Source organism: Mya arenaria, chromosome 13, assembly GCF_026914265.1.
Source record: "Mya arenaria isolate MELC-2E11 chromosome 13, ASM2691426v1".
Classification (NCBI taxonomy): Eukaryota; Metazoa; Mollusca; class Bivalvia; order Myida; family Myidae; genus Mya; species Mya arenaria.
The window spans coordinates 50,036,486-50,243,646 of record NC_069134.1 but is presented as its reverse complement, the minus strand read 5'-3'; the positions used below and the strand labels follow the sequence as shown (position 1 = coordinate 50,243,646).

The 207,161-nt window shown below is 34.3% G+C and overlaps 4 protein-coding genes across 20 annotated transcripts in view; 3 read left to right on the top strand and 1 right to left on the bottom strand.

Moving 5' to 3' along the window:
• Positions 1-3,968: 3,968 nt before the first annotated feature.
• On the bottom strand, positions 3,969-114,289 carry LOC128213359 (axotactin-like). Of its 16 annotated transcripts, XM_052918976.1 has the most exons (43): positions 114,196-114,289; positions 110,910-110,992; positions 110,496-110,613; positions 109,476-109,600; positions 108,667-108,730; positions 70,222-70,329; positions 66,737-66,833; positions 44,716-45,191; positions 41,906-42,079; positions 40,470-40,724; positions 40,048-40,154; positions 39,385-39,542; positions 36,128-36,282; positions 35,117-35,448; positions 34,534-34,670; positions 33,986-34,095; positions 33,525-33,761; positions 32,991-33,225; positions 32,469-32,561; positions 31,752-31,888; positions 31,180-31,326; positions 30,328-30,507; positions 29,840-30,068; positions 29,468-29,575; positions 28,008-28,150; positions 27,424-27,675; positions 26,886-27,035; positions 26,177-26,353; positions 25,665-25,802; positions 25,027-25,183; positions 23,583-23,600; positions 21,964-22,046; positions 18,695-18,780; positions 17,200-17,244; positions 15,988-16,144; positions 15,295-15,488; positions 14,647-14,833; positions 12,638-12,874; positions 11,945-12,021; positions 10,830-10,953; positions 10,115-10,194; positions 6,601-6,699; positions 3,969-5,596 (listed from the first exon to the last, which is right to left on the bottom strand). In XM_052918976.1, the coding sequence occupies exons 8-43, from the start codon at positions 45,119-45,121 to the stop codon at positions 5,108-5,110; spliced, it is 6,093 nt and encodes a 2,030-aa protein (XP_052774936.1). In that variant the 5' UTR covers positions 45,122-45,191; positions 66,737-66,833; positions 70,222-70,329; positions 108,667-108,730; positions 109,476-109,600; positions 110,496-110,613; positions 110,910-110,992; positions 114,196-114,289; the 3' UTR covers positions 3,969-5,107. The 16 variants fall into 16 exon arrangements, with proteins under 16 accessions (XP_052774936.1, XP_052774935.1, XP_052774947.1 ...); XM_052918975.1 differs by lacking the exon at positions 66,737-66,833; XM_052918987.1 differs by lacking the exons at positions 23,583-23,600; positions 66,737-66,833 and adding an exon at positions 22,997-23,005.
• Positions 114,290-116,613: 2,324 nt separating this feature from the next.
• On the top strand, positions 116,614-118,161 carry LOC128212840 (uncharacterized). The gene has a single exon (XM_052918186.1). The coding sequence runs from the start codon at positions 116,672-116,674 to the stop codon at positions 117,866-117,868; it is 1,197 nt and encodes a 398-aa protein (XP_052774146.1). The 5' UTR covers positions 116,614-116,671; the 3' UTR covers positions 117,869-118,161.
• A 12,971-nt stretch (positions 118,162-131,132) lies between these two features.
• LOC128213198 (ATP-binding cassette sub-family A member 2-like) lies at positions 131,133-190,499 on the top strand. 2 transcript variants are annotated; one of them, XM_052918754.1, is made up of 49 exons: positions 131,133-131,703; positions 133,779-133,874; positions 139,445-139,538; positions 141,868-141,982; positions 143,429-143,586; positions 146,430-146,551; positions 146,971-147,312; positions 148,865-148,963; positions 150,132-150,233; positions 150,453-150,515; positions 150,863-151,021; positions 151,737-152,028; positions 153,096-153,217; positions 154,037-154,165; positions 156,561-156,828; positions 158,040-158,215; positions 159,077-159,180; positions 160,931-161,045; positions 161,540-161,730; positions 162,286-162,436; positions 163,115-163,319; positions 164,404-164,577; positions 165,325-165,505; positions 166,529-166,741; positions 168,127-168,494; positions 168,799-169,004; positions 169,927-170,038; positions 170,987-171,277; positions 171,682-172,050; positions 172,611-172,856; positions 174,246-174,456; positions 174,785-174,890; positions 175,283-175,397; positions 176,284-176,344; positions 176,662-176,836; positions 177,062-177,177; positions 178,062-178,209; positions 179,097-179,220; positions 179,617-179,749; positions 182,820-182,943; positions 183,270-183,341; positions 183,575-183,681; positions 183,819-183,960; positions 184,418-184,552; positions 184,773-184,876; positions 185,094-185,299; positions 185,644-185,780; positions 186,033-186,257; positions 187,068-190,499. In XM_052918754.1, exons 1-49 carry the CDS (start codon positions 131,695-131,697, stop codon positions 187,107-187,109), a joined length of 7,755 nt encoding a protein of 2,584 aa, XP_052774714.1. In that variant the 5' UTR covers positions 131,133-131,694; the 3' UTR covers positions 187,110-190,499. The 2 variants fall into 2 exon arrangements, with proteins under 2 accessions (XP_052774714.1, XP_052774715.1); XM_052918755.1 differs by lacking the exon at positions 131,133-131,703 and adding an exon at positions 132,664-132,704.
• A 6,102-nt stretch (positions 190,500-196,601) lies between these two features.
• The window catches only part of LOC128213199 (ATP-binding cassette sub-family A member 2-like), a 17,340-nt gene continuing 6,780 nt past the window's right edge, over positions 196,602-207,161 (top strand). Inside the window, exons 1-5 of the mRNA XM_052918758.1 lie at positions 196,602-196,733; positions 196,932-197,047; positions 197,801-197,948; positions 203,839-203,964; positions 204,361-204,493. Coding sequence (XP_052774718.1) covers positions 203,865-203,964; positions 204,361-204,493 — 233 coding nt within the window. The 5' untranslated portion in view covers positions 196,602-196,733; positions 196,932-197,047; positions 197,801-197,948; positions 203,839-203,864. The remainder of the gene's footprint in view (positions 196,734-196,931; positions 197,048-197,800; positions 197,949-203,838; positions 203,965-204,360; positions 204,494-207,161) is intronic.

Here is a 207,161-nt window from a genome sequence, read left to right as displayed (position 1 = left end):
TGATGCAATAAACATATACGGGAATGAATTACACAACTTGTTTATTGTGCGACTGTCCGGCGGATCAAATGAAAGGGGTAGTAACGATAGAAGTGGTGTTGCTGACTAATCGGCACATAAATAGGAGGAATTCTATGTTAATTCTGGATCACACCTTGTATTTTGTGTAAATATCCTACTGTAACACTAGATTTCGCATCACTTAAATAAAATCGCATAGTAAATCGTGCGCACGACTTTGGTATCTCGTGCGCACGCCTTAGTATCTCGTGCTCACGACTTAGTAACTCGACCACACGACTTAGTATCTCGTGCTCACGACTTAGTATGTCGTGCGCACAAGATAATAAAAACATACACATGTCAACTCTGTGCTAGGTTTCTGACCCCATATGACTCAGTTTCGAACTATTCAACAACAATCAAGAAAAACAGTCTTATTGAGTTCCATGAATATTAGATTGCCTCAAGTGTGTTCCCATTATTTTATCTAAGATTTAACTTTTGGCCTTTTTTTACCCATATGACCCACTTTTAAAACGCAGTCGAAATTTAACCCAGGAGAACATTCTGACCATGTTTCAACAAAATTCAGACAAGATTTTAGAAAGATTTGACATAGTGACCTATTTTTCTAGCACGTGTGGCCCAGTTTAAAACATGTCCAAAAGTTCATCAAGGAAAACATTCTGATCAAGTTTGATGAATATTAGACCGTACATAATGCCTCTAATGTGTTTCAAAGATGTTTCTAAGATTTGACCTAGTGACCTAATTGTCGATCATATGTGACCAAGTTTTAAATAAGTCCAAGATTTCATCAAGAAAAACATTCTGATTAAGTTTTATAAATATTTGACCATGTATAATGCCTCTAGTATGATCTAAAAAAATGATTTGACCTAGTTTTTGACCCAATGTGACCCACTTTTTAAGTGGTCTATATTTCATCAAGGGGTACATCATGACCAATTTTGAACATAACTTGACCAATCGCTCTCATGATTTGGTTCCGGACAAGATTTTTCTAAGATTTGACCTAGTGACCTTATTTTCGATCATATGTTTTAGTTACGACCAAGAGTTCATCAAGGAAAACATTCTGATTACGTTTCATGAATATTTGACCTTTTATAATGCCTCTAGTATGTTCCAAAGATTTTTCTAAGATTTATCCTAGTGACCTAGTTTTTGACCCCATGTGACCCACTTTTACAAGTGTTCCAGATTTGATCAAGGGGAACATTCTGACCAAGTTAGAACATTTTCTGATCAATGCCTACCAAGATATGGTACCGGACGGAAGGACAGTCGGAATGACGGACAACGCCAAAACGATGTCCCCCCTTCCGAAACCTTCGATTCGACGGGGGATAAAAAATAATAGTATGCTTAATTGTTCGTTTTGGAATGCCATTCAAAAGAATATTTAGGCTAAAAACTACTGAAACAAGGTCAGTAGCAAAAAGTTTAAACATAAACCCGGTTTAATGGCACTGGGTAAACGCCAAAGACATAGAATATAAAAAAATCACAAACAAGAAACATGGAAAAAAGCACAAAACTCCACTAACAGCACATTGCATACATACTATATATATATAAAAAAAACTAGGTATGTTATCAAGGATTGTTAGGTACCGCCTTGGAACGGTCAGTAAAATGTAAATTTACTGGGTTTTAAACCAGTTTAAGTGCACAAACCTCACTCTTATCCCAACAATCCTAAATAAAGAAAAAAACGCAAAAGGTAAATCTTATCAAAGTATGCATTAACTTGAGGAAACATAACAATAAAACAAATAATAATAATCTTACAGGTAAACCCCAAGTACTTCTATGATTAGAGATCCCAACTCTATCTGCAGACGGAGGAATACAATTCAGAGCACCTTATGCAAAAACTTTTCAAAGATACGATGCAGTCATTGTTTGAAACTATGAGCATCACACATACCTTGGAAATGGTAGATTTAATTTATAAAGTATAAAAACAATTCCCTAAAATCGACTATAGTCCCAATCAATAAATATCCTGATTTACTCGATGTAACAGGATTTGTTCCCCTTGCTGCTAGTGTATTTTAACTCAGGATTTGTTCCCCTTGCTGCTAGTGTATTTTAACTAAGAGATTCCAACAATACTGAATTTTCATTCTGCATCAACCCTTTTTATTTTACAATAAAAACCATATTAACATCCAGTGGCAAAAATGCTCAATCTTAATTGTAGTTCAAGCAGGTATTAATTTTTGGCTTTTTTCTTATGTATAGCTCAAGAATGTTTTTTTTGTCAGATATATTTTTAAATGTAAAAAAGCAAGTCAGTCATTTCTTTTGTTGTTGTTGAAGGTGATTGACGCCTTGTTGTATTTGTGTATATTGTCAAAGTAACGAGGAAATTAGATGTGAAGTTTCAATAAATTTGATTCAGCTGTTTCAGATGGGATGTGTTTTAAGGGCAGAACAGGAAGTCGGCAAGCTTGATGTTGTTTGTGTAGGTCAATCGAAACACTTTGCTGTATTCTGTAGATTCTTAGGAAGCTTAATGTGAAGTAACCTTGAATTTGGTCAAATGGTTTCTGAGATGTTTTTCAATCAATTGTTGACGGGCGTATGGAAGCCGGACAAAGACAAATCCTACTAGCTAACATTAAGCACTATGTGCTCAGGTGAGCGAAAAAAATCATGCTCAAAACGTTCTGTATATGAGCGGAAGTTAAAACATACCGGACTGATGACCTGGTTTTTCACCTTATAATAACGTTTCCCACGTTTTTACGGCCAAAATAATAGTTCTTTGCTAACCAATGTAATTGTCCAGGCGCTTTTTTTAGGCATACCACAGAATATGTTACACGTTTCCAAGATTTTAAAATCATGCAGGCTTCCTCCTTTCAACAGGATCCTGGAAATTCATTTTCCTTCATAAAATGTCCGCGATAGTTTGTTTCCAAAAAAATCAAATATCAGTATATTTCCTTTTATGATCTGGTAACTCTCCATTTCAATAACCCTGGAGAAGCTCATCTCTCAGCTGAGCGAATAAAAGCCATCTGGGTTCCATTGTTTGGGACCATAGGACAACAGGAACATTTGTAGGCAGACGTACTGCCACGCTGGGCTCGTCCACAAAGTCATATCATATTCAAGCCATTCGGTTCGAAAAATGCCGAGCTGCTTTGTCAGAAAAGACTAACCCTGCTGTTTTGTTGAAATTAGGCACTCTGCTTCTGTTCCAATATCAAGTGCCTATCTTCTTGATCGGTATTAGACGACAACAAGCGACATGTTAAGCCCGTCAACAGATGCCGAGCTGCTTTGCCGGAAAAGACTAACCCTGCTGTTTTGCTGAAATAAGGCACGCTGCTGTTGTTACAATGTCCATCTTCTTGGTCGATACTAGACGACAACAGGCGACATGTTAAGCCCGTCGAAAGAGCCTTTGAAGCATACATATTTCACCCTTTGACCTCTAGGCGTAACTTGACCTTTTAGGAAAAAACCTTAGTCTTAGAAGCGACAAGACAACTGGTCATGGTGACTATTTAATAAAAGTTTCATGAATAGCATATAATGCATGGTAAAGATACGGCCCAGGCAAGGTTATGTCCGGAAATGAATCCTATCCAAAGAACTCATTTTGACATTTAGCCTTCAAGTGTGACCTTGACCTTTGAGGAACATACCTAATATGTGTACACAACATACTGCCATAAATTGAGAATCCTAGGCTTATTTCGAACTTTGACCTCTAAGGGCCCTGACCTTTGAGGTTCACACTTTTTTGTATTGTTGTGTGTGACCTTCATGGCATTTTTAATTTTGAAAATCCAACAATGCATGGCCAAGGTGCAGCCGGGACATGGATCATTTCAACCGTGTACCTCTTATGGTGAGCTTAACCTTTGAGGTCCAGACCTAATCATAGAAAAACATGAGTTGATATAAAATTAAAAAGATTCAAGTTGGTTTCAAATTTATAATTTGAGAAATTTCACAAGACATAAACAAAGTACATGTACAATAGTTAAAGATAATTATATAAAAACACGCATTTTTACAAAATTGGAAAAAAATCAAGTTGTTTTACTCCTGTATGTGTAAACAGGAACATTTGTTATTGGTGGTTTAAAAAGGAAAGAGGTAATTTCGTGTTTTATAATTTGAAAAATACGCAGCTTATATAAAACAACTACAAGTTGTATAATTATAGATTTGCCATTATCGTCAAAACAAAGAAAAAAAGGACGGTTTTGTGCCATTTCATGATTTAGATTAACAACTTCCGAAATACACAACCACATTTGAAATAAATACGAACGATCACATAAATGAGCTTATTGCACAATTTTCTTATACTTGTTTTTTATTTTAAGTAAATATCATTAAAATGCATCAACACAAAATAACTATGACATATTTACAATAAAAAACAAATAATGAATAAACATACTTTGAAATTCTGAATTTTACATGGACCTAAAACAAAACCCAAGGTTTCAATATGCCATGGCCATCAAAGTAGTTTCTTATACTGTCACATATTGAACATCAATGTTTACAAGGTTAAAAATAAGAAATATTCTCACATTAATTATTGCTTCCTTTATTATGCTTAATTCTGAATTGTTAATGAACAATGAGGAGCTATAACAAGGGCTTTTAGATTGTTATGCAGGATATAATTTTTTATGACAAATATTTGTCTCAGGGACAAAATGCACTGAATAATAACGTAACACTTAAGACTTCAATGTACCAAGACACAATGAAGAATACATTAGATTTGGTCCTTAAATTTTATACAAATTATAAGTAATATGATTCTGAAAATAGAATATGGTGCTTTTTTTAAAGATTCACCAAATGTCCATGGTTCATCTTGTAGAAACTGTGAGCAGCATCTAAACACAGTTATGTAAATCTAGCCTGACTTCCACGAATTTGATGATACGCTTGTCAAGTGCCCAACGTCATTATGACCTTTGACTCATTGACCCGAAAATCAATATGAGTCATCTACTTACTACCATGACCAGTGTGTATACCAAGTTTTTGATTGGAAATGGAAATGTGACACAGAGAAGAGAGATGTATTGCAGTTTCAAGTGTCACACATATTGTTTGAAACAATACTTGATTTCTTTGGAGCAAAGTCTGGTCCATTGAGGTCTATCACAGGTGTGTTCGGAAATCCATAATTAATCACTTTGTCACTATCCTTCCCTGGCAACTCTTCTGCAGCTGAGGAATTTGAACCCGATCTCGATTCCTTCCCTAGAGATCCAGTTTCAGATTTAAGTGAAGGGGTAACATTTTCTGACACATAGTTACTATTTTTAGAATCTAAATAGGGGGAGTCATCCATGTCAACTTGACACTGATCATTAACCCCTTCACTTGGAGTCTCTTCCTCCTGAAAACTGCCGGTTCCATGGTAACTGTCAATCATAAGAGTCTCCTCCTCATCTGGTTTTGACTCTGCCTCATAACCGCTATCTCCATTGTACTCATGGAGCACGTGCGCAGGAGGGGGTGGGGACGGCGAGTCCGACTCATTATCAGCATCGTTTTCAACATCGTCTTCGTGGTGCTGAAAATATAAATGTTTCTATATATGTTCAAAATTCAAAACTTTTCTACTGTAATTATACTTGGATATCAAATGAACATTTTACATGTACATAAAAGTTTAAGTCATGAAAATACTGATTGTTCCCAATATCCTCAATAAACAATAATACCATGTACATAGATTTAAAATACAGTTTCTTAAGACAAATAAGCAAGCAATCATTACACTTATAATGGGAAGTATTCTCATTTTTGATGGCCAAAAAGCAAGCAATCATTTCACAAATCAACATTAAGCAATAACAGTGTTACACAATACCAGTTTACAATCATCAACGCAAATAAAAACACTGTAAGAAAGGGATTGTGCATTATTGAACTACATGTATTTTTTACCACTAACCATAGGATTTGACAAACTATTGTTAAGAAATATTAGATACAAAAAACAGAAGTAGGTTGGTATATATAAACGCTTCACTCTACAAAACAGAAAACAAACAAACAAAACAACTGTTATAGTTAAATGAAACATATAACAAAAACAGTCATATCTTTCAGAAGCCAGGATGTTAGTGCCGAAAGAGCTGGACATAACGGTTTCAGTTATTATAATAGCAGTTGTCCAAGACTTTGTATGGCGCTGCCCAACCTGTAAGCTATATATATTTTTAATTCATTATTTCTTTGAAAAATAACCATATGGTTTTGGAACACATTTGGTTAATATTAATTTTACGCAGGAAAATATGCTACTTCATTCATAATACAAACAGTTGGGCATATGTTCAATCAATATATTTCTGAAAATTTAATCAATTATTCTAATTTACTTTTTTGTTTGTTTTAAAAGTAACAATCTTGTCTGCAGACTCAAGACCTTACTTCACCTCCTCAATGCTAAATTACGGACACAAAAAGAACAAGAAACAAGATAATTGTCCAGGGAATATGATACGAGTATATGAGGAAAGTTAACTGAAACACTCTGTGCATGCATCTACATTGAACGCAGCAGCGCACCTCTCCTGTTGACAAATCACTGGATTGGTCGTGTACGTCCCAAGCTCCTTGACAATTATCGACGTTTGTGCCCTCAACTGGGGGCAACACTATCCCATCCTGCAGACAAGTTACAAAGTTTCATTCTGAGCTTATCCTTAAATAACAGTCTTAAGATAAACATGTTCATGATATTATGTTTGAGGATCGAATATATATTTTTTTCAGTTTTACTGATTTATCTGCTTTTAATGTCGAACCAAAGGGCAAATTTAGCCAAAACATATTTAATATCATTGGTACAAATTTAGCTGAAACAACTTATTTCAGCCTGATTTCACAAAACAAAACTGATGCAACAATATTTTTATCTTTTAACTTAAAAATGACTTTTCAAAAGTTGATTATCAAACAGAAAATGTCATAATAAAAAAATGGGATTAGCTTTATCTCGTTATTAATCAGCCACCAGCCCCAATTTCTCTGACATATAATGGATCAAGCCTTAGTAGCTCAGTATATTTTATTGAAAAATTTGTGTATTTTTTCAGTTCAAAGAGTTTTGAAAAATTTAAAGGAAATCATAGTAAAGATAACCACAATAAAAATCATTTCCTTATGAAATTGAATATGAGCAATTATGATATTGAATATGAACAAAAAAAATTCTTAATTAAATAAGGTTCTTTAACTTGTTAATGCTTAAGAAATGTCAAGAAATTGGGTCCTGGTTTACATTATGAAGGACTTCCAAACTGGTATAATTAAAATAAATAACAGCTAAACAAGAGGCCCACAGGGCCTTTGCTCTACTGGTAGACTTTTAGGTACTTTTTTTATCAAAGGCATGTATATTCTATTAATAGGCAATATACTGAACCTACATTCAAAGGCAAGCAATGTTTTCTGGAAGGTAAAAGGAGGGTAACACTACAATAATAAACAACTCTCTGTACAAGTTGTCCCCCTTAGAGTATATTTTTGATAGGCTAACACAATTTTACAGGCCATAATCCAGTCACGCATGGGCAGATCTGGCTGGTTTAGGAAAGGGACCAAGCTCTTATGGATATCTAACTACTGTAGAAGTTTGAAGGAGAAATATCAAAACTGAAGACTTTAATGCATTTACAATTGTGCATGAACACAACAAACATGGCACCATTGTAAAAGCTCTTCTGGCCAGTAGAGCTTAAAAACAAATCATTGCTCTACCAATTAGAACTCCTAACTGTTATGAAGGGCACTAGTAACAAATAATTTGTTGACATAATTTTAGTTTTCCTTCAAACAAAAATACAACAAACTGCACACTACAACATTTAAAAAACAGCATTAAGCAATTAAACAAATAACCAATTGTTACAACAATCAACTGCACAAAATTAACAACAACTACTGTTAGGGCATGGGGCTCACATAAAGGAATAATTGACAAACCTCGGGTATAGATGATAAAAAAGTATCATCACGTTGCAGCTACAAGTCAAGCAGAGACACACAAGAAAAATAATTAGTAAATTGCAAATGTGAAACATATTACTTTTATCATTCAAATAAAATAGACATGTATCACAATAAGCCAAGCAATTAATTGAAGAACATGAAAATAGTTTGGAATAAAATGAGACAAACAAACATGAGAATATAGGGACAATTTAAGCATTGGTATTTCAACACAGTAAAATTTGCAACTGTTAATAAACAAATCAATAAATGTACTTTATTCATCTCAAGCAATAACATCATGCATCTTTTGCCATAAAGGAACATTTTAAGCAGGTCAGTGTTTTTCCGGATGAAAAGCTCCATTGAAACTGGGTCTATATTCAAGAACAAGTTGATTGCAAGTTTGAGACTCAGGCTAAGAAAGGCGGATTTTTAAAAGTTACTTCGATATAATTATTTTTGATTAAAAAGTTGTGTAAAAAATATCTGTCCTCTTAGCAGAAGGGAATAAGTAAATATGAAGTAAACTGTGAATGACCGATATGATTGTGACCTTGACCTTTGACATCAAAATCCAAAGGGGTCATCTACTGGTCACACCCAACCTAAATGTTTGAGGGCCATGGGTGAAGGCATTGTCAAGTTATCACACAGGCAAGCTTTTTGTGTTCACTGTGACCTTGACCTTTGACCCCTTAAATCAATAGGGGCCATCTACTGGTCAGGCCCAATCTCCAAATCAAGTCTGGGGGCCATGAGTGCAAGCAATGACAAGTTATTACTAGGACAAATTTATCACATTCAAGGTCACTGTGACCTTGACTTTTGACAAAAATAGGGGTCATCTACCGGTCAGGCCCAAGTCAAGTTTGAGGGCCATGGGTGAAGGCATTGTAATGTTATCACTCAAGACAAGCTTTGACAACCTTTCCCGTTAAAAGGTCACTGCAACCTTGACCTTTGACCCTTGTCCTTTGACTAGGACAAACTTTACACATTCAAGGTCACTGTGATCTTGACTTTTGACACAATGACCCAGTTTGAGGGCCATTGGGTGAAGGCATTGTCGAGTTATCACTCGAACAAGCTTTGACAACTTTTCCCATTAAAGGTCACTGTGAAGTCAATAGGGGTCATCTACTGGTCAGGCCTAACCTTCATGTCAAGTTTGATTACCATAGGTCCAGGAATTGTCAAGTATAATCACTCGGACAAGCTTTGGTCTACCGATGGATGGACCGACCGACCGACTAACATGTGCAAAACAATATACCCCCTTGGGGGGGGGGGGGGCATAATTAAATTAATTTAGACATGACGCAGCTACTTTTACCATTGTTGCTATTTAAATGACAGTTTTACAACAAAGATTGCAGTTTTGAGTCTCAGGTCTCAAATTCAGACTCAACATGTAAATGAATAAGGACACAGGGGCTGTCTTTAGTAACTTCTGGAGTCTTAAGTTTAAGACGAAATTGTAGAACAGATTATTTGAGAAAGATACAGCAATTTTTAACGTCTTTGCTTGTATAGTAGCATTTTTACAACAAAGGAAGAGTCTGCTTGTCTGAGTCAGAGTCTCAAACTATAAGACTCAAGACGTTTAATAGTGAAAAGTGACCCAGGACTCAAACTACCTATTGAATATATCATTTACAATAAGTACAAGTCAATTTATTTATCTGTAAGCATACAAGACATTGGTGTTCAATAGGCAAAACTTCTGAAAGCAGCAAACATAGAGCCACAGTTAACGTTGAAGCAAATATGCCAAATTACATTTCATAATTCTGTACCAACACAAGACAAAAGTTATGAAAAAGTATACCAGGTGTTGGACAAGCCTTTTATCAGCTTTGTGTTTGTACATGTGTAGAAAATCATAAACTCATTCACATTATGTGTTGAAATTTCCAAACATTGAAACATGAACATTCACTTTAGTAACTTGTGAGAAGCAAAACACATGGAAACATACAGTTTTGATTTGAAAGGACTAAACGGCATTTTGAACTGTACAGTTAATTGTACTAAAAATGCTGTGCATATAAAGCTAGATGAGTTGCACAAAGAACCAACAACTTACACATGTCAGGGGTGTTGTTTCCATGGCAACTGATTGAAGGGGTCTGGTGCCAAGAGTTTCTATGTCTTCAGGATCAGCATCTGGAGTCACAACTATCATATCAGGATTTGGTTTAAATTCATTGACATTGCCGAACAAAACAAGAGCTCTGAAAACAGATACCAATGCTTGTCTGTTTTTTGGTGTGTGTGGGTTTTTTTTCAATTCATAAAGGGGCATAACTACTATTAATAAGCTAGAGTTATAGTCCTTGATACACATGTGCCTATTATCACAGTGAACATGTTCACTAAATTTTATGTTGATATTTTTAAAAGTTTTGGAGTTATGGCAAAGGTTTCAGTTTTTACACCGACAGCACCAAGGTATATGATATGGCTGAGATTGAAGTATTGGAATAACAAGATTGTCACCATCAACACCACCTCAACAATACTTTAGTTCCAAAAACATTCAAGCAAATAAGGGACAAAGTAACAATTATTGCTTATAGAATTTTGCATGCTGATTTCATACCTGATATTCACCCATTCAGTGAGCACTATAGCAACTTTTAATGTCATAGAATTTTACACTTTCTGGAAGTTCGTAGAATTTTTGTTTATAGTTCATTTTAAGTGGTATTTTCACCCTCAATAAAATGCACACCCTCAGTTGCACCACTTATTTCACATAAACAAAAACTCATCCTGTATTTTAATATCATAAATCATACCTGGATTTCCTCTTTGTCTCTCCATCTCCTCCAAAACTTCCGATATAGACGAGGCTGGCCTATTTTTCTTGCGGTTGTAAAACCTCTGTTCTGTTAACGTTGGGTCATCATCTTCAGACTGGGGCTGGAAATAAATGAAATATTTATGTTGTATTATTGAATATTTTAGCGTAACATTGATTGATCTTTGAAAATTAAATATTATTGATATGGCAAAAATTTATATGGGGACATATAATAAAATAAAATAAATCATCCAATCACTATCTTTAAAACTTTTATGTTTAAACTTTACAGCATTACGTCTTTATCAGTAGATCAACAGTCCAGTAAAGGCAGTGACGTCAATGTTTAATGATGGATAATCTGTGTGTGGGTGAAAAAGGATGGTGATGAAATATTATATAGACACATACACAGGAATACAGAGGATATTTCATAATAGTCAGGGATGTGAGTGACCTGGCAGCTGGAGGGCTGAAACAATTTCGGCCATGGATTTTTGGGGCACTTTTACGGTCAAAAGCACACTGCCGTAGAAGAAAAATTGGCTATTTAGAAGCTCTTTTGAGGGTTCTTCTGACTTTAAATTTGAAGCAAACTGGGATATCATCTCTAACAAGCAAAAGCACACTAGTATCTTTTTTAAACAGCTAAAAAAAAATATTTTTTTTTTTTTTTGGGGGGGGGGGATCCCTGGTGCCATTAAACCCGCGGAATTCCGTGAATCCGCGGACAAATCACATCTGTAAGTGGTAATTCAATATGGAATTTATTAAAACTGTCTTCTAAAATTGATAAAAATGAGCCTACTAATTGCATGAAAACTTGTTTGATAATTAACGCTGGGCTAAACACAGGTTTGAACAATTTCTACGGCTTGCCACATAGCAGCCCCTCAATCAATCACAAAAATAATAAGGAGAAAATATACAAATATTATAATACAATATACTTTATTGGATAACTGGTGACCAAGGCGTTTATTGGCATTTACTGTAACATTGCCAACAAAATATCACTCTGAAGTGTTTGCTTATATTTATATGCTTACAAAATTTCTTATTTAATAACCAAATAATGATATAAATATGAAATAAGCTGACGAGACTTACAACACTGGAATATGTGTATGAAGAGTCACTAGGTGGAGGCTTGAAAGTCGATGTTGTTTCCCTCTTAACCGGCCGAGCTTCAATCCAAAGCAATTCATTTTCATAATGAAATCTCAGAAAACTGTTAATTTCATCACATTAACACAATACATTGGTACTATTAATTCTTTGCTGATTTAAAAGCTCTTCTAGGCATCTTACTTTGCATGTTATGTCTGGAAATTTTAAAAGATCCATCTATCTGATGTTTTGGTCTTCTGATGGATCGTTTGTATAAAAACTTAGATTTATACTTCATATATATTTATACTTTTAATATATTATAATTAAATAATGCATACTTTGATAAGATCGGACTTTTACATTTTTACTTTATTCAGGATTGTAGGGATAAGAGTGAGGTTGTGCACGCAAACTGGTTTAAACCCCCAGTAAATTTACATTTTACTGACTGTTCCAAGGTGGTACCTAACAATCCTTGATAAACACATCTAGTTTTTTTTATATTGTATATATGCACTGTGTTGTTTATGGAGTTTTGTACTGTTGTTCCATGTTTCTTGTTTGTGATGTTTTGTTTTTATGTTCTATGTCTTTGGCTTTACCTTGTGCCATTAAATGGAGTTTATGTTTAAATGTTTGGCTACTGAGCTTGTTTCTGCAGTTTTTCATATAAATATTCATCAAACGTACCTCCTAGTTGTGCAGAGACCATGCTAAATTCATCAAGTCTTGCCAAGTAGTTCTGGTTCTGTCGATTTTCTGATATCGCCTCCTCAACATCATTCAATGGCTGCTTGAGCTCGATATCCTGATTTTTCTCTGCATTTTCTTTCTCTTTTTCTTCTTCCCGCCGACGCAGACGTACCAGCACGCATGCCACCATTATCGCCACCAAAAGTAAGAAACCCACCACACATAGTGCTATGGCTGTAATATATAAATAAGTGTTGGTAAGTTTGTGTATGACAAATTGAAAATATTTATTCCAAGGGAGGTCCTTTACCGCAGGGCAATTTATTTCTTTTATTGCTTATATATGAACTACAAATACAGTCAAAACTCATTGGGTCGTTATCTCATGGCTCGATATCCTCGTAGACTCGAACCAGATTAAAAGGACCGATTTCTTTTTTACTCTTTGTTCATATAAAATTCGATCGAATGGCTCGATATCTTGAGGGTCGATATTTGTCCATGCTCGAAGTCATTTTCGCGGTCCCAAGTAAGAATTTCACACACTGTTTTGTTTGCTTGGGTCGATGTCATTTATGCGGGTCAGTTAAGAATCTCAATTAATCGATTAAAATTGCTTGACTGGTTTTATAATTATTATCAAATTTAAATGGTTTAACAGTTTGAATAAACATGTTATCACTTTAAGTTCTGTCTCTAATTGTTATCCATCTATAAATTTCAATGCATTTTGATATAACTTATAAGCTATGTTTGTGTTACCCACTGTTTAAAATTGCATGTGTCTTGTTTTTGCATAAATGTATTTTTATAATAAAACAAGAGCTGTCACAGTATGTGACGAATGCCCCCGATTGTGACATTGACCTATGAACAAGGTCAGTACATGAAAAGTTGATCTTGCCTTTACATGTCAAATACATATGGCAAGTTATTTTAAATTGCCTCTAAACATAAAAAAATACCAACCATAGTTGACAACCGACTCTGTTTTGTCCTTATATATACAGCATTCCATTGTGAATAAACACCCAAGTGTGACCTTGATCTTTGAGATAGGGACACGGGTCTGTCGTGCGACACGTCGTCTTGGTATGTGGAACATATGTGGCAAGTTATTTTAAAATCTGTCCATACAAGGGAAAGTTACAGCCCGGACACGACAACTTATACTCTATGTCCTTATATGCAGCACTCTGTTGTGAATAAACACTTAGTGTGACCTTGACCTTAGAGGTAGAAACACGGGTCTTGCACGCGACACGTCATCTTGGTATGTGGAACACATGTGGCAAGTTATTTTAAAATCTGTCCATACAAGGGAAAGTTACAGCCCAGACACGACAACCTATACTCTATGTCCTTATATGCAGCACTCCATTATGAATAAACACTAAGTGTGACCTTGACCTTAGAGGTAAGGACACGGGTCGTTAACGCGACACTTTGTTTTGGTATGTGGAACACATGTGGCAAGTTATTTTAAAATCTGTCCATACATGGAAAAGTTACAGCCCAGACACGATAACCTATACTCTATCTCCTATATGCAGCACTCCAATGTGAATAAACACTAAGTGTGACCTTGACCTTTGAGGTAGGGACACGGGTCTTGCACGCGACACGTCGTCTTGGTATGTGGAACACATGTGGCAAGTTATTTTAAAATCTGCCCATACAAGGTAAAGTTACAGCCCGGACACGACAACCTATACTCTATGTCCTATATGCAGCACTCCATTGTGAATAAAGACTAAGTGTGACCTTGACCTTTGAGGTAGGGGCACGGGTCTTGCACACGACACGTCGTCTTGGTATGTGGAACACATGTGGCAAGTTATTTTAAAATCTGTCCATACAAGCGAAAGTTACAGCCCGGACACGAGTTATTGAGCCAGACACACGGACGGACGGAAGGACAGACGGACGGACAGACGGACGGAGCTTTTCAAACTACATATTAAAACACATTGACACCAAAAAACTGTTTCCATTTCTCTACTTACCAATGACTTTGTTATCATGCTTATCCCTTCCATGTGACCCAACGCTGATGTCTCTGGCTGTGGAAACTGAATTGGAGGGTGTGGTCATACTGGTGTGGGCAGGGCTTGTTTTGTTGATTGGCAGTGTTGGAGGTGGGCCAAGGTACTCAGTTTTCGCAGGACCAGGATTCCAAGGGGGAAATGTCAACTGAAACAGTTAATTGACAGCTGAAATTATCATCATTATAGACCATTACAGATAAATAGATGACTGCCGAGGTATACTATTGCCACTAAGGGCTAAATTTTGTCCTTTTTTAAAAACAGAATATTTTTTCATAATTTCAAATATGTTTTTAAGCTGCCCATTTATTCCCTAATGCATCATTTAAATGAGGGTTACATACAGGTAAAATAATTTGGTATGGATCAGCAGAATCCAATATTAGACAGTGACACATCATCTTAAGTGTTATGTTTTCATCCTTTTTGGTACCTGTTTGTTTGAATTGAACTTTAGCCAGAATAAATATGAACATAAAGTTCAGGAAATGACCAAAACATTACCTTTTGTCTATTACGATGTTGATACAGATATAAGATCATTTAAGTTATGATATCTTTTAATAAAAAGTGCCGCAGATTATCTCCTCCTTTTGAAAAATATACCTGTGGAGATAAGGTGGATGGCTTCTGTGTCAGTGGTTGTGTTGATGTTGTGATTGCCATGGCATCCTTAGTACTACACCCTTGTATCTCTGGACCGTAAGCAGTAGCAATACCTGTCGAGTTCTGATTGTCACGTAGGTCTTTCAGGGGTCTAAGGGCAAATGGAAGGTCGCCAACTGGATAGAAAGTCACCTCTGACAAAAAAATAAAAAATAATAATTGGTATCATCTGAAATCATTTGGCCAAACTGCTTTTGAGTTTTAGATTATAATACATGTCATAAAGTTAATCTTTAAGGAACATAAAGCTGCACTCTCACAGATTAAACGTTTTGACAACTTTTTTTTATTTTTTGTCTTGTAACTAACCAATTTTTGGGAAAATCCATGGAAACCAGCTGACAAAAAATTAGATTGCAAATTTTTGTATTTAAGTTCAATAATACATGTTTTATGCATTTTTCTTAAACTGTTAGTAACAGATTAGGCCATAAAACAGGAAATATGAAGATCTGCGATCTGATTTTTTGTCAGATGTCTCACATCATTGGTTCGCAGATATTTACACAAAAATTTGCTCTTTCCAAGACAAAAAATAAAAAAGTTGTAAAAATGGTAAATCTGTGAGAGTGCAGCTTAAAGATAAACTTGAAAAGTGCTAATTTTAGAATTATAATAAATTACTTTATTTACCAGACATACAACCAGTAAAGTTGAGGTAGTCTCGATAATCATCTGTGTCTTGAATAGAACCGAACTGAGAGTTGAGAATTCCACCAATCATAATGGTATCTAGTTCGTCAAGGGCATTGTCAGAAACAGTAACTCTGCCTATGCCTTCTTCATCAAGCTGAAACATTTTTAAGTACAGTTGTCCCCCTTTCTTTTAAAACCGCCATTTATTTTCATACTGAATAAGTAAGTTATTTAGTAACAATGGTAAATGAAATGTATATGACAGAAGTATTGCTTAATTAATATAAGTATAGAATAAATAAAAGAATACAAAATACATGCATATTTTACATAAATATGAAGGAAAAACGGTAAGTGAAGGAAAATATAAATTGATTGAACCGTACCACAGTTATTTTTTTGCAAGAAGTAAAGAGGAGAAAATCAAGGACTAAACTAATAGCAACCAGAATCACATGCAAAATAAACATTCCAGTACAATGTCACAGTGCTTATTAATACGAGTGTCAAACACATGCAAACATGCACAGATAATTGTCAAATCTGATTTCTGAATGTTTGTTAGTTCAAACCTGATCACTGTTAGTAAATGCTGAATGGCTTAACTATTACCCAATGAACGATTTTCACTAATGAAGTTAAAGCCTTGCAGACATTCATCTAAACCATTATGATTATATCAATTTATTGAACACAGATGCTATCAGACATTTAACAACATCAATATGGATTCTATTATAAATGTCTTATCAATTAACTAGCAGGAACCAACAACATATCATCAATAAATACATGCAGATGATGAAGACCGTTGTTTACTTAATATCTTGTTTGTTGTAAGATGCTTTTTAAAATATTGATGCTTAAATGTAAATAATGAGCTTTAGTATAATTGAGTGTTGCAAGATTTTTAAATCAATGGAAATGAGTTATTTTTTCCATTTATTCCGAGTGTGAAAGTGTTTCTTTCCCCAAATAGAGGCTTCCCACATTAGAACCAAAAATCTTACATTCAAATTATACTTGTTAAATTTTCATGAGAAAATGCAAAGAAACAATGATTGGTTATCATCGTGATAACCTTCCACATCACATAAGGCAAAAGTACAAATCATTAGAAAGCCGTAAGCATAGACAGAAAGTGAAAATGTTAACTATAGCAAGAGAAAATGGTACTGTGATCGGCGTCCAAATAGGCCAGCTACTTACGCTCAATGTTTTGTTTCTAAATAACCGATGGTTTTCGCTTCTAACCTATTAAGTATGAGATCAAAAAAAAAATGTTTATGGCAATGAATTACATGGAAAGAACAGATAATTATCATCTTAATACTTCAATTTAATCTATGGATGTTAATTAATATCTTACAACTACATGAACAAATTATGTTTTTTTTTATACTGAATAAAATGACTTTCACTTTCAATATTTAAAATCAAGGAAGTCATGCAGAATAAATTACAGCATGCTTTCACCATGCTTATTACAGTCTCTCCAGCAGGGTCCCATACAAAAGAAAGAACAAATTAGGAGCTTTTATGACAAAATAGAAGGAAAAGTTGGATTTTTTGGTGCCAAAAAATAGGAAAGTATGGAATATTGTAAGTCAGTTAAAGATCATTTTACAACATTTTCCATCGTAGGAAATATAATTTAATGTTTTATACCTAATTCATCAAAAATGTTATGACACTAAGCCCAGAACAACAGTTTCAAGTTGTTGAAAAGTTTATACCCAGCTCAGAGGCTTATTTATACATGTCTCAGGTTGGCAATGTTTAAATCAACTAAGATACACCCCTTCAGACTTACCAAGTAATCAGTGAACAAAATTAATGAATAAGAAGCGGTTTTAACAAGTCCGAAAAAACAATAGGAAGCCTTCTTTATAAAAATGAGCGCATAAGTAGGAGCGCTGGAGAGCCTGTTTTTAATTTAGAAGTTCATTCAAAGAAATAAATGTTTCTACAAACAAAGTATATGTACATTTATGTTCAATCAAAACAATTAAATACAGCCACATTCTTAAAATTAATCAAAAATAAAAGAAAATTAATCATTTGCTTTTCAAAGCACAAACAATTTACATTGTATACAATATATTTGACTCATATTCTAGTGAACTATTGTTTTGTGTGTTGTTGTTTTTTACAAAATACAAGTTTACCATTCTTATGCTTATAAATATTATACCTAGATCTTAAAACAGTTAATTGCATAAGCAGTGATTTCAAAATAGGTTAAAGCTGCACAGGCAAAGTTTAGATATACTGTACATTTCAAATGCTACTCTTATTGTGATATTAACATTACAGTATAATAGTATAATATAATGGGAAAGTTCCTGAGCACACTATGGTAACTATGATCCATGCTTAAACACAAATTGATAGACTTAAGTCTGGTTACACTGTTCGCATTTCTCAGTTCAGAGGAATGTTGGATGGAGGTTATACAAATTTCAACTATTGTTTGACCTGATTTGGTTATAGCAGATATTCATAATATCTATGTTCAACTTTCACGCCTCTCAAGTGCCAGAACCACAAGACTATTGTCAGTCTAACCAATAGTCTGGGTTTTTTTTTAGCCGATTCATAGTTTCCATAGTTAGCACTCAGACACTGTCAATGCTAATCTTAGCTGCAATAATAAATGTATATATGCCCTCAACAGTATATACAGAAAAGGGAGACCACTCACAGTAAGGATCATCTCTCCCTGATTCCGTCTATACAGCAGCTGATGTGGTCGACCATCGGCAAACAGCCCTTCTTTCCCCACTCCATCTATATGAACAAATGTATACAAATAATCTTTGTCATTTAAGTAGGTGATTGTTCAACACATGTCATGTCCCGTTGTTATTCAAACATTTTATATTCCTGAAGTATCATTTCCTTTAATCATTCAAACTGTTTATCTTGTTCTGCAAGAATTGTTTGGCTATATCATTCAAACTGTTTATGTTCAACCAGAATCAACCCCTTTTATCATTCAAACTGTTTATATGCTCCATGAGTAGCATCCTCCTTCATCATTCAAACCGTTCATATGCTCCATACTTAAAATACCTTTTTCCATTCAGACTTTAACACATCCCCCTTTTCCCTTTAAACCATTTATATCCTACACAACTAACATCCCCATTTATCATTAAATCGGTTCATTTGCACCACAAGTATCAACCCCTTTTATTATCCAAACTGTTTATATGCTCCACAAGTATCAACCCCTTTTATTATCCAAACCGTTTATATGCTCCACAAGTATCAACCCCCTTTATTATCCAAACCGTTTATATGCTCCACAAGTATCAACCCCCTTTATTATCCAAACCGTTTATATGCTCCACAAGTATCAACCCCTTTTATTATCCAAACCGTTTATATGCTCCACAAGTATCAACCCCTTTTATTATCCAAACCGTTTATATGCTCCACAAGTATCAACCCCCTTTATTATCCAAACCGTTTATATGCTCCACAAGTATCAACCCCCTTTATTATCCAAACCGTTTATATGCTCCACAAGTATCAACCCCTTTTATTATCCAAACCATTTATATGCTCCACAAGTATCAACCCCTTTTATTATCCAAACCGTTTATATGCTCCACAAGTATCAACCCCTTTTATTATCCAAACCGTTTATATGCTCCACAAGAATCAACCCCTTTTATTATCCAAACTGTTTATATGCTCCACAAGTATCAACCCCCTTTATTATCCAAACCGTTTATATGCTCCACAAGTACATACATGCCATATCCCCGGGCGGGGGAAAAAATCCCCCGGAATTTCGATCCATCCCCCGGTCTCCCGGCAGGAGATAAAAATCCCCCGGAATTAAAAAAAAAACAAAAAAAAAATTTGATTTTTTTTAGATATTTTACATCAGGCAATAATGACAAAGTGAAACCACAGTATGTGAGTGAAATTGAATGTAACGAAACAACTCCGCAAGGGTGAAATGACTGTTTAAAAAAGGTTTGATAAATACCAAAAGAAAACAAGTGATCAATTAATTAGAAGAAATGATCAAAGGCAAAGAAATATTACTATTTTGGAAAAGGTAGAAATTAATAAAATTCATTCCATTCTCTTAGTGTCTGAACGTCATCATAGCTGATAGTTTTAAGCATAATTTTTTAAAAGACTTTGGAGGAAGTTAAATTTAATGCACAGTATTACAGCATGACTTGACAGTGTATCATAAGAATATGATAAATCATGACATAAAATAATTCTGTATAATGTAAAAGTTAAGAGGTTTTCATAGCGAAATATAATTATGTGAATTCATTTTTTCGTACTTTCGCATCTAAATATACTTTGAAATTTCGCAAACTTAAACCTGCTAAAAAATCCCCCTGAATACCACCAAAATCCCCCTGAATTTTTAGCCTTCTGAACAAATCCCCCTGAATGGTCTCCAGAAAATATGGCATGTATGCAAGTATCAAAAAGTATTAACGCCCTTTATTGTTCAAACTGTTTATATATGCTCCACAAATTTCATCCCCTTTTAGGATACAAACAGTTTATATGCTCTACAAGCTTTATCCCACTTTATTATTCCAAATGTTTATACGCTCCACAAGTTTCATCCCCCTTTATGATTCAACCAGTTTTTCATGCTCCACAAGTATTATCCCCCTTTATTGTTTAAACCATTTATATGCAACATACGTATCGTCCCCCTTAATCCTTCAAACTGTTTATATACTCATCACCCTTAATGTTTAAACGGTTTACATGCTCCACAATTTTCACTGTTTAAATGGTCCACAATTATCATGCCCCCTCTACCATTAAAACCATTTATAACTAGAGCTGTCACAGTGAGTGACGAATACCCCCAAATGCCGCCTGTACACAGGAATGGCAAACCATTCCTTTGAAAAGAGGCCATAACTCCAAGGTTACTGCACACTGCATCTTCTTTTATCATGCATGTATTGTTTTATTTAAATCTGTTGAGTAATTTAGAAGTTACACTGCTGACAAGAAAAACTAGCCTTCCATGAGTTATCGTCCGGAAACTGTTTTTCTATTTTTAGTAACAGTGACCTTGACTTTGGCCCCACCAGCCCCAATATCGAACTTGACCTGTATCTTCTGATGTTACACCTGTGTACCAAAAATTGTTCAAATCTGTCAAGCCTTTCATGAGTTGTCGTCCGGAAACCGTTTTTCTATTTTAGTAACAGTGACCTTGACCTTGGCCCCACCAGCCCCAATATCGAACTTGACCTATATCTCCTGTTGTTACAACTGTGTACCAAACTGTATCTTCTGATGTTACACCTGTGTACCAAAAATTGTTCAAATCTGTCTAGCCTTTCATGAGTTATCGTCTGGAAACCGTTTTTCTATTTTCAGCAACAGTGACCTTGACCTTAGCCCCACCAGCCCCAATATCGAACTTGACCTGTATCTTCTGATGTTACACCTGTGTACCAAAAATTGTTCAAATCTGTCTAACCTTTCATGATTTATCATCCGGAAACCGTTTTTCTATTTTTAGTAACAGTGACCTTGACCTTGGCCCCACCAGCCCCAATATCAAACTTGACCTGTATCTTCTGATGTTACACCTGTGTACCAAAAATTTTTCAAATCTGTCTAGCCTTTCATGAGTTATCATCCGGAAACCATGAAAACCGAAAGACTGACCGACAGACAGACCGACCGACAAGCTCACTCCTATGCACCCCCTCAAACTTCGTTTGTGGGGGTATAATTACTCCACATTTTTAAAGTGTGAAATGATGTTGAAATTGAGTTGAAAGCAGCTTAAATAAAGATCATCGTCCAAGATATGGGGTATACAGCAAAAGACGTTGTGTACAGGAGTTGCCAATAATAGGTACCACATAGCCAGAAATGTAATGTTTTACACTAACGGCTGTCCCATTAACGATGATAGATTCAAAAATCTTGTTTTACACAATGGACTGTCCCACTTACGTATGGAGTATCCCTGGTTTGTGTTTAGGTATATACCATGGTGAGGGTCCAGGTAGACAATGATGAAGTCATGTGTCCAATACCTGCGGAGGAAAGAAAACCAGGATATAAAGCTTTTCAAGTATTTGTTTGAAATGAGATTACCTGTAATATATTGTATATGCTTTACTAAAAATAAATATTAACAGATTTATATACGAAGTTGGTTTATATAGGTTTTAAAACTAATGGACAAATATGCACGATTTCTTTAGTTTGTAGTAAAACTATGTAAATATGTGCGTTAATTTGAACAATATTACAACAAATGTATACATGAACAATATTCCAGCTTACTAATTAAATATTAGTCACATTGTTATTTCAAAGACCATCAAACTAGATGCACCATGCAGAGCAAGGCTATTGGACGCAGCCAAATATAACATTACATCGAAAATAAAAACTATTCATATCAATCAATTTACTACTAACCAAACCTTTGAAGTAACTTCTTAATTATGAACATTACCAGAATAAGACATATTATAAGATACTGCCTACAAGTCAATGATGTTATTTTTTCGAAAAAGGCAATGGTAAATACATATTTTAAGTAATTTTCTAATAATCCCTCACCATTTTCTAGCTTATATGACAAAGATGGGATGCAAAGTATGACACGTATAGAGATTGAATGCACAAGAAACAGTTGTGACTGCCATTCAGTTATTTCATAGAAGCACGCAGGAATTATTAACCATTCACAGGACAGAAATTCAAATTTCAGAATACCGCTTGAGTATATAGGTAAAAGCTTTCAGTCAAGGTTCAAAACATTTCTCTGTGTTTATATTTTCTTTTCAACAATCCATCTGTTTTACAATTAAAACAAACAATTCAATGCAATATGATTATATTTAAGATAATGCGCATTGTCAAAAGGCAATTTTGTTTCATTTTATATTAAGCTGTTTACAGAGCTAGGAGATTTGATGTGGAGGAAGAATACTTTAACATCCACAGCTTCATAACATTGGTCTGGGAGACTTACCGTGTTTCTCTAAATTAAAAATAAATAAATAGTTATATAATTGTTATATGAAACAAGAGCACAGTAAATGGTTTACAATGCTTGTCTGTTTTTTAATACTCAGTCATAAAGGGAAATAACTATAAAAAATTCACGCCAGTACTTTGAAAGATTATCGCTTTTGCATGTGCACTAACGCCCTAACTGCGACAATGATGCCGAAGGTATAAGAAGACCTCAACGTCTTCCCTTTAAAAAACGGGCACCTTGACACTGACAACTCTGAGTGTACATAGAGTTGGAACCAAAAACAAATTTAAAAACAAATATTTTTGACTAAAGGCGACAAGAACACAGCTCTCATAACAAACCTGTACAAACACACAAGTGACAGTAACATTTTAAGTAAAAACAAAGAAAAAATCGCTAGGTTTTGTTATGAAAAACAAAACAAAAACCAATGGAGTATTAATTACATACAATGTTAACAAAACATGTTTTTGGACTGACAACAGTTACGTTTTTCAAGTTCTTAATTATTACAAACACAGAATTTATTATGGACATACAGTATGACTCAATCAACATTATACAAAAAAGGTGATACCCTGGGCTCCTTCTAAATCTATTTTTAACAAAATCAGAAATTAGTAATGTTTCTTCATTGTCATTTTGACAATGACAAATTTGGCTATAACTTTCTATGCTTAATGCCAAGTTAATGGTGCATATAGAATCTTACACTAGTTGCCACTTTAAATAAAATTTTGTCTTGAAAGTCAACTCCTGTAAGACTCTTTCTATCACATGACAAATTTGTCGCCAAAAGTGAAGATGTAATTCTTATTTTGGTAAACATTTTGATGCTAATTATTTAGACAATATTATAGAGGAATTTGTTTCAATGTAAGATTGTAAAATAATTCACTGAGTAAGCATCAAAATATATATCTATGAGTGGCATAGATACAAGTGTAATACTAACTTTTGGTGTTTACAACGTGAACCATATTGTGATCTTACAATTTTTCTTTTTATTATAATATTATGCCTAAAAAGTTGTATTAAAAGACAATTATTAGCATTTTAATAAAAAAAAAATGCACCAAACTGTAAGCGAACTTAACATAATTTTCGAAAATGACGTAGTTAAAATGGTGTCCCAGCTCTGTGTGCACGTAACATTTGATTTCAAAGTGAAAGCAGGCTAAATTTTAAAAACAGTGAAAAATATTAAATTGATATAAAATAGGTATCATTTTAATTTCACTGATAAATCTCTATAAACCAGTGCAAAGCATATATTAAAAGAAATTACATACTGGTTGTAATACACTAAAGCAAGCAATTTGCCATGTGATGATATACATGTATTATATAATATACAAAATGCATGGGTTATTGTGCTGCTTAAACTATTAGCCAGTGTCAGATAAGTTTTAACACCTATTCTATTTAAAGTTTTCTAAAATGCAACCAACAGTATTCTATAAACTGGGGGAAAATATGGCGGTTTGGTTTATTATATTCATGTAACAAGCCATATATCATGAACGGCATGTATTAACAACTATTCTATATTATGTTGTTTTGGACATTTAGACAACTATTCAATTGTAAGTATTCTAAAATACCATCTATAATTTACTACAAAAAGGGGAAATGTAAATCACAATACAAATTTCATCGATATTTATTATTAATATTACACACCACTTGGTCATATAACATTGTAAGGACTGGCCAGTCAGCAGCAAAGGTGTATATGATAAGAGGCATTAGCCGAGGTCCATTCACCATCAGGGAGCTGACAGGCCGGTCCTTATACTGCAATATGGCCCGAAGTGATGTGTAATATTTCTAATATTATACCAAACATTTAATATATGTTTATTATTAAATAATAGTGCATAAACATTTTAACCTTTTAATAACATGTCATTTATTACTTGCGACAATTTTTTGCCATTGCAAAATTTGCAAAGAAGGGACGCAATGTAAGGTATAATATTACATTACTAGTATGCTAGAGTTTTTCTCTCAATACACACCTTTCACTATAGATGAAGACGAGCACCATATTTTCCGTAGCCCCTGGATTTACACGGAAGACCAATTCAAGTCGTTCAGTTCTGGTTTCAAGGGCTTCTTTGGGTGGGGTGTATTTGTACTGCAGAATTGACTCGCCTTGGAAATACCCTGATGCCTCTAAAACAACCAGCAAGAAAGCGAAACCCTTAGTCATACATATAAAATTTATAGACATACTTATAAAAGTGATTACTTAAGTCATACATATAAAAGTGATGACCTTTGTCCTACATATAAAAGCAATTACATTTATCATACATATGATATGAGTCAGAAACACAATTCAACATAAACATTTCCAAAGAAAAAATAATTCTGAATGGCCATCTTAGCATAATTGTTTACAGTGGGATGAGCTAAAACAAATCAGTTGGTTGGTAAGAATTTTCATTTTTGTTTCAGTGATAACTACACAATGATAACTATGCAGCAAAGTAAGATGAACAAATGTTCTGCGGGATAAACGCTCATGCAGCAACCTGTCAATTCTGCCAATTTTCAAAGTACTGAGTAACTCCCTTACTGTCAAACCCTTTTTCAAGAGCCTCAGGTAAGATCTCCTAAGGTACACTTGTCTCAACTGCTGAACATTCAATACCTGTGTTACATGTAGGTCCAGCATACTCGCTGAAGGCACAGTCGCACGTATACCTGCGGTCCTGCCACTGTTCTTCACATACTCCCCCATTCCTACACGGCGAACTTTCACAACCATCCAGACACACATGAGATACGTCTGTGGAAAATGTAAACTATGTTAAGAATAAACCTTAAGGTCAGTTCTCTTGGTAGAAAATTACAACAGCTAATTATATTTTACCACTCATACTTTTAAGTTCAACACAATCAGCGGGATATGCAGAAGCCCATATGTTAACTGCCTGCAAACATCTATTTCAGTCAAGGGCTTGTCACTGTAGTTTTCATTGTATTACTGAATTAAAATGGGCTTTCAGATTTTAGAGGCTATTAGTTTAATTATTACACAGTCCTAAATTGCTTCTGCTTAAAAATACCATTTCCAGCAAACTGTCTACCCAAACAAGCTTTCCTATTGCAAAACAAATAATGTCCTTGAAAAATCTATAATCAAAGAATATAATGACTCACTCTCATCAGACTTTTCTGCCTCTTTTTGCAGCTGGAAAACTGTGTCACCAATCTTCAGCCCGCGTATACATCCGTACATCGACGTATACGTGGACATGTTCAAAGGTACCCCACCCACGTACAAGTGGATTCCAGGCTCCCCCACGGTGCTGCCCCTGACTGGCTTAACTAGCTCCTCTGTAATAGTTGATATAACACTGTTAAAACGATCTAGTTAGACTTCAATAGGATAAATAACTTCAAACTTAAGTCGACTTCAAATTCAACACCTAACTATATATTTGCATTTATTCAGAATTGGTTTTAATTCTAGTTTTAACTATATTATAAAAAAGTTTTAAAGAAGAGCAACTCTGCACAAGTGCCAATTTCTTCTGTAGTTGTTTTCAAACAAGGGGCACTACTCAACAATGATTAAAGCCAGACTTATGAACCACTACATAATGTACCTTTGTCTTTTGTAACATAATTGCATACCAAGTTTTATCTCATGAAATGCCGGTAGTGACGCAAAGGGTATGTATGACAATACCTTGGCATTTAACTAGATATATAAAATATATACAGAACATTTTGTAAATTGGACATTCCAGGACAAATCCTTAAGTTGGATTTTTTTACTTCAACATACACAGATATTAAGCGTTGCATGGATCATGACCAACATTGAATACAGCATGGTACAATTATTTTTATTTCTCACACTTACCTTCAGTGAATGGCACCTGCATGTATGTATCGAGGCTCTGTTTCTTGTAAGAGTTTCTGCTTGGTTCATCGTCTACATTCACGATGACCTTGATGTAACCGTCAGCATTGTCAATGACCACCTGGTTCCAACTACCGTCATCCAAGTAGCCTAGGAGTATTGTAAATAAATGATTAAACATTTAGATTAAGCTTCTGGAGGAAAGTTTACCATTTGCTTTTGGTTTTTATTGTGTGTTGGTATAAGGACATGGTATCTTTTTATCTTTGTGCATTGCTAAAAATGTATCCCTATAGTTTATGGATGTACCAACCATTATGACAATATTTATTTTTTAAATATGTAAGCTTGCTAAAAGTCAATCCTTTTGTATTCAGCCCTTTCCGATTGTCATTTTTGAAATGTGTTGTCACTTCAAGAACAAATTGCTAAATGAATTAAATATAAGTTCTTATTAATTTTTAATTTCTTTGAATTACTGCGGTAGACATACATCTAAATGTTAAAAATGTTGAAAAGTGTTTCTTAGTCAATTTACCATCTATTTGTCTGGTCTGCTGCAGAATTAAGTTGTATCTGTTAAACTTGGCGATGATCTTATTGCTATCTTGCAACTGAACAAGCACAAAGTTGTTCAAATGGTCGTGAATGTAGAGTAACAATGTGTTTCTCAGAAAGGTGCGGAAGTTAAAGATGATTGTGGAATCGAGAAGTCCGGAGTCCACTGGTAGGATGTAGTGGAGATAAGACGTACTGGTGCCTTGAAACGTAACTGCATCAGTGTTGATGTCTAAAAAAATTGAAAATCACTTAAGCAATAAAAAACATGAGCATGATTTTCAAATATAATGCAAATATGATTCAATTGTTATTATTATTATTATTAAGTGCAATGACCTTTTAATGCCCGATAGATGAGATTTTGAACAAAACTTTTAAGATCTTCGCAGATGATAAAATTGACAACTGACACAACTACTAGTATTGCAAAAGTAATCATTTCTGTTCCTATTTTTTAAATGACCCTGTTTCATTCTGTATGTAAAAAAGTTGGAAAAATGACTGAAGCTGTTCTTATTTAAATAACTTAACCAATTAAAAAACATTTCATCTTTCTCTTACCAATCTCGCAGTTGTGCCCCGAGTGTGCCCACTTGTTGACACATACACACTGATGTGCTCCCCACTTCTCCAAACACTTTCCCCCATTACGGCAGGGATTGGGCCAGCAAGACGCCATACATTCCTTGTATACATTCTGGGTACTGCAAAAAAGGAATTAACAGTGATGTGAATATGTATACTGTTGTTGTGAACTACAACATATCACACACACACACAACTTAAATCCATGAGGTCTTTGATAGCTATTGGTTTGCCTATGTTGGGAAGAAGCTTTACCTGGACTTCATGAGGCCACTGGGAGCTATTTGTTTGTCTTAATTGGAAAGAAGCCTTACCTAGAATCAATGAGGTCTTTGATAGCTATTGGTTTGCCTATGTTGGCAAGAAGCCTTACCTAGAATCAATGAGGTCTTTGATAGCTATTGGTTTGCCTATGTTGGCAAGAAACCTTACCTAGAATCAATGAGGTCTTTGATAGCTACTGGTTTGCCTTTATTGGCAAGAAGCCTTACCTTGACTTCATGAGGCCACTGGGAGCTATTGGTTTGCCTATGTTGGCAAGAAGCCTTACATAGAATCAATGAGGTCTTTGATAGCTATTGGTTTGCCTTTATTGGCAGGCAGCCTTACCTAGAATCAATGAGGTCTTTGATAGCTATTGGTTTGCCTTTATTGGCAAGAAGCCTTACCTAGAATCAATGAGGTCTTTGATAGCTATTGGTTTGCCTATGTTGGCAAGAAGCCTTACCTAGAATCAATGAGGTCTTTGATAGCTATTGGTTTGCCTTTATTGGCAAGAAGCCTTACCTAGAATCAATGAGGTCTTTGATAGCTATTGGTTTGCCTTTATTGGCAAACAGCGTTACCTAGAATCAATGAGGTCTTTGATAGCTATTGGTTTGCCTTTATTGGCAAGAAGCCTTACCTAGAATCAATGAGGTCTTTGATAGCTATTGGTTTGCCTTTATTGGCAGGCAGCCTTACCTAGAATCAATGAGGTCTTTGATAGCTATTGGTTTGCCATTGTTGGCACGCAGCCTTACGTAGAATCAATGAGGTCTTTGATAGCTATTGGTTTGCATTTGTTGGCAAGCAGCTTTACCTGGACTTCATGAGGTCACTGGGAGCTATTTGCTTGTCTTTATTGGCAAAGAAGCCTTACATAAAATCAATGAGGTCTTTGATAGCTATTGGTTTGCCTATGTTGGCAAGCAGCCTTACCTAGAATCAATGATGCCACTGAGAGCTATTGGTTTGTCCTTATTGGCAAAGAGCCTAACCTAGAATCAATGAGGTCACTGAGAGCTATTGGTTTGCATTTGTTGGCAAGCAACTTTACCTAGAATCAATGAGGTCACTGGGAGCTATTGTATTGCCTTTATTGGCAAACAGCCTTACCTAGAATCAATGAGGTCTTTGATAGCTATTGGTTTGCCTTTGTTGGCAAGCAACCTTACCTTGAATCTATGAGGTCACTGAGAGCTACTGGTTTGCCATTATATGCAAGCCCTCGCATACAGCCCACAATGCTGACAACATCTGCAACTACCGTGTCCTTTTTCAACCTGTAAATTCATAAATAAATCAATAAGTTAAAATAATCATTATAGTATTTAATTCCTTTTCTAGGCCTATAGATGTAATACAAAACAAGCTCTTAAATTAGAGAGGTAAACAAGGAATAAAATGTGCTCAATTTCTGAGTTGTAATGGTCTTATATAACACTTTCATGTAAACATCCTTTTATTCGAAAGCATACTTATTTTAAAGGTATGGGCCATAATACAAGTATGTATAAATCAAAAATCAGAACCTAGCTCAAACTTACGTATCTGGAACACCACCAACATACAGTATTCCCGAGAACAGTGGAATTCTGGGTACATTGTCTGGAATGTCTAGTATTTTCTCAGTCATGTCCAACATGCACCGGATATTGTGAACATCAGTTTCTATGGAAACCTGATGCCACTCTCCATTACTGACTGGCTCAGGGCTCTCTATGTCAACCTCTAGGAACTTCATGCCCCAGCGGAAGTAGAATTTCACGGTGTTTTCTGCAAAAAGATGCAACACCTAGATTAAAAAACTGATCAAAATTTTTAAATGTATTGTTTCAGCAAAATTAGTTATTGACATATTTTTAAAGTTCAAGTTTAATATGGAAGCAAAATAGGATTTTTTTCCCAATATATAGCAAATAAAATCCTGTTATAACTTCAAAGCACAAAAAAAATAATTATAAAACAAACCCAGATCATTTTAATGGTAACATGGAAACTATCTATCAATAAACCCTTAAAAGTAAGAACATACCAGATGTGACCGCCACAATGAAGTAGTTGATATTGCTCTTGGTGCCTGTCTGGTACAGTATGATAGCTGTATCATGATGGGTGCGGAAGCTGACCTTGATATCCCCAGTCTTCCACGGGGCACTGATCAAGTAGCCTGACCCACTGCTAAACGTAACCGCTGTAGACGGAATCTGGGCACCTTAAAGTCAATGAGGCATGCATGTGTACAAATTATACAATATCATTTAAAAAAATAAGGGCGCTGTGTAGTGAATGCCAATGTTTGTCTGTGCAGGGGTTGTTGCGTTTCTTTTCAGTAGAACAAGGGGCAAAACTTGACAATTATTAGGCCAAGAGTTATGGGCCCTGCTTTATATGTGCATTATTGTCCTTGGCAACATGTATACAAAGTTTCGTTTGATATCTTGAACAACAAAATCATGACTTAACTTTCAAAGGTAAAGCTTTAGTAAATTAACCTTTAAATAAACATTATTTCCAATTATAGAAGCCTTCATCTGACAGGTAGTGAATAAAATGTTTACCAGAAAATATTGAGGCCATACAGCATGCACTTTCGCACAAAATATTGTCATATACATACAATTTTAAAATACAATATAACTATACCACTATATTCATTCATATAAAATATTTTTAAACTTAAAGACTTCACAATTTGTTTACAATTAAAAAGAATGAAGAAATAAAATTTAAAAAAATTGGAACAGTATAATTACAATGCAAGCAATATTTTCTTATCAATATTTTTGCATCCCTTCAATACAATTGGTCCTTTAATGCGGTTATATTAAAACCTATAATGCAATGTAGTATTATTGAGGAGATAGGAAATCCTCATCTTACTCACTGTTCCCCCAGCAGACCAGAGGCCCTAGGGTGAGGTTAGCGGACCCCGGGGTGAGAGGATTCTCATCTTGTAGGATGGTCACCTCTGTGATGGGCAGCTGGTGTTTAACTGTGTTGTATCCTTCATCTTTCTGTAGTGTCATGGTATCTAAAAAGTTGGAATAGCATATAAAATTAAAAAATATGGAGCAAATTTATTATTTTCAACAGTTTGTCATGCTTTTAAGTCACATTAAGCAACACAATGATTTTCTCTGAATCTTGAATTCTCATAAAAACCTTATTTTTTAAGAACATAAAATATTTGAGAGAGTGGATGTCTAGACAGTTGCATAAGAGAAAGATCTACATTTCTTCTATTTAAAGTGATACTTTCATTTAAAATCAATATTACAATTATAAATTTTGAGTGATAAACCTTTAACAACTTATCAAAAACGCACAAATATTATATGACTGGTGGGTCCTAAAAGATTTATGGAGATCAACGATGGTCTCACAAGGACTTGGAGGAATTAAAAAATAGAACTTACATGTAGTTTCTTAACAATATTTGCAAATTTCACAACTCACTATTATCACAGTTGCACATTTCTCCTGTACAGGAGGCAGTCAATGAACACGGGCAGGACCCTGGAGAAGTGTTGTCTGTTCCTATGTAATCTAGCAGCTCACTGGAGGCAGACTTGAACCAAGTCTTTGTTCCTAGACTGTGAGAGTAAAAAGATATCACCCTTTCTAACAAAGTAATAAAAGTTGAGATGTTTGTGTATGATATCCCAGATTTTTTCTAAATGTTCTATCACCAATAACAAACTTGCTCCTTTACATCATTGTCATTGACACCACCAACTAAATTTCAGCCAAGATCATCAACATAATATTAACCAGAAGCAACATAATTGGTAAAGGCAGAACAGAAACAACAATATTGGCACCATGAACAACTATATAGACATCATAATCATGGCTACATGTACATGTACAATATTCATATAAAGTACTCAGTCCACTTTAGGTCACAATAAACTCCTAATTCTATTTCCCCGAGAAAAAAAATACAACATTACTTTTTAGATACATGATACAAAACTTACCCTTTAAAATTAGTTTATTAACAATCCAACATGCTTAAGAGCGCAGAAATTGAAACATTTTTTATTAATCGCGAAGATTGCATGTATGTCGCGCATTGTGTGTCTGAGAGTGTGTGTACGTGTGTGTTTGTGAGTTTCTTGTGCATGTGTGGGTTTGAACTCTATGGGAAAAACAAATGAGAATAAAACTTACTCTATTGTAGAGTGAATGCAGTTGTATGTGATTTTCTGCCGACAGAAAGCAGACTCCTGTGTGAGTCTTATCAACTCCTCCCGTCCTAGTAACCTGAAAAATAAATATAACAAAACATGCAAAATTTAACTAAGATCAGACAGAAATATTGAACACATTCAAAGGTTAAGAAAATCTTTGACAATATTTTAATAGGAATATTCTGTTGTTGGTGCTGGCCTATTGGTTACCATCATCAGAAGGGCCCGGGTTTGATCCCCAATCTGATGATGAAAGTGCAGGAATGATTAACTGTTCGTGTTCATTTGAACATAACAGATTTTAAAAGCAGAAATTGTAACTAAAAGGGCTCTGCATAGGTTAAGCTCTACAGAGCTTATGTAATTATTTTGATAATTGTGATGTTAAAACAATCTTACATTTAACTTAAAACCACAGATCTCAGATTAAATATTGAATATTTTGTTTAAGTATGTTGGTTTCTTTAATCTATTCATGAATAGTGAAGTATAAATTCCACACCTGTAGGAGATGAGCCGTTTCAAATCCCTCATCATTGAAGCCCGCACAGTTGTGTTGGATGGAAAATTGTGGTCCACGATTGTTTGTCCGAAGAAATCATACCGCTCCTCAAAACCCATGTGGCACCTCACATGAACTGGGTCAAGATCACCAGATCCATCAAGGTCAACCAGCATGACCCCTGACTCATTTACACCAGACTGGTAATATTCGTCACATGTCTTCTTGTATTTGGCTGAAGTAAAGCAATTTTATTTCAATAGCTTTTTAATTATAATCAATCATTTAAGCTAAAATTTCAAAACAAGAGCTCTGCATAGCAATTGCATCCCTTTTCTGTTGTTGTTTTTTCAGTCACAGTCAAACAAAAGCAATTATTGACAATTCTGAAGGCCCGAGTTATGGGCCTTGTTTTACATATATACCAAATTTAATTTCAATATCTTTAATGTTTCTAGAGTAATGGCCAAGATTAAAATTTTAGCATGACAACACCAAGCCTTTGATATTAAAAATAAACATATAGAAACCTACGGAAGTGACAAGCTAGTCCAGTGTAGAATGTCTCAGAGCAGTCACACGCCACATCAGTCCACTCAGACAGACAGACACCCCCATGTTCACACATACGACTCCCCTTGCAATAGTCCGTAATGTTACACCCATCTATGATAAGCCCAGAGGCAGCACTCGTCTGGACAAGGTCAAGTGCATCCATGGTCTGGCCATTGATTTTCAGGTTGCGAATACATCCCACATAGCCTTCATGAGCTGTTTGTGAACAAAAGTCATACCATGACTTAACCAGGGTTGCATCTTTATCAAATAATTCAGTCTTAACAGAATATCTATATTGGACTCTAATATGCCCTCTTAAAGATGATAAAGTAAAATAATGCAATTTATCTATGATAATACTTAATTTCATGCATTAATTTGTTTTTGTTAAAACAACTAAGAAATCAAACCATTACTATAGAATGTTTCCACTTTACCTTTATAGCTGTTATAACCATAGCCAACAATAATCTGGCTGTATATCTCTAGAGGTCTCTTTGTATTGGAAGTTGACACAGAATTTCCATTCACCTTTAACTTTGCCTCCCTGGAACCAAATAGAGCTTCATTTAGTGCATGGAGGGCCTAAGGTTTGTGTTGGTAAAATAGCCCACATCAGGGTAAACTTTCTCGATATTAGCCATATTAAATGTGATACTGTATTACATAAATGAACAGTGTTCTAAGACATGCAAGGCCTGTGTCATTTCAAGACCCAGTGGACACCGAATATCTAGCTTGCTAAAACTCCTTCTTATCAAAACAAGAGATTCTGTAACCTTTTTGGAAACACAAGGGTATATGATTATATCAATGATATACAAAGAAGTGCTATTAAAAAAATGGCGACCAATATTATGATTTTCAGAGACATTAACTCATTTTTTAGAGGCATGAAAAGAAATATTTGAGTCCAAGAAGTAGAAAAAAACAACCAGGAAAAAACAGGTCCTAACTTCTGCATATTTTATATGACAACACTTACCCCTGTTTGATGGCCAGATGCATGGAGTGCCATATATTTGTGTTGACCAGGTTTGGAATGGTGTAGTTCTGGGTCCTCTCCGGATGGAGGTTAGATGGTACAAACTTCAGATGGGGTTGACCTGCTTTTATCCATACCTGGAAGTCAAGCAACACTAAATGTTCAATTTAATAATACCTTTTAGGTGATTTTTCTCAACACCAAGGTGATTTTACAAACTTTATATAGATATTAGATTAAGCTTTCCATCAGCAAAAATAGTCATGACCAGGACATCTTTGATCTACAATTCCAGTTTTGTGCAATCAAAACTTATCATAGTATCTTGATGTAACAGCTAAAAATTTAATTCATTTTTGGTACATTTGAAGTTATGTTGATCCAAAATTACTATATTTCTGCACATATCCTATTCCAGACTCTGCAGACCAAGTAAGATATATGCTGCATAATTAAATTTGTCTGATCAATTTGATATCAAGCTCATTTTATATTAAGTATACTTTTAGAATAAGAAGAAACTCAGACAAATACAATGTCATTTCTTAACATACAAAAAACAATTTAATCAACCATATCATACCTCAACAAATCCAAAGTTGTATTCGAAGGCTGTATCTGTATCCTGTAGACTCAAGTACAACAACACTGCCTCTGACCTCACGGTCTTAAAGTCAAACTCAATCTCAAAATCATCTTTCATGTCGTTGGTGCTATCAAGGGTCAACATGGACGCAGCAGTCGGGAATGAAATCGGGATGTTGACGACCTCCTTGCATGAGTAGTGGGGCTGCATCGAGCCTCCGCCATTGTATTTCACGCGGTTTGAACCCTTGGCCATTTCATACAGCACAGAAACATCGTTAATGTAGATGTTTTTGAAGCAGCCAACAAAGTTTTGTGTGACTTGTAGGCCTGAAAATATAGGGGAATTCAAATTTGATTTAAAGGGAGAAAAAGACATTCATGAATTTTGCACATTAATGGACTGATTAAAAAAATTCTCCGTCTGAATTTTCCATAGATTAAATCACCTTGAATTTAATAAAAAAAATGGTTTCCAGTCTTGTGACTGGGTACGCTCCAAAAATCTTTGGCCAAAAAAGTGAACACAAGATTTTGTAATACATCTTAGATCACTTTGTATTATTGGCTTTGCACCCTTGAGAAAAGCCTGACGTTGTTTGCTTCATTTGACATACAAGATTATATGAACCTTGAGACAAATTGAATGAAACATAAAAAGGCTCCCTCAGCAAGAAAAACATGACATTAACCATCTTGGAATTCGCACAAATCAAATAAAAGTGGTATGAAATTACCTAATATGATTTTCACTTTGGTTACATTTTAACACTTCCTAGGTGAATTTTCAAGACAGAAAAAATGGCAAAACATTCTTCCTTGCAGTTTTTTACAATAAGTTTTAAGGGTAGTTTTAAATTAATAGGAAATTGAAAACATGAGGATTATACTACTTTTAAGATTTCGTAGATAAAGAAATTTCTGAAACTTTCTACAAATTAAGAAAATTTGATTAAGAAGTTTTCCATCTAATAGTATTTGATTAACATGTAAAAGACAGTTTGTTCACCTCGCGTAACTACAAAGTTGTTGCCGCCACCGATAAAGATTTTGGGGTCGAGGGTCAGATGGTAGTTGGTATCCAGTATGTCACGTTCATTCTCTTGTCCATCCAGGTACACATACACCTTGCGAACTTCATGAACTATTGTCAGATTGTGCCATCTGAAAAATCGGATCAAATTATTAGAAATATATCACAATATTTAACATCATGCTAGACATTTTTCTCATGCAAATAATATTACTGGAACTTGAAAACTTGTTTAAAAGATTGCAAGTGTTTGGTAAGCATTTGCTGTGCATTTAAACTTGAATTGCCAGATGTGAGATGTTTATTTGTTTAACAGTGAAACAATGATCCATGTTTAGTCTAACATCGTACTAATGAGGTTTGTCATACATGTTTGATAAATAAATAGAGTAACATGGGAAATTTCATTACACCAAAAATTTCAATATTGCTCAAGAAATCAAACCAGGGTTTACATAAAGCATGAACTTCCCAGGATCTATAGAATGATAGTAACAATGAAAATAAAATGAAACAAATTTTACAAAGCAATATTTAAACAAACAAGAGCACCTTGGAGCAAACTCCTCAATCTGTCTGTTCTTTATTTCAGTCAAACTTGATAATTATTACAGCCTGAATTGTGGCCTTTGCTTTACATGTTTGTATTATCAATGCCAACATGTGTACTAAGTTTCATTTGAATTTCTTCAACCAACAATTTTGGATTTAAATCTGAGGTTAATGATTCTGCACCATGCCACAAAAGGACACCAACAACACCAAGGCTATATCAATTAAGCGACATTCGTTCTTCGAAAGGCAGACAAACTTACAACATTGATTAAACATCTAACAACATCATAACTGTCTAAGAGACAAAATGTAACAACAACTGAGAGGACTGAACAGAGACAACAGTGCAGATGAAGCCACATTTAAATGTTTGTCAAAAGTTTCAAAACAATCTGTCAACCAAGTTATGATTATTATTTATCACAAAAAAAATTAATCATCATTTATTATCTTGATATTGCAACACACGGAATTTCACAGATGAAAAACAGCAAATTGATTTTCTTTTGTCTATTAGATCATTATCAATGAGGGTGTTTAAGAAGAATCTACAAATCATATACATAATTTATGTTTTGTTTTTAAAAGAAAAAAATAATACAAAGAAGCAACTTAAAATATTTGGTTTAAAGCTGTGCAAACTTAAATGCTCATTACATAAGCTTACTTTTGCACCTTAAATTATTTCATTCAATTAAATCAATAGTGCATAATTTCAAAATAACAAGAAATTTCAATACCTAAGCGCAATATATACCAGAAAAATATTTCAAAGGTAGCCATTAAATAATATTTTGAAACTGTGAATGAAGGTATGTTACATTTTATTTCTCCGCAAAATAAAATATTTTTATGCAGAAGAAGCCATTTTGGCTTTTTAACCAAAAACAGTTCAATGCATTATCTTCACTTAAAGCACATGTGTTACAATATATCAATATTCAAGTAGCGCAAAGTACTGTTATATTACGATATGCAGAAGCAAGTAAAAAATTCAAATGGGGGAATAATCAAATATATATATGTGAATTGTTGGCCCTTAGCCGTTACATACGTTAAATGTCTGAAAAAAGAATATAACAATGTTTTAAAGTAGATGCTAAAATATAAATAATTTCACTAGTTCACCACAAACCAAATGCATATGAAAAGATCAATTGTGCATTTTGATTACATACTTTCACAAAAGATAAATAAAAACAAGAGACTGCTTTTTGAAAAAGCACAGGCTCTCCCACTGTGGTCGTAGATGAGAAATATTCAATGATCAACATGAAATTTGTAATTCTGGACTGGAGAAGAACAAGCATTCTTAAGTTATTCAGCGGAAACCTTTAATTTCACATCAAGGTCACCACAACCTTGACCTTTGACAAACTGATCCCAAATGCAATAGGGGTCATTTACTAGTCACGACCAACTGGCATACCAAGTATGTCAAGCTCCTGGATGAAAGTGTTCTTTAGTAATTATTGGAAACTGTTTTATCCCTTCAAGGTCACTGTGATCGTGACTTTGACCTACTGATCCCAAAATATAAGGGGTCATCTACTAGTCATGACCAATTGACGTAATTCAATAAAGTATGAAGGTCCTTGGTGCAAGTGTTCTCAAGTAATTGAGGTCACTGTGACCTTGACCTACTAATCTCAAACTCAATAGGGGTCATCTATTAATAAGTTATGACCAACTAGCAAACCAAGTATGATGTTTTTTGTGTGCAAGTGTATTTTAGTTATTGATGGAATCCATTTTTCATCTTTAGGTCACAGCCAACATATCGTTTTTCACCTCAAGCTCACCGCAACCTTGACCTTTGACCTAATTATCTCAAATCAACAGGGGTCATTAACAACTTGCATACCAAGTATGAAGTTCCTGGACCAAAAAAATCTTCAGTTATTGAGCCGAAACCACTTTTTCACCTCAAGGTCACTGTTACCTCGACCTTTGATCTCAGAATTAAAATGGGTCATCTACTTTTATGACCAACCTGCATACCAAGAATGAAGTTTCTGGGTCTTAAAAAGACTGTACATCATGGAGTCTAAAAAAAATTAAATGCACATCATGCTAATAAATGTAGCAAAAATTAAACAATTTTAAGAAATTATAGACAAGACAGAAGCATACATCTATCAAGAAGAAATCATTTTACATGCTATAACATTCATTATTTGTTTTGTTCTTACCGTTTCGGACTTTGATCAACACGAAATTCAAAGAAACAATAACAAACAGTTCAAACAAAGTAATGCGCAAAGAAATGCATTACATCAGCACACATATAGCATCAAACAAACCGCAGCTTCATTTAAAATAATTAAATAATTAATAATTATACTCTCTCTCTCTTACATTCCAGAATAACTCATTCAATCTTAATTTACAGCAGCTGCTTTTATTCATTATTAAAAGTGTTTTTCATTCAAGTCAAAACCAACAAAATGAAACGTCCATTGAATTGAATTCTGTTTCTAACTTAGATTGGCAAGCTACATAACTCAACTTTCATCAAAATCAAACAGATAATCTTATTTGCTTGTTTTCATAAAATGAATTCAAACATAATAATATGGTAAAAAAAAATCATGTTTTTAAACACCAAAACAGCGTTCATTAATATGAAGGCATATAGAGCATGTTAATTCAATGCCATCTTTTGCTCCATATCTCACCTATAGTCATCAATAGCAATCCCAGCCTCCACTTCGATGTCGTCATCTCCTATTGCTACGGAAACCAGAATCTTCCCAGCATGCACTGAAGCGGTCACATGACTGTGGTACGGGGCCCCGCCCACTGCATAAAACAGTACGCCGGAACCGCGACTGGTCTGTAAATAGCAATCTGCCATGTTATTTTAGATCTATATAGACAATAAACATATACATTATAATTGTATCAATGCATGTTTTGGCATCATTTTAAACAAATCCTAACTTAAAACCACACGATTTGTCATTTAACCAAGAGCACTGTGAAGGGACATCCAATGCTATCAGTTCTTTCTTTGAGTCAAAAGGGGGGCATTAAGTTTCATTTGAATATATTCAACTACTGTTTAGGTATGGCCATTAGGCTTAAGATATGCATGCAAGGTTGTTGACACCAAGACTAAGACATCACCTCAACGTTTTTCTTGAAAAAACAACTAAACAGGATGGCTTAAAATATCAGTAGTATCCATTCTTTTGTGACTGTTTAACAACTATTACACTTCTTTAAGTTTGTCCAAGTTTAAAGATCAAAGAACATTATGACAATCTTTCTTTCCCTAAAATAGAACATTGAGAAAACAAAAGTCTTAATAAAAACAAGAAAATGACAACTTAATGCACCTTGAATTCTAAGCTAAGCCTCATGGATTCGGCCAGGATGTTTTTGTCATAGGGATGAAGAGAGTATGTCAGCCACTCATATCCACGCAATGTCACTGTTGTCGGCCCTGAAATATTATGTTCTATAATGAAAAAGGTAATCTGAATGAAATGATTAAATACAATATAACTCTCATTTCATCAAGTCAAATACATTATTTATTCAACTTTTTTTCACTGACATAATTTTGCAAAACAAATTATTTGATAAAAACAACAATAATGCAGTCATGTAAAACAGAATTATTTTGTTGATTTCTTATGTTGAACTCCATAAAATTTTCCGACTTAAAAAATTAGTTCACCCTACAGCATAATAACTTGACAGTTTTGCAAATATTTTGTCAAATTAAATTATTTATTTCACAGAATAATGTGGTTACCAAGAACAGAGCAAAATTCCCCCTCATAGTCTGTTCCGAAGCAGTCACAGACAGCTTGATCGTAACCGTTGATACACGAGCCACCATGGTGACAAGGATTGTTGGTGCACCTGTCTGTACAGCCCTGGTCCACACCCTCCATCATCGTCACGGGAACAGGGACCAGCTTGCTGTCTGAGGTCTCGTATTGGATGTCCGACATGCAGCCCAAGAAATGTGGATAGGTGTCGGAGAATAATGTGTCTGGATCTGTCCCTACAAGATAATTATTTAGAAATTTTTATTCACTGATATAAATACTTATCAATCGATGCAATAAAATAACAAAGCACCACGGTGCAAATACCTATACTTGTCTGTTTAAAAATTAATATATGTCGGAAGGAGCATAACTCTATAAATCAAATGTCTGGCAAGGATTACATCTTGTCCAGAAACAGATAAAGTAAGGTGTTTATTTTGTTGTTGTTTTTTATTAGGCTAATAAAGCTGTAAAGGTTTTTAAAGTATTTCTTTTTTCTTTTCTTTTTAAAACAAAGCAAATAGTCAGAATATAAAAAGATGAAGTCAGAGCCTATTTCGTTGCTTAGGCTTGGATAACCCAAACAAGAAAGTAACGAATACAATCTTTTGAAATACAGACAAGCTTTAATTGATTTCATTTACAATCTGAGGACATCTTGCTTAAACATTCAGAGGTAGACAGTTCCGTAAGTGTTACAGATTTCTGTGTTTGAAAGATTGTTGATTTGATAAAAAGTTCATGAAATTCTATTTGCAGTTTCTAATGTGATTTAATAGTATGCTATGAGCTGAGAAATTAATGTAAATACTGGCTGTTTTTTTTTTTTTTCTTTCTTGTAAAACAATTATTTTCTCAAAAAAATTCACATTACCAAAATTTAAGGCTTCAGAGAAATATGTTGGCAACAGATTGGCAACTGCCCCATATCGGTGAAACGATAAGAAATAATAATTTACCCACAATCCTTAGCGCGCGCTCGGCAAATATCGGAAAATTCTGCCTAATCTCCGATCGGTGATTAACGGCGATCTACAGTTATTTCCACCAACTCTGCTAATAATGCCTTGTTCGTTATAGATTTAATTATAATTAATAACTGTGATTTTAATCAGATTCAATTGGACTATTATCAACTCAAATAACAGTACTGCGCATTTGAGTCGATTTTAATTAATGTTTTTCTACATGTACATATTCGGCCGATATCGGACGTCTCGAAAATGACCACACGGTAAGATCTCAGAATGAAATCCCGCTGCACGCGCGAGTTTGAGATTATCGCATTAACACAGATGAGAGTTGCCAATCCATGGTTTATAGGCCCATGATTATATACAGTATTTAATCATTATTTCAGTATTTAAACCACATTATATTCATAAAAATCAAATGGAGGGAGATAATTACTCACCCCCAAAATATATAGCTGAAGAGTGCTGTGTCCAGTCAAGTAGGGTAGTGAACTCTTGTCGGGTGTAGGATTTAAGGGAGGTAACTGTGGTCTCATTGTCAACTTTCACAGTTAACTCCCCTGATGAAACATCGATGAAAACTTCAAGATGATGCCACTGGTTGTTGTTTAGAGCTGAAATGTGTAGAATATAAGTAATTATATTTGTTCAAGTATACAGAATGGAAAAATTATGCTTATAATTAAATGTCCATTAAGTGAAAAATTATGTGGGATTTTCAAAGCATGTGTGTAGCAGCCATATTTTGTGAAGAGAAGCATTTGCAATTATGCAACTTTTAATTGGAGTGGAAAAAGCCATGAGCTGAAGCCATTATATATATAATTCTATGCTTAGTGAAAAGTGTCCTTGGATATTCATATAGAACATTATAAAAGAGAAGAATTGAGTTGTGGATATTTTTTGTCTCATTAATCATATTGGCAAATATTTTTTGTAAGTCACTGTGTTTATCTGTACTAATTCAATTTATTTCATCTTCAGTGAGCACTTGATGAACTTGACAGATGAAATCGGAAAATAAATTGAGAATTCCTAATTACGGCCAATGAGTACTATATCAATTATTTAATTTCACCCTTCTGATCAAGGAAAATGAAAGGCCAATGTGATGTTAGAACCTAAAAATATATATAACTTTATTACATTTTGTCCAATATCAACAAAACAATTCATGGCATGCATGCCTTATTTTAAGGCCAAAAAAAATCAATCTTTGTTTCCGCTAACATCTGAACAAAATAAACAGGGTAGATAGGTTACTAAGGCGTAACTTTTTCATGAACGAGGATTCTGCATCAAACTGACCCAAATTAGGCATTATCATGGTAAGATTATAACATCTTTACTCAAAATTGCACATTGATTAGGAAATTATGGGGAAGAAATCCATATTATGCTATAACAAGAGGGCCATGATGGCCCTAAATTGCTCACCTGAGTAAAAGAGTTTAACCTTTGTTTTCAATATAGCTTGTTTCTCAAAGAATATTGAACAAGAGCTGTCACAGTATGCGACAAATGACCCCGAATGTGACATTGACCTATGAACAAGTACATAAAAAGTTGATCTTGCTTTTATGTGTCAAATACATAATTGCAAGTTATTTTAAATTGCCTCTGAGCATAGAAAAAATACCAACCATACTTGACAGCCAACACTCTTATGTCCTCATATTCAGCATTCCATTGTGAATAAACACTTAGTGTATCTTTCACCTAAGAGGTAGGGACATGGGTCTTGCACACGACACGTTGTCTTGGTATGTCGAAAACATATGGCAAGTCATTTTAAAATCTGTCCATATAAGAGAAAGTCACAGCGCGGACACGACAGCCTATATTTTCCTTCAGTTTGCCATGGCAACCAGAGTTCTGCATGGAATTAATTCCTTTGAACAATTTTAAAAAAGCACCAACCAAGGATCATTCCTATTAAGTTTCATCAAAATTGTCCAAGCAGTTTAGGAGAAGAAGATGATTATAACCAATTGTTGACATTTTCCTTTAGGTTGCCATGGCAACCAGAGTTCTGCATGGAATTAATTTCTTTAAATAATTTTGAAAAAGCACCAACCAAGGATCATTCCTATGAAGTTTCATCAAAATTGTCCAAGCGGTTTAGGAGGAGAACATGATTATAACCAATTGTTGACATTTTCCTTTAGGTTGCCATGGAAACCAGAGTTCTGCATGGAATTAATTTCTTTGAACAATTTTGAAAAAGCACCAACCAAGGATCATTCCTATGAAGTTTCATCAAAATTGTCCAAGGGGTTTAGGAAAAGAAGATGATTATAACCAATTGTTGACGAGGGACGACGAACGACAGACAACAGATGCCGAACATAGACCGATCACAAAAGCTCACCTTGGGCACTTTGTGCTCAGGTGAGCTAAAAAATATAGGGTTGGGAGGAAAAAATATGGTTGGTTGGGTAAGTTGAAACAAATGATATATTTTTTAAGCCTAATGCACATTTTTAGTTATCAGATTTGATATCACTCTACCGTAACACATGAATAATATCATGCCTCTTGAAAATAATGTTTCGGTGAAAAATTTAGTATACAGATTACTTTTCTGCAAAATGTAGATCACATCAATTTTGACATTTCACAAATGGCTGCAATTTCATGTTAAGTTCTTATCTACAAAGGACCGGATTTATGACTTCAATGAAGAGCCAATTATACGCCTCTTAAAATCTCAAGAACCTTCCAATAAATCATGAAAATTATTGTACCATCAACCAGATGGAATCTGACATATTTTGCTTACTGTCTTTTTTCGTTTTTTGACACAAGAGTCTGCTGATATAATCTACAGGAATCTTGTGCTTTATTGCCAGCAATTATTGTTGTGGCATTCCGTGATATTTACTAACAACAGGTACCACACTGCTATTGTAGAGACAGGGTAGGTCTACATTTTTCCATTCTGGCATAATTCTTAGAAAAAAGAAATAACCATATACATCTGCACAGATTATCTAGAAATATTTCAGCCAGGCTTACTATAATCCATATGTGGGCAAAATGTTTTGATATTTAAACCTTAAGTAAATGCCCATATGTTTCTGTTTCTTGGAAATAAGGCCACAACTTATCAGAAACATTAATAATTATTACCATCACAATACTGAATAAATAATACTATAAAACCTTGAAATCTGATTATTGTGGGGCCAATGGGTGAACAAGCCCTTGGGTCTTATTGAAATTCAAATGAGAATAAGTTATTTCTTACCTTTTCCAATTGATATTCCATCATCTGAATATTGCATAAGTTGATATTTCAACACAAATACTCCATATTGTAGTTCAGCACACAACTGATAATTTATCCTTTTCAACTCTTTTACATCCAAATCTTTCAAATAATGACAAAATATTAAACCGTTTGGATTTCTAGTTCGGAAATTCAACGAAATTCGCTGATTTTGCGTATTAGTGTACTTTGGTGAAAATGATATGAATGAAATGTCTGGAATGTTGAAGGTCCATGATGTTTGAATCTCCTGAGATGAAACGATGGTTGCCATGGCAACAATGACTAGAAAAACTGCCAGTTTAAGGCTGTGAAGAAATTTGGCACCACGGAAATGGCTCACCGTCCTTGCACTGTTTTTCATGTTTCTCAAACCGTCCTCCATTATGGTGATTCTTATTGGCTACTGCATCTCATGATTTGAAGGTTACCCGTTTCTCAGTTTTTGGATTATTCTGAAATCAGAAGAGAAGATACATTTGATTTTATACATCCAATACAATATAAGTAAGATATAAAACTGTCTCAAACTCAAAATTGATTGTTATCAAACAGATAACATTTCAATACATTTAAGGTTTTCACCAATGTTTTACGACATAAAAGTCTGTCGCTTTATTGAGAAAACAAGATACAGTTTGAGTGCAACTTAATGTACAGTCTTTTTACAGCAGCATCACAACATTTTCAATCTTTATGGGTTAGCTTTAATAGGAACATTTTTATTATTTTTTATTTATTTATTTTGTGGGGGGGGCAAGGCTAGCTCATTCACTAAACTTCAGGATGCTGCTTAGCCTGATAGTTTGAGACCCTACTCCAATTTCTGGATGATGTAAACAAACTTGAATCAATTTACATGTACTAACAGTGACACACATCTTTAAAATGTTACAAAGCACTCCTACAAATATTTCCTTGCACTTTGACATAAGCATATGGCTCAATACTTTTATCACTCCTAGTTCTGACAACTTCAAATATATTTATTCCACTTTCATACAAATTACTCTTCATATAACAATGAAATGCCACTAAAAATTGCATGCTCAGAATACCTTCAGGACAAGCAAGAAAGCCTTCAGCACTATAAGAAATAATTTACAACCACTGCACAGCACATTATCACAACTGTTCATAATATGTTGATACAATGATGTAAGCCATTAATAAGAGGCTGATGACTTGCTAATTGCCAATTGGTAACAGCAATACCACCTGCTGATGCGGAAAGCTAGGAAAAACCTGGCCCACTGTAACATGGAATCATGCACATATAGCCCCACTATGCATTCCAGAAAATAGTGGAATAAGGAAGCAAGAGTTGCTGGATTCCATAAAACAGTTGACTCGGAAACCATAGCCACTGAAATCCATAAAACAGTGGACTAAGGAAACAAGAGTCACACTGGGTTCCATAAAACAGTTGAATTTAAAGAATTAGGAACCAAAAGACACTGGCCTCCATAAAACAGTGGAATTTCAAACTTAAGCTATTGAAATCATGACACAAAGGTCAATTTGGAAGCACAGTCATGATATATATATATAGATTCCATGAAACTGTGGAATTTGGAACCTTAGCCATAAAAAATCCATGAAATAGTGGAACTGGGAACCACGGAGACATTGCAGTCCATATAAAACAGTGCAATCTGGAACCTTAGCCATTAAATTCCATGAAATAGTAGAACATGCCAATTTGCATTTCATAAAACAGTGGCATTTAAGGAACCAAGAGACGCCAACTTCAATAAAAAAGTGGAATTTAGCACCTTAGCCACTGAATTTCAAGAAATAGTGGAATTTGGAACCTTTATTAAACTCCATGAAACTGAGGAATTTCGAACATAAGACATTGAGTTCCATAAAATAGTGGAATTTCGAACCACAGCCATAATGGATTCCATAAAACAGTCTAATTTGGAACAATACCCAATAATTTGGATTCCATGGAAGATGGAATTAGGAATTAGGAATATCAGCAATTGGATTCCATAAAACAGTGGAATTTGGATCTATAGACTTTATATAATGGATCCAAATACCATACTTTGAATCAGGCATAGATGATGTTCCAATATCTAAACCGGAAACCTGGCTTGATCAACAATATTTACCAAACCCTTCTAAGCCTTCTAAAGATTGTCACAACCATTGTAGGAGATCAAAACAGTCCAAGGAATTTAGTCACATTCTTATTCAGACAAACTTAAACTTTTTTCTGTCAAAGAAACATGGACTTTTTGTAGCACTGAGTACTGAAATTATCATCAGCCGTGTTTAATCATGAACTTCAGTAATGACTTCATACTGTTATACTGCTGCTTTTATGAACAGAGCATTCCTTAAAGACATCTTTGAAATGTTGTTGGCAAGAATCAAGAATGTTTTGTCCAATAAGACAACAGTTGATTTTGGCATCCTTTGCCGACTATTTTTTGGAAGCATTTCATACAATATTTGCTCCAGAAACAAGAAACCATGCCTGGAAACTGGTTGACTAGGTAACAACATGAAGACAACAGTAGTACTACACAGTGGTTTTGTGTATAGGCTGGTCATCCTGATGCTGCTGCTGCTTAAATACAAAACTGTATCACCCCCATCATCACCATCACCATCACCACCATCATCATCATCATCATCATCATCATCACCACCACCACCACCACCACCATCACCACCAGCACCACCATCATCATCATCATCAACATCATCATCATCATCACCTCCACCATCACCATCATCATCATCATCACCACCACCACCACCACCATGATCACTCACCATTGCCAATCACAGGTTTTAATAATCAATGGATAAGCTAGATTCCAATGTTTATAACCAGAACAGCTCGTCAAGTCATCAAGAATCATCATCAAATGAAGAAGTACCTTTCATAAAACTTTCAACTAAAATTTTCAAACAAGTTTACTTCTTTGTTGTTCTGTCTTGCACCTAAATGTATTGCTTATATGAGCTTTAACCCTCAGCAGATCAAACAAGTAATTTCGCTTAAAAAATTAAATGAAGCAATAATTTTACAGTAACCATCTTTCTTAATTTTCACTTAAAAAAATTGCAACATTCCTTATACTTCAAAGTTCTCTGATCTGAGTCTCAATTTAACTAAGCATCTAAAATTATGATAAAAGATTCGGTTAATCAAAAAACAGTTATTTAGAATAGCAAAACATTCTTTTAGAGTTACTTGTAACTACGTATTGGGAATCAAACCAAATTTCCAATATTGATTCAGAGATTGAAACCAATCAACAATTGATAATTGATCGAATATTTACATTCATATTCAAACCCTTTTCACTTTGCATTGTTACCTACTTAATGAATTAATATTCATTTTTTTGCCTTGTTTTTTTTTCATTATAACATTCATAAAGCCTTAATTTATTCCATAAATTACAAATTAAAATAACAAAAAAAATCTTAGTAAAACAGAGTGGATTAATTTTGGTGACAACTTGGGAGGGGCCATGAATCTAGGTATTGTATTTGGAATGTGGCTGAAATGGTCCAATATCATGGAAAAATCTCCAAGATATTGTATATTTTCACTAACAGATTGCTTAATAAAAAAACTGTGGTTATCAACAATCATACAATTAACAAATACCATATTGTCAAGAATTTCAGTTTTATATTTACTGAGAGACACAATTAAATAAAAAGAATTACATGCAAGAACATAAAAACACTTTGCGACTGACCTGAGTAAGGCTTTATATTTTCAAAATAGAGGGTATAATGTAACTGAGATATATCAATTTGAAAAAGCAATCTTACGATATTTAATTAATGGGTTGACAAGAATTGGCCCCACTCAATACAATCATACTTACAAGTGGCCAATGTTGACCTTTTAGATCGATTTTTATAATAATATCGTAACAAACAATAATTTTAACTGTGAGTGCAGTACAAACTAAGTAACAATTTAGAAGCTTAAATTACAGTTAACAACAACCTTCTTGTGGTTAAAACTAGACATGACAATAATTTCCACATATAATATAATCCTCCACATGCCATAACTATATTTGCCCCAAAATGCTAACAAATAATAATGGATTGAAACTAATTTGGTACATAAATATTTAACATCATTATCATCCCGTGAAATCACGATAATTGCAATAACAGAAACATTTCTCTATCTATAATAACTGTGAAACATTTCTCTATCTATAATAACTGTATCGCATTAAATCAGAATAACGCTGTTGCTAAATGTCTTTCTAACCATCTATATAATCTTTTCAAATAAATAATTCCCAGTAAGATAATTCCAAAATCCACCTTGAAAATAGTTATCATCTGAAAAACATAACTCATATTCTCCTGATAAGACAAAATCTCATCAAAACAAAGATTAAGATTCAAATGTTTAACAGCTCATAGTAAAGACCCCTACTGCTACGGTTTCATAGTTTTTTCATAGTCTTTCAATGGATTTTTAATCTAGCAGAAATATTTTTGACAGGGGCCTATCAATATCCTAGTTCACAGGCAATTAACGCTGCCATAAACTTCCAGAGGTATTCCGCAGTCATTGTGTCTAATGCTTTTGCATGTCAATTATCACATTGTTCGGACCACTGAAAATGCATAAAACTCATCCAAATGCACAGATAATACATTTACAGACCAAGAATTTCCAGCTTGTGCACCCAATACCACTCTCCCTAGAAGCAAAATAGCTTATTTCAACAACTGATAAGCCATTCTGGCTCACAGTGGACAATATGTCTTCCAGGTGATGTTCAAAGACGAAGAATTCCCTAACAAGTTTCCCTACAACAATACAACATGCTTCTGAATGCCTTTAATGTCTTCAATCCTTAACTTGATAGACAGTAATTACCGACATGTCTTGACTTTGATTTTTGGCAGATGCCAGGCTAATAATTAACTAATCGGTTTTTAAAATATTAGGCATTCAGTCATTTAAAACTGAAGATTTTTATCAAGTTTTCAACTTCATAATCAGTTTGACAAAAGTGTTTATCATAACAATGCATTACCTGAATCAGGATGTTTAATAAAAAAAAAGGCTGTTAAAATTTCATGAACAGATGAATTATCCAAAACACAATAATATCTATCTAAAACAGTCCAAAAAGAAAAAAATAATGAGGAATTAATTAAATAGACTCTTGATGTAACAAGCTATATAAAAAGACTTTTCTCTATGCAATTTAAAACCTAAAAATACTTCACTCTATGCAACTTACTTCCAGATACTTTTAAATCAATCTAAATTAATCCAATTTGAAAATAATAGTCTTTAAAGGTGCTTCCCTTAAGTAACTATAATTGATATTATTCCTAAAACAATACAACCAAGTAACCAATAAAAGAACTCCAAATTATTGGCAGCAGTTTCCTTTTCATAAGTTATCTAAATTACATTAACCCTCATCCAATATTTACACAGATACACTATATGAATTAGTAATGCTATCTTTGGCAAGCTGGCCATATGTGCAATAATAATGCTACAGTATGGACATTGTGTTCGTGACATTTCTATCAATATCAGCTATTTCAAAACAGTAAATGCACCATGTATGTAAACCTATAATTCTATTATTTTACAGCTGACAGTAATTACATTTAACTCCATGACATAAATGCTTTTCATTCAAAAAACATATTAAATTTTAACAGACAAATAGTAACTTAGAAATTATGCATCAATAATTCATAATACTTTAGAAAATAATTCAATACAATTTTAACTGTTTTTTTGTATCTTTTATATTTCAATAATCCACAATACAATACAATGCTGAATTCAAAATTTGCAATATCATACCTAGAAGTCTGATATTCATAAATTTTAAGAGCTTTAAATTCGATCAGTAGATATATCCAAGACAAAATACACACCCAAAGAGAAATTTTGATTCCATAATCACTTGTAATCACAATTTATTTCACACCATAAAAAACAAATCCTTCTGCTGGAATGGACAACAAATTTACTGGTCAGTAAAACTACTGCAGTGGAACATAGCAATATTAGAAAAATCCAAAGCAGGAATGGAATAAAATGGTAAGAACAAGCAATATACCAGCCAAATCCAATTTCGACAACTTGTATGCTGTAAGATCCAAGGTCTTCTCGGGTCTCACCAAGATTTTATAGTTGATTTTCACACAGACATGCTAAAATATACCTTTGTCAATATCCGGATCTTTACCAATATCACACTTAAACGATCCTGCAGGCAGACATATTGGATAATGCATTTTGCACTTAACAATAAAACATTCAGATATTATGCAGTTTTCCTGTTATGGACAATGGCTATTTTCCTAGGCAAATCAATAATTTCGCAGCAAACCAGTTACATCAACCAATTTTCTGCCATTTACTGCAAAACATTCTGCATCATTAGAAACCGGTTTAACAGTAATTACCAATCTGTTACTCCAATGAAGAGCACATTGACCGATCAAATGAACCATTATTGTACCAATCACTGTGACTGCAGGACAGTTTTCTGGGTAAAGTGATCTTATTTAGTCAAAGTGACCTCAGGATGACCATGACTGCATTATCATTTCTAAGTAAAGACATAGAAATATTGCTATACGAGGACAAATTGACCCCAGAATGACCACTGTCGTTTCTTAGTAAGAAAATAAGACAATGTTCATAACAAAATGACAAAGTCTGGCCATAATGGAACATTATCTAATTAAAGTATCACTATTGATGTTCAGTGAGAAACAATTTTGCTGGCTTAGAAATTTTAAGTCCCCAAAATTTGGCTCATCTCTGAAACTGACCAGTTAAAAGCCATGGAACTCCTACATAAACCTGTGGTGTCTCAACTTTAATTGACGATTGTTCAGAACTTTGTTCAAGTTAACAAAGTTGTTAACTCCATCGTTGTTAACTTTCAAATATTTACTGCACTTGAAAATTAATACACTTGTGCTTAATTTCAAACAAGATTTGGTACAGCTTTTCCAGCTGTACTTGTTTATTTTAAATATGTGAGCGAGCACATCATCAAATTTTTAAAACAAAACAAAACGATGATGTCATTAATCATGTTGTTAACTTTAACAATGTTCTGAACAATCAGCCCGTAGTGTGTTATCATTTCCTTCTAGATATTGTTACAAAATGAATATCAAGTTTCTTTGTTTTCAACATATCATTGAGGTGACTTAATTCAAATGACAAGCACTAAAGGAAATCGAAAACCCATTTAACTACTTTTTGACATTGTTAACGATTTAACAACTAGCAACTTCATAAGCAAACATGCAAATCGTTGAAATCAATGACTTGTCAGCGTAAATCAGGATAAACTTTATTTACAAAGATCATGGCTGAATAACAAATGCAGTTCTTTATCATTTGTGAATTGTTTACTATCGATTCACAGTCAGAAATAACTCAGTTTTTAATTAATATTTTAATCATTGATATCCAGCATTAAATCTTGTTTAAATACTCCCATTAGTCAGTTTATAATGTTTGATTTCGATATATAATTCAAACTTCACAATATTCTTTTATAATTTAAACCGAATCAACTTATCAGTTTTGAACCATGATAATCCATTTTTCTTCCAAAATGTTTTCTCTGACAGAAAAAAAACCATAGTTGTAGATGAAGCAAGCAAGCTTAGGATCTAATATTCAGAAAAAATGACAATTTTATTTTCAGTTGGAGGAAAAGCAGAACATCTGTATGCATTTTTCGCTGAAATTGATAAATTTGTTTATATTGATCAATACGTCTGTCTTTATAATTCTCTGGTGTTTTCTCCCCCAAAATAGAAGGATATGGTAATAAACATTGTCTGATATCACAGAAAACAATATATTATAAAATGAGACAAGCTCTGCAGTTTCTGTAAACACGAACAGTCGTCTGAGTTGGTTTGTTTTATTAATCAAACTTAAGGGGCATAACGCAACATCTATTAAATTTAAGCCAAGGTTAAATTATGCTTCTGCGTTTTGTCTTGGGCAACATATACCTTAAATGGTTTATGAGATATGGCCAAGTTAAAGAATTGCACAACAACAACAACGCTGTCGTCAATAATGACTTCCAAGGCTTTCAATATCAAAGCAGAGTATAATACACTGCAATAGCTCCATGTTAACACTGTAGGCCCGAGTCTGCATCTTATTTTTACAAAGTATTGACGATATTCCTGAAAATACATACATGCGTTTAAAAATACAAAAAAATATTGGGGAGCATAAAAGTGTTTATTTATTTTTATTATTATTGCCAAGACCCCTAGCTTGCATATCTAACTTAAATCTACGTAGCTTAGCTCCCTAAAGACCAAGAACACCAGAGTGTTAACCCTTTAGCGCATGTATACGAGATAGGCCGACATAGCTCATTACCAGATGTATACGCATTTGGCCGACCGTATCCATTACTGGATGTAAACGCATGGCCCGCATATTTCAATAGGGTCATTTCAATATTTCAATTTTGCATCTTTCTTTTTGTAAACAATATCCCGGATGTTTATAAAATTAAAGTTTAACCTTTTGTGTATTGATTTTCCCTTGAAAATATCGTCTGCTAAATTGAGAAGGTGTTTATACTCCCAATCGCAGGTGTGATATCCCATTGTGACGTAATAAGACCACGAGCTAAGTACTGTATGGAATTTCCCCCAAATTCATTGATGCGTAAATCATTAAATATATTACGTCAGTTCAGTTTACCATTAAAATCAATTGATATTATATTTACTTAAAGGTAATATTTTGTTTACAAACAAAAGAAACAATTAGTAAATGAGAAAATGATGGGTAAATTTTCTGTGAAGCTTATATAATGTCCATCATAGTTTTGGCTGTAAAATAGGTCATGTGCAAGCGTTTTGTTTGATCTAGATCTTTTTATTCAAACCGGAAAATCATTTATCGGCTTTCTTTTTTTGAAAACAATTTTATGAGGGGGTAATAAAGTTAAACAGACACCTTGGACTGGATCTCTCAGCTGGATGACACCGGATATTCCTAACATATTTCTGTGTATTAATACACAAGAACATAAATTGTCGGCTTTTTAATCCAGATGGGTCTTTTTTATGATAGGGGTAATAAAAATTAGATCGATCCCAGCATTTTATTACCCTTTGATTTAATGCAATTATGACATTTCAAAGAAATGTTACAAATCCATCTTGAAAATACATTCACAGCTGAAATAAAATAATTTAATATTTCATCATTGACACCATTTATTAGATAATTTAATTATCTATAAAAAATGAATTCGCATAAAAAAGATTTGGACACAATTATTTGGAGTAACATTGATTTTAAGGTCATACTGCTGTATTCATTTTCTCATTTTCAAATATCCAGAAAAGTACCTATGCAGATAAGGACTGCTTATCAGTAAGATGGCTATTGACTGGGAGGTGTAATCTGGCCACTTGTCTATGTGCTAAAGGGTTAAGTGAATGAATTCATTGTTATTATACTGTGGAAAAGAACTAAATGTCCCCAGTCAAATGCCATCAAACTTTGCAGTATGTTTCTAACAGACAAGCAGGAAACAAATATGTAAATGAGTCTTCCAAAACCATATATATATATATATATATATAATTATGCATATACCTAATTCTGGCAAAACAGTCAGCTTGAAGACACCAATCATAATCGAAGATTTTATTCCTGAAATGTATCCTTTAAATCCGTAGTATGATCATACAGAACAGAAACACAGAGACAGATGAATAGTCCGTCTGAAATATTCTGTTTGTTCTGCATATCTGTTTTTTGCAATACATATGTAACCTCAATGTCAGGAAACAGGTCTTCATTTGTATTTCCCAGAGAGAATAAATAAGTGGTATTAACGATCTGTTAGTTTCCACTGAAAATGATGAAACTTTCTAGGTTAATTCTGGAAACAGAGAAATGCTTGAAAAGCTACCAACAAGTACACCAGGAAGCTGTAAATTAAATGTTATAACAGCATTAGTCTGCATATGCTTAAAAGTGTAATAGTCAGAACAAAGATATAAAGTATGAAATATAATCTTATGAATGAAAATTTTAGAATGATCACTTAATATCATGTCTGTAATAACTGAAAACCTTAACCCACTCAGCAATTTCATTGAATGGAAATGCACTCAAAGGCAAATATCCATAAAACTAGGTTTTGTACCCTTCTGAGAATTCAGTGGTAGAGAGTTGGCTTCAGGTGCGGGAAGGTCTGGGGTTCAAACCCCAGCCGCGTCAAACAGAGGGATGTCGAAATATGGTACAAGTAGCTCCCTTGCCTTGCCCTTGGCATATAAATCATTAAAAGGGTAGTACTGGGAAAATGGTGTACTCATTACTGGTTCAACCCAGGAAAGATGTATCCTGTGTATCGGTGCTTTACAACGAGCACGTCACAGTAAAGAACCAAGATGTCTCTTCGTAGAGAGCTAGGGTATCACACCCGGATCTATTGTATCTCACTGTTTTCTCAAGTCTTCTTATGTCTTGATTTGACTGCAAATTGAGACACTTCGATCTCATGTCACTTATGGCATTTGAACACAATTTATGGCGTGATGGTGTCACAGTGAGGTCAAGCCATAATTCAGCCAATGGGCACCTAGGCAGACCTTCATAAACTCAAATAAACAAACAAACTGAGTTTTGTTGTATATCCTCTGAAACAGTGCAGATAAAGGATCATAATTGCACCTCACTTTGTGAGGCCCCAATAAAGTACATTTATAGATGATTAAATTGTTAAAATGCATTGACAATTAGCTGTGAACATTGGTAAAAAAATATATCTGGAAAACTAATCCATGAGGGCCTCAACTTTCTGAATCAGTGCTGGGTAAAATACAACAAACAATCTATGAGACTGTCCAAAATATTCCTTGCAACTTATTTAGGCAGCTTTGCCTTTAACATTTTAAGTTCATATAGGTCATGAGGAGTTCATAATTAAATAAAAGATATCAATGATTATAAGAAGAGATTATTTTTTCTGTTGTTATATACCTTTAATTTTAATCTTGTAATAAACAGAGTTGAATATCTGTAAAAATCAATTCAAATCACGTTTCTACTATTAACTAAGCATTCAAATTAGGCCAAAATAAAAAAAGTTTGTTTGGTCTCCCTACCCACATTTTAGGAGTGGGTTAGAACTTTACTAAGGAAGGTAAGTAGATATTTTTTTTCCTATACTTCTTTACCTCCCAAATCTGTACAAAAAATTATTTTTTTAATTTTAATGCATTATCATGTTTTACCAATTTGACTTTTATGATCAAAACAATAAAATGCATATGATAACGGGTCAGATATAAATGATATAGGCGATGTTTTCGTGCTTTTTTCAGGTACAGATATTAAATACCAAAATATTAAGGTTGTTTTCGTGCTTTTTTAACTGGAGAATTTGTGGCCACTTGGTAGCTATTAATTACAAAAAACATTCATAAAGGTTGATATTTTTTCATCTGTACTTTAATCATATGCTTTTTTGATTTTAATTGTTCAAGTTAAATGAGTTTAACACGAAAATGCATTAAAATTAAATCGTTGACCTACATTGTGCGCCTTTCAGGTCTTCGTTTTGAGTTGACCGAGAAAGGCCAAACAAACTATTTATTGATAGCGGTCTTATAAACCGATTTGTGTATGAGCAACAGCAAGGATCCAAGTCCTCAATGGTGAGAAAAAGGTATCCAGATTATGTTTTACATATTTACTTCATATGTTGAGTTGGGAGAATGTCCATTGTTTAGGAAGTGTCTTTGGCCTCTCAATGTCTCTTGTGAATGTGCTATATCCAAGATGGCATCCAAAATGGCCACCAAAGCTTGTGATCTAAGAAATTATGGGTTGCTTAATTGGCAGTGAAGAGAAATTACTTAATACATATTAAAACTGAAGCTACTGCTGCCAATGGTTATTATGTGTATATATACAAATTTGCTTGCAAAAAATCCAATTTGGACAATGGCTGAAGTTTTGCTCGATGACAACTCGACAAGTAAGGAAAACATCCATGTTATGACAAAATAATCATGTACCTAGATTTAAACACAGACAAGCAATTAAACTTAAAATCTTAAGAAACAAATAAATTAAATTGTTATTTAAGATTTTATTGTCAGTACTAAAGTCACAGTGAAAATGTGCTGGACAATTAATGACAGTTAAAAACTTCATTATTGCATTTTTCCATGTTTATTAACTCTGCACTTAACTATGTGGACATCATTATAAAAATATCACGGATTTATACCAAGAAGAAAAACAAAAAATAACAACATTTAAAGTCTTCATTTCATGGTATGTCGGCGTTTATGTGGAATCTGCATTTCGAAGGAAATAACAACATAGGAAACAATGCAAGCACTGTTTCATGTTCATCCAAAAATAACATCAAGCAGGGAAAAAGCTGTTCCAAGAAGTGTTTTTACAATAAAATAGGAACATTCTACTGGTAGATTTTGTGCAATATTATGCAATACCATACCATTTCCAATGAAATACTTGCATTAACTACATATTGATACCATCATTTCTAGGGATGAGACGATACAGTGAATATCGATACTGTATCGATATCTGCTGTTGCCGATACGTATCGATACACAAGCCCGTCGTATCGATACGACTTGGTAGAATTTCCGTGACGAAACTGTTTTATACCGTTCCTTAATCGGTGCAATATGTATTATTCGGTGTAAATTTTATCCTTTTGTAATACGCCGTCTCATTGGTTGATTGGTTAGAAGTAGCCAATAGTATGCATTGTTAGGGAAGCGCTCGGCATAATCATCAGTATGGCGGACGAAGGAGATTTTGTAGAATTGAGCAAGCCGAAAAATACCTCATCCCGCATCTGGGATTTCTTTGGGAACCCAGTGTATCTAAGAGATGGTAAGAGGGTAGTCGAGCGTGAGAATGCAGTATGCAGGTTGTGCAACAACTCGTAAAAAACTGCAATAACTTAAATTCTAGTCATTGGTGTTCTAGTCATTGGTGTTCTAGTCACATAGTAGCCCAAAGAATCTATTAGTATGTATATAATTAGTATGTAATAAGTAAAGTTAGATTATATAAAATAGGAAACATTTAAAAATGATTAAATGAACATATTACTGTAAAATTTTACTTTTAACATACTAGTCAATATATTTTTTTCTATAAAATCATTACAATAATGTTAGAAAATATTTCTATAGTTATCATTAAAATTAACACATTGGTTGTTACAAATTTATTATATAAACTAATACAATTCTGGGTTCTTTTGTGTGTTTCTGTAATTGTGTTTACGTATCTGTATCGTATCGAAAATATCGTATCGGCATGTAGTTGTATCGTTACGTATCGTATCACCTGATGACCGTATCGTCTCATCCCTAATCATTTCCTTTGATGATTATGTATGTATGATTGAGTTTGGCAATTTTAATGCAACACTTAACACAGGAATTTGCATTGACAAGTTACAATAATTTCTGTGGTATCTGTTAATTTATGCTTTAATCAAGTCAAAATTGTTCACTTAAATGCATCCTTGAAGGAGGATCTTCCTATAATATTTAGGATGAAACTACCATAAAAACTTGAACGAGAAACTTCAACTCAAAATTCTATCATAAAATCTGACCCTGAGTGACCTAGTTTTTAATCAGAGCAAACCCAGATTCACACTGGCCTTTACCATCATCTAGACACATATTCTGACTAAGTTTCAAGAAGATCAGATAAAAACTGGAGTAATATTGACACACAAAAAAACCCATCTATGTTATCAACCCCAAAACCTCCCCCCTCCCCGTGCACATTCCCACAGCCCACCTGATGACAAGCTGTCATTTTTTTTGCTTTAGAATTGCATTTTATTTTCATTTTATTTTTTGTGTTTCTAGCATTTTTGTGTTTCAAGCATTTTATTCCATGCATGAATAGACAGATTTTATTCAAAATCTTGTTCTTAACATTTATGCACAGCTTTTGTCATCCAAACATTGTTAAAATATTCAAATTTCCATTCTTGACTCCCATAATAATTTATTGCCGGGCCTCCAATTTCATAAGTACTTACATCACCCATGAGTTCCATACTGCCACAAGTGTGAAACTAATCACTTCTGCAGGCATTTTGATGGGGAGATAATATGGCTAATTACAAAACATATTCTTCCCATCATCCATGGAGCATCCCATCATTAATTTGCCACATTATCCACGCCTTTTTACAAGATACCAGATATCAGCATTTAAAAATTGCCAAACTTCATAAATATTTTGGCACTAAATCATCATCGATAATGACTTTAACATTAGGGTTGCCTGTTGTAAGATAACATGGCCGGATCCAGGATTTAATGTCAGAGGGGGCAGGCCACCTTTCCCCATTACCCCTCAAGTTGCCTCTTAACATGGCAAAATATAGGTTTATTTTTAGTCTCAAAATTGGGTATTTTAGTATCATTTATGCATAATTTATCACCGCCCCCGGGTGCACTTGGGACTCAACCAACCCCTAGATCCGCTAGAGGATAATTTAACAGAATATACATTAAAATCATATTAAATTAGTCAGGGGTGTTACCTAGAGCTATTGCTATAACCATGCAGCAGTCACAGAATCAAGTGCTTAATTAATGCTCCCCTCAGAAATTGCACCACAAATTATACTGTGTTTGCAATTTTTTACATTTGATTTAATATTCACAACTTATAATGGCAAGTTGATTATATACACATTTTTTTCTTCATTAAGTACCTTCTTCACTGTTTTCCATTGTCGATTTGTTGTTTATTTCATGGCAGGCTTTGACATAATTTTTAAATAAAAGTTTTTAAAATTTCTTTCTAAAGATTTTCGGTTGTCTGAATTTTTAACGTTATATACACAATAGCAATTTTGCAGAAAAGTAATAGTTTATATCTTGATTATATGTTCGTTCAGAAAGTGCATGAAAAGAAGGCAGGCCGTTTATAATTTATAGCCACTTGAATCATGTCAAGTAGGACATTGCCTTTTTTTCATTAGAATGTGTCACAAGATCATCAATAAGTTATCAACATGTCAAGTAGGATGCATTGTTGGAAACACTATTAAGTGCAATGAATACCTTAAATTAAGTAGCTACTTCAGTACTTTAAGCAGTACAGCTCATTCTCGCTAAGTAGTCATTGATCCAACCTCGAGCTAGCTAATCCATCTTCAAAAATAATTGAAATATTTGTAACAAATCTTCAAGTTTTCAAAATAAATCCCACCCTCAAAACTTTGATATCAAATTTGACCCATAGATCAATCCTCTGACAAGTCATCAATTTTGAAGATGATTGGAGTGTTCCTTCTGGACACTTGAAGTGATTTCAACAGAGCAATTATCCCTCTTCAGACTGTCAAAGTTTTTCTCAACCAGCAAAACACAGCATAATGGATAACACTTACATGCCACTAGCATTCTGGGTGTTTGGATGATTTCTGGCAATAAATGTGACAAATTTATCACTTTTTTGTACAATTTCATACACTCATATCTTTATAATGGCAGAAGCATGTTGAAATAATAGGGCTCATCACTAAACTGTTACAATAATTGTGTAAGTGCATTTTGTATAGAATAATGCTGAAATTCAACATTGAGAGGGATGAATTTTTGCTCATTTCAGTTTTAATATTTCAAGCTTATTATTTCACAAGCCTCCAGTGATGCAAGTTTCCTAGCGATAGGAATGTTTTAATGCATCATTTTGCAATTCAATTTTATCCTTCATGCAAAACTTTAAAGACTATAAATCGAGATTCTGGGCTGCATCATGGGTCATTCTGTTTGAGGCTGTTTTCAATTATGTATTAACATCACAAGAACCATTCTTAACATTTTAAGACCATATCAAAATAAATTACTCCAACTTCCATCATCTCAAAAAGATATTTACCACATCTGCAGCCATTTAATCTCTAATATAATATAAAATACTCTGGCTGGACCAGAGAAAAGACCAGTTGCCTAGAAGAGAAAGAATGCGAAATAAATAAAACACCTTTTAATATCTGGATTTTGTGTGCTTCAGAAAAACTACAAGTATTTGTTGAAAGAGGGATACACATGTTTTTAATGAAAAATTAATGGCTTTTTTGTAACTTTCTCATCAACAAAACTATGTGTTGTGATTATGGCTACATTTTGAATGTCTTTCTAGATTTCGTTTTTATCATAATTATGATTGACTAATCTGGAATATCACAACAATTGCTCATACAAATTTAGACTAAGCACATATTTTCAAAACTATTTATTGTAATCAAGGGAATTTATGGAGTATTGACAACAATATCAACAATTGAGATACATTACCGTAATAAATAAGAAAAAAGGAATCATAATAGTCATGCACTCTGTCTTTTTAATTTATTGCCATAAAATGAATACACAAAATGAAATATAACATTAAAAGTATTGGCTCAGTGCTCGACCGCCTAATTCCCTTCATTTTAATTTAGTGTTCATACCAATGGGATCACTGGACAGATTCACATTTAATCATTGAAAACAGCTATGACAACCAAATATCAGTCATTTAAGCAGATTACAATTGGTTTAAAAAAGTCAGTTGTTGATGCCCCATGCACACAGATCTCACCACGCTCATGCGGCTCATCTCGACCTGAACAATTAATCAGATCGGGGCGAGAACGGCGTCAAAATCTTAAAAATCGCTGAGTATTGTCCGCAGATCACCTATGCTTGTACTACGATTTCTCAACAACTACAGCATTTCCGATATGATGCTTTCGTGCTTGTACCACGTTTCCACCGCGACCATCACCAATCGTGTGCCATCACCAATCGTGTGCCGCTTTTACCAGTTGTCACCAAGATGTACACGACAGTACTACGTTAATAGGTAGAATGACTTGAAAGACTGCTCCACGATGTTGCTCGTGCCGACGACACTACGTTCTCTCCATGATCATTGCACGATTTGATTCGATGCTTATTTATTACTTTAGGGATTTCAAACAGCTTTTCAGTTTAAACAAAATTGTTGACAAATGAACACCACAGATCGAATTGGTACAATTTGTTAGCCTTTAGCAAGAGCAGAATAACTAATGCTTCTGGAATATCAGATGGAAAATATTATTCGGAGAAGGCGAGAAAGAAGACACTTGGTCCGACCATGGCTAGCTGCAGAAAGAAGGCTTCAGTTTGGACATTACAATAGACTGGTCAGTGAGTTAAGATTGGAAGACTGTGATGACGCCGGTGTGTACAAACATTGTAAGATTAAATGCACTACAATGCTATTACGTTAATGAAGATCTTGCAACGATCCTTCCACGATGCCTCTACGCTTATGCTGATCTTGCTGCGTTTTTCCAACGTTGTTTCCCCGATTAATTTTAGCCACCCTTGTTTTGAACATGTTCAAAATAAGCGTGCCGAGGTCGTGAAGCTTCACGATCTTCACGATTCTACTGCGACCCTACCACGTTCATGAAGACCCTCTCTCGATCTGCCATGATGATGCCACGATTGGTCATGATTCAGTTCCAAGTTTAGAGTGCTGTAGAAGCGGGGCCCAGTGTGAACAGGGGTATTAGAAGCTAACATGAGCGCAATAGCTAATATAAAGACACCAAGCTCCTGCCTTGCTATACTGGGCATTAGCAGCCTGGCTGCATAGGGCCCTGCCTTCCTGTACCGGGCATTAGCAGCCTGGCTGCACCGGGCCCTGCTTGGCTGCACCAATCCCTGCCTAGCTGCACCAAGCCCTGCCTAGCTGCACTGGGCCCTGCCTAGCTGCACCAAGCCCTGCCTTGCTGCACCGGCCCCTGCCTGACTGCACCAAGCCCTGCCTAGCTGCACCAAGCCCTGCCTAGCTGCACCAAGCCCTGCCTAGCTGTACCAAGCCCTGCCTAGCTGTACCAAGCCCTGCCTAGCTGTACCAAGCCCTGCCTAGCTGCACCAATCCCTGCCTAGCTGTACCAAGCCCTGCCTAGCTGTACCAAGCCCTGCCTAGCTGCACCAATCCCTGCCAAGCTGCACCAATCCCTGCCAAGCTGCACCAAGCCCTGCCTAGCTGCACCAAGCCCTGCCTAGCTGCACCAAGCCCTGCCAAGCTGCACCCGGCCTGTCAACTTCATTGCTTAGACGACCAAAAATATACACTAACTATTCCATAGAAAAATCGCACAGTCCATCTGGTGCCGAGCCCTCAATTTGTAGATTATAACATCACAGTACACAAAGTAGTGGCAGTGCACCTAACAGAACACATGATAAAACGCATTACAGCAAGATTAATCAAGAATAAAGCCACTGTTAAATTTAACCAACCTTATTTTCATAAAAACCATTAAAATAATATCAAAAAGCAACAGTACTCACTTATTATAAACCTTGGTATTGAAGTGATCCATGAATGTACACTTATATATTCGATGCAACATGCAAATCTTTATACATGTTACAATCTTTTCTAAATAAAAAAGCTTTGATGCACACCATCTAAAGAGGATGGGTATTTAAGTACTGATTTATTGATTATAAACTTTCTAAATAATTAATGGGTACCTCCCACTCAAACCATAAACAAATCGCTACATAACGTTATTTCTAACCACCTTCAATGAAAATTCTGAGTCATTTGCTTACACTTTGCTCAAAAACATTACCACATTTCTTTTAAAAACGAAACCAAAAGCTAAAGTTAACAATTAAACAAAAACAGATTTTAAGTGAATTTGAATTATTTTCATCTATTCAAATCATTGATGTGGTTAATTTCTCCCACGATTCGAAATGTAAATAAAATATTTTTTTACAAATTTTATTCAAATGTTTAAGTATACACAAACAGCATGATATAAATTGAACATAAAATTGCCATTCATAAGATGACAAAATCATTTTTAAATTATTTTCTAGCAGATTTTTAGCAATAAATTATAATAAACTTCTATATGAAAATACAAATGAAGTACCGGCCCATAGGTCAAATTTCACGTAAAGTTAATGGACCTTTTCATCATAATTTTTATTCATATTTTCGGACAGGTGAGTTATTAATTGATTTAAATTGAAATCCCACAGATCAGTAACATATAATATCTAGTTCTTTGTGCACAATTTCTTAATCAATTTCAGAAGAAAAATCCAATAAAAGTTTCACATTGTACATTTAATAGTGAACAGGTATTCCAAAGTCTAAAAGTGACAGCACTGATAGTTTGCATGTTAGTGACTCAAGCACAAAACTTAAAAAATCAGACTAGCTAAAAATTACAAAGTCCAAAAATACTAAAATATCCCCAACCCTTCCCCTACCCTCCCAAATGTGTGACTCAAAATCCTGTTTGATATATTAAAGTGCATTATCCATTTATTGTCTTAGAAAAAATTCTCAAAATCAACTAAAATCCATCAAAATTCATGTTTTTTACCCCCAAAAAACAGGTGAGACTCAGCATCTTTAGGAAACAATGTGAAGAAGGGTATTCAATGAACCAGTTCCCCATTTAGTTTCAAAGTGATATGATAGCTTTGAAAGTCTCCATGTAAGTGACCTAAATGCAAAACTTAACCAACACCTCCGACAATGACGACAACAAGTGACAACAAGAGGGCCCTGAAGGCCCTGTATCACTCACCTGATCCAATTCAATAACCTTGCTGTAATAAGTACATTCTGACCAGGTTTCATATAGATAAAACACTGTTGAGGCCATATTTTCTATTTTAACAATGTTTTCTATGATTTGACTTCATAACCTAGTTTTCGAACTCAGGTTACCCAGTTTCAAACTTGACATAGACTTCATAAACCCAAACATTCTGACATAGTTTCATGGTGATCAAAGAGAGAATGTAACCTCTACAGTGTTTACAAAGTTTTCCTATGATTTGACCTTATGGCCTGGTTTTTCACCTCTGATTACCCAGTTTCAAACTCTACCTAAAGATCATCAAGAATAACATTCTGATCAAGTTCCATGAACATATGGTCATAAATGTGGCCTCTAGAGTGTTAACATGCTTTTCCTATTATTTGACCTGGTGACCTAGTTTTTGACCGCACATGACCCAGATTGGAACTTGGCCTAAAGCTAATCAATATAATCACTCTGACAAAGTTTCATGAACATACAGTCAAAAATGTGACCTCTATAGAGTGCTAACAAGCTTTTCCTATGATTGACCTAATTACCTAGTTTTTGACTGTACATGACCCAGATTTAGACTTGACTTTGAGATTATTAATACATACATTCTGACCAACTTTCAAGAAGAAACATTTACAAATGTGACCTCTAGAGTGTTAACAAGCTTTTCCTTCAATTTGACCTGGTGACCTAGTTTTTGACCGCACATGACCCAGATTCGAACTTGACCTAGAGATTATTAATATTAACATTCTGACCAAGTTTCCTGAAGATACAGTCATAAATGTGACCTCTATAGTGTTAACAAGCTTTCCTTTAATTTGACCTGGTGACCTAGTTTTTAACCCCAGATGACCCAATATTGAACTCGTCCAAGATTTTATTGAGGGTAACATTCTGACGAAGTTTCATTAAGATTGTGACCAAATTGTGACCTCTAGAGTATTAACAGTCAAATTGTGGACGACGGCGGACAACGGACACAGGGCGATCACAATAGCTCACCTTGAGCACTTCGTGCTCAGGTGAGCTTAAAATAGCTTGTCCTTTTTTTCAAAAATCAGATAAGCTAATGAGTAGGGGTCCCCATCTAGTTGACACTAGGTGGGTTGACACTAAAAGTTTGAACCAGTATTTGCCAGCATTTGAAAAGTCTTAAATTAAGAAATGAGCACAAACTATTAGGCAAATTTATGTTCGCGAGAAAGAATTTTAACAGTCACACTATGAATGATTACATCAGGCACACATCATTTTCTTATGAAGTTTCCTAGTTAAAGACAGTGTTTGTTAGCTGACTTGGCAGCATTTGCCAGAACATTTACTTCCAGCACTGAACAAAGTTTTTGCATGTTAAAATTTTTCAATGAAAACAATGTTCACCAGCCTGGAACATCAGCTCTTATAAACTTTTACTAGCAGAGCTGAACATATTGCACAAACGTTGGTCCAAAGGTCCTAGTGTTAACCCAGCTTTATTGAGAACATCAAGTTTTCTATACAAAATCAGCTTGCAGGTGCAAAAAAAATTCAATTTTTTTTTTTTTTCAAAACATGAAAATTGAAATTTTTCACAAATAGGAAAATGCATTGGAAATGGTTTCGAATTTCAGCTCCAAATTGGTCATAAAAAATACCAACATAATATATTCAAATCAAACCTCAACTTAAGCCTTGGTGACAAACATTAGTGCACATTTCTTACCCTATGACAATAATGATATCTGAATTCCTTTGCTGCAATGAATAGCATAATTGTAGCACGTTTTTCTATGTTCTTGCATGATTTCTCAAGTACAAAAGCTTTTTTTTACTATTAAAAATAACAGCAGTCCTGAAAAATAATTTTCCCCCAATCATTTGAATAAAATTATTTCTTCTGTCAAGGCCCTCAACCCCAAAGAACAATTTAAGCGTGAGGAAATTCATCTTAATTATACCCTAATTGAATCTTTTGAACCTTGATAAATAATTAAACACATGCAAGGTATTTGAAGCCTTACAAATTAAGTAACATTTGGATACAGGGAATTAAAGACACAATAAGGTTTTTTGTTAACTTCATTTGTGTTTCAGTAATCAGCCCTGATCTTGTTCTCCATGTCAAATGCCAGATGTCGCGCTATTTTCAATGACAAATTGCAAAGGTTGACACTCTGAACTTTGGTACTTGGGTGGTTTAGAGATGGCGAAATTAATGCCTCATTTTCGTGCCAATTCATACAGAACTACTTTCCATTCAAAGGACTACTTTCAGTGGTCAATAGATTCATATGAATCTGTATCATTAACAGTATATTCACCTTTGACTTTTCAAGTCCAGCAGTTGTAACAAATCAGCACCAGGAGTGGAAACCAATATTTGTCCATTATTCTCAGTTACTGCCAAGGGGTATAACTCTGTAATAACATAAGCCTGAGTTATGGACCTTGCTGTACAATAATTGTGCACATCACACATTTTCTGATTCATTCAAGATGTGTGCAAAGGTTTTCTTGTAAATATTATCTTGCATGATTTTTTTAGTTGTGTTGAAGGTTAAGTGTTAGCACCTGTTCAAATAATCATTCCAAGGCTACAACAAGTTTTATTTTTTTGAAAAACAGGCAAACTAATAATCATATCAAAACCCAAATCAGTAGCCTAATAACTTAAATTGTGGTTTAGGTGGTTATGAAATACTGTCAATCATGTGTGTAATATAATAATATTTAAATATCATTCTAAAATGAACAAATATTTCAAAGCGCAAACTGCACTCAAAATTCACATCAAATTATTGCACGATAATAAAATAAAATGAAAAACGCATTATTCAAAAGCACTTTTTAAAGAAAATTTATATCTTACATTTAAATCCCTTTAAATATCTTGACATTTTTCTCTGAAGACCATTTTCATACACACCCACACAGCTTCAGGTTATAGGACAAATTTCAAAAATGAAAAATAAACACCAAAATTCTCCCTCAAACAAATTGAACCCAGTGAATTAACAACTGTAATCTGTCAAGATTCTTGTAAGATTTTTTTTGAAACTGAAAAAAACAACAGTCAAAATTCTAGAAAATCATGTTGCGCTGTCAGAAGAAGATGTGAAGATAATTGATCATGAATCAGTTACCTTTGATTTGAGAATGGGATAAATTGGCTTTTAGATTGTCTTTAAAGTATCAATCATTTTCTACATAAAGTTGATCAAATATTCACGAAAAAGTCTGGTTTGTCAAAAGTCCATATTTGAATTCCTAATTAAAAGAGTAATGACTTCTCTTTTATCAAAATTGATTCATATATTTGATCATTTCAGGAGATTTAGAAGCCAGAAAAATAAATAACGGAGAGAAAAGAGCAAAACATTCAATCAATTTTGTTGAAATGTACTAAACAGATGTAAAAACAAAACGTAGTTAAAACATCTTCATATTTTTTTTTATAAATATTTGAAGTACAAAATGGAAACATTAAATTAGGATAGGCAAGCCATTATAATTGAATAGAAATTTGCACTGAATGGACTAAGTGTTATGATATGGTGCCGCCATCTGGATCAGTCCTGACAGATTCACGTTTAACCATTTAGTAGAGCTCCTGACAACCAAAAATCTATTCAGCAAATTACGACAGCCAATTTCCATTTAGTAATGTGCATGCACACTTTCGAGTTAAAAAACATTAAATAATCATTTCGCGCTGAACACTAAGAAAACTAGAGATGTCACAGGAGTGATGAATACCCCAGAAAGCTGCCTTGATACAGAAATGGCAAATTCTTTCTTTGAAAAGAGGCCATTATAACTCAGAGGTTATTATACACACTGCATTTCCACCCATCATGCTTGACCAAAGTATGTTGTATAATTTAAATCCATCGCGCAATTTGAAAGTTATGCTGCTAACAAAATATTAACAAAGGGCAATAACTCTGTCAAGGGCTTCTAAAAACTGGCAATTTGACGGTCTGGACCGATTTTGACCAAGCCAAACAGATTTCAGTTTCAAAAAGTGTAAAAAAAATTGGTCCGAAATTTTCTCTTTTTTTTTGTAATTTCGGTCCAAACGACTAAGTCAGTAAAAGATGTAGAAATTGTAATACACAAACATTCATTGGTCCTTCACACATTCAAAACTACATCCAATAAGTCATAAAAGTGTCTTGGTTACCATGAGACCGATGCGACCAGCTGCTTTTTCCGCTACGCTGATCACTCTATAGCCTATCTGTTAAATAGCAGACGCTTGCAATCGGTCCAATCACGTGTTTTGGTATTAGCAGAAGACACAATAAAACAAACTATGTGTTAATTATCTGCTTGCAGCTTTCCTGATTAAGTGTTAAAATCGGTCCATATTTTCACATGGCAATATGCTATGTCGTCGTCGATCATTACATGATATCCATTTGTCGATTACAAAATGGTTAAATTTAAATTGTTATAAAGAACCATTGCTGGTTAAAAACGGCTTTAAAGGTAAATGCATGTCATTGTTAATCCGTGAAAGCATTAAAATACCGAATTAATTAACCTAATAATTTATAGATCAACAGCGATACGCTTGATAAACTACATAGTCTGACAGCTGAGTCCGTCGCTTACGTCATATTTATTCCCAGTTATGAAAAAATCGTTGTTGATATCACACTTTAAGCTCGTTGCCCCGATTATAAATCTAGATATATTCAAGATTATCAGTTGAATGTTGACCCACTAAAGAAGCATTAAGCAAATGAATGATAATACTGTGCCACTTTTTGTCGTCTGACCGCCTCCCGACAGCCACAGTTAATTACGATCGCAGTCTTTCTTGTTAGAAACGCTGCAGAACTCGATGAGAATCCCATTTGAATTAAACTTGTATCAATGACTACCCGAATCGGCTTTGCTGGCTCTATAGCCCTCTTATGAATTGCCACATCGCAAAAAATATTGACAGAAAAGACGTCGCAAAAATGTATGACATTTCTATAAAATCGGACTATTGAACAGGTCTTTCTTTTTTTTTTTGGGGGGGGGGTTCCGTCGCCGGGTCCGGACCGATTGAGGTTCCAAAGTTTTAGAAGCCCTGACTCTGTCATTATCTAAAATAGACTTAAAGTTCTTCTTGTTATTAGCTGAAATAGAGTTATGGTCTTGTACACTGCACTTCCTCTCATTGTCTTAACCATTGCTTGATGTTAAAGTAAATTCATTCCAGTTGTTTATAAGTTATCCTCTGGACAAGGAATATCAACAAACAGACCAGCCATACGTAGGCAAACCACAAGGTGCCCCCATTCAAACTTTGTTTGTCAGGGCAATAAGAACTTTTTTTGGTCATCAAAACAGTATATAAATCAGCGCCAGGCTAAGGTTTACAAGACCAAAAACAAGCACTTACTATTATATATTATTTATATGTGTCAAATCTTCTAAATGTGACTCACAATATATTTCACTTCCAAATCCTTCACACACTTTTGTAATCAAGCTGTTACCTTAAAAATCTTTTGAAACTTGTTAATCTGATCTGCATATCAAAAATAAATGGCAGACCATTATGATAACAAACTAACATTGATTCATATCGTATTAAAAGGATACAAAAATTATCATAAATATTCATGAAATTTGGAATACCATCAAAAAAACGAAATTAAACAGCGTAAAAAAAAACCTGGAAAAATATATCATTTATTGGCCGATTCCATTTGCAATATTTCAATGTTTGCACACCAGCTCATAAAATATAAAACACACAGATTGAAGGATAAATTAAACCTAAAAAGTTTAATGTATGTAATATTACCTGAAAATGTAGAATCCCAATTAAAATGCACTTTAAATCCAATAATGTTCCAATTTCTGTAGCTCACTCAGCACTTTTAAGGCACGATCTCTTCCGAATAATTATACTCTGAAAATATATGATGTTAAAATATCAATAAATATTTAACTTAAATTGCTTACATTAGCAAGATAACAATCATATCAACTGTTTAAAATTTGTCATAATAGACAAAATTAAGTAATTTATCTTAAATTCTTATTCATGATAAATGTGCGATAACAATCTTGCATAAAAACTTGCAACTGCTGAAAACCTTATACCTGGTTTGAATAACTCTAAATCAACCTCTTAATTCAGCATAAAACATTTATTGCCACAAAAATAGCAAATGGAAAGAATTTATTAGGGAATAATTTTCATGTAATTAAACACTTAATAAACTGTATCATGCCGCGATGAGCTTTCTTTTGCATAGATATTTATAAATAAAATAATAATACGTTCCTTTGCCAAACACTTTCAATAAAAACATATCAGTTTTGTTACACGGTATAACCTTATTCTCAACTCAATAAAAAATGTTCACAGGAATCTTGTTATCGATCAAAATGATGTTTACATGTTACAATAATTTCTTCCCTTTACAAACTTAAGCTTATAGAAGTGTGACAAATTATTGAATAAGAAGCACAGTTGTTGTTTTTTTCATTACTTTCCAGTCCATATATCTAACACTGAGATAATATTTTATCAAATAATGACTTACAACAATGAATTATTCAAAGATAATGGCTTGAAACTACACTATAAATTCTAAATCCAAAGGGGGCTATATAATAAAGTTAAAACTCATTATTTTTTGCATATATTATAATCCTATACTACAAATTATAAGATATCAATTTCATACATCTCACAATAATAGATTAAGAAAAGAACATCAACAAAGCTGCAAAGTGAGACCCCGAAGATACTATCTCACAGTAAATAAGAAAATTGTTTGTAGATTTATCTGCCAATTATATCAAAAACCTTGTATTCACAGCACATTTTGCAGCCATACATCAAAACTTTTGCATACATATGACTATGCACAATACAATACTCATCTTTAAGGACCAGAGCGGGCCCAATTGACAATAAATATCTATTAAATTTTGGTTACAGTTGAGATTTATCTTTGGTGTCATATTTGGTTTATTTTGCTATATATTTGTTATAATAGAAAAAAAATTGATAAAGTATGAACACAAAGTAAATAATAATCAATTTGTAGGCATTTGTGTTGTTGTTTTTTTTCACAGATTTAAGTTTATTTCTGAAATCTGACTAAAATGCTCCTAGATAGTCTCAACTTTGATAAAAATGTAGACAGTTTCAGCATAGCTGTCTCTTTGCTTTATAAACAAGCTAAAATTAATGTCAACTTCATAATAGATTGGACATGTCAAAACATAAAGATACATATTTACCTACAAAATTATCCTATTATTTTGTAAACTCCAAAAACATCAATAAAACTTATAACTTTATATTCCTCAAATGTACATTTTAAATCAAACACAATTCAAATTGAACCCTTTTTCTGCTACCAGGTTTATTCTGCTCCTATAATCTATCAAATTGATCTACTCCAATCCAGGTTAATCCGAAGTTAAAATCACAAATAAATATTTTGGTATTTTGTCCCGGATAGCGTTCTTTCATTCACTGTTTTGACATCGTTTTATACATGCCTAATAAAATATGTATAACAGAGGGTAATTTTTACACTCAGTTGACGGTAAATATCAAATTTGTTTCATCATATCTTTCATAACCAAATTTACGAAACATAGGTTATATACCAATAAATTAATCTGAATAAATTGGGATTGGTATACCTAATAATTGAATTGGTTTAACATTAGTAAATGACTACCAAATATGTATAAGTAGTTCTTATAATGCATTTTAATATCAAACTTCTAAAAAAAATTCAATTTCAAATCTGAACTTAAAAAACAATTGAGTCCAACACTAAAGCAGATAAATAAATAAAAAACAAACAAACAAAAGACTATTAAATAAAGAAAACAAATGAAATTTATATAGATAAACAAAGAAATCTATTTTATATAGATTCAATGGGAAACTGAGCTTATTTATTTCTTAAGCAAATTCACAGAGGTTATACTCCCTCAAAATGAATCTTTTAGGCTTTGTTATAAAAGATTATCAGAGTTAATATTACTTTTTCACCAAAGCTTCCTGAAATTAAATCGTGAACATTTCAACTTTTCATCTGTTGAATAATTAAAATCTATACGGTAAAAATTGTTTGTCATCAAAAATATACAAAATAAAGATATGATGTGCTCATTGTCCAGCAAACAATTGCAAACGTTTTTGAATGCACTACAATTACAGACAATGTATATCCTTACATAATAATCACCTGTCATTGATTTGAATCACAAAGAAACTTTAAGAATTTTTCACCCGATTTAACAATTATTGACATCATGCCGCAATTTTGACATCTTTTCCATGATAAATTACACTAGGAGCACAGTTATTAAACAATGGATGTCTATTATGAATACAGGAATAATTCCTGCAGAAAATGGCCCTTTTGTGCATATTTTTTTTAATTTAAATTGTCAAAATAATTTATGATATTGACACAAAGGATGGTTTTTGTGGTCCTTTTCATAGGAAATTTAAACAATTATGTTGGCTATTTAATATGTATGAAGGCTAACACATTATTTAGCAAAGATAAAAATAATTGCAGCGATTTTCTGTGTTTATGGTGAGCGATACTCAATTTCACCACATATGAAATTATATCCCACCACACAAATCTCCCATTATGAATAATGAAATATTATAAGCAATAAAGGCAAATGGAAAACCATTTATTTTTTTTGAAAGCAATATCATGTTGAACTATTTTGATGAAAACAAAAAAGCATATGATTTGTGAAAGAAATACAAGCTTTTATAAATGTTTTTTTTTTTTTAAATAATACCCTAGTGATCAAAATTCCACAGCTAGAACAATGCAAAAATATTGCTTATAGTTTTTAAATCTGTACACAAATTATGTTGTTGTTTTTTTGCTTTTGAGAAGAATTTTAAACCAAAAAAAAGAAGATAAATTAATGCATTTATAAAAATAAAAAAAATTCGCATCCACCTATATTGTGCGCCTTTAACATATCTCCCAACAAACAAACAAAACAATGGAAACCACAGGCACAAGCCCAGTAGCCAAAATTTAAACCATGATCCTATTTAACAACACATCAATCATTATCAATGCCAAGTGGACACCTAAATCGAAAGCCATACGGCGACGTCACAAGACAACATTTTTTTTCACAGATTTATCAGTATATCATTATTAGTAAATGTTGGGGTTATCCACCTTGGCCATCGTCGAACCCATGGTACTTTCTTCCGCTAGCTTCATATATATACGGTCAGAAAATTGACTGACAAAATCAATTTTATATGAATAAGCATGAGGCAGGGGACACAACTCTTATCTTCCAATGAAATTACACATGACAATTAAATACTCTTCAATAACCCTGTATTGTCTCGTCTCCGCAAGCAAGTGGTCTTCTTCTCCGCAAGCAAGTGGTCTGAGTAGCTGTTTTAAAATTTAAAGTGATCTGGCCGACCTAGTTCAATTCAAACTTTTTCTGCGGATAAACACTGGTACGAGTGTCTGTGCATATTTCCACATTGGTTCCTTACTGAACCAATGAAACATTAATTATTCATGATTAGGAATTTTTTGCAGCCAAATCTACCATGATACACAGAGAAGCATAGCATACTAATTAATGAATCAAGGGGTTATTCAACCTTGGCATGGTCAGTGAAAATTTAGCAAAAAAGCACCAGAGGTTTAAGCCGGATAATGAGTGCCCAACCTGACACTTGCCTTAATATTTATCAATACATGCAAGAATAAACATGTAAGCCCAATCCTGGTACTTAATGTTGATCAAATGTGACAGCTTCACAACTTATTTATGCAGGTATAAGATCATTTACGAGGGTGAAATGACATATGAAATGTTAACAAGACACCTTTAATAACTTAGTAATAACTGTACTGGATATTATATATTTTACAATACTCAACATTATTTGAAAACTATTGAAAATTGGCATAATGTCAAATATGTTAAGTAAGTCAGCCAATATAAACAAAGATGTAAATATTATATCGCCAAAAGGTTTGCGGATTACATCAACACATGAAGGTGTCTGTGACTCATATGTGATCTTAACAACATTTCAAACAATTCCCACCACCTACACTTACTGCGCATGAAGCATCTCCACTCATTATAACATACAGAACAATAAACACAACTGAATTATTTACTTATTTTTCTTGTATAGAAAGAATGAAGAATATAATTTTTTCATCAAAGTAATAAAATTAAGTATATACAAAATTGTTTTATATTACCTATGAATTTCCAATGCAAATATATTCCTCCCCCTTACAAAATTCACTTTCAAATTTTAGCAACTTTACATTCTCTTTGAAACATCTAGGAAATAAGTCAAGACAAAATCAGACTTCAAAAGTAAAAAAAATACCATTCATACAAAATATGTCAAATATTATTAATGCACATTTCGAACTCCTGATCCAAAGCTTACTTATCAGAGTATCCTTAAGTTGTTAACTGTATCCAGTTTCCGAATGATTTAAACCACCCTTAAATACCAGTAAAGAGACCTGTCTATCAAATTAAGTAACCGTTTACCAATAATAAAACAACAAATTAGGCCCATTTACCTTAAATAGCTACAATTTCAATGTTATTAGGTAGTGATTATTTTGGTGTTAAAACACTTCAGGGGTCTATAAGATCAAAGAAAATAACTATTTTATGTTTCACTATTGCCCTAGATATTGTGAAAGCAATGTCACTTTCAAGCTACACCTTTCCAATACCATGACCAATAACCTAAGCTTTTTCACCAAAGGGAAAATGTTGTGAACAAAAGGCTACCACTGTGAAATGTGTAAACAACAAGAGACACCAATTTTAAAAAGCTTCTGCCATTACCAATTTAATAGCCAGTTTCAAATCCAAGACCTCAGAAATAACAAAACTAAGGTCAAAGCCACCAGCAATTTGTATTTCACATTGTATAATCAATTCCGCCCTACTCAGAAAAGAACACTTAATTATATTAGTTGCTTCGGATGTTGGTAACAGGTAGAGACAAAATTTCAACATAGTTTAATGGAAATTTATTAAAGACTGAACACTTAGAATAAACAAGAAAACTAAAGATAAATATAACAACCTTGTAAAATTCCAACAGCTTCAATATAAAACTGAGTTTATGTATTGTCATGACAGTTTTATTATGAAACACCTCTTTAATGTTAGAAAATATCTTGCGTTCCATCTACCTATAACTCCGGTAACGTGTAATTTGTCAAAACCGCAGTAAAACGTAAATAAATTGTAAATAAAATAACAATTATCTATCAAGAAAGAACATACACCTCATCACACCAAACTTGTTCATGAAAATAAATCCTAGCTGAAGGAGAAGCGTTGAAAGCTCTTAAAACTTCTATAAACAAAATACTTTTATAATAACAGTGTCTCAAAGTTCAAAGCTAATATGGCCATATATGTTTTCATTAAAATGATTAGAAAAACAGGTGTGGAGTTTATTATTATTAGGCATAACAGAGTTGGTAATCTCACACCTTGTTATTTCAATGTCACATAATTTAACATAAATATTATTTAAGATCTTTGCATCAACATCCATCCTATGCATACAATGGATCCATTATGTAGTAAATGACATTTTAGACATAGGAGCCAAAATCCAGTGCCTCTGAGTGTTCAGTTGCATCAACACCTCCGATTGCATTATCTTTATGCTAAACCTGAAGCTAATGATATTCATCTTAGTACAGTATTCAAATGAGCATTTCACACATTGAAAAGTAAGTAAAAGTGTGGCTTCATTAAAGGGGCTGTACTCTGTATGATAAAATAGTGAAAAAAAGAAGAAAATTGTCGAAAACTGACATAAACTTGGCATCAATGTGTACAATGCATTGAAACTTACTAACTGAAGTACCACATAGTTTACAATTTATTTAAGTTGAGCAGTTATTTCGTATCTTTTCATTAAAAAAGATTACTGGGTATGTCTACCAGCAATTTTGGCGACACGGATTCGAACACTCGGTCTCCGACACATTTTTTATTTTACATTTTGTTACTTTTTTACAATTATGATATCAAAGTGTAACACATTCTAATATTATACCTCACATAAATGTGTCCCTTCTTTGTAAATATAAACTCGATCAGTCCATATATCACTGTATTTTGATGAAAATCCAGTTTAATGACGTCAGCGGTCCATATTATTGTTTTGGCCGGTCTGGACCTCGCCAAAAATGTTATATGGACCGCTGACGTCATACAATTGGTAAATGCAGCTTGCTATTTTCACAACCGCCGGTCAGTCAGCCCCCGAAGGTGAATGGACCTCGGCTAACGCCTCGGTCCATATACACTTTCGGTGGCTGACTGGCCCGTCCTTATAATGTCATATGACCCTCAGTGGTGTGTTATATTTCTTAATTAGATAATTGTCCTGAGATTCATTACAGAAAAAAACTTTTTTGGTGCCAATCTGGTGTACAGTCCCTTTAAGTCATAAAGTCTTTCGAAGGCCATGTATATCAGCTCACTGGCATACAACACTCATCATAAAGAACCCAATTCACTATCCTACAGTTTCCTTGCATGATACAAGACACAATGGACACACTGACTTACAGTTTACTGGCATAAATTACTCAATGGATCCATCACCTTTAGGTTTATTGGCATATTACTTACTCAATGGATCAATTATCTTACCGTTTTAACTGGCATAAATTACACAATTGATCCGCCATCTTACAGTTTACTGGCATAAATTACACAATTGATCCATCATCTTACAGTTTACTGGCATAAATTACTCAATGGACCAATCATCTTACAGTTTACTGGCATAAATTACTCAATGGACCAATCATCTACAGTTTACTGGCATAAATTACTCAATGGTCCATAATCTTACAGTTTTCTGGCATAAATTACTCAATGGACCAATCATCTTATGTAGTTTACTGGCATAAATTACTCAATGGACCAATCATCTACAGTTTACTGACATAAACTACACAATGGTCCATAATCTTACAGTTTACTGGCATAAATTACTCAATGGACCGATCATCTTACAGTTTACTGACATAAATTACACAATTGATTCATCATCTTACAGTCTACTGGCATAAATTACTCAATGAACCAAACATTTTACAGTTTACTGGCATACATTACACAATTTATCCATCATCTTACAGTTTACTGGAATAAATTACACAATTGATCCATCATGTTACAGTTTACTGGCATAAATTACTCAATGGACCAATCATCTACAGTTTACTGACATAAATTACACAATGGTCCATAATCTTACAGTTTTCTGGCATAAATTACTCAATGGACCGATCATCTTACAGTTTACTGACATAAATTACACAATTGATTCATCATCTTACAGTCTACTGGCATAAATTACTCAATGAACCAAACATCTTACAGTTTACTGGCATACATTACACAATTTATCCATCATCTTACAGTTTACTGGAATAAATTACACAATTGATCCATCATGTTACAGTTTACTGGCATAAATTACTTAATGGACCGATCATCTTACAGTTTACTGACATAAATTACACAATTGATCCATCATCTTACAGTCTACTGGCATAAATTACTCAATGAACCAATCATCTTACAGTTTACTGGCATACATTACACAATTGATTCATCATGCATCTTACAGTCTACTGGCATAAATTACTCAGTGGACCAAACATCTTACAGTTTACTGGCATACATTACACAATTGATCCATTATCTTACAGTTTACTGGAATAAATTACACAATTGATCCATCATGTTACAGCTTTCTGGCATAAATTACTCAATGGACCGATCATCTTACAGTCTACTGGCATAAATTACTCAATGGACCAATCGTCTTACGTTTACTGCCATACATTACACAATTGATCCATCATTTTATAGTTTACTGGCATAAATTACACAATTGATCCATCATCTTACAGTTTACTGGCATAAAATAAACACTGGATCAGTCAATCCTACAGTTTGCTGGCATCAATTACACACATGATCCTTCATCTTAAGGTTTACTGGCATAATCCATCATCTTGCACTTTACTGTCACAATCCATCATCTTGCAGTATACTGGCATCATCTGACAGTATACTGGCATAATCCGGCACCTGACAGTTTACTGGCATAATCCATCATCTGACAGTATACACGGCCTCTAAACGCCAGCTCCACCACTTTACGGTGGTGCAAAGAAAAAGAGCTGTCGACACTTCCGTGGTGGAGCTGTGCTCTATGTTTACATGAACAAACGTGAGTATGATTTATATTTTATTTGATAATTTCATTTAACAGACATATTTCAAAAATCGGAGAATGTGGTACCGTGTAAGAACACTTCTACTGTAGAATGGTTACTATTTCAGTTCAATATTGTGCAAACTGTGGTGTCAGGAGCTTTTCTCCCGAATCAGACTTGTGCATATTTTGAGATCTGATTGCATAGCACGTACATTTTGGTGCTTACACACCCCTTAAGAACATTCTCACGCATGCAAACATAACTGTTATGAATAGTACCTATGCCGGAACACAACAAAACTGATAAGCACTTCTTAAAAAGGAAAAATGCAAATATTTATAAAAGTGGTGGCGCTGTTGCCCTAGTGGTGGCGCTATCGAGTATTTTTTGCGCTTGAAGTAATATAAAAAGTTAACGCTTTTGGAATGAATACAACAGTTGCTATGTTTATCATTCATTGAACATTATGCTGGTTATGCATACTACTTGCGGAAGCAAAACTCTACGAGAACTACCTTAACCTTACTGAAAACTATTTCGAAATCAAACGGCTAGGTGCTGTTAATTTTACCATATAACTAAAGTGGCTATCATGGGTGTCCGGTACGGATAAAAAAATCCGACCCGAGTGCATGCGCGTAAGCCGGTAACGAGGTTTGCCGAGTTACCAACCACGCAGCGTTACCAAAGGACGGATTTTCCTTTCCGTACCGGAAAAACATGATTGATATTTTTTCTTGCATATCTAAAGTTATCAATTTGTGGAAGAATTGAGGAAGAAAACACACTTTTGTACATTTTACCAAAAAGCGCGTGAAACTTTGTTTACTGACGTCATAAAGCGCAGTAATTTTAAATCACTATTGATGTCAAATAGTGACTATTTAAATCGCGTTTTTAAGATTATTCATTATCTATTTAAATTAATTGCATACTTATTTAATTGATTGCGCTTTATTGAAATGAAATAATGTATTTTTCATAAACCATACAATAAAAGAAATAAGAAGTAGCGCGTGGTGGCGCATAACTCATCTTAAATGGTGGTGTAAGATGCGTTTTTTCCAGCACTGGTCAAACGACCGGAAACACACGTTCAGTATGCAAGAATACCTCTCTCATAACCAGACCCACATGATAAATACTTATAGTTATATGGTAAAATTAACAGCACCTAGCCATTTGTTTTCAAAATTATTTTCAGTAAGGTTAAGGTAGTTCGCGTAGAGTTTTGCTTCCGCAAGTAGTATGCATAACCAGCATAATGTTCAATGAATGATAAACATAGCAACTTTTGTATTCATTCCAAAAGCGTTTACATTTTATATTACTTCAAGCGCAAAACATACTCGATAGCGCCACCACTAGGGCAACAGCGCCACCACTTTTATAAATATGTGCATTTTTCCTTTTTAAGAAGTGCTTATCAGTTTTGTTGTGTTCCGACATAGGTACTATACATAACAGTTATGTTTGCATGCGTGAGAATGTTCTTAAGGGGTGTATAAGCACCGAAATGTACTTGCTGTGCAATCAGATCTCAAAATATGCACAAGTCCGATTCGGGAGAAAAGCTCCTGACACCACAGTTTGCACAATATTGAAACGAAATAGTAACCAGCCTACAGTAGAAGTGTTTTTACACAGTACCACATTCTCCGATTTGCGAAATATGTCCGTTAAATGAAATTATCAAATAAAACATAAATCATACTCACGTTTGTTCATGTAAACATAGGGCACAGCTCTACCACGGAAGTGTCGACAGCTCTTTTTCTTTGCACCACCGTAAAGTGGTGGAGCTGCCGTTTAGAGGCCGTGAGTATACTGGCATAATCCATCATCTGACAGTATACTGGCATAATCCATCATCTTACAGTATACTGGCATAATCCATCATCTGACAGTATACTGGCATAATCCATCATCTGACAGTATACTGACATAATCCATCATCTTACAGTATACTGGCATAATTCATCATCTGACAGTATACTGGCATAATCCATCATCTTACAGTTTACTGGCATAATCCATCATCTGACAATATACTGGCATAATCCATCATCTGACAGTTTACTGGCATATAAATACACACTGGGTTCATCTGCTTGTACTTTACTGACAGAAATCAACACAATGAGTACATTAGTTTGCAGGTAACAGGGATAATATCATATACACATAACTGGCATAAATTACACAGTAAAACAGTATTTTTCATATAATTGAAATAATTTCATTTAATACACTGAATACATTATTTTGCAGAGATAACTGGCATAAATTATACACTGGATGATTACTGACAAACTACACACTGAATCGATCAACTTACAAATAATTCATACAGAAGATCCATATTCATGCTTAAAATTGCCATCATCTAACACAACAAATCCAGACAGCTGGCATAAATCATACACTGCATAATAACCATTGCAGAAAACTGGCATAACACTAACTAACTAACTAAAAGTGTTCATCATCTTGCAGATAAGTGACGACTACCTCAAACATTGACACAGTATGCTATTGCTTGACTAGGGCGAAAATTGAAATAATCTTAATATACATTTAAAGATTATGTGAAATTAAACTGTTAACAATTCTTATTTGCCACAAGATCAATCTAAAATCTCAATACAGCCAAAGCAACCACAGAGATCTGACCAAGTCAAATGGCCTTGACCTTGAAGCTTAGGAACCTTTAGAGTTGTCTTCTTATAGTGGTCACTTAATTTTGCCAAAGAATTTTAATATTCAACCAGGCACTAACCAGTATCATCAGTAAGTTGTTTTAACAAAACTGGCAATGTTCATAAGCACGCAGTGACCTTGACATTGAATCAATCCTGGTCTTGTGAACGACACATTGTCATATTTTGGTGGTCCCTTATGTGGAATTAAGTCATATTTTGGTGGTCCCTTATGTGGAATTATATTAAAATCCCATAATGAATGACAAAGTTGTGATCCGGACACAAACCTCTATGATTCCATTAAACTTATATAACCAAACTGACAAAGTTCCAAGTGTTTCAGACCTTGACCTTGACATTGAAGCCATTTACATGAACATTATAATGCAGATGCATATTCTGGAATACAATGGTAGAATATAAAATAATTAATATATCTTAGACAAGATGCATGCAATCTATCACATTATTCAGTGGCACGAGCATCAACAATGATACTTGGCTGCTTTCCTAAGAAATTTGGCCGCCAACATTATGTACTGTTGACAACAAGATGAATTGCAGTCTGGTAAATTTCCAAGTCAGGTCCAAATTCCTTAGTGTAACAAGTTTAAAAGCTTATTCCATTATAAGCCTAATGTCTTACTTGATCTTAATTTTACTATATAAAAAGTTTTTTATCGTGATTGTCATAAAGATAATTTCCATTGAAAGTCAAAAAAAAAATTAAGAATAAAAATATAACACAAACTATACCAAAACAAAAATAGAAAGCTTGGCTTTAACCTTTTAAAAGGGAGATAAAATGATTCTAGAAATTGGGGCCAGCCAGGACTCAAAAGGATGTCCATGCAAACAGAGCATATTTTAGGTCCTGTTTAGCTTACATAAATACTGAGCATTACTTCAAAAGGAACCAATTTACTTACTATAGCTATGAACTGTCGTGCGGTTTGCTAAGCCGAATTAGCAATTCATTAATTGGAGTAATTTCCAGGAACATTTTTTTTTTCAAATATGTTACAGTAGATACCAATAGCTTTTATTAATGATGTGCTTCTTGTCAACAGAGTTGAAGTCTACTTTTGAGAAATAGTTAATGCATCCACAACCAGATATTGAAATAATACCCCAGCGCTTCACCGTAAAAGTATAATTTTAATCATGAGGCAAGTGGGTGATGTGCACCAGCTCTATTCTTGCAATATTTAAAACAGTTTTGTGATTTAGTTCAATAACCTAATTAAGCATGCAGTATGAATGAATAACATAGTAATAAATCTGTATGCTAGTTTTTCAAACTGAGCAGATAAGCCCCGCCTACTTGCTACTGTTCAAATATAGGAATTAATGTATAGATGCTAATATATAGACAAAAAAAGAAAACACCCGTAAACATGGTACTGGTGGTTTAATTAGATGAACTCATATTTCTCCCTGATGCAGGAATGTGTACAAGATTTGCTTCTTTTATTTCCATTACAACATTTTTTCCAATTACTGAAAAATCATCCATCAAAGTCTTTGATTTTCTATAGTATAAAAAGTGACTCCTGGAGGTACACTGTTATTTTGTCTCAATACATCAGAGACAAATTAGAAATCAGGATTGTGCACAAATCAGGAACTGCCCCTGGTCACACAATGCCTGGAAAAGCCTGCTAGCCCAATATATTAGCACTAACAAGTTTCATAAGGAAGCAATTTCCTTACATAGGTTTAGGTGATGACAACTATCGATTCACACAGGAAAAATGATGACAATGGAAAAATAGGCTTTCTCCTAATACTGCGTATTTGCCTCCATGAATAGCTGCACATTATTCAAATGTTCAACAAATAGGTGCTGAATGATAAATAATACAACAGTAGGTGCAAATAATGGAAAGGTTCCGAGTGAAACATTTAAGAATAGATGCCCATTATGTAAATGTTCCAAGTGAAGGACTGGTGCACATTATTGAAATTGTTCTGAAAATAGGTAAACATTATTGAAATGGCTTGTTACTCAAATATTGTAAGAATAGAACTGGTGCACATTACTCAAATAATGCAAGAATAGAGCCGGTGCATTATAATTACTCAAATATTGCAAGAATAGGACTGGTGCATATTACTCAAATATTGCAAGAATAGGACTGGTGCATATATTACTCAAATATTGCCATAATAGGACTGGTGCACATTACTCAAATATTGCCAATATAGGACTGGTGCACATTACTCAAATATTGCCAGAATAGGACTGGTGCATATTATTCAAATATTGCCAGAAAAGGACTGGTGCATATTACTCAAATATTGCAAGAATAGGACTGCTGCACATTACTCAAATATTGCCAGAATAGGACTGGTGCATATTACTCAAATATTGTAAGAATAGGACTGGTGCATTAAAATTACTCAAATATTGCAAGAATAGGACTGGTGCATATTACTCAAATATTGCCAGAATAGGACTGGTGCATATTACTCAAATATTGCCAGAATAGGACTGGTGCATTATATTAAATATTACTCAAATATTGCAAGAATGTGACAGGTGCACATCACTCAAATATTGCAAGAATAGGACAGGTGCACATTACTCAAATATTGCAAGAAAAAGACTGTTGCACATTACTCAAAATTGCAAGAATTGCACATTACTCAAATATTGCAAGAATAGGACATGTGCACATTACTCAAATATTGCAAGAATAGGACAGGTGCACATAACTCAAATATTGCAAGAAAAAGACTGGTTCACATTACTCAAATATTGCAAGAATAGGACAGGTGCACATAACTCAAATAAAGCAAGAATAGGACTGGTGCACATTACTCAAATATTGCAAGAAAAAGACTGGTTCACATTACTCATATATTGCAAGAAAAAGACTGGTGCACATTACTCAAATATTGCAAGAAAAAGACTGGTTCACATTACTCAAATAATGCAAGAATAGAAAAGGTGCACATTACTCAAATATTGCAAGAAAAAGACTGGTTCACATTACTCAAATATTGAAAAAATAGGACAGGTGTACATAACTCAAATAAAGCAAGAATAGGACTGGTGCACATTACTCAAATATTGCAAGAAAGAGACTGGTTCACATTACTCAAATATTGCAAGAATAGGACATGTGCACATTACTCAAATATTGCAAGAATAGGACAGGTGCACATAACTCAAATATTGCAAGAAAAAGACTGGTTCACATTACTCAAATAATGCAAGAATAGGACAGGTGCACATTACTCATATATTGCAAGAAAAAGACTGGTTCACATTACTCAAATATTGCAAGAATAGGACAGGTGCACATTACTCATATATTGCAAGAAAAAGACTGGTTCACATTACTCAAATATTCCAAGAATTGGACAGGTGCACATAACTCAAATAAAGCAAGAATAGGACTGGTGCACATTACTCAAATATTGCAAGAATAAGACAGGTGCTCATTACTCAAATATTGCCAGAATAGAGCTGGGGCACATAACTCAAATATTGGATGAATAGGACCGGTGCACATAACTTAAATATTGAACAAATAGAACTGGTGCACGTTACTCAAATACTGCAAAAATAGGACCGGTGCACTCAAGTATTGCAAGAATAGTAAATATTGAATTTTTCCAATTATTAAAATGTTCCAAGATACTCATTATTAAAATTGTTCGAAGAAAAGGTGCATTTTAGTCAAATGTGTAAAGAATAGGTGCACATATCAGACTGCATATTATTAAACAATTCAAAGAATATCCAACTGGCATGAAGAACAATGATTGTAATGACTCCTTTCATTTACAATGATAGACCCCTTGACTGTGTAAGGTATGGGTGAAGGTGCATGTATACCTCTCATCCAAAAGGTTATGGGTTCGAGCCCCATCATGGACACATTCTCATGACTTCTAGATAAGACGCCTTTGATGAACTTTTTGTAATATCAGAATTATATATTTTATGATTTATACCCTAGCGATCAAAATCAACATGAAATGATTTAGTATAAACTAAACTAGGGAGGGGGTATATTATAACCCATCACGGATTCCATAAGGTCACATAATCTGCAACTTTCCAGAAAACTTTACGCTTGATTCCCAGAACACTCACTTGTAACTCATTGCAACACAAGTCATTTAATCAATTTAATATGATACTTAATTGAATAATAATTCCATTATCAATTATTTCTAATTCATTTATCAATTGTTTCTGTCAATCAAAAGAGCCAGGATGATGCATTTTGTTGTTCGCCTCCCAGTGATTACTTTATAAATTGGCTGCAAAATGCATTAAATCATCGTTTTCTCGCCAATTTTCTCATAATTTTATGCCTTTGAAATAGCTTTTGTATTCCTTAAGGCAATAAAATGAGGAATTTTGATTAGAAATGTTTATAGCTGTGTCAGAAGTTATAATCATTGGCATGAACTAATTAATTAACAATTTTGGAAGATTTCAATTGCATTTTGCACCTGGATGTGTTCCATCAAAGCGAGGGCATGTTCCCAGTTTGACCACACACTCCTGATACAAATGTGACCGATTTAAGTATTGATAGTATTGACAGTATTATTTAGCTGAAAATATAACAGCTATCAGCAAGAAAATATCTTGATTCCATGGTACAACTATATTCAAACTTACCCTTTCTGGCAGTCTCAACATTGACCACATAGTGGTTCTCATGATAACAAATGTGACCTCAATTTAAGTATTTATAGTATTATTTAGCTGAATATATAACAGCTATCACAAGAAAATAACTAAATCCCAAGGTACAACTACATTCACAAACCAACCCTTTCTCGCAATCTAACATCAATTGAGTAAAGCACTTCCCCTTAGTAGGAATAATTGACATCAAGTATTTTAGTTGCACTGACATGAACCCATGCATTTCTTTTAATCAGCATCAGTAACATGTTGAATGGCTATTTTCATTGATTTCAAATACAGAAAAAGGATTCCATTTAAAGATTTATAGGCTTTCCAGATGGCACTTCTTGGAGGGCTTGTTCTTTTTTTAGAAATAGCAAGAGCACTAGAAGTGACTGCCAAAACTAGTCTGTTTTTTTAGGCAATCTGAGGGGACATAACTGAACAATCTGTCAATCCAGAGTTGTGGGCCTTGCTACAAATATCTCTATTATCGCTGCATGGTAACTTGTGTACAAAGTCAATTATTGTGATCTTTTGCATGCCAACTGCAACATTGATGCTCATAGCCAGTTGTTCAACTGTTTCATGTTTAATAATGGTTTATATTACTATAGCTATAAAACAGTAAAAGTACAACAGACATGATCCCTTTCAATCCTATAAACCTGATAAAAGAAAGTTGAACATCTTTCAAAAATCTCTTTTTTCCTCCTTAAATCAGACAAGCTTAAATAATAGAAGTAACATTGCTGTAACTGTTACCAAGAGCACAGCAAGAGATGCCACGCAATGCCTGTCTGTTTTTCTCTGCTGACCACTTTTACGGGGCATTACTCAAAATATCTAACTTAACGCCAGAGTTATGGGACTTGCTACATTAACTGATATGTGCAATGTCAATTTGAAAAGTTCTACTGCAACTTCAACAATTTCCATTGTCTTGCCACATGAAAGTTTTTGCACATTACCAACACCACCAAACACAATGATAATAATTACCTAATCTTTTTTTATTTCGAAATACAGACAATGAAATTGCTTATTAAAATATGACATGCTTAATATTGTTACAATTCACTTACGTAAGCAACACTGTTTATTTTCTTTCCGCCCATTCCATTTTTTATTATTTAAATCAATTTTTAAATCAATATTTACAATTGTCACCATAATAACCACAATCCTTACATTTCTATTTTGATACCATTATAAAATCATATTTGCTATATGTTTAAGACATCATAGGTACTAAAAAATTTAAAGAACTTACCAAATGCTATCAGGTCCAGTTATATAATGCAGAATATCACAAATATTTTCATGCTCCAAGAATAATATGCAATGCATCAACATAAATCGTCATGCTTACGTAAATATTGGGAAAAAACACATCATAATGTTAATGTTATATCATGATTTATACACTTCAAGAAGTTATGAACTGAAATGCAAGGCCATAATCCAAGACATTTGCAACATGTGTCCGTTGGAAAGTAGTGAGGGAACTGATACAATATGGCCTGAAACAATGTGCCTCGCTACAACTTTAACATTTCCAAAAACAGCCAATAATAATGAAATCTCCGCTTCATCTGTTTGCAAAGCAGCTTTGTGGAAATAAGTAAGGGTCTTACAGACAAGATGAATACGTAAAGGTGTCTGAAAATATTGCAGACTCAAAGGACTGGATAATAAATTTGCAAAGTTTTCAGAACTTCTATGCAGTTTCAATCTCTTCCATGTAATAATATATAAATATCAAATCAGAAACTCTCAAGCTATTTTTTATTCCTATAATTAGATTTGAACTTGTAAGTATATTAGTTGTTTAAATGTTATCACAGATAAACAAGAAGCACAATGTTGCATTGCATCTTCTTTTCAAGGGGACTGTTAAAAAAAAAAAATCAAAGAAAAAGAACAGCTTTTGTGAAGAACTTTCTGAAAAAAAGCAAATTTTGCAAATCTTGCTTAAGTGTAGAAAAAGCTTTGCTCAAGCTACGCTTTTACAAAGCTGTGGGTTTATATGGCAAGGGTAGAGTTATGAAACTTGCTCACATTTGCAATGACAAGCACGAGTACAGGTATATTTTAAAGCTGTCTAATTTTTGCATTGGTGTATAATACATTATATTTATTATACTTGTTTACATGCAATAAAACTAAATTAAAAAAAATATATATATATTTACAAGCACAACTTTGCAAGAACCGAGATTATGACCAAACTAGGACAACACACCTCACTAAAATATTTTTTACGACCAAACTAGGATCACACCCCTCACTAGATTTTTTTTATTTAATTCATTTTTTGGGGTGTAATTTTCTTAGCCTATATCATCTCTTGTATTTCTCATGACATGTGTGGAATGGAGTAAGGCTTATTCTGGTTTTAACATAAGTCCCTTTTCAACAAATACCCTAATGATAGGAGGAATTAATATTCATAGAACAATTTAATACCAACAGATGACGGTCATAGAAAATGACTAATCTGCCCTTTCACTAACTGTGGCATGGTCAACTGGCCGCAATTACTTGGGGTTAATAAGATTAATAATATGCGGGGATATCACGACTAACAAGGTCCTGACAACCTCATAGATCCTCACGGACCGCACTTTCACTGCCGATGAGTAATTTTGATTCCCCTTACTCGGATCAATAATTCATTTATGGCCATCCTGCCCTTTATCGTAATCGATCTTGTGGTTAGAGTAACCTAAATAAGGAAAGAATAATGTCCAACACTTTAGTCACATTTCTTACAGGATTGTATTTTGCATACAGCAATAATTGTTAAACTTTAAATTGTTATTTAAGTATAAATTGCATTTCAGAAGTATATAAAGAATAATATTTATGCAAAAAGCTACAGAAACATGCTCAGTAGCAAACAGATGTTTCAGGTATTCATCTTCAAAAACAAGAAGGCAAGTGCTCTTCAAAATATTGCCTTTATATCCACAGTTTAAATAAAATCTAAGTAATTGATTAAGTTTATCTGCCCAACTACCTGCTGGAAACATTTTAATTTTACGAATTTTCTTTAAAACATCACCATAAAAATCGGGATGAGCAATACTATCAGCAATGAGCGATTTAAGACTACTATTGTACTTTGATATGAGATTATAATGACCATTAACAAATTTTGAGGAAGTTTTCCTTAATTTAAAATATCTGAAACCCTGTTTTAGAAGTTTTTGTGTCATAAGTTTACTGCGAGAGCTGAAATTTTTTACATCTATATATATTCTAGCAAATCGTATCAACTGTGCAATAAAAACACCATATGATGGTGAAATAGGAACATCACCATCTAAAGAAGGGTAATTAATTATTTTAAAATTAAAATCATCATGTTTATCATAAAGATTTATGCTCAATATATCTTCCTTTACTTCTAGTTGCAAATCTAAATAAGATGCTTTTAAAACGGATGTATTAGATTTATTAAGTTGCAATTGTGAAGGGTATATCAAATGAGTGTTATCCCCAAGCCCTTATTTAAATATGATATGCTCTGAGGCTCATATAATGTTTGTTTATTTCTTTGTGTCATGTATGAAAATGTTGTTTTATACAAAAAAAATATATCCATTGTTTATAGGCAATTCCAAAAAAGACCAAAGCTTATGCAGTTAGTTTTGGAAAAAATATTTTCATTTTCATATATTTAGAAGGTCTCTGGCTATTAAATTCAATTCATTCTGAAAGTGAAGATATCTATAGAATTGTTAAATAATATCAAACTCTCATCCAAAAGATCCATATGCATGCAACAGAAAATTTCATCAAGACGACCTCAAAAAGGAGAGCATGTTATTCAATCATTAATTACAGGTGTTTAGTAGCTATAATTTTTTCTCTTATCAATACTAAAGCTTTGAATAATTGCCTTGATTACAGCCTATTATCGCTGGCATGCACGTCCCATGCACCGAGCGCCAGTTAAGGGTCTACTTTTTCTTTTATGGCATAAACAAAAGACCTCTTAGACGATCAATATCAGCAAAATCAAGGCTATAATTAAGTCTCATGTCAGACTCAAAATTGGAGGGATCCGATTCAGAGATGTAAAAAGCCAATGAAAAAAGTCCTAGCAAGCAACAAATGTGAGATCAATGCAACTGCAACAATCATAAAAAGTTTTAGGAAAATTGAATGCCAATTATTATAATAGCCGAGGGAGTTATATCTCTTTGAAAAAGGTGTACACTTTCGCAAATGATAAATTGTATCTGCATCAACAGTGTGGTGACAAAATGTCTGCAACATTGATGAAGTATGTTTGATATTACAGAATCATCAATGTCCAAAATTAATAATTGAATACATCATTATTAATATTATAACCTTGATTGTATACAAACATGTATTGATCAAATGAAATTGACTAGGCATTGAAATCATACAATGCTTAAAGTCAGACAGCAAAACGATGCAAAATAAACAAGAAAATAAACAAGGCTCCTGCGTACGAGTTATGATACCACAAAAGACACATTTTCAATGCCCATGATACTCCTTATACAACCTTCTCATGATGCCAATAAAGCTTCTTACTCAGTGGCCACAATAATAATCTCTAAAACTTACTCAGTGGCCACAATATCTCCAAAACTTACTCAGTGGCCATAATTCCCTAAAAAAACTTATTAAGTGGCCATGATACCCCTTGAGCAACTAACTCGGTGGTAATGATGCCCCTTGAGCAACTAACTCAGTGGCAATGATGCCCCTTAGACATCTAACTCAGGGCAATGATGCCTCTTGAACAACTAACTCTGTAGGAATGATGCCCCTTGAGCAACTTACTCGGTGGCAATGATGCACCTTGAGCAACTTACTCAGTGGCAATGACGCCTCTTTAGCAACTTACTCAGTGGCAATGATGCCCCTTGAACAACTAACTCAGTAGGAATGATGCCCCTTGAGCAACTTACTCAGTGGCAATGATGCCCCTTGAGCAACTTACTTGGGGGCAATGCTGCCCCTCGAGTAACTTACTCAGTGAGCAACTTACTGAGTGGCAATGCTGCCCCTCTAGTAATTTACTCAGTACCAATGCTGCCCCTCGAGCAACTTACTAAGTGGCAATGCTGCCCCTCAAGCAACATACTCAGTGTCCATGATGCCCCTCAAGGAACTTATTCAGTGGCAATTATGCCCCTTTAGCAACTTACTCAGTGGCAATTATGCCCCTTTAGCAACTTACTCAGTGGCAATGATGCCCCTTTAGCAACTTACTCAGTGGCAATGATGCCCCTTGAGCAACTTACTCAGTGGCAATGATGCCCCTTGAGCAACTTACTCAGTGAACATGATGTCCCAAGGCAACTTACTCAGTGGACATGTTACCCCTATTTATTCAGTGGATATGATGCCCAAAGGCAACTGAAACAGTGGACATGATACCCACATGCAACTTACTCAGTGGACAAGATACCCCTCAAGCAACTTCATCAGTGAACATGATGTCTCTAAAGCTCCTTACTCAGTAGGCAACTTACTCAGTGGTTATCATATCTTTAAAACAGTTTACTAAGTGGCAATGATACCTATTTGGTTAACATTACCTAAGTAGAACATCAAGTGGCTTGAAAAAAAACAGGTGGTTATCTCTTTATACTTCAGATTCAACTCACTCTCCTGCATCTAGAGAGTTCATGACATCAGATCACATTGGAACTACTGAAAGGCCTAGTTTATTGGAACCATGTTAGGAGAGAGCCACAAAGTGTAACCTAGAATCTTTATCATGCAAGCAAGCTAATGTGGTGTGATCACTTAGATAAGGTTACATCAACAGTCCGGATGGAATACTTCAAAGCCTCTGTAAGTCCTCCCAAGGAACCAATGAAGAATTGTTAAATGATATTGGTTTCCTTTTGAGAACCACAACATTTTTCCTATCAAATCTTCGAGGGGCTGTCCTCAGGCTCATTTAAACATTCACTTAGAGTCTTAGTAAGTTACTAGATATCTTATTGTGGGTAGCCTTAAACGTACACAATTTATGAGAAATCCGAGTTATTGAAATGCAACCAACATACAGTCCATGCAGTGTCAATAAATTAGTAAGCAATATAACTCTTGACATCATAAATGAAAAATCTGAACACATTTGAATTTCTAGTTTAAGGGCTATCTGATGCAAATTCTGTCATCTCATACTGAATTCATTGTCCATGGTAAACACTAGTCTTGCATCCAAAGCATGAATAAAAAAGTTTCTTTTTCAAATTTGGCAATAAAGTATTTTGATGGATTGCTCAAGAGCAACTCTAAATTGTCATAATGGTATACAAAATTGTTTATGGGCAATTTGTTCTTTCTCAATTCCAATATGGTGACATCAAAGTAGAAATTCGTTTTCAATTATTATGCATTACTGATCGCAGTATGGATTCCTGGCGTCAGTCTTCCTTGGTAAAACATGGACTCTGAAAGAACAGAACAAATAAATAAAAGAACTGTGAATTTGTATGGAAACTACCCCTGCGAAAATGATGGCCAATAACCATGGACTACCATGGACTACCATGGTAGTTCATGGTCATATGACCATGGACTACCATGGACTACCATGTTACGTCAAATGGCCGCCCCACGGTATCACACCATGGTAGACCATGGTATTATACCATGGTAGACCATGGTTTACCATGGTTTGATACCATGGTAGACCATGGTAGCACACCATGGTAGACCATGGTAGCACACCATGGTCATAAACCGTGGGGCGGCCATTTGACGTTACATGGTATACCATGATATATCATGAACTACCATGATATATCATGAACTACCATGGTATATGACCATGAACTACCATGGTAGACCATGAACTACCATGGTAGACCATGGTCACATACCATGGTAGACCATGGTCACATACCATGGTAGACCATGGTCACATAAATAGGATTGACAACAAACTTAACAAAGATCAAAATCAGTGAAATGGAATTGAATTGATTAAAATATGTTTATGGCGTCATCTAGTTTAGCATGCCGAGTACTGTATTCTGTTGATATCCCATTTACATGTATATGAGAAGGAAAAAAAATGTCTTATTTCTCTGCAATAGCTAACAACTTGCGCCAAACTTTGACTAGAACAAAATTATAGTATATATATATATATATATATATATTTAGTATGATATAGGCCTCAAACTGTCCATTATGTAAAATATTGGAGCGTCTTCAATATAGTTCTTAAACTGAAACTGTTACATTTCAAGAACTTGAATTGTTCCTGCACACTTAAAGAGTAGTAAAAGTACAGTTCTTGAACAGTTCAAGAACAATTCATGCACATTTCTTAAATAGTAGTAAAAGTACAGTTCTTGAACAGTTCAAGAACAATTCATGCACATTTCTTAAAATGTTCTTATCATTTTCTAGTGGTTCTTGTACACGTTAAGAATAGATCAAGTACGGATCTAGAAATGTTCTTGCATGGATTAAAATCTTGAAATCTACCCAGTACATTCCTGACTAGATGTGATAACAATTGTTAAACGATAACGTTTTAGGAACAACTCTTGAACAATTGTTACATTATAACTTTCTTGTTTAAAATGTCAACCACTATTATGAAAAAAATAGTCAACAAGAAAATTGAAAACACTTTCTTATAAGCTCCAGTTTTAGGTAACCAATTTCAATTCTTCATGAAAAGTAGATTACTTTTCTTAACTGCTTCTGTTTTACCACAATGAACATTTTTTTCATTTATGATTATGTATTAAAGTTACAAGTATTGCTCACATTTTACTGCGCTTATGCTGTATGAACGCAGTAGGGTAAGAAAGCAAACGACCCAAGATGCTCTAACATGCTTTATGAAATTTGCTCACATGCCCTACTGCGCTCTTACAGCATAGACGCAAGTAAAACTGTTATCTCTCCTTAATTATATCATTATATTTTTCAAACATGTACTTTTAACCAATGTGCATAAAAACATGGATAAAAAATTCAAACTAACACAGTTGATAAAGTTATTGTATTTAAGAAACAAAAAGTATGCACCTGTACATTAATGGTTCTTAAAGGTAATTCTGGAGTTTAAATGCATAGTTATTAATGACTTAATTTTTTGCATCAGCGCGCCAAACTCAGTTTTGTATTTACTGATAAAAGTTAGTCATACAGTTGTTATTTTGATTCTAGAACGACAGCGTATTAATTGATTCGCATTTATCATTTTCCATGTATCGAGCTTCTTTAGTCCAGCAAATTACTTATCCATGTCAGTGACGTCAAGCGTTTGATGAGAATAACATGAACTATTCATGAATGACAATTTTGACAAATCATGTTCATGAACTCCCACTAAGTTCATGAACTCCTGCTTAGTAAATGAACTTGACAGTTCATGAACATTATTTTTCCAAAATGTCATTCATGAACTAAATTCATGAATAGTTAATGTCATTCGACACAAGGTGATAATTTCATCATTACTACACATCCATTTATAACAGTTTTAATTTCTTATGACGCATATAAACACAATTAGTAAGAAACCATTGAATTGCTCATTTCAGTCCTTGACATTTACATCTAGTCTCTGTACCCAGGTCCCTTTTCCTTATACACTTGATGATGAAACGCATCTGCGAAAAGATTTTTTGCAGTCATTCTTTGCATGATTGTTTTTGTTGAAGTGGTCTTTTCTTAACTCTGGAAGCCTTTCGTTGTCTAAGACTTTGACATCCATCTTCCAACCTGAAAAATATTTCTTTTATTTATTTGTACTGCCAACATTTTCAAATAACTAACGGCCAGTTGGTTATCAAATCAGTGCGAATTAAGATTTCAATGTTGCAGGTATATAAATTAATGATAGCTTATTTAATTCTTTCGAACCAAAGAGCTCAAATTTATTGAGTCTGATTTTTTTTTAAAGATTCTCATTAGTGTTTGTCTGTTACATATAAAATCCACTCCACACATCCAACCATATTGTTTTCAAAACCAGAATGAAAATCTTACCATTTGCTTTAAAAAATAGTCTACTCACTGATGGATTTGACAATTTACGGCTTTGAATGTTTTTCTCCTTCACTGGTTGATTCGTTTGAGGACTGATGATTTATTTGTTAGCTCCTTTGGGTTGGCTAAAATAGACGAAACAACATTTCAGACACTTAACCATAATTTGCTTGCATAGTGGTTATTTAAAAGGTCAAGGGTTGGCAGCGATGCAAAAGTCCATTGAAGGACCAAAATTTAAAAATGTTAAAAAAATCAATTTCTTCTTAGTTTTGAGGTTCAATATTTAACAAGCATGATTCATACCCATTTATCCATTGCAACATGAGAAGCTGTAATTAGGATTTGAGCATATTTTATGATATAAGATTTTATCAGATTTCAAATCAAAAAGCTATATTGTCTTTAAACATAAAGAGTATATTTGTGACTGAGTCGAAGTTATTGAAACTGTCCAATCAACAATGTCTTTGTTTTGATTGCAGCTATATTTAAAAAGATATTAACATATTTGTAACCCGGAAATGATCTCTCATCCACTACTTTTCATTATTAACCTGAGGAACTTTTATTTTTTATTTGACAAGATATAATAACGAACTCACAACATTGTTAAATAGGTAGTCTGGAGCATTTTGACATGAAAACAAAGTGATAATGTCAACAGACTTTTTAGAATAAATGTGAAAGTTTTTTTTATAAAAAATATTAATATTCTATTGTAAAATTTGTTAACTCCCTACTAACATGTCGCCAAAAATATATGTTTCACTCCCCTAAAAGATCGTTCCTCAAAACAATAAAAACTTTTTTAAAGGTTTTAGTTTTTGACCTTCCCCACCCACTTTTGCATCGCTGCCGGCCCATTACAATTGATCCTTTTTCTCGACAAAAATAGCTTACCAACGTTAAGAAACAAATTTAAAAGCTGCTTTAATATATATATAAATTAAGTATTAGCTGAACGCTAGTCAAAAACAAGCATTTAACTGTGTTTCTACACAAACGTATTTCGTATGTTTGTCGCGAAAATGTATTACAACAAAACATATTTGCTCATTACTTCAAAATGTTGCTATGTTATTTTAAACAATAATATTAGCGTAAAAGATCGTTATAAACGTTACTGAATTATACTCCTTACATCGCTTGAACTTACCTTAAATAAACGAAACAAGACATCAGTTTATTTGGCGCATTATTTCGACAAAAATGGCGGGCGTTCGAAACTATCTCCGCCAGTGAAGAGCGTTTCGTCTTAAATGCGTAACCGTTAGAATATAGTTATATAGCTACGTTAGAATATGGCTATAGTATTTTGTAAATATTATATTTAACCGGTTTAACAACTAATTAACCAGTGTTGACCACAGGTGCTCGTCACATTGCCTGGATACAGTAATTTTATATAAAATAAAATATTTTTTTTTTATTTTTTTTTATTTTTTTTTATTTTTTTTTGACAAGATAGTGAATATATGTCATTTTAAAAAATATTCCACATTTTTCATGAAAAAAAGTTACTAATAACTTGACAAAATCTTGACAAAAAATAAATAAAAAAATCTATTAAAAAAATATATATATAAAAAATATAAATTACTTTATCCAGGCAATGTGACCAGCAATCCATGGCACCTTACATGATACATATGATATATGTGGTGCTTTAATTAAAATAAATTTAATTTTAATGTTCATATTATTTTGATATGGAATTTTCTTTACGTTTGTTATTTTTTATTTATAATCTTTGGGTTATAACTGGGCCAAATGTGTTACACTAAATGCACCAGCCAGTTGTAACCACAGCTACCTCAACTTCCTGCATGTTGCTGATGCAACTACTTGTTTTTGTACAAGTTTCCTTTCAAAGACATATGCAGAACATTTTAAGAACTTGCCATGTTCATAAGCTGTTCCTATGATGTGCCAAATTGTTTAAAAAGAACATTTCAAGAACATATTAAGAACATAAAAGTTCATAAACTATTCTTTAAATGTGCCAACTTGTCTTTATGAACAGTTCAAGAACATTTTAAGTGCAAACACTATTCATGAACTGTTCTTATATTGTACTTAAGACTTTAATATAGAACAGTATTAGAACAACAATAGTCTTTAAAAAATTCAAGAACTGTTCTTAAAAAGTATTCTTGAACTGTTCAAGTACAACTGTTCTTAAAAGTGATCAGTTACTGTTCTAGTACAGTTTTGCATAGTTCTTGAACAGTAATTAAACACAAGAACATCATTTCACAGAGGAATGGAGCATAGATGCTCATTAATGAGCAAATGCTCTATTTCCCACAAATTGTTTTAAAAGGTTTTCAAATTTGGCATTCTTCCTTTCCAATAGATATTCTTCCTTTCCATCAGATGCTTTCGTTGTGGATGAGTCTAAAATTAGCAGAACAGCTGGTAAAGGGTTAATACTGAAACACAACTTCTGTTGTTGACAAGTTGTGTGTTTACTAAATATCAGTAAAGAATAAGACCACATTTATTAAGTTGCTATTTCTGTTATTTACCAAAATCAACAAATCATTTTTAGACTTATCCAAAGTAAAGAATCAGATAAAAAAGGATGATGGTAGACTATGGTAAACTGTCACAGTGGCTGACCATGGTCAACCTTGGTGTACCATGGTAGACCATGGTTGAAATGGTGACTCTCGGAGTAAAACTTTTGTACCATGGTCTACTGTGGGGTTTTTCACGGTACTTGATGGTTGACCTTCAAAAACCATGGTATACCATGGTGATCTTTTTTTGTACCATGGTAGACCATGGTCGACCATGGTCAAACCATGGTATACCATGGTGATATTTTTTTGTACCATGGTAGACCATGGTCGACCACGGTCGACCATGGTCGACCGTGGTCCAGGCAATGATTTTCCCACGGTACTTGATGGTTAACCATGATAAAACATGGTTGACCGTCAAAAACTGTCAAAAACCGTGGGGACCATGGTCGACCATGGTCATTATTTCGCCGGGGTAATGCTGATTTAACTCAAGATAATAATTTAAGTGTCCCCAAGGTAAAATTACTAATAAAATAATGCGTCCATGGTGAGAAATTTCTTCATCAGCCAACATTAACATAAAGCATCATAAATCTGATTGTTAATATTGTAACACAATCAATCTGACTATGCAAAAACAGTGAAATTCTTAAACAAAATTTACTATGAAATCGGGCATAAGCAATGGTATACACAACATGAATACAAAAATTGGCTTTGATATGCAAAATTAGTGAAATTCTTCAGCAAGATTTATTATGAAATTGGGCATAAACAATAAACTGGCTATGATATGCAACTGGTTAGCATATAATTATTTATACAATTTATATTCAATATCATTTCAGCACATCTGTTCAAAAATAGCACAGTATATATTATGTTGGGGCACTCAGGGAGAGATAAAACCTTTGGAACTGAAACCCTGCACCTCCAAGATCCCTCGAGATCCATATTAGGTCCTTTCGGAAGAATCACAATTACTGCAGTCCAATGAAACCAAACCCTCACGCTAATCAATTTGTCATAAAAATGAGAAATTATTCCTAACCATCATGCATTGAGCCTTGACCTATGATAGCTCGGACCCTCGGCAAACCAATTGGTAAAACAGAAAATGTTATAAGAGACATGGAAGAAAGAAGAAGAAAGAACAGTGTTACTTGAACTCCTCATATTAATGAATTTGACAGTCACGTGTCTATTATAGGAATTCTCCATGTTCAAGACAAAAACTGGAATGATTTATTGAAATGGAGTTTTCTTTTGGCTATGATGATAAAGCACCTTCGTCATGGGACCATATTTGGGTGAAAACAATTTTCAAATTGCCAAACTATAATTAATTTTCCTATCTTAAATATGCAAAATATTCAACATGTTCTACAACAAGTCTTGTGGCTTACAACAATGCAAAGACATAAAAGGCGTTATCGACATTTGCAACGAAAATTTTATGGCATAACAATACTTGACAAGTTCTTCCTGAAATGCTTAAACAGTCGCCATAGCTCCAGACCAGACAATATTTTTAACCATTATTATGATATGACAAAACCTCCACCTATCCTCAAACAGATGAGGTACCTGTGAGATAATGATCGCTTCAGGGACAAAGCTTGTCTAAATTTGTTCTTAGTCAAACAAGGGGCATAACTTGAGAACTATTAAAGTCACAGTTATAGACCTAATGCTATACATGATGTGTACAGTCTCTGGCATCATGTCGACCATGTTTCAATTGAATATCAGGAAAGATTTTAATCTTATGGCCAAGGTTCAAGGTTTTGCACAAGACAACAAGAACAACGAGGCCATGACACTACTCAGACTTTTTTTCTTCCAAAAAAAGAGGTAAAAAAAAATTCTTGATAAAAAATTATTTTGATCAGAGACCCACAAAGTGTTACTGTCCTTGATAAAAAAATATTTTGTTCAGAGACCCACAAAGTGATACTGTTTCATATCCTAAGAAATTCATTATAAAGGTTGGTATCTGTTATGAATCCAATCATCTAAACGAGGAAGACATTTTCAAGAAAATTACTGGAAAACACTGGCCTGAACCAATATGGGAATCAACAAACTTAATCCATACTCCTTCCCTTTTATGCTTAGAGGGCCAAATTGGCCATAAAATGACCTCTGATAAAATGCAGAAGTTTCCCTTGTAATTACCCGGAATCTCATCAAACATGGTCATCAATTGGGTTTCCTATCTCTTGATTGAAATCATTAAGTGATTAACACAAACACATGTATTGAGCTCATTGGTTGGAAACGTTCCTCTTTGATTATAAAGGAGGAAAGTGCCATTATTTCCTTTCATTGACAACTTAGCTGTGTGAAAGTCTCAATTAAAATTACTATATCAAGAAATCCTATTCCATTAGTTATACAAATACTTGATGATGCGTTTTAAAGACATGCATAAACAAAACTTCCGATATTTGCATTGCTCTCTCTCTCTCCTGCTAATAAATAACTGAACTGAAATCAGTTTTTAGTACTTGTACCAAATTTCATCAAATTCATTGCTTTCACTGAACATTTATGCACAAATCTGAAGTTGAACAAAACGCTCAAAATGTTTGAATAAAAGTAGTCCTCTGCCAAAAGAACTTTTGTACATGTGAATTCATGTTTTTTTAAGGAAAAAAATCTAACTAAACCTGACATATATCTATTTTTAGCTATCTTTTAGAGCTAAAGCTTAATAAGAACTACATCAAACTAATTTGCTGTATTAATGGATAGTAAGCAAGAATATCTATCAAAGTGCCACATGTGCATTTGAAACACTTCTTTTCTCTACAATAGAATTTCTCTTCCAACTTTCGCGCCTAATAGAAAATTCCTCATACAATAGAAGATTTAATGTTTCTTTCTGGTGACATTATCAGACTAGAATATAATTGAGTTCGTCCAATAAAACAGGACTATAATAACCCACACCATTACTGCCAAACACAATTATGTGCTCCGACATGGACATCCCTAATCATGGTCGACACAAGCTTGCTCTCCTGAACTGAGTGAACTGAACGCTTGTGTTTATTCTTTGATGTTATTGGCGCGTGGACACTTGTATTATATTTCTTGCACCTTGTAAAAGTTTCAGTCAAACTGTGAAATGAAATGGAAACTACTGTAATTAAAGCGAAATACACCAACAGCGATGGTCAAGTGCGTTTTATGTGTCATTTAACAATTTTAAAACCCCAGATTAAATGATATGAAAATCTCATAAAAATTCATCACCAGATGGACAAATATCTAACAAAGAAAGAGATTTTGTTACTAAGGCCTAAAAAAAAAAATTGTTTGGTTAGGGTTACATCCTTAAAAAAAATAGGTAGGGTAGGTAGGCTTTTTATTTTTTTTTATTTATTTTTTTTATTAGGTTTTATATAAGAAAATAATTTTCATCATTGGAGAATGGTGTTAAAGTTATCTTCTGTATAAGCATTTAAGGTTTAAACTTAATATTAAAAAGCAATTTAAAAAAAAAAACGAGATTTTTTTTTTTTTTTTTTTTTTTTCATTTTTTTTTTTTCAAACTGACTATAAAAACGGTAGGGTCGGCGCCTATTCCGTAGGTAGGGTCGGGTAACCCGAACCAAATGTATTTTTTTTTTAGGCCTAATAGATATTAAAACACAAAGGAAGTCACAAAACTATTAACAATAATACAGAATTCAATAAAAAAAATTACTTGATGCCTCACCATATTGGTCCTATTTGAAACAAAACATTCAGAAACAACAAAGACAAAGGTTGGTACAGCTGGATATCTAAAGTAATGTCTTATGTCAAATCAGAAATAATGTATATTTAACGTCCATTATGGTCATATTATGATATTATCATTGAACCTAATTTGGCAAGCATGATAATCGAGTTAAAAACTGCTTTGACATGTGATGCGACTCATAAAATGATGGGACTTCTTTCCTCATGTGAGGCATATTTATATGCAGGACAATAATAAATGAACATATGCCATAAATAATATCAAAGTTTCTCTCATATAATTACTAAAATTGCTTCTGATGAATTCGAGAGATTGACCATGAAAGTTTCTACTTAAGGTCAAGGATTCAAATAAACATTCTAGTCATCAATGTAAAACATAATATGAATTTATTATAAGGAAAACACTTTAATTATTATTCATGTAATAAACCCATATGAAAGAAAACAAATTTGTACATGTAAAATTTTTAACCGATTCATTTTCTTCACAGGCCCACTATTTACCACTTTGTCTCTGTAATTTGAGGTCAAGGTCAACTAAAAATGACATTGAATAATAAAATTGTATTTCAATGACTTTAAAGTCATATGTTATGAATACAACTACATAAATTGTGCATTAAAATATGAAAGCGATACTTTAATGAGTCCTTCCTGTCTTAAGTGCAAAAGAAATACTTTGCATAGTTTTTACATTTCATGCATATCACCATAATATAAATGTGTTTAGCCACAATTTGTTATTTATGACCTATATGTAAGGAAAGATATGTGCATACAACTTCAGCCTCATTAAAACCACATCTATCATCATTAAAAAACTTTCAAAGTTTTATTAGAATTTATTTCATATTATCATTCATAGATTTTATTTTTCTCATCTATAAAAATCACTTACAAATAATCTATTTTGAATTTTACCAATTTCATAATTTTCAATTTCTATAATGTATGAATACCCTTAAAATCAAGTCCATTCCAGTTGCCTAAATACAAAACCGAGGATAAAAAGAAACTTTTAAATGTCCTGTTAATTTTTAGTGACCATCTAAATAAAAATTGTTGCTTTTTTCAGTATAGTATATGACAATTAATTTTAGGGTGCATATCAACAAAAACTCTACTGACATACATTTATATTTTTAATAGGAAATATGTTCATATGCAGCAAATTGTATGAAACAGGATAAATTATCCACAAGTTATCTTTTGGCTAATTTGCACAAAAAGCAATGTGATTGGTCAACAGGTTTCAGTGGATAGATCATATACTTACCAATCAATAAACATTTCCACTAATTTTTAACTAAACCAAAGAAATAACCAGTATTTTACAATTTGCTAAGGATATATATGTATGAAGGCATATATGTATGAATTAAATTTGCTAAAAGATGTTATAGTTTATCTTAGGTCATCTAAACAATATAGTCGGCAGGAGGGGCACAGCTGGTGTATGCTATTCGTTTAAAGGAACGAAATTAAATGCTAACTTTCTTAGTGTTCAGCGCAAAATGCATATTGAATGCCTCAATACTATCGTTTCTCCTAGGTAGAAAATGTTGCAAAGGTCAAGACAAAAGCATAATTTTTTTAATAATTGTCGAGGAAATTGTCCAGAATTTGATTTTGAACTTTTATTTCCCTTTGAATAAAAAACTGACCAAATTTATTCCTAATCTTCTCAGAACGGAGGCACATACAACCAATAAAACTATAAATAGTTGTTGTCTTTTATTCTACTTGAGAACGCATAACATAACCTACAAAAAGACCACCTGCAGCACGACTATTAGGTCATGCATGTTTAATAGGACATTAACGGTATGAAAAACATGGCTTTTGAAATTAATATGCATGGAAATTTAACAGAACACAAGATTTGACAATAAAAAGCATCTCATTCATAATTATGTCAACAAAGCACCAATTAAAACATCATTATAATTTTTACAATTCATATTTGTTGCATGGAAAAACAAAATTAAAATGTCATCTATTACAATTACCTGAACGCCAAAGATATTTTCCTGAATAAATCACTGAATATCTTCAAATATCAAAACTTGTTATGATTATTGGAAATTAACACTTGAAAGGATAGATTCCAGCTACTTTAACCATCCATAAGTATTTAACCAGAAAATACCTTCCACATTTTTACTCTTACTTTCAAGTGAACATTAAATTTTGTTCACAAATTAATAACCAACAAGAAAATCAGAGAGCAAGCATAATCTATTACAATTTTTATATTGCAGATTGTCTCATTTATAATGATGAATTTTAATGATAATAGATGTAAATGCAAATAGGATGCGTCATAAATGACAAATATAATTACCCCATTACATGCTTTCAAGTGAAAAACACTATGAAGTGTGTACGTAGACTTTACTCAATGAATGTACATTGTGGGAGTAATTGTTTACTTTTTTTATTTTCTAAACCATTATATCGTCCTTGTATAACATGGGAGTGTTTTGTTTTGTTTTCATCTTTACATTCAAACTCCCATATTGGAATGGTACCCAGAAGGTGGAGCTTACCAGTGCTATAACTATTGTGCAGATAAATAACAATGCTATTCACTTAAACCACATACTAGTTATTGAATGTTGTCCTTCATGATTTGGTACAAAACAGTAATGTTGCTCACCCACTACCAATGTGATTGACATTCAATAAAATCCCGCAGGCAGGACTTCTGAGCAAAAAACTTAATACTATCATTCTGCATAATGCATGTGTCGCCAGTGTTGTCAGAATGATTGAATGAGTATCCAACCATGTGATTCCATTGGCTGAGACGTGAGCGCAAACACTATTTTTTATTGGAGCCAAGATAACATACATATCAAACTTTTTGTTTAATTAGTAATTATTCTACTTCTTTTGTAGTCACTGATGGGGCAGTCTTTATGCACCTATGATTTTGATAATGGTTAAACACAAAATAAATTGGTACTATAGTTTGCACCTAGCTTTGTAGATAGATTCTAAAAAAAGATTTGGCTAGAATTATTTTCTGATTATTGTATGTACAAATACATTTCAAACTTTCAAGTACACATAGACCGTAATACAACTTAGCGTCTAATTTATGACAGCTGAAATGAACATTCGTGCTTGCATCCCTTCTTTCCCATGACAATGTTTAAAAAGTAACCGCCTGCATCTTTAAATAAATTTCGTTTGAGGTTTTGTGTATCTTAAAAAACTATTATGGTAAATGTTTTAAAGATGAGCTTATCTTATATCATCGCATTTTTAATTGAATTCTAACATGATAAAAGATTCTTTCATTCTTGTTTTATGCCACAATTAAACGGGTCAAACTGTGTCATAAATATGCAAACTATCATCGATGTTATCTTCTAATGCAATTTAATGCAAAATATACAAAAACAACGCCTGTCATCCATTGTCAAGAAACTGTCATAAGATATATTTTTAAATAAAACAAAGTGACTCGACTTTTTCACAAATACTCAGCTAAAGAGAAAAGCATTTAGAACTACAATCCACTCCTACGCCCTACACAAAAACACCAATATACACCAGAATGATTTGTCTATTTTATTTAAATTATTGGCATTCATACGCACTGAAACCCATCAAAAGAATGAGCATTCATGCACACTGTCAATAAAAATTATCATTTGTACATCAAATACTAAATATTACCTCTCTTGAGAGGATGCAGCTTAGGCTCATAATCAGGCACAATATCAATTGTGTGTCTCTATAGAAAATAATACACAAACATATATATTGAGTTTAGTTAAAACTTCTTTGTTGTACAAAGACTGTGAAGCAAGTGATTACAACATTATATTGATCACTCTTGTTGACATAATATTGTTATCTTAGGTTTAAGGTATATATTTAATATATTTATTATATAATTTCCTATGGTTTAAAGAGTTTTATCAGTAAATTACAAAATGATATTTCACAGTTTCAAACTGTGAAATAACATGTTGATATTTAATACTGTTTTTGAAACTTAGACTGTTCTCAAAACCAAATTAAATGCAAATTTTCATAATCTTTATCCATCCTGAGTGGTCCCTGAAGGAGGCTGAATCGATGTAAATAACTCCCCAAATATGACCAGAGAAAGAGTTCTGTTTTGGGAACATTTCAGCATTCTATCACCAATTATTTGGAATTTCTTCATATGTTCTGCTGGAACCTTTCCGAACGATCTGAAAATATTCAGGACCCAATCCCAGAACTGTCAGCATTCATTCACATCGCATTCGGCTTTTATACCTTAACCTTCTGTATGCCACTCAGTGAGTACATGCCAAATGAGCCGGATGGCAAAGCTTGGCCAATTTCCCCGAACCTAACCAAATTTTATCGGCAACCCTTTTGCAGAGCATCATGGCTATACTGGGCAGCTGCCAAAATGTAGTTGTATAAATCTACCACAATACCTTTCCTGCCTTTCAATTCAATCATAATTATGGCACACAACCAACCAAAATAATTTTCGACAGCCAAAACGTAAAATCTCAACTGCAGATCTGATTATTCAGCACAGTCTGTTGGATTGGGGACCTACCTTATTTAAGAAAAATAAAGAACAAGTTTTATCTTAATTACCATCTTACCAGTTTGACTTAATTTTATTTTTCACACAATTTGCTTCACAAGAGAGGCAAACATTATCAAGCCTCTTGGGTGATCCATCTTATTAAATCAAGAAAATAGCGGAAAGATTAAAACAGAACTAAAGAGTATTATTCATAGCAACAAAGTTTACTCAAAGTCAATGTTCACACATTAAATACAGTGTTCTCAATAACAACCGACTGCCGGGCCAAGATGGACAGTTTAAAGGCAATTGGGCCGCTTCAAATCTGGAAAAATAAATGATTTTTTAAGTAGAATAAGTAGTAGCTGTTTGGTTACTTTACTATTTGAGACAGTTCAACCAAAACTTATTGAGAACCCTGTACATATATAGTTGGCCATTTTAGTTTATTATAATTCGGTGTCAAGACAAAATACTGAGATAATGGCTGTTGATTTATCAACATAACAATTTGTCATTTTTTTTTATTTCATAAACATATGTTCTTATTCAAAAGTTTAAAATGTAGTATGTACCATCTATCATAATTGTAAAATTCTGTGCTATTTAATACCATTTTATCATTTTTCTTCATTCATATGCTATTTTAACTGCAGCAATCCTGGGTGGTGGCAGGCTGGCCCCAGCACTCATGCTCCTAAGGAGGGAAGAGGCCGCAGCCCAAGTATGACAGGGAAATTTAAAAAAGCACACATTTGTCTGCAGATGTCATAATAATAATTCTACTGTTTTCCATTTTACCAAATAAATCAGCAAAATTAATTATTTGCATTCCTGTATCAAAATTCAAGATCCAAACTGCACTGGAGGTAGATTGTGAACACTCTTGTTCTTCACAATCTATCAAGGGGCATAAATAAACATACTACTCAGCCAGAGCACTTGGACCCGAAAATGAGACTTGAACTACAAACTGCAACGAAAGAATATGCAAATGCCCAGTTTCATAATTTTTCAATTTTGATAGAGGGAATAATAAGGCCAAAGACACTGCTCCAACTGGCTGACCAATATTTATCAATTATGTTTAAAACAAGAATATCCTAAACAGACAACAATGCTCATCCAATTTTTGTCAATCAAAGGGCACAACTTGAAAAAGATTGAATGAAGGGCCTTAATATAAGTACACACAAAGGCTATATTATCAATGATCCTACAAAACATAATGAAGATTAAGAATTTCAGTTTAATATTATGTCTATGTCATTAATTTAATCCAACTTTTTATAGCAAAATTCAAGTTCAAATTAACCCAACCTCATGACCAATATTTCTCTCAGTTTTGAAAAAGATTGTATATCTACTCAATCATATTGTACATATACATGTGTTGATAATTTAACCCATAGCCACTGGTAACATGTATTCTTTCAAGTTCCATTTTTAAATCATTCTTCAGTTTTGACAAAGGTTTAATTTTTTGCAGAGCAAACATCATAGTGCTGTCAACTTCATCGGCAACAGAATGATATTCCTTAAAAAAACAGACCTACTAAAGACCTATAATAACTGGAAGGCTACAAGTAGAATATGTTTTGTTTGGCCCATCCTTACCTAAATATATATATTTGATGTTGATACACCTTAAAGTCCTAAAGACTAAAACTTAGTCGACCAAGTGTTCCTTAAAAGCAAACAAGATATACATGACTGTAAACAATGCATGCCATGGTAAATAACAGGGTAAATTATGATCGTATACCTACACAGATTCAAATTCAGATTTGTCGATGTCATTGCCAATCTGTATTAAATCACTTTTGACACGTTCACACCCACTCTTACCTTTTTAATGATGAAACACCCAATAACTTTTCATACAGAAAAACCCATAAACTTTCCATAATGACCTTACAAATCTCACAAAAGAAATATCAACTATTTGAAACCCACTGAATGATGTGGATGCTACAAGGTTATCCAACATTCATAACTTTAAATGACCCATAACAACATTAAGGTCTTATAATAGCTTAAGTACAGTAGAAAATCCTGGCTTAAGGTATATGATGGATACGTTTCTTAATGGCAATTTAACCCATTTTCAAAACAAATTACTGATTTGACTACAAAACTTTGTGGGCTCTTATAAGGATGATGACAAAAGTAGTCATTTACTATGGTGACTGATGAAACTGTTATCATTGTGTAACCGAATGTTCCAGTCACAAAGTAAATAATAAAGTAATTTATTAAAGATTCCCATCACTCTTAAAACTAGCCACAATAATTAAGGTCAAATAGAGAATTAAGTTAAGTCAAAATTTTCACATTATTAACTATTGCTTTTAGACATTTAGTAATGGTTAAAGGTCAGAAGTATGTATTTATATAAAAAGATGGTACAAACTAGGATCATAAAATATTATAGTGTTAAATAATATATTTTGTTTACAAATCTCCTTTTTTACATGCACTGACTGTCAGCAATGTCAGATTGACAAATAAAAAAAAAAAGCCTTGTGAACATTATGTCAACATGCAACACAGAAGTTACTTCATTGGTCGATACCTATTCCGATACTTTTACACACCCAAATGTGTAGCATTAAAAAAGCCCCAAAATACGCCTCTTGATCTGCCTTTGTGCCTTGCTCACATCTCAAAGCTCTTGAACATCTTGTTGTTTTCTGGCGAGATCACTCTTGAAGATGATATTTTGAGTTAATAATTGTGACTCTTACCTGATATTCCACCTTGCTTCCAAATGGTGCCAGCTCCTGCCCTGTTGGACAAACTGCAAACCAACTGAAGTAAAAACATCATGGTCATTTTAAATAGCTTTTAAATATTTTGTACATTTTTGCTGTAATATAAATTATTTGTACGTATTTTAATACAAGTCCATTTTCTATTAAAAAAAAACAACACAGCCCACTGAAAGCAGAGATCCATTTTGGTCCCTACCAATGTTTAGTGGTCTCAGAAGGCAAGGTTTAAGGATGGGTTCTTTACAGTTTCTTTTTTCATATAATAAAACAGATAAGTGTCAAGTCAGATTTATTCAACAAAAGTGAAGCAAAAGGATTCTATCGCTCATAAGCTTTTCTCAGTCTTTCAAAGGGCATAAATTGATTTCTATAAATATTTAAGACGGAAAGTTTTCACTTGAAAACCAAATGTGTACTGTCAAACTGTTTCATGTCAACTTCATGAGCTAATGCCAACATTAATATTTTTGCAAGAAAGCGGCAATCAATTAAAAAAAATCTGACCAATATTGGGGCTTATATTTTGCAAAATGATGGAGAAAAAAGTACTGTGAACTAAAAGTTCATACTTCTTAGATCAGGTACATTGCCTCCCTGTCTGTCAAAACAATCAATATTGCTCTATACAAAATATCCACAGTAGTCTAGTGTAGGGTCTGCAAGAAAGATAATTGTTTTGACATACATATCTAATTAGTCAATCATAATATCCAGAAATCATCAAACCCTACAAAAAGATCAAAACAATAAATATATTGAATGGTATTACCATCACACCTTACCTCATTTCAAGACGTGGAAACAGGTTGTTGCATCATCTTCCAAACCAGCAGCTTCGGGAACACTGGGTGATGGGTTGACAAAGTGGTTTCCTTCTGAGGCCTCATGCACCAGCTGTCTTCTGAAACTGTTATTGTTAATAATAAACTGGATATTCAATAATTAATAATATTTTGTACTAAGGTGGATTTAATGTTATATTCTGGGAGAACGCGTGCACTGCCATCCGAAACCGCAGCTGCAATAAACTAGATAATAAATTAACAATGTGTATTTTATAATTAAGTGGATTCAATGTTATATCCTGGGAGACCTCGTGCACAATCATCTGCAACAGTAACTGCAATAAATTAGATATTAGATAAACGATTTGCATTTTGTAATTAAGTGGATTCAAATTTATATTCTGGGAAACCTCGTGCACAATCATCTGCAACAGTAACTGCAATAAACTAAATATTTAATTTTTAATTTTATTTTGTAATTTAAAGGTTTTAAAGTTATATATTCCTCATGTTTTATTTTCTTTTGAAACTTGGCATTTTCTTGTCTAATTTTTTATTGTTGCTGCTGATTTCAAGGCATGTATTTAATGCCAAGGAAAACACCACAATCACGTATACAGAAATGGTAGACAAAAATAGAGTGCAGTGGACGCTCACCCATCATTTTTTAAGCCCGAAGAGACGTTCGAGTACATGTAACAGAAAGAAATATCAAAGACAAGAGTTTTGGGCCTTGCTCATGTCTAGTTTTATGTGAATTGTAATCTTAAATGCTTTTTAGCCAAGGTTAATGTTTTTGCAACATAAAAACACAAACTATGACACTGCTGGTTCCAACAACGACAACACCAAGGCAACAACAATACCTGAACTTTTTCCCTTCTAAAAAACAGACAAGCTAAAAAATAAGATTATAAATATGAATAAATTTTTTAGCTCTTAGCTCTTTTAGATTGTCTAATTTTGAATGGCCCGATCGTTCAATTTCAATGCATTTCACTCAAGACTAAACCATACCTTAATACTGACATGCTTGCATATGCTTAGGCTGGGGAAAACAGGCAGAATGGTTGATGTTCTTTCCAGCAGCCCATTGACGGAAAAAAACGACACTCCTTGGAGATGGTTTACCATTCTGGAATGTGCAACAGGTAATTAAAGGTAAGTATGAATGTTTGATTTTCATCATCAAGGCTTGAAAGACATCTGTTTGAGCATTTAAAAATCAAAGCAGGAATATCAAAGGTACTGAACAGCTGTCATGATATATTCAGAACGTCACCTGAAAGCACTTTATAAGAAATTGATAAATAAAAATTGTGGGAATTCTTGCACATATTTTTCAGCACTTGTCAATATCTTTTTCTTTTATTCAGGGAGTACTAAAAACAATTATTTTTGTAAAATAAGCAAGGGAAATAGTTCAATTACCCCATTACGTATTTCTGTTTGAGTTGTCTTTCTTAGCAAGTTTCCATCTTGTCATCTCTCTTATTCCAAGCAACAAATGAGTACTGAAAAATAGCATATTTTATTTCTTCAGTTGAAACATATAACTAAAGTTTTATTACATGCCAGTCGTTCTCCTTAACCAGTAGACTCTCTATTTCATTTTGAGCTCCAGATGAGGTGTGCAAGTGCATAAGAACAGATTTGATCAATAGAATGTTTGCTTTATATTTTTATCATAGAGGCTCACAGAGGCAGAGGCAACAGTTCGCAGATGGTTGGGACTACATGGGATAATTACATGGCTGCATTGTCTGCAACCCCTTTAACCTCGGCAAAGAGAGAGGGTTGGCTCTAATGACAGCAGCCTTTTCTTCTTAAGCAATGTTGGCTCTGTGGAGCCATACCAATTTATCTCATTGAAAGGGTCAGTGGCCATATTGCAGCCATTGAAGCATGTGTGGTCAGCTCCAATAGAAGAAGAAAATAACCCAGGGACAGCTGCTCATCCTGTTTAGGCCAAATAAAAATATTGTTCACCTGAAGGACCCTAAGTCCTCTGCTATAATTGCCTGCAGCCCCTTCAACCTTGGTGAAGTTGAGGGGGTTGGCTTTTATGACGGCAGCCTTTTCTCTAGCAATGTTGGCTCTGTGGAGCCATCCCTGGATTCCCACTTGACCGCAAGATAATTTTAACTTATAATGGGTGTGTGTGATGGGGTCAGGCTATATCACAGCCATTGAAGCATGTGCCGACAACTCCAATAGCAGAAGAAAATAACCCAGGGACAGCTGCACATCACCTTAGTGCAGTAACTCAATAACTGCATATAGAAATAGAAGCAGATATTGAGTTTTTGCACTAAGACGCTGCTGTTCAGTCTTTTTAGGCTAAATAATAAAAAAGTGACTACGTTAACCAGACAGACCCTTTTCTTAAGTCCCTTGCAATAATATTTTTTTGGTATTATTATTGGAGATATAAACCATTAACAACATGAGATGTTTGTCAAACATTATGCCCCCTGAGCGCCATGTTGTCAGGATTATTTGGACAATTGAATGAAATATGCATGGACCTCCAAGTCAAGTTTTAGGGCCATTGGTGCAGGCAGTGTCAAGTTATCACACAAGCTTTTTGCGTTCAAGGTCACTGTGACCTTGACCTTTGACCCCTAAAATTAAATGGGTCATCTACAGGTCAGGCCCAATCCCCTAGTCAAGTTTGATGATCATAGAACCAGGCTTGGTTGAGATATCACTGGGAGAAGCTTTGTTAACTTTTTCGTGTTAAAGGTCACTGTGACCTTGACCTTTGACCATATGAAACTCAAAATCAAGAGGGGTCATCAACTGGTCAGACCCAACCTACAAGTTAAGTTTGAGGGCCATGGGGGCAGGCATTGCCGAGTTAGACAACTTGTTATCATTCAAAGTCAATGTAACCTTGACCTTTGGCCTGATGACCCCGAAAATCAAAAAGGTCATCTACTGGTCAGGCCGAGCCTCCAAGTCAAGTTTGATGGTCATGGGTGAAGGCATTGTTGAGTTATCACTCAGACAACTTTTTATCATTCAAGGTCACTGTGACCTTGACTTTTGGCCTGATGACCCCGAAAATCAAAAAGGTCATCTACTGGTCAGGCCGAGCCTCCAAGTCAAGTTTGATGGTCATGGGTGAAGGCATTGTTGAGTTATCACTCAGACAACTTTTTATCATTCAAGGTCACTGTGACCTTGACTTTTGGCCTGATGATCCCAAAATCAATCGAGGTCATCTACTGGTCAGGCCAAGCCTCCAAGTCAAGTTGAGGTCCATGGGTGCAGGCATTGTCGAGTTATCACTCGGACAACTTTTTATCATTCAAGGTCAATGTGACCTTGATCGTTGGCCCGTTGAAACCCAAAATCAATAGGGGTCATATACTGGTCAGACCCAACCTAAAATTCAAGATTGAGGGCCATGGATGCAGGCATTGTCAAATTAACAATCGGACAACCCTTTTTCATTCAAGGTCACTGTACCTTGACCTTAGAACCAATGACCCCTTAAATCAATAGGGGTCATCTACTGGTCAGGCCCAGCCTCCATGTCAAGTTTGATGACCATAGGTCTAGGCATTCTTGATATATCACTCGGACAAGATTTAAAATCTTACCATTTAAGGCCACTTTGACCTTGACCTTTGACCCGAAGACCCCCAAAATCATTAGGGTCATCTACTGGTCAGGCCCTATCTTCATGTCAAGTTTGATGACCATAAACAATGAATTGTTTAGTTATCACTCAGACAAGCTTTGGTCTACCGACCGACCGATAGACTGACCGACCGACATGTGCAAAGCAATATACCCCTCTTCTTCGAAGGGGGGGCATAAATATGTGAAAAAGGTAAAAATGATGTAAAATACTTACATTATCTACACAATTGAATAATTTTAAAGAAATAAAATATATTCCCTACCTATCTCAGCCTTTTTTTGTTTTTAAGGATGCAACAGAAGCTACAATAATGAGATTCCTTTTGACGATTATGTGACTATGGCAGACTCCGATAGGGATACATAAGAAATGTCAAAATAATATTAATAAAGTATCCCGTAAGGCTTAACCCTCAAAAGACCCATTGACAGCCATTTAGGTGGACTACATGTAACATAAACCACAATTTTGCTGCTGTTTGGCCTAATCATTCATTTTTTTTTAGAAAACCCTTTAAAGCTGCACTCTCACAGATTTACCATTTTTACAACTTATTTATTTTTTTTGTCTTGGAAAGAACAAATTTTTCCATAAATATCTGCGAATCAATGACATATGATTGCTGAAAAAAAGATTTTTGTATTTCTGTTCGAAAAATAATGTTTTATGGCTTAAACCGTTACTAGTGGTTCAAGAAAAATGCATAAAACATCAATTCCAAGAAAAAAAAAAAAGATTTGTCAAAATGTTCAATCTGTGAGAGTGCAGCTTTAACTAGAAAGGAAGGTTTTGTCATATCAAAATTCCTAAAAAGTCATTACAGTTCAACATACAACTACTTGAACTGTTGTTGTGCACTGGATAATGCATCCAAACATATGTGATTAAATCTGGTTGTCAAATTTATAACGTCTCAGACCAAAAATTATTATAGATAGAATAAATTTGATACATGTATGATCGAGCGAAAATATTTACCATTCACTTGTTCTGATATTTCTGAGTACAACACCATTTTTATTAATTTAATAATAAAATAAAAACAAATTTAATTCATGTACCTACCTTTTTTCAACAGCACACGTGATTTGTCCAGCAGACGACATCGCATTTTTCGTGATCCTCGTGGAACAGGTGTCATTTCCGGAGCCTAAGGGACGTAACTGCTCATTTTTATTTAACTTCTAAACCCCGTATTTATTCGTACCGAGCACAGTTTTGAATTCCTCCCTTACGCAATTTATCGAGTTATAACATGCCAGAGCGTATCCAGGATTTGACGGGAGGGGTGTGGAACTTTAGGCATGAACGAATCACAAAGAAACAAACCAAAAATGCAACAAGATCGGAGGGGATTGAGAGGATTTTTTTTGCTAATTTTAGTATAGGAAGGGCGCATTGTAGAGTGATGTATGCATATTTGTTTGAAAAGTTCCTCCTGTGACATGGTCTTCAACTTAATAAATGTATCTTAATCATTTTATTTCACTTTGTACGTTTTGTATGAAACCCGCTGGTGTAACTGCTCTTAAATGCATCAGCGATTCTTGGTGTACTAAGCTCTGTGAGTATTTAGCAAAACAAGTTTTTTTTCTTACGGTATACACTAGCGGACACATACCCCCAACCCCTAAAAGCTGCACCCTCACAGATATACATTTTACAACTTTTTTTCATTTTTTGTCTTGGAAAGAGCCAATGTTTCGTAAATAACTCTAAACCAATCATATAAGATTGCTGACAAGAAATCAGATCGTAGATTTTCATATTCCCGTTCGAAAATTAATGTTTTATCATGGACTAAACCGTTACTAACATTTTAAGGATAATGCATAAAACATCAGTTTTTGAACTTAACTGTGAAAAATCTGCGATCTAATTTTGTGTCAGCAGTCTTATATAACTGGTTTCCATGGATTTTTCACAAAAATTGGCTCGTTCCAAGACAGAAAAAAAGTTGTCAAAATCTCTGAGAGTGCAGCTTTTAATAGTCTAAGTTAACTTTTTATTTCATAATTGGAGAATAAAAGTGATATAACACGCCCAAAATGCACCATTTCGGACTAGAAAAAAATCCTTTTCAAACCCCCCTGCCAATAATTAAGCCAAAATTTTCGGTTCTAAGGGAGCGGAGCAAGTCAAAAGGTTACGACCATAAGTTACGCCCCCTCTAACGTCTAAACCCTGGACGCACCCCTGGCATATTGTTATTTAATTAACTACTTGTATTTATTCGTAAAGGATTACTAATGGAATCAAAGTTTGTGGCATTGACCTTTGGACTGTGGACAGATTGATGATTGGTCGTTGTTTTGTTACATTCACCTAAACACCCCCCATATTCACCTCCTTCCCCTATTCCCTCCCCCTCCCCCCTCCCCCACACACACTATATATATCCATAATCTGTAGAAAAAAAATCACCGATATCATTGCTGGAACGTTTTTACATAGGTCGTGTTATTGTAGATACACAACCTATAGCTTTAAACAATATGAATGTTAGTTTGAATAAATAAGTCATTTTCGTCCGTCTATGCAAAACTTGTAGGGGTGGGGTACATTTAGTTGTGTTAATCTCCTAAAAAAGCCTGTTTCGATAATAAACCTAAATGTGTGACCTTGACCATGGACCTTCAGGCCTGGGTTACTGTCATGTCTTGTAATCGCCCGGGTATGCAAAGAGGACGTTATAATAGATATTTTGAGTTGAGTTCGATTCGGAACGCCAGGGCATGACTTCTAAGCTTGCCGCGTATGAGTGTTAGATGAGTGTTAGACCCCAAGATAACATATTTAGTGGATAAAAAAGCACTTGCGGATTCAGGTGGGGATGGGCGCAACAAAATGCACCGGACTAGAAATGGTACACCAAACCCCCTGCCAACACTTTAAACCATTTAAATTTCCGTTAGGATGGAGGGAGTAATGCCAAAAGGTTGTGCCTCTAAGTGACGCCCCTCTAACGTCAATCATATGGATGCGCCCCTGCAAAAAGTTGGGGGGGACTGTTATACAATACGCAAACAAAATGTGTGATACGTGTATAAATACACATCTGTTGTTAATCAGTAAACATCTGTTTTGTTATTTTTATCATTTTGTTCTCTTTTTAACATACCACAAACATCAATCCATCTCCGGCGGTTAACTTTCTGAAGGTCTTTATGTTTATTCTTTATATTTCCGGCATAGTTTGTATGCCTTCTAGTTAATTTTTATTTGGAAAAAATAAACTCGGCGATTTCATTGGCTGAAATGAATGGTTCATGTTTAAATTCTGAGAGAAAATATCCCCTTATTTACCGTTAAACAAACCACAACTTTTAATATTGAGTTGCTTTTACATTGTTGTTTACGTTTTCATCACGTTATTAAACATTACGCTGTATTCGAATCCGTGATAGCATATTTCTACCAAGAAAATTAAAAAACAAAATCCGTAAAAAAACGAAATCCGTTTTACGTTGGTCACGTTTAACTAAAAGAGTATTTAACGGCGAACGTAGAGTTAACTCGCAATACTAGAAGCTGCAGAACAATGACAGCCATGTATTTGTTTACTATCGTTTCACTGTGTGTTTGGACTTACGCAAATGGCGGCGTTGCTATGGATCGGATCCAACCTATTCGCCCAATTGGTCCAATAAGACCAGTAAAGCCGTTTACGATGCCACCGCCGCCGAGTTCCCAGGCGCCACTTGATCTGGCATTCATCATGGACACAACCGGAAGTATGTCATCTTACATACGTACCGCAAGGGACAACATTCGGAGAGTTGTGAACGAAATTGTGCAGGGCTCCAGGACCGACATCCGTTTTGCTCTGATCGAATACAGGGACCACCCGAAAGAAGAGAGCACGTTTGTCATCAGAAAAAACGATTTCACTTCGTCTGTTTCCACAATGAAAACTTGGCTTAGCAATGCTCGGGCCAGGGGAGGCGGTGATACACCGGAAGCAGTTGCCGAAGCCCTTCATTCTGGAACTACACTGTCCTGGCGACGAAGGGCTGTGAAAATCGCAGTGCTCGTGTCTGACGCTCCGCCTCATGGTTTGGATCCCTCTATTGACAACTCTTACCCCCAGGGATCTCCCAACGGTCATGACCCTATCGACATGGCTCATAAGCTTTTGCGAAAAGGCGTCAAACTTTATACCGTTGGTTGCGAGCCTGCAATTTCTCCTTATAAAGACTTTTTCATGGCACTAGCTTACATTGCTAGTGGTCAGTACATTCCCTTGAACCGACCAGAAGTGTTAATCGACGCAATCATTGGAGGCGCTAAAGAAGAACTCTCACTGCAACAGTTTTCTGCCGACGTTCAGCGTGAAATCCAAAAGAAACAGGCATCCGGTGGAACAGTGGACAGGGCAGTAATTGCAAAAACGGTGTTTGATCGATTAAAAAGTCAGAATACGAAAACGACACATCTTTTGCGCAACAATAAACCTCTTGGGGGACCGACAAGCGGGGCCAAAGCAATAGCGGCGACAATCAGCTTGGCAGAAGCCAGGAAAGTATTTGTAAAAGGTAGTGCATCGGTTTCTTCTGTAGGGTCCGCTTTGAGCAAAACGAGAAAAATGGGTAGTAGACTTAAATCCACGAGCGTGAAAAAGGCAATGGGTTCTTCCGGTTCCGGTGGAAAAGAGGCGTTTACAGCTGTGAAGGCTGCAGTTAGTTTCGACCAAATCAAACGGCTAGTGAACTCGGAGGCAGCAAAAGCTGGTGTATAATTTGTTCGGCATTATTTTTTTAACTAAAAGTTAAAGCTACCACACCCACAACCCAGTTCGAAGGTATTATATCAATTACGATGGTGGTCGATGACGTAACTGTTTTGTATCATGTTTCACAAAGACAACGTTCAATAACTATGACACAGTATAAGTGAATAGCCATGTAATCTATCTACTAATATATGCTTGTAATCCGCGCACATGTTATATTTCCGATATGGTAATGCATTACATTAATGATGTAAATTGTATATGTGTATGTGTATGGAATACAACTTATAATATATTCATCGGATGAGTTTGTTATTTTGCTCCTGCGTATATTGCTACTACCGGTGATAAATGTGAGGATGTGTTTTCTTGGTATTGTATTTGGTAAAGTGTGCTAGCGGCTTGTACATATAATTATTTTTACAAAATATAAAACTACTCCATGATATACTTTAAAGGCACAAAAATGCGAAATTACAAAAAAAAAGTGTTGCAAATCAACAGGAGTGTTAAACTAAGATACTGACGGCTGAAATCCTTCAACAAATGTCGGTTTTCGCACTAATTTGTGGACCAGTGACAATCGAGGATTTATCTCATATACTTTATGCACCAGTCAATTGTAACCACGTCCTCCCCACGACCGGGGAATAGCTGGGACTTTGAATTTCGGTCCAGCCAATCCCGGGTAAAATCGCCTCCCTGTAGGGACACACTGCTGGGAAAATCCCCGCCAAATGCCCCCGCACCCCTGGGACATCCTAGATACGGCCCATTCCCCGCTGTTTTCGGCGTGAAAACAAAACCACAGCACTCACTCGGTACTGCGGGACCACCTGAAAGGTAAAAACACGGCCCATTTCCCCCGCCATCCCCGGTATACCCTCGGACCTAGGGGGAGGGGGGCGTGGTTACAATTTACTGGCGCATTAGCTCCACATCATGTTGTCTAAGAGTAGATCTGATTGTGAACAAGAAAAAAGTTGATGCATAGCATCAAGTCGGCGCAATAAAATTAGAAAAAAAAAACGTGCATGCAGAAAACCAAAAATGGTTATTATTTCAATGATAATATTTTTTTATGTTTTGTGTACATATGCGCGAAGGACATTAATAATATTGTTACAATAGTTAAAGCCCGGAATTATAGATATTCTGTTGTTTTTTTCCGAGCTAATCCTCTGGTTAAAACTAAATTATACCAAAAATATACATACGTTTCTTCGGAAGAAATAGAGTCAATGGTGTAATACATAGATTACAACAGCATGAAATTCACCTTTTATTTGTACCGGCATGTTATGAGAATTCATACGAGTATATAGAACGGAGTAAAAATACTAAACATCAAGAGGGAATGCCGTATGTATGCCGGTACATCTGTTGAAGTAGTCCGTATTTTTTTGAACAAAAGCATTAATTAAATGTAGTGTTTAAGAGTTGTATTCATTGCTCTCAGTTTAAATTGATTGCCAGTGAAGTGCATTATTGCAAACATAATTACGATTCCCAAGAGTTAAGTCATAAATTTTAACTAAATAGTATCAGTATCAAAAATAAATACCATATATACCAAGTGTCAGATGTATTACCGGAAAAACTCATTGTTGGTGCAAACATATGAGCGAGTCCCTTTAAGCAATTACACGTAGACATGTGGTTAAATGAATAAAACAAAGTAAAAAGAATTAAGACATTGTTGTTGCTGACAGTCGGAATTAATGTTGTGGTCGGCTGTCAATCACATACGCAGTGATCTCCCCTGACAAGCAGAATAGATATCTGCCACCAATGAGCGAGTACAGCTGGATTTCAGCTAAAAAAAACTTATTTTAAAAGGTTTTTTCTTCCTCCTTTTTTCGTAGATAGTTTTATAAAATTTCAATTAATTAAGACGCATTGAGGTTAAAATACAAAACACATTTAAAAGTAAAGACATTTTACAATCTTTACCGATTTGTTAATTTAAGTAAATATGACCACGTGATCTGCATGGTGCTTTGGTTCGCAATATGTATACAAATATAAAACACATTTACAAGCAGTAATCATCAACCAGTATGATTCATAAGATATCACAAAAAGCGGTGGGTACATGGATATCTTAGTTTTTATTCACAACCCGTTAATAATTCATTAGTCGCCATTGCATGGACAATAACTTGTTATTTGGCGAGAACAAAAATCTTATTACTTATTTCTTATATTGGTGAATGAGATTTGTTGGCAATTAACGACTGTTTAATGATGCCAATTCGAGTTAAGGCAAACTTGTTGGAAGGAGTTGTTTCTTCTAGTTGTTAATACCCAGACTTTAAATATTAAAGTTGGCAGTGTTTCTCTGGTGCCATGTTAATGTATTCATGTATGCATATGTTTCTTGTTGTGTGTATACAGTAACACATGTCTCTTGTTGCATATAAACATATGTCTCTAGTTGTGTATATACCAGGGGCGTTCCTGAAACCGTTCGAATTGTACGCCAGCATATTTGAGAGTCGTGGAAATTTGAAGGTCTTTTAAAATGTGGTTTTCTCTAAATGTTGGGGTGAAAGCGGGACGGGTATCCCCTACAGTAGTTTGTGTTTGAAGAACACAATAATGAACCGTTTTCAAGCATTCTAAACGTCAATTAAAATTTTAACGAATAAAACGTTTTTTGTGTTTACAACTCATTAATCTTCAGTTTTAAGCCCGGAGTTGGAGATATAACCACATGGTTTATATGAGGAACCAAAACTAATCTATACGCCCGAGCGCATTGGCGTATGCCTTGGTACGCCCCTGTATACATATGTCTCTTGTTGCGTATACACATATGTGTCTAGTTGTGTATATACACATGTCTCTTGTTGTGTTTACACATATGTTTCTAGTTGTGTAAATACACATGTCACTAGTTGTGTATATAAATATGTTTCTAGTTGTGTATATTCGCATGTCTCTTGTTGTGTATATACATATGTTTCTAGTTGTGTATATTCGCATGTCTCTTGTTGTGTATATACATATGTTTCTAGTTGTGTATATACATATGTGTCTAGTTGTGTATATCCGTATGTTTCTAGTTGTGTATATACATATTGAATCTAGTTGTGTATATGCATATGTTTCAAGTTGGGTATATACATATGTATCTAGTTGTGTGTATACGTATTATCTTCTTGTTTACATACATATGTCGCTAGCAGAGTGTTTACATATGTATCCAGCTATGTGTTTACATATGTCTTTAGCTGTGTGTAAACATAGTCTTCAGCTATGTGTTTACATATGTCCCTAGCTGTGTGTATACATATGTAGCCAGCTTTTTGTATAAAAAGTCTCTTGCTGTGTTTGAACATAGTCTCCAGCTGTGTGTACAGATTTCTCTAGCTGTGTGTATACATATGTCTCTAGCTGAGTGTACACAGATGTCTCTAGCTGTGTGTATACAGATGTCTCTAGCTGAGTGTATACATATCTCTCTAGATGTGTGAATACATATGTCTCTAGCTGTGTGTATACAGATGCCTCTAGCTGTGTGTATACATATGTCTCCAGCTGTGTGTATACATATGCCTCTAGCTGTGTGTATACATATGCCCCTAGCTGAGTGTATACATATGTCCGTAGCTGTGTGTATACAGATGTCTCTAGTTGTGTGTATACATATGTCTCTAGCTGTGTGTATACATATGTCTCTAGCTGTGTGTATACATATGTCTCCAGCTGTGTGTATACAGATGCCTCTAGCTGTGTGTATACATATGCCCCTAGCTGAGTGTATACATATGTCCGTAGCTGTGTGTATACAGATGTCTCTAGTTGTGTGTATACATATGTCTCTAGCTGTGTGTATACATATGTCTCTAGCTGAGTGTATACATATGTTGCCAGCTGTGTGTATACATATGTCTCCAGCTGTGTGTATACAGATGTCTCTAGCTGAGTGTATACATATGTCTCTAGCTGAGTGTTTACATATGCCTCTAGCTGGGTGTATACATATGCCTCTATCTGTGTATACAGATGTCTCTAGCTGTGTGTATACATATGTCTCTAGCTGTGTGTATACATATGTCTCTAGCTGTGTGTATACATATGTCTCCAGCTGGGTGTATACATATGTCTCTAGCTGTGTGAATACATATGTCTCTAGCTGTGTGTATACATATGTCTCTAGCTGTGTGTATACATATGTCTCCAGCTGGGTGTATTCATATGTCTCCAGCTGTGTGTATACATAGTCTCCAGCTGTGTGTATACATATGTCTCCAGCTGTGTGTATACATATGTCTCCAGCTGTGTGTATACATATGTCTCCAGCTGTGTGTATACATATGTCTCCAGCTGTGTGTATACATATGTCTCCAGCTGTGTGTATACATATGTCTCCAGCTGTGTGTATACATATGTCTCTAGCTGTGTGTATACATATGTCTCTAGCTGTGTGTATACATATGTCTCTAGCTGTGTGTATACATATGTCTCTAGCTGTGTGTATACAGATGGCTCTAGCTGTGTGTATACATATGTCTCCAGCTGAGTGCATACATATGTCATTAGCTGTGTGTATACATATGTCTCTAGCTGTGTGTATACATATGTCTCCAGCTGAGTGTATACATATGTCTCCAGCTGTGTGAATACATAGTCTCCAGCTGTGTGAATACATGTCTCTAGCTGCGTGTATACATATGTCTCCAGCTGGGTGTATACATATGTCTCCAGCTGTGTGAATACATAGTCTCCAGCTGTGTGAATACATATGTCTCTAGCTGTGTGAATACAAATGTCTCTAGCTGTGTGTATACGTATGTCTCCAGCTGTGTGTATAAGTTTATTTTCCGACCCCATCGGGAAAATCACCCATCGACGTCGGGCTCAATGACAGAAATAGCATTGTTAGAGTTACTCTGGTTCTTTAACGAGCACCAGTTTATATAGAACTGCCCGGACGACACTTGTGCACCAGTCAGTTGTAACCACGCCCCCCCCCCCCACCAGGGTCCGGGGGTATACCGGGGATAGCCGGGGAAATGGGCCGTGCTTTTACCTTTCAGGTGGCCTCGCAGTGCCGGGCGAATGTGGTGGTTTTGTCTTCGCACAAAATATAGCGGGGAATGGCCAAACCTAAGGTCACTTGGGTGCGGGGGCATTTGGCGGGGATTTTACCATCAGTTCATCCCCGGACCTGGAGGGACCGTGGTTACAATTCACTGGTGCATTACTTGTCTTAATAAAACTAAAATGACGGCAATGTATGTAAGTGATTGGCACGATTCACTAAATAGGTGTGAATGTATAAGTTGTAGAGGCAAAAATCATTATAAATATTATTGCATGAGCTATTTTGTTGAAAAGTTATCGTAAACATATCATGAATGCCTCCAAGACATAAGTTAGCGTTAAGAAAGCCTCCGATTCGAGTTTAAAACGGGCGATCTTTGCCCTTTTTGTGATAATGTGTTATCAGAGCGTAGACTTTACGATACGATAAGAATGCCATAGGCCGAAAATTATCAATGCATTATTTCACAACATGTCTGATATAGATAAGCTGTAAACTAAAAATGATGTCAAGTATTTGTGTCAAAACCTGTAACACTATCCTTAATAATAGGATGTTTTATTTATGTAAGATATGCGTTTAAGCATTCAATATATTGCTATTTTACGTACTGCTAGAAATGAATGCTAATCAGTTCATCTCCGGTGTGACCGCGGTGGTAATATTATACGAGAATTTCGAGTAATCCCACTAGCCGATAGCGGATACATTGTATTTAGAAAGGCCATGCAAATAATCTAATGTTTATCTTTCGGAGAAAAATTTCTATTTATCTATTTATAAATCTGTATTTATTATTTATATTAATGCATTTATTTTCTCAATGATTTATGCAATATACTTAATATCGTCGTATAAGTCAGATACAGTTACTCGTTTTTTTCTTCAAAAGTGTCCTCGTACAGTCATAAGAAGCCGTTTCCCCTCGGACAAAATTGGTGTTCGTCCTAGCGAAAAGGCTACTTACGTTTGTAAGACACTTTTTAAGAAAACTCGCCGAATGGGCAAGTCCCGAGTGCGAGTATAAATAAGTCAGTATAAAAAGTGCGAGTATAAATAAGTCAGTATGAAAAGTGCGAGTATAAATAAGTCAGTATAAAAAGTGGGAGTATAAATAAGTAAGTATAAAAAGTGCGAGTATAAATAAGTAAGTATAAAAAGTGCGAGTATAAATAAGTCAGTATGAAAAGTGCGAGTATAAATAAGTCAGTATAAAAAGTGCGAGTATAAATAAGTATAATTACACCACCGTTTTAAAATCTTAAAGTGTCTCGCACATATCGCTAGAACCGTAGAAAACAACAGCGCACGCGTACCCTGCCTGTATTGACTGAAGAACTGCCATCTCAAGAAACACCTGAATATTTCATACTCGCTAATTGACACTTAACACGATCGTAAAGTGTCCAGGAGGCCCGTGTGCGGGTGTTTATGGTGGGAGCGTTCCGGAATACTAAACACAAAGGACATTTCGGACAAAAATATAGTCAGCAAACAAACGTTCTATGAAATATTAACTGGCTAAAATTTGAATAATTCTTCAATCTTATTAGTCCAAAACTAAGTACACTCTAAGAATGAATGGAACCACAGCAGAAATATATCACAACTATATTGCCAATAATGGACAACAGACTTATCCACGATTTGACGTGATGGGTGTAATTTAGTGCAAGAACCATAAAGGTTGGGGGGATTTTGGCTATATTATCGTGAGATATATTGTCCAATATATTTTATTTATTATTTATTGCCATACAGACAAATCCCCGAATAAGCCAAATCACTCAGAGTCTCGGAATATACATCAGTTACTATATTACATAGTATATGTATTTGTATACTTGTATGTTTTGTGGCCGGTAGCGTTCATTTTCATTAGCGTATTTTTTTTTACAACGGCACAGGAAAAGAGTCGCGGGAACGCCAACAACTCCGCGATTTTAAAATTGTTTTTATTTCTTAAGTGACCGTTGCAATAAACAAAATAGTATCCGGAACATTAGATATTAAATATCAAGCGTCAAGATGGAATGAAATCTAGAGAGTTGTTTGTTCTGAATGCAAAAAGGGTTGAGGCTCTTGGGTGTATCCGACTTTTTCTGTGCCTAAGACAACACAACTCTCGGAAATTAAATTGACGCTATCGGCCGGCAAATGTATGCGAGCATTTAAAAGTAATTTGATATCACCAAATCCAGTTAGTTTTGGACACCAAAAAGGTCCACACCACAGATACAAGTTAAGAAATAAAGGGGCGCGCTGTAGGTTGGACGCTCAAATCATTTTATTGAAATGATCAAAACAAAAAAGCATATGATTTTTGCAAAGATAAAAAAAATGTTTTTGGCGCTTTTTTAATGCGGAATTTGTGGCCACGTAGCTATTAATGAGTGTTTTTTTTTTAAATAAAGACTTAATACTAATATTTTCTTATCTGCCAACAAATCGAATGCTCCTTTTTCATCATTGAAGTAAATGAGCTAGATATAATAATGCAATGAAATAAATAAATGTTTTTGTATCAATCTATAGCACTAGCGGACCCCCCCCCCCCCCCCCCCCGCTACCCCCCCCCCCCGCTACCCCCCCCCGCTAACCCCCCCCCCCCTCAAATCGTATAAGTTTACTTTTTATTTCAATATAGGAGACGAAAAGTAATAAAATACGCCCAAAATGCATAATCTCGGACTAGATAATTGTTAAAATTTTCGTCGGGGAGGACCCCCAAACACCCCCGCCAATAATTTTAACCAAATAAATGTTGTTTCTGAGGGAGGGGCGCAAGTAATACGGGTACACCCCGTAGTTACGCCCCCTTCTTACGTCGAATCCTGGAACCGGCCCTGTTAAGTGTGCCTCTTCAAGGATTAATAAACATTTAAAACAGAATTCTTTTCCGGTTTCACGTTCCTCTGTCAATTTTGGTAACCAAAAGTATATTAATGCAATATCAAAACAAAATATATATCATTTTGGCGCCTTTTTAATTGTGGAATGTCTGTTCACAAATCATATATAATTGTTTTGTTTTGTTTTGATCCTTAAAGTAAAATTAGTGAAAGCTGCACTCTCACAGATTGAACGTTTTGTTAACTTTTTTATTTGTTATCTCGGAACGAGCCAAATTATGCGAAAATGCATGAAAACCAGTGATATAAGACTGCTGAAAAAATCAGATTGCAGATTTTCATGATTCAGGTTCAAATTTGATGTTGTGGGCACTTTTCTTAAACCGTTAGTAGCGCTTTTAGCCATAAAATATTAATTTTCGATCGGAAATATGAAAATCTGTGATCTGAACTTTTATCAGCAGTCTTATATAACTGGCTGCAGATTTTACGCAAAAATTGGCTCATTCCAAGACAAAAAATACAACAGTTGTCAAAACGGTAAAACTGTGAAAGTGCAGCTTTAAACATAATAATTATTATTAAAATGCAATGAAATAATTACAAATTTGTTTTGTATCAATCTTAATTGTGTTCCTTCAGGATTAATAAACATTTCAAATAGCATTCTTTTCCGGTCTCACATCCATCTGTCAAATTTAGGTATCAAAAGTTATACCCTTAAAACAAATATTTATTTTAACGGACCCTTATATCTAGGTTTTCAATTGGTCAAATACGAGCCATATTATACCATCACAAACAATTCTAGGGTTTATATTGAGTAGAGAAGAATCACTGTTTCAAGGGCCAGTCGTATTCAAATGGACAAGTATGTTTGAATAGAAATTAATAAAATTGAGTCACCAATATTTGTTTTAAGACACAATGGTAGTTACATTACGAGACAGGGTGTCTGTATTCATTTTTCCTTTGTTGAACAAGGGACGGGCCTCTCTGGCAGAATTATATAAGTATTTAGTATTATAACATGTAAATCAGGTGTCGCACTTGTGTCTTACTTCTTCAATTAACAGTCATCTTGGATATATAGATTTTCATTCAGCTGTCAGCATGTTTGCGGTGACTCGATCGCGAGTCAATATTTCAAAGTGATAATGGGCGTTGATCGGTTTTCGATATCTTGGACGGGCCTCATACATGCATGCAGGACAACTAATCTGAGAATAAAATACCTTATTTCTGCGACACTTCTAGAAAGCACCAGTGTGTAATGATCGGTAAAGCTGGGTTACAAGATCGATGTAGAAAATTTGGACTTTTATTATTGGATATATAGATTTTTACCTTTAACATGGTGAGTAAACAGGCACATAGTGAAAGAAACGAACATTCGCCTGAGCATAAAAATAATGAAGTAAAAAAAAGTGTCGAGCATGTGAAAAAAGTATCAAGCAAGCAAATAATGAAATAAAATGGTTTTGAGCATGTAAATAAGGTTAAAATAACATCGAGCATGAAAATTATTAAATAAAAATAGTATCGAGCATGTAAATAATGAAATAAAAATAGTATCGAACATGCATATAATGAATTAAAAATAGTATCGAGCATGTAAATAATGAAATAAAAAAAGTATCGAACATGCATATAATGAATTAAAAATAGTATCGAGCATGTAAAAAATGAAATAAAAATAGTATCAAGCATGTACATAATGAATTAAAAATAGTATCAAGCATGTACATAATGAATTAAAAATAGTATCAAGCATCTATATAATGAAATAAAAATAGTATCGAGCATGTAAATAATGAAGTAAAAATAGTATCGAGCATGTTAATAATGAAATGAAAATAGTAGCGAACATGTAAATAATAATGAGTATAGAAAAATGAATTAAAATTAGCATCGAGCATGTAAATAATAAATTAAAAATAGTATCGAGCATGTAAATAATGAAATAAAAATAGTATCGAGCATGTAAATAATGAATTAAAAATAGTGTCAAGCATCTATATAATGAAATAAAAATAGTATTGAGCATGTAAATAATGAATTAAAAATAGTGTCAAGCATCTATATAATGAAATAAAAATAGTATCAAGCATCTATATAATGAAATAAAAATAGTATCGAGCATGTAAATAATGAAATAAAAATAGTATCGAGCATGTTAATAATGAAATGAAAATAGTAGCGAACATGTAAATAATAATGAGTATAGTATCGAGCATGTAAAAATGAATTAAAATTAGCATCGAGCAGGTAAATAATAAATTAAAAATAGTATCGAGCATGTAAATAATGAAATAAAAATAGTATCGAGCATGTAAATAATGAAATAAAAATAGTATCGAGCATGTAAATAATGAATTAAAAATAGTATCGAGCATGTAAATAATGAAATAAAAATAGTGTCAAGCATGTAAATAATGAAATAAAAATAACAATGAGCATGTAAATAATGAAATAAAAATAGAATCGAGCATGTAAATAATGAAATAAAAAATACTATCGAGCATGTAAATAATGAAATAAAAAATACTATCGAGCATGTAAATAATGAAGTAAAAGTAGTATCGAGCATGTAAAAAATGAAATAAAAATAGTATCGAGCATGTAAACAATGAAATAAAAATAGTATCGAGCATGTAAATAATAAATTGAAAATAGTATCGAGCATGTAAATAATGAAATGAAAATAGTATCGAACATTTAAATAATAATGTAAAAAGAGTATCGAGCATGTAACTAATAAATTAAAAATAGTATCGAGCATGTAAATAATGAATTAAAAATAGTATCGAGCATGTAAATAATGAAATAAAAATAACAATGAGCATGTAAATAATGAAATAAAAATAGAATCGAGCATGTAAATAATGAAATAAAAAATACTATCGAACATGTAAATAATGAAATAAAAAATACTATCGAGCATGTAAATAGTGAAATAAAAAAAGTATCGAGCATGTAAATAATGAATTAAAAATAGCATCGAGCATGTAAATAATGAAATAAAACTAACAATGAGCATGTAAATAATAAAATAAAAATAGAATCGAGCATATAAATAATGAAATAAAAAATACTATCGAGCATGTAAATAATGAAATAAAAAATACTATCGAGCATGTAAATAATGAAGTAAAAATAGTATTGAGCATGCACATTATCTATATTGAAAAAATGTCGAGGATGTTAATTATACAATTAAAATGTAATGAGCATGTAAATAATGAACAACGCAAAATAGTATCGATCATGGAAATAATTAAAAACATAGTTACGCATGATATTGATAAGAACTTTTAAAAGGCCAGTAATCAAATACTATGAAACTTTTCAGAACATTTAGAAAAAAAATCAAGGTGATAAGTTAGGCCAAGACATTAATTTTATAAATATGATAATAATCAAAAAAACATCGCGAAATTTCTTTACGTTGTTTTAGCAAAAAAAAACCCACATCAAATCGATAGTACTTTTTTCTAATACTTGTATGGTAAAAGTTTGATTAAATTAAGAATCCATGTATACATTATAAATTCGTTGAAACTAGTAAACAGATCATGTATGTAACCCAAACAGTTACTTTAAGAACTAACCTATATAGCCATAAGATATAGTCTCCCCCCCCCCCCTTGCACTTGCAGAAAACATACACAACTCGAAATTTGCGAAGAATCGCCTTAACCCTTGTTCTTAATGACAATAGGTATTCGCATTTAGCATTAGTTTACCATAATTTCAGTATAATGTTTGCTTATTGCACTTTTAATATTTTAGAAATTGGTAGATTCTCCATATAGACATATATGGCCAACAAGTTAAATGCTCAGACATACTATAGCATATACATATATGTACGTGCTTATCATTCGATAGCTTTATTTAAGGGCCACACCTTTATTATGACAAATATTGGGGTAGAAATTCTTTATCTTGAAGCATAAACACACCCGAATGGTTCTTTTTTGAAAAATAAAATAAAAACAGAACAAGTTTATATAAATGCTCACGTGTTTTCTGTTTTGATATCATATTTTTTTTACGATTGGCATCTGGTTTAGAAATAGTTCTAAAGTTAATTAAATAAACTTTGAGTTGGAAGAAAAACGTTAAAAAGAGTGTTTTTAAAAATACGAATTCATGTTTTTATTAGCTTTAAATACAGTCGAATTCCGTTGGCTCGAACTCCAACGGACCAGCGAAAATACCTCGAACCTCGAAAAATCCGAGTCAAGCGGGATTTTTTACCTTCAATATAAAGAAATCGGTATTTGCATCCAGTTCGCGCCAACGAGGAATTCGAGCCCAGCGAGTTCGAGCGAACGAGGTTCAACTGTATGTCATCAAATAAAACACAACCGATCATAAACAAATGGAATTTTGAGTAGAGTAAATAATGATTATTCGTCTGGACAGACGTTCATTTGGGACACTGGAAACGAAGATTTATTACCACGTGCATGCATTTATCCAACTGTATTGATAAAGTGATCAAATGATAAATCACCATTGCGCAATTGCAAACAAACTCATCAGGGGGAAAGCATATTTCACTCATTACTGTATGGCTAGGAACCGAGTATATAACGCTCTGGGATATCTCATACTGAGGTGACAGTATCGATCTGGTGATTGTGTTGTTGATGAGATTGCATATATATATGTATGTGATCTAATAATAATAATAATAATAGTAATAATAATAATAATAATAATAATAATAATAATAATAATAATAATAATAATTATACGATATTGTTTTTACAAATCTAGGATGTACAAACACATTGGCCAAAATCTTGTTTACACTTATTTAATTAATAACACTTTTCTAGAATGCTATGTTTATCCAACTCTTTTTGTAACACGTAGTATTTTTTCAGATCTAACGAGTATGTGTAATTACTTGAGCAGTTAAGGTTTATTGAACAGGGTGTTAAAACGGTAACGGCGCCCTTTATTTTATGTATATATATATATGATATTTTTTCCACTATTCTTAACCGATACTGCCACCTATGCGATAATATTGAGGTCCGTCCGTCGAGTTCACTGAATATTGGGCCCATTGTTCGTTGATTAGTGTTATAGTACACCGACCCCCCTACCCATAATCCCACGACCTTAACCTATGAAATCTATTACTATATATTCTCAAAGTGTTTGAAGACTAGTACAACCCTCGACTCCAAGGCCTTTGACAAAATTCCATGTTCCAGACGTAGGTTTCAGACAAGAGATGGAGTGAGTTTAAATATACTGGGTGTGCCCACCTCATCCCGCCTATTTGGGACAAACCATTACTTGGGGCATTACATACGTGGCCAGGAAATTGGGACTGTTTCTGTTATTTACCTGGAAAATGAAGGCTTTTAAAAAGTGCAGTGTCTAAAGTTTGCGCATAACTTTCTGTAACGATACGTAATTAAATACTTAAACAGTTCTAAGCGAAATATTGTGGAACTCTGCCAAGATGCAGTGAGATAAAACTGATTCTGTGCAAAATATAAACAGGGAGCAATTTTCACTGGAGAGTATGGAAACAGCAATATTACTCATGTTTAGCACATGATGTTGCCAACAATATATATTTTTTTAGGTCGAACTAATCCGCTTAGTGTGGCTTTGGAAAACAAAGGTGTCTTACCGCTAAATGTGGCTTTGAAAAACAAAGGTGTCTTACACTCTACAATTGTTAACTCAAAACTTAGGATAACATCCATCTATATCCGTGTACTGTGAAGTTAACATGTCTCTAAAAACTTTAAAAAAAAATAATTCTGTGTTCATATACTAGAAAAATGATCAGAACCTTTTGCCGGAATATATTTTACAAGTTTTAGAACCAACCATGGTCATCAACGTTACAAGTGTGGAAAGTGACATATTCTTCATTGCAGGCCGTTGTTAACATGATACAAGTAAGAAAACAAAGGTTAATCAGTAGATACATACATGTACATAAATGTTGTTGGTTTTCAGAAGAATTACATGTACTTCGATCGATCGATTGATTGCTTTGTTGTTTGATTAATTGATTGGTTGACCGATGTATTGATCGATAGAGAATTTGAATGAATGGTGACATATCTATTAGTCTATTGAATGGTTGATGAATGAATAGTGATAATGCACCAGTCAATTGTAACCACGGCCCCCAGGTCCGGGGAATAGCGGGGACTTTGACTTTCGGTCCAGACAATCCCGGGTAAAACCCCCGCCCTGCGGAGACGAACTGATGGTAAAATCCCCGCCAAATGCCCCCGCACCCCAGGGACCCTAGGTAAGGCGCATTCCCCGCTATATTTTGCGCGAAGACAAAACCACCCCATTCATCCGGCACTGCGGGGACACCTGAAAGGTAAAAACACGGCCCATTTCCCCGGCTATCCCCGGTATACCCCTGGACCTGGGGGTGGGGGGCGTGGTTACAATTGACTGGTGCATAAACTCCACCCTTTGCGTACATCTACCAGCATCTTGGGAACACTAGAGGCAGAGTACAATTCTGAAAGACACGGTAATGTGTTTTTGCACATGAAACTTAGTCGACAGTGATTCATTTCAGCTTTCAGCTGACTCCACAATCGAGCTAAAATTAATCTGTAAAATCAAACTGGAAACAATAATATACCAACAAAGGCATCAAGATCTATAAATGTTTGTAAATAAAGTTTAAAAAGAACATCAGTCAAACGCAAATTAGTTTTAATTCGGTCAATTCTTTGACCTACTTTTTTTCTTCAACAAAGAAAATCGTTAAAAAAAGCTTTGACACGCAAGTCAGCTGTTCATGTAAACAAACGCACATGGTTGTTTTATAAATAGTAGCAACTTTTGACGTCACCCAATCAATACCAAATTATTGTGTCACGTGATGTACACATGTGAAAGATGGCGAATACGTGTTTCTAATTAACTGGTAATTCTTTCTTTGTCTGCGGTCTATAATTGTCTATTCGAACTTATTTTATATGTTTATTATATGATAGATATTTCTTAACCACGTATATGCAAGTATTTAGGTCATTTGATTATTCAAAGCGACTGTCAAGTTAAACAGTAAATGTAGATTATTTTTTGCTGTTCTGTGCACTGAGTCAGTGAGTGATTCGCTCTGTTTGGCATCATCACCTACCGTTAATGGTGAAAATGTAAACAAAGGAGAATTGCACAATTATGTTATAGTTCTTATCGAAGTGGTGATGTTTGGTAACGTTGTTTAAGATAGATTCTTACACTTTTAGTGAACTTTGTCATTTATGATTTGTTACAAATACCTACTGTACCTTTCACTTTAATTTCTAAACTTTATCACAATAAATATACATATATGTATATATATATATATTAAAAAATGTGAAGAAAGAAGTCAGTATTGTAGTGTGTGTTGGAAAGAACCGGTTTACCAGTTGGCTCGGTTGGTAAGGTACTGTAGTTTAACTACATGTAGTAAGTCACATATTTTAAAGGTATCTAAATCTCATATATATAAATATATATGAGCGTCATTAATGCGTGTTACGGAACTTTTTAACGTTTGGACATACATTCTGTTTCTTTTAAGAGTAGAGTCACCAAAACATAAAAATTGTCAAATACTCTGAAGCGCCAGTGTTTATATGGACAATTTTTCGCTGTTGTGAAAATCGCAAGTCGTACTCACCATTTTTATGGGTCAGCGGTCCAAATTATATGACGTCAGCGGTCCATATTATTTTTTGGCCAGGTCCGGACCAGCGAAAAATATGATATGGACCACTGACATCATAAAACTGGGTTTTTGATTAAAATGCAATCATATGTGGACTGATCGACTTTATATATATATACTAAGAAGGGATACATGTAGGTGAGGTATAATTTATATACATATATATATTTCTGCTACATGCTCTGTGAAGAATTCACTGTATATGTTGGTAGAGATATGTGGTAAGATTATGGGGTTTCGAGTAAACTAATAAGAAACACACCTATATTTTGTTTCTTTCAGAGAGATCTAACACACTACCACCGCGACGAGATGGGGTTTCTCCACCAGTTAGGGCTTCTGTTGTGGAAGAATTTCACCCTCAAAAAAAGAAGTCCGGTATGTATTCTGATTTTTAACCCACATATGAAATTTTTTGAACAAATAATTTAGGTCAGTATATTTTGGCAAACATGAGCTCTTGATGTATCATTATCACTTCTGTTTTTAAAGCTGCACTCTCACAGATTGAACGTTTTGACAATTTTTTTAATTTTTTGTCTTGGATCGAACCAATTTTTGCGAATATCCATGGAAACCAGTTATATAAGACTGCTGACAAAAAAATAAGATCGCAGATTTTTACATTTAAGTTCAAAATTTGATGTGTTATGCACTTTTCTTAAACCGTTAGTAACTGTTTAAGCCATAAAACATTAATTTACGAACGGAAATATGAAAATCTACGATCTGATTTTTTGTCAGCAACCTTATATCATTGGTTTACAGAAATGATAGTTTTAGATAGAGTGCAGTTTTAAATATTGAACCTCAAACTAAATGGAAATTGATTTATTTAAATTTTGGTTCTTCAATCGACTTTTGCATCACTGCTGGTCCTTAAGTGGGTTTCATTATACATCATACTCGATCAGTTCATTTTTTGTTCAATGACTCGATCGCTTATCAAATGATATAATATCCCTCCATAATAACTGAAATACTTTATTTTCATTGATTCAAAATTCATACTTTAATGTTATAAAAACAGTTATACTTTTTCAAGAATCTTCTTTTAAAGCTGCACTCTCACAGATTTACCGTTTTGACAACTTCTTTTATTTTTTGTCTTGGAATGAGCAAATTTTGGCATAAATTTCTTAAAAACCAGTGATATTAGACTGCTGACAAAAGATCAGATCACAGTTTTTCATATTTCCATTCGAAAATTAAAGTTTTATGGCTTAATGCGTTACTTACCCTTTAAGAGGTATGCATAAAACATCAGTCAAATATGAAAACCTGCAATCTGAATTTTTGACAGCAGTCTGGTCACTGTTTTCAATGCATTTTGACAAAAATTGGCTCCTTCCAAAACAGAAAATAAATAAGATGTCAAAACGTTCTATCTGTGAGATTGCAGCTTTAATTTGACAACGTAAACGTTAGGATTAAATGGACTTGAGTTGGAAAATGACATTATATTTTGTATGAATGCAGCTTTAGTGTTACAAATGAACACAAAGTTGAGGAATTAAAAAAAAATAGTCAGATATGTTGATTAAATTCCCCCAATTTACACAGTTGATTGCATTTATAAACCTAAATTCATAATGAAACTAGTTAAAGTGAGCTCAAACCAGAATACCATTAAATGTTTATTACAGCCTACATGAAGGTCTGAATTATTTTATTACGCTGTACAAAGTACAAAGACAGCTATATCTATACTTACTCCTAGTTTTAAGTGATCTTTATTATTTGAAATATTGCTCACAAATGTGAAGTAGAAGTTCAGATCAGAGGTCAATACCCTTTATAGACATAAAGGTAATTTGAGCTTTAACAAAATATTTGACTAAATGTGTGCAGTATTTGCACACACTGCATATAGAATAATGTTAATTTAATGGCTGACTTCCTAAGCCAAGTATAAAGTTTTAAACGAATAATACACATTAAAATTTTATCATAAGCTATTGTAGAAATAAGTTTAAAATTACTATCTCTCCCCCCCCCCTCCCCCCCCCCCCCCAATATTAGAGAGCTCGGGACATCTGCAAACTTATGAACCGAATCTATGTGATACATGTCCCCCCCCCATTTCAATAAAATACCTGCGTTGTGAACCTTCCTATTCTTAAGAGCACTCGGGACATCTGCAAAGACATGGACTGAATCTATGTGATACATGTCCCTACCAGGGATGCTAAGATTTTGAAACTTAATTGATCAAAATTTAAGCCTGGTCCAGACTGTTTGTACAAAATATCATAACAAAAAACATTTTTGGATTCAAATTTAATAGTGGTATTATCTTGTTGAGCCTTTAAGAATAAGCTGACTAGTTTTTTTTTCTTTCAGAATAGTTAGTTTTACCAAGTATTTACCATTGGGTTTTCACTGTAAACCTGTTTTTTTACATGATGGTCCCACTACTGTCGTTGTAGCATCTGGAAATCCTGATCACTTTAGTTTTAACTTATAATGTTGATGACTCATTTGCCGGTATTGATCAACCTTGTATTACATGTATCTAATGTTCATTTACGATAAATGATACGATAGTTTTCACTTACATTGCTCTAGGAAAGCACTAAATAATCGCCCTTGGCCTGCTGTTGATTTTCTTAAAATGTCAATCACTGTATTATTAAAATGTTCAGAATTGCATTTAAAACTTATGGAAAAGACAAGTCTTTTTTTCTTGCATTCTTCTTATTGTTTGTTTGGTGTGTGTGCATGTTGTTTTTTTTACTCCAAGATTGTTGAAAAACCATCCAGTAAAACCATTTACCGGGAGCATTCCCTTGAGCCCATGCAGCTAGCAAGCTGTGCCTGCACATCCATTCTGGTCTAGTAAAAATATGACTGCAGTTTCATGCTTTAGAAATCTAATCTAAAAGTAACTTTATTAATATCAAGTTGAAAGCTATTCACTTGTAATTTTTTCGAAGAAAAAGTGTCAACATTTTGTAATAGCTTTTGTGCAGTTGTCATCGGCGTTGAGCAAACATTGTAGTTGTCATTGGCGTCGAGCAAACATTGTAGTTGTCATTGGCGTCGAGCAAACATTGTAGTTGTCATTGGCGTCGAACAAACATTGTAGTTGTCATTGGCGTCAAGCAAACATTGTAGTTGTCATTGGCGTCGAGCAAACATTGTAGTTGTCATTGGCGTCGAGCAAACATTGTAGTTGTCATTGGCGTCGAGCAAACAGTGTAGTGGTCATTGACGTCAAGCAAACAGTGTAGTTGTCATTGGCGTCGAGCAAACAGTGTAGTTGTCATTGGCGTCAAGCAAACAGTGTAGTTGTCTTTTGCCTCGAGCAAACAGTGTAGTTGTCATTGGCGTCGAACAAACATTGTAGTTGTCATTGGCGTCAAGCAAACAGTGTAGTTGTCATTTGCCTCGAGCAAATAGTGTAGTTGTCATTGGCATCGAGCAAACGTTGTAGTTGTCATTGGCGTCGAGCAAACATTGTAGTTGTCATTGGCGTCGAGCAAACAGTGTAGTTGTCATTGGCGTCGAGCAAACAGTGTAGTTGTCATTGGCGTCAAGCAAACAGTGTAGTTGTCATTTGCCTCGAGCAAACAGTGTAGTTGTCATTTGCCTCGAGCAAACAGTGTAGTTGTCATTGGCGTCGAGCAAACATTGTAGTTGTCATTGGCGTCGAGCAAACATTGTAGTTGTCATTGGTGTCGAGCAAACAGTGTAGTTGTCATTGGCGTCGAGCAAACAGTGTAGTTGTCATTGGCGTCGAGCAAACAGTGTAGTTGTCATTGGCGTCGAGCAAACAGTGTAGTTGTCATTGGCGTTGAGCAAACAGTGTAGTTGTCATTGGCGTCGAGCAAACAGTGTAGTTGTCATTGGCGTCAAGCAAACAGTGTAGTTGTCATTGGCGTCAAGCAAACAGTGTAGTTGTCATTGGCGTCGAGCAAACAGTGTAGTTGTCATTGGCGTCGAGCAAACAGTGTAGTTGTCATTGGCATCGAGCAAACATTATAGTTGTTATTGGCGTCGAGCAAACATTGTAGTTGTCATTGGCATCAAGCAAACAGTGAAGTTGTCATTGGCGTCCAGCAAACAGTGTAGTTGTCATTGGTGTCGAGCAAACAGTGTAGTTGTCATTGGCGTCGAGCAAACAGTGTAGTTGTCATTGGCGTTGAGCAAACAGTGTAGTTGTCATTGGTGTCGAACAAATAGTGTAGTTGTCATTGGCATCGAGCAAACATTATAGTTGTCATTGGCATCGAGCAAACATTGTAGTTGTCATTGGCATCGCATCAAGCAAATAGTGTAGTTCTCATTGGCGTCGAGCAAACATTGTAGTTGTCATTGGGGTCGAGCAAACAGTGTAGTTGTCATTGGCGTCGAGCAAACAGTGTAGTTATCATTGGCGTCGAGCAAACAGTGAAGTTGTCATTGGCGTCGAGCAAGTAGTGTAGTTGTCATCGGCATAGTGTAAACTGTGCATTTTTCATCAATTTCGTACAAACCATGTACTTGTGATCGGCATCGCGTAAACTGTATGTATGTAATCCGCAACATGCAAATGATGTAGTTGTGGTCAGCATCGTGTAAACGGTGTAGTTGTCGTTAGCGTCTTTCAAACACTAGCTTTTCAGGCCATGACTGGAAAAATGTTGAAAATATTCAACTGAAACTAAGAACACATGTTGCCATAGACAATATGCAGATGTTAAGAAGGGCCAATAACTCTAGCTCTAATCATTATTAAGTTATGCCCCTTGTTTGAATGAAACAAAAGGTGAGTGATGGTGTTAAAGGTACACTCTCACAGTTTGACAAAATTTTTGTTTAGTGTTGTCTCAGAATCAACTGCTTTTGATATCAGCTGTCATATAAGATAACTCACAAAAGAACAGATTTCAATTGTTTGGAAAACACTAAAAAATATTATTAAACGCTTTAAGCCATAAAACATCAATTTTCAAATGTAAAAGACAGCAGTCTTATATCACTGGTTTCCAGACATTAACGCCAAAATTGGCTCATTCCAAGACAGAAAATATAAAAAGTTGTCAAAACATTTAATCTGTTCGAGTGCATCTTTAAATCGCAGCGCACATGTTTTTCTGAATATTTAAAAAAAATGTGTCATGCATGAGGTACAATGCATTTGTCCTTTAAGTGATTAGGAACTGTGCTGTAAATGTGTTAATGGAAATTAAATGCAAAATTTGTCTCATATATCGATCACGAGGTAAAACACACAGATTCACCCATATATTGGACACACATTGCAAAATCAGGGTAGGTTAAACATGATATCATTCAAACTTTATCCTGATAGCCATGAAACAATCATACTCCCATGACATCAATGAACCTTACTTTATTGTGACATATAATAATATTCATGCTACCCAATTATGAAATGTACAAACTTTTTTTTTTCATTCATTTGGATGTAAGATATTGTAATAAAAATGATTGCCTGTAATTTCTCTTCTGTGTTAAATGTTTATCCATAAATGTACATTAAAATCTCTCACATTTACCAACAGTCATCAAATTTGTGCATTTCTTAACATTTTTCCTTTGAAAAGAAGTTTCATGTAGTGAGAGAATGTGCCCAGAAAAATAGTGACAGTTTTCAGTGCGAAAATGATGTAAGACAGAACTATTGAAGTATAAAAAAATACAAATACCACCAGTCCTGTCAAATAGGTCAATCTGTGAGAGAGCACCTTTAGCATAATGGGCAATGACTCTATGATAATACAGGAGTTAAAAAATAGTCCGTCATGATGGCACCGTTATGGAAAACTTAACATAATGCTATTTATGATAATCGGCAATAGTTTCATGAAGTCACTAACTAGGTAGCTAATTTGGAAGACAGAAGAAGAAACATCCGGATAAATCCCCCATGATAATTTGCATTGGTCGACATTATCCCCTCCGTTACCTCTAACCAATGCCAAAACCATTTTCTGTTACAGTTTGTGTTGCTGTTTGAGCTTTTCATCCCGCTCGTGCTATTTGTCATTCTGCTGTCCATTCGGCGACGAGAGCTCCCCGAGCCCAAAGAGCAATGTGAGTTATCTCCCTTTTGTTTACAGTATTCGTTATAAGGCTAGGGGTCATGATAGCGAACAGTCTCAAGTCCTAGTCTAGACTCAGAAATGTATTTTTATCTAATTTTAATTTTTTTTTATTCCATTTAATTTACCAAAATAAAGATGCAAATAATTGTACAATTTCAAATGGTAATACAATTTAAAAAATTTCATGATCAATTTATGGAGCCTGAGTCTAGACTTGGAATTTGATATGACTATTCACAATCATGAGCCCGTGGTGCAAATTCACTAAAATCTTGAGTCTGAGTTTGAGATGAGCCAAGACTCAAGACTGCAGGGCCCATGATCACAAACAGTCTCAAGCTAGACTCTGACTCAGAAAAGCATTTCTATTAAATTACAAAAAAGTCATATATCAAATCAAAAACCATTTGTTTTACAATAAAATGTAAAGAATTGTATGATTTCAAATAGTTATAAGTTTCATCAAAATTTCATCATCAAAACTCAAACTTAGGAAATGTTCCAATGAAATGAAGATTGGCAGTTTTGCCACTTCAGTCTGAAATGAGACTGTTTGTATAATCATGGCCGATGATTGAACAATTTCTTTACTCAATTGACATTTCAAAGCAATTCTCTGTCTATCAATTATGAATAAAGGAATCGCGTGTCCATGCATTTCCATTTATCTTTTTAAATCCGTAATCGTCATTGAATGTAAATGTCAATAATTTGAAATCCTGGACTTGATTTCCAGGTATTTCCAGCCGGCTGTATTGATTAGCTTACGTAAATTTCACTGATAAACCGGATCACTATAGTTTTATTGCATTATTGAATGCTAGCTGTCCTGCTTTTTTTGAGGTAATGTGAATAAAGTTGACAAGTGCAAAAGCTAGCCTGAAGTACAAAGTATGGGATAAGAAAGGCCCAAGATTGTTTTACTAAAATACAGGTCGCCAAACATTTTTGTCATCTTGCTTTGAAATAATATTTCGTGTGACTCATGTAACAGCTAGTCACTGTGCACTTTTAGCTCTCAGCCAATCTGCCATTCAGAGGCAATTTAAAATTTTGTAGCAAACAATATTTTTTTTCTGGACGCACATTTCTTAACTAAAAGTGCAAGTTTATTTTCAGAAATGATGAGTTATGTTTTATATACTGAAGGACAAACAAGAACTGTGATGAACATGCATCTTAATTAAAGCTGCACTCTCAGAGTTACTGTTTTTACAACTTTTTTTATTTTTTGTGTTGGAATGAGCAAATTTTTGCATAAATTGGATCGTTCAAAGACAAAACAAAAAAAGTTGTCGAAACGTTCAATCTGTGAGAGTGCAGCTTTAACAATCCACCTTCAAAGTTTTAATATTTTGAGGCCAAAATTAAACTGTTAGAGTATTTAAAGAATAAATTTAACTACATCGTAAAACTTCTCTGAAATCTTTCCTGGCAAAAAGTTTACTCATATATATCAATGCCAATTAAAGGATTTGTCTAATAGCACCGCAGCCAAGATTGGTAAAATTTGACTCTCAGTCTCGTTAGGCCAATATAAATTAATTGCTGGATTTTCAACCATTTTATTTTTGATAGGGGGCCAGGGATGACATTTTTTTAAATGACTCTTTCACCATTAAATATGAGTTCATGTTTTTTCAGATTCTAATTGCATAAGGCACCATATACATGTGTTTCTAGATTAACCATGTACACGATCGTACACTTTTCCTTTTTTTACATGTTAATGTTATACATTGACACTGTTGGTATGATCGATTAACACTGCTACCAGATCTGATATTCAAATAATCTCAATTCAATTTTTATTTGAGTCGATAACATTAAATGGGCGGCAGAAAAAGACGGAGCTGGCGGGAATAAAAATCTAGCAATTTATTTATAGTCGCCTTACAAACATTTTTCAATAGAAGTACAATATATATATATATATATATATATATATATATATATATATATATATATATATATAGAAAAAAAACATGTTTTTTCAGTCAGGTTAAAGCTATTTGCTAGTTTAGTTTAAACATATTTATTTTACAACGATTGTGAAACAAGTTATTACAACATAATATAAATCACTCTTGTTGGCACGATTTTACTTGAAAGAGTGGTCTTGTGTTGTGGGGGAAACCGGACAACCCGGAGAAAACCCACTTGTCTGGCTTGATGACCACAAACCAAACTCACATGTGCACAACCCGGGAATCGAACCTGGGTCACCTAAGTGAGAAGCGAGTGCGCTAACCACTGTGCTAACCGAACAACCTATTTGCTATTATTATTATGTCGAATGTACTGTGTAATATTTTCAGTAAAATGGCCTTCCATGCCGCTACCATCGTCCGGGGTGATACCCATCATGCAACAGTTCTGTGAGAATGATCACACTATACCGAAAGAGGAGTTCATTGCAGTAATGCAAAATAGGTAATTATCTATTAAGATATCATGAACCAATTCTTTAATCAAAACTCTTGATTGTCATTTCGGCGTAAAGGTCTTTTTCAAAATGCTAACATAGAAATTCTTTTTACATTTGAGACATTCAATGCTTTTTTGAATGTATTAAATAAAATGACGTTATACAGGGAATGATTGATGTTATGATATTAAATCGACACACGACGTTTTATTCCCTTAGGATTAATTACAATGAAATAGCCAAAATATTTGGGCGTAGAGTATTATGGACACCAGATTAGTGTTATATTTTGTTTGAACACAGACCCAGCCTCTGTTCTAATCTGAAACTCACCAGATTCAAATATGTAATGACTGACTGCTGATTACCAAAATAGATGTTTGGCATAAATATTAAAAATTATGCCATTCCATTGGAAAAAATATAGCCACGACCACTAATATTAAATATAGCCGGGTGTATATGATGCTTTTACTGGTAAACACTTTTATAAGCGTGCCAGTTTTTTGAGAATAAGAAATGAAAGAATCATCATAGAACTGGTTTCAGTTTGTCGATGTTGCTGTTGTCGCAGTTGTCATCAAAGGGATAAAACGTTACTGTTCCATAAAACCAATTAGACTGTGTACACAGGGTAACATTGTCAAAACACATAATGTAGTGAGTGCCTCATTGTTGAAATAATATTTGTTGAGTTATGGCCCTTGGTGAATGACTGCAGGGACCATATAATATGGCTCGAGGTATGGCATTTGTGATGTTCTTGTTAGTTGTGGAGCTTACAGAAGTTTTGAAGCTTCAGCTCAGAACTGGATATGCTTCAGATGCTGTTGGCTTTAAAGGGACTAGACACTAGATGATACCATTGCAAGAAAAAAAGAAAATTGGCAAAAACTTACATAAAATTGGTATTGTTGTGTACAACTGTTTGAATCTTACTTACTGATGTAATACATTGCTTACTACACCTTTATCTTTTGCAGTTTTTGCCAATTTTTCAAATTCAAAATTGTCTGGGGTTGTCTACCATGTAAATTTTAGTAAATCTAAAACTAATGTCAGTATATTTAACCATACAAATCTCGTGACTTTTACATGTACAGTACACTCAACAAGTTAGACCCACTTTCCGTTTCCCTCCGCGGAATTTTGCTATCGCGGCCAACACAATGATTTAATCGACTGTCCATGTTCCTCGGAGTTTGAATTGAAGACCCTCGGAGGGTGATCAGTCGACCGAAGAATAACGAACTCGGCATTTCTTGGAGGGGTTAACTCCGCGAAACTCTCAGACACTTGATAAGAATCTAAAGTTATTTATTTTATTAAAATTTTCAACTGATTACGATGGCTCCGGTAAATTGCTATTATTCTTTTTCCTCTACCCTTTCTTATGTAGAAATGTCCAGGGCAATGTAAAATATCTATAATTTCATATGTTTTTTTTCCAGTTCAAAAAAATTCCTGCAGCAATTACAGAGTCTTGGCTCCCAACACAACTTTTTCTACCCAGGGTATACCCCGCGGGAAATGGAAAAACTCCCTGCAATATACCGGGAAATTCTAGAACAGCCTTTCTCGCTGAAAAATGCCATTGACTCGGCGTCAGGTATATATTTTGCTTAGCTTTGGTTTAAAATTGACGTGTTCTTAGTTTATCAGATTCGGTTAAAATGGTTTAAAGTGAAATGGCATACTGGGTTATTTTTGTGTCCGCTTCATGGGTTGAAACCAGATTTGTCAGTTCAAACGGTGATATTCTTATGGTTCTGTCCAGTTTGGAAAAAATCAGTTAGCTAGCCTTTATTATGAAACCCTTGAAATATGTCAAAGTGGCATACTGGGTTATTTTTGTGTCCACGTCATGCGTAAGAAACCTGAGTACCGATGCCCTTTTTTGAGAACCCAAGACAATGTCCAATTAATAGGACTTGAACTGAATTGCCACAACAGCTAGGTGGACACTTAAACAGGACTCCTCCATATTTTAGATTATGTTACTTAACATTTACTTATCTAAGGCTTAGGTTTGCAACATTCTGTTTAAAGTGACACCCTTATTCAAAATCAATACATACACATATGTAACAAACATAACTTTTGAGTGATAAACCTTTAACTATACTTTCAAATAATGCATTTACTTAAAATATTACTTACTGATAACAAGTTTGTAATCATGTTCTTAATACATGTAGCTGTAAACACAAAAATATTTAATGATTGTTGAGTGCTAAAAGATTTACTATGGTCTTCTATCATCTAATAAGTTAGAAATACCATGTTTTCTGCAACTTTCTGGCAAATTAAACTCGGTATTCTTCATAAGAACAATTTATTTCTACATGTACTCATTCTTTTTGATATATTTAAAAAATTGTATTAATTGTGGTAAATCTTATTAGGGAGTAAGAGTGCATCTTTAAGTGAGTTTCTGCTAGTTATGTTAGGTAAAATAACTCAATTTCAAACTAAAGTTAGAACAGATCAATCCCACAAACAAATCTGTGCGCAAATGCCTTTCAGCGCTTCTGCCAATTCTTATGGAGAAGGGTTAAGGTTATTTTGAAAAGGCATCTTTGAGCTTGTCATTGAAATGTGATCAATAAAGGTGTACGTGCAAGACTGAAGAACCTTGCCAATGGAGATAAATATATTTTGATTGCAATGAGAAGTTTGCACAAATAAAATGTTATCGTAATGAAAAATGTTTTACAAAGTTAAAATTGTAAAGCTTTACTGCTTATTTATTGAAAATAATCATGATCTATAGATAGAGTTACTTGACAATGAAACCAAACTTTAAGGCTTTCAGTTTCAAAATGATTTTCTTTATCAATATAACTCCTAATGTGTATTTACATTTTTTTGTTGATCTTTGAAGTTTAATAGAAGCAGACATTGTAATGTCAAATTAAGATCTTCAGGGAAGAATAATGAGTTTCCTCTTAGGTACACACTATTTTCTACATAAAGAGATCTTGTTTACTATAAATGCATTCTTAATTGAAAATAAGCTCATAGCATTTATTGTTCTAGTATTCAGAAGCTATAAATAATGTTTGCATTTGGAAAGTGTATAGATGAAGGAACATCCCAATTTAATCAGTCATAGAATCATTGATTTTAAGTGCTGAACATATTAAAAATGGGGCTGTTTTGATACAAATGCTTCTGTACATAGTTTTACAGAATATAACACATAATCAAAGGGTTCCATGTTTGATCCCTGCAATGTCTTATTCTACTCTCCCCCCCCCCCCCCCATAATTATTACAAATAAAATGCCTGCATCTTATATTCAGTATTAGGATTTTGATGTTTTTTTCCAAAGTCCATTTTAAGCTGTAATATTATGGATATTTACATTTCACATCAAAGGAACGTAACTTACATCAATTGATGGATTTAGTTACAACGCCTCAATAAAAAATCATGTAAAGTAAGCATCAGCAGAAGACGACAAGTAAAAGTGGTTAATTATTTAAGTTTCGAACTTGTTTGATAGTTTTCATGTAGTATGATTCTGTATTTAAAGCTGCCGATTTTGACATTTTTCCTATTTATACTATTAGTGTTATTAAGTTTCTTTTTGTATATATGATAGCGTCCTATACATAATTATTTAACGGTACTTTATACAAATTAACGCAGCATTTCAAGGTTTTGTAGCATTGGATGAATGTGGTGTTTAATATGCCTTAATACACCAAGTGTATCTCAAATCAAGTGCAACAATTTTATAGCCTGTCAATCGACTTCATACATTAAAGAATCGACTACCCCCGTCAGTGATTTGGTGTGTTCTTTTACATACAGAAAGGAACTTACTACTGATTGAGACCTCAAAAGCATTTATTTATGTACAGTGCGCATTGCTTTCTTTTCAACCAGCCAATTAAATAATATGCTTTATTAACACTGGTAAAAATTGGGCAGTGGCAAGCAAATTCTTTGTAGAGTTGAAACTATTGTCTGCTGCTGATGACGTGGTACATGATTGACTGTCTCTTATGTTGTCCAAAATGGTAATACCATCATTATTAAACTAATTGATGAGCATGTTTATTTGCAAACAGTATTATAAGGAACACAATGTTGATCCTTATTCTTAAAAATATTTTTTGTTTAATTTTGCTTTACTAAGCCATTTAATATGGTATAAACAAGGCGCATCCCAGCTACCTATTCATTGTTTAGGAAAGCAGATAAGATTAATTTCTAAGTGTTGACCCAAGTGCCTCTATTCTAGTCAGAGCCCATTTATATGAGCTGCTAAATAAATCACTTTAAAAAACCCCATTAATGTCTTAATTGAAATTTGACTGTGGTTTTCATTATTTTGTTTCTAAATGATTGAATCAGAATGGTAATAATCCGTAAGTGAGTGCATGATTGTAAATGATTATCTGTTATAGTATGTTGAGTTTGTTTGATTTATATCTTTTACAGATTTCCCACTTAAGTCACTCTTCCAGTCAACAAACAATGTTCGGGACTTCCTTCATACCAACCTGTCTATACCGTACAATGACGTTGACTCCATCCTCAATGCTACTGTTAATTTGCAGTGGGTAAGTACACAATAAATGCTTTGATTTATCATTGTATATAAAATAAGGGTATTTCAGACATTTTCCATAGCAGAGTATTTTTTTCATTGGCATTGTCAAAGATATTATTGCTGGAAAGGTAAGTTTTATTTGTGTATTATAAATGTAATCATATATGTCACTACTCTGTGTGATGTTCCATCTTTAAGACTGTATCATGGAACAAATGGTCAAAATCTTTAAAATGCACATAATGTGTCAGAATACATTAATCAATTCAGAGATTAAACATGGAGACATGTAATGTTAATACCTTTGTATAATATAAAATGTAAAAACAAAAATAAAACTGCCTTTTAATAGACAGTGTAGTTCTTATCTTGTGCATAGGTAATGTTATTTTGCAGATTTAGTTTTTGATTTTGTTCACTTTTTTTCAGCTGTCTGACTTCCTGTTTGGGGATTCTAAAAATAGAACAACTGAACACCGTGTGCGCCGAAGTGTTTTTGGCGATAATCCTTCCATGCCTAGTGATCTCAACTCATATTTTAATGACACTCAAAAACTTGCCATAAATGAGCAAAGCTCTATCCTAAAGAATGTTCTCAAACAATTGTTTCCAAGTGTTAGTAAAGCTTTACTATCAGACATTGTGATGAATAAACTGTTGTCAGACAATGAACAGCCAATGGATGTACTCCATTGGTTGCTAGGCAACAAGAATGGTGCTCTTCCATTTCCATCAGAGTTGTCCCCCATTGAAATTGCAGAATTATTGAAGGTATGTATGAATTAGTGTTATTATATATATTGGGTGATATACTGTTTTTGCTCAAGTTGGGCGGCCGACCGCCTGTCAGTCACAAATCATGTCTATTCCATATCTCTTGTACCGCTTGAAGTATTTTTAATTACTCGCTACAAATGTTCACCATAATGAGACAATGTAAAAAGTGCTTGTTACAATCAGGTCAGTTCAAGGTCACACTAAGAAGTCAAAGGTCATGTGACCACACATATCTCAAAAACTGCTTGAAGGATTTTGAAATAACTCACAACAAATGTTCACATAGTGAGATAACATGCAGAGGGCTGGTAACAAGCAGCTAGGGTCAAGGTCATACTTAAAGCTTAAAGGTCAAAGGTCATATCACTATAATAAATAATATTTCGTGTCTGCTACATATCCCTGAATGACACAACTATAGGGGGAGACATCTGTTTTTGATTATAAAAAAAACAATTATGATATGCATTAAGTAATAGTTAGAATATATTTTGTTAAATCTTAATGATTTAAAAAGTCTGAATGATTAAAGCAAACAAGCTTGTTTAAGTTATAAAGATTTTGTGAAACTCAAGTACGGTATGGTTCTTTTTGGAGTTGACAGGCGATTTCATTGCCTGGAAATGTAGGTTATAATGTTAGCTTTGATTCGAAACATTGGAACTAATATTATTTTTTTGCTTTATGTAGAGTTTACTAACAGTAATTTTCTCCTGTCACAGTTACGATGTCAACAAAAATCGGCGATCTCGCCATTTTGTCAGAACAATTTTCCGAGTTAATTTTTCAACTTCCCATTATGTATTGGTAAATTTTTCATCAAGGACACTGATTTAAATGTCAATTGGTTCTTAAATGTCAGCATATTTAAAATTATTTAGCCAGAGACAAGTAAATAACAGCACAGCTGAATGTGACATTCGTACCCTATCCCGAACGTACCAAAACAAGATTCGTCCCCCTACTTTATTGACAGTTCATTTATGAGGTCATTATGATTATTTCAAATCCTTAGATGTATTTTTTTGGTTCATTTTAGATGCTATTTGGAGATAAACTATGTGACATTGACAAATACACTTTTGCTGAGCCCAAAATGATACATTATTTTATGAACATTTTATACAGTTATAGCAATCAATTTGAATGTGAATATAAACTGAGGTGTGTGGTATGGCATAATTTGTATCAGGTGTTAAGAAAAGTATCACTTCTCCCTAAAGTCTCCCCACTTCTCCCTAAATTGACTGAAGGGAGAAATTTTCAGCCTATTGAGAGCCCTGAACTTATTTATAGCTCCATCCAATTTTGCATTCATTTGCCTGTGTTGTAGAATTTCTTCTGTGATTTGCAATTTTTTTTATATATAAATGTGCATGGCATACAGTTATCTTCAATTTGTTTATACATGTTTAATGTTTCAGTTTAAGTTTAAGTTCATTTTAGATTTATTTTAAGCTCTGAAATCTGACTTCATGCAATCATGATAAATAATAATTTGTAACATTGTGTGTTTTTATCAATGAATATAATGTTCAATTTTCAGTTGGTGGTCTTATCTCCTGATGTTATAAAATTTGGGGCGTGCGACACAAAAGACATTAGCCACATGTTGGTTGTCCCTGGCAACCAGAATGCCACATTGGTAAGGGTTTTTGACCTTCTGAATGTTTTCTAGATATATGAAGGCCACACATAATAGTTAGTTAATATAGGTGTTTCCCGTCCACATTTGTGCGGGAAGGTATTTTTTGTACTTACCTAACCCGTTTATTCTACAACGAAAAATGATGATCACTAAAGAGGCTAAAAAAACTTTGTAGTTGCAGGTATTTTTATGAGTCGTTCGGGAAACACTAAATAAGCTATTATAATTTCGGCTTCATCAGGGGGTCATATTGTGTCAATGCAATAAGATCAAATGCCTAAACTAAAGGGACTTACTCATGTTTTGGCAGTAATTTTGTTTTCCCCATTAATGCATCTGAAAACACAAGTTTTAGTGGGGAGTGAGCACATGCTGGAACGGTCATGGAAAAATTAGAAAACTGACAGTAAAACCACATGCCCACAAACATGGATAACCTAACCTTTAAGCCTTTTTTTGTAAAGCTATTATACTAATGCAATTTGAAATCGTGGACGTCAAAGACGATATTTGAGCAGTATTTTAATTTTAACATTCCTAATAATTTGCAAAACTTTTATTTAGTCATTCAAGTGCATTTTTCAAAAAAATGAGCAAGTCCCTCTTACAGTGTTGTGTCCTCCTTCATTCACATGCATTTGGGTACAAAGTGTGAAGCACACTTTTTAAATATGCGAAGGTAATTGGCTGATTTGAAAAACAGCTGAATACAAAGAAATTGTGCTAATGAATATCTGTAGTGCCTGTTAATGTAAATAGCTCAACATTTCTTAGATAAGTAAAACATCCTAAACAAAATTATGAAATTAATAATTATATATCAGTAATTGTTCATAATTGGAATTGTATGGACATCATAAACCATATGTATCACAAGAGAGCGTATGGAGCGCCGTGATGTGTTCCTTAAAAGTAAAGATATGAATGATGACAAAGTTATAATTTTGTCACGTAGGCAACTGAGTTTGGTCATGTAAAAAAAAAAAAGACTTATTTTCTCCATATTAGGGTGTCTTGGTATTTTATGAGAAATCATTTTCAAATTTCAAGCGCAAAACATGGATTCCATTGGGGAAAAAAGAATGGCGAACTGTTATTAAAATTATCATTTAATTTGTGTCCTATGTTTTATTTGTTAATGTGTTGTTTTTTTTAACTGTTAAAGGTTGAAGGGGAGAGTTATTTATGCAACATGACAGAACAGCAGGCCCAGGTGTTGTCCGATCTTCTAAACCAGGAGATATCGGATGAAACTCTCGTTAAAGTGGTGAGTAAAGATTAAAAATCAAACAAAACCATAATCAATTATCAGGGTGAGATATTCTTGGATTGGTTCATCACTTTAGCATCAGGTGTGATTTGATGACACCGTAACTATATCGATCGGCATCAGGTGAGACTTGATGATATTATAACTATATCGATCGGGATATCGATCGGGATTCTGTGAACATCCACAACAGCAGTTGCTATGTTTCTATTTCAGTTAAAACTGAGGGAGACAAACTTCACCTCCATATACTTGAAAGTTGAAGAGTTCCTAAATAATGTAAGAATCTTCTTATTTTTCCGTTAATTTCTTAAAAATGCTATATTTTTGTCAGTTTCAATGATTGCTTATTTTGATATCCAGACTTTATTAAAGAATGAATGATTATAAAAATTAGTATCTGTACCAGTAATTAATTTTTATGATGAATGTCTATGATATAATGTTGGAAGTCTATATAACTATTGTTTTTAAGGTTTTAGTTTTCTGAAATAGTTCCATCGAAAATAAAAGCTTGAATTTTTTTCTAAAACATCACTTAAATATCACATGATTTTGACATTTGAATAAAAATAACAATATACAGGTAAGGTTATTTATGTTGACATTGATCGACCCATTTTCAGATGGAGCGGTTTTACCTGTTCCAAACCTACCTCTTGGACTTGAGTATACTGGTGTCAGACCTGCCCCAGGATGGCTGTAACATTCTACACGAGGGCGATAACGATACAACATCAGCACCTGAGCCCACGACTGAAGCTCCGGGAAAGGGACAGAAATCTGTACGAGTTTGCTTCAACCTACAGGGACTTTAGTTCTAGAAATATTTCTCAGGGGTTCTAACGATCAGGGGCTATATTCAATAAGCAACTTAGATTGAACTTAAAATGAAGATTAGAACAAAGTGTTTTGATTGGCCTGTATATTTAGCTGACCAATAGCTTGAATGGAATCACTGAGGCGTGTCTAAGGAGAGGGATAAGATCAATATTGAATAGTCAGGCCTATGGTTATCCCTGAAATCAGGATTGGGAGCCTTAAACTCAGATTATTGTACAGTCTTACACCTATGACAGCTCTAGCTATAGTACATTATTTCAGGAAATAATTTTGGTTCATTATGTTAAGCCAGGATGGTTTTGCAAAATGAAACTATAATGAATAATGTTTAATGTGAAATTTGAAAATGGCTTTAAATCTAGAATGTTCACCCCCATCAAAGTTTTGAATATCATTACTAAAATGTGCAAACCATTTTTTAGGTAATTTTGTACAATATGTTCTGCTATGTCAAATACAAAGTGACTTAAATCTTGCAAGCACCAATTGCGGTTCTAGATTTAAAGTCTTTCTTTTATTAAATTTTCAAATAAACTTCTGCTAAAACTTTAAAGGAGATCAAAATTAAAACAAACAAATGAAAACTATACATTGTCCTTGTGGTTTGCAAAGTTCTTTTGTTTACAGTATACATAATAATAATAATCATATTTTTAGGTAGCACCAGATTCTGCAAAGAGTGATGAAGAAAAGAAGAAAAACAAATTTGCAGGTTTCTTAAAGTTCTGGAATGGCTTGCAGACAACAATTTGTGGCCATAAACCATCAAAAAGAGGTCATAATCAAGCTTCCAGTGATCAGAAGAATGACAAGCATTTGAATGATACTGATGTTAGCAAGTATGGCAATGATACAGATGATGATGGTTCTAAAGATAATCATCCAGATGTTTTGATTCACCGGCAAAGACGATCTTCAGGGGAAAGTGAGATGGGGGATATTGACCTAAGTAAGATATAAAGAAATTATTTAAAGTGACACTATTTTTCAAAATCAATGCATACACATGTATAATAAACATAGATTTTAAGTGATAAACCTTTAACTGCTTCCTCAATAATGCATTTATGGGAAACATTAATTACTGATAACAAGATTGTAACCGTATATTTAATAGCTAAATACGCAAACATATTGAATGATTGGTGAGTGCTAAAAGATAAACTGCCATCTACTATCGTCTCATAAGGTAGAAATACTGTGTTTTCTGCACCTTTCTTTCAAATTAAACTCAAATATCCTTCATAAAAACCATTGATTTCGACATTCAATCATCCCTTAAAAAAATTGTATTAATTGTGGTAAATCTTACTTGGGAGTAAGAGTGCATCTTTAACTGTGTTATAAACGATTGAAATCCTTCCGCATCCAACTGTTTAAAACTTGGATATATTGTCCACAGGTTTATTTGCTAAATTGCACACTTAAATTATTTGATTTGTTAATATTATTTTTTGTATAAATATTAACAAATCATATCTATTATCAATAATCATTTGGTTACTTTTAACCAATCCAAAGAATTAACCAGTTTTATATAAATGACTGCAATAGTATTAATGATTGTGTTGCTTTATCCAAATTTCTTTTAATTAATCAAATGAAATTACGGTCACAGGTCATTGCCATTGACCTTCAAACAAGTTAATCTACAACAGGGATACGACCCACTAGCCACCTGTAAAGTGAAAATGTTTATTTTTCAATTACCCAAACAAAATTTATTGACCCTCATGAAAAATGACAGAGATGTGTGAAATTGACAAGACCGGCACAAATTTTTGGCTGCCAACTGAGCTACTTTTTTGCAAACTTTGATTGCCCAATGGACGTCTGAACAAGTGTTGTTTGTATCCCTGTACAAATATATTTTGTCAGGGACACATGAAGTGTGGTGCAATTATAATCATGGAGCTAGTGCAGTGAAAAATGTGTATGCAATGTTTTCATTGGGCATAGAAGGAACCTGAACTTCGGGGACTTTTGCCTCTAAACCCTTAATTCCAAATCTTTCAGGTGAACTAGGTCTAGATGGGGGACAAAAACAACATCTGAAAATCCTGGTTCACGTTCTCTACAGCAACCCAAAACTGTTGTATGCCCCTAATAACACTGCTGTCCAGAAAATCATCAAAAAGGTTAGGGTTTTTTTTATATTTATATTTGTTCTCTTTAGCTCATTTGTTTTCTAAAAAAAAGTTGGTGTTTTCATGCTGTTCTTGCTGTTGTTGGCCATGATTCCCAAACCAATTAAGATATTCAAATGAAACTTGGTACAAATGTTGCCAGAGGCAATACGCTCATGTATAGCAAAGCCTGTAACCCTGGCTTGAATGATTGCTGAGTTATGCCCCTTTTTACACTGAAAAAAACCAGCATCTATAAATGATTGTTCACTCTTCTTGTTGACACTGTTTAACCTCATTGGAATTTTACCCGTATGATTTTGTCCTTGTGATCTACATTATATTTCATGAACTCATGTATTGACTATTGCCATGAGGAGCGTTTATCTTTTTTGTTTGATTTTTTTTCAGGTATGAATCTTACTAATTTACTTATGATCTTATTCAATCAAATTTATAAACTTTGTCAAATCACAGTTTCATATAAAAGTATTATACTCTTGCTTTGAAAACAAGGGCTATCAGCGTAATTGAAAGAGAAAGTTATATGTGTATTGAAACTAGGGATGGCAACAAGTAGAAAAATCAGTACTCAAGTACTTGCAAAATCTTCCGATCAAGTTCTCGGACAAACTTGAATTGGTTTTAGGAAGAAACACGTACAACCAAAAATGGCCGATACGTGGTGTAGATGGTGTATTATGGTTAAATTACAATACCAGAAAATTAAACTCAAAAAACCCTTTATTTTCTTAATACACATTATGTTTAAAGATGAGTTCTTGAGTACCCTGTTGCCATTCCTACTTGAACATTTTGTCTTTATTTTAGGCCAATGGAACATTTGAGATAGTATCGTCAGTATCAGACTATGCGAAAGAATGGCTCGCAATTTCCACTGACCTGAGGAGCTATCTTCAACTAGATTCTACTCGGCAGAATATTATAGCCATTCAACAGGTAAGTTAAGTTTGAAGAAGTTTGTAAAACCCTTGAGATTGTTTCATGAAAATTTCAAGTACTGTACTATCATGACATTCTTCCATTTATTTCCCTTAATTAAAGCAAATCCAGAAATAGTCTTTTCGAAAAAAAAGGATTCAAAAGCCTAATACTATAGAAAGGACACGGGCATTTTTTTCCCATTTAATTCTTGGGCAAAGAAGTGCGTCCTATACACAGTATAATATGGTATTGTTTAAAACCACTTTTAGGACATTTGTTAAAACAGCTACCTGGGCCCATTATTATGAACAGTCTCAAGTCTAGACTCAGAAAAGCACTTTCGTTAAATTACACCGTTATTAAGAAGAAAAGGGGATCTATTGCATAGCAAATGTTGAGTGCTTCATCAGTAAAATATTGTCTGAGTGTTAACTTGACAATGCCTTCACCTATGGTCCTCAAAATTGACTTGAAGACTGGGTCTGACCAGAATATGACCTCTATTCATTTTGAGTTCATTGGGTAAAAGGTCATGGTTGGTTTGGCATGAAGTAACTGGACCTGTACATTATATATGTCTCTATATTTAACTTTTTTTTTTTTTTTCTTTTTTTTTACTGCATCGAAGATTGACATCGTATTATATACTACTTGTATGTCACAATCAATTAGTATATCCAGAATGTCAACCGCATGTTAATGTATGAATGTAAAAATGTTAAATTTGAATGAACATTCAGTGGTCATGACCATAAAACTGCCTCATTGGCATTTAATGTGAAATTGCAAATCAGCTGACATTTTGGATCATGCATATTTTATTCAATTGTCCAAATTTTCCTGACAACATGGCACACAGGGGGGCATAATGTATGACAAACATCTGTTGTTCCATTTGTTTAACAAAAATAAATGTAAATAATTGAACAATTCCAAATAGTAAAAATATTCAGCAAATTTCATCGTCAACACTCAACTACAAGGAAAGTTATAATGAAATGATCATTAGCAGTTTCATCACTTGAGTTAGATCTAGACTCTAGCATTTTTATTAAATAACAAAGAATCCTTTTTATGCCATTTGCTTTGCAAAGATAAATGTCAGCATATTTCATCATCAAAACTCCATTTGCGGTTGTCTGGTTAGCACTGTGGTTAGCGCACTCGCTTCTCACAAAGGCAACCCTGGTTCGATTCTCGGCCTGGGCACATGTGAGTTTGGTTAGTGGTCACCAAGCCGGACAAGGGGTTTTCTCCGGGCACTCCGTTTCCCCCCACAACACAAGACCGCACTCTCGCGCAACAGCGTGCCAACGAGAGTGACTTAGTATAAGTTATCATAACTTTCTTCACAATCGTTGTAAAATATATGATGTTTAAACTAATACTTGAGTGGAAGGAAAGTTGCTATGAAATAAAGTTTGGCAGTTTTGCAACTCAAGTCCGAGACTTGAGTCTATTAGTAATCATGCCCCGTGATCTTTTGAGTAAGATGAAATAATTAATGACTCCCTGTCATCATGATATCTGTTCTTATCAATTCTAGATGCTTTTAAAGCTGCACTCTCACAGATTTACCATTTTTCCAACTTTTTTATTTTTTGTCTTGGAATTAGCAATTTTTTGCGTAAATATCTGCAAACCAGTGATGTAAGACTGTCGACAAAAGATCAGACCACAGTTTTTTTATATTTCCATTCAAAATTTAATGTTTTATGGCTTAAACCGTAACTAACGGTTTAAGAAAAATGCATAAAACATCAATTTTGGAGAAGAAATACGAAAATCTGCGATCTGATCTTTTGTCATCAGTCTTTTATCACTGGTTTTCATATATTTATGCAAAAAACTGCTCATTCCAAGACAAAAAATGAAAAAGTTGTCAAAACGTTCAATCTGTGAGAGTGCACCTTTAAGTCTAAATAGCCATGGTCAATTGAGGTAAAAATGATTAATTCATGATTTTTAAAAGACCAGATTTAATAGGGCTCATTTATGTTTTACACTGTCCGACATTGAACAAAAATTATTTTGTGAAAACAAAATGTTTGTTACAATCCAAAGACATCATCAAAAGTTCATTTAAGAGCTTGGATGTAAAATAATTATTTAAAAATGTGACTGAATATACTCTGTTTTGTTAAAAAGCTAAGTAACAGTAATAAAAATAGAATCATTTTAGGCTTGGATTAACAAAACTCTGTTCAAATGAGTTCAGCCAGTTGCTGTGAGGTCCCTTAAATAAAAATCCTGTTTTTTTTAAAATCAGGGGTCTTGTGATAAAAAATCATCTCATTCTGGTTAGAGCTACAGTTATATTCCTAGCAGTGATGCAACAACTGAGTATTTAAGTACCTGTTGATAAAATGATAAAGTAAGGAATTGAAAACTTTTTATGGTTTGTTTTCAGATTCAAAAAGATCTTCGCCAGGAGACCAGCCTGTTATCCATTCTCCAGCTATCCAAAGACCCACGCGTGTTTAAATTCCTCAACCTGACTATTCCTGATGCCGATTTCTTCCTGAAAGAGATCGATTCAATTGACAATGCAGCCTGCACTTGGCTTACACTTATGTCTGGTCTCAACTTTGACGTGTTTCAAGGATTTCATAATGAAGGCGAGCTGACCGATTTCTTCCTTACCAGACAGTACCATGAGAATGTCAGCGTTGTTGCAGGTAAGGCCTAAAAATCAACAACATTTGGTTCAAGTTATCTGCTCCTTTGTAAACTACGAATTAGGTGTTGAATACTGTCTTTATATAAAAAACAAGAGGGTTGATGTCATTATCGGGGTATGAACGCAATTGGGCTGGTCTAAGTGTGTGGAGTCTGAAGGACTCCACGTGTACTTTGACCGGCCCAATTGAGTTTGTATCCCCGATAATGACATCAATACCGAAATTCATTACTTATATTTACACCAATAGTTCATTATTTAATTAAAAAATGTTTAAAAAATAATTCATTTCAGTGAAGAAAACCTTACAGTTATCATTTCTTACCCATTCTGTAAATCAAACGACCTGACTGTAACCGGAAACATTTTTTTTCAAATGACGTCACAATAACGCGGGAAAAGATCAACCACTTGAAATCACTTTTAGACGTAAAATTGAAACACTTATGGCAACACTACATTTAAAATATAATAAATTAACACTTTCTAAAATGTTGATTTATATTTACGGGACCTGCTGACACCAAACAAACAATAAAAAGATCAATAGTGTTCATGTATATTGTTATGCTATGAATTGGGATCCGAACATATCCGAAGATGTTACGTTCATCGATTGATAAACACAATTGCCAAAAAGCAGTTCATTTAAGGAATGGAAGTTGAGGTGTAAATATTTTGTTGTAAGCTTAATGACCAGACCGCTCTTAAAATCATAAGTGATTGATACAAAAGCTTCAAAACTTACTTACTAATATCTGTTTTAAGATTTAATTAACAAAAGCCATGGGGTTTTGGTACATATGCACTCTTTTATACATGTAACTAGTAAAATTGTATATGAGAACATACTCAGTTAATAATTTTTTTGACAACTATTGTATGAAATGATGGGCCCAGTTTCAATGAGTTTCTAAGTCGTAAATTTAACGTTGTTTAAGAGTGCTCAGGTACATTGTAAAGCTATGGGCAGAATCTATGGGATGAATGTCCTTACAAAATATTGAAGCGCAGTTTATGCCAAAATAAGGTTACACATTGAAATTAACAGTCTTAAGCCGTATGACCTTTATTGAAATGGGGCCCTGATATCCTTATGTTGTGGCATCCATAGATTGATGCTATCATAAGTACAGGTAAAATGTTTAAAACAATACACTAGAAAAACTCTTCTATTGATATTGTACTGACAATTTGCCATACATTCAGGTCTGGTGTTTGAGAATATTGAAGCCAACAAGACACTTCCACCACACATCCGCTACAAGATCCGGCAGAACGCAACGTTCGTCCCGACGACAAAACGTGTACGGAGGAAGTACTGGTTCCCGGGGCCAGGCTCTGGGGAATACCCGTACTACAACTTCGGGTTTATTTGGATACAGGTGGGTTGGGGTTGATATGAGACAGAATGTAGGGAAAAAAAAATGTCTGAGGAATACAGTGTAAGAGATCATGTTTTCAAGCACTAGTTTGAATTTTCTTTGTTTTTACATACAATACCTGGGTCCACATAAACATTCAGCCCGAGGGCTTTTTCTGACCATTTGGGTAAAAAGATATTAATTTAGACAAATTGAGAAAATTTGCATCGTGCATGGTTTAAGTCAAGAATCCGGCCATTTTGGATTTTTTTCTCGAAATAGGGAAAAATATACATATTTGGTATTGGGAATGGGTCAGACAATCTGACTTTTGAGATGGGCAGAAAGAGGCCTGTAGTGTGGCTCTATGTATCTTATAGAACTTCAGAAAATCTCGACCAGACATTTGCCCCTGCACTTGAAATATGGACAAAAAGAACCGGAAGCAATATGATTACATGTAGATATGTTTAAGTGTTTGTTCACGAGTGGCTTGGTATTTCTTAAATTCGTAAAATCCAAACTATAGTATATAGATCAAAATAAGAATCATGTAAAAATTTATGAATTCACATGGAGATATGCAGATGCATTGCTTGTCTCAACTGACACATGTACAGGTGGCTTCAAAACAACGATGATATTGCGCTCACAATGCTGTATGATACTGTTCTTTCGAATGTGATACATACAATGCAGTTTAATGTGATAACAACAATTCATGCCTTTGTTTTACATGTATTGGAGAACTGCAAAAAAAGTCAAATAATTCACTCGGCAAGCAGGAAGAAATAGAGAGAACATGAGAAGTAACCGTTGCTAGGATACGTTACAATAGTAATAATATGAAACTTGATTCTGATGATATTTCTTTAATTTCAGGACATAATAGAGCGAGCGATCATTAATGTACAGGTTGGACAAGATGTGGTAGAGCCGGGGGCATACATGGTCCGGTTCCCTTACCCCTGTTGGCTATATGACAAGTAAGTGTTATGTTGAAATTATAATATGGTTGAGGGATTTCGTAGTAAAAGAGATAAAAGAATCCCAGGTTGGACAAGACAGCATCATCGTTACCAATGCCTGCTCTATGACAAGTAAGTAGAATTGTCCACAATGTTTATTAGTGGTGATGGTAGTAGAAGAATTAATTTGTGTTTTGGCAGGAAGTGGAAGAGTCTAGGGCAGGTTTAAATAAAGATCTTAGTAAGTAATTGAAATTATTTTAATCATAGTTTTGTTATTTTTCTACATATTTTTGTGATTGTACTTTAGCCAGTATTAAAAATGAACGCAATTTTGAGGAAATAAAACATAAAATTTGACATTTATGATTTTTGAGCAGTTTTAAAAATTATTGACGTTATGAGTAATTAATATCATGGAATAAAAGGCACCCCTGGAGCTTAAACAGTCTAGTTTTCCTACCTCTGTACTTCTTGGTTAAACCATGTTTCATTTCTCTTGAATTTCTGGTTTGTGTTTATGATCGAGCGCTAATGCCGCTATGCATGACAATCTCCTGGGTGTATTCCGTCGCCATGCTGGTACAGAGTATTGTCAATTAACCCTTTAGCACATAGACAAGTGGCCAGATTACACCTCCCAGTCAATAGCCAACTTACTGATAAGCAGTCCTTATCTGCATAGGTACTTTTCAGGATATTTGAAAATGAGAAAATGAATACAGCAGTATGACCTTAAAATCAATATAATCCAAATAATTGTTTCCAAATCTTTTTTATGTGAATACATTTTTATAGATAATTAAATTATCTAATAAATGGTGTCAATAATGAAATATAAAATTATTTTATTTCATCTGTGAATGCATTTCCAAGATAGAATTGTAACATTTCTTTGAAATGTCATAACTGCATTAAATCAAAGGGTAATAAAATGCTGGGATCGATCTAAATTTTATTACCCCTATCATAAAAAAGACCCATATGGATTAAAAAGCCGACAATTGATTTTCTTGTGTATAATACACAGAAATGTGGCAGGAATATCCGGTGTCATCCAGCTGAGAGATCCAGTCCAGAGTGTCTGTTTAACTTTATTACCCCCTCATAAAATTCTTTACAAAAAGAATGTCGAGAAATGTTTTCAAAGTAATGAATAAAAAGATCTAGATCATGAAACGCTTGCACAAATGTGTTTACTTGACCTATTTTACGACCGAAACCATGCTTGCCATTGATTAGCTCAGCAGAAAATTTACTCATCATTTTCTCGGCTACTTATTGTTTCTATTGTTTGTAACACAAAATATTATCTTCAAATAATTATAATCTTAATTGATTTTAATGGTTAATTCAACTGACATAATATATTCAATGATTTACGCATCAATGTTTTTGGGAAAATTCCATACTGTACAGTACTGCTATTCCTCAAGGATTTATTACGTCACAGTGGGATCTCACACCTATGATTGGCAGTATAAATAATAACCTTCAAGTTTTAGCAGACGACATTTTCGAGGGATAATCAATACACAAAAGGTTAAGCTTTAGCTTTATAAACATCCGGGATATTGTTTACAAAAAGAAATATGCAAAATTGAAGTATTGAAATGACCCTATTGAAATATGCGGGAGATGCGTATACATCCAGTAGTGTATAGGGTCAGTCAGATGCGTTTACATCTGCTAATGAGCTATGTCGGCCTATCTCGTATACATGCGCTAAAGGGTTAAAAAGATGTCTAACATAATTCTTGTATTTCAGGTTTGTGTTTATGATCGAGCATGTAATGCCGCTATGCCTGACGATCTCCTGGGTGTATTCCGTTGCCATGCTGGTGCAGAGTATTGTTTACGAGAAAGAACAAAGACTTAAAGAGGTAGGCAACAGTTTGTCTTTCTGAGAGAAGTATGCTTGCTAGGCACTTTCGAATTTTCCTCATTGAAAATAAGTAATTTAATAAGCTATTTATTGATAACCCCATTTATAAAGTCCCTTACTCGTGCACAGTAAGCTCATAGTGTAAGACCCACATTTCATGACCGAAAAAATAAATATATTATCTAAATGCCGAAGAATGATCGCAGCGTTCTATGTAAGAAATGCGCAGTATCTTGATCATAATCCCATTTTGAAAAACTTTTCTATAAATTACAATCTATATTAGCTATAATGGCACCACAATAACGGCACCACTTTTTTGAGGATGGTGGGGAATGGGTCGACAGTCCTGGAACAATTGAGTTTCAAATTTTTAGAAATCCTGCATTTAACTGCATTATAAATTTCACTCTATATTACAAAATGTGTGCATGCTAACATTTACTACCATTATATAATTATGTACTTAAACAACAATCCCTTTCCACCAAGGTTATGAAAATGATGGGCTTGAGTAACGCTGTCCATTGGCTTGCATGGTTTATTACGACGTTTGTCCAGTTCACTGTTACGATGATTGTGCTGACGGTCATGTTGAAATATGGCCGCGTTCTAATCTACAGTGATCCCCTCCTCGTGTTCACTACACTGGAACTGTTCTCCATAGCAACCATCTCCTTCTGGTTAGTTATTGGCAATTTTTGGATTTATTTATTTCTGTATATTTTGTTATTTATATATTCATTCATTTGTTCGATAGTTTGTTCGCTTGTAAGATTGTTGTTTGTTTTTCGCTCCTTCATTCATTCATTGGACTCATGATTGGTGTAAACACTATGTTTGAAAATATATTTTCAGGTGTTGGTTGAAGTTAATTATAAAAGCTAATGAATAAATGTTGATGAAAATGCTATATTTTACGAGTGGCGTAGCCACGAGTAAATAATTTACTTTTTTTGTTTACAAGATGAAATGTATTGAGATCTTACACTGAAATAAACACTCCTTTTATTTATTATATGCTTTAAAAGCATTTAAATAAGACATTTGGATATCCATGTGACATTTCGCAATCTTTTTTATGAAGTGACCAAAATGTTAAAGCTGTACTTGATGTATTGTTACAATGTACATGTAGCTAAATTTAAAAATTAACATAACTGTATTGGCATTATCTAACGAGGCTCTTGATATACCGAAGACGAACAGAGTATGTTATAACTGTAACCTATTTCCAGTTTCCTGATCAGCACGTTATACTCAAAGGCAAAGGTTGCAGCAGCATGTGCGGGAATCATCTACTTCCTGACTTATGTTCCGTACATGTACGTCGCCATCAAGGAAGATGTTGCTGGGGACAATATCTCATCCATTGTGAAAACCTTTGTTGTAAGTATTTATTATACCCCCGACAAACGAAGTTTGAAGGCGGCATATTGGAGTCACCCTGTGGTCGGTCGGTTGGTCAGTTGGTCCGTCAGTTTGTCGGTCGGTCCGTTGCAATTTACCTTGTCTGGAGCATAACTTAAAAACTACTGGATGGAATTAGATTAAACTTCATACAATGATAGAGCATAATGAGAGGAAGTGCAGTGTTCAATAACCATAACTCTATTCTTGCTTATTACTGAGTTATGCCCTTTGTTACTTTTTTTGTCCGGAGTATAACTTGAAAAGTACTGGATGGAATTAATTGGAACTTCATGCAATTGTAAAGCACAATGAGAGGACATTTGCATTGGAGAAAGTAACTTGAGATGGATAAAGACTGCTTTGAAAACAATTTCAACAGGTGTTTAACCCCGCTTAGGGCCTAAATTTATCTAAGGGCTATTCCATTCCATATAGCATATAACCCCAAGGGGAAAGGCAAAATTTACCCTTTTAGGGTCCAAATTAGCTAAAAATAGACACCCACCCATATACAATATAAATAATTGCCTTATCTCGGGGGTTATATGATTTTATTGAATAGCACTTACTCAGAACTAGATTTTTCAGGATTTGGATTTTAGTCTGTAATCATCTTTGTCAATGTTTAACATCTATGCATGCTTTCTATTTCAGTCTCTGTTTTCAACAACAGCCTTCGGATTGGGCGGGAAGTATTTTGCCTTTTACGAAGAAACCGGCGTAGGGGTCCAGTGGAACAACATTCACACATCGCCCGTTGAGGGAGACCAGTATAATCTTCTAATGGTGCACTTGATGATGATATTGGATTCATTTCTGTACGCCCTGCTTGCCTGGTACATAGAGGCAGTCTTCCCAGGTGATTTTTGCATTGGTCACTTGACCTTTTTTTTAAATAAAGAAGTACAGGTATTGTAATAACCCTGGTGGTGAAGTCATCTTCAATCATGGCAAAAGGTCTTGTGCAAAAGATTGAATGCTGTCAATAGCTCGAAAATTGATATTTTCATGAAATGTGTTAAATATGTACTCATGAATAATATCATCAAATGTACAACAACAACATAATTATCATGATTATTAATTGAGTATTTAGCAAGTGTCAGAAATAAAATAAAAAAAATAACTCTAAATAAGCATTGCGAAATATTTTCCCGCCTGGCTTTTTGTTTTAAAAAATATAATGAATCAACAAGGAATGAAGGAGTCAGTTGTATGATACACTTGTCCATAACATGGCCCCAATGGCAATAGGCATATGCCTAAAAAGTCCAAATATTTTTGTTTTGATATTTGTTGAATTATGACCAAGATTTTTCTTCAAACACTGTCTTCCTCTTGTGGCACGACATGTTTTGTAAGGAATGTAAAAACATTTTTGAAAGAACTTTGGTGATGGCATATTTTGTAAGAGCTTCACATTTATGATATATTTTAACAATGGCCCCATCTTATCGAATACTGTTTTGACTATTGTGCGATTAATTTTTTGAAGATGGATACTTCTATGTAGTAATAATATGTATTTTGAAAGTAATAGTTGTATTTGTTATTTTGAGCATAGTTGTGTTTAAATTTACAAACTTGAGGACAAAAAAATGATCTGGTTAGGGTTACATCCTTTCAAAAACAGGTAGGGTAGGCAGGCTTCTTTTTTTTTTTATTAGACATAATTATGCAAGAACATTAATTTTATTGTCACCATTGGAGAATGGTGTTAAAGTAAGCTTCTGTATGAAGCTTAAAAGGTCTAGACTACATATTAAAACACACACTTAATTAAAAAAAATTAACAAATGACTATAAAAACCGTAGTTAGGGTCGCATAACCCGAAACAAATTTAGCTTTTATTAGGTCTTAACATAATGTCTTACCTAAAGTCTTGAATTTATGATATTTTGTTATAAGCTCATTGATAAAGAGGCTCCTTTGTTCCAAATAGGCCAGTATGGTCTACCGAGGCCATGGTATTTCCCCTTGACGAAGACGTACTGGTGTGGCGGGGCTCACAAGTTGACCGACGGGGAGTGCTGCAGCATGTTCAGTCTCTGCGCGAGACATCGGGGATTCTCTGTCATGGAGGATGAACAGGCAGGGGCTATTGGGCGCGATCCTAGTGAGTTATTATTTTAATGGACACAGGCTGTATTCATTAAGTTATGTAGCATCTTAGTGTAAAATTTCTTCTATGTGAAAAAATAATAATTCTAAGTTGAATTTAAAGAAAACTTACAATATTTTCCACCATATAAATGAGAAAAGAAAGAAAAAGGTCAGAAGAATAAATGCATGAGAAATTTGATGAAAACTTGTGAGTATTTAAGATTTCGTTGTTAAAAACATTTTCACTAGGTTGAATTTTTTACTAAGATCCTTTATGAATACGTCCCCAGGAATCTCGTTACATATGTTGAGTCTGTGTGCACGATATCCGTGAATCTCATTACTGTTGATAAGGAAACAATCTGGACCCCATTTCAAAATAGATCGAAAGGCTTCAAATCGTAAATTTCTAGGCGTAGCCTCTATTTTGGTATAAACTGTGTTTTAACAAAGATATCGTAAGGGCATTTTATGCAGCATAAGGTTTACAAGTAAGATATCTTATTGGAACCTGGCCCATAGCTATTTGAAAAGACTCTGCATTATGTCAGACATACCAATACATTGTATAACTGTGATAACATTTTTGAATTTGCAGAGGAACAGCTGGAGACATCGTCTCCATGCTTGAGACTGAAGCAAACCACCTGACACAAGTGTTACTATTGACTATTTGACAAAGATGTTTTAGAACGGACACAAGCCAGGCGTCAATAAAATTTATTCCCAGAATATACCTTGATATTTTCATACATTTCAGATTATGCCTCCAAGTTTGAAACTGAGCCAAGTCATCTGACGCAGGGGGTGACCATTGACCATTTGACCAAGGTTTACAAAACTGGACACAAGCTTGCAGTTAAGGATCTCTGTTTGAATCTGTACGAGGACCAGATTACATCCTTTCTGGGTCATAATGGCGCTGGCAAAACTACCACCATGTAAGTTTTTATGGTTTACAGTAATTTCATACCCAAGTCATTTCGTACCCTAGTCATTTCGTACCCTTGTCATTTTGTACCATAGTCGTTTCGGTTTTCAATAATTTTGTACCCTTTTACATAGTCACTTCATGCCATAGTTATGTTGTACACTTTACAACGTAATTTTTTACCTGACCTCAAGTTATTTCGTAACCTATATTTTATTTTGCTTTTAAAGTTATTTTTCTGGTAAAATAGACTAATTAAGTGAATATATATATATTCATATATTTGAATCTGTTATGAATTTAATGTTGGAGTTTGATAATTTAAAAACAAACTACAACGTGTTACATGCAAATGAAACTTTTTGTTTTACATGAACTTAAGTAATATAAGAACAAACATGAACACCAATGTGGATCTTAGTGTTGAAAACAAACAAAGAATGAAATTTATGTATGACATAGCCCATGATGGGTATGGGTTTTCACAAAAATGCTTTTCAATGGTTTGTCGGTAGTTGGAAATGAGGTTTACAAAGACAAAAGCTCAAATTATTGTCATAGCCTTGGTGTTGTTGGAATTGACATCATCAATGTGAAAAAACCTATTAGTTTACCGTGACTTCATCAAAAACTCCACAAATCTTTCAAAAATTCCCATGAAACAAAGTACACCTGTAACCAATGACAATATTTGCATAAAAGTTCATTAAATCAGATTTTTTTTTTTTAGTTATGCACCTTGATTGTCTGACAGTTGTTTAAAAAAGTCTCACAGAAATTTGTTAACATGTTATCAGTGACATTGTGTACATGTGTTGCAGGGCCTTTAACTCTGCCTTTAATTTTTGTCTGACAGTTGTTCAAGAAATTCACACAGAATCTTGTGAACATGTTTTTAATGACATTTTGTACATACATATATGTTGCAAGGCCTATATCTCTGATTTAATTATTGTCAAGTTATGTATTGTGATGAAAGTAAAACGTAAAAATAACAATAACAGATTGTTTGAATTGGTGATCTTTTTTTCAGGTCCATTTTGACAGGTCTGTTCCCACCAACTTCTGGCTCAGCGACGATATACGGGCACGACATTCGCCTGGACATGGAGGTTATCCGCCAAGGTCTTGGCATGTGTCCGCAGCATAACGTTCTCTTTGATAAACTCACGGTGGAGGAACATCTCTGGTTTTACGCCAGACTAAAGGGCATGAAAACATCAGATATCAACTCCGAGATGCACATGTAAGGTTTTTTAAAGGACAGTGAATGGTTACATGTATGTGGACCTATTTTCTCAAAACTTATTGAGCTTAACTCCCTTAAGTATCTTTTTTTCATTTTGCAAAAGTACTCACATAAATATGTTTCTTCCAAATCAAAAAGTACTTAATCTTTTGTATTTCAAATATTTTATCCTTTAAAAGCCTGAAAACTCAATAAAAAGTGAATATTACACAATTTATACCAAATATGAAAAATAATCTGCTGGGCTTGATCCTGTTATAAGGAACTTAAGATGTAGCCAGAAAATGGTGCCAGGGTTTTAACTTGTTTGGTTTTTAAGCTGGTACATGTTAGGCCTTTAATTGAGTCTGCTGTTGATATTTTTAACTAGTTTGTTAAATATCTTTCAACAGATTTAATCCTGACCTTATTGAAGAACGTATTTCTTCATTTTGAAAATTTAATGTAACAACAATTGTTTGGTAAGCACATACCCTTCTAACGAAGATGTCCCGCTATTTATTTATGTCCTAGGCACATGTCAGTTTGGTTTATGATCAACAAGCCATACATGTCAGGTTTCTCAGGGTACAGCGGTTTTCCCAACATCACAACCCCACACTCCTATGTAACATTGTTGCAATAAACGTGATCAATATCATGTTGTTTAAACAATTGTAGAGTTAATACATTACTGTTGTGTTTAATTTTATCAAATCGAAAAAGTCATTGCTTTTTTATACACCCATCTTACGATGGCCGTATTATGGGAACACCCATGGCGGGCGGGCGGCGGGCGGCTCCACAATGTTGTCCGCTCTCTAACTTGAACATTTCTCATCCAATTTCCACCAAACTTCATGAAAGTGTTTGTTGGTGAAATATCTAGGTCAAGTTCGATAACCAGCCAAATCGCTTTAGGCACTCCAGAGTTATGGCCCCCTGAATTTGTCAAAATTGGCCATTTTAGCTTTGTCCGCTCTCTAACTTGATCATTTCTCATCCAATTTCCACCAAACGTCATGAAAGTGTTTGTTGGTGAAATATCTCGGTCAAGTTCAATAACCAGCCAAATCGCTTTAGGCACTCCAGAGTTATGGCCCCCTGAATTTGTCAAAATTGTCCATTTTAGCTTTGTCCGCTCTCTAACTTGAACATTTCTCATCCAATTTCCACCAAACTTCATGAAAGTGTTTGTTGGTGAAATATCTAGTTTACGTTTCATTTTATTATGATTGTAAATATTTTAGCTTATTGTAATAATAAAACAGATCAGGAAGGAGTTATCGATAAGTGTATGGGTCTTTACTTGAAATCAAGTGAATTTGAACTTACCCTTACCTGTGACGTTGTTGTTAAATACAATTTTTTTATTAATTAATTATTATTGAAAAACCTTTCAGGATGATAGAGGACCTTGGACTTCCTAATAAACGTAAAAGCCAGGTGGACTGTTTATCCGGGGGTATGCAACGTAAGCTCTCTGTTGCCATCGCATTCGTTGGTGGATCCCGAACAGTCATCTTGGACGAGCCAACAGCAGGAGTCGACCCTTACGCCAGACGCGCCATCTGGGACCTGTTGATCAAATATAAGAGCGGACGTACAATTCTCCTCTCGACACATCATATGGATGAGGCAGATTTGTTGGGTGACAGGATTGCGATTATTTCCAATGGGGCACTGAAATGCTGCGGAAGCCCGCTGTTTCTGAAGAATACCTTCTGTGAAGGGTACCATCTAAAATTGGTTAAACAGGAAAATGAAGAAGGTACCGGTACTTCAGATTTCAGACTGTTTTGCAATTAATGATAAGCTTGTCTTAAAAAAGCAAAGCTACCTTTGATTTTTATTAACCATTGAATCAGTAATATTTTAGACAGATCATCTTCCATATACTAGCCATTATCCAGTTACCTTTAGCTTTTTTTCTTTAACGCTCATGATAAAAAATTATGAGTGAATACTTCTGACTGGTTGTAAATGTAGGTATGTTGAATCATCTTTCTAAGTGAGAATGTATAGCATGAATAACTGTCATTTAATTTCACTATTGTGTTGTGATTTTATTCCAGATGTGATTTCCACAGATGACCTTGACACAGAAGATCCTACCCACAATGCACCAGCAACAGGAAGTAAGTGTGATGCCGGTTCCGTGACCCAGTTTATACAGAAGTATGTGTCCACTGCCTACCTGAAAACGGACACCAAAAGAGAGCTACATTATATCCTGCCTTATGAAGAGGCAAAGAAAGGCAATTTTGAAAGACTTTTTCAGGTTTGTTGAAATATTTTTATGAGATCACAAATGACTGTTGTTAAAGAAAAGCAAATTGTATGTGCTGTCTTAGCCTTTTTGCTGTTGTACACATTGGGACTTGCTTTGTTGTTTAAAAACATTGGCCTTTGCCATTTAAGATACTCAAATGAAACTTGGTACACATGTTGCCAGAGACAAAATGCACATGTACAGCAAGGGCTATAGCTCTGTCTTTAACAAATGACAACTTTTTTACTTGTTCGACTGATTTATATTTAGCTCAACTATTCGAAGCATAAGGAGAGCTATCCTATTCACCCGAGCGTCGGTGTCTGTGTCGGCGTAACCACTAATGTTAAAGTTTTTGTAAGAGTTTGCGTACCACCTCAAATATTGACATATATGGCTTTGAAACTTTGCACACTTGTTCAACATCATGCCCCCACCCTGTACACAGGATGAGGTAATTCTATCAAGCATTTTGATAAAATTATGCCCCTTTTTTACTTAGAATTTACGTTAAAGTTTGCGTACCACCTCAAATATTTTCCATTCAATTTATGTAAATATCTCAGCACATCATGTATTGCATTGAAATCTAATCTAACAGTGATCCATGCATGTTTCTCCAAAACTTTTTAATCCATACACTGAAAAGCGGCGGAATAGTCGAGCGCGCTGTCTCTGTGACAGCTCTTGTTTAATATTGGTGTCCGTTCCACTGCACTCTTGTTCTTTAAGTTAAGGCTCTGAGAATTGCTATGTCCTTCTTAAAACAACTGTTACTTTCAACTAAGTATGAAATAATGTCATATATGTAAAGCTTAGACCAATGTATCAAATTGATAAAAATCCAATTGCAACCATTTCCACAAATGATTTTTAAAATTGCATATGGCCATAAGATGATTAAAACTGAGGTGATTTTGATCTTATTCAGGCCCTTGAGTCTGGGGACAAGCAGCTTTACATCACCAGTTATGGTGTTGCCGATAGCAACCTGGAGGAGGTTTTCTTGGAGGTTACAGAGAATGCCATCAGGGATGAAGAGGGTAACGAAATATTAATAATAAGCTTAGGGCTATTCCATTTAAACATTTAAATTATACCAACCCCCTTCAAAAGCAAATTTACCCTTTTAGGGTCCAAATTAGCAAAAAACAGACACCCACCCATATACAATGTAAAAATAATTGCATTCCCCCGGTTTTCTTTTATGTTTTTATGGAATAGCCTTAATATCAAATAAAATTAGATAGGGGATAATAAGAGTAAGCCGGTAAAGAGAATTGCCACAATTAATCACTTGGACAAAATATCAGTGAATGGCACAGCTTCACCATGTATTATTAACCTTTATTTTATTTAATGTCAACTTTTAATGAATAATAGAAAGCTGACTCGATTTTCAACTGGAATGGTGAATTAAAACACTTTGCTCTTTTTGAATATATTTTCTTCATGTTTACTTCAGCCATAGTAGCAGTAAAAATGTTGGCATATATAATAGATACAGTACAAGTTTTTCTTCAAAAGTGTCCTCTAACAGACGTAAGAAGCCTGTAAGAGGACCCTTTTGAAGAAAAAGCGAGTACTAGTTTTTCTTCAAAAGTGTTCTCTTACAGACGTAAGAAGCCTGTAAGAGGACACTTTTGAAGAAAAAGCGAGTAACTGTATCTGATTTATATGACGATAAGTGTATTGCATATATATATATGTGAGCAAATAAATGCATTAATGAATAATAAATACAGATTTACAAATATAAATATTTTTCCAAAAGATAAACATTAGATTTTATCATGGCCTTTCTAACTAAAATGTATTGGCTAGTGGGATTACTCAAAATTCTCGTGCACGGTCCGCTTACAACCTTAAGAAGACACTTTTTCAATAGCTCTGCTGGGGGTAAAGTGGTATAAGTATAATATATACACATGCATTTATGCTTGTTTGTATGAACATAGTCGGGTTTAATGTTTAAAATTTGTTATTTGCAGATAAAAAACCAAAGCCTATGAAAACATTCCAAATCAAACAGAATTCCCACACCACAACCTCTCCTCCAGCTAGACTCTCATTGGATGATGATCTGACTGAAGCTGTAGGTGGCCATTCAGGACCTGACTTGGAACTCAAACCAGCCAATCAAAGTCCAGGAAATGAACTGGAACTGGGTCACATGACTGAGGCACCAGCCAATCAAAATAGGACTGAAGGAGTCGATGTAGCAGACAAGCAGACCAATCAAAGAGTGGAAAGTGAAGTGAATATTGAAGAAGAGGCAAGAGGTAAAATAGTCATTGTGTGTTTTTTTTTTTAAATTATTTTTACAAAATGATAATTATTATCTTTCGTGGTTAGTTATTGGCATCACTTAATCATATTCAATGCCTTTTTAAGTGTTTGTTATTTTTTTAAGCTTGTATGTTTCAAAGAAGAAACTGGAGGTATTGTTATAGCAATTAGGTCTTTTGTTAGTGGCGCCATCTAACAAATTTGAACTTGGCTATTGTTCAAATGAAACTTGGTACACATGTTGCCAGACAATTAACACACAATTGAAGCATGGCCCACCACCCTGGCTTTAATTATTGTTCAGTTATGCCCTTTGTTCGACTGGTGTTCAATTTTTGAATAAGCATGAATAGTTAAACGGGCTGTTCTTATATAATGACTTTTTAATCTTTTACAGATCAGAGAAACATGGAAATGTTATGTGGAAAAGGATCCTATGTTCTGTCTAACAAATGGCTACTGTTAAACCATTTCCGAGCTGTGATCATCAAACGCTTCCACTACATCACCCGCAACTGGAAAAGTCTGTTCTCTCAGATAATTCTACCAGCCCTTTTCGTTTCCATAGCAATGACGGTAGCCCTTTCAGCCCCTAAAGATGAAGACTTACCCCCACTGGAATTAAGCCCGTCCATGTATTTCAATGTGACCCAACCCAAGGGAAATTATATACCAATCTCTAATGAACACTCAAGTGAACGAGCGGTGAACTATTTGAAGGATAAAGGACCTGATGACTTGATCAAGACCTTCCATCTCCCTTCTGGTAATAATTCAAGAACTCTTTTTAAAAATGTCTGAATGTGATTATTTCTTATGACGTACTGCACCTTAGGATAAATTTGCTAAAAATAGTCAATGATTTAACTTGTCTTTGAGTTAGTTTTTTGTATTTTTGAAAATATCTTGCTGTTCAAAAGATAGCAGAGAAAATTTTAATTAGCAAAACAAAACAAAAAGTTATATTTATACTTGCATTTAACATAAACAAGTTTAACAAACATATATTTTGAGAGCTAAACCTTTAACTACTTACCAAATAATGCATATATGGAAAATATTAATAACTGATAAAACGATTGTAACTGTGCATTTAAGAGCTGAAAATGCACAAATAATAAATGACTGGTTCCTAAAAGATTTACAGTGATCACCTCATAAGGTAGAAATGCCATGTTTTCTGCACCTTTCTTTCAAATTAAACACAGTATTCTTTATAAGAACCATTGTTTATGATATCCATTCATCCTTTTCGGTAAATTGAAGCAATTGTATTAATTGTGGTACATCCTTTTTGGAGGAGTAAGAGAGCATCTTTAATTTTAGGGGTTGGTGCTACATGCGTCCTCAAATCGCCGTTCAACAGCACACTTGACAGTGATGTTCTACGAACGCTAAATCAAAACAACTCCGCGCACACGCTACGTCTCCTCTCTCACTACTACCAGGCGGGATGCGAGCGTGTGTTCGTGCCGGGAATTCAACTCGAGAATTATGTGCCGCAAGCAGCGGTGATCTCTAACAATGGACGGCTTGAGGAATTGCATTCTGGCCAAGATGTTCCACCTACAAGTATGTTCGCTTGAATTAAGGTTTAAGATTAATTTCAGATTTTATAAGTTTCTTCATTTTTCATTATATTTTAAACAGATACACAGTAAAACCGCTGTATTCGGACCACCTATGGGACTTCGAGAAAATTGTCTTAATAGTGGGTTGGTCTCGTTACTGAATTTGTGCTGATTAGGGTGGTGAATGGTCAAGTGGTGAAATATTTAAGGATTAAAATTCGACATGTTGCATTTTATTGGGGTATGGTATGCAATGGGGCTGTTCAAAATGGGTGGAGTCCGAAGGTAAACAACAACCATCGTTTAGGAATGAAGTGTGAATGTAAATATATTAGATTATTACTATATATGTAATGCTGGGTATTGGTATTGCAAAGTACATATTTTAGTTTTGGTTTTACCTTATGTAACAGGTAACATTTGCCACTTTATTTCACAAATATGGAGCTGTAGTCTGCCTCTGTTGCCGAGTGAATACTAGTCAAGCAGATAAAATAAATAAAAAAAGTTTCGTCATTTATTCATTACATCATCAATTATTCAATGAATTACATGTATCAAAACAACACAGTATCAATGTACGCATAGGCAAGTGTCAGTTACATACACATTTTCAAACTATGTCTCCATGGACTTTTTACTTAAATAACCTAGTCAGAGTGGACTGTTAACTATTTGACTTAATTTTGACAGAATGTGTTCATCTTCAACTCTAACTAAATCCCGAGAAAAATCTCTCGACTCATGCAGTACATTTTCAGTTGAAACAAGCACTTAAGTGCATCCTGGTGAGTGTTTATAAACAATGGCTTATTAGCCTCACAGTCATCGTCATTGTCAAAGTAAGTTTCTCCGAAAATCCAATCAAAACCATTAAATCAATCAAAAACCCATCAATTATCAAATTCTTCCGTGTTTTTCACTCTAACCTTGACCTCTGTCGTAAAGGGGCTACGTAGTTGTCATGAAGTGGTCGGTGATAATAAAAATGGAGGAAAAAGGGTTAATATTGAGATTCAGATATAACTTGAGTTTTTTTTGTGATATTGCAGCCTGTAAAATATTGTGACCTATTACAAATAGCCTTTGTGCATCTAATAGGGAACAAACCTTCCACCCCTTTTCTTTACAGCCTGACTCTTTACCACATCACTATAAAAGCTAACTCATTAGCAAGGCAGTATAAGTGCCGCTATTTATCCATTTCCCAGCTTCAATATAATATCATAACACCTACCAGTCAGAAATCATTACAAAAGCGCTGTCTCACCATTGGTAGTTGATAATGAATTTACTATACCAATGAGAATATGGCAGATGATTCTTGTGCAGTAGTTTTTCAATCTATGAATTCTACATTAATTCAAATAATGAAAATTATCTGTTTCAGTGTCCATGCCAGATGGTCGATACTACCCTAACTGTATATGCAAGAAAGACAACTCCGGATTCGAATGTTCAGAACCCTCGCAGCGACCCCCAGAATTCCGGGTTGTTACACGGGACATAATGCAGGATATCTCTGTTAAGAGTATGAACAAAGGCGTTTACGAGCAGGGGAAATATTACCTGTATACTACAGACGAATACAGGCTGCATAGGTAAGGCTCCTCCTTAAATATAATGGCATATACAAGAAGGGGAAATGATACCTGTATACTACAGACCAATACAGACATCATAGGTAAGGCTCCTCCTTAAATATAATGGCGTATACAAGCAGGGGAAATATTGCCGGTATACTACAGACCAATACAGACATCATAGGTAAGGCTCCTCCTTAAATATAATGGCGTATACAAGAAGGGGAAATATTACCTGTATACTACAGACCAATACAGACATCATAGGTTAATCGGCTCAGGAAATGTAATGTTATAAGTTAAAGAGTTGTGATAGATTATTTAGTTTCCATGTCATAATTTGCAGGTATGGAGCATTCAGTTTTGGCACTGAATGTGAGTCGGTCCCCAAGAACTTTGGAGAGAACAGCCCCACCATTTTCCGACAACTAGCTGTGAGAGGAACAGCCATTGTAAGTGCTCATATTTTCTGCTGTTTGATTTCTAGTAATTGAGTGGAAAAGCATACTTATCTTATTTGCTATTTTCTTCCTATTACTGTATCCTTTAATACTTGTTGTTAGGGGTAAAGCAATTGTTCAAGCTCTTATACCACTTGTTTCTAGCTATTGTGTGATCAAGAGGCTAACTTAAAACTACAATAACCTATCGTACATACTTTCAATTTGGTATGTTGAACGAAGTGTGTTTTTCCATAAATTTCAGAGTTATCATGTAGATTTGTGATATAAATATATCTTGCCTCTAAATTTTGATAGCTTGACTGCTGCGTTCAAAACTTTCAAGAAAGATAATGGCAACCTCGTATAACAATATTTCTAATAAAAACTATTACTTTACACAGGCATGGTTTAATCAGAAAGGATTCCACTCCATGCCGACATACCTGAACACTTTAAACAACGCCATACTTCGGGCGAATCTCAATCAGTCCATCAAGGGACACCCTGCAGCTTATGGTAAGGCCTGTAGGGACTATAAATTAATTGCTAGATTTTCATCCCCACCTTCCCCCTTTTTTCGTCGAAGCCCCTTAAATTATATTGACTCGAATAAAAAATGTTGAACTGGGATCTGTTTATGCAGTCAGGTACCGCTCAGGAATGGCTTTTATGCATACCAGCCAGTGTTGATGTTAACATTCACATGTAATAAAGGTATAAGAACTGTTATGATGGTGTTTATGGTTCGTCTAGCATCACATGTTTATGGTCCCTTATGTATGAACACATATTCATGAACAATTATTCAACGGTGAAACAGTAATGTAAGAAAAAAAAAAAAAAAGAATAATAAATGTTTACCCCCGCCCCCAATTCAAAAACATTTGGATGAAAATCCAGCAATTACTTTATATTGGCCATAAATGGGAGTTTTTAGCAATACTTACTAACAATAGGGTTCTAAATGATCGGTCTAATCCTGAAATCAGGGTTTAGAGCTTTTAGAACTTCAGACTATTGTACAGCTGTAAACAAATCCATGGATATTTCATCAAAAACAATAGAAACTATAAAGTACCCTAAAATGAATCTAAATGGCCTTTGAAACATTTTCACAACGGGTCCAAGCCCCTTAACCCTACTTTGGGCATAAATCTCTCATACTCAAACAGACCCCTGGTTTGAAAGAATGTTTCTCATGACATATATTTTAAATAGTTGATTTCATTATAATAAAGGCTTCTGTTCCACACAAGAAGTATCATCTTTATTCATAACAGAAGTTAATTCTGCTTGAAATTCTAGCTGACTTTTCATACTATTTAAAACTTTTCTTGCATCGTCTTAAATGATATTACATTCTTGATGGAAATTTCTAGATTGTCATTATTTCGGTTTTCAGGAATTACCCTCATAAATCATCCGATGAACCAAACAAACAACATTCTCAACATGGATTACATGTAAGTATTTCCATTAAGCTTCAATTGTACTACAAAAAGGAAAATTTTAATAATAATGATAGACTTAAAGATGGAAATTGCCAATATAACGACTACCCTCACACATGGTACATTAGCAATTCATCCATGAACTTGTATCCCCGAAAACCAACACCAGTTTCCCGAGTAATTGAGTACCCGAGGACTTGATCAGAAGAATGTCAGTGTACTCCAGTACCAATTTTACTACTCGTTGCCATCCCTTAATCCCTAATTGTAAGTATTGGGCTTTCTTTTGTTTAATACAAGAATTTCAATGCATTTACTTTAATTTTCAGTCTGCAAGGAGCTGATGTTCTGATTGCAATATTTATTATCGCTGCAATGTCATTCGTGCCAGCCAGTTTCGTTGTCTTCCTCGTCTATGAACGATCAATCAAGGCGAAACATCTACAGTTTGTCAGCGGCCTTAACCCAGTCATGTACTGGCTCGCTAACTATGTTTGGGATATGGTGAGTTGTGGATTCTTTTTATGGGTCAGTGTTTTCCAGTTAAACTGTAATATTAAAATGCTTTGTCAACTTTTTAACAATTTTAACAGAGCAGAGTCCCTACACCTTGCTTATGGCATGAAACCTGCTTATACAAACACTATTGTCAGGATTTTCAAGAATGAGCTTTTCAGTCTGTTATCTTTTCCTGAATAAATTCTGCCTTACATTTTTCTTTTCTTCCAGTGCAATTATGTGATTCCGGCGGTGTGCATCATTGTTATTCTCCTGGCGTTCCAAATCCCGGCCTACGTCTCTTCCACAAACCTGCCAGCTGTTATTGCACTCTTCTTCCTTTATGGGTAAGTTGATATTTTTCACTGTCTCACTTCAGACTTGATCGTTATTGCACATAAAGCTTACGGACAATATTTCAGTGACGTCAGTTCTAAAATGACATATTGTTCACATTCAATCATGCACCTCATTTTGAAACTACAATGAAATGTCATTTCATATCCTTTTATGGTTTAAAAACAAAGAAAACTTGTTTGTTTCAGTGTAAGATCACAATAAATCTCACATCTTCAACACCAAAATATATCACTTTTTGCTATTGCTCTCTTGAACTATAGCTTTTGGTGCTTATGCAGTGAACTTTATTGCTACTCAATTTCAAGGCAAACAAAATATATCTGCTTCTTTCACTTTCAGTTGAAATTTCAAATGTTCCCTTTTTTCCATTTTTGAGGCGCATGAAAAGGCGATAAATATGTGTAACTTTTGGTGAACATGTCGTCTTTAGCACCAGGTGTATATTAATTTCTTAATCATGATGACAGCGTTTGTGGGCATAATGACTCGGTCAAGGTTGATCTCGACATTATTTTCCAGATACAATCCAGAGTAATGTCCCTGTTAACACTAATGTATGGTGGTTTAGTTATTGCTCGAGTATAATTATCAAATAAAGTTTTAAGTTTATGAAAAAAATGTTTTTTCCCAGAAATTATTGTTTTATTATGTTTGATTCTGTTTTATTTTGTCTGACTCTTTAAACAATTTAAGACACATCCAATTTCACTCAATTTAAGTCATGTAATAAATCACACACAAACAACTTTATGTTTGTTTTTCAACTGGTCAATGATGCCAGTGATGAACCCTGCCTCGTTGGCAAGCGTTGCCTAATTTTCCTGTTTGCCCCTATGTACATACTAAATACATGTTTATTTCTCATTTCCAGCTGGTCAATGACCCCCGTGATGTACCCAGCCTCGTTTTTCTTCAAGGAGCCCAGCACAGCCTACATTTGCCTGATTGTCATCAACCTGTTCACTGGAATCACATGCATTGTCTGTAGCTTCCTACTAGAGATATTCTCATATGATAAGGTAAATTGATGTAACCTTATTTTCAGCAGCGTTCTTTATTTGGTTTGGCCAGAGTAAAAATGTGTTGAGTATCTTCATTCCATCTGTCATTCAAAAGGGGGTTATATAGGATTCATGTGTGTCGTCACATCCATGTGCTAGTCAGTCCGGCCTTCCTTTGGTCCATCCCGTATTTGTCCTGTCTCTATTTTTCTCAATCATGGTTTGATTTTAAGATAATTTGGCAGGTGTACCTTCAAGGTCAAGGTCACAGAAACCTTTTAACCTAACATAAGTGTATGTCTGTCCCAATTTGGTCTGGTCCATATCTTTCTCATTCATGTTCGGATTTTCAAAAATATTTGGCAAAAAATACCACCCTAGCAGGAGGATGTGTTGCTACAGGACTAGTTTTCCTTATGTTAAGGTCAAGGTCACAGCAACCTTTGAACTTTTTGCTATATAAGCCTATCTGATGATTGTTGGTGTCCTGTCCATATCTTTGTCATACATTGTTGGATTTTATGATTATTTGGCAGAAGTGACCACCATAGTAGCAGGATGTCTTTTGCACGAGACCAGTTTCCCTACCTTGGGGGGCAAGGTCACAGCAACCTTCTGAACTTATGTAGTATGCTTTTCTATATAAGCCTTACTGGGGGATAAGAGACTTTGAAAACAGTTTCTATAGGGTTCTTACAGACCCCCCCCCCCCCCTCAAAAAAAAAAACCCTGACTTTTTCCAGGATTGATAATTAGCAACTGCAAGAAACCATGATAATGATACTGTTTGCTGTTACTGAGGCTAAAGTAGCTGGTATGATTATAATGCAATTACTATTTAGAAAAGACTCAATTTTGTTAGTAAAAGAGACATTTGATGAATACCGATTTTCATGATATTTCAGGCCCTGAATCGTGTACATGACATTATGAAGGATGTTTTCCTCATTTTCCCAAATTACTGCCTTGGTCGGGGCCTCATGGACATTGCCTTCAACCAGTACAAGAATGAGTTTTACTTTAAAACTGGTAAGTCGAATACAAATCTGCAAGGGGAAGTGGTACTCATGTTTTTCGAGTATGCCTATTACAATGGTGGAATGAATTGGGTCCTTGAATATATTTGATCTTAGACAACTGGGACTTGAATTTGTATATCTTTGTCTTTGACAAATGTTACAGTATTGGGCATTAACAGAGAACCTTGAAAAGATCATAGTTTTGTGTAGATTTTGTTTGGAAAGCACTTATATTTAGGTTATTAATTAGGTCCTTGATAGGGGCTTGAAGTGTTGGTATTTTTTGTCGAAAGATCAAAATAATTTATAATAATTTCTTGATAAATGTTGGAATATAAGTATTAGGTAAGGACCAAAATTTCCTATAAGTCTTCTAACTTATATACATGTTTATTTCCCACTAAAGGTCAGTATGACAAGATGTTATCCCCTCTGCGCTGGGACCTGATCACCAAGAAGCTAGTCATAATGTCCATCATGGGCCTCGTCTTCTTTGTCATCACCCTGCTCTGTGAATATAGATTCTTCATCAAAGCCAGGTAAACAAAGATAATATGCATAGTGACAATTACAATAATTTGAATAATGTATTTTAAGGCTTTCTACTTCTTTTTGATTATGTGATAGCTTTGGTAAAGTTGTCCACATCATGCCAAAACCTTTACAAAAAAACTAAAAATCTTATTCAAAGATGTTCAAATGAAACTTGATACACATGTTTCCAGAGACAATCAGAACGCACATATATAGCAAGGGGCTTAAATGGATTTAATAGTTATTGAATTATGCCCCTTGTTGGACTGACAAATCCAGAATAGACAAGCGTTAGCATTTCCTCTGCGACACTCTTGTTAGAGTTGATGTGATATTATTTGCTCAATAAAATCTCAAGTAAGACAGGTTGATAGTGGTATAGGTGTCCATCTCTCACTCGAGAGGTTGTGGGATCAAGCCCTAGTACTTTCTTATGGCCTCTCAAAAAAACCTGAAATTGGTTTTTGCCAAAGAAACTCACTCAAGAGTGAATCATATCAGCTTATAGTTGTCTTTACAATCAATCGAAACAGTTAAGTATTAACCATTTTAGACGTTACATTTATTTAGTGTTTGCATATTGTCATCCAAGATGGATGTTAATATGTTTGAACTGTGTGTGCCTTTGAACTTTTCCCTTAAATGTAGTGTTCGCATTGTTTGTAGCTACGGGGTATTTCAGCTGTTGTTATATCTTCTTTTCTTATTAATTATAAAAAATGTTAAGTCTCTCAACCATGAGGCTGTGGTGTTCAATTCCCACCAGGTAAACATGGCCTCTCAAAACATATCTGAAGTTAGACAGGTTGAGGGTGGTGTAGTGGTACATGTGTTTGCCTCTCACTCAAGAGGTTTCGGTGTTCAATTCCCACCAGGTATACCTTCTCATGGCCTCTCCAATATGACACCAGTACTGGTTTCTACCCAGGAAAACGGACTCAAGCCTGATTGTATATCTTGTCAGCTTTCTTCACAGTCAAACTAAATGAAAATAGTATGACTAGTTACAAAGTCAGTTATTTGTAACATCTTCTTAATGTTTTGTTTTGGAACAAGACACGCTGGCATTTGAACAGTGTCTATGCGATCATTTCATAAAGCTTTCATATGAGTACCGTATTTTCCCGACTATAAGGCGATCCGCTTAAAAGACGACCCGCTAACTTTGCCCATGAAATCTGGTGTTTTTGTCTCGACTCGTTTATAAGACGGGGTCAATTTTTAAAGCAAATCCAGCACTTTAAATTCTCCAAGTCTGTGATAATATTCAAGCTAAATCAATTCAATTATCAACTAAATTTGTTCATTTGCTTAGGATTATTGATTTTTATTTTCCGATGGTATGGTATGTTTGAACCAGCCTAGACGCCATTTTGGGAGTTATGTGGGTTCATACGGTATTTGATTGACCTATTTAAATACAAACCATTGCAGTGCATCTTTGATTTTACATAGCTCGTGCTGTGACGTCACAAATTGTACTGTTTGATCTGCAGCCGACAAACAGAACACATTCCATGTGTTAATGAGTTAAATTTTCGTTTGTTTGGATTTTAGTTAATGGGACTTAAATTTTGAGAAATAAATAACCATTGATGATTGCGGATAAATTAATGACACGATTTATAAAATGTGTATTGAAATCTGCCAGTTACATGTATGTGCATTATATATGCAAAGCCTTATAATAAGGAAAATGTAAGGAATAATGTTTTACCAAAATATTTTAATTTCTTTATGAAATTCTTATAGACTCGCCTATAAGACCGGCCCCCTACTTTAAGGTTAAAAATCGGGACCAAATTTCCCCGTCTTTTCGTCGGGAAAATACGGTATGATGATTTTGATCATTTGATTATTCTTTTCTAACTGTTTCACTTAGTGAACTTTTTTATAATCATGTTTCAAGATTTTGGTAAGTGTGGTTTTATGTACATTTTTCTAACACAGTTTATCTTAATCATCACAACATGCTAATGTTATAATTATGTTATTTAAGCACAATTCAACGGGATATAACATCATTTCATTATCCAGTTTTTCCCTGTTATTTGTTTTTCATGTTTGTTTATTGAATTTTTAAGTACCTATAAAAACAGTTTTTGAAATATTGTTTCCCAAATTAAAAAAAAAAATCAGTTTGTTACTATCACCAACTAACATCTGTTATGTATATCACTTGTTCAGTTTATTGTCTAATGGCTGTTATTCATACAGTTGTTGGGAAAATGTGAAAAAAAATGTTAAAAGAAGGATTAAAACATAACATTTAACCAACAAGAGAAAATACTAACACGGGGAAGGGAAATTTTCATATTATATCATCACGTATTATTCCATATCTAATTATTATAATTTGCGCCTTATTTGATAAGCAATGTGCCAATCATTCAGAACTTCAAGTTAACAATGTTCTTAACAGCATCGTTTTTATCTTAAAAAGGTGAACTATTTTATAACATACCCGTATGTTTAGATACAACATGTACACTTGTTTTAAAAGGTGTCTCGACCTTGTCAGCAAAGCTTGGGGTTTGTTTGAATTACATTTGTACTTTCATGATAAATTGAACAATGAACATCGTGCTGATAATGTTCAGTTCTTGATAAAGTTCACCATGTTTACTGCGTTATTGATAATGAAAGAACAAATGTAATTAAAACATTTTGTTGTCTGTTACTTCAACTTTTAATAAATTATAAATAGTCATTAGTATGTAAATCATTTTGTTCAACCAATCGTCATAAATATGAAACGTTTTTTATGACGTTTGCGGAGCATGGCAGATGTAAAGGGAACATGTTGTCCAGTGCCATCCGTGTGTGTCGTTTTCCACATTATCACACTTAAATAACATATTTATAACTTGAGATATTCACCGAACTTGGTTACTGGTGCAATTTTTTTGAGCATTATTTCTCAGTTTTCATTTGTGTGTAAGATTGACCATTTGTAACACATATAGAATGCCATGAAGAAATTGAACATTTTTTATGGTTTCCTATTTTAACTGAAGTGCAACTTGATCTAATCTTTCACAGAACTGACGCATATATCAAATATCTTTCATATAGGCGGCACGTCAAATTTGCTAGTAATGGAGTAGGGGAGGAAGATGTTGATGTGGCAACGGAAAGGAAGAGGGTCACACGGGGAACAGGCCGGAAAGATCTGCTTCGTCTCGAAAACCTGACCAAGGTACAATTTGTTGCCCAATAAAGACAAAACAGTATTCACTGAAAACTAAAAACTTTATGGTGGTTAGCTACATGGATGTTATATGAAAAAGAACATTTTATGCAATTTTACATCTAGTCTTCAATTTTCAGTATAGAATGAATCTGGACATTTTCGACTATAAATTATCATAGGATGGGACGCAGTTAAATTAATATTCAAAACCTCTAAACCATGAATCGATTAATGTCATTGATTAATTTTTGTGATGTCCTTCAAAGGAAATTATAATTAACTTCCAATTTAAGTATTTAATTTTGACCAGGAGATCTTTTTATGAACTTTAGGTTTACAAGACTCGTAAAATGGGTCATCACCTGGCAGTGGACAAGATGTGTATTGGCGTGCCAGAAGGAGAGGTGTGTTTAACAAATATATTTTCAAAGAATATATACATACAACTTTTTATGAAACATAATCATATTGTATTATCATATTAGCATTGTTTGGCACAAAGTTTACGCTTTATTAGGTCATCCTTAAGCTCACTTATTAACATCTTTGTTCATAATTACTCTATCCCTTGGGAATTAAGCAGTTAAATACAGTTTTATATTAACTATTTTTACCTTGGGTTTTCTTATGTTCACAGTGTTTTGGCCTCCTGGGAGTGAACGGTGCTGGAAAGACAACAACATTTAAGATGTTGACGGGGGATCTTCGACCTACATCAGGCGACGCTTACCTCAACAGATACAGGTTAGGATTTGTGGGGTTTACTGTACTCTGGTTGTTGTCACTACTATTTCGATTTACTTACAGAAATATACTGATCTTTATAAGTAACAAACAATGGTTCAGAAACATATTTAATAGCACAAATCCTAATTTTCCAGTATAACCAAGGACATGTTGAAGGTACAACAGAACATTGGCTACTGTCCACAGTTTGACGCTCTATTCGATGAATTAACAGCTCGTGAACACATACAACTGTACAGTAGACTGAGGGGTGTACCTCCATCTGAGGAGAACCAGGTATGTAAGGCATGTGTTATGAGAATAGTTTCAAGGTATATAAACGCATACAACTATACAGCATACTGAGCGGCGTACCTCCATCCAAGGAGAACCAGTTGCCTTAGGTATGTGTTATGTGAATAATGTCCAGTTATGTACAATTATACACCAGACTGAGGGGTCAACCTATGTCTGAGGAAAACCAGGTTCGTAAGGCATGTGAGGTATACATCCGTCTGATGGTGGGTGGGGCATGTGTTTTGTAATACATACTGAGTAGACCAGGTACTGCCAGTTGATATTTTGAAAGCTATATGATTTTGCTTAAAAAAACTTTTATAATGTTATTTTGTCCTTTGTGCTGATCATATATGGTTATAAGCTTACCCGTATTCAAAATAAATATTATTAAAGAGCATACAAAACTTTCCTGGAATTTAATTGTGTGATTTCATTGTTTATTTTCATCTTGCAGATAGTAGAATGGGCACTTAAAAAGCTCAACCTGACGGAGTATCAGAACAAACTGTCTGGCACGTACAGTGGAGGAAATAAGAGGAAGTTATCCACTGCTATAGCTCTCATAGGTCACCCTCCACTGATTTTTATGGTAATGGATATATTACAATTTTAGTATGATTTATACAGTTAAGGATTTCGCGAAACAAATAATTATATTTAAACAGAAATATAGGCCTTTTTAAAACATTATATTTTAAATAAAAAATAGTCTTATGTTTATTGTCAGAACATAAAAAAATGTAAAAAATATACTTGTAGTTATCATCTTAAAAACAGATATGATAATACATATAAAAACACTGTTACAGGATGAGCCAACTACTGGCATGGACCCACACTCACGGCGCTTTTTATGGGACCTTATACTGAACCTCATCAAAGATGGCCGCTCTATTATACTGACATCTCATAGGTAAAGTACATGCATTTTAAATGAATTCCTTGGTAGAAATAAAGTCCTTTAGAAAATACATTGAAAATGTGTTGGATAGTTGTTTAAATGCAGAGCAAGGAGGTTTAAACTTAAAATTTTGTTTTCACAAAACATATTACGGTATATAGGCATATTATGTATTTATAACCATCTTTTTAATTTGCTGACACCAACTGAATAACGCTTTACTTTACAGCATGGAAGAGTGTGAGGCGCTATGTACCCGTCTGGCCATCATGGTGAATGGTCAGTTCAAGTGTCTGGGAAGTATACAGCATCTCAAGAATAAGTTCGGGGACGGATATACTCTTAGTCTTCGACTTAAAGGGCCAGAGTTTGAACACTCACAGACGCGTGCAAGACGGTTTATTCTCCAAAACTTTCCGGCTGCAGATATTAAAGGTAAATAGCTAATAGCAATGCCATTGTACTTGTATAATTATATCCGGTTAAGGTCAAGAATAAGGATACAACAATCTCAACGGCTCTCAAAAATCTTGCCATAATAAATAATTGTATAATGATCAAAAATGTTTTTACACCCTAAAGTTGGGCAAATGAAATTCGCACTGTCCGTCCGAGAGTCCGGCTCAATTTCTGGCGAGGACTAACTTTCTGTTGTATGGACGGATTAAAAAAAGTCATGCCATAATAAATAATTTTATTACGAATAATCAACTTAGATCTATTATTTTCTTCTTATGATAGTCCGACTTGCCACCGTATAATGTATTTCTGCATTACAGAGTGCCACCACAACTTGCTTCAGTTTGAGTTAAAAAGCCAGGATATATCACTATCGTATGTTTTCTCTAAACTCGAGGAAGCCCAGACTGATCTCAACATAGAGGACTATTCTGTCAGCCAGAATACTCTCGACAATGTAATGCCTTTATTGTTTAAAATAACTTATTTTAAGATAAGATGCATTATTATTTTAAAGCAGTATCCAGTTGTAACTAAAGAAATATTGTAGAACCAATAGTTCATTCATTTACAAATCTATGCATATTATTGCACCAGACTGAATGTTTTATTATTTGAATGTTTTTATGAATTGTTAACTGAGAATGTTGCAGAAGTACGATGCTACCAAACCATGTTTGAAGTCTCTATTTTACACCTACTTTTCCAGGTCTTTATAAACTTTGTGAAGCAACAAGTGGAGATAGTGCAAGAGAGCGAAGACTCCACCCTAGATATCCATGCTTCCAGAACAAGGTCTCGTGCAGTGTCATCTACTACAAATATATCGTCTTCGTCTTCGCAAGACGATGAGATGTTGTCAGACTTGCAGGCTGAGGTTCCCTTGGAAACAGAGGATGATGATGTCCCTTTGTTAGGATTTGGAGGAGCCGGGGTAGGTTTATATTTAGCTTGCTTAGAATATCGGTATACTTTAATTTTTAAAAAAATAGAAATGTTCAGAGTGCCTCTGAATATTTTTTTTAAATAATCCTCCCTTTTACACCATAAGGTTCAACTATGCATTTTCTATCCGTTGATCTTAGCTTATCTGAGTAGATTTTAGCATTCCTTAAGGTTTATGTGTAATTTGACATTTTTTGTAATGAAAAATGATTTTAACTTTCTTTAAATTAAAGGCTTATATTTGCAGCCTAAAACCCTACCAAAGGCTTATTAAATGTCTTTCTTAAGGCTGACTAGTGTGTCTTAACATCCTTTTTAGAGGCATATCTGTGTATAATTACATCCTGTCTATCTAGGCTTTTCTGTGTGTTTTAGATTCCTTTTTAAATACTAGGCTGTATTTCGTAACAATTTTCTATATAGTAATCAGTGTATTTTAACCTCCCTAATAAGTTATCTTAGTATTTTGAAGGACTTGTATGTGTATTCTTATCTTTCTAAAAGCTAATCTATAATTTACTTTGACCTTTCTAAAGGCTTATCAATTCTGAATGTGTTTTTTATTTTTGTACGCTTATTTACAAACTTTTATGTTTCGAAATACTGATTTTAGTAACTTAACCATTTTAAGGGCTATTGACATGATTTTTAAGGTCTTATTTGTTACACTTGAAATTATTATTCTTTTAAACTTCCTTTTTATGTGAATTCTCCTTTTATTTTGAGGTTTCTCTTCGATCTGTTTATGACCTTGATGGTAATACCTAATGGTAATAATGTTTGTCTCTCTCTCTTTTAGACTCACTTATCCCTGCTCAGTATGGATACAGTCAACACATGATCAAGAAACAATTCCTTAATAGAGACCTGCTATCTATTGCAACAGTTCTTGCCAAAAGCAAGTAAAGCCATAGTAAAGCCATATACATTCTAGAGCATACATTAAGCCTACACATATGTTGAGAAAATAACTAGTATCAATATTCTAAGCTTCGAGAAGCAAGGTAACGCATAGCAACAGAAACTAACTTGTAACAGTCTTCTAGTACCGGTATAGTTGGAAGTGAATTTTGAATTAGCTCTTGATGCAAATATGGAGAGCCAATTGTTATGATCATTGTTATGTGAAATATTTGGTTGTCTGGAACTTCATTTTAAGATAAACATTGTGTTTTTGTGATGAACTTTGGTTCATAAGCTAAAGGAAATGGTTATGAGTTGATTAAACTTACTACCTTTTGGCATTTATTCTGATTATGGTATAGTTTATGTAACAAAGATCATTTGCCATGTGTTTTATTTATATGCATTTCCACTTGTGTTTTGTTTTTATTTTGTCTTTAGCTAATGATTTCGTGATAATAATTTATTCATTTTCATGGGATCTCACTGTTCATAAATCCATATATTACAGTATTTTTACGGAGACTTCTGTTGTTGAACCAATGGACTAACAATGTTTTGTATTGACTATCATTAGAACGGTTGTTAAAATATGCTTGCTTGAAATGCGTGCAATAATATTTTATATGCATGGTATATTACATTATGTAAAAGTACATGCTTTATTTTTGTAAATTTTGTAATTATGCTGTATTAGTATTAGGATATGATCGTTGGTTTATTGTTATGCGGTAATGGTAATTGTTTTGATTTTGGTATTTTAAGAAATACACATTAAACTAACAAGTCACTGTGGAAATATTGCATTTCTATAAGTGGAGGAATATATCTAACATGGTTTTCCTGTAACAAAACTTTCTACAACAATCCATTACAGAGGAAAATCGTTTGATCTGAAATACAAAATAAATGGGGTTGTTTTATTGTTTGTGGTTCAGAAGATATTTAATATATTTTATGAGAAGAACGAGTTTATATATTAGTCAATTTGTAAAGTGCTTTTTTCTTTATAGACATAAATTAAGTTGACATGTAATTTCTCGTTTACACTGACATGTATTTTTTTTAAAATAATATCTCCCTTATTGACATTAGTTATTTTTTAAATTTTCCTTTCGTATTGATATGTAGTTGTTCACAATTGTTTTCATATGTACATGTTATTGTACTTATGTTTTGTATGTATCCAATTTACCTTACATGGCCATAACTGAACAGGGTGGATATATCTTTCTGTTTTTATTGAAACTAAGCTCAACATGTTCCCCACAACACATGACTTTTTGTTCTTGTTCTCACATATACCAAACAGGCTTAAAGTAAGCAATGTCTATGTTAATGTTTTGGTTGCACTATTCTATAAAACATTTTTACATTGTTCTGTTGTTTTTTTGGATTGAAGCAGTTTTTGGCTCTTCTTTAATCCAGCTGTGTTATAGTGTTCAAGTAAGATTTACGTGTGACGTTTGTGCATCTAACCCTTTTAGTATAAGAAACTTAAACTTACTGTTTTATCTCTGAACATTTTACATAAGCATCTTTTGATAGAAAGAAATGAACAGAAACTAAATGTACATTGTCTATAATCTAACGTGTATGCTGCGGGATACATGTACGTAATGGTATCCCTTGTTTTATCCGAAGAGTCAACTAGTTACATACAACTACTATAAAATGAACGAATATGCTCGGAAAGAATTAGTGCATCAATAATGTCTGTTTTATATCCTTAATGTTGCAAGCTTTCAGATAGCTTGCCACCATGTTTATAAAAATATAAAAGATTGTTCATTATTTAATCATACAGGATTAATTTGTTCATATAAATATGTGTTTGTTTAGACTACTACACAATGAGACCATCTTTAAGTCCATGTTTAACAAGAACATAGTAATACCGGGCATCACATGGTAAACCGAGTTATTATACTACCATCACCTAGTGATATGGTTTATATAAAAATCTCTTTAGTTTCGGACATCGGGACACGTCTACTTTTTTCATTACAACATATCTTTTTGTGATATTTACCTCAAACTTCATACATATATTTAGTGTTTGGGAAGATGTGCTGTGCAAAATAGACATTTTTTATGTATGGTATTTTTCGAATTATTGCCCTTCGATTATTTTTTTTCACTCCTCTCAACCTGACAGTCTTGTCAGGAGCATAAATTAACAAAATCTTTGAGGTATTTACTTCAAATTTATATACAGATATATTTCATTAAGACGACTAGCAGTGCACAGAAACACGACTTGTCTGCAGAATATTTTTCATAATTATTTTAGATCCGGAGCATAACTTGAAAAAGCGTCTTTGATGTATTAACTTCAAACTTCATATTCTGATAGATCCCATAAAAGAAAAGTGCAATGCGCAGGGACCATAAGCATGGCTGCAATATATGGTTAGTTATTGCACTTAGTTATTTTTATACTTATTTTCAAGTCTTTGAGATATTGACTTAAAACTTCAAAATTATACAGAAAGGTCTCATTGAGTAAAAATGCAGTACACAAGAACTATAACTCAGGGTGCAATATTTTTTATTCATTGCCCTTTGTTAGTGTTCATACTTATTCTTTGCCCGGAGCATATTTTGAAAACTCCTTGAGGTGTTGACTCCAAACATCATATACAGATATGTCTTATACTAAGGAGGAGTGCAGGGCACAGGATCCATAACTTTGAGTGCAGTTATTTTGTAGTTATTGTCCCTTAATTGTAATCCTCTTGTACGACGAAATTGATACTTTAGTAATCGACGGGGATACGGCAGTTTTTGACTGCTTTTGTTATACTAGTCTGTTTTGAGGTATTGATTTAAACTGTACACCCGAAACATTTGTGTTTGGTTTTCTCAATTAAAAACTGTGCTTTGCTTAAGTATGTTAAGTTGTTATGGTCCTTTTTTCTAATTACTAGTACCATTTACTTCATTGATGCCTTATCAAATACATCGGCCATGCAATGAGCATACACATCTCCCAGTGATACTTCTTATTACAGAAAGGTGGTGTAGTGGGTGCTCTGATAGCCAGTGATACCTCTCGTTTATATAAATATTTGAGGTTTGTAAAGGTTTTGGTGATTTCTCCTATAATTTATATCATTTTTTGGGGGGTGAGTGTATTTCCTTGTTAGCTCTGTGATGGATACGCTTTCAATCATGTTGACTATTTTGGATACCATACCTGTGTTAAGATGATAATGACTTTATAAAATGTTTTATTCATATTTCTTATTGCACTTAGTTTAGTTGCGTTTTCTTTGTCTTTCAGTCAAAGTGGTTTATCTAAGCAATAAAGGATTTATTCTTGGTATGTTTGTTGGTCTTATAAATGTTGTTGAGAATGCTTGACTCGGATTATTTATTGATTCATTGTCAAAACTTATATACTGTAGATCACTTTTACACCACCTGTTAAAAAGTATGACATTATGGCACAATTACAATGGGTCACATTATTTAGAAGCCATTTACATGTTAAAGTGTAAGGCAAAATGTCAGATGGCTGAAAATTTTAAAATGACTAATGGGTACTATGATTTAGAAGTCAATTACAAACGATCTTTTAGTGTAACTTTAAAGTACCATTGCAATGGGTACTATGATTTAGAAGTCAATTACAAACGATATGTAAGTGCAACTTAAAGGAACCATTGCAATGTGTACTATGATGTAAAAGTCAATTACAAACGATTTGTTAGTGGAACTTTAAGGTACCATTGCAATGGACACTGATTTAGAAGTCAATTACAAACGATCTGTAAGTGCAACTTAAAGGAACCTTTGCAATGTGTACTATGATGTAAAAGTCAATTACAAACGATTTGTTAGTGGAACTTTAAGGTACCATTGCAATGGACACTAATTTAGAAGTCAATTACAAACGATCTGTAAGTGCAACTTAAAGGTACAATTGCAATGGGTACTATTATTCAGGGGGGGGGGGGGGGGGGCTAATTAATTACAAACGATCTGAAAGTGCAACGTTAAGAACACTTTCAATAGATTTAACAATTTAAATGCCCCTTTCAAACGATATGTTTGAATACACGAACGTATATCGAGTGCCATTGCGATATTCTTCATCTCATAGTTGTGAAAACTAGAACTCGTTACAGAAAAACAGAGATGTTGTGAAAATTCATGTAGTATATGCTTAAGATAGAATCACTAATAACAAACTCTTTCCAGTTTTCCAAGATTTGGGTGCGTGTTCATAGCAATCTTTATGTGGTCGCAAACAATGTCTATCTAATGGATTCGGGATGACACTTAACGCAACAAATGTTTTAATTTAATTACCGGAAAAAATTAATAAAATGCTATGCCGGATCGTAATGTTCCGCGAGTGCTCCAACACATCAACTGTAAATGATATTACATTACAGCAAACTCCTGGAGATTAGGTCGGAGTCTAGAGAAAACTTTTAAGGTTGTAAATTTATCCACCAATCGGATGAGTTAATGCAATTTTTAGCTTTGAAGAAATTTATGAAACCGTACAAAGTTATTCTGTTAAATCATAGTTGTAACACAATTTTGATGTTGTGTTCCTTTGAAATGCCGGGAAGAGAAATATTAATGTTGAAGAGGAAAACTATGTTCAAATGCGGTCGCTAACAATGTATTTGATGTATGTCCTTCTGTTGATTTAAAAAGATGTGTACGTCTTTATTTGGATAGTACAAATCCATCATTGAAGTTTAGCATTCTCACTCAAATTTAGACTGCATGTATTCTGCATACTCTTGTGGTACAATTTAAGCACCTCATTCTCGAACTCTTCAAAACGTCAGATCTTGTCAAGTGTCCGGGACAGGTCCAATGTAAAACATTTTTTTGCATTATTTTGTAAATAAAGGACGATGCAAGGCACATACAATATAATTGTCCTCCGAAAGGCTCGCAAGAAGTACCATTCTCTGGAGCCATTTCCAAAGTGGAATGTCTTGTTTTTCTCAGGCAAAAACTCTTCAACAGTACTCTCCTTCACTAAAATCTATACCGTGATCTTTTGGCATTGGTAATGTGTTGCTGGTGCTGCTCCTTATAATATGTAGTTTGCAATGCCCTGGTAGTAACTGCTCTGTTTCAGCCACCATCAGAGCCGAACTCCGAGTCAGTCTATTGCAGAACGGCTGTTGCCACATACCAACATATTAGTATCTGATATCATGCCTAGTGCTGTAGAAACATATTGGAGTAAACGAGCAGGGAAATTATTACCTGTTTACTACAGACGAAAACAAGCTACACTCCTCGTTAAAATAATGGTGTATACGAGGAGGAGAAATATCACCTGTTTACTTTAGAAGAATACAGGTTACATTGGTAAGACTCCTCATTAAATACAATAGCGCATACGAGCAGGGGAAATATGACATGTAAACTTCAGACGAATACAAGCTACATAGGTATTGCTCCTCGTTATAATAATGGTGTATACGAGCAGGGGAAATATTACTACAGAATGATTTTTGCATTATGTGCTCTGAATTGTATTCCTCCGTCTGCAGATAGAGTTGGGATCTCTATTCATTGAAGTACTTTGGGTTTACCTATAAGTCTATTATCATTATTTGTTTTATTATTAAGTTTTCTCAAGTTAATGCATACTGTGATAAGATTTACCGTTTACGTATTTTTCTTTATTTCTGATTGTTGGGATAAGAGTGAGGTTTGTGCACGTAAACTGGTTTAAACCCCATGTAAATTTACATTTTACTGACCGTTCCAAGGCGGTACCTAACAATCCCTGATAAACAAACCTAGTTTTTGTGTCGCCTGAAAAGACGACATATAGGGGTTACTTTTGTCGGCGGCGGCGGTGGCGTCCACGTCCCATTTTCGCTTGTCCGGGGTATATCTCCTAAACTATTAGTGGTATCAACTTGAAACTTCATATGTACATAGATCTCATTGAGGGCAAGTGCAGTGCACAATAACAGTAACTCTTGCTTTCTTAGTTTTAAAGTTATTGCCCTTTGTTAATTTTCATGCTTAAAGTTTTGTCCGGGGCATATCTTGAAGAATATAAGAGGTATCAACTTGAAACTTCATAGCTAGATAGATCTCATTGAGGGTAAGTGCAGTGCACAAGAACCGTTACTCTTGCTTTCTTAGTTTTAAAGTTATTGCCCTTTGTTAATTTTCATGCCTAAAGTTTTGTCCGGGGCATATCTTGAAGAATATAAGAGGTATCAACTTGAAACTTCATAGCTAGATAGATCTCATTGAGGGCAAGTGCAGTGCACAAGAACCGTTACTCTTGCTGCCATATTTTTAGAGTTATTGCCCTTTGTTAATTTTCTTGCTTAGGTTTTGTCCGTGGCATATCTCGTAAACTATAGGAGGTTTCAACCTGAAACTTATTCCGTAAGTATATCTGATTGAGGGTTCAAATGCCACCTACACTTGAAAGTTATATGGCAACATCATTGTCTATAAATGAATAAAATGCCAATCTAACAGCTATAATGTCGACAGTAATTAATTCGTCAGGCGACACATCCGACTCGCGGAGTTCTAGTTTAAATATATAGTATATATGCACTGTGCTGTTTGTGGAGTTTTGTGCTGTTCTTCCATGTTTCTTGTTTGTGATTTTATGTTTTTGTGTTCCTTGGCGTTTACCTAGTGCCATCACACCGGGTTTATGTTTAAACGTTATGCTACTTAGCTTGTTTCTGTAGTTTTTCACATAAGTATCCTCATTAAAAGAATGGTGTATACGAGCAGGGAAATTATTACATGTATAATACAGAAGGTAAGACTCCTCCTTCGATACAAAAACGTGTAGGGGAAATAGTATCTGTATACTACAGAGGAATACAAGCTTCAAGGTAAATCTGCTCGTGAAACGTTATGTCATGAGTTCAATAAGTTATTGAAGATTTTAGATAGAACGAATGCTACATACTTAATACATTCTTCAAGAGGCATCCATTGAATCACATATATTGATGGCTTTAGTTGGTGCATCTGCGTAAAAACCCAGGACATGTTTCGCATATCATGACTATGGCAACACTGCAACACCTTTTTACAAAAAAATGATTTTTGTGCATATCTTGACTTTTCTCTGCATAATAACGACTTTTTTTTGCAATGCTTTGACCTTTTTCTGCGCTTTCATGACCTTATAATGTTTAACGCATTTCAGTTTGAATAAAATAGCAATATCTTGATTTCTTTCTCCTTGACCATTTTTACCATTACCCCCCTCCCAAACCCTTTCTGACTGACAATCTTTAAGTTTCCATGTCATAACGTGCAATTATGGAGCGTTCAGTTTTGGCACTGATTTGCGTCAGTCTGCAAGGACATTGGAGTAAACAGCCCCACCATATTCCGAGAACTTGCTATGAGAGGAACAGCCATTGTACGCGCTCATATTTTCTCCGGTTTGAGCTCTAGTAATTGGGTGGAAAAGCATACTTATCTAATTTGCTTTTTTTCCATGTGCTGTATCATTAAATGCTTGCCGTTATGGATAAAACAATTATGCATGCTCTTATACCATTCCTTTCCAGCTATTGTACATGGTCTTATACCACTTGTTTCCAGCTATTGTGCATGCTCTTATACCACCTGTTTCCAGCTATTGTGTATGCTCTTATACCACCTGTTTCCAGCTATTGTACTTGCTCTTATTCTACTTGTTTCCAGCTATTTTGCATGGTCTTATACCGCTTGTTTCCAGCTATTGTGCATGCTCTTATACCATTTATTTCCAGCTATTATGCATGCTATTATACCACCTGTTTCCAGCTATAGTGCATGCTCTTATACCACTTATATCCTGCTATTGTGTGAACACGAGGCTAACTTAAAACTACAATAATCTCTCGTACATACTTTCAATTTGGTATGTTGAACGAAGTGATTTTTTCCATAAATTTCAGAATCATCATGTAGTTTTTTATATAAATATATCTTGCTTCTAAATTTCAATACCTGACTGTTGCATTCAAAACTTTCAAGAAAAATAATGTCAACCTCATATAACAATATTTCTAATAGATATTACTATTACTTAACACAGGCATGGTTTAATCAGAAAGGATTCCACTCCATGCCGACATACTTTTAACAACGCCATATTTCGGGCGAATCTCAATCAGACCATCAAGGGACACCCTGCAGCTTATGGTAAGGCCTTAATCAGCTATAAATTAATTGCTAGATTTTCATCCCCGCATGTACCCTCTTTTTTTGGAAGCCCCTTGAATTTTATTGAATCAAATGAAAAAAATATTGAACTGGGGTCTGTTTTTGCGTATCGGTCACGTACCGCTCAGCAATGGCTTTAATGCATACCATTAAGTGTTGATGTTAACATTCGCATGGTTTAAGAACTGTTATGATGGTGTTCATGGTTCGTCTAGCATCACAGGTATATGGTCCCTTATGTATGAACACATATTCATGAACAAATATTCAACGAAAAAATATAATAATAAATGTCACCTCCGCCCCCAATTAAAAACCATTTGGATAAAATTTACTTTATATTGGCCTTAAATGGGAGTTTTTAGCAATACTTACTAATGCTTGGGTTCTAAATGATTGGACTAATCCTGAAATCAGGATTAAGATCTTTTAGAACTTCAGACTATTGTACAGCTGTAAACAATTCCATGGATATTTCATCAAAAACAATAGAAACTAGAAAGTGCCCTGAAATGAATATAAATGGCGTTTGAAACATTTTCACAAGGGGTCCAAGCCCCGTAACTCTACTTTGGGCACAAATCTTTCATACTCAAACGGAGCCCTAGTTTGAAAGAATGTTTTTCATTACATATATTTTAAATAGTTGATTTCAATATTTTAAGTAGTTGATTTCATTTTAATATAGGCTTCTGTTCCACACAACAACTATCATCTTTATTCATAACAGAAGTTAATTCTGCTTGAAATTCTAGCTGACTTCTAGATTGTCATTATTTCGGCTTTCAGGAATAACCCTCATAAATCATCCGATGAACCAAACAAACAACATTCTCAAAATGGATTACATGTAAGTATTTCCATCAAGCTTCATTTGTACTGCAAAAAGGAAAATTGGTAAAAGTTAACAATGTTGTTAACTTAAAAAGGACAAATGATAATGATAGACTCATCAAAAGTTGGAAATGGCCAATACAACGACTACTCACACACATGGTGCATGAAAAAATCATCCATGAACTTGTATCCCTGAAAACCAATACAAGTTTCCCGAGTTATTTGAGTACCCAAGGACTCAATCCGAAGATTATCCGAGTACTCGAGCACCAATTTTACTACTCGTTGCCATCCCTTATCGTAAGTATTAGGTTTTCTTTTATTCAAATACAAGAATTTCAATATATTTACTTTGATTTTCAGTCTGCAGGGAGCTGATGTTTTGATTGCAATATTCATTATCGCAGCAATGTCATTTGTGCCAGCCAGTTTTGTTGTCTTCCTCGTCTATGAACGATCCATCAAGGCAAAACATCTACAATTTGTCAGCGGCCTTAACCCAATCATGTACTGGCTCGCTAACTATGTTTGGGATATGGTGAGTTGTGGATTCTTTTTATGAGGTGACACGGTGTTTTCCAGTTAAACTGTAATATTAAAATGCTTTGTTAACTTTTTAATAAATTTAAACAGGGAACAGAGTCCCTACATCTTGCTTAGGGCATACTTCAAGAATGAGTTTTTCAGTCTGTTATCTTTGCCTGAATAAATTCTGCTTTACACTCTTTTCTCCCAGTGCAATTATGTGATTCCGGCGGTGTGTATCATTGTTATTCTCCTTGCGTTCCAAATTCCGGCCTACGTCTCTTCCACAAACCTGCCAGCTATGATTGCACTCTTCTTCCTTTATGGGTAAGTTGATATTTTTCACTGTCTCACTTCAGAATTGATCGTAAGTGCACATAAAGCTTACGGACAATATTTCAGTGACGTCATTTCTAAAATGACATAATGTTAACATTCAATCATGCACCTCATTTTGAAACTACAATGAAATGTCATTTCATATCCTTTTATGGTGTAAAAACAAAGAAAACTTGTTTGTTTCAGTGTAAGATAACAATAAATCCTACATATGCAACACCAAAATATTTCACTTTTGGCTATTGCACTCTTGAACTATAGCTTTAAGTGTTTATGCCGTGAACTTTATTGTTACTTAACTTCAAGGCAAACAAATCATGTCTGCTTCTTTCACTTTCAGTTAAAATTTAAAATGTTCCCTTTTTCCATTTTTGAGGCGCATGAAAAGGCGATAAATATGTGTAACGTTTGGTGAACATGTCGTCTTTAGCACCACTTGTATATTAATTTCTTAATCATGATGACAGCGTTTGTGGGCATAATGACTTGGTCAAGCCAGAAAGTATTGTTTTATTATGTTTGATTCTGTTTTATTTTGTCTGACTCTCCAAACAAGTTAAGACACATTCAATTTCACTCAATTTAAGTCATGTTAATAAATCACACACAAACAACTAAATGTTTGTTTTTCAACTGGTCAATGATGCCAGTGATGAACCCTGCCTCGTTCGCAAGCGTTGCCTACATTTTCCTGTTTGCCCCTATGTACATACTAAATACATGTTTATTTCTCATTTCCAGCTGGTCAATGACCCCCGTGATGTACCCAGCCTCGTTTTTCTTCAAGGAGCCCAGCACAGCCTACATTTGCCTGATTGTCATCAACCTGTTCACGGGAATCACATGCATTGTCTGTAGCTTCCTACTAGAGATATTCTCATATGATAAGGTAAATTGATGTAACCTTATTTTTAGCAGCGTTCTTTATTTGGTTTGGCCAGGGTAAAAATGTTTTAAGTATCTTTGTTCCATCTGTCTTTCAAAGGGGGTTATATAGGATGCATGTGTGTCGTCACATCCATCTGTTAGTCAGTCCGGCCTTCCTTCGGTCCATCCCGTATTTGTCCTGTCTCTATTTTTCTCAATCATGGTTGGGTTTTAAGATAATTTGGCAGGTGTACCATCAAGGTCAAGGTCATTGAAACCTTCTAACCTAACCTAAGTGTATGTCTGCCCCAATTTAGTCTGGTCCATATCTTTCTCATTCATGTTCGGATTTTCAAAAATATTTGGCAAAAGATACCATCATAGCAGGAGGATGTGTTGTGTACAAGACTAGTTTTCCTTATGTTAAGGTCAAGGTCACAGCAACCTTTGAACTTTTTGCTATTTAAGCCTAACTGATGATAGTTGGTGTCCTGTCCATATCTTTGTTATACAATGTTGGATTTTAAAATTATTTGGCAGAAGTGACCACCATAGTAGCAGGATGTCTTTCGCACCAGACCAGTTTCCCTACCTTGGGGGGCAAGGTCACAGCAACCTTCTGAACTTATGTAGTATGCTTTTCTATATAAGCCTTACTGATGATAGTTTGTGTCTTGTCCATATTGTTTCATACAAGGTCAGATTTTTAAAATGATTTTGCATTCCAACACTTTGGTGGGTGTGTGGGGATATTAATCGTAATAGCTCTAAATGGCTGTGTCATGTAACAAAAACTCTAACCTTGGGAAAAACTGTTAATAATAATTGAGTAATGCCCCTTTTTAGACAGATAACAATATGTCTTAGAAAAGACAAATGATTATTGGTGGTTGCTCCACAGTGCTCTTATTATCCTCTACTGGCGTTCCCTAGGTTCAATGTAAAAACATGGGGGAAAATGGAATATTGTTAAGTATTGTTAAACACCCATCTTCCAAATATTTGAGTAAGGTTATGATGATATCATTCCTGTTAGGGTATCTCTTTATAATAGGAATGAATGACAATGATTGCAGTAAACTGTCTCAAACTTCAGTATATTGATAACTAGTTTAGGAACTTAAGTGTCCTAAAGTTCATTTATGTCTTTAGTATAGTAAAATAATACAACAGAAATTAGAATAACTTTGATAACTGTTAAAAAGTGTATATTCTTAAATTAGTAATACGACAATTTCTTTTGTGTTATTAATACATCAGCAACAACAAAAATAGTATTTGTGAATTCAATATCAGCCTTTGGCATCTTGCTGTTATGGAAGTTGTATCACTGCCATTTAATATTATTACCTGAATCTTATATAAATACAAATCTCTTTTCGCTGTTTTGAATGAAAGCCATCATCATTCCAGTCAACAGTACAGACTTTTTTCCCTTTACGCTATGATGTCTTTGGAATTTCTGTTTTCTTTAAATACAATTTGTTCTGATATTAAATACAACTTTTAATTCTTTTTTGTTATGGTAAACATTTGATCAAGTAATAAAACAGTTGTGTCATGATCATGTTTGTAACAGTGACAATTGTTGACCCGAGTTCGAGGGAATAACACCTGAACTGCTTCTCGAGTAAGAATGAAATTACCATAACTGTATTAAGTAATTGATATTAAAAATGTTTTTATTCGTATTTTTAAATCAGTCATACAACGATATTAAATGACAAGCAAACAACTTCCATAATAATCCTTTTCAATGACGGTTTAGTGAGTTTCTACTGTACATTATTCACTGACAAATATACAACGTCCAAAAAAATCATAATGTTCAATGACAATTTATCAACTACAAAAATAGTACAATGTTCATTGACAATTACACAACTTCTATAACAATACAATATTCAATGACAATTAATGTGCAAAATAACAATGTCTGTCATTGTATTCACAAATACTGTTGGTGTTGAAGATTTTTGCATTTCATTTATAAAATACTTTGTAGCATATATTTTCACCTTTTTCACCAATTTTGGTCTCTATTTCAATAAACTTCATGAACCACTACACTCAATTTTTTAACTGTTGATTCATCATTCTAACCACATGCCAGTTTGCTGCATTGTTTCGAGGGTAGACCTGCAGTGACTCCGTGTAGCAGATCCATGCCAGGTCCATCTTATTCTCCAGTTCATAACAGTGGCCCAGCATGTTCCAGGCTGTGTCTATATGGCCATGGTCATCACTTGAAGATATGCTGAAATAAAGGTTGTTCAGTGCCCGTAATTCTCTGTCATGTTGGTTCAGTTGTTTGTGTGTGAGGTACTATAGGTAATGAAAAAATGGAACACAGTCAATCACAATGTAGTCCATCCAGTCATATAGAAAATCTGGAAGTCTTTGTTGTCTGTCTTCATCTGCTACTGTTCTGAACATTTCATACACCAGATGAGGTGGAACACAATGGATATCATGTTTAGTTAACACTACATTGAAGATTGTATACTTCTGTAACATATCCTTGAATGGTGTGTTAACAACCTTATCCATGAACTCATTGGTTGGTTTTGTTTTCTGTCTTCCTATACACTGACAATATTGCCACACTGCAGTCCCCAGCAGTCCCTCACAGTAGGTCAGGTAGTTTGCTGCTGTCTCATACTGCCCACTGCAGTACAACATGGAGGCAAACTTCAGTCTGCTGGACAGCAGATCCGAGTCAAAGGACAGTTTGTACAGCTGGAGAATGTTTTGTGTGATAGGTTGTCCTTGGTAGATACACCTTGAGGCTTGGATGGAGGCAAGGGTTCCACACACTGATGGTATTATGGAGGAAGCTGCCTCTTGTTCTATTTCAGTTCCATTGTTCTTCATAAATTGCAATGTCTCAAAATGTTCTATCAAAGATTGATCTAAATTGTTAATCTCGTTGAACAAAAAAAATTCATGTTGTAAAATTACATTACATACACAGATATTGTATAAAATAATTTGGACTTTATTGAGACCACATCTTGTGTCAACCCCAATAATTTGGGATGACATTCTCCTCCCAAGATTATCCATTTCAATTGTATATAGGAACTGAAAGTTGTTTTTAATGATTTCTGTTATCATGGAATGCAGTTTGTACTGTTCATGTTTAAACAGTTTTCCAGTAAACAGGTTCACCCCTGAGATGGTGTAGTGTGGACAAAACCTGATCTTCAGCCATCTTAGAAGAGTGGCCAGACAGTAGATCACACACTGTACAAGGTTGTCTTTCCTCCATATATTTGGTGGATATGTCTCTATTGTAAACAGAATTGCAGTCTTTATGTGATATGTGCTAAAATGGTCATCTAAAACCTGCTTTATTATTGATTTTCTAAGCATTTTCATAAATACGTACACCTTATGCTGTATTGTATTCATATCAAATACAAGAAGTCTCTCCATGATTGAAGTTGAAAATCTCCACTCGCGCTTATAAAGAGGATAATACGGGTTTTCTGGAGGCACATGAAATGTTGTCGACCGGCACTTGACTGGTATAGAAGGATCCTCAGTGTATCCTTGTGGTACCAGGAACACTCCAGTCTGCCTAACCATGGTCAGTGTGTCAGGTCTGGGCCAGTGATCAGGGCGTGGCCTTCGGAATAGAAACTTGCACTCTTCAGGAAGGCTGGTACAGTGAAATGCAAATATCACATCGGACATTTCATCCCAGCTCTGATGGACCATGTTGGACCACCTCTCCAGACTCACTGGTTAGTCTCCAGACTTCTTGAAACTCAATTTGAGTGTTGATCATCAGCACTCTGCCCTCACTATCCACCATGTCACTAGGATTGATCACCTCTGTCACTGGTAATGGGAGGTCACGTCTTACCCACTGTAGCCAGCAGTGCTGGGGTGGAGATTGTTCATTCTTTACCACAAGAAGATTCCACTTTCCCTGGATCCATTCACTCCAGTCAAGTATTACTGGCCGGTTGTTATCACACGTCAATGTGTCTGTATCTGACTTCATCCCCAGTGTAGTGGTCCCCTCTGACTGGCTACCAAAGGTATAGGTAGTGATGTTCCTACCAGCTAACTCATTTGTGATCCTCGCTAGTGTCTCATTCATCAGGAATGTTCTCCTCCTTCTGGTGCGGATGTACCTGCTGACCCCAATGTCCTCCAGCACCCGGGACAGACGTAAGGACAGCTGCTGCATAACCTCTCTGTCCATTAATGTCTGAAAAACATTATTTGACCTTTGATATTTAATATTGCCAGGATTCACCTGAGTATGTAAATAAGGTTAAAAGAACAAGAAACTTTAATTTAAGTGATATGATTAAAAGATGTAAACACATTTTGTATGATAAAGGACAAATATGACAGACAAAAATATAATAATTCATATTCATTTAGAACTAACTTGCCACGAAAAGTCGATAAAACAGTTTATTACCAATTTCTTTAAAGAATATTTTATATCATTGTTATGTTTAAGCTATGACAAGTTAAATATAAATAAAAAGTTGGGTTATTCTTGATAAAGCAGCAATTTGTTTCGTTAATTTACAAAGCTACTGATATTCGAATTCTATGTAAACTATCTGATATAATTATTACAATAATAAATTGCAGAATGATTGGAAAATACCTTTGCTAATGAAATTGATAGCTAATGATAAATCCTTCCAACATTTTACATTCCAGGGAATATTGACATTGTTAACCAGTAGCTTTCTGATTTATAAATAAAAACATGTGAAGCTGTTTATGTGTCATTGACATGTACATTGTATGCCTCATTTCATATAATATTATTCAGTGATGTACTTAAAATCGCCTTCGTTTAAACTATACCGGAAGCATTTTACAGTAGAGAAAAAAACAGGAATTAATTATTTAATTTGATTATCTTCTTCATTTGGTATTAATAGGACTTGTTAGAATGGTTTCTGATATTACCAGTGTAAACATTTTTTTACAGTCTGGCCCTTGTCCATATTAGAATTAATATAATTATTTTAAAGCTGCACTCTTACAGATTGACAGTTTGGTCTCAGAATCAGCTTATTTTTGTAAAAATACCTTCAATTTAGTCATAATAGAGCAGGTTAGAACTGTTTGGAAAAATTCATTTCTCTTAAAGCATTAGAAATATGTTTAGCTTTAAAATATCACTATTTTTCAGACATTATATGACTGTTCACTTATCATTTTAAATATGATAAAAAGTTTCCTGTATATTGTTGATTGAAGAAAGTTCAGTTTTCCGCTGTATAAGTAACAGTGGATTATTCCTAAAATCCCAGAAATATGTTAATTGAAGAAAGTTCAGTTTTCCGTTGTATAATTAACAGGATTATTCCTAAAATCCCAGAAATATGTTAATTGAAGAAAGTTCAGTTTTCCGTTGTATAATTAACAGGATTATTCCGGAAATCCTAGGTATTGTTAACTGAAAAAAATTCAGCTTTCCAATGTAAAATTAACAGCAGATTATTCCTGAAATCCTAGATAATATATTAATGAAAGTAAGACATTTCTTCTGATAACATGATTAAAATTAACATTGGATTATTTCTGAATCTGGATGGAAAGGTTTTAACTTTTGTAGAGTTGTGAAGACTGTTTTACCCTGGGACATTTGCATCAAATACAGATGGATGTTACATGAAGTGTATATCGGGGATAAGAGACTTTGAAAACAGTTTCTATAGGGTTCTTACAGACCCCCCCCCCCCACAAAAAAAACCTGATTTTTTCAAGGATTGATAATTAGCAACTGCAAGAACCCATGATAATGATACTGTTTGCTGTTACTGAGGCTAAAGTAGCTGGTATGATTATAATGCAAATACTATTTAGAAAAGACTCAATTTTGTTAGTAAAAGAGACATTTGATGAATACCATATTCATGATATTTCAGGCCCTGAATCGTGTACATGACATTACATGAAGGATGTTTTCCTCATTTTCCCAAATTACTGCCTTGGTCGGGGCCTCATGGACATTGCCTTCAACCAGTACAAGAATGAGTTCTACTTTAAAACTGGTAAGTCGAATACAAATCTTCAAGGGGAAGTGGTACTCATGTTTTTCGAGTATGTCTATTACAATGGTGGAATGAATTGGGTCCTTGAATATATTTGATCTTAGACAATCGGGATTTGAATTTGTATATCTTTGTCTTTGACAAATGTTACAGTATTGGGCATTAACAGAGAACCTTGAAAAGATCATAGTTTTGTGTAGATTTTGTTTGGAAAGCACTTATATTTAAGTTATTAATAAGGTCCTTGATAGCTGCTTGAAGTGTTGGTATTTTTTGTCGAAAGATCAAAATAATTTATAATAATTTCTTGATAAATGTTTGAATATAAGTATTAGGTAAAGACCAAAATTTCCTATAAGTCTTCTAACTTATGTACATGTTTATTTCCCACTAAAGGTCAGTATGACAAGATGTTATCCCCTCTGCGCTGGGACCTGATCACCAAGAAGCTAGTCATAATGTCCATCATGGGCCTCGTCTTCTTTGTCATCACCCTGCTCTGTGAATATAGATTCTTCATCAAAGCCAGGTAAACAAAGATAATATGCATAGTGACAATTACAATAATTTGAATAATGTCTTTTTAGGCTTGCTACTTCTTTTTGATTATTGTGATAGCTTTGGTAAAGTTGTCCACATCATGCCAAAACCTTTACAAAAAAACTAAAAATCTTATTCAAAGATGTTCAAATGAAACTTGATACACATGTTTCCAGAGACAATCAGAACGCACATATATAGCAAGGGGCTTAAATGGATTTAATAGTTATTGAATTATGCCCCTTGTTGGACTGACAAATCCAGAATAGACAAGCGTTAGCATTTCCTCTGCGACACTCTTGTTAGAGTTGATGTGATATCATTATTTGCTCAATAAAATCTCAAGTAAGACAGGTTGATAGTGGTCTAGTGGTATAGGTGTCCATCTCTCACTCGAGAGGTTGTGGGATCAAGCCCCAGTACTTTCTTATGGCCTCTCAAAAAAACCTGAAATTGGTTTTTGCCAAAGAAACTCACTCAAAAGTGAATCATATCAGCTTATAGTTGTCTTTACAATCAATCGAAACAGTTTAGTATAAACCATTTTAGACATTACATTTATTTAGTGTTTGCATATTGTCATCCAAGATGGATGTTAATAAGTTTGAACTGTGTGTGCCTGCGCTAGATGTATGTTGATAGGTGGCCTTTGAACTTTTCCCTTAAATGTAGTGTTCGCATTGTTTGTAGCTACGGGGTCTTTCAGCTGTTGTTATATCTTCTTTTCTTATTAATTATAAAAAATGTTAAGTCTCTCAACCATGAGGCTGTGGTGTTCAATTCCCACCAGGTAAACATGGCCTCTCAAAACATATCTGAAGTTAGACAGGTTGAGGGTGCTCTAGTGGTACATGTGTTTGCCTCTCACTTAAGAGGTTTCGGTGTTCAATTCCCACCAGGTATACCTTCTCATGGCCTCTCAAATATGACACCAGTACTGGTTTCTACCCAGGAAAACGGACTCAAGCCTGATTGTATATCCTGTCAGCTTTCTTCACAGTCAAACTAAATGAAAATAGTATGAATAGTTACAAAGTCAGTTATTTGTAACATCTTCTTAATGTTTTGTTTTGGAACAAGACACGCTGGCATTTGAACAGTGTCTATGCGATCATTTCATAAAGCTTTCATATGAGTACCGTATTTTCCCGACTATAAGGCGATCCGCTTAAAAGACGACCCGCTAACTTTGCCCATGAAATCTGGTGTTTTTGTCTCGACTCGTTTATAAGACGGGGTCAATTTTTAAAGCAAATCCAGCACTTTAAATTCTCCAAGTCTGTGAAAATATTCAAGCTAAATCAATTCAATTATCAACTAAATTTGTTCATTTGCTTAGGATTATTGATTTTTATTTTCCGATGGTATGGTATGTTCGAACCAGCCTAGACGCCATTTTGGGAGTTATGTGGGTTCATACGGTATTTGATTGACCTATTTAGATACAAACCATTGCAGTGCATCTTTGATTTTACATAGCTCGTGCTGTGACGTCACAAATTGTACTGTTTGATCTGCAGCCGACAAACAGAACACATTCCATGTGTTAATGAGTTAAATTTTCGTTTGTTTGGATTTTAGTTAATGGGACTTAAATTTTGAGAAATAAATAACCATTGATGATTGCGGATAAATTAATGACACGATTTATAAAATGTGTATTGAAATCTGCCAGTTACATGTATGTGCATTATATATGCAAAGCCTTATAATAAGGAAAATGTAAAGAATAATGTTTTGTCAAAATATTTTAATTTCTTTATGAAATTCTTATAGACTCGCCTATAAGACCGGCCCCCTACTTTAAGGTTAAAAATCAGGACCAAATTTCCCCGTCTTATCGTCGGGAAAATACGGTATGATGATTTTGATCATTTGATTATTCTTTTCTAACTGTTTCGCTTAGTGAACTTTTTTATAATCATGTTTCAAGATTTTGGTAAGGGTGGTTTTATGTACATTTTTCTAACACAGTTTATCTTAATCATCACAACATGCTAATGTTATAATTATGTTATTTAAGCACAATTCAACGGGATATACCATCATTTCATTATCCAGTTTTTCCCTGTTATTTGTTTTCCATGTTTGTTTATTAAATTTTTAAGTACCTATAAAAACAGTTTTTGAAATATTGTTTCCCAAAGTTAAAAAAAAATCAGTTTGTTACTATCACCAACTAACATCTGTTATGTATATCACTTGTTCAGTTTATTGTCTAATGGCTGTTATTCATATAGTTGTTGGGAAAATGTGAAAAAAAATGTTAAAAGAAGGATTAAAACATAACATTTAACCAACAAGAGAAAACACGGGGAAGGGAAATTTTCATATTATATCATGACCGTATTATTTCATATCTAATTTTTATAATTTGCGCCTAATTTGATAAGCAATGTGCCAATCATTCAGAACTTCAAGTTAACAATGTTCTTAACAGCATCGTTTTTATCTTAAAAAGGTGAACTATTTTATAACATACCCGTATGTTTAGATACAACATGTACACTTGTTTTAAAAGGTGTCTCGACCTTGTTGGCAAAGCTTGGGGTTTGTTTGAATTACATTTGTACTTTCATGATAAATTGAACAATGAACATCGTGCTGATAATGTTCAGTTCTTGATAAAGTTCACCATGTTTACTGCGTTATTGATA

What these genes read in the sequence shown, in the direction of transcription:
- LOC128213198 (XM_052918754.1), top strand. An exon ending in TCCAGAAAATCATCAAAAAG is followed by an intron (nt 153,218 to 154,036) that starts GTTAGGGTTTTT and finishes TCTTTATTTTAG; the next exon opens with GCCAATGGAACATTTGAGAT. An exon ending in CTGTGAGAGGAACAGCCATT is followed by an intron (nt 174,891 to 175,282) that starts GTAAGTGCTCAT and finishes TACTTTACACAG; the next exon opens with GCATGGTTTAATCAGAAAGG.
- LOC128213359 (XM_052918976.1), bottom strand. Translation starts at nt 45,121, where the DNA reads ATGGAGGACGGTTTGAGAAACATGAAAAACAGTGCAAGGACGGTGAGC. An exon ending in ATTGCTATTGATGACTATAG is followed by an intron (nt 36,283 to 39,384) that starts GTGAGATATGGA and finishes CCGATTTTTCAG; the next exon opens with ATGGCACAATCTGACAATAG. An exon ending in GTTGGTGGTGTTCCAGATAC is followed by an intron (nt 29,576 to 29,839) that starts GTAAGTTTGAGC and finishes ATGAATTTACAG; the next exon opens with GTTGAAAAAGGACACGGTAG.
- LOC128212840 (XM_052918186.1), top strand. Translation starts at nt 116,672, where the DNA reads ATGACAGCCATGTATTTGTTTACTATCGTTTCACTGTGTGTTTGGACT.